This window comes from Ictidomys tridecemlineatus, chromosome 13, assembly GCF_052094955.1.
Source record: "Ictidomys tridecemlineatus isolate mIctTri1 chromosome 13, mIctTri1.hap1, whole genome shotgun sequence".
Lineage (NCBI taxonomy): Eukaryota > Metazoa > Chordata > Mammalia > Rodentia > Sciuridae > Ictidomys > Ictidomys tridecemlineatus.
The window spans coordinates 45,205,003-45,447,073 of record NC_135489.1 but is presented as its reverse complement, the minus strand read 5'-3'; the positions used below and the strand labels follow the sequence as shown (position 1 = coordinate 45,447,073).

Here is a 242,071-nt window from a genome sequence, read left to right as displayed (position 1 = left end):
AAGGGAGAGAAAAGGGAAATTGCATGGAAATGAAGGGAGACCCTCATTGCTATACAAAATTACATATAAGAGGTTATGAGGGGAATGGGAAAATAAACAAGGAGAGAAATGAATTACAGTAGATGGGGTAGAGAGAGAAGATGTGAGGGAAGGGGAGGGGGGATAGTAGGGGATAGGAAAGGTAGCAGAGGTTCCCATTTTTATGTTTTAATGATTAGCCCTTTTCACCAAAGTTCTGGCTCAGTAGATTCTAGGTAGGTTTGGAAAGGTGTTTTTTATTTAATAAAGTCCCAAGATGATTCCATTGTAGGTGGTCTGAATTAGAGAAATAATGCCCTAGGCCATCATCTTTTATTATGTATTTAGTTTACCTGATAGAAAAGTGTAAAATGAACAGAATTATATAGCAAGGTTGAGCTCAGTCACAATATATTATTATGGGGTCACTAAGGAAATGCTTCTAATCCACTGGTTTTCTAAAGTAGATTTCTGAACTTAGTTTTAAAGATAAAAATGATGCCTGGAGGGGCCAACTAGGTCTTGGACCTGATAAGCTAAAAACTCAGAAGTGACAATAGCATGTGTGTTCAAGAATCTGGGGTCTCAAGTGGGAACAGGATGGTTAAGAGGAAGACGGAAGAAGTAAACAGACTATATCAAGAACTTTGAACTTCTGTAAGGTAAGGATTTGGGATGTGAAGAGGAGAACAGGAAAACAAGGTGGATTGTCTAATGACCAATGCAAGTAGACAAATGCAAGGACTAAAGATTGTAAAACCACATTATACTCCTTAGGAGTTCAAGAAATCAAAGTGGCAAATGGGCAATGGTTTAAAAACCCTTGTTTAAATGTTTCATTGTAACAATTTGCATTTCAGAGTGACCCAAAATAGTCCTTGGAGAAATTAAAGAGCAAAGGTCTCCCTTCTGAGTGGCAGGTATTTCTGCATAGTACCTGATACTTAATATGTGTACAAGATGACCAACCAAGGTTAGGCTACACAACCATTAACATTCCTAATTCAAAATGCCACAAATAGGGTCTCCAATGTCTGTACTTAGGGTTTTCAGTAGCACAGTTCATAGACATTTGACAGTTACAGTATTATAAGTAAAAACTTCAAAAATCATGACAGCTCATCTTTTATTTACACTTCTACAGTGGGGCTGGAAGCAAATGATGAAGTATGGGAAATGTAACGCCTGAAAACCTACCCCAAAGAACTTTTCTCCCCTTTAAATAGTAATCTTCACAGTAAGAGAAAACTTATCTAGCAACTAATGGATACTTAATAATAATCGTTGAGTGAATGAATTGCCCCAGAAAATGCTGTTTGTAGCTTGGATGTAATGGAGGCCTGATATTGACTTTGATTGCAAAGCTCTCTAGAAGCATTTTTTTCCTGAATTAAAAAAAAAAAAATCTGATCAGATCTATGTACCCAATGATGCTATTTAATAGCTGGTTTACAGTGGTTCCTGTTGCTTTTTGCACATTTGAAGATGGATTACACTGAAAGCTGTTTGGATTCAAAATCATTGTATAGTTATTTAACGCCCAGTACGAATCTGTGAGCCCTTGAAAAGAGCGGGCCTTTTAAAATGAGGCAACATTTCTCTAACTTGGTAAAACTGAGCCTCAGTTTGTCTTAACTCGCATCCTGTTGATCACAGTGATTTTGAGGGAACAGATTTGCGTAATCCTAATAATGGAGAAACAAGAAGTTTCAGAATTAATGGGATTTTGTCAAGCGAAGAAGTGCTGTTGGATATAATTATTCACTTACAGTGTTTGTTGTGTACACCGTAGCAGAAATTTTATTAAAGGTGACCCAAGAGAGTAATAAAGGGGCATGGAGTCGTGCTGGGAAAGAAGAGTCAGTGATGACAAGATAGAACTGCCTTCCAAAGCAGCTCTCATCTCGGATCAACTGAAATAGACCGGTCGCATCGACCTCCTATAGGCCGTTTGGAACCGCCAGTTTCATGGCGCCTCGGTGTCCTGGCAGGAAAGGAGAAGCACGCCCCTCTCGCCCTCCGAGTTCCGGCCTTTGTCCCTTTCGGCTCCCCATTGGTTGAGGACGCCGCGATCCCGCCTCCTTCGTGGCGCTCGAGCTTCCCGCGAGGGGGTGGGGCTTTGTGACGCACGCATTGACGTCTCCAGGGTTATAAAAGCCCCGCCCAGGTCGGTTTTTCACAGGAGCCGCCGGCGAGGGGGCAACGAGGAAGCTCGCCCGAGCTTAGCCGGAAAGAGGAAGGTGGGGCGAGTTTGTGCCCCGGAGGCAGTTAGGCGTTCTGGGAATCTCGTGTGATGGCGGAGTTGGACCTGCCCTGTAGTGTCTGGGAAGGCCGAGGGTTCCCAGAGTGGGAGGTCCTCGCCCACACCTGCGTGGGCGGCGGCGGAACGGCTACCCGTGTGTGGCCGAGCTGCGGGTGTCGGCTGGGCGGCCGCCTACCTTAACAAGTCGCCGGCTGAGAAGTCGGCACGCCGCGTCTCGCACGATTCACTGCCGACTCCCCTCCCCCACCCCCCTCGAACACCACCCCAACTGCAAAACAAGCTGCTCCCAGCTGAGGTCTTAGAGGGAGTGTGTGTGTGCCTTTTACGTTTTCTGTACTTCTGAGGTCCCCACACCCCAGCTAGAGTGCCTTCGTTTTCTTGACAATTATTTTTGAAAGACATTTGAGTAGAAATATAAACAGTCCTCTGTATCTATTTTACCCGTTGGTGTGGCCATGCTGGTGCCACCGTTATTTCTCAACTTCCTCAGGACAGTTTGTACAGGACTGCCTTGTAGGACGTTCCCAAACGTGGCAGTTTTTTCAAAGATGGTTTAATTTAGTAAAGCTCCCAATGAATGATATTCTGATAGTATATTTTCTTTAAGTATATATATATATATATTTCCTCAAAGAGTTTGCTTAGGCAGATAGAATGGTTTTGTCCTGACTTTTGGGGAGATGAAATGTTGCTTTTAAATATTCAGCGTTTTGCTATGACACATTAGTTGCTTTTTATTAAAAGTTATCCCCTTGTATAATTGCCATAACTAAACTGTGCCACTTAACCCCATGAAACTTATTACTCTGTACTGTGCAGTTAAGGACATTATAGTCATACTATTCTGCTTTTTATAAGGACCCAGGGGAGAAATTTTTCATAGGTTTCTGTCCAGAACAGCTGTGATTCTTCCAAGCAGCAGATTTGTTTTTTGACTTCAGGACAGTGGAATCATTTAACCACTTGTTTTCTATTTGGTGATGGCTGTTTGGTAGCCCAAGAACCGATTTTATATATTTCTGTCAAAAAATGAAGGACCAATGGCTTGCATTGGAATGCTAACCTTGTGCAGTATTTTCACTTTGTTTTTCCTACCACGGTTTTCCCCTTACCACTGAATGAATTTAATTTTCTTATGTATTTGTTAGCCTTCATGAACAGTATTTTAGAATGAGACAGAACCTACACACTGACAATCTCTGCGCTTCTGAGAATTACAGGTTAGACTATGCAATACCCTCAGAAAATCAGGAGATTGACAATCTCTGCGCTTCTGAGAATTACAGGCTAGACTATGCAATACCCTCAGAAAATCAGGAGAAGGGGGAAGATAGGAAGAAATTAGGAGAATAAAAGGAGCATATGGAGGGGGAGGTGCATATAATAGTGGATGGCCCAGCACCTCAGAACATTTTTACCTACTCTGATTAATAGTAAAAAAATTAAAGGAAAAATGTGAGCAATTTGATGATATATTTACATAAGTGAGCAAGTCATTTTCTTGTAGAAACAGTTTTGTCCAACAAAGTCAGTGTTTTTGTGCATGTTTGGAATAGACACAGATGTTTAATTTATCTTTCTTGAAATTTAACTTTATAAATTTAAATGTTAATTCCCAAAATATTTGCTGGGTTTCACAGAAGCAGGTTTTGTTTTCTTGGTTTGTTTTTTTGTTGTTGTTTTTAATATCATCCTGTGAGTACTGGATTTAATAGTACTGGGTTGCTCACCTTATATAGTAAGCTATTAGTAGTTATTAGTAGGGTTTTAGGTATTTTTTTTTTCTATCAAGAATTAGCCCATTTTACTAGAATAAATACCTGGAGATAGAACTAAATTTTAATTTCAATAGAAGATTTGTTCTCAGAAACTATGGTTAACTCATAAGAAATATTTTAATAAACTGTGTTTAAGACTTTGTTTTTCTACATTATAGTTGAGATTAGTAAAAATTCCTGTGTTATAAGACTATTTGTTTCTCTTTATTATAGTTGAGATTACAGACATCCTGCCAGAATGCTTTCTTCAAAGCCCAGACTTGTCGTACCCTATGGCCTCAAGACTCTACTCGAGGGAGTTAGCAGAGCTGTTCTCAAAACCAAACCATCAAACATCACCCAGTTTGCAGCGATTTATTTTAAAGAACTTATTGTATTTAGAGAAGGTTTGTTATTGCTTTAGATCATATATTTGTTGCTTTTAAGAAGCATTTTAAATTGGGAAGTTTATGTACCTGTATTTGATTTCCTGTATTTATTCCTTCAGGGAATAATTCTCTGGATATAAAAGATCTGGTTAAACAATTTCATCAGCTTAAAGGTAAGTGCCATAAGTGATAGTTTTAATAATGTTTATTATAAGTTACTCTATAATTGCTAAATACATTCATATTTAAGATTGATGCCATCAGATGGTTTCCTTCTAAATCATATTAATGTTTTATTTGTAAATAATAACACTGAAGCTTTGTTTTTATTAACTCAGTGTTTTTATTTTTTAAAAAAATAAAACTCGGGGAATGGCATTTTAGATAATTCTAAATATTGTTGGGGAAAAAAGGAAAAACATCTTGGCAAATCGTTTGGCAAGACGATGTACATGAATGCCTAGGACAGTATGTACAAACTATGACTCAGACCCATCTTTAGGGGGAATATAATGGAGATGAAGAAAATTGCATCTGAGAGCAGTGAAGGCTTAATTTTAGTGAGACATTTTTCTTCGTAGTTATATAGGTTGAGCATCCCTAATTCAAAAATCCCAAACCCCCCAAAAACTCCAAAATCCACTGGAGCACTGATACAACACAATACTCAAGGATTTTCAGATTTGAGGGAATTTTGAGTTTAACATTTTTGGAGTAGGTATGCTCAACTAAAAAAGTCTATGTAAATATCCCCCAAATCCAAAATACTCTGAAATCTGAAACACATTGGGTTCCAGGCATTTCAGATAAAGTATACTCGTAAAACTGGAAAATCTTTGTTAAAAAGTTAATCTACCATTAAAAAACAAACAAACAAAAAACCCCTTATGGTTACTTATAGTCCAGTCTGGAAGACAGGAATCAATTAGATATCTCTGACCATATTTTCTGTTCCAAGAGTCTCTAGGTATGGATAGATGAATTTTCAACAATAGTGGTCTTCTCCATATCTCAGACACTGACATGGTGGCGTATAACTGCTTAGAAGAAAGTTGTGCTTTATGTTTTTATTTTTAAATGTCTATCTCATATGAACATGACAGCATGAGATTGAGTTGACAGAGGAGCAATGAAAAGGCATTTTTTAGAATGAAAATTTGAGAAGATAATTATAAGCAAAAGGAGATTTAATGATCAAATTCCAAGGACAAAGGGTACATATCTAAAAGAATGGTGAGGCAAAGCCAGTATGGGAAATAAATAATTCTTACTATATTCAAGAATGGCAAGGCAAAGCCAGTGTGGAAAATAAATAATTCTTACTATCTTACCTTTTCTCTATGATCATTCAAAACATTTTTGAATGATCATAGAGAAAAGGTAAGATTCTGTGAGTTATCAACCACTTTTATACTGTCACATTTGTGAGGTTAATAGATAACATGATATTAGGGAGAAATTAGGAGTAAGACATAGGAATTGTAAAAATCATTGGATCTTCTATGAAAGAGATATCCAAAACAGAAAGCAAAATTTAAGAATAGCAACAGCATTTGTAGAGGCAGAGAATGAAGTGCCTTTGTTCAGGAATATTTTATTGTCTAGTCTGGCTGCTTCCCTGATGGCACTCTCAGCTCACCATGTTAAACAGGTTGGAGACTTGCTTACCATCAGCAGCATATATAGACAAGTGTAAGAACATTAACTACCTTTCCCTTCCCCATGAGCTTGGTTTCCTGGGTAATTAGGTTATTATTGTCTTTGTATTTGTGTTTTCTATACAAGGAACTGAATTTCAGAGTATTGGGAGTGTGCAGGCTTTCTATGTTTAAGAATGGTGATTAAAGTCAGTGAATTTTTAAGGTGGAAGGTACCTGGTAGCTTTTGAGTTGAATTTGTTAACTGAGGATTTATTCACCAATTCAGTTTAGCAGATAGACTAAACAAATGTGGACTCTGGTTTAGGTAGGTTAATCTGTGAATCTCAGAATTAAAAATTAACAGACTAACAAAATTAATAGAACAGCTATACTTTTGATGTAAGTATGGGGTAAGAAATACTACTGCTTTTCTCTTCAGCTAACTAAAGATATCAAGAAGGTAAACATAGCATACAGAAATTCTAAAAGCTATCTCACAGTAGGATTATAGAGACATTGCTCTTTAGGCAGTAGAATAGGGATGGGAGGGTAACATGAAGGGATGATCAAGAAATAGTTCCATGTTTCTGGTTAATTAGTTTGGTTCACTTGTCTTCTATTGTCATCTCAAATGGTTTCTTAGTGGACAAACAGTACACAGTAACAAAGGTAATATCATAGAGACTGCATGGGTCCACCTTCATCCAGAAAAGTATTACTCTTGGCTGAAGAGAGACTATAAGGAGATATATACAGGCACCTTAAGTTTCCCACATAGTAGCACATTTTCTCTCTTGAGTGACAAGCTCCTATTTTCTGGCTGCTTTCATTCCCCAACTGCTGTTCCTGTGGAAACGCTGAGAAAATTTGGCTTCATGGTTGTTCAGTTCTTTACAATAAAAATGCAGGTGTAACAGATGGCACCTTCTCTTTCATTCAAGTAGAACTTTCCTTGTGGATCCTAGTTTTAAATGTGGAGGCAGTACCTGTAATACCCTATATGCTCTAATGGTCCCAAGGATGGAGGCTCTCCTAGACTTTCAGTGACTTGTTAAGATATGGAATGAACCATTCTTTGTTAGAACTTAGTGATGTAGGTAAGAACTAACTGCTGTCCCTAGTGCATTGGTGTCCTCTCTCAGCTTTAAGATATTAGAAGCATGTGTTTCATAAGAGTGCTCAGTGAGGATGTCATGTTCTCCAAAGTTATTCCCAAACTGGTGAGTTTGCTGCCCAGCAGCTTTACTATGTGCTGCCCATGCATAGAAACCATGAAGATAAGAATATCCTGTACATATCTTTTGTTTTAGTGGACCTTTCATTCTGAAATATTTCCTAGAAAAACCACCATTTGTGGTAGACCTCATCATAGAACCAGAAATGTTTACTTATCTCCCCAATGGCTTCAAAATTTCACATTCAGGTGATAGAGGAAGGGAGGAGAGAGAGAAAAAAAAAAAACAGACCTGGAGAAAACTGCTTTCACTTTTTCGTTGCTCATTTTACCCCCCAGAGCTTAGTGTCTTTTGGATGGTCCCTAACTCTGTCAACCATCATTGTGGCATTTCACCCACATATCCATCCCATTGCCAAAGTAGTTCATGCTGTGAAATTCTTTTTTGGATCCTCCCTTTGTTTTGACTGAAGTTTGATTAAATAGATCTCACTAAATCAGTGTCAGTGAAAGACCCCCCCCCCAATTTCTCAATCTTCTAATCCAAATCATCAATTGATGATATTTAAAACTTAGGTAAATTTTTTAAAACAAGAGTCATCCCTTAAATTCCACTACTTAGTATTTGCTAGGAAAAGAAAAAATAAAGGGGCAGGAGCTCAGGCCCCGCCCAGATCCACCCACACTGACATAGTGGGATTCAGGACCAGGGTAGGTCTGAGTTCACTACTCACCCCACCTGGGAGCCTCATCTTAACTGACTTCCATCTTGGGACACTGCAGACATCGCCATAGCCTTCCCCACACAGTAGCTCCTACCTTTCGACAACAGGGTCAAGAAGCAGCTGCATCTCAGAGCAGACATCCCAAAGACCATGTAAGGCCCATCCTTTTAGCTCTACTTCTGTAAGACATTGTATCCATCTTGGGTCACCTCCACTATTACCTCAAGTTCCCTTGGCTATTGCTGCCACCACCTTTAGTTGCAGTAGCATACATTGAGGGACACCAATAGAGTCTGGAAGTCCACCATCAAGGTGAGGTACAGACAATCTGCACAGGTACTACAAGAACATAGCGTAAAAACTGTAATATCTCAGATCCACACTGAAAGAAAGGAAGACACATAGACAACATTAAAAAACAAGGAAGGAAAGTGCCCCAAACAAACCAAGATACTACAATAACAGAACCCATGAACAGAGAAGTTGATGAAATGTCAGAGAAGGAGTTCAGAAAGCTCATAATTAAAATGATCTATGAATTAAAGAATGACCTAAATGAGCAAATACAAGCAAAATTGATCACTCCAATGATAAGAGAAGCAAATACAGGTAGTTAAAGATTACTTCAAGAAAGAGAAAGAGACTCTGGAAAAAAAAAGTCAGAAGTCCTTGAAATGAAGGAAATAATAAACCAAATAAAAAAACTCAATAGAAAGCATAACCAAAAGACTAGATCACTTTGAAGAAAGAATGTCACATAATGAAGAACAATGTATACAATCTGGAAAATAAAGTTGACCACATAGTGAAGATAGTAAGAAACCATGAACAGAAGATCTAAGAATTATGGGACAGCATCAAAAGACCAAATTTAAGAGTTATTGGGAAAGAGGAAGGCACAGTTTCAAACCATAAGAATGCACAATCTCTTCAATGAGATAATATCAGAAAATTTCCCAAGCATGAAGAATGAATTGGAAAACCAAATACAAGAGGCTTACAGGACACCAAATATACAAAATTACAACAGATCTACACCAAAGCACATTATATTGAAAATGCCTAGCATACAGAATAAGGATAGAATCTTAAAAGCCACGAGAGAGAAGAATCAGATAACATATAGGGTGAGACCCTTTCATGTATCGGCAGATTTTTCAACCCAGACCCTCAAAGCCAGGAGATTATGGAACAACATATACGAAGCTCTGAAAGAGAATGGATGCCAACCAAGAATCTCATATCCAGAAAAATTCAATTTTAGATTTGATGATGAAATAAAAACCTTCCATGATAAACAAAAGTAAAATAATTTAAAACTAGAAAGCCTACATTATAGAATATCCTCAGCAAAATATTCCATGAAGAGGAAATGAAAAACAATGAGAAAATCAGCAGAGGGAAATATTATACTATAGGAAAAATAATAAGAGGAGAAACCAAGTCACATTAAATACCAAAAATAAACAAAAATGGCTGGGAATACAAATCATGTCTCAATAATAACCCTGAATGTTAATGGCTTAAACTCACCAATCAAAAGACATAGATTAGTAGATTGGATTAAATAAATAAAGACGCAACAATATGCTGCCTCCAAGAGACTCATTTCATAGGAAAAGACATCCATACGACTGAAGGTGAAAGAATGGGGAAAATCATAACACTCACATGGAATGTGGAAGCAAGCAGGGGTTTCCATCCTCATATCACATAAAGTAAACTTCAAGCTAAAGTTAATCAAAAGGGATAAAAAAGGACACCACATATTGCTCAAGGGAACCATACACCAACAAGACTTAATTATAAATATTGACCCAAACAATGGAGCATCTATGTTTATCAAACAAACTCTTAAGTACAAAAGTCAAATAGACCACAACACAATAATTTTGGGTGACTTTAACACACCTCTTTCATCACTAGATAGATCTTCCAAACAAAAGCTGAACAAAAAAACTATTAGAACTCAATAATACAATCAATAACTTAAATTTAACTGACATATAGAATATTTCATCCTTCAATGAGAGAATATACTTTCTTCTCAGCAGCACATGGTTCCTTCTTTAAAATAGACCATATACTATGACACAAAGCAACTCTTAGCAAATATAAAAAAGTAGAGATACTACCCTGCATTCTATCAGATCATAATGGAATGAAATTAGGAATCAATGATAAAATAAGATAAAATCAATGATAAATAAGATAATAAAATAATATTAATAAAAATTAAAATTAAAATAAAAAATAATAAAATAATAAAGATAAAATCAATGATAAAATAAGAAATAAAAACTACTCCAATATCTGGAGACCAAATAATATGCTACTAAATGAACAGTGGGCTGCAGAAGACATCAAGGAGGAGATTAAAAAATTTTTAGAGGTGAATGAGAACACAGATACAACATTGAAATCTGTTGAAACAACTATAAAGTTCATTGCATGGAGTCCATTCCTCAAAAGAAGAAAAAGTCAACAGATACTTAACATTACATCTCAAAGCCCTAGAAAAAGAACAAAAGCAAAACATCAAAAGCAGTAGAAGAGAGGAAACAATTAAAATCAGAGCTGAAATCAATGAAATTGAAACAAAAGAAACAATTGAAAAAATTGACAGAACAAAAAGTTGGTTCTTTGAAAAAATAAATAAAAATGAGACCCTTAGCCATGCTAATGAAGAGAAGGAGGGAGAAAACTCAAATTACTAACATACATGATGAAAAAGGAAATATCACAACAGACACTTCAGAAATACAGAAGATAATTAGAAATTATTTTGAAAACTTGTACTCCAACAAAATAAAAAATATTGAAGGCATCGACAAATTTCTAGAGTCATATGATTTGCCTAAATTGAATCAGGATGATAAACACAATTTAAACAGATCAAATTTAAGCAATGAAATAGAAGACACTATCAGAAGCCTACCAGCCAAGAAAAGCCCAGGACTGGATGGATACCCAGCCAAGTTCTACAAGACTTTTAAAGAACTAATACCAATACTCTTTCATTTATTTCAGGAGATAGAAAAAGGAGGAGCACTTCCAAACTCATTCTATGAGACCAATATCACCCTGATTCCAAACCAGGCAAAAACACATCAAAAAGAGTAAACTTCAGACCAACATCTCTAATGAACATAGATGCAAAAATTCTCAATAAAATTCTGACAAATCAATTACAAAAACACACCAAAAAGATAGTACACTATGATCAAGTTGGGGATACATGGTTAGTTCAACATACCGAAATCAATAAATGTAATTCATCACATCAATCAACTTAAAGAACCATATGATTATCTCAATAGATGCAGAAAAAGCATTTGACAAAATACAGCACCCCTTCATGTTAAAACACTAGAAAAACTGGGGGTAACAGGAACATATCTAAACATCATAAAAGCTATCTATGCTAATCTCCAGCCCAATATCATTCTAAATGGACAAAAATTGAAACATTCCCTCTAAAAACTGGAACAAGTTAGGGATGCTGTCTTTCACCACTTCTATTTAATATAGTTCTTGAAACACTGGCCAGAGTAATTAGACAGATGAAAGAAAGAGATATAGATAGATAAAGAACTTAAATTAGCATTTTCCGATGATAGTAATTCTATATCTAGAAGACCCAAAAAATTCCACCAGAAAACCTCTAGAACTAGCAAAGTAGCAGGATACAAAATCCACACCCATAAATCAAAGGCATTTCTATATATCAGTGACAAATCCTCTGAAAGGGAAACGAGGAAAACTACCCCATTTACAATAGCATTTAAAAAAATAAAATACTTAGAAATCAACAAAAGAGGTGAAAGACCTCTACAATGGAAACTATAGAACACTAAAGAAAGAAATTAAAGAAGACTTTAGAAGATGGAAAGATCTAAATTGTTCTTGGATAGGAAGAATAAATATTGTCAAAGTGACCATACTACCAAAAGCACTATACAGACTTAATGCAATTCCAAATGACATTTCAAAATCCCAATGACATTCCTCATAGAAATAGAAAAAAACAATCATGAAATTCATCTGTAAAAAGAAGAGCCCCAGAATTGCTAAAGCATTCCTTAGCAAGAAGACTGAAGCAGGTGGCATCACTATAGCAGACCTTAAACTATACTACAGAGCAATAGTAACAAAAGCAGCATGGTATTGGCACCAAAATAGACTTGTAGACCAATGGTTCAGAATAGACGACATAGAGACTAACATGCATAATTACAGTTATATTTGACAAAGGCACCAAAAATGTACATTGTAGAAAAGATAGCCTCTTCAACAAATGGTGCTGGGAAAATTGGAAATCCATATGCAACAAAATGAAATTAAACACCACCTATCTCTCACCATGCACAAAATGTAATTTAAAATGGATCAAGGACATAGGAATTAAACTAGATGCACTGCATCATGTTGGATTAGGCCCCAGCTTCCTTAATAAGACTCCTATAGTGCAAGAATTAATATCAAGAATCAATAAATGGGATGGATTCAAACTCAAAAGCTTCTTTTCAGCAAAAGAAACAATCAAGGAGGTGAATAGAGAGCCTAGTAATTGGGAAGAGATTCTTACTACATGCACGTCAGAGCACTGATCTCTAGATTGGGGGGGGGGGAGGAATACGGGAGGAAGGGGGCATAGGTTTGGGAAGGATGGTTGGATGCAATTGGTCATCATTATCCTAAGTACATGTATGAAGACGCAAAGGATATGACTGTACTTTGTGTACAACCAGAGATATGAAAAATTGTGCTCAATATGTGTAATATGAATTGTAATGCATTCTGTTGTCATACATAACAAATTAAAATTTAAAAAGACAAAAAAGAATAAAGGGATGGAATTATTAGTTACTGGTTCTAGGCACTTAGAAATTTTGCTAAAGAAAAATACGAGGCTTGGGAGTTTCTAAAGAAATTGATGGAGTTAGAAGTTGTACTTATATCTTCTTGGTAGCATGGTTCATGTTCTTTATAGAGTAACATTCTGGGGTCCCTCTCAAAAAATCCAAGTTTTCAACTGAAGGAGTAATGGGAGAAGAATTTGAGCTCCTTTCCCTACAATATTTTCAACTATTTATTTTACTTCTTTTTCCATTGTTGCCATCTTTTGTGGAATCTGAAACCTAGAAGTTACTAATTCTGACTTCTTGCCACTAGTGAAGAGGGCACTAGTTTAGATTTCAGACATCTCACCACCTCTTAACACTTCTCATCCCGCTAAGCCTAACTGTATCTAGCTCCTCCCAGTGTCAGAGGTAAGAACAGAGCTTAGCATCCACAAGGCCCTAGGTTCAATCTCCAGCACAACAGCAACAAAAAAGAGAGAAAGGGGAGGCGGGGAGAAGAACTAGTCCACCTGGACCCCTCAAGTTGCTTTGTTAACTTTTCTAACTTATTCTTGACTTGATAATATGATAGTAATTATGGTCATGAACTTCTGCCAATCATTCGGCCTAGTTTCAATTGCTATGAAGCACCATAATAATTTAAGTTTTCTATTGAGCTATTTTTTTAGGTTAAGTATTAATAATATCGAGTTTAATTCTTATGCCAGATTCTATTGTATGCCTTATTTTGTGTAGTTGGTTACACATACTGGTACATACTGGTATCTATCTATTTATAATTAAAGAAAGAATGTATCTATTCTAGATATGTATGTATATATATATATATATATATATATATATATATATATATATATATATATAATGTATCTATTCTAATTTTAATGGGATCTCATACTATTCTGCTACATGCTGAGGCATTTTTTCAAGTACATCTATCCTGATTCCCTAAACAGGGATAGGCACTGTGCCAGAATGACCCTTTTATTTTTTGAAGTCTTATTTGCCTAGGCAGGGTAGTGATAATTTGTACCAAGTAAGAATTTCATTAAGCTTAGAAAAAGCTTTATCATTTGGAATGATAATGACTTAGGTCATTCATGCTTTTCTGTTGTGGTAAGATTAATTAGTTGGGATTAGTTTAAAGAAAGCCAAATAAATCATTGAACAAATGGTATAGCCAAGAAGTGGAGTCTGGCCAGACATGGTGGTGCATGCCTGTAATCCCAGTGACTTGGGAGGCTAAGGCAGAAGGATCGTGATTTCAAACCCAGCCTCAGCAACTTAGCAAGGCCCTAAGCAACTGAACAAGAATCCTGTCTCTAATAAAATATAAAAATGGGCTGAGGATGTTGTTCAGTGGTTAAGCACCTCTGGGTTCAACCCCTGGTACAAAAAAAAAAAAAAAGAATCAGAGTCTGAGTGTTACTCTAGGGTCCACAAAAGTGGGGTCAGGATTGGACGTGGGTTGGGAAGCAGAAATGACCAACCAGAAAAGCTGGAACAGGAAACCATGTAGCCAAGATGAGGTCAGAAATACCAGAAGACAGAGCCAAAATATGAGAAAAAAATCTTGGTTTTTAGCTTTATAAGCTGGGTGTATAGTTCTGTCATCCATAAACTGATAGTTTCCTATTGTCTATAAAATTCAAATTCTTCAATGTGATAGGGATATTTAAAAAATATCAGCATGCTTTAATTTCAGATAGCTCCTAGTTATTCTTGTTTGCTTTCTTGATCTTTATGCATTGAAGAATTTGTTTACTTTAGAGGAAAAGTAAATACAACTTGGAGTAATGAAGTCATTACTCACTATTGAGTCTCCCAGGTTCATAGTGAGCAAGATAATACTTGGAATTTTGCAGGAGCCTGATTTTGTTGAGAGAAGATTTTCTTGAAACAACCAAAGCTGAGTTTTAAGAGCCAAAAGCTACCAAAATCAAAATTTTACTTTATATATGCCATAGAGAGGAGGAAAGGAGGCAGGCTAGATAAGGTTGAGTCCTACTGTAAAGGAATGGCAATGGAAATTCCTTTTTGTCAATGGGGGTTGTACTGAGATATGGGTAGAGCCTAAAATCTGTTAGCCAAGATAGAAAGTAGGCATGAAGGAGATAGAAGAATCTCTGATCAGAAATCTCTAAAACTCCAGCAGAAGGCTTATTCTTTTCTGGGTGCTGTCTGGAAGAAAGTGTGCCTCTGTGGCACTGCATTCAGCATGACATGATACATCCAGCCATCTACTCTATTATGTATCAGACATTCCATAAACATTTGAAAATTGCATTGGAGCAATAATTAGAAGTAAGTAATTCTCTGGACCTGATATAGTACTACTGGTTTCCTGTAGCCTGGGCATGGCTTTAACTGAATCCAGATATTTTTGCATTGTCCTAATGACTAGTATGGATCAGAATCAGGATCTGAAAGGCAAAGTGAGCAGAGGATAGTAATATTCAAGCTCAGAATAAAGTACCTGTCAGCTAGATCTTAGATGTTACAGAGGATCAAATTAAGAAGGGGATCTATCAGTCTTTCAGAAGTAAGCAAACATGGCACACTTTCTAATTGAGCAGTGACTATATGGTCAGAGACCCACACCCAGAGACCAGAGGTACACCTCTATCAGAGGTGATTGAGAACCTGAAGAAAAAACATGTGGCTCAGACCTAGAGCATACCCCAGCACTCACAGTGCATCTTTAGAAGTGGGGAGAACCTTTGCCAAAGGCATGATAACCCCCAAGTGACTCAATATGTTAATTAAAAGACTTTTAAATTCGGGACAAATGAAACAAATTTCCTTGCATGTATCAGTTTGTCAGAGCTCTAATTAAAAAAAGATTAGGTAAATTCTAATTCACTGGAAAATGAGCATTTCAATGCAAGATAAAATCAGTTAAAATAAAGATGCGCTTTCTGGGCACATCTAAGTCATAGTGTATATATACATTTTGATTGTTGTACAAGAGAATGGCAAGCAAACTTTTCTGTGATCTGAGTCTTGTTATCTTTCTCACCTCATATCTTCATAGATCTTATGACACTATTTGAAAATGCAAATTAATTTTAAATTATTTAATTTTGGATTCTCATTTCTTTTCCCTCCCTTTTCTTCTTTTAAATCCTATGCATTGTTAAAGTCCAGTTCATTATTTCATTTAACAGATATTTAAATTCCTGATGATTGCCACATGCTATGCTAGGTGAAATTTAATAGAGGAGAGATTTTAGTATCAGCTATGATGGAGTAGTGACATTGGGCTTTCCCTCCTATGATAAGCAACCATAATGGCTGGTTAAATATAAAACTAAGTCCAGTGCTTGGATTCTTGGGAGAAGGAAATCACAGAAATTGAGCTCCCATATTCACCCTGGGTTTTTTCCTGAAGGAAGTTTTCAAATTCTTGTGCAGGAAAATAGAGCCCAAGTAACATGGAGAATTCTTGTCTGGGAAGAGAAATAGAATGGGAAATTTTGGAGTTCCATTGTGCAACCCCAAATTTAAATACAGGGTACCAGAGAAATCTCTCCCAAGAAAAATACCTTCATATTTTTTGTCCAATTCCTGAGCTGTTCATGTGTGAAATAAGGCTTGAGGAGAAAGGGTTGTTGAAGACTGGAAGTTGAGTAGAGATTTCAGAACTAGTAGGATGTCTGGAGAGGCTTTGAGATTGGATTTAGCCAAAATGAAGAAACTTCTGTGAAACACTGGTAGTTCAGTTGAGACCTAGAAAGATCATACCCTGTTGAGATTGGATTTAGCCAAAATGAAGAGACTTCTGTGAAACACTGGTAGTTCAGTTGAGACCTAGAAAGATCATACCCTGTGAATAATAACATTGTGCTAGGAGTTAGAACAAAGCTGAAATATACACACTTTAACAAAATCTAAATCTCCAGAATATCAAATTTACCTGTCATAAGAAAATAACTTAATCAGAGCCTCTATAACATGCCATTTATAATTTCTAGCATACAATTAAAAATTACTAGACATTCAAAGAAGCAGAAGGAAATGACTAGTAAAGAGATAACATGAAACACTAGAAGAGGAAATAGAGGATCCAAATAACTGCATTAGGTCCAACAAGATGATTAATGTTTTAATAGAAAAATGAATGAAAAGATGGAGAATGTCAACAGAATTAGAATCTACAAAGTAAGAAAATAATGGTTATACCATATTGCAAACTAAAAACTTACTGGATGTATTCACTAGCAGAAGACAGAATTGGGAAACTAAAAAACAGGCCAATAGACAACCAAATTAACGCAAAAAGAGAAAAACAATGGGACAGAGTATAAAAGACATATGGGACACTGAAAAAGATCTAAAATATGTAACTGGATAAGAAAAAAGTAAATGGAAAAGAAGGACTATTTGAAAAAATAAAGGCTGATAAATCTGATTGAAAGATCAGCTTACAGATTAAGTAGTTTGGTTGAACTCACAGCAGGATAAATTCAAAGAAAGCAACAATTAAGTACCTTATAGTCAAACTGGTGAAAAATACAGAATTGTGATCAGTCAAGGTAAAAGGGTACATTACTTTCAGGGGAACAAGAAGACAAAGACTTCATGTCTTAATGAAGACTATAGCAGCCAACAGATAACAGAATGATAACTTTAAAGTGCTGAAAACTTAAAGCAAAACAAAACTGCTGAAATGTGACTATATTCCCAGTGAAGTTATCCTTTAAAAAATGAAAGCAAAGACATTCTCAAATCAGACAAACTGAGAAGGCCATCAGATCTGCTCTATAAACTTTTATAGAAGTTTATGATCAAATAAGGAATACAAGGAAAGTTCCTAAATCTGGTAATGTGTATGCACAAAAGACTTATAGGAAACATTATATTTAGTAGTGAATATTGAATGATTTTCCTTCAAGATTGGGGATAGGACAAAGATGTCTTATATCATCATTTTTTTTAACCTTGGATACTGTAGGTTCTAGCCAATGAAATAAGGAAAACAAACCAAAAAAGATACATGAAGAAGTAAAATTATTCACCAGTGACATAAAATTATGATAATAGATGATGCAAAATAAAATAATTCCTCTCTTCCTGATAACTATTCTTTTCCTACAGAGAAGAGGGTATACAGGACACAGCCCAAATTTTTATACAGTTGATTAAAACAAAACAGATGCATTATCTTCTTATCTTAAATATTAAGAAAACCAACAAGTACCAGTGAGAAAAAATGGTATTACCAAAGTCACAGACTAAAAACAGACATGATATCTTAAAAGGATACCCAACACTGTCATGTTTCAGTTGGGAAAACTTTCAGTTGCATGTATCTGATGACTAAATAATAGTGACTTTATGAAAGCAAGCTATCTGGAATTGATGTTAATTTCTGCTGCTAATATGATAGGGCATCATAACTGTACACTAATTATAATGGTCTATCATTCTTAGCATATTTTACTTGTTCCCTTATGCTACTGCTCTAGGTGTTAAGCCCAAGTTTACACGAGAAAAGAGAAAGTAGTTGTACCAGTGATATTTGTTTCTTTCATTAAGAAAGGAAAATATTTGCAAGCCTTCTAGCAGAATTGTCAAGGGAGGCTGATAAAAGGTTCTAGTAAGGGAGATCAGAATTGACAGGGCTAGTTTAGACCTGCATTATAGGGGCTACATTGACATCTTGGACAGGGCAGTTGTGTAGGAATGTCCCACGTGTTGTGAGACATCTAGCATCCTTTGGTCTTGGCTTTTAAAATACATAATGCCTCTCAGGCATTAAGACAACTAAAAATGCTCCCTTTACCTTCATAAATACTTTTTAAGGAAAGGTGATACTAATATAGCTTTAGGACCTCTTTATCATTAGTGGTTTATCATCTGGGGCTGGGTACATTGCTGCTTCAAACATAGCTAGGATGATATTAGAGAGAACAATAATTTGCCTAAAAATGTAATTGGGAGAGATGAGGTGTGGGTAAAATGTGTGAGTGTGATGAGAAGATAGATTTATGAAAGAATGACAGGGGAAGAGGAAGGAAGGGGATAACCTTAAATAGATGTAGAGAAGGAAGGGGAAGGAACAAACCACAGAGATGCCAAACTGCTTTTGGTGTTGTTCCACATGGCCCACATAAGTTTGATGGTATAGTTGGAGAACCATCAAGAAAGAAAAGGCAAAGAGGGATGGTTTGGGAAATTGCTTAGGATATGCTAATGGCTATTTTCCCCAAAACTGGCCTTTTCATTTCCTGCGGACCAAAGTTACTAGTGCCTTTACTCCTGTCCCTTATTTCCAAAGTTGAACAAAAAAATAACCTAAAAGTGTACCTTGGGTGTATTTCAGTCACTACACTGACTATATGTCATATCATCTGCTTATGTACCTCTATCCTTAGTCAGACTGGGCTCTTTAGAAAGTCTTTGATTCCTCAGTATCTTTCACATAGTAGAAAAGCAGTTAATGATTGCTGAATGAATAATGAGTAGAAGGAAAAGGAAAGGAAGGAGAGAAGAGAAGCTATCCACTTTTTAAATTCATATCCCTTTTTTTCTGAATTCCAATCAGCTCAGCACACTATTATTGGAACACTCTTATTAAATTCTTAGCATCTTTGATCCCGATACCATATATACTCCAAATTCTTGACTTTAAGCCCTCTATTATTGTGATCTCCGGTCTTTATGATGTACCCTCTCCTATCTCCTGATACACCCTGTTGCTGCTTCTCTCTGGTCTTTTGACTCCTTCTGATTTTCCTTTTAGTGCCAGAATATGCTTTTTTCCTTCATGTTTCCCTTAAATGTCCACATGAGTTCTACCTATTCCAAGAAACACTATATCCTTGAATTTGACCTATCTTACTTATTAGTTCCATGGAAAATCAGGATTCAGAAGAATTTAAATCAATTTTATTATCATATTAAAAGAACTTCTTACAAAGAGAAATGCCTTTAATTATGTTCCTAATTCTGTCTCTGCAGTATTTTCTTTTTTGAGAATCAGATTACTGAAGTAAGTGGGTTATCTTCATCAGATTGATAAAATCAACTACAGCAAACCTAGTACACTACTTTAAGAAATAATCTATAATTTCAGAGTTACAAGTCAGCAGTTGTTAGGCTTATTAAACAGACTTTTAAAACACTGGAGAAAAACTCTTTATCCTTCTTAAGCAGATATTAGCAATGTAGATTTACATATTATACATGATAACTAGTGTGTTTATATTGAAATATATTTTTTCATGTAATCTAAACCAAAATAAATGGTTAATAGAGTGCTTTGCATTTTCAAGAACATTATGAATTTTAAGCCATTTGGTCTCACTTTTTAAAAAAATTAAGTGTGTCTATTCAAAAGCTTCTATGATCTATATATTATATTTGTGTAGTGAAGTGTATAAATATGTATATATCTATGAAGAAGAAAAAACATTATGCTTCCTTCCACCGTTAAGGAAGCTGCCAACCTAATTTTAATCAAAGGTGAATTAAAGATACTTGATTTATAATTTTTGATTTGACATCATCTTTTAAAAACTTTTAACTGGGTGTTGACTTCTTTCTTCCCCCATTTAAATGTGATTTATAGGCTGTAGATCCCTGTCAGGTACATCATTTCATTTAGCCTCCACAAAAACACAGTAATTTCAGAATTATGCTCATTTGACAGTTGAGGTGTCTGAAGTTCTGATTTTGACCATGCAGCTATTAAACCACAGAGCCAGCATACAAACCTGTATCTTCTTATGCAGTTTTTTATTGTGAAAAAGTTACGAGGGGAAGGGGGGGGACACAGTCAGATTCCCTGATAAAGTATTAATGATTCATAATTTATATGCTTTATTTTTCTGGAATGGTTGCTATTTCATAGAGGAGACTTCTGTAGAGAGAATAGTCATTCTAATATTTTAAAATTAAATTATTCTAATTATTAATCTCCTAGATACAGGTATTTAGAGACATTTAAAAAAGTTCAAGTGGGCCTATTATACAGGTTCTGTGCAAATGTTTTAGGGATTGCTATAATTGAATTCATAGGCTGATTCGGTTTTTAACCCTTCTGGTAAATAAACCGATGATTGGGGAGTTTAAGACCTTATGGGGGAAAATAAGGAGGTCACTCTAGTCAGGAATCAGGTTGGGTTTTGCTTCATCTTCACTGTATTGCAGGCATCCAACTCGTCCAGCAGAGGGCTGCATGCCCTTGGGCAGAGATGCCAGAGAATTTCTCAACCTCTATGCTTCTCCCTGGGCTTTCAGCCTTATCTACTAGCTGCCACACAGGTCTCTCCAGGCTGTAGGCTCCTCTCCTTACTCAATGCTGGTGTGCTAAGTGGTACAGGAGGTTCCTTATTGTTTCTACCCCCTCAAGCCTAGCTGGCCTTGCCAGGTGGGGTTTTCCCAGTGTTCCTGCTCAATGATCCCTGTGCAACTAAACTCTTGCATCATTGGTCTGCCTTGGGCTAATATTTCTGGTCTCTGCCTCAAGAATAGGAGACTTCTCCCTGGCCTTCTGCTGTGCCTCCATATATCACAGGAGGCTTGCAGAAAAGTATATGTGAGCAAGTGTGACACCCCTTGAGTTTTAGTGTCTTAAATTATTCCTCGGAAGTAATTCCTAGGCTTTTACCAGTTTGTTTGGATTTTAACTGATACTCACCAGCTAGTATGATGGCAGCCTCATCTTTCTGGACCCTGCCACAGCTTGAAACAGTTTTTGTGTCTCTTCCCTTTTTGGAGGGGCTGGTTGCTCTTTGGAAATCAGGTTACTTGGTTATCTTATGACTCTATTTGTCATTTGCACAGAACCTGTATAATGTACTGTTTTTGCAGGACACAGTATCTGGAAAGGCCCACTTGAACTTTTTTATATGTCCCTAAATATCTGTATCTAGGAGATTAATAATTAGAATAATTTAATTTTAAAATATTAGAATGACTATTCTCTCTATAGAAGTCTCCTTTATGAAATAGCAACCATTCCAGAAAAATAAAGCATATTAATTATGAATCATTAATAGTTTATCAGGGAATCTGATTGTGTCCCCCCCTCCCCTCATAACTTTTTCACAATAAAAAACTGCATAAGAAGATACAGGTTTGTATGCTGGCTCTGATTGCCTCAAAAAAATTTAAGATTTTGTTATTAATCTGGCTTTTTCAACCACCCCACCTCCTTTTTTCTCCTGGTACTGGTGATTGAACCCTATGGTACTCTACCACAGAACTATACCCCAGCCCATTTTATTTTTTGAGACAGATCTTGCTAAGTTGCTGAGGCTGGCCTTGAGTTTGTGATCCTTCTGCCTCAGCCTCCTAGAAGTCACCAGGATTACAGTGCTTAGTTTATCTGGCTTTTTCTTCTTGTTCTGATGGGAGTGATATTTTTTAAAGCTTTCCATATAGTAAGCATAAGAGTAACTCTCTCAAAGTCAGATTTATTAAAATAAGATTTTCTCTGAACTTCCAAGATCTTTATTATAGTACCATTGCTAGATACTTGTATTTCTTTACCTGTAATATTTGTGTATGTATTATCTTGTGTAGTAAGTTATGGTGCCTTGTCTTGATCTTCATCCTTCGAGGTGCTGCAGTCTCTTACATGTAATACAAGCGTTCAGTCATGTACCAGTAGGTAAAAGGTGTAAGAAGAGGGTAGGCATAACCCACTTGAATCAAATGTATGAAATATGATATGTCAAGAGCACTGTAATGTTTTGAACAAACAATAAAAAAATAAAATATAGAGAAATGTCAAAAAAAGAGGGTAGGTAAGTTCTGAGGAGATGAATGGTTAAGAAAAAAAGGTCATTGTTCTAAGCAGAGGTAGGTTAAGAGTAGACATGGCTTTTTTTTTTTTTTGAAACTTTTCTTTGGCATGTGACCATTTTGTGTGGTATCCATGTCCAGAATTAGACACCTTGATTGAATATACAAGAAAGCAGTAGCAATATGAAGGGAGACACCGCAGGGCACTATACTTTGGCAAACAGCTGAACCTATGAAAACATCTCTACAAAGAGTTTCAACTTGAACCAAACATAATCTTGTGAAGCAAATTATACTTTTTCTGTACATTTCATTATATTAGAGAAATACTTCTCCAAGAGAAAATCCTCATCAAGCAGATGTGGAAACTTCCAGTAACAAACAACTGAGGTGCTTAAACAGGTGTGTGGGTGATAAACATAATCTTAAAGCAATTTTTTCACCTCCAGTCCAGGACTTCCTGTGTCATCAGTTATCCTGTCTTTCTAGGTCTTTTCCTTAGGCCTGACAGTTCATTGAGTTCTGAGAACTGGAGGGTTCTTATTTCCTTTTGTCTGGATCTGTATGGTTTTAGCTGCATGAGATCATCTCTCATCAGCAAGTACTACCATTTTTAGGTAGAATATATGCCATTTCCTTATGTAAAAAATCCTCCAGTCCCCAGTTCACTAATTCATCAATAATCCATTAAGGTCCCAGGTTTTCAATTCTGTGAATATTTCAATGAAATTGACCCAGGTGCAATAGAATGAAAAATCATAACTAAGAGCCTTTTTTGTATATCCTTTGTATATTTCATGTGTATGAAATATTTTCTAATGTTCTAATCATTTGCCTATTTTCTCAAGCCAATAAAACTCTAAAAACATTTCAAAGTAATCATAAGTGGTATACTTGTTGCTTAATTTAAGTTTTCCATAGGTATTCCACATGGGGGATGCTGGAACAAAAAGGGTCAGGTTAAATTTTGAATCTTAATAATTTTACATTCAGGAATGCCTCTATTCATATGATAGCATCTGTGTCATTACTAAGTTATGACAACTGGACAATTTATTTCCCAAACTGGTCTTTTGCTTTTTCCTTTCCCCAGCTTTGTGTGCAACTTTGGCTCAGGAGTTTATTCCATGGAGATTTTTTTCAGCATCCTTATTTCTAGGAAAGAATTATAATTTTTTTCCCCAAGAATGCTGACCAGCTTATAGTGGTATGATTATAGTTTCACCACTGTGCTATTTAGGGTCACTTATTTCTAAGGATATTATTTCTAAGGATATGATGATCGAAAGGTCTCAAGGGGATAAGGACAGGAAAATTTCATCCCTCCACATTAAATCACAGATGTTAGAAAATAAAGCATAAATCTTATGTATAAACATTTGAATACTCAACCTATCATTGCTTTCTTTATAATACTTCCTTTGGAATATATGCTGATTAACCCATCTGACTGTTATTATTTAGTAGAGAAGTGGTCAGAAGGAGTGACACAGGAGAAGAAATCAGAACCAGAACGAACACCTGTAGTTTCCCAAGAACCTACACGGATGGAAAAATCCACGGACACAGAGGAGGATAATATATCTGCACCACAGTTTAGCAACAAGACCACCCAGTTTCCATCAATTAATACTGAGTGCCCACAGACTGAGGGGACAAGCGAAGCAGTTCGTGGTCCTTCTTCCAAACCAGTCACCCCCAAGACTACCACTCCACCCTCATCACCATCTCCAGCAGCTGTCTCAGCAGAGTTTGCCTATGTCCCAGCTGACCCAGCTCAGTTTGCCACTCAGATGTTAGGTAATGTTTCATCTATTCATTCTGATCAATCTGAAATTTTAATGGTGGACGTGGCAACAAGTATGCCTGTTCTTAACAAGGTACTGAAGTCAGAGATTGCTGAAGAAGTCGTGGGGACTGCTCCTCCGGAGTGTTCTGGAGAGCCAGTACAGGTAGATGAGGACTATGAGGCTGAACTACCAACGGCTTTCTCAATCCCCTTGCAGGCTGAACAACATCCTCCTGCTTATGATCAAGCTCCTAAGGTCCCTTTACAGGCTGATGATCGGGTTACAACAGCCCTTCGTATATCATCTATATATAACAATCAGCCTGTCGCTGAAGGAATTATCTATGTTGAGCAAATACCAGAACATATAGTTATCCCTTTTACTGATCAAGTTGCTTGTCTGAAAGGAAATGGGCAATTACCATCAGTTAGTCCCAAACCTGTGCAGTTGAAGGAGGATGAAAATTTTGACTCCTCAATAAATATGGAGGCAGAAGCTACCTTTCTGCTCTCCGACAGCTATTTGGAAGGTTACCCTAAGGGACCTGCAGAATCCCTGGATGCAGAGGGCTTTATCAAAATAGGCACTGAACAATCTCTGCATGTTGAAGTGGAGATCACTTCCAGAGACTTTGGGCAGCAGACGTCACTGGAGAACTTGCCCTCGGGGTACACTGCAGAAGTGTAAGAAATCTAGTGGCCCCTTCCCTCGTATTCCAGAAGGTCTTACTCAGCCAGAAACCGAACTCGAGGGGGAAGCAGTACCTGAACAGGTTTGATGAGGCCAGGTAAGAAAATCAGATGCTTACATATTTACACATTGCGTTTCAGGTGACATCTGTATCACAAGAAACCATCTAGGTAGGCTCCCTGCAGATTGGTCACAGGCTTTATTTTCGGTAGGGTTTTAAATGCCAAACCTACCTAAAGGCTTTGCTGTGTTTGAGATTTTACTTTTATGAGATGAGTGATTTTTAATGCAACATCCTTAAAGTTTGGTCATCCAGTAATTTTGTGTCCTTTTGGAAACATGTTGTGAACATCAGAACCTGTTAGATACAAAAATATATTTACGCCACCAGAATAATATTATTGCAAAACTGCAATTTGGGGTGTTGGTTTGAAATTTCTCACTTGTGAATGTAAAATCAAACTGCAGCATTGCATTTACATGGGTTGTGGCATTTAAAACATGCAAGAAATGGTGGTGTGTTTGATTCTGCTTTCGCACCGAGAGCTCTGCAACAGGTCTGGGTGCTGGGTCTGGAGCTTCCTGCAGCTGAAGGAGCAGCTTCATAGCTGGATGGGGAGAGGAAAGGTTAGGTCGAACTTCTGTCACACATGAGAGCAGGAAGGTAGCAACAGCGGGAAGGATGGCCAGGCACTGCAGCAATAGTAGACTCAGTTCCCGTGACTGGTTTATTTCAACCAGTTCACCCAGACCAGTGCCAAATTGAAGCTTTCATAGCTCCTGAACTGCCACCTATGTTTTCTTGTGACAGACGTGATATGACCTCCATCTCAATAATGGCATTTATTCTGCCACCTTTCTGCCCCATCTGGAAACTTTCAGAGGCTCTTCTCTCTGGAGCAATGGAAGGATGCACATGAGCCAGTCTCCCCATCCCTTTTGCAGAAACTCTCAGCTCTTGACTGACTTGAGTCAGAAAAATAAGGGTTACCAAAGCAGGTGTTTAGCAAAGGTCAATTCTGTCTGGCTGTGTGACAGGGATTCAGAACAGCTGAAAAGGCAGAGGGCAAGACTGGAAGTGTAGCCTGTGGTGCTGGCATTATTCTTGTGACTTAAGCACAGCTTCAAACCTTGTCACTGTTTTCTAAAGTAAAACAGTTGTCCTGAGCGCTAAAAAAACATAGATTGAGTTCTCCAATTCTCTCCCACTTAAAAAAAACTGAAAACTTGGCTTGTTACATATATTTTAATAAGCTTGAAGATCAGTTTAAAGTATCTGATGCTGACAAAACCCATCAGCTTAATCATGTGCATTGTGGTCTTTTCTGGGGCAAGTAAAGAAGGCTGCACCAGGAACAGATGGCCCAGAGTTCAAAAGGTAAACTTGGCACATCTGGAAAAGTGAAACTCTCCTCTACAAGGAACTTGTTTCCCCAAGGTCCCATCTTCTGGGATTCAGCTTTCCAAAACAGCACTGTCGTCTTCATTAGGCAAGTCACACTTGGCATTACAGATTGTTACGAGTCAATAAATGGCATTCCTAGACCTGTTCTTAAAGAACCCCTGTTGGACCAACCAGTCCTTCATTGCCACCTAGGGTCTCTGGTACAGCCTTGCCTAAAAAAGAGCTCTCTGAGGTTCTGAGTCCTAGATTATATGATGATTTATGTGTGGCAGGAGATATTGGATTAAGTGATCAAAATGAAATATTGTGACTTATTCAGGAAAGAAAAAAAAATCACTATGCAGATGCATTAACACTCTTCCCTACCCAAAGGCTGTTGAGTCAGTTTTACTGACTCTTTACTCTGAGGACTCAATAAAAGCTATGACTATAGTTTCAGAATCTGGAAACAGCAACTTAGAATGAAACTGCTGCTTTAGCCACAACTCTAGTGTCCCTGCCACTTGGTATCACAACACTGTCGTCCTTCTTTTCCAACTGTACTGAAAGGCTCTTTTCTTTCACATTACCAGACACTATAGCCCTCTCTATAGCACGCTTTATGGCACATATTAATTAGCTATTTGTTTATATTTTAAAAAAAGATTTATAAAGACATTACTGTGCATAGCGCCTGATACAGAGACCAAAAGTTTAATGCCTGCAAATTTTTTTTTTTTATAGCACTAGCAACAAGCGAAGCAGGACAACCACCACCATATTCTAACATGTGGACCCTTTACTGTCTAACTGATATGAATCAACAAAGTCGCCCATCACCGCCACCAGCACCTGGGCCTTTTCCCCAAGCAACCCTCTATTTATCTAATCCTAAGGATCCACAGTTTCTGCAGAATCCACCGCAAGTTACTTCTCCAACTTATGTGATGATGGAGGACACCAAGAAGACCAGTGCCCCACCTTTTATTTTAGTAGGCTCAAATGTTCAGGAAGCACAGGATTGGAAACCTCTTCCTGGACATGCTGTTGTCTCACAGTCAGATGGCATGAAGAGATATGCTGCAGTACAAGTACCCATTGCTATTCCTGCAGATCAGAAATTCCAGAAACATACCCTAAATCCCCCAAATGCTAGTCCTCCTTCAAGTGGAAAAGATGTCCCCAGACCACAAAGCCCAGTTTTTCTTTCTGTTGCTTTCCCAGTAGAAGATGTAGCTAAAAAAGGTACAGGATCTGGTGACAAACGTTCTCCCTTTGGAAGTTATGGTATTGCTGGAGAGATTACTGTGACTACTGCCCATGTTCGCAGAGCAGAAACTAAAAACTGGTAGGTAAATTTCCCTACCATAATATGTGGGCCTTAACACTAGAGTTTCCAGCATTCTGTTGACCTAGAGATTGAGATTCTTAAACTGAATTGATACATGAGTTGGGCTTGGCATGGTGGTCCAGACCTTGTAATCCAGACCTTGTAATCCTGACTACTCAGGAAACTGAGGTAGGAGGATCACAAGTTTGAGGCCACTCTGGAAAAAAAAAAAATGGTGTACCACCATGTAGTTGTCTCCAGCTGCCTCAACCACTGCTTATTAGTAAATGCCCAACACATGAACCATTGGGTTGGAATTTTTTTTTAAAGGACAAGATAAACCTAGTTGGTATGTTTTAGAGACAAGATGAGTTCAGAGAAGTGCTGATCAGTACCCCCCTTAAGAGAGAGAGAGGCTGGAGACACTGAACAGCTAAGAGACAACGAGACAGGTCTTCACATTAAGCTCAGGTTAAATGAAAAATTGATTTGTAAAAACAGTCTTGTTCTTTTCATTTAACCTGAACTTAATGTGAAGACCTATGTAACCCCTCCTCCCTGATGTGTGAGCAAAACCTAGAACCTATACCTTAAGGAGACAGAAATGTTGGGTCCCCTATGTCAGTGTGACTGTTTTTTACCATGAAATGCTAAGAGATGGAAAAGCACAGGTATTGGTTAGTTAAGAGCTTAGTAACACAGCAGGAGAGCAGACCTTACAATTAAATGTTTACATTATCCCTGACAGATGCCGAAAATGACGCTGTTTTGAGTCAACGTTCAAGGTGGAGTCTGCCACCAAGCGTTATATCAATAAACTTCCTGCAAGCATTAAACCTTGTATTCACATTTTTTACTCTTTTGCAACTCTTACAGGTCCAACAGGCATTCCATATTCACAAAAACAACAACACCTCTCTTAATATAGCACTCAGCTGCCCCCATACCACTGTGCATGCTAGGTGGTGGGTTGTTTGGCCTTGGTGAAAGGATACCATTAAGGGGCAGCATTAGTATATTTGTTTTAAAAGGAATCACACTTTTGGAACATTCTGAAGTCTTTTATTAGCATCAGATTATTTCGTTATAACACTTGTTAACTTTTAAGATGCAGTTAAAATAATTTACTGGCAGCTACCTAAGGCCCCTTGGATCAGTATCTCAGTCTGGGGTTTGGATAAATACTATAAGATTAATGTACCCCAATTAAAGGGGCAAAACTACTGTACAGTAGGTCTCCATACATATTTTAAGTACACAGGTACCTTGCAAATTTGAAATGCACAAGACCTCCTTTTATATAGTTTGTTACTTATAATACATGAGTGCAGCTTAAATTCTCTGGTGGCAGTGGCCACTGGAAGTTGCACTTAAAAAGGTTTTGTCATTATGTAATGGTGATTAAAATCTATGTCTAGGGATTTTTGTGACTTGCTAGATTTTTATTTTATACATATTTTCAGTTCAAACATACAATTTAAACATCTCTAATGACAATGATTACAGAAAAAAAAATCAGAGCACTAAAATAAGTAAATAAAGTACCTTTTCCAGTTTAGAATTTTCAAATCAGGAATACCTATTCTGAATATTCAGGCATTGTTTTTTTCTTTTTGGAGATGGGAAGGGATAAAGTTGAAAGGATTAATATGAATAAAAGCCATCTTACCAATTTTTATAAAATGACAACCTCTATATTTGAGCACATAAACATTGTATAGGAGAATTCTAAACATTTCAAAGTTATGTCTAAAACATTCAAGCATGACAGCATAAAAATATTCAAAATAACTTGATTTGGGATTATGATATATTCCATAAAGCTAAAGTTACATTTACATATAAACCTTCAGTAAATATGGCAATAGCAACCAGAAAAAGCATCTTCTCCAGCAGTTTCTCTTACCTCTTTATAAAATAGTATTCCAAATAAGTATGTTTGGATAGCAAAATTACTATGCATTTTTCCTAAGACTCACCACCATTATCACTGTATGCCCTATTTTTCTTGGGTAAAATACAAGTTATGAGGTTTTTTTTTTTAAGATGAGTAGAAACCAAGGGAAAAAATTTAAAAACATAGGTTTAAGACTTATTTATAGATTAGCCAAACACCCTGACTTGTCTACATTTTAATAAATGTCAGGCAAATTGAAGTAGTTTCTGTCCCAGTAGCTGCCAGAGTAAATCCAATCCTGTGCTCCATTGTAGGGATTAGGACCTTGATGGAACCACCTGTTTAAAGAGAAAGGACAAAATTTAGAGGGGAAATAGTCTGACATCGCAGGGTATCTGTGGCTTCATTAGCTTGCAGTACTATTTCCCTATTGTAGAATTTCTTGCACTGTGAGAGGGCTTTACACAGAGATGGCTGAAGATGTGATGCTATTTTGCTCCTAGGGGAACACATGCAGAATATTTCAAAAGAGGTAATAAGATCTTGCAAAAGAGTTACAATCCACAACAATCAGTAGTGCAATTCTACTACACTGAAGTAGGATCTAATAGGGTTGTTAGAAAGTGTTTTTGGGTTTTTTTTGTATTGAGGAATTGAACCCAGGAGAGCTTCACTGAGCTACACCCATGATCCTTTTTAGTTTTTCTTTTGAGACAGGGTCTTGCTAAAATGCAAAACTGGCCTCCAACTTGCATCATACTGCCTCACCCTCCTAAGCAGCTAGTATTACAGGCCCAGCTAGAAAGTCTTTTTGTCTTACTGGTTCATCCTCTGATCCTGCTCCTTCCATTCGAAGGCACTCTTATAAGCAATCGCCAGGTAAGGAATTAGGATAAGGAAGTAAACTTTTCTAACACACCTAAGGCAATGTTGTGAGATGCCTGGTTCAGAGTCCAAATGCAAAGCTTCATTTTATTTTTTAGTTGTAGTTGGACACAATACCTTTATTTTGTTTATTGTTTTATGTGGTGCTGAGGATCGAATCCAGGGCCTCACATACACTAGGTGAATGCACTGCCACCGAGCCACAACCCTGGTCCCCGCCCCCTCAAAGCTTCACTTTAAACTGAATGTCAGAGCAGTTATAAAAATGCTAGCTGCCCAAGCTAGTAACTGGTAGCAGACGTAGGTTTGATTTTAAAGACCATGATTTCCCTAGTGTACTATGCTAAACACAATCCACTGAAGTTAGTCTAAATCTTCCTGGGCAAATTGCCTCAATGCAAATACATATTCTTAGGATACATTTAGCTTTTAACTTTTTAACCAGACCTGATTCTAGAAAGAACTGTCCTAATCATGCCCTTTTTTTCTTACCCATTTTATACACTATCAGCTTTCTATAAGATATGGAAATGTAAAACTACTTGCTCAAAAGATTCACAGTTTGTATAACATTTTATAAATACAATTTAGTTCCCAGCATGGCATTTATAAAAACAGTTTCCTACGTGTTTGCCAGTCTTTGCAAAAAGCAAAAAACAAAAAACAAAACAAAACAAAACAAAAAAAAACAACAAAAAACTGCTTCTACAAATATTTAAACAAGGGTGAAGTCAGACTTGTTTGGTGACTCTGGTATTACTATTATCAATATTAACAATAAAAACCCTAAAAGAAAAAAATGCTCTATATTAGGCTAATTCCTTTAAAGGATCCTACAGTAAATGTCCATGACACCAAATTCTTTAAATATTATATATATTATTTAACCTTGGGGACTTGTTTTTCTAATGAGAAGAATATTTTAAATGATTAAAATATGGGTCATTCAGACTTTAGATATATGTACGTTATTTACTATTATCCCCAATTTTTTAAAAATCTAATATAAAATACAAAGTTTATATTCCCTTGGGTTTCAAAAGTCCAAGCAGTAAAATTGCTTTGGTAGTCAGGCTTAGAAAAGCCCAAGCACATCAGTAGGCAAATCCAAATCAGGGTAAGCCAAAGTACCTTAAAAAGTTAAATCAAGCTCTAGCCTCATGCCGTTAGAGTACTTCCATACTTTAAAAAGGGGAAGTTGTCAAAGTTGTAACAAGACTTTTCACAGGATGGTATATTAATAGCAAAGGATGGTCACGTTCACAAACTTCTAGGAAAAGTTCTCCAAAGACTATGTTTCAATCCTACCTTTAGGGTTTTCCTGTTGTTGGGAACAGTTTAGCCAGAACCCTGCGCTGAAGATGTGTCCCTCCAGAGTAACAGCCTGATGTTGGGGCCAGGGGGTCTTTCAACCTCCAGTTCTAATTCTGAGCACTTGTGTCTAGAAGGCCTTCTTCTGCTACAACACCCCTTCTTTCGCCTTCCCACAGAAAATTCTAAATCTTATACTTCAGAACTAAGTGTGGGCAAGAGGAAAGAGGAGGGAAAGATGCCCTGTAGTCCACAATGCCCAGGGGTCTATATCAGTAAAAGAACATTTATAAAAAATATTTCTGCACACCATACTCATACTATGGAAAGACTACCACCAATTTGGTAGTATCACCCTGCCCCTCTGCCATTCCTGTCTCTCCTACCAGTTCCTTGACCTCTTCCCCATGCCTTCCCTATTGAAGTCTGGGGGCTCCTCTAAGGAAATAAGCCAGGACCACAAGCAGCCACCCTCCTCAGCAGGACTCACATACATACAGCCTGAAAAACTGCAGCGTGAACTCTCTTCAAGTGAGCAAAAGGAACATTAGCAGGGATTCCAGATTTTAGTAAGGATAAATGTGGGTCACATTAAAGTGAGTTTTTGGGTTCATTTCAAGAAGAGAAGAAAATGCTCTTTGACAAAACTATTCTACCTACATTCAAACTGAGCCAAAGTGTTTTAAAACACGTGGTCAGTCCTGAAAATAGTAAGTGTAAAATCTCATCACCACCACTGGAAAGGAGCTCAAAGCATGGAATCTTGACGAAGCATAGGCAGGATTATTTCAAAGACCAATATGTTCATATAAAAACAGTGAGGCTGAGAGCCCTGTGGAAGCAACCAAGTGCAAGCCTCAAAATGACAGCTCTCCCACACAGCTCTAGTTTTTATTTTCAAACTTCTAATGAATTTTCTACAGATATTTGCTTTTGGAATGTTAAAGACTTTCATCTGATAGTAAAAATTCTTGGTGGATTTTTGCTTACATGATATAACTGAAAATGGGATCAGAAAAGGCGTTCTAGAAAAAAATATGTGATAAAGTATATCACATATTTTCAAAAGGGATCACAGCAAAGGGGCTTCATCTAAAGGACTAATGAAGGTGAAGGCTCTGATCTTGGATCTGCTGCTTAGCAGCTGTGTACCTTTGAACATGACTCCTAACTGAAATGAAATATACCATTGTTTGCTTTCCTCCAATACAAAGAAGGGAATTCTAGATAAGCAGTCTTTACACTGTATTCCAGAGTTCTAGGGTCCTGGGGTATGTGCAGATGGGAGAAAGTGAAGAGCGGCCCAGGTCCTACCCATCACAGCACCTTGGTTTGCATGTGTTCCTATCTGTAGAGTGAGTTTTCATTTGCAAAGAAGAGTCTCATGTTAACAAAAAAGAACAAAACCTACTGGATTAGACACCCAAGATCATTTCTAAAACTAAAATCTTTCTGTACCATGTAAAAAGATGACCAAATAATATCTTTTGGGATGCTTGAAAAATTATGCCCATATTAAATCTTAACATTTACTTAGTAACGCTGAATTATGTAGAAAATGTTTTTATGATATTCCTATTTATAAGTGATTTTACTACTCAACCCAAGTGACTAAATAACTCCTGATTTTAAAAAATCTTTCTACTCCTAAATGGAATACAATATGCTACTTTAAACCAATCCTACTACCTTTATGTGTCAAATCCCTTCTGTTTGAAAAGTAAAGGTACTGTCTAAATATCAATGATACATGATATACATATAAGCAAATGATCCTATAATTTCCTTGCATATATGAGCAAATAGCTGTTATTTTCATGCCAAAATATAATTCTGTATTTTACTTTCCCTTTATAATAAGGGACAGGGTTTGCTGGATAAGGAAGAAAATTAAGTTTAATGGGCCTTATCTATGATAATTGTATGGGAATATTTTAAATTTAATTTCCCAGTAGTCATTTTTCTTTGTCACATGAGCAATTCTTTTGGCTTTAATACTTAAATTCAAATGACTTTGAATAATATTTTGATAATAATTTGAACAATAATTAGTCTAACATATGAATATTTTTCATAGTAATTATGTTAAAATGTTTCAATGAAAAATTAGGTGGGAAAACTGAATAAATGTGGAATTATTCTAAGTTCTTAGTGAGACCTCACAGAGCTCCTTCAAGATTCCATCCTAAGGACAATGTAGCAGGGTCAGCAATTCACAGCATCTAAAACCACTGCTTCTTGTACACATAGCAGCCTGCCAGAGGGCTCAGTCACATACTGAAGATGGTACACACCTCGTCTTCCAGTCTTCTTCTGACTTGGACCTGTTTTTACGGGCTGCTCGTTGTTTTTCTTCAAGCCGTTTTTTTTCTTCACTAGCTTGGTCTAAAACAAGAACATTAAAGAAAAACATTTATTCTCTACACTAAGAATGCCAGGCACACGGATAAGCATCATAACTTTATGGAGAACCATTCTCTGTGTGTATTAGTGTTCTTGCCACTAAAATACAGCCATTGTCAAACATGAAGTTAAAATCTTACATACCCAGGCTAGGAAAGGTAGTGTTGGCACTCAAAATGCCTTCATGTCTTTTGATTGATTATGCCCTTAATAACCTCTGCATTTACCAAAACCCCTTGTTTATTCATAAAGCCAAAAAATTATGTTAAAATGTTTCAATGAAAGATTGGATGGAAAAACTATTTTAAATTCTTAGGGAGACCTTACAGAACTCATTCAAATTCTGTTCATAAAAAATTAAAACAATTTTCCAGAATGCTGATGCTCTGTCTCACTGGAGACAATCAGACTAGTTAAGACAGGGTTTCTCCCCCTTGTTACTACTGCCACATTGGATCCAATGATTCTTTACTGTCAGCAGCTGTCCTGTGCACGACAGGATTTTTAGCACCAGCCCTGGCCTCTAGATGCTACTTTCCCCAGATGTGACAAAGTTTCCAGATATTGCCATATGTTTCCTGGGGGATGGGAATTTTTCCCTTTTGAAGAACCACCATGTTAAAAGCAACACTTTAAAAATTATTTAAATAATTACCCAAGGGAAGTAATGTTCCCCCCTGCTCCCCCATCCCATATTGGGAATTGAACCAAGGTGTACTCTACTTGTGAGCTATTTCCCCACCCATTTTTATTTTGAGACAAGGTCTCACTAAGTTGCACAGGCTGGCCTGGCCCTTACAATCCTTCTGCCTTAGGTAGACACCAACCAAAAAAGAAACAAGTTGCTGGGACTACAGGCCCACACCACCCATGCCTGGCAGAAGCCATGCTCTGAGGCTTACAAGATGCTATGAGAATTATGAAATGTAATTAGAATACAACTCAAAGTTGACAAACATGCTAAATTTCTCTCTCTGAAATTTCAGACAATGCCTCTAGCCATGTGTAATATATTAAATGATTAGGGTGTGTGACTGAGTTTCAGTTAACAGAGTGTACTTCTAATTTTGAAATTTAAAAACAAGTTAAATTTAAATTTTAAATTTCCAAGAAAATGCCAATACCCCAATAATGCTAACAATCACCAGGAATTAAACAAATGACCATCCCCAGTGAACTGTACCAGTTATAGCAGTAGACACTTCTTACCTATTTCTCCATTCTCCATGGCTCTGATGTCAGGCCGTAACCTGCAGTCAGTCTTAGGAATCACGCTCTCCATTTCCTTGTCAACTTCATTCAAAACCATTGCAAAGCTGGTAAAATTATACATCTGACAAGAAGCAAAATGATTAAATTAACATATACCAAGGCATGATGACACCAAACAGAAAGCCCTGAAAGAGGCTGATTTGAAAGTGACCCCTTACTCCTTTCTCAGATCATGCCTAACAGTTTTCATTGACTCTGCACCATCTGTGGGTACTGGGGGTACTGGTCTCAAAGCAGACCTCACAATAACCTCTATCAACTTTCAGAACTATGGGCAACATCAACAGTCATCTTCCTTCACTCCTGGCTGGGTCTGGAAGGTTTACACTGACAGGCTTCATCAGCTTATATCTGACAGAGGCCAGCCTTATGCCTAAGTAACATAAAGAAGACCCACTGAGATCCCACCCTACATGTCTTCCAGCCAGCACCAGAGAGGGTGGATGATGACATGAGTGTGCTGGGCCTCTGGGTAAGGAGGAAAGCAGCACACAGGGGCCAGCAGGGAACAACTGATCATGTCTCCGTGTTGCCTGGGAAAGGGCATCCCCAAAGCTGGCTATAAACAATGTGGCCACATCCAGCAAGGCTGGTCTCACCTGGGCGGAATTTGGAGGCCGTGGGGCTATTCGCCACAGGAGAACACTTCCAGGGATAACAAATACACTTTCAGAATCTGGCATTGGCATTTCATCAGACTCTTCAGAAGTGCTCATCTAGAAAACCAGCAATGAGCAGCATTTAAGTAAGAAGTTTTAAGATATGTACATACACTTATGAATAATGAAATAAACACCATTTACTGCATACCACCAGAAAGTACACTGCAGGAGGGCAGAGACACCATGACTTTTTTTCCTTTTATTACTGCAAAAAGTTTTATTTTCATTTGGTCTGAGGCTTGGGAGAGGGTGCCAGGAATGCAGAGCATGCTCACGGTGCTGGCAGACTGGGCTCCAGGGTGAGCCTTTGAAAGAGCTGCTCTCCCAGCTGGCCGTGGGGGTAAAGACAGGTGGCCACCATCCTCCTCCAGAGCTCCACTGTCTCACCCAGGAAGTGGTTCTCCAGAAGTCAAAAAGATAGGGGGTCTGCATGGTCACAGCCCAGGGCATGAAGATACAAAGGAACCTGGTTTAGACCCTGGCACCAGAATTTTACTCATTCCTCTTGATAAGGCCTCTGCACATCCTTTCCCAGGAGATTCTCAGTATAGGAGACCTGCAGATGTAAACAGATCAGATGGCCGGCTGATGGGCCTCGACCTTGGTGGAATAATTCTGATGAATTTGGGAGGTCATGGTGGGTCAGCAATGAGGAACTAACCACAAAACATAGTGTAGGCTGTTCTAGGAGAAGATGGGAGATTGGATGGTCCTGGAGGTTGTGACTGGAAAGAAGAATGCAAGGTGTTTGCAGGTTGGAAGAGAGGGAGTGCTCAGGGGCCATTATATCCAAACACTGTTGAAGCAAGAGACAGATCTGCAAGACCGCCAGGTATCTGCAACACAGACTTTCTAACCCATATATATTCACCTTCTCACACCTGGGAAAGACCGAGCAAGTACTGTGTGTATGGAGCTGCGTGTGCTGCACGGTGTCATCTGCATCAAGGCACCATCAAGCAATCATCTGTACCACACCACATTATGTTTTTAAAACTTCTGATTTTTTTAAAGACAAAATAACTCATTTGATAATTACCATGAACCTTCTAAATGCTCAGCACTGGGATGCAGAACTACAAGAAATGCCTGACTTTTGAGGAACTTAATACACTGGAGACACAGCCAACATAGGCAACATTTTGAGAAAAATAAAACTTTACACATCCTGGGGCACTTAACTAAACTCATTAATGACACAAACCCAGTAGGGATCCTGAATGCATCTGATAAAGAGAGAGTTTAAAAAGATGTTAGGCTGAGAAGGAAACTAACATTTCCTTTGGCTACACACCCTGTGAGCCAGAGCTAGGTGCTCTGCTTATTCAGTCTTTATGTAACCGGCCCAGGAGGAGCTGATATTACCATAGTGGTATTCATAAAGAACTCACGGCTTTGGAAGGTTAGTTATATTCCTAACATCACAGTTAACAAATCTAAACCATGGATTGAGACACTTTCAGTGAAATCATGATTTAAAAAACAGACAAAATTGATGATAAAAGCTTCCCACAGCACATGTTCAGGAACCTCAGAAATCCATGGGAGATGGACAGGAAGGGGAGAGAGAGCAGATAAGAAAAGAAATGAATGTATGAAGGAAAACCACTGGTCTACAAAGACTCACTAGGGATTCAGGGAACATAGGGACGTTTTCTGGAGTTTTGCCAATGTCCTATGCTGTCCAAGCTCTGTAAAAGAGGGCTGTGTGCCAGTGAGGCTGTCTTCACTATGCTGCCTTCTAACTGGCAGGAGCATAGATAAGGAGTCTGGGTCAAAGGTTCCAGGATCCTGGGACATTTTCTTCTCCAGCCCCTTGGATTCCCTGACAATTGCAGTGAACAATTACGACACCTCACAGGATGAGGCAAGAGCAGGCAGGAACATAGGCTGTGAGAGAAGAGTGGAACCATGCACACAGGCCTAAAGGGAAATACTAAAAAAGCCAAAGCCATAGGAAAGCAGCAGGCTCTGGCCATTTAACAAACTCTTCATCTCAGAAAACAGCTCAATTTACAAAGAAAGTCACTAATAAATATAACTTCTGCTTTTGAGAATGTGAAGATTTTTTAAACTTTTGCATGCATAACAAACATGGGAAGAGCACCAGAGACAGTGATTTTGTAGGTCTAAGATGAGGCCCATGAGCCTGCATTTGTAACACACTCTCTCAGACAATATCAGTTCCAGGACGTACTTTCAGCAGAAAGAATTTCATCAATCTACTATGAGTAGGGACTGTTCTGAGTCTTTTATAACTGTTAACTCATCCAACTAGTAGGTGCTGTCCTGATCTGTGTTTCATAAATGAAGGTACTGAGGCAGAGAGATGTGAGCTTGCCATGCTCACAAATGATGGGAACTGGATTCCAACCCAGAGTCTGTGCCTAGACAATCAGGCTAGTTACCAGAAAGGAGTCAGTCCGCAACAAGTATTTCCTGGTCAAACAGGTGCACTCTTTCTTTAGCTCTCAACTGTTCTGACTAGAGGGTTGAGACAGGAGCCTGCTGCATGCTGGAGCCTGCCTGGGCCAGGCAGCAAGAAGCTAAGTGTCTTTGCCCATGGGAGATTCTATCAGGACACCAACTGACCCGCAAAGAGGCAAATTCAGAATGAAGAGCAGAGGAGTCCAATAATGGCACTGTTAGCCACCAAAGCCTTAACTTTAGTGACTGAACATAAGGAAGAAACCAACAAGACAGATAAACATGAAAACGTAAGAGATCATTTTGGAGGAAATTTTACTTATTCAAATAATTTCAACATCTAACCCACATAAGAAAATTTGTCTAAGGTGAGCTCCAATTTTCAAAAACTGTGAATTAAACCAAAGCCCCACACAGAACTGCTACACAGTTGTAAAAGTGGTACGCAGCCACATCTTATAGAAGATTATATTAAATATTTGCTACTAAGGCAGATATGTACTCATTTAAAAGAAGCAAGGAGAATAATTACATGCATTAGCAACACCAAAAAAGAAACATCAAACTGTGATCCAATAACAGGTCACTTCCAAAAGGATTAGTACCAATGTAAGAGTCCAGTTACTCCTTGATACCACCTTACGGGATGTTCACCTGTTTACTGTTCTTCTTCTCTTCAGTGTTTTTCTTATCATTTTTTTTGTAAGCATCAAAAGTGGCAGGGTCAACACTGTACAGACACTCAGTCCACTTCCCATAGAGAGCGCAGAGCTTCTTCTTACTGTGAAGAGAAATTGACATTTAGCCAACAAGCCAATATTTAACCAAATATTAAAATAAAGCATGAATCATTCTTTTAAGAAAACAGTTATCTCCTGTTTTCTATTTGTTAAAGTGTGAGCTTTTTAGTTTGTGACAGATTTTTTTTTGAGAGAGAAAGAGAGAGAGAGAGAGAGAGAGAGAGAGAGAGAGAGAGAGAGAGAATTTTTTAATATTTATTTTTCAGTTTTAGGCAGACACAACATCTTTATTTTATTTTTATGTGGTGCTGAGGATCGAAACCAGTTCCCCGTGGATGCCAGGCAAGTGCATTACCACTTGAGCCACATCCCCAGCCCCAGATTATAATAGATTTTAATACTGACTTCTAGTGAACAACATCTATGCTACTCAACATTTAAAATGAAATCTTACCTTTTATCTTGAATGTAGCCTTCAACTTTGTGTAATTCCTTACCAAAAAGGCCACATGGCTTAAAATTCAACACACATTTGTCCCCAGTCCTAGGAAGGAAATATTAAGTTCAGATTACCATTTAACAGTAGAGAACAGTGATTCTGTAATCTTTCTGGCAGTTAATTGCTGCTTACTGATTTTTTGTACAGGCCAGGCTCCATACAGATGATGATTAACGCTCCATCAGTACTATACCCATAAAGGAAAGGGACGTGAGGTTCATCAAGAATAAGAAACCTGCCTAAATTCATCAGGTAGGACTTGAACTGTTAAAGTAATTCTTATGCTGTTCCCACCTCACCCTTTGCTCCCCCATATAAAATAACACAAAATAAACAACATAAGAAAAATAAACAGATTGGAATTAAGATTCTCATGGGTTAAGGAAGCTCAGAGTTTATCCAGCTTTCTTAATCAGAATTTTTTTTTTTTTTTTTTTTTTTTGGTACCAGCCAATGAACCCAGGGGTGCTTAATCACTGGGCTACATTTCCAGTGCTTTTTATTTTTTATTTTGAGACAGGGTCTTGCTGAGTTGCTTAGGGTCTCACTAAGTTGGTGAGGCTGGCTTTGAACTTGTGACCCTTCTGCGTTAGCCTCTTGAGCCTCTGGGATTATAGGCATTTGCCACTGCACCTGGCTCTTAATCAGAAACTTCAGTGAACACTATCATTAAATGGATTGGTTCTATGCCCTTAAGGGTTAGTTACACTGCCTGATTTTGTTTTTGTTTTGAGGCAGGTTTTTACTATATTGTGTATGTTGCCCAGGCTGGTCTCGAACTCACGATTCTCTAGCCATAGCCCCCCAAGTAGCTGGAATTACTGACCAATATTGCTATCCTACTGCCTGATTCATACATCTTCATGAGCACTACTTAGCCTCCCTCTACCCTCTTTTTTAAAAATGAAACCCACTGGAATGGTTTGGTAGAAGCTGATGACACAGGTGAGTACCCTGAAGAGCCTTACTTGTGGTTTGTGATTTCCACATTGCCATACTGTTCGATCCAGAGTTTACCCACAATGATATTATGCACACAGCAGGTAGGATTTGTCCATGTATATGCTTCATTGTGCCTAAAAAACAAAACAAACCCACCGAAATAATGAGAAGTGTCATTTTGCTTAAAAGTGTATTTGCTTCAAATTCTTTTACTCAGGATTACAAATTAGGCTTCTTAAAAGGACAAAGTTTTAAGACTTTAAAAATTATTAATGTAACTGTAACACAAGTATCAACTGTCTATAATTCTTGTTTTAAAAGGAAACAAAGACATAAGAAAAACTTCCACCAAACTCTTAAGTATAAACTACATATGGGTTGAACATTCCTAGTCCAAAAATTGGAAATACAAAGTTGAGTGCCAACATAATGTTAAAAATGATTTAGATTTTGAAGCATTTCACATTTTGGACTTTCAAATTAGGGATACTCATCTAATAAAATCTACAAACATTTTGAAATACAAAAGACTCCAAAATCCAAAACACTTTGGGTTTAAGCATTTCAGGTAAGGAATGCTCAACCTGTATATAATCACTTTATGCACTCAAAAAACTGGTGAAACATATTAAAAAGTAAAATTAAATGGGAGGCAGAAAATAAACATGAGTCCAATTTGGCACATTCCACAACAGTAGCTGCCAGCTCACCAAAAGAAAAACTCACTGAAGTGAATAGACTACAATTTTACACATCCATTGCTTTTGAAAAAAACATCTTTGTACGTGTACCCTTAGGTACTGTGTTTTTAAATTTTATTTTTAATTTATGTATGGAAAAATATTTTTTTGGAATTTTTTTGCAAAACAATTTCTGTGTCCTGTTCTATGAGTTTAATACATACAGAGATCTATGTAATTACCACCAACACAATCAGAATATGGAGCAACTCCATCACCGTCCCAAAATTTGCTCATACTTCTTCCCAAAATTTGCTCATACTTCCCTTATGCAGTCAGACCTTCCTCTATTCCTAATCCTCAAATCCCTAATCCCATCCTGAATCCCTAAACATCTTACCTGTTCTGTAAAAAAATAGTTTTATATTTTTCAGAATGTTGCATAAATAAAATGATATAGTACATAATCTTTTAAGTTTAGCTTCTTCAATTTGTAGAATGCACTGGAAATTCAGTTATGTTCTTCTATGTATTGATAATTCATCCTTTTCATTGCTGAGTAATATTCCATTCTATGAATATGCCATAGTTTAACCATACACCCAGTGAAGGGCATTTAAGTGGTATTTGGATTTTGGTGATTATAAATAATGTTACTGTACAAGATTGTACAGAGGTTTTGGTATGTACATATTTTTTTCTTTTCTCTAAGATAGGAGTACTGAATCATGTGGTAACCATATGGCTAACTTTATACAAAATCACCAAAGTGTTCTCCAGAGTCTCTCTACCATTTTACATTTCCCACCAATAATATATGAGATTTCTAGTTTGCCCTACATCCTTGTCAGCACTTTTTTTTTGTATAACTTTTATTCATTTTATTTTTATGTGGTGCTGAGGATGGAACTCAGGGCCTTGCATGTTCAAGGTGATCTTTCTACTGCTGAGCCACAACCCCAGCCCTTGTCAGCACTTTTTACTGTGAGTTCATTAAATTATTTTGTCTTTAGCCAGTCTGATAGCTGTGTCTTGGTATCTCATTGTGTCTTTAATTTGTATTTCTCTAATAATTAATGCTATTGAGCACCTTTTCACATGCTAATTTGGTATATCCACATCTAATGGTAAAACATCTCTTCACATCTTTTGCCCAATCTCATTCTGTGTCATTTCTTATTTAAATTTTTTAGTTGTAGATGGACACAATATTTATATTTTTATTTATTTTTATGTGGTGCTGAGGATTAAACCCAGTGCCTCAGGCTTGTGAGGTAAGCACTCTACCACTGGGCTACAACCCCAGCCCACCATTCTGTGTTATTTCTTATTGTTGAGTTTTCAGTTCTTTATATATTCTGGATATAAATCCTTTGTTTCATATATGATTTGTAAGTAATTGTGACTGGTCTATAACTTTTTTAATAGTATGAATAGTTTTCTTTACAGAGCAAAAGTTTTAAATTTTGATCAATTTTATGGATTGTGCTTTTGATACTGTATCTATATGCGAGGTCTGCAAAATCCAAAGTCATGAGATTTTTTTTCTTCCCAAAGCATTTTATTTTATGTTTTATTTTAGAGTATGATCTACTTTGAATTTAAAGTGTGAAGGATAGCTGAGGTTCATTATTAACATAGAGATGAACACTGGTCCCCATACATTTTGTGGAAATGACCACCTTTCTTACTTGCATCGTCCTTACACCTTTGTGAAAAATCAACTGACCGTATTTCTGTGAGGTCAATTTCTGGACTCTTCTCTGTTCCACTAATGTATGTGGCCAGCCCTTTTGCCAATACCACAAAGTCTGGGTTATGATAGTTTTAACATCTTCAAATTGGGTACTGGGAGTCTATCAATGCTGTTTTCCCTTTTCAAAACTGTTTTGGCCGTGCTATTTTATTTGCCTTTCCATATAAAATTAGAATATATTTCTCTGTATCTATTAAAATCATCAAGAGATTTTGATTTGGTTGTGCTAATAAAGACTGCTTACAGACCAACCAGGGAGAACTGATACCTTAACTAGACTGAGGCTTCTGAATACAGTGAGATGCAATACCCCTCCCCATCACTCTGGTACCCTTTAATGACCTTCATCAGGATCTTGTAGTTTTCAGCTACTCAGTCTACATATTTCATTATTACCACTGTGCTGCTGACTTTTCCTGGTTACTCTATTTCCAGTAATGTATGTTTCATTACTAAAATTTCCAGAAATACTTCTATTCTTTGCAGGCATGTCTTTCAATTTCTTCATCTGAGAATGTTCACCTTTACCTCAGGGAGCACACTTATAACTGCTGCTTTAAAGTTTCTGATGCAAATTTCAATATCTGGGTTGTTATGGGGTTAGTTAGGAGACTGTCTTTTTCACTGTGAGTTGTTAAGGTTTTTCTGTTTCTTGGTATGCCAATACTTTTGGACTGTATTCTGGACTCTTGAATTTTATGAGAATCAGTGTCCTCTTAACCTTTTCTGGAGAAGATTATTTTGATTTGTCATAATAGGCAATTAACATAGTTTCACGCTACAAGTCCTGACCATTTTTCTGTAGTCTTTGATTGCAGTGTTAGTTTAATCTTCAAAGCCTTTTGGTGTTATTCAGATTCGTTCCTCAGTAGCCATCCAGGGCTTTGGGCCTGAGGCCACACCAGTGTTCAGAACTTGAGGCCATAAGTGAGCCCGTTTCCGGTCATTTCAATGCATGAGTGTAAGGATGGGCTTAGAAATCCACCCACAGGCTTTCAAGATTTCTGTGTGAAGCTCCCTCCTCTCTGTGCTTTTAGCTCCACTCTTAGCGACCAGGGATCCTTTCCTCTGTCTGGCAAGCTGGGGTTGGAGCCTCTATTCTATCTCTGCTTCCCACAATGAGGCCTTCTTCTTGGGCTAAGAGGCAAGAGAAAAGAAGTAACAAGGATTCCCTTCACTCTTTGGACAGGCTCCCTTCATCCAGTTCCTGTGGCCAAGGAGAACTTCCGCTGAGTTTTCTGAACTGGTGTGGCTGATGCTGCCACTGCCACTTCAGGACAGCAGATGTGTGCCCTGCGGCTTGTTGTGGAACAACAGAATGTTCCTGTCTCTCTCTATCTGCAAGGGATCTTTCTAGGGCCTCTAATTAGAAAGAGAGAGTTTCTCTTGAAACTCTGTCTGCCTGCATTGCCCCATTTTGCGACTTGCTGCATTGACAGTAAGCCAGGAAAAATGGGAAGAATCTCACTGCCATGTTGGTCTTTGAGATTTGATTTCTTTTCTCCATTTGTTTATCTTTATTCACATTCAGAGTCCTTGAACATTGCTTTTTGCCTTCAGTCCAGGGTTTCCAGTGGTAATCAGGGAGAGGGCAGAGCTCACTTACTCTGCCTTTACTGAATATTTCTTCGAATTTAAAGCTAATCTTGCACAAGAATAGAACTCCTAACTTAACTAATAGGTAATAAGTGCCACACAATTGTATTTCATTATTTCTCAAAGTGAATTCATTTTGAAAGGTCTTTAAATAAAAGATTGGCAGCATAATACGTAGACAGCTAGTTTCATAAGAACTGCCAAGGAATGATTAATCCCATCGGTCTTTATAAACGACCCAAACACCATTGTCGAACATTAAGTTAAACTTTTTAGATACACCCAGATTGACTAACAAATTCTTTTACATAGAGGCAGATAGTTTACCATTATAAATATTGTTACATTTTCTCCAGCTTTTGAACATTAAGGTGAGATCTGTGTACGTGTGTGTACGCTTACGAGTAGGTATGCATGAAACGAGTTGAATGTTTGATCAGAACTTACTCAAGGAGCTCCAAGGTGATGGTTCCTTTGGGCTCTGCTTCTACACTCTTCCCCCAGAACTTTAGTTTGGGATAGATTGAGCCATGAAAGATGAAATCGTTGTTTAACCCTTCTGCATGAAATGCACTGATTGGTGGGTGATGGCTGACCTGTTCAGAAATGAGTCTAAATCCAAGATCATCTCTTTAAAAAAAAAAGAAAGGACAACTTTGTAATTATTCTATCATCTAATGTCTACATTACTGTCATTTCAGTCAAAAAAGCCATTAAAATATTGAAGAAACAGGCTTGACAAAGTATATAATTCTTTATCATCATCCTGATGAAAGAACAACTTAACACGAGGAATGGTACAACTGTACACATGCACAGAAACTACTAAAGTTGTTGCAAATGTAATGCTAGTTACTTGAAATAAAGGATACTCACACAAATTTGGGTGATTTATATGAAATGGAAGTATTATGCATGTACACTTAAAATTTATCAATTCTTTCACCTTAATGTAGAGATATACAGTGTCTCTACTTTCCAACATCTAAGGAATAAATTTTAGGCAAAGAAAAGGAAGATGATACAAGAAAACCACATAAATTTCCATGATTAAACAAAACCCAGGCGAGTGCAGGCAAACAGAACTGCACTTGAAGATACATTCCCTGCCTTTAAGGCAACAGTACTGCATGAAATCATGCTAATATAATTTATATGATTATATATTTTAAAAACATGATCATGCCTTATAACTACATTTTAAAAAGAGAGAATCACTAATCTCATGTGATCAGGAACATAAAAATCCTCACAATTACTTTTTATGAATGTACATTTAATATCCATTTCAGTATTTTTGAGATAGTAAAATAAGTTTCATAGAAACAAACATCAGAATTGTTAATTTGTCCCAGTCATACAGAATTATATACAATAGTGCTCAAAATATTCATCTTTCTTCTTTATTGAAAAGCCACGGTAATCACGCAAATTCAACTATCGGTCCAGAATGGAATGGAAGACCTCACCGAACTAATTCATACGTCTCTCCCAGAAGCGGGTTGAAGGGCTTTCCAGTGCGTTCCCACTGAGAAGCGACAGCAGACACGGCAAATGCAGCTACACACTGTGGGACAGAGCATCACACCAGTTAAAAATAGCCCAGCCTGCTCTCATGCAGGAACTGAAATTGTGCTGAACACAGTAACTAACAAAATTATTTTGAGGAGTTTCATTATTCTGGGTTTTTAATAAGGCTCTAGAAATTTAATATGGAAACTTGGATATTCAGAATAAAAATTACTGAGTCTCTTCCTATAGTGTCATTCGCAAATGTGGTTAACACCCTAAGAGTGCTACAAATTCTCTCAAGGACTTTTTTACAATCTTTCAAACCCAGTTAATTTTAATACCGATACACATTTTTAAAAGTACATCTGTCCCTCAATATCTGAGGGGTACTGGTTCCAGGAACCTGCTTGGATACCAAAATGTGTAGATGCTCAAGTCTTTCATATAAAATGGCACAGTATTTACGTATCACTAACACCCCCAATCATCTCTAGATGATTATGACATCCCAAACAATGTAAATAGCTAATATACTACATTGTTTATGAAATAACAACAAAAAAGAGGCCTGTACATATTCAGATTTTTATCTTCAAATACTTTGGATCTGAGGTTGACTGAATCTGGGGATGCAGAACTCATGAATTTAGATGGGTGACCGTACAACACTTTTAGAAATGAGGAAAGAGAGATGTAAAATAAACATTTAATTTGTGTCAAAGGTGATAAGGTTAGGAAATGTTGATTTATATAAAGGAAAGAACAGAAAGATTCAGTTCAGAATACTATGGCTTTGTTTGAAGGACAAGAAGGTGTCTACTGTATTCTCTGCCTGTATTTCTTTTTTTTCCAATTAATTTTTTTGTTTATATGACAGCGAAATGCATTACAATTCTTATTACACTTACAGAGCACAGTTTTTCGTATCTATAGTTGTACCCAAAGTATATTCACACCAATTCATAAATGTCTTCATACATGTACTCTGGATAATGATGTCCATCACATTCCACCATCATTTCTAACCCCATGACCCCTCCCTTCCCCTCCCACCCCTCTGCCCTATCTAGAGTTCATCTATTCCTCCCATGCTCCCCCTTCCTACCCAATTATGAATCAGCCTCCTTATATCAGAGAAAACATTTGGCATTTGGTTTTTTGAGATTGGCTAACTTCACTTAGCATTACTTTCTCTAACTCCATCCGTTTACCTGCAAATGCCATGATTTTATTCTCTTTTATGCTGAGTAATATTCCATTGTGTATATATGCCACATTTTTTTTATCCATTCATCTACTGAAGGGCATCTAGGTTGGTTCCACAGTTTAGCTATTGTGAATTGTGCTGCTATAAACATTGATGTGGCTGTGTCCCTGTAGTATGCTATTTTTAAGTCCTTTGGGGATAGACCGAGGAGAGGGAGAGCTGGATCAGATGGTGGTTCCATTCCCAATTTTCCAAAATACAGCACTAATATCTAGGGTTTCTAAAGAACTCAAAAAGCTAAGCACCAAAAAAACAAATACCCCAATCAATAAATGGGCCAAGGACCTGAACAGACACTTCTCAGAAGATGATATACAATCAATCAACAGATATATGAAAAAGTGTTCATCAACCATAGCAATTAGAAAAATGCAAATCAAAACTACTCTAAGACTTCATCTCACTCCAGTCAGAATGGCAGCTATAATGAAGACAAACAACAATAAGTGTTGGTGAGGGTATGGGGGAAAAGGCACACTCATACACTGTTGGTGGGACTGCAAATTGGTACAGCCAATATGGAAATATACGGAAATTTCTTGGAAAATTGGATATGGAACCACCATCTGCATATGTTTCTTAACCACCCATATGTATCACATAAACATCTTCTATTTAAAAGAAAACTTGAAAGTTCAGTTCCTAGGTTGGGAACATAGTTTAGTGGTGGAGCACTTGCCTAATATATAAGAGGCCTTGGATTCCATCCCCAGCACTGGGGTGGGGGAGTTTGGGGGAGGTGTTTCAATTCCTTGCCTTATTTTGTATATATACACATATGCATAAAATTATAAATATATGGCATGTTTATGTATTCCTCCCTCTTAGAAGCTCTTTAAAAAGGCATGAAAGAATAATGTTGGATTTTGTCATCCTAACAAAATGCTACTTTCTAACTGGGTTCAGTGGCAAATGCCTGTAATCACAACAGCTCAGGAAGCTGAGGCAGGAGGATCACAAGTTCAAAGCCAGCCTCAGCAACTCAGCAAAGCCCAAGCAACTTAGTGAGATCCTGTCTATAAAAAAATTTATATATACACACACACACACACACACACACACACACACACACACACTCACATAGGGCTGGGGATGTGGCTCAGTGGTTAAGCACTCTTTGGTTCAAACCCCCCACAAAAAATAAAAACCACAAATAAATAAATAAACAAACCACACACACACACACACACACACACACACACACACACAATGCTACTTTCTAAAATGAAGACCCAGAAACAGCTTCCCAAACCAGATGTGGTTGTGACCACCTTCTGTTTCTCTTGAAATTCCCATTGGTCTTTCATTATTGTAGAACATACTAGAGGACAGGCAGTATGGAAGGGACACAGAGGACTCTTCAAATATGGTGGTTAAGATTTGAGAACATTTCCCAAGTGGGGAAATGTGCATGTGTGGTGTAGGATTGAGGAAAGGAGGAGGGAGGCAAGTCTCTAAGATTTAAGCCTTTTCCAATGCTTGACACATACCTGCATCCTTTCCACAGGATCAGAAAATGAACTGGCCTTGTGGATGAGGTAAGTATGCTCCATATACTCAGTTAGTCGTTGTAGGAAGCTCAAAGGCTCATTAAATATAACTGGCATCGTAATCTTGGATAGTTCCTGTTTAATGAGAAAAGTGAAACTGTTATGTACAATATGTACAGCAAACTTACCTGCTTAAGTGTTTATATAACACATTCCTGGAGAGGAACAGAAAGTCCAACCCATGCAATTTAACCAATGACAGTTTAATTTCACAAATCTTTCCAGAGCACCTTATGACATGGAGAATACTTAACAGCTAACAGAAATACAAAGACTACCCAGACATTCTCCTTGGGCTGCAGTGTATGCAACTATGGTCCCAGCAATTTACATGACCAAGGCAGGAGGATTCAAGTTTGAGGCCAGCTCCAGCAACTTAGGGAGACCCTATCTCAAGATAAAAAGTACAAAGGGCTGGGGATATAATTCAGTGGTGGAGCACGCCTGGGTTTAACCCCCAGTACAAATAAGCAAACATTCTCCTTGGTTCACAGAGCGCACTATCTAGTGATGAACATGAACTGATGACTAGTAAAAAGCCTGCCTTATACCAGAACTGACTGATGGTGATGGGGACACAAAAGGCAAAATTCTTCATATAGATAGTAATTAATAAGGGGGTCATGAAGCTGAGGTCACTCCAGTGCCTTGGGTTCCTACATAGGCAAACTGAAACCCAATTCAATATAAACTTAGGATTTAATGAATCTGAAATTGCCTATGAATCTGAAATTGCCAAACTAACTTTGGGTTAGCAATGTTGCATTTTAGAATCAAATCTATTTTCTCTGTTTTGTTTCCTCAAAGAACATTTTGTAAAAACTTCCTCCCACTCCCTGGGTGGAGTGCTGTACCACTTGAAGCCTAGGGTACCTGTGTTATGAATCACTGTCTACTCAAATAAACTCATTAAGATTTCAGTATGCCTAAGTTCATCTTTTCGAAGTGGGCAAAGTATCAACCATCTAGGCCATTTTGTGAGTAATTTTCAGAATGAAATTTGAGACTGTTTTGGCAAATAATATTGGGCTTTTCTGAGCATGGCACTCTGGTATAACTGTGGAATAGGGTACTAAAAGATTATCTATATTTTACAGAATAGTTTTCAATTCTGTCTGTCCTTTTAATGACTGGGCAGGCAGCCAAACTGCAATCTTTCAACTCTATTCTCCATGGCTATTCTCTTCGCTTGGTATTCTCTGGAATATTTTGATGATCTTCCCAAACTTCTACCTATCACTATTTACCCTTCCTTAAGGAATCAGGTCTCTCAGGAAGCCTGTTGGCCAAATTCACTTGGTCACGTGAGCAGTCTTGAGGAGCAGTCCAGGCTGAATGCCACCTGACTCTGCTTTGACTTCCCCCATTAACATGCCCACATTCTTAATGATCTACACAAAAATGTGACCTTCACAAAACTGTAACCAACTACATTCAAAGAAAGTAAGCTCATTTGTTAAGATAAAAAAAACTGTAGAAAACAGCTAGCCAGGTAACCTAATTAAAAGAACTGGTAGATTTATTGCTGTGTTACTAAGGAGATGAAGGAGAACAGGAATTTATAAGGAGAAAAAGAAGGTTCAACTATACATACACACACACACACACACACACACACACACATACATACACACCCCCTAAGATCTCATCAAACCCAGATATTTGCTGTTGGGGACAAATCAAGAAAACTAGGATCACCAAGGCTTGCTTAAATGAAATGGTACAGGCTCTTTCTCGTCTACTGAAAAATTATCTATATTGCCCCCCCCTTTTTTTAAAGAACACAGAGGAATATATAACTTGTCACGTAAAACTTATAATATTAAAATATAAAATAAAATAAAATATAAAAATATAAAATAAAATAAATAAAATAAAAATATAAAATAACACAAAATAGCCTCTTCATGTCCCTTTCCCACTCCTCTCCCCAGAGATACAGCACCAGCAATAGTTTCCGATGCTCATGTATTTACATGCATTATATCTATGAGGGGACAGAGGAGGGGGAAAGAGAGAGAGCTTTGTTTATAAAAACATAGCATCAGCTCTGTTTGGAGGGGTGTCTTATTCACATGGAAGGCATGCACAATGAGTCTATGAAGTTCTTGATTAACTGCTGGATGGTACAATATTAAGACCACCAAACCAAACTAGTTCTACTGCTGCCTTCATTTATTAACGGTGTGATTTGGGGCAGGATCAGCCCTGTGCCAGTTTCTTCATCAATAACATGTACTAATATAATAGCATCTTCCAGAAATCATCACTGTAAGACTAATGTTTGCAAAGCACTTAGACCTCTACTGAGCATGCTAGTAAATGCTGTGATTGTTAAATTTATATATTTTTCAAAACATAGGGGCTGGGGTTGTGGCTCAGTGGTAGAGTGCTCGCCTAGCATGTGTGAGGCCCTGGGTTCAATCCTCAGCACCACATAAAAATAAATAAAATAAAGGTATTGTGTCCACCTACAACTAAAAAATAAATATTAAAAAAATAGGTAGATTTGGCTTTAAAGCAGATTTCTCTTTAGTGGAATTTCTAGGTCAAAGACATGCTCACTTAGATTTTTAGATACTACCAAGCTAAATGTGTTCCATGTTAGCTTTGCCAATTGATACTACTACTGTGTATATGTGTGTAAAATACTGGGGATTGACCTCAAAGACTCATGAATGCTAGGTAAGTGCTCTAAAACTGTGTTATATCTTTAGCCCAAGTCAGAACTTCCTTTGATATCAAAGATAAAGACATTAAAAGAGGTATACTACTTCCAGTCTGTTCAATCATGTTGTTATTAAACAAATATTTAATTGAATACCTACTATTTGCCAGGCACTGGATTATAAACCCCACCATAGCCACTCCTGGCCTGGAATGCCCTTCTTGCTTCCCTTAATTCCTCTATAACCCAGCCAGATTTCCAGGCCCAGTTCAAATCTTTCTTCTTCGAGTATTCATTATGATTTCCTAGTCCTTCCACTTCCTGGAGTGGTAGAATCTATTGCTCACAACCTAGCATTTGATCATATGTTAGACTATATTACCTACTGTTATGTCACGGGTACTATCCAGCTTGTCTAGCTAACTGTAAAGTAATACAATTCTAGCAGAAAGGGGTGGTATCTTATGCCTTGCCAAATCTTTATCACCTTAAGGAGAGAGTACATGCTGTTGGTGCACCTGGCCCAGATGCACATTTATATTCCCATTGCCCACCATACCTATTTCTTTCAGGCAGTCACCACACACCTTGGTGCCTCCCCTGGTGTTTTTTTTGGAGTACAAGCTCCCTGAAGACAAAAACAGTCAGTTTACTGATGTACACATTTTTAAAAAATATTTTTTTAGTTGTTGGTGGACCTTTACTTTTATTTATTTACTTTTTTAAAGAGAGAGAGAGAGAGAGAGAGAGAGAGAGAGAGAGAGAGAGAGAGAGAGAGAGAGAGAATTTTTTAAAATATTTATTTGTCGGTTTTCAGTGGACACAACATCTTTATTTTATTTTATGTGGTTCTGAGGATCGAACCCAGCACCTTGCACATGCCAGGCAAGTGCGTTACCGCTTGAGCCACATCCCCAGCCCAACCTTTATTTTTATCATTTATTTATATTTATATATAATTTATTTATATTTATTTATATGCTGAGAATTGAACCCAGTGCCTCACACATGCGAGGCAAGCACTCTACCACTGAGCCACAATCCTAGCCCTGATGCACAAATTTCTTTTTCTTTTTTTTTAAGTTGTAGTTGGACACAATGTCTTTATTTTATTTTTTTTATGTGATGCTGATGATCAAATCCAGCACCTCGCATGTACTAGGTGAGTGCTCTATTGCTGAGCCACAATCCCAGCCCTGATGAACAACTTTTAACATGGTGAAATTCTAAGTTAAAGAAGTAAGTTACTTGGGGATGTTATTTAGCACCAACAAGAAATGAACTATCAAGTCATGAAAAGACCTTGAAGAAACTTAAAGGCTATACACCCCATGGTTCCAGCTATATGACATTCTGGAAAAGGCAAAACTGAAAATAGTGGGAAAAAAAATCAGTGGTTACTAACTGTTATAGGGCTGGAGGAATAAACAGGTGAAGCACAGAGGATTTTAAGACAGTGAAAATACTATATGATATTACAATGTTGGACACAAGTCATTATATGAACATACACTGTATCAAGAATGAATCTTAAAACTATGGATTTTAGCCACGCACGGTGGCACACACCTGTAATCCCAGCAACTCAGGAGGCTGAGACAGGAGGATTACAAATTCAATATCAGCCTCAGCAACTTAGCAAGACCCTGTCTCAAAATAAAAAATAAGACTACAGATGTGGCTCAGTGGTTTATCACCTCTGGGTTCAATCCCCAGAACAAATACAAAAAAGTTTTTGATCAATACTACTTGAGGAAATATTTTAATTCTACTATAGAAAATATCATACAATCACTATCACATGTGATAAGAGTGTACAACTCAAAAATAAAAGCATTTTAGACTTAGGTTTTTGTAAATTATTTACACTTTAAAATTTGTTGTGATTTAAATTTTCATTCTAAACAAACTTTCAAACCTGAAAACCATCGGCGATGCAGAATATGTTCAAAAAGCAACATATTCTAATTTTGATAAATACATGTTTATAGATATAGAAACATATACTAGAAGACTGCAGCACTAAAACATTAATAATGGTTTTCTCTAGGATTTGGTAGTATAGGGAATCTATATTTCCTTTATATTATTCTGTATTTTCTAAATCTTCTAAAATTAACACGGACTGCATTTCTAATCAAGGGTAAAGCAAGAGATGTTATTGTAAAACCTAGCCATTTCAGAATCCAAGAGGAAAAGGATTGAGAAGCTATCAACCTCAATCCCCAGAAGCTGGTCCACCCTACAACATATGCATAGCGCCAACAAGAGAAGATCTAGGGAGTAAGCGGTGTGGTGGGAAAAAGGGAACAGCAAAATACACTCAGGTTAGCCTGCTCCTAAAGTGCAGAGATAGAAAAGCACTGTGGTTGATAGAATGGGCTCTGCTCAGAAAGTAGAATGGTGGCTGTCAGGAGCTGGGAAGGGGAACAGGGTGTTGGTGTTAATGGGCACAGTTTTGGTTTCGTTTTGTTGCTTTTAGTTTTGTGGGTGGCTGACAGTGATGGTTACACAACAATTTAAAGTGGCATTAAGTGCAATTACAAACAGTTAAGATGGTAAATTTTGTTATATATATTTATTATAATTGAAAAACAATAGGGAAAAATGGGCTCTGAGATCAAACTCCCCACATTCAAATCCAAGTTCTGTTACCTACTTGCTTGTGGCCTAGAGCAAGACCATAGCCTTTCCCCAAACTGGGGATAAATTTATTACACACCTCCTAGGGCGTGCAAAGATTAGATAAACTAATACAAAACACCTAGAAGAGTGGCAGGCATATGTTAAATATGCAATAAATGCTATTTTCATTAACTATCATACACAATCCCCACAACCTTAGGATTACATGGAGCAGGGAGGTGTCAAAGGCTGGGATGCTTCGCCCCATCCCTGGTCCAACAGAGCTATAGGGAAGCTACTTAGGACAGCAGCGTGATTGTGGGTTCCGAGCCTAAAAGTGGAGAAGGGTGAAGGTTCCACATGGCAGTCAGGAGGGATCTACACCACAACACAGCAGGGGTGAGTGACTGGATCCTGATGGCAGCTGTCCCTTGACCAGAATACAATAGCAATCATGTCACTTCCAGCTCAGCTCTTCCTGTGTTCTACATTTCACTTTGTTGGGAACAAGAGATATATCTTGAAAGAATTTAAAGGATTTATTTACTGAAGGAATAAATAGTAACTTTACCTGTAAGACTTTTTTTTTTTCTTCTTCTGAGAAACACTATAAGGACTAGAAAATACTCACTGAGGAAATAAGAGATGTGCTGGGGTGGTTTGGGTACTTAAGCCCTTTCCTGGTTATGGTGGATCAGATAGGACAGGAATTGCTTCCAGCAGAGGGGTTTGCTTGCTTTTCTCAGGAATCCTGACCTAGGGACTTCATCTTTCAATTCAGAAGCAATGTTGCATTTGCTGCCATTTCTTCACCTCTATCTTCACAGAAAAACAAAAAAACATGGAACGGAACGGGAAAGGTCTAGTAGCCATTGGCTGCTCAACACGGTTGGCCAGGCCTTACATGAGTTAGTTACAAGTAAGTGTGTTGCTGGGGGTGGAGATAAGTAAGGAGCACTTACTCTAGTATGTACAAGGAAGGCCCTGGGTTCTATCTTTAGCATAATGAGGAAAAACAAAAAGAAAAACAACAACAAAAAAAGGGCTGAGGCTGGGGCTCAGTGGCAGAGCACTCACCTGGTACACGTGAGGCACTGAGTTCGATCCTCAGCACCACATAAAAATAAAATAGTGTGCCCACTTAAAACTAAAAAATAAATATTTAAAAAAAGAAAGAAAAGAAAAAGAATGTGGTGTGAACTCTGGAGACCAAGGCATAAGGAACAATTCAATGTTCAATGGGTAGATTTGTTCTTTAGTCATCTAAAAGCTCCTAAAAGTCAGACATGGTGGTACATGTGTATAATCCCAGCTATTTAGGAGGCTGTGACAGGAGGATCACAAGTTCAAAGCCAGTCTCAGCAAATTCAGGAGATGCTATCTCAAAAAATACAAAGAACTGAGGTTGCAGCTCGGTGGCAAAGCACGTCTGGGTTCAATCCCAAGTACCAATAAAATAAAATAATTAAATAAAACAAAAGCTTCTAAAATTCTAAAAATTCTTTGAATAAAAATTTTAATACAGAATGATTTAAATACCATTTTGATTTATTTTAGTAAACCAGAATATAAGCATTTAATGAAACAAATGCAAAAACTGAGCCAAATAACAGAGGGAAAGGAGGCTGGAGAGAATAAATAGACATAAATCCAGCTCATCATAAAAACAACCACAACCTCTTAGTCTAACATGCTATCTTTAAGCACTACAACTGACTTGCCACCGTACTGATTCCATGATCTGTAAGTATTTGTGAACAATCTTATAATTATTTTAATTGACAAAATTTAAAGATCCATAAGTAGATAATGAAAAATTTTGTGACAAAAAGTACATTTGACGGCTGGAGGTGGTGGCACACACCTGTCATCCCAGTGTCTCAGGAGGCTGAGGCAGGAGGATCCAAAGTAAAATAAAAAGAGTTGTGGATGTAGCTCAGTCACAAAGCAACCCCTGGGTTCAATCCTTAGTACCACCCCGCTCCAAAAAATAGTACATTTTATTTCCCTCCCTCTTAGACCACTTCAAATTCACAGAAACACAACTGCTTTGTTGATGCCAATGAAATACGGTTGCATTCCCTAGATATTTCATACAACTAATTGGCATGTGTGTATATTCCAATAATAGGTAAAGAAAGAACATACTTATTATGAAGGTCAAGCTTCAGGAAGAAACATTAGCTAGAATACTTTTATCACTGAGAGCTTCAGTCAGCTGGAAAAATTAAATATTTATGCCAAGCAATTCTACCTTGTGACCCAGCTAAAAGCAAAGTTTAAATTTATCCATGCAAATTAATAGCAACCAATGATGAAACTGAAGAAACTCCTAATTGCAACTGCTCATCAGCTGACAAACTGAAGAAAAACAGAGCGGGAAGGCTGCTTCAGCACTATAAAAATGACCTGAAAACAAGGCCAAATTTCAGCTCAACTGAAATGGAAGATATTTCCTACATGTAAAGTTTACCATTTTAACCTCCAAATGTACAAATACATAAGAGCTATGCTTTGAAGACAAAGTGAATTCAGGTGTTAGGGTAAACCTGTCTGCTCTGTGGCCCAGGCAGTAGCTGGTGGGCAGGGTGCTCACCCAGGGCTGAGACCCAAGCACTCAGTGGACTGGTGGACTCCTCACTCACTCATAGTCAGGTACTGGCAGCAGTCTTGACTGTTCCTTGGAAGGCACTGTGCCTTCTTTGAGATGAAAGTGGTATTGGCTCTTTCCTCCACAACACTGCCTCCCATAGCTGCAGAGGCAGTAAAAATTCACCCTCCTTACATTTAAGGGCCTTGGAGGGTCAACTGCCTCTTTCCCATGAAGGGTGGGGAGGGGGGCTGTTGAATAGCAAAGATGTCTAGCATCCAGTAGTTGATGACTGGGTGAGAGGTTCCTGGCATCTGAATACTGATTATATCCCAAACAATGACACTAAGACATTGCAAGGCACTCCAGGTACAACTCAGGATGGGCAGTTTGAATAAAGCCTGATGCCCTAATGTCTTCTGCTGCTGTTCACACCAGTGCTTCTCAGCTCTTCCAGAATAGTCCAGTAGGGACATGAGAGGTTAGTAGAAGACATGCCACAGAAACAAAGACACTATAGGACAGGAAAGGGGCATGTGTAATTCAGACCTTGATGCAACCAGTAGAAAAATAGGGAAGAAAGGTTTGTGCATGAATGAACACACACACACACACACACACACACACACACACACACACACACACGAGGCAAAAGGTAACAAACATAAAGCTATTCCTTCCCTATCCTTCCTGTCTAGCAGCTGCATGTCAGAGCTAGGAGGTGGCGTGAACCCTCCCGCTGGAGGCACTGAACCTAAGGCTGGACATCTGCTAGACAGGAATGTGGAAGGACAAGGGAAGCCCTGGTAGAAGCTTTGCACTGGATCAGTCTTCCTGTGGCATTTGTGGTTTTATGGAAATCCACTTCCAGACACTCAACCCGACATGCACACTTTCCTAAATGCTGGCTGGCTTAGGACTTTGCCTGCACCCATGCTCCATGCTGAGCCTCATGGTCCACTGTTACTTTAAAAAAGGAAAAGACACATCTGCTATCATCCTGAATTATAGCAAAGTATTTTTTCTATGAAGTGCAAAAGCCTCCAAAGCACCAAATGAAGAGAGGTATAGAAGCATAGTACTATGTGAGTGGAGCATCTTTTACACAAGGCACTTAGATTACATTGGAGAGCCACAGTCTCCTCATTTCAATTAAGGGAAGGAATATTATAAACAGGTTTTTTATGGCCAGTGTGCCCTGCTTTAGGATATTCTAATTTTAGATGACGATAGAGTAGGGTGGTGATGATGCCAAATTTCAACTACCTTGCTTCTTCCATCCTGTCTCTCAAGTCAGTATTTATAACACACCAGACTTGGCCTAAGCTTCAATCTTATCTTGTGCTATATCTATCTAGAGTCAGAATTCAAGAATGGGGCAGTTGTCATAGTGACATACACTAATATGTTTATTTAAATCTAAAAATAGCATCACACCTGTCTGATAGGCACTCTGAGCGGATGGCACTTCTGGGTGTGAAGTCTGGGCCTGTGGTTATATGGCGGACATTCTGCATCAAGTGGATACGCTAGATCCACAGCTTTGAAGGGAATATTGTAAAGTTCATGGTGTGATAAAAGCATTTCATCAAAAAATATTATATTGGCAAAGGTGTACTCAGCAAAAAAATATATATATTTCAATTTTCTCAAACCCTTCTTAATACTGCAAGGTATGAATAACTGAAAGGAAATAGCAACAGTCATGATCTGAGAATCCTGGTAGAGCTTCTCTGGTACATGTCCCATGAAGTTCCCAAATGTAATGGAAGGGAACAAAACCTTCTCCATGTTAGGGTTTTCCACAAAAATTTCTTAACACAATGAAGTCTAATTGAGTGTTTAGCTTAAGAATCATAAAAAATTATTTTTTACAACAATCTGATTTTTGGCATACAGATGGGAAGGGGTCTAAGAACTGAGTGACACTGCTAAATATTTAAAAAAAAAACCACAGAACTCCTACTCCCATCTGTCTATTAATGTGAGCAAGGTTTTTCAATTCTTACATCGATTAAGAAAGCAAGAACATAATTATTACTGAAAACCCTGTTTCATTCTAGCAGGAAGTATCAGGCATCTCATATCTAAACATAACAGAAAAAAAACCCAACTTTTTTTTACTAATACATAAATAGCATTTTACCTTTTTTAAAATATTTTTTAGTTGTAGATGAACACAATGTATAATTTATTTTTATGTGGTGCTGAGGAACAAACCCAGTGCCTCATACATGTAAGGCCAGTGCTCTACCACTGAGTTAAAACCCCAGCCCCAGCATTTTACCCTTTATGTTAATATTTTCATGAATTTGTGTTTGAAGTCTTGATCACTCATAATATAAAATTTATAAGAGCAATGATGCAAAGAATCTTTTAGTACTAAAAAGTCTTATGGTCAAAGATACAGATTTATGAATCTTAACTTTTATACTTATTTTTGTGATAGTAGTCAATAAAAAAACCTTCAGAAATATAAAAATGAAATTAGGATAATATTCTATGGGAAATAAGGAATGGAAATATGAGTTACAGGGGAAAACAGAACAATAACTTTCCACCTATTAAAAAACAGCTTGCTCATGTGTTTCCTCAATAGAACTATGGTAGCAATCAAATCTATGTTGTTATCTGGAGTCCACTGGATACCTCAAAAGAGTGTTATAACACTTTTATTGTAAAAAGTCAGTATTCAGTATATAGCTGACCTCTTCTCTTCTTGTAAAATAATTCCGCACTAAGCTTCCATTAACAAACAAAAGGTTGGTACTGGCGAATCCCTGGGTGTGAGCACCTACTCAAATTTTGCACCTAGATTCTGGTACTGGTTTCCACATAATCTAATCTCTAGATCAACCCTGGAGAGAAAGCACTAGAGCAAAGGATGGAGAGAAGAAAGAAAATAAGTGAAACACTAGAACTGGGCTTTGGGATTAAGAAGTCTTTCAGAAAAAGGACAATGGAAGTAAGAAAATAAAGAACAAAGGCTTATAACAATCAGCCAACATCAGTATTAGTATGATGTTGGGAATTTGTTTAGAAGCTTTAACCACAAGGAGATTTAGGGTTGAATTCCAGTTACGTAAAGTATTTATTTGCTGGAGTATAATCCAAGAGGCTGGTAACATAATCCCGTCCAAAACATATTAGAAGAAGAAAAGAAGTATGCCATCAGTTTGGGAAACCTGAGTCTCTAAGTGCTTTTTGGAAACAAGTAAAGCAAAATGTGCAAGTATGTGGAAGTGGAAGGAGAGATGGTGAGCCCTGCTGGAGAATGCCACAGGCTCTGGTGGACAAATGCCTGAAGAAGAAACAATGACCTCCTCCCCTTCCTGAGACAAAATTAGACCTACACCATACCCGGCAGAGAAACATCTATTGTGAGTTTTAAAAGTCATATATTTTAAATGACACAACACCATCAAACTATATCATCATACCATAAACAGGGTACTGTTTTAGAAACTGGGATGGAACCCCAATTCAGTGCTGCATAGTGGGGCTGCTGGTGAGGGATGCTCTGACTGTGCTGCTGACAGTGATGGCATAAGCAGAGAAGGTTCAAAATAACATTTCCTGATCTCTTGCTAAATTAAATAACTGTGTCGATAAGCTAAGGAAATAGAGATTACAGCTGAAGGGTATGTATGTATGACTTCTGTAACAGAGACTGACCCCACAAAACGACCTGAAATGAAGTATTTGGATTATTAACTGTAATGGAATCATGAATATGAAATCGAGGATTTTTTTCTTTCTTTTTTTATTTATTTCTTACATAGATGACAACAGTGGAGTGCATTACATTCATAATTATCCATTCACAGCACAATTTTTTGTATGAATGTTTTCTCCAATTTAAGGGGGGTGACTCAAAGAGGATTTTTTTAAAAGTCTTCAATTTAGGTGTATTATAACCTATGGATACCACTATTTTTGAAATTATGACCTATTTTCTTTGGGAGGTGGAAACAGGCAGATATTAGAAGAATTTGATACCAAAAGTCAACTTTTTAAAATTTTGCTGTTGTGATAACATTTGTATTTCTATTCAAGATATCTCTTAAAAAATCTCTACTGCTGCCCAGCCCTTAGACCTTCTGATTCTTTCTGTTGCCTAGGAGAGAGGATCCTATGAAAGACAATGCCCAAAGAACACCACCTCCAAGTGCTGGGGTATTTCCTTTCAGTCAACATTAATAATCCTCTAGAATGTTGGTCTCTTATAAACCTCAGCAGAGAGCTGTTTCCAAAGATACTATTTCCCCGGAACCTTTCTCCCCATGCTTTTAGTAAGCTCTATAGGTAGAGGTTTCAAAATATCCTGTGAAACCTTTCAACTCAAACTGTTGTGTTTTTATTTGCTTTATTTTATTTATGACTCAGTACAAGTGTTTATTTGCACAGGTAGTTCTGAAGACAGCTATGCTCACCACTCTGCCACCAACACTTCCTCACACAAATAGTTCTGTACCTAAAAACAAAAAGCATCTTTCAAAGAATGACAGGTATGTTCTAATATAACTGGAAAGTTTTTAAAAAATGGCTAGTCCCAATTTAGAATGCTTGAAAAGGACATATATTAGACATATTGAGAAACACAGAAAACTGTATTTTCCATGATGGACAAAAAGACTAAGCCCATTTGACATTTCTATACACTCCTTTGACCAAATGGCCTTAGATGTGGCACAAATCTGTAGGTAGTAAGAACAATTGTTTCTCAATTTAATGCTATTTAAATCGAGTAGAAAATAATATTTGAGGAAAGGATGAATATTCATTTGTGAAAGTGATTTTAATTTTAGGCACATACATATATACATAATTGCATGCTGATTTGTAAAAGTAAATACATTTATTAAGGGTTTGAAAAATATTGACAACAATATATTTTTTTTGTCTTGAAATTTTCAGTCCCAAAGTGACTAACATGTATAATTTACCTATGTATTTATCTATGTGCATTTGCTTTGTCCTATTGAAAAAGTACTTTTAGAGCCCAAGTCTTCTCTCAGCTGTAGTTAAGTGCCAATAGTTGAGAAATCATCCATTTCTCAATGCACCTTTAAGTACAAATTATATTCTGGTTTCACACAGGAGGCAGCACCACCCAGGAAGGTACCCAACTGACCCATCGTCTCAAGGAAATAGTTCAGCTGGGATCAAAGCCTTCATTATAGGTGTACAAAGTTTAAATTATTTTCCATTCAGGAGTTGGAAAACATTTGTTTAAAAGGAATATATAGGAATTAGAGCTCCTTGGAAACAACCTTTGGAAGTCTCAGATGACATCACCCTACTCAGAGAACAGAGGCCACTGAAAAACGCTGAAGTGGCACATCAGCACTTAAAAGATTTCAAGAATCAGAAGGACATGTTCAGAAGTTGACTCTACTTCTCCGTGCAGGGAAAGTTCTGGGAGTAAATACCAATGTTTAACAAGGTAATGTATAGAAGATTCCCTGGCATCTCAGGACCCACATTTTAAAATTCTCATCTTTCTGGGTAGTTACACTAAGAATTTACTCAGAATTCTAGCCTAAGAAGTGTTGACCACTACCTTAAAGAGAATTCAGGGAGTAATATAAAGGGAAAAGTTGCCATTTCCCCATGTTCCCCCCAAGATCAAACCCCCTGCACAGATAATGAAGCAAGAGACATATTCCAAATGTTTAACATGCCACACTTACAAATCCAAATTACAAAAACTTACTTTGGGCACAGAAGTATAAGTGAAATCATACACTACAATGTGGTGGAAGATCTGTTCTTTGAACAAATTTCTGAATAAGTTTATATGAACATAAAAATGTGCTGTAACGACAGGAAAAAAAGAGCTTTTTTCTTATTTTCTTGTAAAGAAATGTCACATTAAAGTCATATTAACTGGCATAAAGAGTAGTTCAAATTCCGTCAGGAAAACTGCTCTTAAGACCTTCTGAGATTTTTGACTCTCACAGGTTTCTATAAACATTGCTGTGCATTATTTTCATGCAAGCTGTTTAAGAGTCCCTTCCAAAGGATATGCAATCACACCTCTATCTGCTTAATGCCATATGATGGAACAGACAGCTAATTTACCATTCCAATACATTTTCTGAGGATGCTCCAGATACTGAAGTCGTTTCTGGAAAACATGGGAGAGGGCAAACTTGTTCTGAAAAAAAGAAAAGAAAAACAAAGAGTTCATTTTAATGCCATTGACGTTGGAAAGGAAAACCTGTTATCATTAATACGGGATGGAGGCACATATGTAAAGACACTTATAAAATGTGCATTGTCACACACAGGGCAAAACAGTCAATCTAGGGTTCTGCCTGTTCACTGCTATTCTGGCCCCTGAAAAGTTCTGCAGCAAATCAGCAGGCCCTCTGTCTTCATCGTAGCATGGACCCAGATTCTGTTAAGTCTTTCTCGATCCTTGGGATCCAGCAGTCTGAATCATCTCAGAGGGACACTATCCTTTATGCATTGGCACATCTAACACAGTTGTTATGATTCAAGAGCACACCTGCCATACTCGGATTTTTAACAAATAATTGTACTCTAGCTTCCAAACAGTGTAAATAAAATACCATCACCGAACCTAAAGATTTTTATGAAATTAAATGGGAAAATGCCTTCGAAAATATGTAAATAAAATGTTAAAGTAAAATTTAGGTCCCATATCACATATAGCACTTCCAGGACAATGACACTGAACAAAATTGAGCAACTCTGGATATATTGGAAAATCCTTTACTAAATAAACCTTGACAGAAAGAGCACCCTTGAAGCTGCTGCAGAGGTTTGGAAGTAGCCAGAGGGATGGTGGCTATCAGCAGCAGAAGTTCTGTGGCTTGGTTAAACAGCACATCACAGTCCAGGCACGGCAGGCCTGGTGGTGGGCAGGGTGCTGAGTCCGTTTCCACAGACAAGCAGAGCAGCATCACAGGTCAGGAGGGCAAGAGATGCTCACACCAACTTTTTAAAACACTGAATAATTCATTCTTTTCCTAGTTATGGCAAGGGATGGCAGTTTTCCTATGGCCTTGAAAATATGTATGTGAAATATTAAAGACAATATTAAACAAAGATATGTACCTTCTAAAAGAACCTCTACATTAAACATTAATTTGACTATAAAAGTTTAATAAAATTTTAAATTTTAAAATAAACAATATTATTTAAAATTCTCTATTGTAAAATTCTTTTGGTTTGTCAGGAACAAACGCTGCTCATTTGGCAGATCTGTCATCTAACCAATCTGCTGGATAAATGGCCACAGATGGTATTTAAATCACATTCCCCATTTTCCAAGACTACTGATCTCTGTGACATGAACAATGGTTATCAGCGACACAGATCTCTGCCATTATCCACCATGTGCATGTAAAACACTATTCTGAAGATATATGTAAGCTAAATTTTCTATCTCCTGACTATGAAAAACATCATATCTAGGAAGTTGTGAACCCAAAATAAGCATTGTGAAGACTGAATGAGGGCTATAATTCCCCCTATGAATGTTTACATTAAATGTGTCCTACCGCTCTGATTAAAGACAAGGACAGCAGAAAAGCAAGAAAAACAACAATATTCTGGAGGCATTTCAAGAAATGCAATTTCTCAGTTCAGAAATCACCACATCAAGAGACCTACCTGGAAACATCCTCTATACTCGTTTTTATGCACATAACTTTTTGTGGTATTTTATAAAAATTAAAATTATTCATTTATAAGTCAGACAATCTGAAACATTGTATACTTCTAGCACAAACGGAAGAGTAAAGAAAAGGGATTTCAAAGGGTAAGTGGTCATTATAAAATCCATGTTATTTTCTCTGTAGTACATGCAGAGCCAAGTGCAAACCCTCACTCATATCCACACACTGTGTGCAATAAACAGATCAGATGCAGCAAGAAAACAATGGCCTGGGGACAGGCATACCATACACAAGCTGTGGTTCAGACTTCCTGGTATTACCACAATCTAGGTCAATAGCCTCATGCGGCTACCAGGACAGGTACAATGGCAGACTATCAAACACAGAATACCCAACATATCTCCAAGGGCAATTCAAACTGGAATCCAGATCCAGGTGCCATATCTAAAAGGAATCTTAATTCCCTCCACTCAGGAGAACTTATCAGAGGCTAGGCAAAGGTGTCTAGAAAACATCTCTTGTAAGAAATGGCAAATGAACCCAAAGAAACTGGAGGTCTGGGGAATACTAGGCACAAAAGAGATTCTGGGGTATCAGAGGACAGGCCTGGGATGGCAGTAACAGTACCATCTCTGTAAACCCTCCACCAGAGTACTATGCAACTCTGCTTCATCCTCCACAGCACCGATCAACATGTGACATAGGTTTTTTGCTTATCTGTTGACTCCGTGGCCCTAAAAGGTATGTAAACTCCCAAGAACTCAAACATCATTTACACATCATGTAGCCTTGTGCAGCCCAGCCTGCTGTGGACAACACCTAACTCAGAATAGGAGTTTAAGTATTTGTTGAATAAGCTTTGGACTTTATGAAGCCAGTTGGCAGATGTTACCTCTTTCAAAAGAATTTGGTTTACGAGCAATCTAGGACTACTGGTGAAAGTTCATGTTAGTATAGCTGACGTAAAGACCTGTCTTGCAATTAACTCCAACAATGGGAGCCCAGAGATTTCACCTCTAGCAGAGTTTCAGGCAGAGGCTGGAGGCTGAAAGGGCCCTTTTGCAGGGGGAGGCTGTGCTGCTGGACCTCTTACAGCGAACAAGAGAGCCGCACAACAAAGATCATCCAGGCCCAATATCAACTGTGCCAGAGTTGAAAAGCCTGCCAGAGACACACGAAGGTGGTAGCCACATTAACCAAGTAAAAAGGAATACAATAAACTAATGTTTTATTTATACCAATATAAATATTAGCATTTCAACATGTAATCAACATAAAAAGTATTAGTGAAATATTTTATTTTTCCATACTGTCTACAAATTCACTGTATATTTTACATTTGGAGTGTACTTCAATTTAGTTAGTATTTTCAACATTTAAAGAGAAATCTATTCTTAACAGAACACAGTTGTATTTAATGGACTATTATATACTGCTTCATTATACAATTGAACTTATATCAATTAAAATGTGATATGGCAAAGGTTCAGTTTCTCATTCATAACAGTCACATTTCAAGTGCTCAAACGCCACAAATGGCTACTTTATTGGACAAACTGGTTCTCTAATTACTTCTGAAAACAAAAGGAATGTACTCTTTGAAGACTGTGGGGGAAGAAAAAAAAACTTTTCAAGTATGAGCGCCTAAGTTAGATAGAAACAGTTTACAGCTTGAGCATCAACAAAATGTAACATCTTCTGCAGTGTTTTTTAAAGCAGCAGGGGGAAGAGAGTAACTTAAAAAAAAATAGGAAGATTACATTTTTTAAAAGTGATTGGCATTGAAAAGGATGTTTCTAGATTTTAAAATTCCATTCCCTCCACCAGAAAAAAGAAATGAAAAAGGAGAGAAGTTCCCAGTGACACTGGGGGGTGGTTTTAGTTCAGGCAGAAGTCGGCACAGAAGAGGCAGCAATCAGAACATTCAGGCTGAGCCCACAGATTAGTGATTCTCTCCCGCTGAAGTTGATCTGAGGGTCATTATCCTACATTCTATGCTTCCTTTTTTTCCCTTCACACAGAGAGAAAGCACCCTGTACCAGGGACTGACAGTGCTATGCCTAGTTCTAGTTTGGACTATACAGATGACATTATGACTATCCACACAACAAGACAGTAACTGGTTTTAAATGAAAAGTCTCCTTGGAGTTGTTTTCTTACTTGATGGAAAGGGCTCCATTTGATGTCCCACTATTATTTTCTTTCTACCCACTGCTGTAGGCAGACTCCAAATCAAACCAAATGAATTTATGAAGTGTAACTAAAGAATGCTGGGGCTCAAATCCTCATTACAAAAAAAGTTAGGCACAGTCAGGAGAACACAGCCCTTCCCCCGAGTCTTTAAAGGAGACTTGGCAGAAACCATAGGAAAGGCTCTGCACATTCATGAAAACTGCACAGACTAGACCACTACACCTGCTGTACATCAGGCCTACTGCCTTTCTGATCCATGGATTGCTAGGTTGTACCCACAACACTGCTTGCTCACCGAGAGCCTTAGAAAAACAGTAGATGAAACAAAGGCAAGCAAAATGAAGCTTGGGCTAAAAATGGGTGCCAAATATGCCTTGTTGTTCAAGTTTGCCCACTAATTTTCATGAGGTACACCATGAGTTATTCTGGACCTTGGGTATGTAGATATCTATCATCTATCTATCTATCTATCCAAATAAACGTCTTACACACACACACACACACATATATATGTACTGAACTGAAATAATTATTATATTTAGGTATGTGTGTATGAGGGAGTCTTTTTCATGGAGGACATAAACAAAACCTGTGGGATGGGAACTAGAGCCACAGCACACTCCTGCTGCTGCCTCACTGCAGAACCTGGGGCAAATCTCCTAAGTCAAGGCTACACAGCTTGACAGGTGCCTATTTTGTTAAGAGAAATTTGTATATTATAAATATTTTGTTCACCACCTACTTTTCCCAAGTCTAATATGATTCTATGTATAGTATCACCTATCTAGGAAGATTATTATCATTATATTTTATAAGTGAAACAAAGTAACAGCTATCTTTCAATATTGTCTTAATGGGCAAGATAAAAACACTTCATCATTCATTAAATAGTCACTCCAAAAGAAAGCTAAATGTCTTAATTCACAAAGTTTGGTAATCTCATTCTTGATTTTTTTTAATGAATAAAAAAATTATATATCTAAACCAAAACATATACAACAAAAAAAAGCATTCTTCTCAAGCACATACATAATCGAATGAGCAAAAAAGTATGTGGCTATTTTTCAAATTACTAAATAATACATTATTATAAAACAAACAAAATAATCCACTGATAAAGAGCAAATCTAGTCTTTCTGCCTACTCCAATACAAACAACATGGGGCTCTTTTCCACATTTTCTCTCTGCACATGCAAGTATATATATTTTTATTGAAATATTACCCTGTAGCTCACACTGTTTTTTCACTAAATAATATATCATGTACACCCCCCCCTTCAAGTTGATAGATACAAGTGTACACATCTTTCTTCCTTATGTCTTTAGGCACATGTACATGTGCACACAAGTAATCTTACGTAAATAGCATATCATGAATGATGGGGTTTTTAAAAATTTTTGTTTTTGCAGGGATGAGGACCAAACTCAGGGCCTCACAAATGCTAGGCAAGTGCTCTTCCACTGAGTTACCCCCAGCCCCCTGGTGTAATTTTTTATGTAGTCTATATTACCTTTGTTCTTGTTGCTTACCACTCTATTATCAATGCTATAAAGAAGCTCTTTTTCTGTTTTCTCCATGTTCCCAAGTAGTTACATACAGAACATGCATGTGTGTACAAAAGGACTTTCTGACTTTAGGATACCAGGACAGAATATTCATTGTACATAATTCTTCATGGCTTGCTTTTCTCACTTATATCTTATGGGAATCTGTTGAGACTAAATGGTAAATATTCTTTTAATCAATGTATAATATTATCTAAGAATAATATATATCAAAATATATAGTCATTCTCCATGAAATGCATTCACTGTTTGTTCTTTTGCCAAAACCAACAACATAACCAAAACATCTCAATACATTATATTCTTATTTAAATCTGATGCTTTCAATTCTATATGATAGAGTAGCAGGAGTAAGACTGAAGTATCTCTGTCTCCTGTTTCCAACGATGCCAGACTGCTTTCTGAGAAATTTTTAGCAATTTCCTATTTCACCAATCATCTATGAGGGTACCCTTCTTCTCACATCCCCTCCATCAGCAACTGGTGTCAATAGGTGCTTTGTCTACGTTTTCAGTCTGCCTGCTAGAAAGTGTTGCTGTCAAGCTATTTTACTTTGTTGTCCCTTGGCCACTATTCAGTTAGAACATCTTTCTATGTTTATTAACATTTGAATTTACACATCTATAAGCTGCCTATTTATATCTCTGGGTTTTCCTGTCAATTTGTGAGACTTTAAGATACTAGGACAGAATGTGTGTGTGTGTGTGTGTGTGTGTGTGTGTAAGCTGGTATTAATTCTCCTGCCTCCTGTCCCCTACCCCTAGTGCGGGGATAAAACCCATGGCCTCACACATGGTAGGCAAGTGCTCTACACTGAACTACATCACTAATCCACATTTGCAGGTTAAAGAAAAAAACAAGACTTTTATAGAAATGACTTAAAAAAAAACTTTTGTATATATTGGTTAAGGTTTCTCCCACCAACAGTTTTTTTTTTTTAAATTTTCAATTCTGTAATGACAAACTATACACATCTATTTCAAGATTGCAACTCTACAAAGCAGAGGTCTCTTTAAGGGGTTTGTTCTTATTTCTGTTTTGGACCCTTGTGACTCTAGGATTCCCATGCCCTCTGAGCCCTTTCTGTTCCCTTTCTTACATGACAGAGGAATTCTCCCTTCAACAATCTTTTTACCTGTGCCTCCAGGAATCTTAACAGTAGTCTACAATTTTTATTTAACTCCTATTTCATTCTAAAATACCACTGATCATTGATTCTCAAGTTCAGAGTTGGATGGGTCTTTTGTTTTTCTGTTTTTTGTTTTTTAAGCAGTACTTTAGAAGTGCTGTGACATCAAAATATCCCTGAGCTAACTTTAAATGAGCTCTACCAGGATGAAGTGTCTGAATACTAATGGCTAATGTTCAGTAAATGTTTACTCCATTTTAAAGCCTGTGTTAATCACTTAAAGGGCACCACCTCATTTAATATTTAAAACAGTTCTATAAATTAAGCACTCCCATAAAATAACTTGTGCATGGCCACAGAAGAAAGAAGTGATAAAACTGGGATTCTTCACACTGACTGTGTAAACTTGAACAAGTAACTACCCAACTTCTCCAAGTTTAATGTTTCCACTTATAAAGTGACAATGCTAATATTTCACAAGGTCTTGGTGGGGTTCCAAGGCTATAATGATAGCATACAGAGCAGTGTTTTATAAACTCTGGGTATCATTAACTGCAAACTGTCAACTCAATTTAATGGCTAATATAACCACCATTTTTTAAAAAGTGAAATAGAATATATCTAGCAATGGTAGGTATTGTTAGTGAAAATTTTGTTCCAATAACACATACATACTCCTGTGTGCAGGATTATGTATGTGTATCTATATCTATCTATATATTTCTATATATCTATCTACCCCTGTCTGTCTGTCTGTCTGTCTCTCTCTCTCTCTCTCTCTCTCTCTCTCTCTATATATATATATATATATATATATATATATATATATATATAATAATTTTTTTTTAATATGGGACTTGACCAGTGATAGGAAACATTCAATCCAGGGCCTAGCAGGCAAAAAACTGTCAACATAAAGTGAATTCTGATGTTGTTATACAGTGGCCATTTTAGGAAAAAACATCTTGTCTTTCTGTCTGAGCTGTAAAAGATTTAAAATTACTACTAGTTTCTGTATAATTATTATGGTTTTAAAGGTGATATAGAAAAGTAGCTACTTATGGAATAGTCTTCATAACTATAGAAAGGATTTCACAGAAAGGCAGGTATAAAGTTATTTCTATTAAGCCAAGACAAAAGCAGACATGAAGCAGTTTTGCACAAGGAGGATTAGTGTTGCAGGCAGTGGATCTCATTTATGGTTTGATATCAACACAACCTGAGATTTTTTCAAACTAATAAGCTACTCCCTCAGAACTTCTGGTTAGGACATGGGAGACATTAAACAAGGATTCTATTTAAACAAAAACTGTCCTTAAGGCATAATGAAACAACTTGGGAAGGACTCCAACCTGGTAAAGTCCCTTTCTTTCCTGTTACTTAATAGTTTACTGGTATATTCCTTGTTTTAATGTCATATGACATGGGTGAAAGTGTTAGGCCAATTCTGTCCAAATAATATTTTTCATTTAATTGAAATGATGAAAGAGAATACACAAAAATAATTTCCCACATTTAATTTCACTGTGCTTTAATCGTTCCATTGGCATTATTAAATTATATTGAAACTGACTTGTCTTCAGATCTGAGAGTACTTATTCCTACAAAATATATCCTTGGAAATTTAAAGCATGGCTCTCCCATTCAGTCCTTTCTTCTGCACCTAGGTTTTAGGAATAATTTCATACTCACATTGTCAGCAATAGGATTTTAAAAGAAACATCAACATTTATTTTCTTAGAACAACAAGGCTGTCTAGTTCCATGCTCTGCTTAATTTTCACAATTCTTTCCTTGTCTTCATCCTCTGTTCTTTCTGCACATATCTGCCATTCACTAATAATCCCTACTCCCCCAGGTTGGAGAATATAGCTTCTCCTCTGTATTCGCCATGGTACTGAGAATTTGGCATGACAGGTACTAAATGTGTTAAAGAAATGGTTTTACATCATGTCTCTTAAATTAAAAAGGAGCCAAAGGGGGGGGGGGACAATGAAATAATGAGACAGATGAATAAGGAGAAACTGAGATAAAGAACACAGTGAACATTTTTTGTCTCTAAACTACTTCTTGAAAAAATATTTTCAAAACCAACTTCTTCAAAATCATTTTCACTTGCATGTAAATAAACATTTGTTCAATGATATTAAATATTCTGCAGAAATCATGATTTTAAGTACCAACATATTCATCTGGATATTTTGAAAAGCAAAACACAACTCAATTCTTAGCTCTGATTCAAGATCAAAAGGATGAACCAAACATCTCAGAAAACAACTTCACAGAGAAACAGACTTGTTAATAAATCTTATTAATATAATAATGAAAATTTGTATGTGTACATTGTATTTATCATGTGCTATCTATGTGTGTATATCTATCTGCAACTGTCACTCATCATTTCTCAAGTATCAGAATTATTCTTCCCTTCCTCCAATCCTTTTTTCTATAAGTCCCAATTTAAATTTAATCTTAGTGAACACAGCTTGTATCTTTTAATTTCTATTGCCCTACTGATCTTTATAAAACACCCAAACTAGTCCTCTATATTATTAATTCATTAGAAATAAACTATAAATACATTTATATTCATAAAATTGAAGATTAGATTTTAAAATGAAGATAGATTAAATTATTGCAGTAATAAAGTACTGTCATTTATGCATCAAAATACTGTAAAAATCTTTATATGGTTCATTTGGGACACAGTTCACAAATCTATCCTTAAAAAAAAAAGATTAAAAAAGGAAATGATGTGTGTAAAGCCTACTAAGATTATCCCAAGTCATTTGAAAAATATCAAACACATTTATTGAAAATTACCATTCTTCTTTCTACCCCTTCTTTGTCCTGGTTAGGGTATTTGGAACCATACAGACCGAAACCTATTCTCACTATCTAAAAGGATAACAGTTTCTGCAAACACTCTTACTTACCACTCATTTTTTTTTTTAAAATACCATCCTATTGTTGCAGATTTACCTAACTTTATTCCCATTAGATTCTAAGCTTTGTTCAACCTGCAGTGAACGGCAGATCTGTAGCTGGTCAGAACTATAGAAAGTGTTGCTGAGATAAATTTACAGCTATTGGTTTTCTGTACTTAGGGTTCTAGATGAGTAAACTGTCTTACAGTGCACTATTCTTCTATAGTCAATAACAAAAGCCTATTTATACACCTAGGGAAACTAAAATATCACATCACAGGATTTCTGATGTGCTTTTAACACCTTCCATTTTTCTGTCATTCTCATCAAAGATACTGATGAAGTTAACCAGAAGAAAACACGATCAGTTATACTAAAGAACATAAGAGTAGTAAACATTTGGGGAAGGTAATGATTTCTTAGTGAGGACTCAAAAAGCACTAATTTGAAAGAAAAATTACAAAGCAGACTTCATCAAAATTAAAAACTTGTGTTTTTACAAAGAAGAAAGGTATCTATTCATTATTAGGGAAATGAAAAGGTAAGTTACACCAATACTCATGATACAGATAATCATAAGAGGATGGGTATCCAAATATATAAAGAATTTCTACAAATCAATATTATAAAAACATATAATCCAATTTAAAGTGAACAAAATCCTCAGATACTTCACAAAGGAAGACACAACGTGTTAATAAACACACAAGACAAGTGCTCAAAATCACTGAAGGAAGTAAATTAAAACCACAGTGAGACACCATGGAACACCACAGGTCATGAGCATGTGATGCAACTGAATTCCTCATGTATTGGTAACAAGAAGGTAAAATGGCACATGGGGAACAGTATTGTAACAGGGTGAGGGGATGGAGGGCGAAGTGCTAGCAACTGAATTGGAGCAGGTTGTGTTCCACACTTTTGCAATAATGTCATGGTGTATGTTTCCTGGTGTTATAGATAACTACAAAGAATGATAATTAAAAAGCACCCTTTTCCCCTAGCACCTGAGAATTCTCTTACAAAATGACAAGAATGAAAACATGTCCATAAAAAGATATCTATAAAAACAATTATAGCAGGGATGGGGATATACCTTAGTTGGTAGAGTGCTTGCCTGGCATGCATGAGGCCCTGGGTTCAATCCCCAGCACCACATAAAATAAATTTTAAAAAAATTATAGCAACTTTATTTCTAATTCCAAACTGGAAACAATCTATATGTCCAGTCCATCAACAAGACTACAGATATGCAAACTGTGGCATATTCAAGCATCTGCATACTGTTCACCAATAAAAAGGAATGAACATTGATATGCAAGATAGGGATGAATCTCAAAAATACAGTGTTGAGCAACTAAAGCCAGGAACCCCCCCCAGAAATCCTCCCCCCAAAACAATAAACAAACAACAAAAACCCAGAAAACAAGAGTACATACTGTATGATTCCACTTGGAATGCAGTTCAAAACTGGACAAGACTAATCTACAGTGACAGAAATCAGATCAGTTGCTGTCTATGGAGGATAGGGACGACTGAAGGCAGAGGGAACTTTCTGAAGTGATGGAAAGTTCCACATCTTGACTAGGATGTATGTTACATGAGTACGTGCATTTGCCCAAACTTACAAAATCATATACTTAAGATTTCTGAATTTTGCTGTACATGTAAATTTTGCTTCAGCAACGAAATTTTTAAAAAAAAACTACAATGTAATTTATTGGTATAAATCAGCATTTTTCAAACTTTTTGAACTCAAACTATTTTTACTCTGAAAAATCATTTAAGACTTCACCCCAAAAAGTAGCTTTTCTTTTAATGTGAATTATATCTTTTGTTATTCAACAATTTAAAAAAAACAATTTAAAAAACTTTTTCACTTAACCAAAAACAACATTTTTATGAAAATAACTACTTTCCAAAACAAAAATGTGGAAGAATGGCATTGTTTTACATTTCTGTAATTTTTTATGTCTGAATCCTGCTTCAGTACACAATCTAACCTCTCACATATCATGTTGTCTCCAGCAACTCCACTGCATACTTATGGGGAATGAAATGAAAAAGACAAATGTCTTAGTGATATTATGAAAGTTGTTTAAATTTGTGGTCCCGTAAGACAACCTTAGGGACAATCCAAGGGTTCAAAGACCACTTTCTAAAACCACTGGCAAGGACAGTCAGTAGACTGGTACTCCCTTTTTCTAATATATCTTTACAAAATTTTGAAAGGCAGCAGGGAGGTGAAAATCTATGTATTCAACAAATATCGATTAAATTTCAACCACTGTGATTGCTTTTGAGGATATTAGGAAGGATGGTCAACAAAATATCAAAGAAAGTTTGCTGTTGAGATACTTCTGTTTCAAAGTGTCATTTCATTTCTAAATTCTGCTTTAAAACTTTAAAAGCTTGGGGCTTATTCAGCTAAGAATGTTTAAAGATATTTAAAACCATTTTTTTAAAATTTTTTAGTTGTAGTTGGACATAACACCTTTATTTTATTTACTTATTTTTTTTATGTGGTGCTGAGGATCGAACCCAGGGCCTTGCCCACATGAGACAAGCGCTCCACCGCAGAGCTACAACCTCTGCCTCTATTCTCTTATTTTAATATGATAAAATTTAAAAACTACAATCAAAATTCACCTTTAGTAGTTTACCTATCTAAAAAATAGATATGATTTTTCACATTAATACTTAATCTGAATATAAATCGGTTTCATTGGTCACAACACAATTTTAGTTTAAGTTGATGTAATTTGACTTTATCATTAAGAAAATGGTGCCTTCATGTAGTCAGGGAAAATAAAATTGACTCTCCAAAGTTGTTAAGAGGGAACTTTCTGAAGTTTTTTTTATTTTTTTTTAAATACGGGATATATTTCCAGTCTTAAAAATATTGTTTCTCAATCCATGTAATGATAGTGAAAAATTTAGTTGTAATATATGAGGAGACTTAACAATATCTGAAGGCATCTTACATATGAAATATCTGATGTTTAAAATACTGAAATCAATGCAATTAAAGTACCTATCTATACAATAAAATTCCTACGTTTAACTGTATCCATTTTCAACAGCAGCTGAGTTTGAGATCATACTATACACACACACAAAAAAAAACTTTTCCCATGACATTTAATGCACCCTTCTACCCAGTTCCAGTATGAATTCAATTATAGGAATTTCAAAGTTCTCTCCACATATCTAGAACACCAAGTATGAACTGGCTTCGGAATGTTCAGCTAAGACAGACATGAAGGAGATGGAGTTAACTCAACAGCTGGGTAATTTAACTTGCTTCTAGACATCTTCAACTAAAATTAGCCCAGAGTCTCAGAAGCAAGTTAGTACAAGTCTAACATGAGAATTCTAAGACTAGTCACATGCCTTTTTTAGTTAGGCATCTTAAAAAACATCCACTTGGTTTTCTATTTTAAGCTTAGTAATTTTATAACTATGTTATTACGTTTGGTTTTGCTATGTATTTTGCTAATTTTACTTTTCATTTTTTGATCTTTAAAATGACGTATCTCTAGTTTTGATTACCACTTAAAAATTGTATATTTCTCTGAAAACTAGTGAAAAACTGTTTGGCTGTTTGCCTTGAGGATATGAGAAAATTAGAAAATCAGAAATGAGAAAATCTCAAGAGGCCAGGGATATTTGGATCTCATGGTATATTTTAGGACTCTATGATGTTTCTCATCAGAAGAAACCTTCAGGAAACCTTTGCAGTCCAGGTGTTTTTCACTGTGCTTAATTATGATTATTCCTACTTCCTATCAAATGGTATGCTTTGGTAGCAGGTAATGGTGATTTTGTTTATTTTAAAAGAGGCTTTATTTGTTTTCATTTTAATAAGGTAAAATTATACATACAAAATTACATTGATTTACATAATGGATTTCTAAAATTTAGAATTTATCAAAAAACTCCAAGAACACAGTAAGTTTACTTCCTATTTTTGTTCATCACCATAAGTGCACTAACAGGAAAGCTTATAGAGTCATCACATTTCAAAGCCAAAATGTAATAATGAGAAAACACTGTGAACCGGTGGGGGTTTTTTTGTTTTTTGTTTTTGGTACTAAGAATGGATTTCAGGTTTAATTCATAAGTCCTTGATCTACTTTGAGTTGAGTTTTGTGCATGGTGAGAGAAAGGGGTTTAATTTCATTTTGTTGCATATGGATTTCCAGTTTTGCCAGCACCACTTATTGAACAGGCTATCTTTTCTCCAATGCATATTCTTGGCACCTTTGTCTAATATAAGATAATTGTAATTTTGTGGGTTAGTTTCTGTGTCCTCTATTCTGTACCATTGGTCTACCAGTCTGTTTTGGTGCCAATACCATGCCGTTTTTGTTACTATTGCTCTGTAGTATAGTTTAAGGTCTGGAATAGTGATGCCACCTGCTTCGCTCTTCTTGCTAAGGATTGCTTTTGGTATTCTGGGTCTCTTATTTTTCCAGATGAATTTCATGATTGCTTTTTCTATTTCTATGAGGAATGCCATTGGGAATTTTGAATTGTATTAAATCTGTATAGTGCTTTTGTTAGTATGGTCATTTTGATAATGTTATTCTACCTATCCAAGAGCAAGGTAGATCTTTCCATCTTCTAAGGTCTTCTTTGATTTCTTTCATACATTGCTTGTGGGACTGCAAATTGGTGTAGTATGGAGATTCCTTGGAAAAATGGGAATAGAACCACCATTTGACCCAGCTATCTTTCTCCTTGGTCTATACCCAAAGGACTTAAAAACAGCATACTACAGGGACACAGCCACATCAATGTTTATCACAGCACAATTCACAATAGCTAAACTGTGGAACCAACCTAGAGGCCCTTCAATAGATGAATGGATTAAAAAAATGTGGCGTATATACACAATGGAATATTACTCAGCAATAAGAGAGAATCAAATCATGACATTTGCAGGTAAAGGGATGGAGTTGGAGAAGACAATGCTAAGTGAAGTTATCCAATCCCCAAAAGACAATGCTGAATGTTTTCTCTGATATAAGAAGGCTGATTCATAGTGGGATAGAAGAGGGAGCATGGGAAGAATAGATGAACTCTAGTTAGGACAGAGGGGTGGGAGAGGAAGACAGGCAGGGGATTCGCAATGATGGTGCAGTGTGATGGACATCATTATCCAAAGTACATGTATGAAGACATGAATTGGTGTGAAGATACTTTATATACAGAGATATGAAAAATTGTGCTCTATGTGTGTAACAAGAATTGTAATGTATTCTGCTGTCTTGTATTTAATAAAATAAAATCTATTTTAAAAAAAAGAATAGAATTCAGGGGTACTCTATCATTGAGCTGCATCTCCAGTCCTTTTTTTATTTTTTGGTACCTGGGATTGAACCACTGAACCACATTCAAATCCTTTTGTTTTTTGAGACAGGGTCCTGTTGAGTTGCTAACGCTGACCATAAATTTGCAACCTTCCTATCTCAGCCTCCGGAGTCACTGGGTTTACAAGTATGCCCCCAATGCATTCAGCCCCAGTGCTTTGACTTAGAGCTGTCACTCTGGGCATCCGGACTGCCTTACTTTACAGTGTTCACCTCAGATGGGAGGAAGGAAGTATGCCACAGAGAGGCAGTCCTTAACTTAGGCTCACTACCTTTTACTTACCATTATCTCTAAGAAAAAAAAGATTTCACACCTTGGGTACTGAAACAGATGTGAAATCACTGAAAAGTGAAGAGAGCAGATCATGATTGTTTGGACCTAAAGGAAGTGGTTTCAATGACAGAATGTTGAGGAGACATGGGGGTGTGCTGCACAGATCAGAGGAAACGCTCACCCTTCCTGTTTCACACAGAGGGCAGAGAGGCAGCAAGACAAAGAGCACAAATCTACTGCTACCTCTCCATGTTCCAAAAAGGAGCTAAGACTATTATTACTGGTAATTCTGTGGTAGAAAAGGGGAAAGAAGCCCTCCTGACGACACAGAAACCTTTTGGGCTGTATACAGAGAAAAGTCCTGCCTCAAAACTTGCATATGTTCCAGGTGGATTAGGATTCTGGTTGTAGCAGAGTGCTATGGCAAGAGTTGGAGCTCCCTACTAGAATGTAGGCCTCTGAGCCTGATGGGAATGGCTCATCCTTGAAGGCAGCTCTGCAGTGAGACAGCTGCATGTTTCCTGGAACACTGCAGACAAAGACTTCAGACCCCTGAAAGAAGAGTTTGAGGAACACACAGAAATTATTTAACAACAAGAAACAAAACAAAGCAGAGTTGCACTGAATAATAGAAATGATCCTCTGTAAATACTACTGCCTCTTTTTGTGGCTCTGAACTTTTCAGATTAACTTCCTTTAAATCACATTTCCTTTTTCAGAATGAGCATTACCAATTTTTTTGTGATTTGCTTTTTAGCTAGTTCAACATCCTAATTTAACTTCCTTTCTAAATGATCTGAGATGCTTTTGACTGCTTGCCCTCAGACAGAGAGAGAATTTCCAGGGACAGAGGTGAATTTCTGGTTTCTTCCTACGCTGTGACACATAATAGCCACAGGGTGTTCTCTGACAAGGATGGCAGTTTGCTCTCTGACTGTTCTGAGCACAGTGAAAAACACCTGGACTGCAAAGGTTTCCTGAAGGTGGTTTCTTCTGATGAGAAACATCATAGAGAGTCCTAAAAAATACCATAAGACCCAAATATCCCTGGCCCTCTTGAGATTTTCTCATTTCTGATTTTCTCATTTTCTCATATCCTAAAGGCAAACAGCCAAACAGTTTTTCACTAGTATTAAGAGAAATATACAATTTCTACAAAACATTATGATTATTCCTACTTCCTATCGAATAGTCTGCTTTGGTAGGAAGTTGGAAGGAAGATATAATTTTAATATAATTATATAGGAAGATATAATTTTTTCCTTTAGAATTGTTTAAGGGCTGGGGCTGTGACTCAGTGGCAAAGCGCTTGCCTAGCATGCATGAGGCACTGCGTTTGATTCTCAGCACCACATATCAATAAAAAAAAAAAAAAGGTTCACTGACAACAAAAAACATTTAAAAAAAAGAATAGTTTAAGGCAAATGTTTTTTCAGATCTGTTTTAAAAGAAAACTTTCAATGTATTAATGTGCTGTTCGAGTTTATTCAATTGGAAACTTAAAAAGGCCTACATGGCCATTTGAATTTGTAGTTGAGTACCCAACACTGAGCCAACAACAGATGGATGCTCAATAATCATTTGGGGATTATGATGTTAATTCCCTGTGAATTATTATACAAAAGAAACAAACAGAACTACATTAATTAAAGGCTGGGAAAAATTACCTTAAATTTCAGAATACAAAGCTTTTTGTCTATGAATATATATCTTTGTTATTTCAAATATCTGTTAAAAAATCTACATTCTAAGAAAATATCAGGGAGTTGGAAGTCAAAACCTGGTTTGAATTCTGGTCCTACCATGTATTGGCTAAGTGATCTTAGGCAGGTCAAACTTTCTGCGCTTATTTTCTTGGGTAGATCCAACACCCTATGCTTCAATTTCTTTATCTATAAAGCTGATGCTATAATCATACCTGTCCTACCTGTAACTCATATATTTGAAATTCAAAAAGCAACAAAGCTTGTGAAAGTACTTTAGAAACACCAATTTATGATACCAATGTAAGTTCTCGCTATCATTACTAATCACGACATTGTAAAGAGTCCTGGATCTGCAGTGTGGTCAGAAAAGAATAGCCTTTAAAACCAGAAAGTCCAGGGCTCCAGCTATCTTGTTATGGACTGTGCTTTGTGGGATTCTGCTCATCTTAGAGCAGAAGCAGCTGAGGCCTGGACAGAATAAATGCTTACCAATGCCAGAAAGCTATCCTCGACTATACAACAGAACCAAACTCAGAAGAGGAAGCACAGTAAACCATTGGTTCTCAATTGTTTTATGATCATGGTGTACTTTACCTACTAGAATTTCTGGCCCTGTCCATAAAGGAGTTAAAAGAATGAAAACTCAAGCACAAAAGTAAAACAATATTGCAAAGAACCCACAGTTTCCTGCTACCTACTTGATTCACCCATAGAAGCCTGATCTGCTGGGCACTGCGAGTTGGCCCAGTTGTATGTTCCTACATTTTACTATGGCACTAGTAGGATATTATGCTGCATCTCATTTCCTACTAAAAGGTGGTTGTGCCCCACTTTGCTACAAATCACATCATCTGCTTAGATGAATGTTCTGTCACATAACATACACATTCTTGGTTCTAGTCATTGGTGTTTTCCTCATTCCTTCCTCATTGAGACACAGGGTTTGTAATTAATGTGAAGCAATGTTACATTAACAGGGGATTACCTTTATATTGGCAAATACAGGGTTCGTGCTAGTTTCAAATCCTGGCTTCATTCTACGACACAATGGCAAGTTATACCCCAGAAAATGAATATATATCATCACATTTTATACAATCAATGTGTTTTAAGAAGAGCTGTATAGCAACCAAAAATTTCAGATTTTAAAGTCATAAGGCCAATAAAGTAACAAATCTTTAAAGTATCTGTATGATTTTTAAAATAAAGCACTTCTCTTAATTTATTTGCCATGCAAATTTTATTCTCATATATAATGTTTTCTAAAAGAGGAAAATTCCTCCTGAGTTAACAAGCAAAAAAAGAAAAAACAATACCAAAGATCTCTATGTCCCCTGAGGCAGTTTTCTCCAGGAGGCAAACCTGAAACTGGCACAGTTCCAAAGGGAAAGGGATACTTTAATGTATTTGTAGAGACCATACATCATCTGAAGTCAAGATGCCCAATCTATGACTTATTATAAAATTTGGACAGAGTAAACAGGCCATTAAAAGACTGTTACACTGAAATATTTCCTAGTGCTTGTAACTCTGAGCTCAGATATAAGTGGGAGCCAAGGGCAGGGGAGGGTACATCTTCAAATAGAGCAAGATGCTAAGCAAGAGGGTACAGTTCGATTAATATTTAACTGATTCTTTCTTTTGACATTCTGAGGATTATAAAGTGTTTACAAAGCAAACTTGAAATAGAAATTGGATATTTACCTAAGAGACTGAAAACATCTAAGGATCACAAGGAGAAAGTAATGAGACCTCTGCATGAGGAAAGTAGTATCAAGGGACCAAGGAATGAGTAACAGAGCTGAAGGCCTCTAGTCACCTCTTGTTTACACTTCTGACAGTGTAACTTTACAATGGGCTGTGGAGAGCCCAGCCACACCTGTGTATTCTTAATAGAAAAAATAAAAATAAAATACAAAAACCACAGATATCATTTTAGCCATACTATGAAATATAATTCCAACATACAATGGAAATCAAGGATAGCTTTAAATATAGGGACATTTTTCTTATTTCTTGTTTACCAAAAGAAAACTGTCCTAAGATCAAAACTTTGATTCCAGCTCTTTCCTAAATTCTAGATTCAAAAGACAATACAAACTTCCATTGTATTGTCTTGCAAAAGACAATAAAAAAATCCATTCAAAGACTTTTTTACTTAAGTTAAAATTTAAGAACCGGCCAGGCAAGGTGGTACATATCTATAATGCCTGCTGCTCAGGAGGCTGGCCAGGAGGATCACAAGTTCCAGACCAGCCTGGGCAGTTTAGTGAGACTCTACCTCAAAATAAAAAATAAAAAGAGGGGCTGGGGTTGTGGCTCAGTAGTAGAGTGCTTGCCTAGCAGGTGTAGGGCACTAGGTTTGATCCTCAGCACTATATAACATAAACAAATAAACAAATGTATTGAGCCCATCTACAACTAAAACATTAAAAAAGAAATAAATAAAAAATAAAAAGGGCTGGGGATGCAGCTCAGTGGTAGAGTACCTCTAGGTTCAATATCACAATTCCCCAGCATCACACTCTTACACCAAAACAATTTCATTTACCACTTTTTACTTAGGTTCCATCAGTTTTCATATTTATAATATCATCTGATAGGAAAGAAGAAAAATCACTAAATGCTTTGTACACATGATGTTTTATTATTATGTCTCTTTTTCAGATGAAGAAGTTGAGATTCAAAAACATTAAAAATTGTGTAAGGTCAGAAAAGTAGTTTAGGATGGGATTCAAACCCAAGAAGCTTTCCAAACCCCCACTCCACTATTGAGGATTGAATCCAAGGCCATTCTACCACTGAGTATATTCCCAGTACTTTTTTTTTTTTTTTTAATTTTGAGATAGGATCTTACTAAGCTGTAGAGGCCAGCCTTAAACTTGTGATCCTCCTGCTTCAGCCTCATAAGTCACTGTGATGAGGTATGCACCACCACACCTGGCTCAAAGAAAGTATTAATAACTACACTTTTCTAGTTTACCAGTATTTTTTTCAAATAATTTTATAGAAATGTATTCAAAAATCAAGAAACAAACCAAAAATTTTAAATCAATGCTACCATTTATTATAGCTTGCAGTACATCTATTTCCCATTATGTGTTATGAATTAGACATTCTAAGAATTACCTATCTTTTTGACAAACCTGGGAAAAATATTTCCAATTGATATTTTTAAAAAAGCCAGTTTACCTAATGATGATTATAGAGCACCTGAAAATTGGTAAGTTCAACACGCCTACAGACAAATGAGTAGTGGAAATAAGTAATTCACAGAAATTACTTATTTAAAGAAATTTAAATAATTTAAATTACTTATTTAAAGAAAGTTAATATACTATACTATGAAACACCTTTCCAAAATACAATAGAAATCAAGGATAGTAGATTTTAAATATATCAAAAGATACTCAACCTCTCTTAAACATACCAAAAGAGATATTCAACCTCTCTCATCTCTGAAATGGATACTCCTTACAAGCAAAATTTTTGTTCATTACTGTGTCCTCTGCAACCAGTACAGTATCTGGCATTAAGAGAGGTTCAACAATTATTTGTTAAAAAACTAATTTGATATATATTTATTTTAAAAGAAAGGTCAGGAACTTTATGTATACATTTCTATCATTAGTGTGAAAACATTTATATGTAATAATAGTTGTTGCATTTGGGGAAAGAAAAGAAGCAGCTAGCTTAAAAAGTAGGAATTAAAATTTGCAAATCATGGGGCTGAGATGTGGCTCAATGGTACAGCACTCTCCTAGCAAGCCTATGGACCTGGGGTTAATCCCCATGCTGGGGAGCGGTGAGGAGTAGGGAAATCCAAACACTCTATTATACTTCTGAATTTTGAACCACAGGAACTTATCACCAATTCAAAATTATGAAAAAAAAAGAATTATCTCTAAACTAAACACACAACACATGTACAAATTTCTTAAGGGCTGCAGAATAACTCAAAAAGCAAAGATCAAAAGAACTGAGAACAGCCTATACTGTTAAAAAAAAAAAGCAAGTTGCACAGTATCTTTTATCTAAGGGAACAAAGAATATGATATTATATCTTTTTATATTGTTTATATTTAACCCAAAACAGTTGGAAAAAATGGTTACCTCAAGGGGAAGGGAGCATTGTTGAGGGGACAAGAATAGAACTAAGATTTGTCTAAACACACCTTAGTTTGCTTTTCTGATTTTGGAATCATGTAAAAACATAACTATAAAAAAGTACAGTAGAAAAAAGGAATCTCTAAATCTTCAAAGCAAATGAAACAAAAAAATCACAATGAAGAGGACCAATGCAAGTGACTTTCATTAAACAACACCAATTGTACATCCCATGGTATTTTCATAAAAGAAATGGAAAAATACAAAAGTCTTTTTTCAACAATCATATTTTGAGTAACATTATTAGTGTGCATGTTTGTAAGTAATATGAAAATACATATTAGAATAAAGCAAGTAGGTGATTATATAAATGCCATTATGAAACATAAGATGCAATTAAAATCAAAGGAATCAAGGAAAAACTATGTAATCCAAAATTTAATCTGGAAATACACTGGTATGCACTAAAGTATTTTTCTTTTAAAAAAAAGTAGAGAAGGGGAAAGAATTTGTTTTCTCCTATGAAAAGAAGTAAAAACAGTGGCTGACCCAGTAGCATGTGCATCCTATTGCTAGTTCTAAGTTGTATTTCCCACTAAAATGAAACAGGACTCCTTAGAGATACTGCTGATTCCAGGTCTGCGGCAGGAAATATGTCTCAAACATCTTTTCAGAAAGCAAAGTAGCTTTCAAAGACAATGTACATAAGTTACATGCAAATTATACCAAAAGATAAAAAATAAAAAAGAAGGACTGGGGTTGTGGCTCAGTGGTAGAGGGCTTGGCTGGCACACATGAGGCACTGGGTTAGATCCTTAGCATCACAAAAAAACAAAATAAAGGTACTGTGTTCACCTACAACTAAAAAAATACATGTTAAAAAAACTAAAAAAGAAGAAGAAGAAAATACAAACCCAAACCTGTTTACTGGACACAGAGGGGCTCTCTAACCAAAGAGGTACAGAAAATAACTTTAAGAGATTAAACAAACCCATTAATATATACATACAACACCTCAGAAATTAATGTTAAGGAATGGAAAAACACCATGTATTTTATATATATATAAATAAATAAATAAAATTTGGGCAAGAGGTACTTTATGAAAGAATTCAAGCTAATAAATGTAGAAGGGATAACAAAAATTGAAATACCACTATTCTGTAGCTCTTAATGAAATGAGGATATAGATACATTGATCAATAGCCGCTAAAGTCATTAGGTAAAAGGCTGTCATGGAACTTTACCATGGACATGTCAGACTGATAATGCCTAAACCTACGAATCAATCTCAACATTACAAAAAGAAAGCAAGTCAGACAGTGTATGACCCATGATTTATGTAGCAAGAGGTACACTGATGGCATGTGTTCCTATCAAGTATTTTTGAGCCAAAGATTCAAACCTAATTCTGGTCAAGCTTCTATGTATAACTATCAATTTACAAGAAATTCAAGGGTAAAAGAACATGGAATGACACCCTGGGAATGCAAGAGCCATATTTAGATTATGGAATATTCTGCCTGAGAAATGATTGGGTCATTTCAACAAATAAATGGCAAGAAAAAATGGAGAAGGGATAGGAAACCTAGAGATTAAAAAGGTTTTAAATACATATAAGCCAAAATGGAATTATGTGGAACTCTTAATTTTTATTATTAAATGACATTTCAGTTATAATTAATAAAACACACTTATAAGACAAGCAGGAAACTGTGAATACTAATAGTTGATGATAGATAATTAAGAAATTATTATTTATGTATGAAATGGTACTGTGGCTTAGGAGGAGAAAATGTCTCAGTGTTTTAGAGATATATACTGAGTTATTAAAAGATAAATACTCTGGCAGCACATAAACTAAATAATGAGAAAATACAAATGTAATTAGTATGGTACAAATATGCACATGGATGACATGCAAATTCACAAAACATTCCATATTTTGGGGAAGACTAAATTAAGAGATCAACTGTACATGATTACTACTGTTAATAACAATGTATTATACACTTGGAAATCTCTAAGCAGATTTTAAGTGTTTTTCCCCCACAAAAAAAAATAAGCATGTTAATTAGCTCTATTTAGCCATTCCACAATGTATATATATTTTGGAACATATTATATACCTTATATGTATTCATTTTTTATATATGTCAATTAACAGGCTATGTTCTAAGAAATAAAGATGAAATAACAGATCTTAGATTTGCTTTAAGTTATAAGAGATTGTAGATAACAGGACTTACAGATGAAACAAAGTTGGCACATGATAACTGTTGATTGAAGCTGAATGATGGGCATAAAGGAGTCATTGTTATTATTTTCTCTAAAGGCATGTTTGAAATTTCCCATAATAGAAATTTTAAAAATGGGATTATATACCTGAAAATATAGTCTTTCTTTTTCTTCATAGCCTAAGCAAACAATTCTAATTAGTATTTGCTGTTTTGTTTATTAAAGCAAAATTTACAGATTATGGCTGCTCAAGAGAAGTGCTCTCATTTGCCCACAATAAGCACCAGTGTACAACAGATTAGAACAATTCTTCAGAGTCAGGCAAAAGTGTGTCCTACCATCACTTGCTTATAGAATGCCAAAATTGGAAGAGATTGATTTTCTGACTGTGTATAAAGAGCCCCAAGGCCCCTAAGAGGTGTCTCTGTGGGTAGGGGCAGAACAAAGGAGGGGACCAGTGAGACTCTGAGCCCCAGCCCCTCCTTCCAAAAGAGAAACTCCTATCTTCTTTCTAAAGTGGAGTCCCAGAGGTGAATTTCTATAGAAAGAGGTAGCTGTTTTCCTAGAGTAATTCCTGTCAATAAACTATCAACTTAACCTGGGCTTATGAAGGTTTTCATGAATCTGGGTTCATTCTGCTTTCCTTTCCTCCAAACATACGCAAAGTGATCCCATGGCCTGCCAGTTTGTTGGTCCTAGATAAGGTTTTTAAACCTGAACCCTCTTTCAGGATGACTAGCCCCATCTGTCAAGTTGGCACTCACTTGAGGAGAGATCTCCAAATGTATTTTTGTAGGAGAGAAGGATGCCCTGTAATCTGAGTGGCCTGCTGGTTTTCAATCCTCTGCTTCAGCTCTTGCCATCCAATTTACCAATCTGCTCCAGGTGCCCAATCGCACTGCCCTCTGAGGACACACTCCTGAGGTTTCCTGACTGGAATAGTCAGCCTACACCACAGTAGAGTGGTACCCCAGCCCAACTTCTATGCTTAAGAAGCGTATAAACATGAGGCATCTTCTTCCTCGGCTGCTCCTCTGGAGTTTCTCACTGTCTGCCCCTTAGTGTTCCCCTCTCTCTGGCTGTTAAGGCAGGCTTATGTCCAGCTTGTCAGAGGCAGGCCCAATAGCCAAGTACTTGAGCTTCTAGGGGATACTATTCTTTTTTTCACTGCAACTCTCTAGTTTCCAGGGCAAGTAAGTTCATTAGGGCAAAGAGCAGTGTGGTATGAAGACAGCACAGACTCAGTGTCATTCCACAGGCCATTCCACAAATTTGGCCTACTCTAGCCAAGGTTGTTGCTCTTTCCCTCACAACTCCCGAGTCCTCTGAAAATCAGACGTGTAGCTTAAGTGCTCCTAATCACTGCATGACAAGAAGTTTCCCTGAATGTTTCCTGGTGGACAAGGGTGTCTTTCTGCCCAGGGCAGCAGAGGACATCTGGGTGAGGTGACTTGTTACCAACTCTGTTCCCTGATCAAATCAAGTCTGAGTTTAGATCATTTTGTCACAACTGCTTGGGAGGGAGATTTCAAAACCAGGATGGTTTTATTCCAATGATTAAATATATTCAGAGCTGAAAATTTTTCATTTACCCGTAATAACATTGTCTCAATATATTCTTAATTCCTGGAAAATAATTGTCTTAACTTATATATTCAATCTCTTTGACTTTCAACTTCTCAGGTGCATTCCAACTATATGAATTCTTCATACACATTAGACAACTGCTATTACACGCCTCTCCTCTTGGCAACCTAACAACTGCAGTCTAAAGTAGTTATGATGGGTGAGTAAAGCTAGGCAATCATCTCGAGTTCTCATCTACCACTTCCACATAATAAACCTTTGAGATTCTCAGTCACATTTGCGATAGAAATCTTTTAGTTAATATATCAAGTGCAAATAAGTTAATTAGAATCAGCTCTGCTCCTACCATATTTCTGTTATAGGAATTTTTCTTATCTCAAAATGATAGGTATTCTCTATTTTCTTCTGAAAGTATTTCAATTTTGACCTTTCATGTTGAAGCGTTTGATTCACCTACAATTTGTAATTGTGTAGAGTTGTCTCTTGGTCTCTGCAGAGTATTGATTCCAGGATTCCCCTTGGAATCAAATTTCCCTTGTACCAAAATCTATGGATGCTCAAATGCCTCATATTAAATGGTACAGTAGTTATACACAACCAACATACATCCTCCCATCTATTTTAAATCATCTCTAGATTACATAAAATACATAATATAATGTAAATAAATAAACAGTTATTACAATGTATTGATCAGGGAACAATGACAAGAAAACAAAAGTCTGTTCGCATTCCTTTTTTTTTTTCCAATTACTTTCACTCTGTGGTGGTTTGACTTCAAAGACGCAGAACTGCAGATATAAAGGAACTGCTGTATATAAAATGGGGATCCATTTCATTTTTTCACCTCCATATTAAGTAATTATCTAAGCATCATTTAACAAACCATCCATTCTTTCCCACATGTTAGCTCTATTCGTGCCAAGTTTTCTTATATAGGTGCATCTTTGGGACTTGGTTTTGTTCCTTTTTGTTTTTTCCAAAGATCAATCTATATCTAGGAAAATTCTTAACTAAAAATTTGTCATCAATCTTGATATCTGATAGGGAAAACATCATCTTTTCTTCTGATCTAGTTTTGAGAAGCACCTTAGCTCTTTCAAAGCCCTTTGTATTTAACTAGACATTTCAGAATCCACTTTCCAATTTCCAAGGAAAACAACATTGTTAACTAAACATTTAGAGTACAGAGCAATTTGACAAGAACACCTTTATGACAATGAATTCTCTTTTCTAATAAGTTTTATTATTACACACTTTTTCCATTTGTAGGAGATTTTCTCTAATATTTGTTTCTAGGCACATTTAAAAGTTGCTCTAAATATCTCTTCTTCCAGTTGTAATCCTACTTTCTGTGTTGATAGTACACATAAATGTAATTTTGTATTTAACAACATTGCTAAGCATCCTAACTCTTAATTTTTATACGGATAATATGACTCTTCTATGTAGACTACCATTGTCATCTGTGAAAAATGACAATTTTATTTCTAAATTATATGTGTTCTGTGTACAGGCTCCAAATAATGCTGAATAAAAGGGACTAGGCATCCTGTTTATTTGTTTACTTTTGGTGGTACTGGGAACAGAATTCAAGGACTCACACATGATAAGCAGGCATAGAGTTACACCCTGGCCTTTATTTATTTATTTGTTTGTTTATTTGTATTTTGTTATAAGACAGGATTATCTCTCTAAGTTGGGAAAGACGGCTTCCTTAAAAATTCTCTTGTCTTAGTCTCCCAAGTAGCTGGAATTACATGCATTCACCAATGCAACACGTGGCTCACTCTGTCTTATTTCTGATATTATAAAAATGTCTTAATAGCTCACTATCAAGCAATTTGTTTATTGTAACTTTTGACCAGATTAAGCAGGTTTTCTTCTACTTGTAGTTTGCCAAGATATTTATTAATCATGAATGACTATTTTATTGAAATATTTTTTTATCCTTTAGGAGTGACCATATAGTTTTCTCCATTATTTATTAATACAGTGAATGATATTTATAGAATTATAACATGGATCCAAAATTTTCAAATTCTAATTTTTAAAATTTTTTTAAATATTTTTTATTGGTTGTTCAAAACATTACAAAGCTCATGATATATCATCTTTCATACATTTGACTCAATTGGGTTATGAACTCCCATTTTTACCCCAAAAACAAATTGCAGAATCACATCAGTTACACACTCACATTTTTACATAATGGCATATTAGTGACTGTTGTATTCTGCTGCCTTTCCTATCCCCTACTATCCCCCCTCCTCTCCCCTCCCATCTTCCCTCTTTACCTCACCTACTGTTGTTCAATTCTCTTCCTTTCCCCCTGCCTTTCCCCTCACAACCTCTTCTATGTAATTTTGTGTAACATTGAGGGTCTCCTACCATTTCCATATGCTTTCCCTTCTCTCTCCCTTTCTCTCCCCCCACTCGTCTTTGTTTAATGTTAATCTTTTCCTCATGCTCTTCCTCCCTGTTCTGTTCTTAGTTGCTCTCTTTATATCAAAGAAGACATTTGGCTTTTGTTTTTTAAGGATTGGCTAGCTTCGCTTAGCATAATCTGCTCTAATGCCATCCATTTCCCTGCAAATTCTATGATTTTGTCATTTTTTAGTGCTGCGTAGTACTCCATTGTGTATAGATGCCACATTTTTTTATCCATTCATCTATTTAAGGGCATCTAGGTTGGTTCCACAGTCTAGTTATTGTGAATTGTGCCGCTATGATCATTGATGTGGCAGTATCCCTATAGTATGCTCTTTTAAGATCCTCAGGGAATAGTCCAGGGAGGGCGATAGCTGGGTCAAATGGTGGATCCATTCCCAGCTTTCCCAGGAATCTCCATACTGCTTTCCATATTGGCCGCACCAATTTGCAGTCCCACCAGCAATGTACAAGTGTACCCTTTTCCCCACATCCTTGCCAGCACTTGTTGTTGTTTGACTTCATAATGGCTGCCAATCTTACTGGAGTGAGATGGTATCTTAGGGTGGTTTTGATTTGCATTTCTCTGACTGCTAGAGATGGTGAGCATTTTTTCATGTACTTGTTGATTGATTGTATGTTCTCCTCTGAGAAGTGTCTGTTCAGGTCCTTGGCCCATTTGTTGATTGGATTATTTGTTATCTTATTGTCTAATTTTTTGAGTTCTTTGTATACTCTGGATATTAGGGCTCTATCTGAAGTGTGAGGGGTAAAAATTTGTTCCCACGATGTAGGCTCTCTATTTACCTCTCTTATTGTTTCTCTTGCTGAGAAAAAACTTTTTAGTTTAAGTAAGTCCCATTTGTTGATTCTTGTTATTAACTCTTGGGCTATGGGCGTCCTATTAAGGAATTTGGAGTCCGACCCCACAGGATGTAGACCGTAGCCAACTTTTTCTTCTATCAGACGCAGTGTCTCTGATTTGATATCTAGCTCCTTGATCCATTTTGAGTTAACTTTTGTGTATGGCGAGAGAAAGGGATTCAGTTTCATTTTGTTGCATATGGATTTCCAGTTTTCCCAGCACCATTTGTTGAAGATGCTATCCTTCCTCCATTGCATGCTTTTAGCCCCTTTATCAAATATAAGAAAGTTGTACTTTTGTGGATTGATTTCTGTGTCCTCTATTCTGTACCATTAGTCCACCTGCCTGTTTTGGTACCAGTACCACGCTGTTTTTGTTACTAGTGCTTTGTAGTACAGTTTGAACTCTGGTATGGCTATACCTCCATATTCACACTTCCTGCTTAGAATTGCTTTTGCTATTCTGGGTCTTTTGTTTTTCCATATGAATTTCATGATTGCTTCATCTATTTCTACAAGAAATGCCGTTGGGATTTTAACTGGCATCACATTAAACCTGAAGAGAACTTTGGGTAATATCGCCATTTTGATGATGTTAGTTCTGCCTATCCATGAACAGGGTACATTTTTTCATCTTCTAAGATCTTCTTCTATCTCTCTCTTTAGGGTTCTGTAGTTTTCATTGTATAAATCTTTCACCTCTTTTGTTAGGTTGATTCCCAAGTATTTTATTTTCTTTGAGGATATTGTGAATGGAGTGGTTTTCCTCATTTCCATTTCAGAAGTTTTGTTGCTGATATACAAGAATGCCTTTGATTTATGCATGTTGATTTTATATCCTGCCACTTTGCTGAATTCATTTATTAACTCTAGCAGTTTCTTTGTAGACCCTTTTGGGTCTGTTAAATATATTATCATGTCATCCGCAAATAGCGATAATTTAAGTTATTCTTTTCCTATTTTTATGCCTTTAATTTCTTTTGTCTGTCTAATTGCTCTGGCTAGTATTTCAAGAACTAAATTGCATAGAAGTGGTGAGAGAGGGCATCCCTGTCTTGTTCCAGATTTTAGAGGGAATGCCTTCAGTTTTTCTCCATTTAGGATGATGGTAGCCTGAGGTTTAGCATATATAGCTTTTACAATGTTGAGGTAAGTTCCTGTTATCCCTAGTTTTTCTAGTGTTTTGAACATAAAGGGATGCTGTACTTTGTCAAATGCTTTTTCTGCATCTATTGAGATGATCATATGGTTCTTGTCTTTAAGTCTATTGATATGGTGAATAGTATTTATTGATTTCCGTATACTGAACCAGCCTTGCATCCCAGGGATGAATCCTGCTTGATCACGGTGCAAATTTTTTTTTATATGCTTTTGTATTCGATTTGCCAGGATTTTATTGAGAATTTTTGCATCCAAGTTCATTAGAGATATTGGTCTGTAGTTTTCTTTCTTTGAAGTGTCTTTGTCTGGTTTCGGGATCAGGGTGATGTTGGCCTCATAGAATGAATTTGGAAGAGCTCCTTCTTTTTCTATTTCTTGAAATAGCTTGAAAAGTATTGGTATTAATTCTTCTTTGAAGGTTTTGTAAAACTCCGCTGTATACCCATCCGGTCCAGGGCTTTTTTTGGTTGGTAGTCTTTTGATGGCTTCTTCAATTTTTTCCTTTGTTATTGGTCTGTTTAAATTGTGTGTGTCTTCCTGACTCAATCTGGGCAGATCGTATGACTTAAGAAATTTATCGATATCTTCACTGTCTTCTATTTTATTAGAATATAGGTTTTTAAAATATTTTCTAATTATCTTCTGTATTTCTGTAGTGTCTGTTGTGATATTGCCTTTTTCATCCCTTATGTTAGTAATTTGAGTTCTCTCTCTTCTTCTCTTCATTAGCATGGCTAAGGGTCTGTCGATCTTATTTATTTTTTCAAAGAACCAACTTTTAGTTTTTTCAATTTTTTCAATGGTTTTTTTTGTTTCAATTTCATTGATTTCTGCTGTAATTTTAATTATTTCTTGTCTTCTACTACATTTGCTATTGTCTTGCTCTTCCTTTTGTAGGTTTTTGAGGTGTAGTGTGAGTTCATTTATTTGTTGGTTTTTTCCTTTTTTTGAGGAAAGAACTCCAAGAAATGAATTTCCCTCTTAAAACTGCTTTCATTGTGTCCCATAGATTCTGGTATGTTGTGTCTGTATTGTCATTTGTCTCTAAGAATTTTTTTTATCTCCTCCTTTATGTCTTCTGTAACCCATTGATCATTCAGTAACATATTGTTCATTTTCCATGTGATGTAGGATTTTTCCTTCCTTCTTTTATCATTGATTTCCAGTTTCATTCCATCATGATCAGATATGGTGCATGGTATTATCTCCAAGCCTTTATATTTACTAAGAATTGCCCTATAGCATAATATATGGTCTATCTTTGAGTAGGATCCATGTGCTGCTGAGAAGAACGTGTATCCACTTGATGATGGTTGATATATTCTATATATGTCAGTTAAGTCTAGGTTATTGATTGTGCTATTGAGTTCTATAGTTTCTTTATTCAGCTTTTGTCTAGAGGATCTGTCTAATGGTGAGAGCAGTGTGTTGAAGTCACCCATAATTATCGTGCTGTAGTCTATTTGACTCTTGAACTTGAGGAGCGTTTGTTTTATGAATGTTGCAGCTCCATTCTTTGGTGCATACAAATTGATAATTGTCATGTCTTGTTGGTGGATGGTTCCTTTTAACAGTATATAGTGTCCTTCTTTATCCCTTTTGATTAACTTAGGTTTGAAGTTGATTTTATTCGATATGAGTATGGCCACTCCTGCTTGCTTCCGAGGGCCATGTGAGTGGTATGATTTTTCCCAACCTTTCACCTTCAGCCTGTGTATGTCTTTTCCTATCATATGAGTCTCCTGAAGGCAGCATATTGTTAGATTTTTTTTTTTTGATCCAGGTTACTAGCCTATGTCTCTTGATTGGTGAGTTTAGGCCATTAACATTTAAGGTTACAATTGAAATATGATTTGTACCTTCCAGTCATGTTTATTTATTTATTTATTTTAGTTTGGCAAGTTTTTACTTTTTGGTTATTTTCCTCCCCCTTTACTGAGATACCTCCCGCTGTTAGTTTTGGGCACTATTTTTCAATTCCTCTTCTTGTAGTATTTTGCTCAAAATGCTTTGCAGTGCTGGTTTTCTGGCTGCAAATTCTTTTAGCCTTTGTTTATCGTGAAAGATTTTAATTTTATTGTCAAATCTGAAGCTTAATTTTGCTGGATACAGTATTCTTGGTTGGAATCCCTTATTTCTCAGCGTTTGAAATACACTGTTCCAGGATCTTCTCGCTTTCAAAGTCTGTGATGAAAAATCAGTCGTTAACCTAATTGGTTTACCCCTGAATGTAATCTGCCTCCTTTCTCTTGTAGCTTTTAATATTGTCTCCTTGTTCTGTATGTTGGCTATCTTCATAATTATATGTCTTGGAGTTGGTCTATTATGGTTTTGAATGTTTGGGGTCCTGTAGGCTTCCAGGATTTGGCAATCCATTCCATCTTTCATCTCTGGGAAGTTTTCTAGAATTATTTCATTTAATAGGTTGTCCATTCCTTTGGTTTGATTCTCTATGCCTTCATCTATCCCGATGACTCTCAAATTTGGTTTTTTTATGACACCCCATATCTCTTGAATAGATTGCTCGTGGAATTTAAGCATCTTTTCTGTGTTGAGTATATTCTTTTCAAGTTGATAAAGTTTGTCTTCATTATCTGATGTTCTGACTTCCACTTGATCTAGTCTATTTGTAATATTCTCATTTGAATTTTTAATTTGGTTTATAGATTCCTGCATTTCTAGGATTACTGTTTGATTTTTTTTTAAGATCTCTATCTCCTGGTAAAGCTCATTCTTTGCCATTTGAATTTGTTTGTTTAATTCATTTTCAAAATATACTTTTATTGCTTGGACTTTCTCCCTGCTTGCTGGTCGCTTCTCGGTGGCTCCCCGCTGTCTGTAGCCGCGGGGCAGGCCCTGCGGATCAGTCTGCCTGGATCTCTGGTTGCACAGTTGGCTTGTGTATGAGACTCAATTACCGGACCTCGGTGCTGAAAATTCTTCCTCTAGGTTTCGGTGCTGAAAATTCTTCCTCTAGGTTTCGGTGCACCACCATTTTGCTGTAAGTTCCTAACAAGATAGATTTTTGTCGTTCTAACTCGTTATTCACCCGCGCAGTTGCGCGGTACATGGGGTGTGATGCACTCTATTCGCGGCCATCTTGGGAATCTCCTCAAATTCTAATTTACATTAACATCTTTTACACTGTATCCAGTGACATGGCTGAAATAAATTTACCAATTATAACAACTTGGGAAAAAGTGCTAACAAGTTATAACATTAGAGCTTAGAACAAATTCAATAAATTAGGTCCAAGAATAGAGAACTGCTTTTATGCAATATGGCCATGAGGACAAAAAGCCCCATATAAATCCAACTACAGTATGTTGTAGCAAAAATTTCACAAAGCAACTTGATGGATTTTCTGGGGGAAAGTGCTATCAATATGAAGGTGAAGAAATTTTAATCGTTTTTTTTAATGGAATTCTGTTGCACAAGTTTCATGGCTAAAAAAAGAGGTACTATCTGACTGAAAACCCAGGAAATTAATTATGCAAAGACTATAATAAAATAATATATATATAAATAATATATAATATATTATATATATATATATATATATATGGTAAAGTCCCTCTTTTCTCATTAAAAAAGTATACATTCTCTCTATTTCCTGTTTTAAAATTTATAATCTGTAGACTTCCATGTGTCTCCCCTAAATTTCAGTGTGCATTTACCAGGGGGTTAACTGGGAATATCAGGTGGGGTAGATCCAAGACTTTCACAGAAAAGTTAAATGTTAAGTAGATTGTTTTTCAGGACTAGATAAAACAAATACAAGGTCGAGAACAAATTTCACATAATTTTAAGGTTTAAATAAAGTTTCATGGACGCTAAGCTAGTTCTAAGAAACATGGAGGTCATACGGCAACATGGGCCTTATTTTCTAAAACACCACTACGATTACTATCAATGCAAGTTATTATTAATACCAATACAGTAACTGCTTACTAGAAACACAGATTCCTATGTAGTTTAGGGTTCGGGCAAAAGGGATTTGATAGCCTTGAATACTACAACTTTTTCCTATTCTAAAATTAAACTTTTAAATTATATGTGGCATATACCGCTTAACGTGACTATAGAGAAAGAATGGGAAAATAAACCACAGGCATTTAAAATTCTCCTTAAAAGCTACTTTTTAAAAATAGGAAATTGTGATGTTTTTTCTTATACATTAGGCTGCTGACATATTCATAAGTTTTCCTCTTTTGATCTGAATAACTGAATAAGATAATATTATATTTACAGGTTTACTAAGCTACATCTCATTTTATCAGTTAAACATTTCTGATTAGGTCACTACTTAGTTACAGTTCTTGTCTTTCTGAATGACTTGTCCTGATTTTATGTTTTTCAACAATTTCACATTTGTACCATTCTAGGATTGACTAAGAGCACAGAATATATGAATATGATATAATTAGGTGAAATGCAAAATTGCTATCACTCTAATTATAGCACACATACAAAAGAGTATCTGACCCTAAAAAGTTTTAGAGAAATCCCCTCAGCCACAACATATGACAGCTGTGTATTCTAAACTCTGTACTCATTCTGATATTTTAATAATTATATCAAATACTTTTGTATGCTTCTTTGAGTTTTCCAGAGGTTTCACTTGTATTCTCACTGGATGGCAGGTAGGTTTATCACAGGTATGTGATAAACAGTTAAAGGTTGTATTCTCTTTTATTGGTAAAACTGCCAGATTTACTGTTATATATTTAATGTCCTGAACACAATTTAGATTTAGGCTCCAAAGAAACTGATGGTAACTGTAGTGAGAATTAGGAGAGACACTCACTGTGAGCCATATCATTTGCAATGGTAAACTCCATCAAAGGACAGTTATTAATAAGTACATTTAGAGGAGGACAAGTTCTAACATCATAACAAGAACAACAAAATCTTCTTTTAACTATTTTTAGTTTGTAAAACTCACTGGTCTTCTAAAAATAAGAACAAACTAAGACACTTTTGCTAATAAGAGGAAAGTACACATAAATCCGAGAAGTGAGGTATACATTTTTCCCAGAACAATACTTGAAACCAGGTATGATCAGAACCATGGTGTGACACAATCTACAAACAAGGGAAAAAAACAAGACTATTTTGTAGAAATTAACTGTTAATAATCCTAAACTAATCCTTATCTTTTGACAAAGATAAAAAATATACTCATCACTGATAATTTTGTATGTTATTAGCTGAATACCAGCATTCACATAAGCCACTGTATCTGTAAACCTGTGCTGAAACCAGATAACTGTGATATCTGTTACATTTCATTCATTTGGGACAATCCTCTAACACTAACCCATCAAGGGAATAAAAGCATACTAATATCATTAAGTAGTTTAAAATGGATAAGTTCAGCAAATGCTGGGATTTAATAACTGTCTTTGTTTAAATTTAACTAAATTGTGTCAACGGGCTGGCAATATTACCATTCATTCGTAATAAAACCAACAAGAAGATCAAATGACTAGAAACTAAAATAGCATTGGGAGGCAGAGTCATAAAAGATGTATGATGAAAAAGGGAACACAGCATCGATTTCAATAGGTAGTTCTGAGTAACTTTCTGAATCACCAACTGAAGGATTTACACATTCTCCTGAAAACATGGTTGCTAAAAGCAAATTCTGTGTTTTGTTTCTATGCTTATAAATGACATTATCTTAAAGGGACAAAGGAATAAGCACCTACATTAATTCCTTTCATTAAAGTGCTAGAGTAGTACAAATACATTTCTTTATGAATCCCAATTTACCCCATATGAACACAACAGCAATGGGAGCTGTTTAAAGGCCATCCTACCTGTGCTTTTTGATGCCATTGGAGAGAGCATCTCCTCCACCACAGTCTTTTCCTTCAGACATTCTGTGTTTTCTACTGTTCAAGTGACCTTCTTCCTCTTCAAAGGAGCGTGCTGTCACTGCTTCCAATTGACTCAGGGACTGCTCGGACTCGGAATCTGTGGCAGAGCAGGTTCATGGTGAATGAAGTGAACTTTGGTACAAGGCTTCTGTAACAATGGATATCTCCCTTAATGCATCGGGCTTTGAAACTTAAGCAGCCTACTTTGTCCTTCAACAATCCATCCGTTAACTACCTCCTCAGGGATTTTAGAGAACCTGCACCCAATAATGTTCAAGTGGATTTGTGAAACAGATGGACACTTACATAAACATAATTAAGCCAATCATAAACCAAAAGAGATTTCCAAAGATTACCTGATTTTTTAAGAAATCATATTTAGTGGTTTCTCCCACTCCACATTTCTATTATCTTCCCTCTCAAAGCATCTTAGGCATGATTTACCAAAAAAAAAAAAATCTATTTTTAAAACTCATGTATAATTAAAAAGCAGTAGTAGCTATACTTATGAGAAGTTTAATTTAAATTACATCCAATGCTGTAGACACAAAAGTAAAGGTAATTTTAAAATACATTTAAAAATACTTTTTCAATGTGATATTATTTAAATCCTCATGAACTAAAGCCCGAAGAAGTATCCATATATTAATTATCAGGCAGGCATTCTTAGGATGGAATGCCATGTTCCCAACTGATTATGTATTCAGATTGGAGCCATCTGCCTGTTTGAAAATAACAAGACAACTCATTTTTGTCCAGCCCATGATGGCTTTCAGGCACTTGCACATTCTCCATCTGAGCATCTCCAAGATACTCTGGTGAAGGGAAGGCAGAGGAATGGGGGTGATCAACAAGTGAAAAGCCTATGGCTTATGAGTAGGTGCGCCAGGATTGAACCCAGGTTTTCTGAATACTTGTTCAACACTTTATTTCAGCTCAAAACACATTATTTAATCTCTAAAAAACTTTAAATGGTGCTTGAATTTTTATTAAAGTGGAAGACCAAGATAACCTTCAACTTCCCATTGTGACTATCAAATCGCCTGTCCTCACCTACGGGACAGACTTGGAAACACATTTGTGCAAACTTCCTCAAACACATTCATCAGCAATCACTAAGATTATGTTATGACTTAACTCTTCAGAAAACAAAATATTTTAGGGCTTTCTTCCCCAACAACTGCACTCCATAATTCAGCCAAAATCTTGAGCTTTATCATTACTAGGTTGGTTCAGAAGAACTGTAGGGGCTTCAGAGTTGCAGGTTAGAACAGATAGTATACCTTGAGCTTTGACCAAGACACTCTGAATGATGAAATGACTTACAGAAAGACTTTCAACATTGGGAAAGTCCTTTTCATTTGCTACAAATACAAATTTAATAAAATTTCTAGCTGGGTTTGTGGCTCAGTGGTAGAGCACTTTCTTATTACCTGGTACAAGTGAGGCACTTGTTTCAATCCTCAGCACCACATAAAAATAATAAATAAAATAAAGCCATTTTAAAAAATTTCTAAAACCATAGCTTTGTTATCTCACACATCTTATAATGAAGAAGTATATGGCAGACCCCCTCTACCCATGGCCTCAGTTACCCAAGATCAACTACCGTCAAAAATACTAAATAAATTCCACAAGTAAGCAATTCATAAGTTTTAAATCATGCACCCTTTTCAATAGCAAGATGAAATATCTTTCCATCCACTCTGTCCTGCCTGGACAGAGGGTACATGAAATAGACTGTAATCTGACCATATTTTGGAGTCAGCAGAGATGTGAAAGCAAAGGCTACTAAGGGAGATGGCACAATAGTAAATGTTTAAAAAAAAAAAAATGGCACTCAGCAGAGGCTAGATTGCTTCTCTGGGGGAGCAACAGGCAAAGCCAGAATCAAAGATGGCAACAGCAGTCTTGGAATGGTGGGTCAAGGTGGGTTTTCATATCTAAATTTTAAAATGTGTTTCACATAAAAAATTAATAATTTAGAGTCAAAATAACTGTCTGCATTGGTATTATTAAGATACATTCTTAGCTCATAATTTAGATATCAAAAAAATCAAAAAACTTTAAGCATTTATCAAACATTATTATACACAGGATATTGAGTTTGCAATTTAAAAGGATAAGACTTGCCTACTTAAAAAGGTTTTTTTTTTCAAAGTAGATATACAGTAAACACTAAACAAGAGCAATAATAGATTTTTATGAAGTAAAAAAAGTTTTTTCCCAAAACAAGATTTCTATGTGGTGAAATATATAAGCTGGAAATCTACTACCTTTATCTGTATCAGTTACTGTAGGAATACACACTATGGGAACATTGTGCTTAGCCCCAAGGATATATAATCACATGGCATTAAAGATCCTTGTCCTCTGTGGTTAGCAATACCTGATCCACTCCTTCTGTCCCCTCACCTTATCTACCTCTCTTCGATTCCTTTCATCTCTGCCCTCTCCCTTATCCTTATTCTTCTTTACATGACCCTCAAACTCCTTCTCTTATTAAGTTCATATTGCAAAGTCCAATGGTAATTTGCAATTCTAATTTTGACTCAAATACCAGATCTGAGACTACTGAATTCACTCCTCCCTTCCTTGTATCATGTGCAGGGCATGTGAGAGTCAAAGGATGAGGAACAGTTCCCACCTGTGGTCCAGCAGAGGTAGACTGGGGAAACCACTGAATTCAGTATATTTGTCTAGGTATAATAACAACACAAGTCTAAAAGCAGACAAAGTGCCACAAAGGGGCATCACTTTGGAGTGGAGAAAAGAGTGTAAGGAGTAAGAGCAGGGGCAGAGGACAGATATGACACAGGAACCGTTCCAGGCAAGGAGAACAGCATGTCCCAGAGAAAAATGAGGGAATCAGGAAAGATGGTAGATGAAGATGGAGAATGGGAGTGGTAGGGTGAAGGCTGTGAGTCAGTCATGAAGTTGACCATGTAGGATAAATAAAAATCAATGGCAGATAGTGGGAAAAAGAGGAATAAAATGAAGCTAGGAATGAGACAGTTAACATCATGTGCCATTGACAGGCTATAATTGCTAGAGGTAAGTCCACTCAACTTTCAAGGTTCAAAGGTGAAAGAATGCAACACAATCAATTGTATGATCTATAATACTGTGAAACGAAACCTAGTTCCTTAATAACAAAAGTTCAGTCATTTCTAGTTCTATAAGCAGGAGTGTCTGATGTATGCAGTGTAAAATAAACTGAACTTAAGTTTTTGGCAATAGGAAATCATTTGTAATAGATTATAACTTCTTAGCACTAGTCACATGAAGCTTATTTCTAGTATGACATCATTTCACATAAAGACCAACAATTCTTAAGATTTAAATTCAAACATGTTTAGATAAATATTAAATAGGCTACAATGACCATTGAGTTTTACTGATGAAGGTCAAAGCTTATCCAAAGATTAGCTTTTCAAGCTTCCTGGTCAAGTAAATTAGTGATAGGTTTCAGGGTCTCTGGGGCAATAATTCAATTTTTTCTTTTTTTTAAATTGGGGATTAAACCCACAATGTACCAGTAAGCTACATTCCCATTCCTAGTCTTTATCTTTTTGAGATAGGGTCTTGCTAAATTGTTGAGATTGGTCTTGAACTTGACCTCCTCCTGACTGGACCTCCCAAGATGCTAGGATTACAGCTGTGGGTTCTACAATTTTTTGGGGGGTGGGGGTGCATACCAGGGATTGAACTTAGGGCCACTCAGCCATTAAGTCACATCCCCAGCCATATTTTGTATCTTTAAATATATTTAGAGACAGGGTGTCTCACTGAACTGCTTAGTGTCTCACTATTGCTGAGGCTGGCTTTGAACTTGCGATCCTCCTGTCTCAGCCTACAGAGCCTCTGGGATTACACGCATGAGCCACCCCACACCCGCCTGAGTTCTTCAATTATTATTATTTTTTTTAATGTGGTGCTGAGGATCGAACCCAGTGCCTCATGAATGCTAGGCAAGTGCTCTACCTCTAAGCCACAAACCCAGCCCCAATTTTGCCCACACATAAAGTATCAAATAGATCAGGCCTTATATAGACTATCGGTTGTTACTGGGCAATATAGTAATGGCTTAGTGTGAAGCAAAATGTATCAGAAAAGAGTGTGTTTTATGCTTCCCATGTGCTAGCTGCTGTGTTCTTATAGTAGTAGTCTAAGCTACAATACTTAGGCTGGGGTAGTAGCTCAGTGGTAGCATGCTCACCTCACGTGGGGAAGGCACTGGGTTCGACCCTCAGCACCACATAAAAATAAAAATAAAGGTATTGTGTCCATCTACAACTATATATATATATATATTTTAAATGGGGGGTGGAATGGAGAATTAATGTTTAATGGGTAAGGAGTTTCAGTTTGAAATAATGAAATAGTCCTGGAGATGGATAGTGCTATAATTTGGATCTTAAATGTCACCCAAAGGCCCATAAGTTAAAGGCTTAGTCCTCAGCTTGCATTATCAAGTGGAGTGAAAACTTCAAGGAGTGGGGAGGTCTTTTCTCCAAAACTGTGAGCCAAAATAAAGTATTTCTCTTTATAAGTTGATTATCCAGGTATTTGTAATAGTGAAGAAAAGCTAACAGATGGGTGATAATGGTTGTAGAACATGAATGTAATGAACTTTACTGGACCGTACACTTAAAAATGGTTACAATGGTAAATTTTATGTTTTTATATGTATATAAAATATTATATAACACGACAACAAAAACACTTCCAAACAAGCAGACAAATAAAAATCTATCAATCCAAGTCCAAGATCTATCACGTTGGATGGATGGATCACATTCTGGTCCTGTTAGTTCTCACCTTAATGCCAATTACAAAAATAACCATATAGAAGGAAAACCAAATTTTTCTGTTTTTAAATGCAGCAGCAAATTATTTTAACAATATGTAGCTAGATTTCAGATAATGCTAACTAGCCTTTCATTATTCTTATTTTCCACTGAATTTTCCCCTTATGTACAGATAATAAAGCAAAGCCACTTAAAATTTTCAAAATACTTCAGTGACCCCTGGAAAACAGGGTAAGGGATTTATGAAACAGTCAAACACTATTCACTAAACTTTTGGTGGGCAATTAGAAAAATCTGTACAGCTCATGATGGGAAATGGAAAACTTGGTATGTACCAAACCCACCTAGTACCAAAATGATTTGGGCGACTTAAGAGTAATCATTGTATACTTTGTAGACAAAAAAATAGCAAAATGACACTGCAAAAAGGCTATTTTATAAGATAAGTACACAAGTTTACAGAGAAGCATTTAAGGTAGACAAAATTCTTCCCATGTGCTAGCTTAATTTCAATTAAAACAGGAATTTAATTTCAATTAAAACAGGAATATTAATAGAATGGCTTAAAAACAAAACAAACAAAAAACCCCAAAGTTAGTTTTAATGTGACAAGTCTTTAGTGGCTCTGACCTTTAAAATTCTGGTCTATCAGGAACTTAGAACTAGCTTAAACCATTTCAGATTGAACTTGGTCCCCTTCCTCATCAAAATATCCTGGAAACCAACAGCTATGACTAGGTTTCTAGGACTCTACCTTTATTCTGGGTTTAAGAGAATTCTTACCTCTACCCTCTGTTTCTGAGTAAAGGAGCTTTCCAGGTGCTGATTTGTTAATTTTCCTACCATTAAAAGGCTGGAGACAAGGTCAGAAAGTTCACAATATAAACATGCCTCCAATTCTTAGAAGTTATCATGATAAGTACTTTTAAAAAAATAGGACCTTTGAAAGCTAGCCTGAGAACAAACAGTACAAAGGAGCAAAGCATGGAGGAGCTATGGACAATGTCCAAATTGCCCTTCCTCCTGTTACTTAGAGTAACAGGAAATGGGCAGGAAATGCACAGGCTCTAATACCTTTATTGTTTATGGCTTCCCGTGCAGCAGGCATGTTCTAAAAATGTTCAAAGTAATCCAAGGAATGGCTTAAAATATCAGTGCCAATTTTTTATTTAGCCTTAAGGTATCATTGCATAAACCCAAAAATAATACAGCGATGAGGATCATAAAGAAAATAAAGAAAGCCTATCGCATACATTATAAACGGAAAATCAGGAGTACAGAAGAGGCTGCCAAGAGACTGCTATACTTTACTAAGGAAGTGATAAAAATGTGAAACAGAACCTTGGCAGCATGCAACAAGGGCTGGAGATATTCTAGCATATCATCTCTGATTGATGTCTAGGGTCAAAATTAACCAAATGGTATAGTGTTGCTTGTGACAGAGTTTCTTAAAGGTATTGGCTTGTCCCTAAACAAACCTACTACTGTTATAATTGAAGGTGAATCATACAATCCACATTATTGGGGTACTAGAAATCTTTTTTCTTCTTCTTCTTCTTCACTTCTGGGGATGTAACTCAGGGCCTCACACATGCTAGGCAGGTGCTCTGCCACTAAGCTACACACCCCCAGCTCATAAAAAATATTATATGCATCTATTTTGGATTACTAAATCCAGAGCTTCCCAATCTGTCTTGCTGACAACCTTTCTCAAAATTATTTTCAGAAAGGTCACATATGCATTCACTCTACAAAGAAAATAATTCTAAAACTAAAAATCAGTTATAGAATAATCCATAGTTAAAAAACAAAGTATTTTCATGAGATTTCAATTTAACAAAGGAACATTTACAAAGTACCTACCACATGGCTAGGTAAAGGGCTGGTTGCTGAGCTAATTTAGAAAGGTTAACAAGATATGGCTTGTACTCTCCGCATACTTGATGTCCACTCCAGTGGAAAATACACATGTAAGTGTGTATTTAAACAAATGTTTGTGAGAATAAGGGAAGAAACCACTTTTAGGGGAACTACAATCTATTTCCATGAAGATATGACATGTGAGTTGTAATGGGTAGGACAGAGGCAACATCCAGGTAGGAAGAGAGAACACCTGGTGTTAGAGGAAAAGCAGAGAGCCCCAGGGCCTGACAGAACAAAGTATGTGGCCACCATTACCAAACACAGCTAGAGGAAGGTGGCCAGAGGGAAAAGATATAACCCTGCGAAGCTGGCTGTTAAACTGAACAGATCAGAGTCTGGACTTAACCTGTGGGTAATGGGAAGTCATTTTCCATAATGATACATTAAGCTACCGTAATGATCACCACACAGATTCGGTGGCTTAAAGCACAAATTTAGTGTTAAAAATTCTGGAAACCAGAAGTCCAACATCAGTTTTACTGAGTCAAAATCAAAGTTTTGAGGGGACCACACTCTCTCTGGGGATCAATGGGAGAATCTCTCTTCCATGCCTTTCCCAGCTTGGTGGCTATCAGTATTCCTGGGCTTGTGGCCACATCACTAATTTCTGCTGCCATCTGCATGTGACCTCTCCTCTAATTGCTCTCTGCTTCTCTTATACAAATACTTATGATGGCATTTAAGTCCAACCTGCATAATTCATAATGATCTCATCTCAAAATTCTTAATCACATCTGTTAAGATCTCTTTTTGCAAATAAGGCAATATTTTACAAATTTCAGGGACTGGGACGTGGATCTATGTCAGGAGGATTGTTTCTCAACTTACTTTCTATAATGTGGGAGGGATCAAGTCTGGGAACAGGGAGAATAGCCAGGAAAGCACTGTTAAGTCTGTGGGGTCAAAAGTTAGGGGAGGCTGGACTGGGGTATGGTCAGTGAATACTAGGAGAGGAATGGAGAACAAGAGAGGATTACACATTTAGATTTGAGGAAGGGGGATGAGGAAGTGAACAAAAAATGATGTCCATATTTATAGTTTCTGCAGTACTTAGATGACAATGTCATTAATCAAGACAGGTACTACAGAAGGAGATAGAAGAGGATGACACATCCAGTTTCCATCACACAGTTTGAGATGCTTTGGGCCATGTGGAAATTTTCAGAATACAGAATACAGAATTTTAAGAAATGACTAAGAATAGAAAATCCTAAAGGATAGCTTATCCTCCACAACTAATTGGTCCTGTTTCATTCAATTTAGCCTTGAAAAATATATCTCAGAATTTTATTCAGTTGACCACCCAATATATACCAGCATACACGCTAGCTCTAAGGACACAAAGTTCCTGGTGAAATTTACTGTTATTGAGGGGCAGGACTGACAAAAATCAAACAATCATACAAACAAGTACAAAATGCGAACTTTAGACAGTGCTACATGCTCTAAGGGGGGATTTGATCAAGTCAACAAAGTTAGCCGGGCTTTCTAGAGGAAGCCTCCAACTCCCAGCAGAGCTCAGAAGGAACATGGCCACTGAAACAAAACAAGGGAGAGAAGAGAAACTTTCCATGCTCACTAACACTGCTTTACTCAAGCTCTTGTCGTCTCTCTCCCAGGACACTAGGACCTCAAATCAATCTTCACTTCTAAAATATTCTACTAGAATTCGAACTGTTGACTAAAGAACATAGCTTCTTTTCTTTCATTTCCCAGTTCTTAGTATAATGTAAGCATATTATAAGATTCCACAATGGTTACTTACTAAAAGAATGAAATGTCCTAAAACACCAATCTGATATTATTCTACTTACTTATCTGTTCCCCACAACTTAATACGCTAAAATTCAAGTTCTCCAGCAAACTCTTGTAACAAGACTCATCAAAAGCTGTTCCCAAACATCATCTTGGCTTTATATCCTCTCACTGCCCCTCAGCATTCAAAACATTCACCCCTGCTTCCACCATGACACCTCATGGCTTTGGAAACTGTTTTGCCGTACCTTTGCATGTGTATTGTTTCTCCACAGAGCATAGTTTTGCCCTCATCTGTCTGATGAACTCTTACTGACCCTTCGAAACACTCCTTAGATGCAGTCTCTTTTGTGAAGCGTTTTCCAACTTTCTCAGTTAGCTGCCTTTCCTCTGAATTGCTATCACATGCCTTATGTACCTTTGATGGTACATATCACTTACTTGTCCAATAAATTTTTATCAAGCACCTCTTTGTCTAGCCCTATTCTAGGGGATAGAAATATACTGATGAACTAAACAAGACTCTCCCCTCCCCTCTTTATTGAGAAGCTTACATTCTAGTTGTGAGAGATCAATCAAAGCGTATTTTCTAAAAGGTACATTTTGAGGGGGATAAAGTGGGGTGGGGGAAGGGATAGAAAATAACAGGGTAAAGTTCTAAGTAAGAAATGAAGAAAATGGGTGAGTCCTGCAGATAGATATCTGGGAAAACAAAGTTTCAGTCAGAGGAAATAATGAAAAGCAAAATCCTGAGGAAAAGGGCATGCTTGGCAAGTTTGAAAACTAGCACTGAGGTCAGTGGGATGGTGGAGCATGACTGAGAGGTCACACAGGTCTCAGGAAGATAAGAGAGGGTCAGGTGACCTGGGACTGCAGCTTTTATTCTGGCTGAAAAGCAAAGCCATCAAAGGGTTCTGTACAGAGGATCGATAGAGATCCATGCTTGGAAAGGATCTCTATGAATGCTATGCTCCCAATACTGCGAGAAATAAGATGCAAACCTGGAGGCTAGTCTGTTTGAACAGTTGCTGTGATAACCCAGGTGAGAGGTGATGGGGCCTCAGCCTGTGTGAGTGCAGTGGAATTCTGAGATTTGACCAGATTCTGCTCTCTTTTGAAGGCAGATCTGATAAGAATTGTTGGATTTAATATGAGAGAAAAATAAGTAAGAGTCTATGATGGATAGTCCAAAGGTTCTCAGCTTTGGCTAAAGAAGTGGAAAGACAGAACTTCTATTTATGAAGATGTGAAGACTGTGCAAAGGGCAGGTTTGTGAGAAGAATCACGAGTTCTCTTGCAGGCATTTTAGGACATTTGGGAGATCCAATCAGACAGTTAAATGAATACATAGATATTTAGATATGAGTCTTAATGCAGGGAGAAGAATGAGAATGGGGATACAAAATTGTTGGGAGTTACCAGAATGTAGACTATATTTAAAAGCATGGGATAAGATGAAGTCATCCAAAGCAATGCTGCAAAGGCTTTGATGTGTTCTGGAATTACCTAGGGATCTGTAAACATGCAGATTCTTATTTGCAAGGTGTGTGTTGGTGCCTGAGATTCTGCATTTTCAAGGCTCCAGGTGATGTCGATGTTACTATTCCAGAGACCATACTTTGAGTACAAAAGATCTAGAGAGTCAGTATAGAAAGAAGAGAGAAGAGGTTCAATGATCATAGCCTGAGCACAAGAAGAGTACTGAGAAAGGACCACATCAATAGGCAACATAGGACACTGAAGGCCCAGGTGAGAGAAACTGCAGTGCCACAGCAAGAACAAACATACAGAGGGTGTTCAAGAAGAATGACAGGAGGGGAAAGTGACGTGGCGTCAAGTTGATGGTGGGGTTGTTTTTATAAATATACTGCTGGGGACAAGGACAGATTGGTTCCTGGGGAGAAAAGGAACTGCATAATGTCCCTCTGTGAGTGAGAGGGGCACAAAGAGAGGAGTTGGTTTCAGTTAGGGACAAAGTATTCTTCACTATAAAGTACAGAGGCAGAATATAGGGATACACTTGCCTGTGAGGCTTTGGCAGTGGTAAAGAAAAATTTCTCAGTGACATAAACAATGTCCTCGAGTGGAGCTGAGAGGAGGAGAAGGTATTAGAAATTTTAGAAGAGAGCAGAAGTATGAAGCAAGTGTGTAGAATGAACTAACTAGAAAAACATAAATGGACTGCTGGGCAGCAAAACAGATTCAGCAGACATTAACAACCATGGAGCTGAAGGAGATATCAGCAGGGGCTTATACTTGACTCCAGTCTCAGCTAGTTGCTTGGGAATTGGCATGGAAGGGGAAGAAGAGGCTGGAGTTCTGCTTGGTGAGTTGAATGTAGGGAGAGTCAGGAATGAAAGTAATCACTCCATGAAATCTAATCCAGGCAAGGAGGAAGGGGAGGACACAAGACTAACAGTGAAAACATGGAGAACATGTATTGGTGAGGCCAAAGAAATGTCAGGTAAGGGTTTTAGAGAGAGAGGGTCAAAAGACAGAAGATAGTAGTTAGATTGTGGGTTGAATAAAATTGGGATTACAGAGGGGATGTAGTTACTGAGATTCTGGATCTGATCTTGGGAGGAACTATAGTGGACTGGAGGACCAGACACCTCATCACATTATACATGATTATCTTCCATGCCTGTCTCTCCTCCTAGCTTGCCCACAAACCCACTGACTTCAGAGACTTTATCTAATTATCTTAGTATCCCTGGGCCTAACAAACCATCTGGCACATAGTCTGCACTCAAAAAGTATTTTCGATTAATGAGACCTTCTTAATAGCATTAGGACAATACTAAATATACATGGTTTTATAATGAACATTAATAGAAGCATTAGTCAATAAAACATTTTTAAAAGTGATAATGAACCATAAAGTCAACCCAAAACTTAAAGGATAAATTACATTCATTTACTAGTTTGTACCTTTCCACACACACATACACACCAGTATGAGTAAGCTGCTAGATCAGTTTTCAATACTATAAACAAACTAGATGAAGAGCCCCTTCCACTGCTCTTGAGACCTGTTCTGAATATTGTACCACATGCTACATATATTGTACCACATGCTACATATATTGTACCACATGCTACATAGTAAAGTCATATTCTCTGGTACTCAATGTTATATATCAACCAATTAACCTGTTTTCTGCTAAGCAACAGGGGAAATACAAATTACTAGATAGTCCAGAGTATAGAAAAAAGACTTGGGAAAGTTACAGATACAAATATACAGCTATTTTAAAAACAACTACAGGAGAGAATACTGGACTGTATGAACAAAGTCTTACTAAATGGTCTTTATGGACTTTTGAGTTCTTACCAATAAAACTTATGACCTTCATCAAATCCTGTATATTCTATATGTAAACTGTCACTATAGCTGTTATTAATTTTTATCAGCTATCATCTGTTGCATTTATTGGATTAAATTCTAACATAGTTCAAAACTGTTCCCATGTCACTTTCCTCCACACAAAACCAAACTTCTTACATTACCACCTTCCACTTTGAAAGTTTTGATTTTAAAAGACATAATTTAAAAGATATGCCCTGTTGAAAAATGCTAAAGCTGCCTTCAGCCTCATGTCATAACCATCTATTGGTATTGCCAGTCTACATTATTGGATTTTATGCATTATTCATGCATATTTCAACCAAAATAGCATTAAGAAGAAAACCTAGCAAGAAAGCTTTTCTTAAGCAACTGATCTCAACATGTTTCTAAAATGGAAATTGAGCACACAGGAAGAAAAACATTTTGAACTTATAATATTCACAGGGTAGGAATTTTCCACAAAACTGCTATCTCAGACTAGTATCAGTACTTAAAAATAATTGCCATAAAATCATTTAACTGGTGATAAATATTTAAAAGATAATTCCTTAGATGATTACCAGAGACTTGTACAGTCATGAATCTTTAGTTTTCTCCCTTAGTTTTTCTTTGCCCCTCTATGAGGTCTCATAGATCCAATTTGATTGCAAGTTCCTTGAGCAAGTTTAATCTTTGATATCATCTCATCCTTTCTTCTTCCTTTGCCACTCATCCACACCTACCCCACTGATGCATGGAATCAGCAAGTACCACTGATAACCTTGTATCTGTATTGATTACCAAATATTTTCAAGGAGGACAGAAATATCAATGACATTAATTCAACAACCTATATTCATTGGCCAAGCTTTTAGAGAGTGGAAAATGATCCTGCGCTAAGCATTTTAGGGAATGTCAATGTATATGGTCCTTCCCATCCCAAACAGACAAGTACAACACAACATAAGGCTATTAAAGAGATATAAACTAAAGGAATAAAGAAAGGAATGAACTCTATTTGGAGGACTGAGGGATGACTGTCTAGGAAAGGATATATTTGAAAGATATTTGAGAGCTTTGGTAGAGATGAGATAGTAAAAAAAATGAAACTAATTAGGTAGAAATATGTGAATAGAATCACTTTTTTTCTTCCATAAAGTGTCTTTATTTGCTGGCAAAATGAAGTTTTTTTTACAGAAAACTCTAGTTAGCATTTGTTTCTTGTTAAATCCTTTTGTTTCAATATGCATGAACATTTAGCTCTTTTCCAAGAAAGTGTTCATTTAGTTATATTTGAAATTTTGCTTGACATAACTATTTCATTCCTTACACACACACACACTCACACACACACACACACACACAAAATGAAAACAAAATGTGATGCTTTGTTAAATGTATCTTCTTTTAAATGTTTTACACAATGAAATGCAAATTGTGAGAAAGCAATCTGTTTGCTTCATGGAATTTCATGAAATCTTTAGTCACCGAGCACAGTGGAAAAAAAATGATTTTCTCAAGAGATCCCAAAGGGCTGGAAAAATTATTATATTACACTGTTAGCTTGGCATCAAGGTCTGTCTTACCCACCATATTAGTAGATTTCCATTGATCCTGCTTGTCTGAAAAAAGCTTAAAGGAACATGATAAAGGAAAACAGGAAATCACATGGACTTTCAATCTAGGTAAATAAAATTATCCTTTTAAAGGAAGTGACACAAGTTGGCAACATTTTAAAAGAAGATTGAACATTTAGTGAAAAGATTTTAAGAATTTTTTTAGTTGTAGATGGACACAATATCTTTATTTATTATTATGTGATACTGGGGATTGAACCCAGTTCCTCACACATGCAAGGCAGCCACTCTACCACTGAGGCCCAGCCCCAACCCCCAAGTTTCAAATATTTTAAGAGAAGTATCTTTAAGTACTTTTTCATATATTCTCAATATGAGGACAGGCTTGATTTAATCCATTATTGTGATTATAGGAATTAAAATTAACTTTCCAATGAGATATAGCTTTGACTACTTTTGCTTGCTCTCATTTAGCTATATATCCAATTGCCTAGTGCCATGGCTGCTTTTGAGGCCTAGCTAAAGACTAGGGTGGACTGTGTGAGTGGGGGAATAAGAGGACAGATGGATATGAACAGACAGGCAGGGTTTGGATCATGTTAAGAGCCTTGTAGGCAGCCTGCTGGGGTGGCTGGATCTTATTCATGGTACCATGAGAAAGACTGTAGGTGGGGAAAGCGACAATGTATCATCTACAAAAGAGTTGTTGTGGATGACTGTAAGGAATGAAGTTCAATGGGGCAAAGCTAGAAGCCAAGATCAGTTCATGCTAAGTGAAGTTAGCCAATCCCCAAAAGCAAAATGCCAAATGTTTTCTCTGATATAAGGAGGCTGATTCATAGTGGGGTAGGGAGGGGGAGAATGGGAGGAATAGATAAGCTCTAGATAGGGCAGAGGGGTGGGAGAGGAAGGGAGGGGGCATGGAGTTATTAATGATGGTGGAATGTGATGATCATTATTATCCAAAGTACATGTATGAAGACACGAATTGGTGTGAATATACTTTGTATACAGCCAGAGATATGAAAAATTGTCCTCTATATATGTAATATGAATTGTAATGCATTCCACTGTCATATATAAATAAAAAAAAATTAGAGAAATTTAAAAAAAACAACTAGCCATACCTCAGGTAACAAAGAGAGCTCACATATGTCAACCCCTGAGTGTACTAAGTACTATTTTAAGTACACTACAAATATTTATTACTTATAATAATCCTATGACACATTTGATCATGAAAAAATGATGCATAGAAAATTGAATTAACTTTTCAAAGGGTATAAGAATGGGTAGAACTATGATTCGCCAACAGCCTCCAGCCCCAAGACCTAGACTTTAACCATTGCCCTAGATTAACAGAACAAAGATAAATTCAAGGGATGATAGTAAGATAGAACAGACAGGCCTTGGACTGTGTTTTCCTGAATCGGCACACAAATGTCATGAATCGACCTCCAGTTTCTGCCTGCAGGAAATGAAAGAGGAGTCACTTAAATGAGGCCAATCCCAGAAAAAAACAGCATCTGAGAGGAAGACTAAGAATTCATCTTTCATATATGAAGCTGACAGCTCAGTATATGTCTCTACCAAGAGGTCAGGGTTGTGGTAGTCAAGATAATGGTTATCTCAAAGATATCCAGGCCCTTATTCCAGAAATTGTGAGTATGTTATCTTACATGGTAAAATGGACTTTGCAGATTTGATTAAATGAAATCTTAAGATGGGGAAGATTATCCTGGATTATTTGTTTGAACTCAAAGTTACCACAAGGGTGCTACCAAAAGGGAAGGACAAGGAACAGAACATCAAGGTGGAAAGGCATGGGGGAGGAAACCTGCTCAGCTCATGAAAGCATGGAAGCAGAGAGAGGAGGGGGCCAAGGATAAGATATACTCTTCTAGGGTATGTGCCCAAGTACCTACTTCCTCTAACTAGGCCCCACCTCTTACAGGTTCTACCAATAATGCCATAAATTATTAGTACATCAGTAGATTAATCCACTGATGAGGTCAGAGCCTTCATGATCCAATCATCTCCCAAAAGTCCCACCTCTGGACATTGCTGAATTGGGGACCAGCCTTCAACATATGAGCTTTTGGGAGACATTCCCAATTCAAACCATACCAGATAGTATTTAAAGTTATATGATATGTAAAGTCTAAGTAAATGAAGCAATAACTGAACAAGTCTGTTTGGGAAGGCACAAGGAAGCAGTATCAGAAGGAATGATCTTAGTTACAGGGAAACATTTCTTCTTCTTTAATAGAAATGAAGGAGGAAGTGGGAACAGAGGTCAATGTCTAAATACTGTGGTGAGAAGACAAAGCCATTCCCAAATGATGGCCATTATGATCTCAATGAATTATGTGGCTAGGTAAACAGTAGGTAAAGAATTTGAACTGAAGGCATCTAACCCTTCAGTTTAATTCACTTTCTATAATATCCCAAATGATTCCCAATATTTTTAGTGGTAAACAAGGAAGGCCACATAAGTTTAGACAAATAAAACAAAACACAGGTGGTCATTCAGGGGACCTTAGGACATTTCCTATGGCTGTGGTAGAATGTGCAGATTAGTCTAGGCACTTGGACTCCACATCAGAAGCTTTCTCAACACAGCAATCCATGAAGTAGCAAATGGCACTAAACAATGTGAATTGGCTCTTGATATGGAAATGACTTGTCAATCCTGACTTAAAGACTGCAGTTCTTTTTATCTCTTCCTCCCAGAGGAGATAATTGTGGAGAAAAATGTTAAAATATTACTATGAAGAAGAAAAGTAACAGTAGCTTAAAAATGTCTATCAAAAAAAGAATGGTTAAGGAAACTGTGGTACAATGACACTGAGGCCTTTACAAAGAGGTATGGCCTTACAAAACCTTTAAAAGAACATGCTAGAGCTATAATAAAGATGGGAAAGACTTCTAAAACAAGTTGAAAAAGCTGACCCAGAGCAATTAAACAGCTACTTCCACGTACGTCTTTAAAAAAAAAAAAGGCTTATGTACACAAAAATATATATACAAGTGAATGCTTAACAAAGATCTAGAAGAGAACATATCAGGATATTAACAAGAACTTCTGACACAGAGTGTGTGATCAGTTAGGGAGAATGTCACTGGGCTTGGTATTATTATAATGAATTATTTATAACAAATAATATGCTTTGTTTTGTTTGTAGTACCAGGGATGGGACCCAGGATCTTGTGCATACTAGAAAAATACCTTAAACAAGGGGGTTTTTAAATAAAATAACATTAAGTTGTTTTTAAGAATAACAAAGATAAGCAGTGGAAGAACCTGAGATCTTTTATATTCAGACCTCAATGCATTTAATCCCATAAACTTCTTAATGACTTCCTTTTGGGGGCCCTTACATAAGGAGTACATGACATAACACCAACGGATGTGACACAGTGTTATGTATAATAAATTTCAGCAGTCTTCAGTGTCGGCTACCTTCCAGCCTCCCAGTCATGTAGACTACTTTGTCAATCTTTCTTTGCCTTCCTAGTAGGAGTCACTGTTTCATATTTAACTGACACCACCACCACCACCATCATCTTTCTCTATTATGAAATTTGGCTATTAACATTATGTTTTCCTCTTGTTTTAATTCTGCCATACCTCTGCCAATGGTGCTGCCATTTGCTTCTGTTTTATATAATGATCTCTCCTCTATTAAGTCTACACCCTACCAACCCCCTTTCCTTGTCCTATATTCTCATACCCTTCTTTACCTTCCTGAGCCTAATCTTCTTTAGTTCTTATTTCCACTCTCTCTCTCACCATGGTTCCTCTCTTTCATTTCCTATTATGAATTTGATCCTTCACTTCACATACACAAAGGTTTTCTGATTTCACGGACAAGTTTTATGAAACCCATATTTAAGTATATTCACTTGTTACACAAGAATTTAATTTCCGTCAATAAAATAATTTTTCTCTATTTCACTGATCTCCAACTATTTCCCTCTATATTTGCTTCTCCTCCCCACCTACATATGTCTCAGAACTTCTAAAATCAATTCCTACAAGTTTAAATTTCCTTGGTACTTCCTCTTCTAGGTTGTCTTCCTCTCTCCACCTATAGCTCTAAGTTTTTAGTGCCAGTACTACCAGGCACTATTCTAAGCACTATTTACACATATGAACTCATTTAATCCTTAAAGTACTAAAATAGATATTACAATTGCTCCATTTTAAGTGTGTAGAAATTCAGAACCAGAGAGGTCATGAAGCTTGCCCCAGGTGACCAAGTTGGTCAGCGCTAGAGGACTTGAAGTCCACACTCACTGCAGGCAGGCTATGCATGTGTTTCTGAGTCAAAGTGAAGCATTTCCTTTTGCCTGCTCCAGCTATATCAAGGACTCATCTCTACTTCAGCACTAAGCATACTGAACTGTAACCAAGTGTTACTCATCTGTATCCTTCACTCTTCGACCTCTTTGAAACTGTCCATCTTTCTTAGAACATGTGATAGCACCTGGCAGCAGGAAGTATTAAATAAATGGTCACTGAACAAAGGAATAAGCCAAATATGTCTCATTTTAATAGCACTCCAATCCTAGTATAGCATATACTAGGCAGACTCAGTAATAAATTTTATACCAAGCCTTTCCTTACTTATATGACACACAAAAAAATTGCAGTTTGGAGAACTATACTAATATTTATCCATGTGTTTATTCTGGGAAACTCCAGGTAACAACATGCTAACACGACATTTAGATGGTGGACTATAAATCACCCCCAACAGAGATGAAAGGATTCCAGTTACCTGACAGTGCATCATAGAACTCGTCCTCACTAAGGATGCTGAGAGGCGGAGACCCTTCCACCAGAGACTGCTCTAATTCATGATGTTCAGTGGCTAGAGTCTCCAGTGCTTCTGACAAAATTTTGGTTTTTTCTTGTTCCTGTTCCAATTTAAAATTCCTCACCTAGAAGAAAACAGATAGACAAAAGATTTCAGAGTGACAAGAGACAGACTTACTCAGACAATGTTATTTGTTTTTGATTCATATCTACTGAAACAACAGAAATGAAAACAGTCATGTTATATACTCATAGATGAATGAGCAAAATTACTAAGCTAATTTTGTTCTTCCCATGGGGCTTTTTCTCACAACAGCTAAGTTAATGAAAACAGATTAAGAACTACCAAACAAATTCAGCTCAATCAGGATTCTAGATTAAGAAGCATGTTAATCAATTCAGAAATCACACATTTTTTTAAAAAAAATAGTATTTCTCAACATTAATCATGAAATAAAAAGCTTGAAGATGGTTTTAACAAAATAATGTGAGCCATTCTAATGTTAAAAATGTCCACCACATCAAAGAAAAGATATACTTCCCTAGCAGCAGGTCTATCAAATAAAACAAGTTGTCCAGTAATAAATATAACTACTTTAATTTTAATTGTTCAATTCCATATTTTAGCTTCAATTCCACATCTTCAACTTACTATACTCAAAAAATAAAAATAAAAAATAACAGACAGTGTAAACTCTGGTTTGATTTTTCATCTTTCAAAGGACCATCCATTCCTTGCATGTGATTCAAGACTTCTGCAGATGACTAAAACCCTCAAAGCTCCATGTAACCTAATCTCTACAAAACAGCATTACTAGACTTGGTAGGAAGAGTTTCACCTATCTTGTATTAGTAGTTCAGGTCATTTAGTCCTTAATCTGGTTGGATTAGGAGCCAATAGGGCACTGTATATAGGAGCCAAAAATGTTGAGATCTACTGTAGCAATGTGTGTGTGTGTGTGTGCGTGTGCGTGTGCGTGTGCGTGTGCGTGTGTGTGTGTGGTCAACATAGTGGTCTTCAAACTTTTAAATTTAGCAGTAAAATATGTTTATCAAATATAAAAAAGATATTTTAGGAAGCAGAAACATGCTGGTGATGCTGGGTGTGGATCAGAAGTCTCACTGCTTTGACTTTCTTCTCCCCTCCCCGTGGACCCTCGAGGCCCAAACCCAGGAGCTAGTCCCACAGTTGGAAAAGCACTGGACAGCGTGAACTCCCTATACCTCTTCCAGGTCAAACCTTTTGTGTGCAGGTCCTGGGTCCTAGAAGCTGTAGAACTCTCACAATGGCTCCTGCTTTCCTCACTGCACAGGATCTAACCCTCTCACTGCCTGACATTCCCATTCTCCTCCCCATGAACAAGGATGAAGCATTTCAGTCTCTGTTCTGACTCCAGGGCCCTTTGTGGCCCTGAGGTCTTAAGAGCTGCACAGTAGGTACACCACTCTAAATAAGAATCCTGGATATCACTTAAAATACAATTTTATTGAATGCTCAATTCATAGCACAAAGCAGAGTTACATCTTTATGATCTTGGGAATAGTTCCAGTCCTTAGACACCTTACTGTTTATAGCATTGAGATTATAATTATTAGAGCTGTTAATGAAATAAAAATAGCAATAAATGGTAAGCAATAATAAGCAGAGACATAAACTAAAAAAATTATATAGAGAATTACAATTTTTAGGAAACTGAAAAATATTTGGCAAATATTCCTATAATCTAAACAGTTATTTCCAGAAGAGGAAATATTTGTACTATGGCTTAGAGCAACTTAAAAAAATAAAATATGGTTCTTCCACCCTCTGATGATTTAAACAATTCACTTATCTAGATTTGAGGACAACATCCAAAATGATTCTTCCTTTGAATGAAAAGATCTATCAGCACTGTTATATTTGTAGATTCCAAAAACAATACTGCCAGATCAAAGTCTTCCATCTCTGCCCACTCTCTTTAGCCTTATCTTTTTCACTTTTCAAATATTAAAAATGTAAATGTGTTATTACATTGTACCTTTAAAAATGAAGGTCAACTAAATGATCCCCTCTAGTTAAAAAATACATACATTTTAATACCTAAATTTATCTAGCAGATTTCAGCAAAATGGCAAATAAATGATCAAGGTCCAAAAATATCCAGTTCCCTCAACAAGATTTTATTCAAAATGTAGTTATAATCCTTTACCATCTAAAATAAGCAGCACTTCGCTTCTACACATCTACATCTGTTCCCACTTGTTCCCAAGAGAAAGTGAACAGGGTGGGAAACAGGAAAGGAAGAGGCTCTCACCTCCTATTTCTGACCTTGATTTTATTTTTCAATTCATCTGAGGGTACTCTTACTAGTTTCAAGCCTGACAGGATCAACTGAACTAAAGAAACTACTATAAAACTACCCACAAAATGGTAATCTCTACCATTATTTAAGGGATGTACATGAGAAAGTAACTCTACATCGCACAGAAATTGCACTAGTAATGAATAAACTCTCTGGTTGCTTTAGAGAAGCATTAGCAGCATACTTAACTTCCATTAACACTTTTTAGTCAAGGGATTACTAGAACAAAGTAATTTCAAACCTTCTAAAAATCTCAACATTTCAGAAATACCTAGGGGAAATTTTGCATTTAAAAATGAGTATTGAACTGCTAATAAAGATATTGCAGAGTGCAACTTCATAAACTACTCATCTTAACTTTGAACCATTTCCAAATTTTCCCTTGCTAGCATAGAAATTATTGTAATAGAAACAGTACCTTTTGTGCATTTATTTGTGTGTTACAATCCCAGGTGCAAAGCTCTCACTGCATTGACATTATATAGCAACATGTGCATACTGATTACTAGGTTTTTAAAATTCTCAAACCATAGTAATTATCCTAGTTATTATAAAAGGAATAAAGAATTTTTTCATAAAACTAGTGAACTCCAACACGTGTTTATAATTACATTAGGAAATTTAATTTATTCACTGGGTACTGGGGATTGAACCCACAGGAGCTCGACCACAGAGCCACATCCTCACCCCTTCTTATTTTTTATTTTGAGACAGGGTCTTGCTATATTGCTTAGCACCTCACCAAGTTGCTGAGGCTGGCTTTGAACTTGCAAGCCTCCTGCCTCAACCTTCCAAACCAAACCATTGGGGTTACAGGCATGTACCACTACTACCTGGCGACATTAGGATATTTTAAACTAAGAAAACAAAAATCAATGTATTATCAAGTGAACATAAATGTTTAAACAACTCTTTAGGGAAAAAAATGGAAGGGCTGAACCATTATACCCTTTACAGTGAACATATACAATGCTCTGTGTTGGTAGCCCCTGAAAGATTAATACAAATTTAGGCCTTTCCAAGTAGTCTGTCATTTTATCCCATTTCATGCTAGAAGGTAAAATTCACTTCCAAAGGGAATTCACTTCTGCCAGCAAAAGAATCCATCTTTTAAAAGCCATGTGGTAGCCAGCTTATATACGACTCATTTACGCTCTCATTCTAGCAAGGGCCCTGTTTTTTGACCTGTTTCAGAGGAGTTTAGAAAGGCAGAAATCCAATCAAATCATTTGGCAAACACATACCACTAAAAAGTGATCTGATATTGGTATTCACAGAACACGGTGTATAATTATCCAATTACAAGCTAGGTGAAATCCTGGCCTTGATTGTCATTCCAATGCAGCCCTTTCTACTGGATGCACTCTGGTGGGTTCAGCAAGATCATCCTGAGCCATTTCTTCTTTGTTATTACACATATAGCTTTGATAATGAAGAAGGTAACAGAAACTTGAAATGCTAAATATTGAGTTTAAAAATACCTAGTTTCTCTGCGAAGGAATAGCACTGATACTTCTCTTTCTGTAGTTATAGGCCTAATAGTATTCTCACTTCAAAACTTTTTTCCAAATGTAAATTTTAGGTAGGCTCCCTGCTTTTGCTATATAGTTGATAAAAAGCATGACCTGGGTACAGTGGCATACACCTATATTACCAGCAGCTTGGGAGACTGGGGCAAGAGGATCACAAATTCAAACACAGCCTCAGCAACTTAATAAGGCCCTAAGCAACTTAGCAAAACCCTGTCTCAAAAATAAAATAAAATAAAATAAAAACGGCTGGAGATATGGCTCAGTGGTTAAGGGTCCCTGGGTTTAATCCCTGGTCCACAGAAAAAAGCTTGTGTTATAACTGATAAGACCTCTTCTGCCCTCAAGTTCAACTACTACACTGTTTAGGTGGAGGAAGAGGGCTTCAGTTTAATTGTGTCCCACAAATTTCATGTACTGGAGGCTTAAACCCTCCAAAGTCACATGTTAATGGTATTTGGAGGTGAGGCCTATGGGAGATAATTAGAATTAGATGAGGTCACGAGGGGTAGAATCTCTATGATGGCATTAATGGCTTTAAAAGGAGAAGTTAAAATCCAGGTAACACCTCTACTCTGTCTCACCACAAGATGTCCTCCAATGTGCCAAGACCCATCAAGGAGGCTCTCTCACATGCTGAGCAGATACCAGTACCACACACTTAAGATTTTCCAGCCTCTAAACCACAGTCAAGACAAACCTTTATTCTTTGTAAATTACCCAGTTTATGGCATTCAGATATAGCAACAGAAAGACAGACTACGTAAAGGATAGAGTGCCCATGTGAGATGTAAATGGTTAACATCCATAGGCAGTCAATGAATCCACCACATCCAGGCTACATCACACACACACCTCCAAGTTCCAGGGATATTATGCTATGATCCCATGTCTAAGGCATGATGGAGAATAGAAATAGATCCTCACGATATTATAGTACACACTTGCTTTGTTTCATAAACTTACAAAGCACCTTTGTACACATGCAATTTCAGAGTTGTCACTACCTCTCTCTCTGAAACTCTCTCCTTGCTATCAATGCTTTTTCAAGCGTAATGAATTTCCGTATCCTGCTGGAGACCATAGGGAAGGTCAAGAGCAGAATAAAAGGATCTCTTAAGATGCTATCATAACAACTTGAGTAAGAGATGGGTATCAACAATGGAATTGCCAAGAAATGTCATATTCTAGACAGATTTTGTTGGAAGCCCTAAATGTTTTGCTGAAAGACTGCGATGTGAGAAAAAAGAGGAATCAAGGATGACACTGTGGTTTCAGGCTGAGCAACCAGGATAGAGTTACAATTGCCTAACATGGGAAAGAATGCAGGAGGACAGGGACAACTGAGAACTTAGTTTCACATATGGAAAACATGAGGAGCTAGCAGACATCAAGTGCAGATGTCACATGGGCAACCAGATATCAAGCCAGGTCCTTAAGGAAGAAATTATATGTTTTAAGTCTTATGACTAGATATGATCACTAAGGAAGAAAGATAGAAATGCAGAGAAATCTAAGGACTAAACCCTAGTAGAAGAGATGAAAAAGAACTAGCAAAGGAGAATGTGCGTGTGCGCGGGGTGGGGGTGGTGGCAGAGAGGAAAGAGGAAAACCAGAAGTGTGTTGTATCCTGGAAGCTCAAGAGAGGTACTACTTATAGGAGGAAAAAAATTATCAATAATGAAAAACTGATGGCCGATCAAATAATATGAGAACTAAGAGCAGAGAACTGTATTTGGTAATACAGAGATTGATCATGAACTCAAGAGCAGTTTCAGTTAGTGCTGAGAGGATGTTGGAGGTGACAAGTGGATCAATAAAGAGGAGAGAGCAACTACAAACATTCCTTAACTTCTGCTCAGAAGAGAAAAAGAGAATGGGTATGTTTGCTAGAAGTGGTTTGGGGAGTTAGTAAGGTTTTACACTGATGAAAAGGTTCAATAGATAGAGCAGATTAATGATGTTCAAATAAGAGAATTGCTGCAATGATGCTGTTGGGTTTGCAAAAGGAAATGTGCTGTAATCTACAGGAGTACAGCTGGTCTTTGCCTAGGTCTTGGACAGTTCATACTTAGGTGCAGAAAAAAAAAAGCCGTGTGTGTGTGTGTGTGTGTGTGTGTGTGTGCATACACACACACACACACATTCAGATAGGTGGATAAGTGTAACCTGAAGTTTGCTTCTAATTGCTTCTGTTATCTCAGTGCAACTGAAGAATATAGAGAACAGGAAACAGACACAGACAACCTATTGGTGCTAGCATATGGATACACTAAAAAAAACTCTACTGTTTTTTGAAATGTCAAAATGTACACAAAATGAAAGGAATTCACCCTGAGATTAAAGATGACATGGATCCTATGACCCCATTAAAGCCTCATTCACATTAACCTGTCAACCCAACACATGGAAACACCCTCAAGTGTTTTCCCTTTGCTTACATCTGATGTGAAGGACAACCAGCACCATTTAAAAAGTCCACCTTTATTACAGACAATACTCTTTCTCAACTCAGTTCAAGAAAGAAATGTCTTTCTCAATTACCTCTGTATGTCTCTCACTTGGATGAGGAAGAGACAGATATGGTTTACTGATGTGAAAGAAAATTACCTCAGTGGAGCTTATTAAAATGACAATTTCTGCTAATAACTGTTAATTCCTTTCAAAAGGTGTCTTTAGACATTTAAATCAAGGAAGAATTTAAATATAACTCGATGCCCAGGACAGAGCCAATAAACAGGTACTTACAAACACTTGCAGGGAAAATACTTGATAAGTAATGGGATGGGGTTAAAAACAGGATGATAATGACGTTTGGAAAAACTCAATAAAAACCCAGAATATTTGATTTATTTTTGTCAGAATGACTTAAAATCAATGGGAGATTAGTGATAATAACAAATGACAACATAAAAATTGTTTCATTTTTACACATCTTTTAAAAAACAAAGAGAAACAAGCTTCTGAAACTAGCATTTGCTCCCACTATATGCTAATAGGGATTCCATGCAAGTTTATTTCACTGTTCTGTTCATGGCTCTGGCTTAGAATAATTTTGTACAAAATCTCATTATAATTTGCTCTTCAATTGAAAAGTTGAACCACTTGACACTGATTGTAATACATTAGGAATCTCTACAATAGCTTAAATTTCCTTCATTACATACCTTTTACAACCCCAAAGCAGCACTTATAGGATTAGATTCCTACAAGCAATATGAACTTTAATGTATAATTTTCAAATTATTCCAGATTATAGTATAATGGGTTAAATATTTCAAAATTAGGCAAACTATTTTTAAATGAATAAATATTAAGGTGGATAATAACAAGAGGAAAGGTGAGAAAAAGAGCAATCCAAGATAGTCTTGATAGGATCTCTTTCACTATTATTAGTATTTCAAAATTTACAAAGAGAGAGATAATTTAAGTGAAGAACCTTCATAAAAAATCTCCAAAAATCTCTTTATTCCTAATGTCATTATGAGTTTGTCTAGTTAAAAAAAAAAGTGACTTTAATTCCATAAGCATTGTATGGTTCTAACCATTGTGTATGGTTCTATATATACGCATAACTAATTTTAAGTCTATTGCAAAGTTAAACATACGTGGCATTTTTGTGTGTTTTTAAGGTCATTAAATTCTTACAACTACTATGAGGAATATATGTGTATGTGTATAAAAACAGAAGATCAAAAATTTTAAGAAAGTTGCCAAAAGTCACCAAGATCATTTATCCACATCCCACAAGTTTCCCAATCCATGATGCTGCCAATAACCACACAGCCCCAAAACAACACTGATAAAAATACATGATCATCAGTCTTTTTTAAAAGCAGAAGATTTTACCTACTTTCTTTGTGGATAGGGGTTACTTGAACAGGCAAATGTGGGTGAGGGGAGGAAGGGGTACTAGACTACAGCAAAAACATTTGTTTAGATCCCCTGGCAAAAAGTTTCAATGTAGCTAAAAAAATATACACCAAGGGGTGTATTTAGATAGGGGAAAAAATTTTTAATTTTCTGTGTTATCCAGCAATTAATTGATTTTCAAAATAACTAGAAGGATTTTAAGTCTTTCTAATACCGAGATGATAAATATCTGGGGTGATGAATATGTAAATTACACTGATGTGATCACTGCACATGGTATACGTATAAGGAAATACCGTACTATAACCCCTAAGTGTGTATAATTGTGAGTTAATTTTAAAACAAAAAGACACCAAAGCACAAATAACGAAAATTTAAAATTTGGTGGTCAAAGAACACTATCAACAATAAAAAGACAATCAACAGGGCTGGGGCTATTAGCTCAGTGGCAGAGGGCTTGCCTTGCATGTGTGAGGCACTGGGTTCGATCCTTTGGACCACATAAAAATAAACAAAATAAAGGCATTCTGTCCATCTACAACTAAAAAAAAAATTTTAAATAGACAAGAGAATGAGAGAAAATATTTTTAAGTCATATATTGGTTAAGAGTGTATTATCTAAAATATATACAATTATACAAAGAACTCTTTTAACTCAGTAAAACAAACAATCCAATTAAAAAATGAAGAACCTAAATGGGCATTTTTCCCTGAAGATATACAAATAACCAACAAGCACATGAAAAACTGTTCAACAATCTTCAGTCACTAGGGGAATGGAAATCATAACCATAATGAGACTACTACTTCACACCCACTAGAGTGGCTACAATTAAAAAAAAAAAAAAGGAAAACAACTAATCATGAGTACATAGAGAAATTGAAGCCTTTGTCTATGCTGATGGGAATGTAAAATGTAGCCATAAAGAATAATAATTTAGTGGTTCTTCAAAATGCTAAACACAGAATTACCCTATAAGCTACAAATTACACTCTCAGGTGTACACTCCCCAAAAAATAAAAATAAAAACAAATGTTCAAATACTTGTAAAAAAATATTTATAGCAGTACTATTCACAATACCCAAAGGGTAGAAACCCAATGGATAAACAAAATGTATAATATACACAAAAAAGAATACTACTCAGCCATAAAAAGGAACTAATTATTGATACATGCCACAATGCCTATGAACTTCAAAAACAGTAGGCTAAGAGAAAAAGATACAAAATCTTATGTATTAAATAATTTCATTCATATAAAATTCCCAACAAAGGCAAATTATTAGTGAAAGCATATTACTGGTTTTCAGAGACTTGGGACAAGGAAGAGGATGGGGAAAAACTGTTTAATGATTAACAGTTCCCTTCTGGGATGATGAAAATATTTTAGAAGAATAAAGAGGTGACAGTTTCACATTATGCCAGTGACTAGTATGCTGAAAATTTGATTTTATATTGGGAATTTTACATCAATTTTTTAAAAAAGCTTTTAAGAAAAAAAAGCACAAAGACATCCTATAACTGCACCATTCAACACCTAAGATATTTATCTAAGAAAAATAAAAGATTATGTCCAAATACTTGTATACATATATTGATAATTTATTTGTAATAGCCAAGTCCTGGAAACTAATGTCCATCAATAAGTGAATGGATGAATTGTGGTACAGGCATAAAACAATACTATTCAGCAATGAAAAGAAATAGAATACTATTCACCAACAAAAAGGAATGCAATAACATGGCTGAATCCCAAAATAATTTCACTGAGTCAAAGGAGCCAGGTCCCTTCCACCCAAAGTACAATCTATACAATGTTCTAGAAAATTTCTATTGACTCTAGTGATAGTAAGCTTATCAACAGCTGCCTACAGATGGGGTAGGAGACAGAATGGGTGGCATACAAAAAGACGGGAGGTATTCCTTATCTAGTGATGATGGCTTTACCAGTGTAAGCATATGTCAAAATTTATTAAACTACCCTTTAAATCTGTGCAGTTTATAAAACAAATATTCTTTAATAAAACTGGAAAAATGCTAACAAATAGCAATAGGAAAAGCACAGTAACAAGATTGCTCATATACTGACAGTGGGAATTAAACCAACCAAACATTTGTTATAGTCTTAAAAATATTTTCAAAAACTAGATGACCAAAGAAACACATTCACTCTGATTTTAAAAAATGTAAGATACTTAACAGCAATGTATATTTTGTGTATCTGTATATATCAATATGAATAAACCAGACACATTAAAGTCTTACTAGTTGATCTTGGATTCTAATTTTTATAATCTCTATGCTTTACAGAAAATAGCTATCTAATAATGCCTATGTCTTCTATATCCCTCTATAATTGATGTAGTATAAACTGCACAGATTTATATCCCTTCTATATCCCTCTCAATTTCATAATTAGCAAATAATAATTTAACATATCTATTTAGGAGTCAAAGTTTTGCATTAAATGTGCAGTGTGTCAGATGTAAACTGTTGTTTACACACGGCTTTTCAGACATCTAGCATGGGAGCCCAGTCTGAGAATTTGTTAAGCACACCCCTGTCTCATCGTGGCTGCAAAGCTTCTGCCTAAAAATAGCTTATCCTTATGTAATCGCTCACCACAGATTTGTACACTTTATCATGCTTGAAATAAATATCTTTTTTAGATATGTGCCAAAACAGATACATAATCATTTTTGAAGGCAGAAAAGTTTAATCATAATCTACACATATCTTGATTTCACAATTTATTCAGGAGCTTGGTTGTTCATAGTTCTGCTGATGAAAATAACCAGAAAAAGTTATTTATAACAGAAGTAACACCATAGCAACTCTAACTTCAATTTTTAAGTGAACTTTACTGAGATTATGTATAACACATCCATTTTCAGTGTAAAGTTCAATGAATTTTTATGACTATATACCCCATGTAACTAGCACCACTACCAAGACACAGAACATTTCTATCACACCTCCTCCATCCTCATGGGTTCCTTCAGGCATTCTCCCATTCTCTCCACCCCAGGCACCCACACTCTGATTTCTATAACCTTGGATCAGGTTTGTCTGTTTTGGGATGTCTCTTTTGTGCCTGGCCTCTTTTACTCAGGGAACCAACCCTCACTCCCACCTGCAAAGATTCATCAATGCTATTGAAAGAATAAGTTTCTTCTTTTCACTGTTAAGGACTGTTAGGGTCTTTAAAACAAGTCAAGATGGCGTCTGGCATTTTGCCAGGGGGAGTGGTTTGTGAAGTAACGCCATTAAGTGTGGAGATTCCTTATTCGTTGACTGCTGTATCTAGTTTATGTTAATTAAGATAAGCTGTGTGGAATGTATATATACCCCTCCTGTCCTACAATAAACGGCTCCCACTCCTGCTGTATCAATGTACACAAGCTGTTCGTCACCTCCCACCCCCGCCGTTATTTTGCTGCAGCCGGACTGCAGCAAAGGACCTTTCCACTACACAACTATACCATGATCACATCTCCACTGAAATGCCTTCAGCTCTGTCTCTGAGAATAGCCTTCTGCATACAGTGAATATAGTTAAGCCCTTCTGAAACTAACTTTCCTTGAATAAAATGTTGATGTTTTATTCAATTTCAAAAGGTGTTTCCATGGTTCTCAAACTATGGATAAAAAATGAAATCACTACTTTAATACTCTATCTGAAGAAAATATTTTAGGTATCTTAACACAGTGGTTTTCATGGGCTGGGGTTGTGGCTCAGCGGTAGAGTGCTTGCCTAGCACCTTCAAGGTCCTGGGTTCGATCCTCAGCACCACATAAAAATATAACCAAATAAAAGTATTGTGTACAACTATTTTAAATTTAAAAAAAAAACTGGTTCTCAGGTTTTGCCAGTCATACAACATATAGAAATTATTTCCAGGGCACACTGGACATTAAGCACCTAGTTTTGAGCTTTGGCCATACTTAAAGATTATTTATCTTGAGCTCACTACTTGCAAAACTCTGTTAAGATAATTTTAAAAAGCAAATATTCTTGTTTTAATAACCTATAATAACCTATATTTTTATACAACAAAATTTTTATGTTTGTACAAAATCAAATATTAAGCTAAAATGGTGCTGCACATCGGTAATCCCAGCTACTCTAATGCAGGAGGATTTAAAGTTAAAAGGCCAGCCCGGGCAACTGAGACCTTGTCTCAAAATTTTTAAAAATTAAAATTAAAAAAAGGGAATGGGGGATCGGTGGTGGATTATTCCTGGCTTCCCTCCCCAGCGCTCGCACACACACGACACATCTAATTTACTAAGCAACCAAAGAGATTTAAAAATCCCCAAATTCTAAAACAATGAACATGGCTTCTTATATTCCCTTCTTCAGGTACACTTTTTTTTGTGATCTTTTCAAAAGAAAAAAATTTGACCAATGACTGTGAAGTGGAACAAGTGCCCCTTTCAAGAAATTCAGAAGCAGCAACCAAGGAAGAGTCAGTCACTCATTCCACTGTGCTCTTCAACAAATACAATCAACCACCCACACCATGCCTGGCATTCCAGGCTCTGTGAATCAACAGTAAAGAAAATAGGCAACAATCAATCCCTGTACTCATCCAACTTACAGTCTACGATGAGAAGAGGAACAAGGAGAACTAGAAGAATACTTAGTATGTTTAATGGTGGAAAACACAAGAGATGAAAACAAACCTGTAAAGGAAAGGGAGTCCTGGGAGATAGGGATGTCATCCAGGAGTCCAGGGGACACACCAAGAAGGTATCCCTGGATCAACAGCTGACAGAGGGGAAAGAGTGAGCCAGATAGATAGCCAAATGAGAAGTGCTGTGCTTTGCATCAACGCCCTATAGAACACTTAGCTCCTTTCTAATAATGAGTTTTAAGGAAAAACCTGAGAGGAATAAGTGAAGAAAAAAGGAACGATCTAGAAAGCTTGACACAGTAGTAATAATGGAGTCTGGTGATGTCTGACTCAGGGAAAACAATTTACTGGTTGTGCCAAATAACTAAGGAATTGTCACAGGAAAGGAAAGACACTTTTGTGTGATGCTGAAGAGCACAGACCTGGAACTATGAATTTTAAAAGGAAAAGGGTCAGGGGCAGACAGTTTTTTGCCTTATGGAATGCTTAACCTTCTACTATTTCTAGTTCTCTCATGGTAGACTGGGTGGCCCTAAGAGATGACTCTTGTATAAAAGTGTCAGTAGCAGGGGCTAGCATCTATGTTGTTTTGCCAGATGTTATGCTAAATACATATTATTGCATTCAATCTTCCCCACCCACAGCCCTGTGAAGCAGTCATTGCTGCCCATGCGGAAGCTCCAGCTCAACAAGATTACATGACCTACCTAGGATTACATAGCTAGTAAGTGACAGAGCCTGTATCCAAACCCAGGTCTCAATGACTCAGGTCCCACACTTTTAACCACTGGACTTTACACCTTTATATCAACCAATGTACGAGCTCACATATAATATGAAATGACTGTCTGACTGGCAAAGATTATAGAGAGAATTTCCACAAATACAGGAAAATAAGATGAATTCTGAGATTGCTTTTAGAATTTTATATTTAAATTTTCCCATGCATCAATCTTAGAGTTTTCCTTGACTTCAAATTTTCTGGAAACTTTGTATATATAAACTTAAACCAATTCTTGAGTCCATGAAAATCTCAAGAATCCACACTGTTTTGTGGAGGAGTTGTTTTTTAGCCAAGTGAAAAAGGAGACACCAAGGTGCACCCCCCTCCATCACATTTCATGCAGAGCAAATGCTATACAATTTGAAAAAGCACCACTCTGCAGGGCAATTATGGGTCAATGTAAGCAGGGATAGTCAGGACACCTTGGAGCTAATGTTTGAACAGAAAATGTTACTAATTCTACTTAAAACATTTTTCTCCATACTTCACACCATTTCAGATGGCTGTCAAAAAAAAAAAAGTTTGTGAGAATATAGAGAAATTAGAACTCTTGGCACTGTTGGAATGAAAAATGGCACAGCTGCTATGGACACCACAATGTAGTGGTTCCTCAAAAAATTAAAACAACTGCCATATAATATCCAGCAATACCAATTTTGTATATATATGCAAAATAGATGAAAGCAGAGACTCAAAGAGGTATTCATACACCCATATTCAAGTAACATTCTTTACAACAGCCAAAAGGAGGAAGCAATCCAAGTGTTCATGGAGAGAAGAACTATCAAACAAAGAATGGCATATACACACATACATATATACAGCCTTAAGTAGAAGGAAATTCTGACACATGCTATGACATGGATAAACTTTAAGGACATTGTTTTAAGTAAAATAAGTCAAACAAAAGAAGACAAATACTGTACAAATACAATTTCATAGAGATAGAAAGTAGAACGATGGTTTCTAGGCACTTGGGAGGAGGGGGGAACAGTGAGTATTGTTTGGATACTGTTTAATGGGTATAGTTTCAATTTTACAATATGAAAAGACTTCTACAAGTAGATGGTGATGATGGATGCACAATAATGCAAATATACTTAATGCCTCTGAACTACCTGACTAAAATGATTAGAATGGTAAATTCTTTGTGTATTTAAACACAAATAAAAATAGTAAATTTTTTTCTCCAAATGTTGAACTAAAATATATATTTAGACTGACTCATATAAACACAGAGGTGGTAGGTGCCCACTGTAGTTTTGCCATGTATTTTGACTTGGGGGCTTGAAATTATCTATAATAAAGTCAATTAATATAAAATATTTATCTTCTTCACATAAAATAGAACCACAGTATAAAATAAAAATAAAAACAGTTCAACAACTATTTACTTAATACTACTTACAGAAAAATCCCAAAATATGGTCACTATACATGAATTTACTGTGGGGCACAACACCACATTCAACTAATTCACAAGAGAATGCCATAATCCAGTGATTGCCAAACTGTAAGACTGTAAAAACAGAGAACAATTTCTGATATCATATTGGGGTAGGATCCCTTAGTGACACAGCCTACAAGTATATATGGACAAGCCATAAATCTGGCTTTGAACTCTCTTAAGGCCAAAAGAGAAAGAGAAATACAATCAATTATGCCCTTTTAATTGTCCACAAGGAAAAAAAAATACCAGTTCTCTAGGGAAAACAAACTCCCTCTTTGCCCTTAGCTCTAATTTCTTATCCAGGTTAATATATAGGGGAATAAGAGCATCAGAAGGCAAAATAACCATCTGATTAAAGGTAATTGTTTTTGAAATGTCCCTTAATATAAAATGAGGGTCTAACTCCAACTTACAATTCAATAAACTCAATTTTTCTAAAAACCAAGAAAATATATCCAGGGTGTAGTGTTTTGACCATCTGGTTTCATCTCAAAATAAAATTAAGAATATCTAGAGAAATGGACAAATTGTATTTTCTTCCAAAATGCAATTTCTATACCACAGAAAAAAATTCCCAAAAAGATGAACAGCAATTTCCTATTGAGAACCAGGAATATTGGTATTTTATTGGTATATATTTTATTCAGGAATATTGGTATTTTCTTCATCATTGCTTATCTCATTTCAACTATATACACGACCACATCAGCTTCAAAAAAGGATGTTTTGTGTTATCTAATAGATGAACTTTCTTAATTCAAGCCATGTATATGATAAGTTGGGGTGTTCTTAGCACTAAATCCGGTGGCAGGATCCTAGATTTAGCTCTAAGCTTTGCATCCTCCTACCTACACTAGATTGAGCAAATAAACAATCCTCTCTCCAGGTCCTAGACTCCTCAGTAAAATAAAGGAGAACAGAGCAATCATTTTGAAGCTGTTTTATAGAGGTGCCTTTGTGAATAAAGGTGCTTTTCTGTCTTTGGTACTGGTATCTCCATCTGCCTCCATCCCCAATAAAACCTTTGAAAACCACCAGACTGATGTCTGTACAAGATTGATCCTATTGTGTTGAGAATTTATATGACTCCGTTACATAAAGTAAAATAAAAAAGAAGAAAATATTCAAAATTAAATTATTTCTATAACATATAACCAATTATATGCACAAAACATCTTCAATTCAGCTGTCTAGAACCCAGAACCACAAAATCTCCTTTACAGAAACATTATTATAAGTGAAGGCTTATTTCTTACAGAAAGTAAACTCAAAAAAGCCCAGTGTCCTGAATGTAGAAAATAATAACTAGGGAAAGAAATAGATGACATTTAGTAAAGGATAGTATCCAGCCACAACAGATAATATGATCCTGCAGCCAGGAAGGTTATGAGCTCTGATGTCCCAAGGGACAGGCATCTCAACCACTGAGCACAACTCTTGTGCTTCTTGTCATTCCTGTCACCACCTAGAGTTTCCCATCAGGGTTTCTCTCATCCATCACAACATGCCACAAACCAATCCATTCTATCCCTGAATTGTGTACAAATTCCTCTGAAGACATTTTCCTGAGAACACAGCACGAAAAGACTTTTATAATATAAAACTGATAGGTTGACTCTTATTCTCATTTGAGTATCACAGCAACTTGTGGAGCAGAGAGAAGAGATCTGTGTCTAAAACCTTGTGGTTACACAGAAAGAATGTGAGCCCTCGAATAAGGCTTAGCCTACCCAAGTTAAAGTGCCAGGAAAGAGTCTGTTACTGAAACTCATGCCTCAGGACACCAAACAGTCACTGGTTCATGTTCTACCATGCATGCTTTCCTCAAGTTGGGCTGTATAAGGAGTAACAAAGATCATGTGGTAAATAATGGTGAACTTTTGAGCATTTAATGAAAATTAGACACAGGTCACCTCAGCTTTTTGCCTCTTTGGTGCTGGGGCCAACATTCTAAGAAGGAAAGAGCAAGATGGAGTATACCCAGCAGATAATTGAAAAATCCTCAAAGATAGAAAATCAGTACAGGGAGAGTGAGGGACAGTGACAAGTAAATAATCATTCTTCTACAACTTAAAGTAACAAGGTATAGAAAAGAAAGTGTAAAGGAAGGGAATAAAAGGAAGGTGCTCAGCAAGGTGGGGAAAAGAAACAAAGAAAAACACCAAGCTGGGGAAACAGGAAGATAAGAGGGAAAAAAGACAAACCTAGACTACATTCTTCAGTAGTCTTCAGTCTGGCAAGATGGAATCTATGCAAACACAAACTATTAGAATCTATAAATAATCAAAATAAAGAATAAAGCCAGCAGTGATATGTTTGCTGAATTACAAAATACTAGAAATAAATTATATAACTTCCAATTTGGAAAAGAACAAATTTTGAACAAATTATCCACTTTCAAGGAATAGAGAATAATAAATGTGTAGATCATGGGGTGGGGGTGTTAATTTAAAGAAAGTGATGAGATAATTGCAGAAAATTTTAAGGTAGCAATAGATAACAAAGCTAAAGACTGATGTTTGATAAAGCAATCAAGTTAACAAAGTTTTAATGAAACTTATTTGAGAGTGTCTAGGGTGAGAGTGGATGAGGTGTAGGCCAGGGACACTCATTTGAAGAATGAAAAATTTATTCACATATATCCAAATATTAGGAAAAATTGTACAAAAAAGAGTAAGAAAAGGAATATATACCTACAGATCCAACATAAATTTTAAAATAATAAAATAATACTATGAATGCCTTTGTAACAACAAAATTCAATTGAAAGGATAAATTCTTAGAAAAATGTACTTGTCAAAACTGACCCCCCAAAACAGAAAACTAAAATAGCCTTATAAACATTAAATATATATAATAAATATAGAGTAAATTTTTTAAAACTCACAAAGATGGTTTTATAAGAAAATTCTAAATTTTCAAAGAACAGATCATTTACATTTTATGCAACTCTTCCAGAGAACAGCAAAAGAGGCAATACTCCCAAACTCATTTTATAAGGTCAATATAACCTTGATACTAAACCCTGATAAGAACAGAACAAAAAGAAATTAACAAGCCATTCTTACACATGCATAGAAATGTCAAAATCCCAAAGAAACTAAATCGAGGAGAATGTTATAGAAAATACATCATAACTGAAGCAGGTTTATTTCACATACACAAGGATAGGTTATTGTTAGAAAAAAAACTAAATGTATAATTTACCAAAACATTTTTTTAAAAACATATGATCCTCTTAACAAATACAGGAAAAAAACATAATAAAATTCAACATTTTTTCCTGATTAAAAAATTTAATACAAGAATGAAAATGAATGCCATTACCCTGGTAACTGGTATTTGTTAAATATCAGTGAATAAATAACAGTGAATCATGAAAAATGTTTTTTTTTTAATATAAGGGATGAAAATGTACTCATACTACATATTGAACATACCCTAAAAGCCCTAAAAAGTATATTTAAAAAAAAATGAAAAGCATAAGGACTGGAAGAAAGCAACAAATTTTTAATTATTCACAGGTTATGAATGTCCACACAAACTGAATCACAGTCTATATTATTTCTGCTTCCTTAATTCCCTCACATTTACTCCTCTGCAATCTGGCTTATTCCTGTCATGCTTCTAAAACATCTCTCTCATCAAATCTGCAAGGGCCACTCGGCTCCCATCCCCCATGGACATGCTTCAGTTATTACCTGAACAGCTTAGAAAGCTCTTCTCCTTTGACCTCTCCTGTCCTAGAGTTGCTCCTGCTTCTGAGTGCTTTTTCTCAGTGTTTCCCTTTCTTCCACTTGTCTTTAAATGTCAGCATTCAATCCTTTGATTTCAAATTTTTTCAAGTTATAGTTCTCCGATATTACTCCATGGACTGATTACCACATTTACTTAGGTGACTCCCAACATAATGACTCCCAAACTTTATTGGACAAGTAAGGACATGTCAATGCATCCAAGAAAGAACTCATCTTCCCACATTCCATTTATTCCCTACCTTAGTCAACTTTATCTGGTGGCAATGCCAGAGGCTGAAGTCAGTAATGACATGGCCATTTCCTTCAATATTCAGTCTACTGTCAGCTCCTACTTATGTTCTTTATTTTTGAATTATCTCCCTGCTCTGTATCTTCTTTTTCTTTCCCTCAGTCACTAACTTGACTCACGCTAGATTATCTCTCTTGAATTCCTGCACCTGGTCCTCCTGCTTTCAGGCCTGTCCTCTAATCCTTCTCATAAAGAGCAAATCTGATTAAATCTCTTTTGATTAAAATCTTTCAGTGATTTTAACTGCCCAAGATATGCTTTAAGAGTTTGAAACTTATTTTACAAAGTCCTTCAAAAAATCTTATGTCTATTCGTTTACAATGGGTTTTTTCTTCTCCCCCCCTCCCCGCACCAATCCAGTCTTTGCTAGAATTCATCCTCTTCTGTTGCTTCTGTGTTGTACCTTCGGTAACAATCTAGTCATCTGACTCCTGTTGTAAACTAAGTTTTATAAAGACAGACTCCTCTGGCAGTCTCCAAGAAGGGAAACATTCTGTAAATACTTGCTGAATTGTCAAGGAAAATTTTTACATAAAGTAATAACTATTAAATTCCCAATGGACCATTATAACAATATACAGGGGTTACATCCTGAACATTTTGAAGTTAAAATGAAAGTAATGCCTGCCAATACAACTTACTCAAAATTCGTGAAAGTATAAGCCAGGTGCTACATTCCACACTGGCAATACAGTAAGAAACAAGACAAAATTGCATGCAGGTTCCAGTCTTGTACTCTGTGATATGACAACTCACCAAGATAGAACTTAGGTCACAAGAAACAGAACCCCAAAGTTATCAAAATGAAACCCAGCTTCATTTTACATAAACATTAATTTTACTTGTGTATAATTTGTGACCTAGTCCTTCCAAAATTAATTTATAGCAGTTTACCTGGATTATACATAAACTGAAAAAATAAATATACATGAATAATATGGATCAAGTAAAAATCCTAAATTTCTACTATTTTTTAAAGGAATTAAAATTTTTCTTAGAATCTTCAGAGCTAGTAACAGTGGCCTATATGAATGCCAGAAACAGTAATAAGTTCATCAAGTCTTTAAAAGAATGAAAATGATACATGGAGCTTAGATTATGATGTTGCATAACTTTGTTATTGTATGCATTATATTTAAAATGTGTTTGTACTATATTTGTTTTTAATATAGAAAACCTAATAAGCTTTTTTAATTTCCCCCCAATTCTGCAGGGTGAACTAGAGAGCAAAGACCTTAGGTGGGTCACTTTTACCAAAGAAATCCCTGAAAATTAACTTTTATAAGGTTCCTAAAAAGGAGAGACAGGAGTCCAACATATTCACAATGATACAAATTTCCTTTAAAACTCCAGTCTAGTAAAAGTACTGAGACAGAGGCTGAAATGAAATAGCCTCTGTCTTTTTGAGTTCATATTATATACCTACTAAATCAAAATTGAGTCACCTTGCCAAGTCAACCACTCTAGAGCTAAAAATCAGCTGTTATTTGGAAGAGAGATTAAATTGGTTGTGGTAAACTGAAAAGAAAGTTTATACTTAGATCCCATATTTTAGCCTACACATCACTCCAACACGAATTTCAAGCATTTTTCTCCTTTGAAAGAGGTTCCTGCTAAGCAATGACATGCCTTTAAAATGAAGTGCCTTAATTCTCTGAACCTAATTAAAATTAAGAAACTTTTAATAGCTTTAATAAGTCAAAAGAGCTGAACAAAGCTCTTTCCTGGCATCTTTCTCTCTTGAGTACCTTCCCTGCACACCCAGAAAAATCCAGCACAACTGAAAACACAAAACAACTAGCCACATGGTTTGAATGCTAGGAACGTGATTCCCCACTGATTTAAGCTACAAAGAAAGCCTATGCGTAATCGAAAATCCTTATTCAAACATTAAAGTTAAAAGCCATCTCCCCACTTCTCAACATTAATATAATTTTCCTTTCTCTCCTCAATTCATTCATGCATTTACCCTCGGATTCTTGGAATTTCAGAGGCCTCTGAAGCTGAGATGGTAAGTTCATCTCAATGTCAGCCAGAGTAGAGACAGGCAAAAAAATCACTAACTTGGGAGGTTATTTAGGACAACAATGTCTTTCACTGTCTTACTCCTCCCACTCCAGCCCCACTTGACCTAATACTAATATTTAGTCAAAAAAAAAAAAATATCAGTCGATATTTTTCCCCAGGGGCTCCTCCTGTAGGAACCAGAGGCAAACACACTTAGCCGGAAGATCCCGGGCTGGGAGGAGAGAAGCTGGGGTCTTCCTGCTTGATACTCCCCTCCCCATGCACCGGTGGCTGCACCCGCAGCTATACCCTGCTCTGTGCACACACATCCAACTATTCTTGGATCCGCCCGCATCCCTCGATCACATCTGGCCGCCCCCCTCCCCCGCCCTTCATTCCTCGGTGTCCTCCCTAGCCCCCAAGGCTGCCCTGGCAAAGCCACTGAGCAGGCACACACACCTACCCACCTAGGCCGGATCTCGGGACTCCAGCTGGCACGCTCCACCCTGCACTCCTCAGCAATCTCCAGCACAAATGCGTTTGGCCTGTTCCTACTCCGGCTTCTCCGCCTCTACAGCCGAGCTGATCAGCAAAGCGCGATCCAGGGCGGCACCGCAAGGTCTCCCTAAGTCACCTTCGCGTGGCCCGCCCCTGGTTCCAGCAGGGCAGCAGCTCCCGCCTCCCCCAGTGAGGTCGGGCAGCGGAGCAGCCGCCCTTGGTCCAGGACTCCAGGACTGCAGCCCGGGCCTCAGAGGTCTTTGCTGCGCCCCTTCGCCGGCTGCAGGCTCGCTCGGCCGCAGACCCGCCCTCCAGGGCTCAGCGGCTGAGTGCGAGCCAGCGGGGAGCGGCGCGCGGCGTGGCCTGCAGCAGGCGGCTCCTTCCGCAGCCGCCGTTGTCGTTGTCCTGCTCCCTCCTCCCTTCCCGGGGCGTAGGGGCTCTGGGAAGGCGCAGGTAGAGACCAGCAGGGGGGAGAGCCTTGCCAACACCTCTAGGAGCAGAGCCCCACAGGGGTTTCTTGGAAGGGAAGTAAGGCAACTGCCACTAGTGCTAGGCTTGGTGTCCTGTAAGTCTCCTGCAAGGTCCTAGAGTAGCCTTGAGCTCGAGCCGTCTTTTGGCCCTGACAACTTTTAAATGGCCAGCATGCTCCTCAGGAAACTCAGGAAAGCAAAGGAATCCTCTCCACCACAGTTCTGCCAGATACTCTGGCTTCTGCCAAGGAGGAGTTGGTGTTCACCATGGTAAACTAGTCCTCACTTACTGTTTATACTCTAGTTGAGGTAAGACTGAGCCTGGAGGCAGAAAATGGTATTAATCCTACTCATGTGCAGCCTACTGAAGCGCAATAGATGACTTCTTATTTCTGCCTAGACTTGACTAGTAGAAAAAGGCTCCAAGAACAGAAAAATCCACCAGATAAGTAGTCCTCTTAAGTGAGATATTCAGGTTTATGAGATTTCTGGTTAATTAAAATGCTCTGGTGAAAAAAGCAAAACTTTTGCTCCAAAGTAAGTTTTAAACTTCTCTAGAATATATACATATCTGTTCTCATACTTTAGTGAGTCCTGAGTAATAATGAACAAAATATTTAATATTTTAATAATATTTATTTAAAAAGAGCCCAGGATACTTAGTTTCTCTGCAATCAGTGGTGGTTCTATTTGCACTTAAGATGTAAAATGTGTTAAAAAAAATTAAATCAAAGGCCATGACTCAGAAAATTTGGAATTGATTTCTGTGAGGCTTCAGGTTATCTGAAAAGTCATTGTTTCTTCTTTTTTTATTCTCATTTCTTGCACTTAGAAAAGTCACATTAGCCACTAAACGGGTGCCCTTGCTACAGAATCTTTCTCTCTAGGCCCTGAAAATTAGAGAATGAATTCAGTGTACAAAAGTATACTAGGCAGCACAATAACAAACAACAAAAGCTACTTTGTTTTAGAAAGCAATTTACAGGGCACCTAAAATGTGCCAGGCACTGTACTGAGGCATTTCACATAAAATAACTCATTTACATTCTCATTTTAAGATATGGAAATGAATTCATAAACATATATTAATTTGCTTGAGCTTAAGGCAGCAGAATTTAGATCCAGAATAGTCTGCCCCAAAAGCTTATAGTCCTTCTTTTGTACATTCATTATTCATTCAAATATTTATTAACTACTATATGCTAAGGGCCTTGTTCCAAAAACAACTAAAATACATTGCTTTCTTAAGGTGATCTAATGGCATTGTATACATTATAATGATATGACACATTGTATCATTATACAATGTGATAAGTGCCATCATGATAAGGAACTCTTGGAACAGGAAAGGCTCTAGTTTTGAAGGGTGGAAGCTGGGATAAGGAAATAGTGGTATTCATCCAACAAATCCATTCTGAGAAATTTATCTAGTAGAAGAGCAATGGGGATTTTCTATGTTGGGATGGGAAGGGAGAGTAAAGGAAGATAGACAACAAATACAGAAAGTCAGTCATAGATTCTAGCTAAAGGTGGGATTGTCCAAGGAGAATGCTGAGGCCACCCATCAAAATCTAGGGAGTACTAATATTTCAGGCATAAGCAGAAGAATAGTGTTTTGGAAAGTGATTGAGCAAGGGACAGAGAAGCCATAAAAGCCGGAGAGGCCAATAGAGGGAAGCACTGTGGAAGCCACAGAAAATTCCAAAAAACAGAAAGCAAAACCAAGTTCTTCAAAAAACAAGTAAGACTATTTTAAAAGCCTCCTCTGATTTGGCAATAGAAAGACATTGGCAAGCACAGTTTCAGTGGACTACTTTGGGGAATGAAGAAGTTGAAACAGCAAGTGTCACAGTTTCAAGAATGGAACTGAAAAGAGATGCATGCAGATAGATAAAAGTTGTCAGTAAGGGAGTAGAGAATTCAAAAGAAAAAAGGAGCTCTTTTTGAAGCAAGGTCCCCATAGAAGAAGCAAGATGGAAGGAGATAAAGGTCTCCAATAAAAGAAGAATGAGCGCTGATACAGACAAAAATTGGGGTAAGTAGTAGGCAGTTGATGGCATATTAATGATTGTCTAATTTTTAGCAAATAAACTGCTCTGAGCATAGGGAGATGAGGAAACTGTAGAGATGAGAGAGTTAAGGGAGGGTGAAGGCCTGAAGGAGCTATTGCTACAACCTTTAGGACACAAACCGAGTAAATGATTAGAAAGCGCAGGAAGCTAAACAAACAGAAATCCTAACTTGAGTTGTAAATCACATGGATGTGTGATTGCTCTTCAAATATATATCAGTGCCTAGTCCAAGAGGAGTAGTATAAATTCCAAACTTTCAGATGGTTCCAGTTTAGACTCTGAATCTTTCCATTACACCAAACACTTAGTACCACCATTATCCAGTCGCACACCTTGGTCACACCTCTTCAAAAGACATAACATGAAAGCATAAAATGTATGGTAAGTGAGATTATACCAACTTCAAATAGGCAAATCCCTAAAACGAACAAACTGCTTTGACTAAATCAAGAGAGCTTGATGATACAGAAGAATGAACCAAAAACAGCTCTCTATGATCCTGGCTTGTACTTCTCTGAATTAAAGGGATAACTCAGTTTTAGATACATTGGTTTTTGAAATGCTTCTGATATAACCATATGTAAATGTCCAAATGGTAGCTTGATATACTGATTCAGAGCTCAGTACATATCTAAGGTAGATATCTAAGTAGTCATAGATTCTAGCTAAAGGAGTAGGTGGGAATCGGAGAGCACCAATGATGATTCCATGTGACATTTCAGCACTTTGGAGACCATATTGTGGTGAAGAAAACTATGGAAACAAAAATAATCCATAGCCAGGCACAGTGGTGTACACCTATAATCTCAGCAATTTGGAAGGTTGATACAGGAGGATTGCAAGTTCAAGATCAGCCTCAGCTAATTAATGAGTCCCAGTCTCAAAAATAAAAAAAGGCTGGGTGTAGTTTAGTAGTAGAGCTCCCCTGGATTCAATTCCCCACAAAAAAAATTTCCCCATGAAACCAGTTTTAGCCTTTTAAATGAAATTCTCAGACAAGATTAAACACACAACATTAACATTTGATGATATTAGATTTGCAAGTATTCCACCCTAAAAATAATCTTGCAGGTTTGGGGTCATAGCTCAGCGGTAAAGTGCTCGCCTCTTAGGCTGTGGGTCCAAATCCTCAGCACCACATAAAAATAAATAAGTGAAATAAAGGTATTGTGTCCATTTACAACTAAAAAAATAAATATTAAAAAAAGCATCAGCATGACTGAGTCATTTAGCTGAAAAACACGCAGTCCTATAAATACTATCCTTTGAGATATTTCTATATTAAAGCACCAAGTAATTATTAACATACAAAACAATACTCCTAAGGCACCCAAAAATATGAAGTTTCAGAATTTTAGGATTAAAGGATTTAATGTGTGAGCTGGAGGTATGGTTCAAAGAGCACTTACTAAGCTTTCACGGGGGCTCTAGGTTCACTAGGTTCAATCTCTAGCACCTCAAGAAGGCAAAAAAAAAAAAAAAAGTAGTAGTAAATGTGTAACATTTAACATAAATGCCAACATTTATTTATTAGAATAAAATCAGCTTTGCTGCTATGAAAGCTGAGGTCAACTACACCTATCTGATCTGTATTTTGCAACAGGTATAACACAGGTATTTTACCAATATGACCTCATTTACTTTTTAAAACAATCCATGGATATTTTAGCTGGCCATTACCCAAAAGGAGATGTGTTTAAAAACTGAGTGAAAGGAAAATTAGTTAGCAGAACCAAATATTAGAATCAGGTCTGAATTCAATGTTCATTATTGCTCTTTTAATAAAATTTCCAGATAATAGCAATATAACTCATAATGCCAGATAATGAGGTATTACCCAGCATAATTATGCCACTCTAACTTCAATTATTAAATTCCTCTGCTGTCATTCTTGATCATTTAAAAGACCAACTTCAAGGATGCCACTTATCTTTCAAATATTTTGAGGGGGGTGTCTTCTCACTATAATCTTATTTCACAGAAGAAAATTCATGGATTCTATTGAAATTATATTTCATTAAATTACTGAAAAGCTTAATTACTTAAAAGTTTTTCGTTTGAAAAATTAGATGCCAGTTACTAAATGAATACTGTGTTTCATGCACTATATAATATACTCTATATACAAATTATTGACCTACATACACTTGCTCACCATACCCAATTCTGAGGTTTTTATGTATTTTCATTTTATAGAAACTGATGCATAGTTTATTAAACAAAGACTGAGATCTAAAACAGGTCCATCAGACTTTCAGATCAATGCTCCTAGAAACTCTCTACATAGTCACTTTATTTCAAAGATAAAGACATGAAGATTCAGAAACTTTAAGTAGTCTATTGTCTCTTAAATAATAGAGATAGAAACACGACAATCATTCCACAGGTAGTCAAATAAATTCTCTCTAGACAATACTGCCTCTTCCCAAAATAACATAAACACAATGTGTTTTTAAAGACATAAAACTTCCAGAGAAGAGGAATTCCAAGAGTTAATAATATAAGATCCAGGGGCTGGGGTGGTGGCTCAGTGGTAGAGTGTCTGCCTAGCATGTGCGAGGCACTGGGTTCAATTCTCAGCACTGCATAAAAATAAATAAAATAAAGGTCCACTGACAACTAAAACATGTTTAATGTATATAATAATATTATAATGATATTATATAATATATAATCATAATATAAGATCCCACAGAACACTAACTGCTGACTTGTATTCAGGATTACTGTGAGTCAGAAACTATGCTAAGAATTTTGCTTATATTATTGTATTTAATCCTCATGACAAACTTTAGAGTCTAAAAGGGGTTGAATAATCTAAACTTTGGGCTAACAGTTCTTGTAAATCTGGACTGTTTACAAAGAGAGGGATTTGGGCTTTTTTTTAATACTTTAAAAATTAGAATATGTTGACATGTCCAGAAATGAAACACACACCAACACAACATATTCAATCTACGGCTTAATCTTAAAACCAAACATCTCTAGAACAAAAAACATTTTCAATACATCCATCAGGTACCACATAAGATATGTGAGAAAAAATTGGTTTGACAATATGCTAACTACTACCTGAATGCTATGACATCAAAATTAGTTAATTTCAAAGATGTTTTACAATGCTACCATCCTATCCAGATTTACAACACTAAATCACTATTCCATATAAACAAACTAATTTTGAAACATACAAACTAAAAAAAAAAAAATGAAAAAAAAGTAATGTTTTTAAAATAGTTTTAAAAGGGAGGCACAGTGGTACACTTCATCCCAGCAGCTTAGGAGGCTGAAAAGGGAGGATCGTAAGTTCAAAGACAGCCTCAGCAATGATGAGACACTAAGCAAATTGATGAGACCCTGTCTCTAAATAAAATACAAAATAGGGGTGGGAGTGTGGATCAGTGGTTGAGGGCCTTCAAGTTCAATTCTTGGAACCCCCAACCAAAAAAAGGGGAGCAGGAGAGCCAGGGTGGTGGCACTCCTATAATCCCAGCAACATGGGAGGCTGAGGCAGAAGGATCACAAGCTCAAGGCTAGCCTCAGCAACTTAGTAAGACTCTACCTCAAAATAAAAAATAAAACGGGCTGGGCATGTTGGCTCAATGGTAAAGGACTCCTGGATTCAATTCTCAGTACCCTCCCCCCCCCAAAAAAGTAATAAAAGAATCAACCATTTAAGAGGTTTAATGAAAACAATTCTTTTCCTGTGACAGTAATAGAATTCTGTTGAAAGAGTTGCTATAAATTTCTTTAAAATGAATTCACTACTGTCTGTTACATACTAATCAACATAAATAAAGACAGAACTTTAAAAAAATGAATTCAGACTAATATTTCCATGTGGAAATATGGAATAAACTCACATATGGAATTTGTGGTACACAACAAACAGCATTTCAAAAATTGTACATGGGGCTTGGGTAGAGCACTTGCCTACCATATGTGATGCCCTGGGTTTGACCCCCAGACAACCCCCCAAAAAATGTCTATGAATTCACAAGTCTTGCATTTTAATCATGGAAAAAAATTTAGATGCTTATATACAAAACATAATACCATTTTTATCTTCTTTATTTCACTAAAACCTAACCTTTACCAAAAGGTAAAAATTATAATAAGAATAAGAAATTATTCTTAATTGATGTAAATGTTGAAGATCAAAACATAGATGTGGAAAGTAACAAAATGGAAAAGAAAGCCTACTGCCCCTTGGCTTACATTAAAGTCATGAAACAAAAAAAAACCAAAAAAAAGGCAACAGCACCCTCATACCAGTTTAAGCAACCAAAATACATCTTTATGACTTTTCAGTCCTTAGAAAAAGAATTCCTAAGCTGGGATAGGTGGGTGAGGCAGAAGGATAACAAATTTTGTGAAGGCCAGCTTTGGCAACTTTGACCCTGTCTCAAAAAATTAAAAAAGGACAAGGAATACGGTTCAGTGGTAAAGTGCTTGCCTGCCTTGTGAAAGGTGTTGGGCTCAATGCTCAGGGGTGAAAAAAGAAGAAATATAATTACTAATGGATAAGCATACCACTCTTACTGAAATCTGGAAATTAAAATGGCATATCATTGAATAAGAAGAGAGGAAAGGAAAAGACCACCAAAAAACTTAATCCGATGAGCTCAATTTACATTGTTATTAACAATACGCTCTATACTAAATATAAGCATTATATATTTTTATATAAAAATCGTTATTTTCACATCTATCTTATTGAAATGGCACGCAACCCTAGGTATTGCAATGTTAAATATACTTGGTTAAATGTGGCTACATCAATAAATTCAAGAGAAGTAAACATAGGTTTTTTCAGAATCATCTTGCTTAATCAAGAATAAGTGAGTTCTGAATTTTGGTAGAAATGATGCTTTCCTTTCCTTTGTTAGTATTAATTTCTTCCTACTTTTGAACAGTTTAAAGGCAATGACTTATTGGATGATCAAGCATGTGACATTAAAGCAATTATATGAAAAGATCAATTCCAGAGGACCTACCCCTTCTTGTTTAGTGAAGAGATTAAGGCAATCACTCAAAGCTACACAAGTTTCTCTAGAAGCTTCAGAGACAACCTCAACTTTCTGAAGAAATGATGGCAGCATTTCTGTAAATAAAAGATAAATAAAGTGAGTGGGATTTTTAGGTAATTTTAGTAAAACTAAGACCACCAGAGTATGTTTATATCTACTAATAACTTCATGTTTCCTTCCAACTGTCATGAGCAAAGCATATACAATGTATGTTTCTTGGGCACATTGTTAAGCATATGCTACCACCAGGGCACAACAGAAAAAGGACAAAGGCTTCTCTTGGAAAGGCCTGTATCCTACAAGGGGAAAAGCTAAGATTACCAAAAAGAGAACAGAAATTAAATTATTATATAAGTTTAAGAAAAGTAGCACACCAGGAGGACAGCACCCCTTATAAGATATCAATATTTCCTTTCATGATATTTTATATTAGATAAGTTATTTTATTCAAAAGTAAAGTGCTAAGAAGAAACAAATAATTCTGGGATCGAAATGGTAGGTAATATATCTGAAGGTGGCATTAATTCAACTTCCTCTAGTTCTTATTTGACAAATGTTTGGCATAAATAGGTATTTTCATTTTAAAAAATGTGTCCCTTATGGAGGTCCAGTACCTTTTCTGTTATGTTTAAGTTGGAAACAAAGAAATGACAGTATCAGTATATTCCCTGATCCGCTAAAGAAAATTTTAACCCATTTATCATTAAAAAAAAATAACAAAACCAGAATGCTGATAGAAAAATCCACAAGGTACATCACTTAAAGACAAGTTATATATCATATCCTATTCAGATTGACCAAGAAAAAGTTACTTAGTTGAAATAGTTTGACTTTTTGTTAATTATACATTAAAAGCTTTATGTCAGCCCCCCTCATTAAATAAAAATTTTAACATTTAAGCTTTTATCAAAAAATAAAGGAGAAAGACAATTAAATCTCTACCATCATTTGTATTTCAAATACTCTTGACTTAATGTTCTTAAAACTTGGTCAGCAAAGTCAATAATCTAAAGCAAATGAGTAAACCCAAATGTCAGCAGTCTGCAAATATTACGCCACAGAACACTGGGTCCTATGAAGACACAAAAATTCTCAGATGAAAAATGATTCAGGGGAAAATAAAGTGTCAGTTGTGTCATTCAATATTACACAAGATATCAAAGCAAATCTACCAAGAACACATACCAAATTATTTATAGCCATTATTTCAGGGTGATAAAAATTGTGAATATTAATCTTCTTTATAATTTTTGAACTTTTCCAAATTTTCTACAGTAATATGATTCATTTAACCAAAGAAGAACCCTTTTCTTGGAGAAAATATTTCTCAAAACTCATAAAAGTGGTTAACAAAAAAGGTCAGAGTAAATTAAGGGAAAAAAACACCCTTTGTTAATGTCAGAATAAGAAATATTTCATCATATTTTTCATCTTATGGAGTAGTTTCCTAGTGTTGGCTATTCTTAACACAAATAAGTTCTATATTCTAAAAGAAATTGATCATAGTTTTTTTCCCTATTTGGAATCTCTGATACACATTGTGAAGATTTATTCTCTACTTAGTTGCAAAAAAAAGTACCATATGCTAGATGCCATGTGACTTAAATAGTACCTCAACAGATGTCACACCGAACTGTGGACCAAGTCCTGTGAGAAGATGTACAAGAAAAAACAAAAACAGTCTCTGTCTTCCATAAATTTTCTGGGTAAACTAGTGATTTTCCACTTTTATAGCACAATGACATAAAGACTGAAGGATAATAATTCATGGAGCTATTTATTTTATTAAGTACCATCACCTGCTTAATTAAAAGTAAAGACTGTTTTAGATAATTTATTGTTTAGCTACTTGATTAATATAAAAAATTAATTATCCAAACACATTTGAATACTTAACTATGCTTAAACAAAAACTAATCCTGCAAATTTTCAAGATTTTATATATATATATATATATATATATATATATATTTATACACACACAAATTCTTTTGTCCAAAGCAGAATCATCAAAGTTACCTAATTTCAGGGTGGGAGATGTGGTATGGGAGAAAGCATACTTCCCCAGTGCAAGACTCTGGGTTCAATCCCCAGTACACACACACACACACACAGTTATCTAATGTCATTGGTGATCTAATGTTAAAATAAGTTGTAGAAATGAATATTAACTTTCACAGTAGCACGGTTTAAGAACTGATGAACTCTGGCATATGCTACACTGTAGTAAGCATATAAGGGCCATTTAATTCACACTAGCTTGCTTCTTATATAATGATGTTTACCTATTGTTACATAAAATGAAATAAGTGGCCAATTGAGAACTAGTGCAAATTTGTTTTAGCCAGTTAATATTTAAACAGCCAAGAATAAAGGCCAAAAGGCCCATATGTTACCTTATTTGGTCCATTATAGAAATCTGTTAATTTTGAGGGAAAAAGTTTATTTTTTGTACTAGAAATATTTTTGAAGTCATGAAAGCTGCTAGAAGATCATATTGAAAAAGCTTAACTATAGAGACATATAAAAAGCTCACAATCTGTCATTTTTTCATGATTATACTCTATGATTTTTAATTGGGAAAGTTTTAAAAGTAGTGGGAAAACACTATTTTATCTGTCAAAGTAAACTCTAATACAACCTCCACTGTTCTCCTAATACAGAAAAAGGCTACACTTATTAGTCTAACACTTAAGTTGCTCCATAAACTGAATCTGTTTTAGCCAGACTGTTTTCCTGGAAATATTTATTTACTTAGAATTAGTCTTCTTGGAGGTTGAGGTTGTGGCTCAGCAGTAGCACACTTGCCATGCATGTGTAAGGCACTGGGTTCAATTCTCAGCACCACATATAAATACATAAATAAAATAAAGGTCTATTAACAACTAAAAAAAGAAATCATCTTCTCAACTTTTATTTCTTCCAAATCTTTATTCAAGATGTTCCTTTTCCCCTGAATATTGAAAATAACAATTATTCATATTCAAAAGTATCCCCACCTAACAACAACAAAAAAAAGTTTTTTCTTTCAAGGCCTAGTTCAAATGCCATTCTTCCCATGAAGCCTTCCCTTCACATTGCTGTAAACATGGCCTCTTTCCTGAATTCCAACAGCAGCCAATGCTTTTGTAATAGAAACGTGAGGAATTATAATATGTTATATCTCTGCTACCCATGTGAACACTAAACCTTTTTACCTCCTCAAACACTCTGTGTTGAGCTTTGAACAAAGATAAGACTCAAATATTCATTAAATGAATGAGGACATTAATATCTTATTTCCATTGTTTGCATAGAAAAATCCAAATGTTTTGATTATTATATTTTACATCAAAAATTTTTGTAGTTTGCTGAAAAATTTTAAAATGAAAACATTTTCATTTGTATAATGGAAATCAAGATGCAGGCTTTTTTTTTTTTTTTTTTTTTTTCGTGTGTGTGTGTATGGGGGTGGGTAATGGGGATTAAGCCCAGGGGTGCTCTATTACTGAGCTATATCCCCAGCCCTTTTTATTTATTTGGTACTGGGGATTGAACCCAGTGGTGCTTTACTACTACATTATATTCCAGCACCCCACTTTTTTTTGAGACAAGGGCTCTCACTAACTTGCCCAGGATGACCTGGAACTTGTGATTCTCCTATCTCAGCCTCCTAAGTAGCTGGATTTCAGTTGTGTGCCACTCTGCCCAGGAAAAAATAGATAACTTTAAGCTACATTTTGTTTTTTAACTTGCAGCACAAGGAAATATATTGTGATTATTTTTCAACATATTTCTGCTCAAATATTTCTATAATTTGTGACAAGATATTTAAAAGAAAAAAAAATTTATGAAAGGCATTTCACTTCCTCCCCCTTCCTTTACTTTGTGGTAACAGTGCTACCTTAAACTTTTTGTTTGTTTTTGTTTGTTTGCTTTGGTTTGAACAAGAAGAGAACAAATAGTCCAAAAATTAAGAAATCTAGTGAGAAAGCTAAAGATCATAGGAAATAAAGAATAAAAAGAAAAAAAGGACAATTTCCCCTGTGGTGGAAAAAAAAAAAGTAAAATGTACATGGCCATGTACATGAAAGACCTGACCCCCTGATCAGACCTGAATGAATGAAAAGAAAGATTTTTTAAAAATGACTATATTGCCTCATTGGAATTACATAAATTCCTCAGAAAATTAGTATTCTTTCCTCAAAATGGACAAGAATATGCACATTCAAATAAAACCAACTAATCTTTCAAAGACTTCTACATAAAAAAGCAACTTGAAAAAAAATCAGAAATGATAATCTATAAGTCACAAGAATATAAATATACCTATTTTTATTCAAATTAAGATGCCAGTTTGAAAAAAACTGTCCACTAAACAAGTACCTGACTTCTATAAATTACACTAATTGTGCTGGAGTATATAGAACATATACTATATATATGTTCAAAGTGGCACATATTAAATGAATTAAATACTACAAAGGATAATTTCAGGGATGCTGTAAGACAAATAACAAATGAGTTGTGCACATTAAAAATAATATTCAGGGGCTGGGGTTGTGGCTCAGTGGTAGAATGCTCGCTTAGCATGCATGGGGCACTGGGTTCGATCCTCAACACCACATTAAAAAAATAAAATTAAAATATTGTGTCCACCTCAAACTAAAAAATAAATTAATTTTAAAAATAATAATAATACACAGAGAAGGGAATTAATTAAATCTTAAAAATGAAATATTCCTAATGCCACATAAGCTCAATAAAACAAATACATGTAATATCAAAAAATATAATATTAAAAAAGTAGTATGAAAAAATACTAATCCTGAGATGAAGATATTTCAGAATTATGATCAATGAGAGGTGTGAGGATCTCATCTTCTATTTATTGAGTGGCAACCAAGTGATAGGCATCATGCTAGGCACTGGAGGTAAAGAGAGACAGTCTTTGCTTTATAGAACTTGACATCAAGCAAGGAAAACAGAAAGTAAAACAACTACCTTGGAGACTTTAGAAGAGTAGGAGGGATAACATAAGATTAGATAGAAAAAACAAAAAGAATTATGTTAAGAAATGAAGGAAAAAAGGATACCAGTGCAGGAGACCTTCTGAGTCAAATAAAACAGGAAAGCAATAGTAAGTATGGAATGTTTTTGCATTTTTTTGCAAATGAGAGTCAAGTGAGGCAATAAAGATTCATTTTAATCAGGTGGTTGGTTTGTATCACTCCTGACTGAACTGCCCAACGGGCTCCTCACCTTGTGATAAAATGACCTTATGAGGAAAATCAGTAAATAGTAATTAGGTCAGAGCCACATCTGCTCAAGAAAGCTCCACCTGTGGACAGATTAAGCAAGGAATCTTGGTAAGCCTGCCCCAAACAAGGTAAGGAAAAATATAAATCCGATGATATAAAACAAATTAAGCTAATCTGCATGCTTGAAAGAATTTGAGGGTGTGGTGTTAGCCTGTCTTCCACACATCTTGGCAGACATGAAAATGAGCATTAAATCAGTTTCACAGCCACACTGTCTCGCCTATTGAATTCCTCACCCTTGCTGCCTGGAAGAAAGTTTGGACTAAGAACAGAAACTCCCTTTACAGTTCCCTCTAATATAGATCTGAGCAACTGTTTCCTCCTATATCTTTGCTTACTCTTCCTATCATTTTTAAGACCCAAGATGACTACACCTGCTCAGAGAAGGGAACAGAAATTCAAAGTTACCTTACAGATTGCTTAGTGCTATGGCAAGGAAAGTGCAGGGTAATTTGGAAACACATACCAGGAACACTTAGTTTAGTTTTAGAGATGTCAAGAAGTTTTTAGAAATGGAACACAAGACAAGAAAAAGTTAGTATTTCATACCTTGACAATAACATATACTAAGAACCTAACACACAAGAAAAGTTTTCATGTTGCTGAATACAGAGAGAGGGAAGAGAGAAGAGGTAAGACTGCTGAAGTGAGGAGACCCAGGTCACAAAGCCAGACAACTTAAGAGTTCAGACTAAAATCAAGGCACTGAAGGCTCCTGGCAAGGTGCACAGGTCCGATTGTTACCTGGCATTTTTCTTACTACCCTATGGAATATTCCCTGAATACAGGAGAAAGTGATGCTATCATCTATAGGAAAATGACTCTGGCCTATTTTAGTTTAATGGTGGGAGATATAGGAAGGAACAAGGAAGAGAGATAAGACTGATCTTATAAAATATGTAAATAGGAAAGAGAGAAAAAATTGACAGGATAAAAAAGGGGGGGTTTCTTCATTGTGGGTTGGAAACTTCTGCTCTGTTTCAATCCCATATCCTCTCTTTTGAACTTCTTTATAGGAAACCACAAGGATTTGAACATCTCAATTACAGCAGTCAAGAAAGTCTACTTCACGCTGGAGATCTGGTTATAAATCTGTGAATTTTTCCAACCTATAGATCAAATGTGCAGGAGTAAACAGAGAATTCTTGGTTTATTCTGGACTCTTCTTGGTTAAGAAAAGTCTCTAGAGTAAAGCTGCCTAAGATCAAATGTTGGCTCTGGTTTTTACTAGCTATTAGGCAAATTACCTAAGCACTCTGTGCTTCAGTTAGCTTATCAGTAAAATGGATATAACAGCTGAATATAATATATAGGGCTGCTATAAAGCAAAAACTATGTTTGCAAGTACACTAGATAATACAATTTGTAGAACATTGAAGCTGGGCACATTGGTGCACACCTCTAATCTCAGAAGCTCAGGAGGTTGAGGGATGAGGATCACAAGTTCAAAACCAGACTTAGCAAAACCAAGGCACTCAGTGAGACCCCGTCTGTAAATAAATACAAAATAGGGCTGGGGAATGTGGCACAGTGGTTGAGTGCCCCTGAGTTCAATTCCCGTGCCCCCTCCCCCCACCAAAATATGGGTATGTTTTATATCAGAAACAACATGAGATAATTAACAGTCCCTGTCAAACTAAACAAAAACCCCAGTTATATTAGAAACTAAAAGAAAAATCAAGGTTGCTACAACAAGACATAGTGACCTGGGTGGGTGGTAAACAGAAAACATGGAAATATCTAGCTTATGTCTACCTAGAAATTAAATTCAAATTTAAAAACATGAGCCAGAATACAGAGAAATCTTTATAGTCTCACTAGGAACAGACACAAAACTACTCTGTAGAGAGACTGCCACAGTCTAGGAAGCAGAAAAAAATTTTTTTAAAATTTAAAATTCCACTGAAGAGCTCTCAGTGAAGTTTTAAACCATCATAAGGTACATATAGCAGACAAAACAGGATAACTTGAGATACAAGAGTTTTATGAAAAAGGCTCAAAATGATATTTTATACTTATTAGAGATAAAATCAGAAATACAGTGTAATATGAAAGAACATGTTGCTGTGGGAAAAAATTTTAAACCATCATCTAGAATTTCTTATAAAGTCAGTAAATCTAGAAATTAGAAAGTCAAAGGAATAAATAGAAAAACAGAGAAAACTAAAAAAAGAAATGAAAATGACAAAATAGAATTGAGCCAGGCATGGTGGCATACACTATAATCCCAGAGACTCAGGAAGCTGAGGCAGGAGGGTTGCAAGTTCAAAGCCAGCCTCAGCAACTTAGTGAGGTTCTAAGAACCTTGGTGAGACACTGTCTCAAAAAAATAAATAAATAAATAAAAAGGGCTGGGGATGTGGCTAGGTGGTTAAGTGTCCCTGGGCTCAATCCTTGGTATAAAAAATAGAACTGAGAAAATTATTCAGAATACAACATGAAAGGGCTGGGGGTGTAGTTCAGTGGTAGAGTGTGTGCCACGCATGTATAAAACCCTGGGTTCAACCCCAGCATCACAACAACAACACAAAAGGGCAACAAAAAAACAGAAACGATATGAGAAATTAAGAAGCAGGAGATAAAATAATAAGGTTCAACATATGAATGCCAGTAGTTCTGGCAGAAAAGAAAAATTAAAGAAGTAAAATCTGAAGATATAACAGGTAAGAACTTTCATAGATTGAAGGAAGAAAACAAATGAATCCTTAAAGAACAGGGTCTCAAGCAAGATACAGAGTAAGAAAATCCAGACCTATAGACAAAATTGAAGAATACCAAAGATAAAGAAAAAAAATGATTAACTCCAAAAGAATCATATTTAGAACAATAGAAATCAGAAGAATATAGAATCATATTTTTAAAATGTTAATTAGAAGATAACTATAACCTAGTGAAGATGAAAAAAGATTAAGAGATATTTTACAACTCAGATTCTCTTAAAGAATTACTCAAATATTAACCTCAAGTAAGAAAAAAATTGGATCCAAAGGAGAGGAGGAAGATACAAAAACCAAGGGCATTAACTATGGGACTTCTCTGAACAACAGAATGCAAAACACTCCACAGTTCTCAGCGTTTCTTTTCTCTAGTTTGTCTCTAAAAGGTCTCATTGACTTATACTATCTTTACACTTACTAACCTGCCAAAAAAAATCACCATTTCTGAGTCTGAGAGAAATGTTATAAATTTATAAGGTAGGTAAGTAGGTCACTCATTTCCTTCACCCATGCACATGAGAGCTAGAGAGCTTGCCCACGAGTGAGCACCATCATGTGCGCCAGGCACTGTTTAGATGCTGGAGAGTGAAGAGAAAATCCCTGCCCTCTCTCTTAGTGGGGGAGGGCAGACAACTACACATACACACACACACACACACACACACACACACACACACACACACACAATCTGAGAAGTGACACAGAACAAAATAAAGCAAGGTAGAGGGAGAGCAAGTGTTGAGAGGAGTTGAAATTTTAGGGAAGGAGGTATCAGTAAGGGCCCTGGCAAAGACCAGACATGTTTAAGGGCTGAAGAGAATTTTTTAAAAAATTCTTTTTGTAGTTGTAGATGGACACAATGTCTTTATTTTATTTATTTTTATGTGGTGCTGAGGATCAAACCCAGTGCCTCATGCATGCATGCTAGGCAAGCACTCTACCATTGAACTATAGCCTCAGCCCTGAGCCCTAGAAGGCTCAGCAGGTCATTAGAAGGACTTTGTCTTTCACACCAAATGAGACAATCAGGAAGCCACTGGACATTTTAAGCAAAGGTGGCAAATCTATGGATGTTCAGAAAAATCTCTCTACGTGCCTCTGTAGAGGCACATAGAATCAGGTCCACTTGGGAGGTTGTTTTAATAATCCACATGAAACACAATGGTGACTTGAGCCAGTGAAGGTGGTGATTAGTCTGTTCCCTCAAAGCCTAGGATTTCCAGGGAAAAGTTTTAAGTAGATTGAATAGTTGTGCTTTTAGATAACTAAAATAATTTCAATTTCCTTAATCAGGCATTCATAATACATATTTAATAACATACAATAAAGTATGTGCATTAAAGTTGGCATGTAAAGAACCAACTTTTGGAAATTAATTTAGCTATGTGTATCAGCAAGCTCAAAATGTTAAACACTTTCATCCACTAATCCCACTTCTAAGAATATAGGGTAACATAGTGATGGGATCAAATATAAATGCACAACATATTTATAATAGTCAAAACCACATAAGGGTAAATTCAGGCATGTATGGAAAAACAGACTGATAACATGGCCTTTAGGAGCACTTACAAAAGTTTCATTAGGTTATTTTATTTTTGTGACCAGGCTTTTGATAAAGATAAAACAGTAGACATTTTAATACTGAATTCTCTGAAACTTGAATTATGTGTTGCCAATGTCAGATATATAAACTCTGACATGCACTCAATAAAATTAGGCTTAAGGTCTATTCATAAACATGAAAGTATTTCAGTAGAGGACATTTCCCACCAAAGACACTAACCAAAGCATGTGTTTGGTCAAAGGTTTTTTCTAAAGGGGTCATGGGAAAGAAAAATTGGGAAAAAAAGTTGAAAATTTCAGATGACCCAATTTTAGGTGACTAGACCATGAAAGTCCTTAAATGCCAGAATAAAGAGTTCATGTCTTATTCTATAGTTGCAAGGATCTATAAAAGATTTTCAACAGATGAAAAAAAAAAATCATGAGCCAAATGCAGCAGCACGCTCTAGTCATAGTTGCATGAAAGCCTGAAGCAGGAATATGGCTTGAGCCCAGGAGTTTGAGGCCAGCCTGGGCAACATAGTGAGATCTCATGTCAAAATTTATGATGACAATGATGATGATGATGATCACAAAGAACCTCTGTAAAATTAAACTGACAATAATAATCCACCTCTTCACAGAATGTGGTTCAGAAGAATCCCTTAAGATCTACTGATTTATAGAGGGAGTCCCAAAGACAGGGAAACCAAAGGGTAGGCTGGTGTCATAAAGTCAATTTGAGGAGATACCAAGTTGAACTAGTAACAGTAGAAATTTGAATAAGAAGGGGATCTAAGTATCAAAGCTAATATAATTTTGCTGATATTTACAATCACAACATCTGAATTCTGTTCACAAACATTTTGGTTTTCATTTTGAAAAGTCTTTGACAGACTAGCTAAGAATTTGTACTAGTTTCCTTTAATAAAACACTAAATACAAGATTATTCTTGTACAAACCCTTGGCATTATTATAGTCTTCATTACCTTAAACTCTCCAATTTCATTTCTGAAATTATCTTAACCCTATGTACTTACTGTTTATACATATATTTTAAAAGATGTTCTCATCTGCATTGATCTTTCAGAAAGTGCTCATAGTTGTGAAGAAGACAAATATTTTTTAACTCCTTCATCAGATATTTATTGAGCACCTTAGCCCACTGAATTTTATTGTAGACATATAAAATAGGCTTGTCATATCAGAGTTTTTGAGAAGACACTTAGGAAAATGAAAAATCTCTCCTAGTATTGAATATTATACATATCCTTATACTATGTTGATTTCTTATCAGTTCTTATCAGTTCAAATTGTATTGCTCAGTCATCAGTATTACAGACACGAATACCATCATCTCATACAGGTAAACTGAACCAAAGAGATTTGACTAAAGGTTTTTGTTTGTTTTGCTGTGCTGAGGATTAAACCCAGGGCCTCACACATGGCAGGCAAATGCTCTACCATTGAGCCACATCCTTTCCCCTGACTAAAAGGGTTTTTTTGTTTTGTTTTGTTTTAAACTTAGTTTGGTTATAGTTCTGATATTTTTTTTTTGCTTTAGTCCAAGATAAATAAATAAATCTTTATATTTCATCTCACTCTGGACTTTTCTTTTTAAACATCTTTTAAATGTCATTACCATCCTCTTCTTCCTTTCAATGATTCTTGGTGAAGATGACATTTTAAAAGCTCAGTGACAGTCATAATTGCATGATTCTGAATATACTAAGAAACAACAAATTGTACACTTTACATGTACATTTACTATGGTGAAAGTTGTCTAGACACACAAAAGTAAGCAATGACTGTGACTGTAAGGTTATAATTAAAAGGATAGGAAATGTCCTCCACAGCATCATATTCAAATACATATTTTATTAAGTGAATTATATCTAATGAAGCTGTTAACTATTTTAAAAGTACATTAAGAACTGAATAGTGCTAATACAATATTCCAGCCTGAAGTTAATAATCAAAATGACTTTAACTGTTGTCTTTACCAAAGCTATCCCAGATAAAAATAAATGTTAAAAAAAATAAAAAGCAATACATGTTTGCTGAGTTGAAGTAAAGGAATGCCTAAAGTACATATGGACAAATATAGAATATTTATGCTCAGTTTATTCTAGTATTAACATTTCTTCACATTTCCTGGGAACATACAAACTAGGATTCCATTGAGAGAAACTAATTCATGATTAAAAATTGATCATCAAAAACCCAATTAACTAAGTCAATTATAAAGCAACTGTTATGAGTTTAAAAACCATGATAATTTTTTAATCATAAGCAATTTCTTCTCAATATTTAAGCTTGATTTTAAGCTATCTACAGTTAATTCTTGATAATTCATAAGTAATGCAGACTGAAGACAAAAAAGTTCCTACTGAAAGATTAATAATCATATAGACAAGTTCATATATACATATACAGAATTATAAAAGGCCAAGACTGAAAAGAACTAATCCCTTTATTGTAAGGATGGGAGAAAAGAGGCTCAGAGAAATTAAGTGTACTGTTCAAAGTAACACCTAGTAAGTGGCAGAGTAAGGACTCCAACCTAAGACAGTCTGACTCCAAAATCCAAGTCTTCTGGTATTCACAAACACAATCCTTATTATATTGCCAAAATAAATTTAGAGACCTCAAAATGTTCATTTAAATTATTTTCTCTTTCTTAAAAGAATAAAATCAGTATTAATCTATACGGCAAGCATCTTCAAGGAGTAGATATTTTTGAACATCCTTTTTAAAATTATAAAATAGTTTATCAAACATAATTCTGAATTCAAACCCCAAAATCATCTAAAATGTACAAACAAAACCATAAAGGGGAAACATCTATAAAAATGGGTTATATAAAAGAGTGATATTTTTAGTAATGTTGTTTTTACCTTTAGCCATGTCATACTCCATAATCATTTTGAGAAAGTTGGAAATTTCCCTATCTAGTCTCTGTTGACATGCCTGTGCTTTCTAGAAAACAAAGAGAAAATTAAGACAAATCAATAAAGGATTTTTATATGACTTATGCTTAATGTTTCTATCAAAACTTTCATTTGTAGTTTGATAACACTAAGACTTATCTTCAAAGAAAACAATGAGAGAAAATTTCCTTAGAAATTGAATATAATGTTAAATCAATTATAGAATAAATATTTCTTAATTCTAAACACATTCAACATCTCTCATGTAAGTATATACAACTAAATTAATTAACACTACTATCTTTGTTACGCCAAGTATACATGAGGAGTTAGATTTTTCTGATTTATTAACTTAGTTAATAAATCAGTTTAACTTAGTTAATAAATCAGTCTGCTTAAATTCATCAAGAAATTATAAAATGCATCCTTCAGGAATATATTTTGAAAACTGTTTTTGTTAAAAGAAAAAAAAAATCCAGATTGTCCTGCCACTTGGAAACCACCAGCCTGACTTTCATCCAGCAATCTAATACATACTGCCCCCACAAAATCAGACCAATAAGGACATTTTCTTAGTAAGTCGAAGCTTATGAAAATGGGGTAAAATCAATCACTGAAAATACTCTTTCTTATAATTTGAAAGTTCTATTCAATTAGATCTCAAAACAAATATAGAATTTTATGATATAAGGGATATCACATCTTAGTACAGATTTAAAGTACAAGAGGAAAACCAATGTCATTTTGTAGTTAGTTTTATATATAGTTTCCCTTTAAAGATGTGGGAAGAATAAGCCAAAAAATTATAATTGTAAATCTGCTTGGTTATGACAATCAAAATTTTATTCTGAGAACTTTTACTTTATAAATATTAGAATGACACTGTAGTGGGCAGAGCAATATATTTAGCCTTCTGACACTTCCCTCCTTTGTACTCTAATTTCAACTGGCCTATGAAAAAGCATTTTGCCCACCCAAAATCGAAACTACCATAGCTCAACATGCCAAGGTGACACAGGTAAGCACCCTTTTCTCCTATTTCACCTTATAAATTTTTTAGTACTTATAAAGCTCAGCTCCATCTCAATAGAATTATTCATGGTACCATATTACTGACAGGCAATGTTTTCTTTTAAGTTTATATAATTCTTTGAGAGTTCTAACAACATCTAAAAATAATTTGTATTTTTTTTCTTTCTTTGGAGAGGAGGAACACCTATACAACATAATTTAGAACATCATAAGACCTAAATTGATATGTCTGATAATTTTTTCAGATACATGTGAATACAGGTTCAAAAAGGAGAAAAGTCAGTCTGGAAACATGCTCTGCAACCAAATGTATCACTCATGACTTATTAACAGAAAATCACTGCTCTTACTCTATACATATTTAACATTCCTACTCATGTGCAACTCAACACTACTGTTTTCTCTTTTCCTTTCTATGGTGAAAGTTGTCTAGACACACAAAAGTGACTAGTCATGACTGTGACTCTAAGGATATAATTAAAAGGCAGGAAACATCCTCCACAGCACTACATTCAAATACATTTACCTTTCCTTAGTGTATCTGATAATTAAAAAAAATAGTTTCCTGGATCAAAGATTTTTTGCTTTGTTTAAAAAGGCATGTAGTAGGTCGGCTGGAGAAGAGCCAAGTACACATAACTGTGTTGAGCCAGGCATACATATGTCTTCTAAACAATTTAGTGCCATTTAACTGATACTAAAAAAGAATGGAGGTGATTAATGTAACAAAAAATTACATTCTCAATTTTTTATCATTTCCCCTCAGTAGTTGCTGGTTATATTATAAAATCCTAAATATCTACTCATATAATGTAATTCTTACAAATGCTTTGCAGAGTCTGGGACAGTTCTCATTCCTGATTTCTATGCTATTCATGTTATATCAGGGGCTCTTTTTAATTTTTATTTACTTATTCTACATAAATGAGATCCCATTAAATTAGAACATTGTGAAAAATGTTCTAATACTGAAAACTGACAGTATTTTAACTTTCCCCAAGGATTCTGGGCACAGCACACAAATCAAGGATCCCATCCCCTGGAGGCCCAGAGAAATAGAAGGTACCCCAGGTGAGCCTCGCTGACAACACAGGTCTCCTGTTACAACCTTTGTCCACATAAGACTTTAGCTATTGGTTTTGCTTGACTTAAGCTGATGTTAAACTACCTTGTTCTCACCTACATGGCAGCTCAAATAGTATACAAATGCAGTAGTTGGCTAGAGAGGAGTGGATGAGGTAAGAGAATGGTAATTAATTCCAGATTATTTGCAACAGAAAATTAAAAAAAAAAAGAACAGAAGTAGATTACCTTCTAACCAGCAATAATAGACACAATAGTACAGGAAGTTAAAGAAGACAGACACTGAAGCACATATACTGTATGATTCCATTCTCACAGAATTCTAGAACAGGAACACTGACAATGCCATAATGACACTGGTGCTTCATCAGTATCAGCAGATTGGTGGTTGCCTGAGATGCATCTGACAGTATTTTAACTGTCAGACATTTAAAGTTTCTAGGACATCATCTGGATATGGAAGTGCAGGAATTTTGAGGTGATAAAAATGTTCTCAATCTTGATAGTAGTAGTAGTTATACAGGGTATATACATTTGTCAAAATATATCAAACTAAAGACATAAAATGAATTCATTTTACTGTATAATATTATACCTCAATAATATTAATTCAAACTTTCAATAGAGTATAGAATCCTGATAACTTTCGTCTTAGAAGAAAACAGTCATCTGTCTTAAGTCCTGCCAAATCCTCTTCAAAGCTAACAGCATATTCCATCTTCCCTTGTTGTCAAGCCTCACACATATTCTTTCTGACCTGGTGGTTATTGTGGTCCTGCTCTGTAAATTTCCTTGATGTTTTATTTTGCAATAGATATTTACACAAAAATTAAAATGTAGAAAGAAAAAATACTTCCCCTCCCATACCTGACTGCCAGTCCTAGAGCCTCTTTTGCCCCATTCCTAGCCTCAAGGCACCAAAGGCTAATTTCTCATCTTACCAGAGTTACTCTAGGCCTACACAAATAGATGTATGTACATCCTGCTGTTTTTCTCTCCTAAAATATTAGTAGCATATTTGATACACCATCTTATACCTTGCCCTTTGCACTTTATATATCTTACTCATGTACATATGTATTAATCTTTATCAGTCTCATGTTGATGCACATATTTCTTTCTGCATATTCAATTTAGTTAGGAATCATTTATTCTTAAGGAAAGTTTCATATTACTTTTTAATTTGGTTAAAATTTAGCGTTGTCTCCTAACTTATAACACAAATACAGTTCAGATCCATACCATAAAGATATCCTCAATAAAACCCTCATTTCGCTACAAGTATCCAAGAGCCTATGCCAGTACTCCCCATTAGAACTTCCTATAATGACAGAAACACTATCTACATGTTGGTAGCCACATGAGGCTACTGAGCACTTGAAATGTAGCTATTTAAAAGAAGAAACTAAATTTTTAGTTTAATTTTAATTAATCTAAATGTTAACAGCCATGAATGTCTCATGGGAATTGTTAATATGCAGTTCTATACCAATATTTATGTTTGACTTTCTCTTCCAATTTTTTTTATGAAATATTTTCAAGATGCCATTAAGTCATCATTACAAGGCCAATGTGTCTATGCTTTGTCTTAGGCTTTTTTCCTTAAGGACTAACCTGAAGGCAACGGGAGTCACAGGGCTAATAGAAAATGTTCAACTTTTCAACTTTCTGGAGTTCCTCAGTTTGGGAAGATGAAAAATATAAAATACGTCTCATTTTCATTATAAACATTTTCCCCAAAATTTATTTTAAGTCTACTTACTAATATCAAGGAAATACCATCAGTTTTGTAATTATAATTAATTCAGATAATTATAGAGTATTCCTTTCCTACTTAAAATCACATACTATAGTAATGTGGCCACATCAATGTTTATAGCAGCTCAATTCACGATAGCGAAGCAATGGAATAAATCTAAGTGCCCTTCAACAGATAAATGGATATAGAAAATGTGGTATATATACACAATGGGATATTACTGAGCCATAAAGAATAAAATTATGATATTTGCCAGTAAATGAATAAAACTGGAGACTATTGTGCTAAGCAAAAAAGTCAATCCCAAAAGACCAAAGGCCAAATGATCTGATATGCAGATGCTAACTCATATTGCAGGGGTGGACAGAGTTCACTGAATTAGATGAAGTGGAATGAAAGGTAGGGAGAGGAGACGGGTATAAGAAAGACAATAGAGGGGAGAGAGAAGATGGCGGCGAAGGGAGTGCATCACCCCAGTGCGCCGCGTCACTGAGCCAGTGAAAGACGATATGAAACGGCTGAAGGATATCTTGTTGGGAATTTCCAGTGAAATTGAGGCGCTACAGAATCTAGTGGACAGATTTCCATCGTGCGAGGTTCGGCTGTGGGAGCTCCATTTCTCCGCACGGAGGGTCGCATAGCCTGATCCGCAGCTGGTGTCTGTGGCGTGCGCTGGGGATCGGCAGGGTGCCGGAGCGGGAGAACAGCGATACGGATTCGGGGGGCTCCCGCCAGTGATACATCGGCAGCGCTTAGTGCTGAGTTCCGGCTTTGAGACAGAGGAGAGAAGCGGTGGTTCCAGTCACCGGTCTGACCACAGAGGAGGACAGCAGCCACCATCTCGGAGAGATGATGTAACCATCCCATTGTTCTACTGATCTCATTCAGCTACGGAACAGGTGATTTCAGGCTGGTATTTGCCTGCGTCTAACAGACAGATTTCTTGCTCAGGATTGGGACTGGGGATCTTGTGGAGAATACTCTTAGAGGCTCGTGCCTGGCAAGGTGTGCGCCGGGCACTGAGCAGCGGGACTTGGGTTCCCGGGACTTGGGTTCCCGGGGGCTAACCTGGCCCAGGTCTGAGGAATCTGCGGAGACTGCCTGTGAAGGCCAGCTCCAAGTGGAGCGTGCGCTGAGCTTGGGGCAACTGGGTTCTGACTCCCGGAACAGTTTTGGCCTGGGGCTGGGGAACCCGTGGGGGTCGCTCGCTGGAGCCAGCTCCCAGCGGAGAGTGTATCGGGAACAGAAAGGCGGGGTTCTTGCTACCTAAGCTGCTTTGGCCCAAGGCTAGGGAACCAGCGGTGACTGCTTCTCAGCCAGGGTCCTGCTGGATGCTGTGGGGGCAGAGTGGAGCTTCCACCTGAGCCCAGAGCAGGCCAAGTGACCCGCCGGCGTGGTATCATGAAACCCCAAATGCAGCTGGGGCTGAAGAGAGAAGCCGCCCATGCCTAGAATAGGACCAGCGACCCACTGGCAAGACAGGCCAGGTAGCTTGCCAACGTGGTGGACACGTAACACTGAGGCAGTCGCGTCACACTGGTTGGAGTGGGGGTGGAGCAGGGTCGCCGCCTGGGTCCGGAGGGGGCTCAGCGACCCGTTGGAGAGGTAGTCAGGTACCCCCAATGGGAGTGGGGGCTGTGCAGAACTGCGACCCACCGGTCTAGAGGTTTGCCAGCGTGGTAGACACGTCACATCAATTGGAGTGGGGACACAGCAGAGCCGCCACCCACATCCAGATCAGGACCAACGACCCCAGGGCGTGGTAGTTACGTTACCACAATTGGAGTGGGGTCAGAGCAGAACAGCCACCAGTGCCTGCAGTGGGGGCAGACCTGCGATCAATTAGTGTGGTAGACAGACCACCCTAATTAGAGGAGGAGCACAGCCACTACCCGCCCTGCAAGGGAGACTTCCCAACTATACAAGAGCAATATAAATAAATAGAGGGTAAATTTCAAAAACACAACAGTTGCACCAAGCAGAAAGAAACTCGAGCAGTATGAAAAGACAAGGGAAGAAAGGACCACAAGCAATGCAGGTCAACTCAACTTTAGAAGAGGTAATAGCTGCAACAGACGGAATGTCAGATAAAGAGTACAGGATATATATGCTTCAGATGATCTGGAGTCTCAAGGAAGACATGAGACAGCAAAATCAGACAATGAAAGATCACATTGACAAACAAATCCAGGAAGTAAAAGATCAATTTCACAGGGAGATAGAGGTAATAAAAAACAAACAAATTGAAATCCTAGAAATGCAGGAATCATTAAACCAACTTAAAAACTCAATTGAGAATACTACCAGCAGATTAGATCACTTAGAAGAGAGAACATCAGACAATGAAGACAAAGTATTTCAACTGGAAAAGGACATAGACAGCTCAGCAAGCCTGCTAAGAAACCATGAGCAGAACATCCAAGAATTATGGGACAATATCAAAAGACCAAATTTAAGAGTCATTGGGATACAGGAAGGCACAGAGCTCCAAACCAAAGGAATAAACAGACTATTCAGTGAGATTATACAAGAAAACTTCCCAGACTTGAAGAATGAGACAGAATCACAAATCCTAGAAGCCTACAGGACGCCGAATGTGCAAAATCATAAGAGATCCACACCTAGACACATTATAATGAAGATGTCCAACATACAGAATAAGGAGAGAATTTTAAAAGCTGCAAGAGAAAGAAAGCAGATTACATTTAGGGGCAAACCAATCAGGATAACAGCTGATCTCTCAACACAGACTCTGAAAGCTAGAAGATCCTGGAATAACATATTTCAAACATTGAAAGAAAATGGGTTCCAACCAAGAATCATGTATCCGGCGAAATTAAGCTTCAGGATAGAAGATGAAATTAAAACCTTCCATGATAAACAAAAGTTAAAAGAATTCGCAGCTAGAAAACCATCTCTTCAAAAAATCCTTGGCAAAACATTACAGGAAGAGGAAATGGAAAATAACATTGAAAACCAACAATGGGAGTTAGGACAGTAAAGGGGGGAAAGTAGTCAAAGAGGATAACAAATCAGGTTTAGTAACATCAATAAACAAATATGGCTAGAAGAACAAATCATATCTCAATAATAACCCTAAATGTTAATGGCTTAAATTCACCAATTAAGAGACACAGGCTAGCAGAATGGATCACAAAAGAAGACCCAACAATATGCTGCCTACAGGAGATGCATCTGATAGAAAAAGATATTCATAGACTGAAGGTGAAAGGTTGGGAAAAATCATACCACTCATATGGAATGCGGAAACAAGCAGGAGTGTCCATACTCATATCTAATAAAATAGATTTCAAGCCAAAGTTAATCAAAAGGGATAAAGAAAGACACTTCATACTGCTCAAGGGAACCATACACCAACAAGACATAACAATCATAAATATATATGCCCCAAATAATGGTGCAGCTGTGTTCATCAAGCAAACTCTTCTCAAGTTCAAGAGTCTAATAGACCACCATACAATAATCATGGGAGACTTCAACACACCTCTCTCACCACTGGACAGATCTTACAAACAAAAGTTAAATAAGGAAACTATAGAACTCAATAACACAATTAACAACCTAGACTTAATTGACATATATAGACTATACCACCCAAAATCAAGTAGTTACACTTTTTTCTCAGCAGCACATGGAACCTTCTCAAAAATAGACCATATATTATGTCACAGGGCAACTCTTAGACAATATAAAGGGGTAGAGATAATACCATGCATCTTATCTGATCATAATGGAATAAAACTGAAAATCAATGATAAAAGAAGGAAGGAAAAATCAAGCATCACTTGGAGAATGAACAATAGGTTGCTGAATGATCAATGGGTTTTAGAAGACATCAAGGAGGAAATTAAAAAATTCCTAGAGTTAAATGAAAACACAGACACAACATATCGGAATCTATGGGACACATTGAAAGCAGTTCTAAGAGGAAAATTCATTGCTTGGAGTTCATTCCTCAAAAAAAGAAAAAACAAATAAATGATCTCATACTTCATCACAAAATCCTAGAAAAAGAAGAGCAAAACAACAGCAAAAGAAGTAGAAGGCAAGAAATAATTAAAATCAGAGCTGAAATAAATGAAATTGAAACAAAAGAAACAATTGAAAAAATTGACAAGACTAAAAGTTGGTTCTTTGAAAAAATAAATAAAATTGACAGACCCTTAGCCATGCTAACGAAGAGAAGAAGAGAGAGAACTCAAATTACTAACATACGGGATGAAAAAGGTAATATCGCAACAGACACTTCAGAAATACAGAAGATAATCAGAAATTATTTTGAATCCTTATACTCCAATAAAATAGAAGATAGTGAAGGCATAGATAAATTCCTTAAGTCTTATGACCTGCCCAGATTGAGTCAGGAGGATATAGACAACCTAAACAGACCAATAACAATAGAGGAAATAGAAGAAACCATCAAAAGACTACCAACTAAGAAAAGCCCAGGACCGGATGGGTATACAGCAGAGTTTTACAAAACCTTTAAAGAGGAACTAACACCAATACTTTTCAAGCTATTTCAGGAAATAGAAAAAGAGGGAGAACTTCCAAATTCATTCTACGAGGCCAACATCACCCTGATTCCGAAACCAGACAAAGACACTTCAAAGAAAGAAAACTACAGACCAATATCTCTAATGAACCTTGACGCAAAAATCCTCAATAAAATTCTGGCGAATCGGATTCAAATACATATCAAAAAAATTATACACCATGATCAAGTAGGATTCATCCCTGGGATGCAAGGCTGGTTCAATATACGGAAATCAATAAATGTTATTCACCACATCAATAGACTTAAAAATAAGAACCATATGATCATCTCAATAGATGCAGAAAAAGCATTCGACAAAGTACAGCATCCCTTTATGTTCAAAACTCTAGAAAAATTAGGGATAACTGGAACATACCTCAACATTGTAAAAGCAATCTACGATAAGCCACAGGCCAGCATCATTCTGAATGGAGAAAAATTGAAGGCATTCCCTCTAAGATCTGGTACAAGACAGGGATGCCCTCTCTCACCACTTCTGTTCAACATAGTCCTCGAAACACTGGCCAGAGCAATTAGACAGACGAAAGAAATTAAAGGCATAAAAATAGGAAAAGAAGAACTTAAATTATCACTATTTGCAGATGATATGATCCTATACCTAGCAGACCCAAAAGGGTCTACAAAGAAGCTATTATAGCTAATAAATGAATTCAGCAAAGTGGCAGGATTTAAGATCAACACGCATAAATCAAAGGCATTCCTGTATATCAGCGACAAATCCTCTGAAACGGAAATGAGGACAACTACTCCATTCACAATATCCCCCCAAAAAATAAAATACTTGGGAATCAACCTAACAAAAGAGGTGAAAGATTTATATAATGAAAATTACAGAACCCTAAAGAAAGATATAGAAGGAGACCTGAGAAGATGGAATAATATACCCTGTTCATGGATAGGCCGAACTAACATCATCAAAATGGCGATATTACCAAAAGTTCTCTATAAGTTCAATGCAATGCCAATCAAAATCCCAACGGAATTTCTTGTAGAAATAGATAAAAGAATCATGAAATTCATATGGAATAATAAAAGACCCAGAATAGCAAAAACAATGCTAAGCAGGAAGTGTGAATCAGGCGGTATAGCGATACCAGACTTCAAACTATACTACAGAGCAATAGTAACAAAAATAGCATGGTACTGGTACCAAAACAGGCAGGTGGACCAATGGTACAGAATAGAGGAATCCACAAAACTACAACTATCTTATATTTGATAAAGGGGCTAAAAGCATGCAATGGAAGAAGGATAGCATCTTCAACAAATGGTGCTGGGAAAACTGGAAATCCATTTGCATCAAAATGAATCTGAATCCCTATCTCTCGCCATGCACAAAAGTTAACTCAAAATGGATTAAGGAGCTTGATATTAAATCAGAGACACGGCATCTGATAGAAGAAAAAGTTGGTTATGATCTACATACTGTGGGATCGGGCCCCAAATTCCTCAATAGGACACCCATAGCACAAGAGTTAACAACTAGAATCAACAAATGGGACTTACTCAAACTAAAAAGTTTTTTCTCAGCAAAAGAAACAATAAGAGAGATAAACAGGGAGCCTACATCCTGGGAACAAATCTTTAATCCACACACTTCAGATAGAGCCCTAATAACCAGAATATACAAAGAACTCAAAAAATTAGACAATAAGATAACAAATAACCCAATCAATAAATGGGCCAAGGACCTGAACAGACAGTTCTCAGAGGAGGACATACAATCAATCAATAAGTACATGAAAAAATGCTCACCATCGCTAGCAGTCAGAGAAATGCAAATCAAAACTACCCTAAGATACCATCTCACTCCAGTAAGATTGGCAGCCATTAGGAAGTCAAACAACAATAAGTGCTGGAGAGGATGCAGGGAAAAGGGCACTCTTGTTCATTGCTGGTGGGACTGCAAATTGGTGCAGCCAATTTGGAAAGCAGTATGGAGATTTCTTGGAAAGCTGGGAATGGAACCACCATTTGACCCAGCTATTCCCCTTCTCGTCTATTCCCTAAAGACCTAATAAGAGCATGCTACAGAGAGACTGCTACATCGATGTTCATAGCAGCACAATTCACTATAGCAAGATTATGGAATCAGCCTAGATGCCCTTCAATAGATGAATGGATAAAAAAAATGTGGCATTTATACACAATGGAGTATTACTCTGCATTAAAAAATGACAAAATCATAGAATTTGGAGGGAAATGGATGGCATTAGAGCAGATTATGCTAAGTGAAGCTAGTCAATCTTTAAAAAACAAATACCAAATGACCCCTTTGATATAAGGGGAGTAAACAAGGACAGGGTAGGATCTTAAAATTACCATAATCTTGGAAAAGATATTGGTATGCTTTGTGAATCCTTCCAGGTTTAATCATATACCTCATATTAAGGGGAGATAAATAGGGAAGGATTTCTTTTCACTTAGGGAATACCAAATAAATTTTAAAGTACTTAATTCAGTTTTATATTTTACTTGTGTAACATGATTTTGGCTATATTTAAGCCTTGTTTTCCCAGTTTTAATGTTGTTGGTGTTATTGTAAATGCTCTAGTCGATATTTTTTGCAAAGTTCACTGATCTGAGAATTATGTTTATAGTTTTCACAATACACCCTAGGCTTTAAAACAGAGGTAGCATTGGTAGAGCAATTGTCAACAAATTCTAGAAAATGACTTCAACAAAACATGGAAGAGCCTAAATTCTCTAATGTTCCAACACAAATTTTAAGAGTCAAAAATCCTTTTTATATTTAGGGTTACAGACTCATATCAATAATACTCTGCAGGTGTTAGCAAACTTAGTTTCATTAGAGTTGTTGATCTAGAAACATTCAAATCCCACAACTAATCCATTTAATTCATACTCATAAGCTTCCCCCCCCCCCCCCGTGTGTGTGGGGAGAGGTACTAGGGGTTGAACCCTAGAACCTTGCATATCGGAGACAAGTGCTCTAAGCTATCTCACCAGCCCTCATTTAATCATTTAATTTATGTTCTGATTAAATTTAGTAGGAAAAGTCATATGCTTTAACATAATCATTTAGGTTAAAATTGATCATCCTTTCGTAGTTTTAGTTCTTCCACACCCAATTCCCATTCTTTAATAAACAAGGTACATTTAAAAGGTATAGTCATAAAATTGATGTCCCTCCCCCCACTGCCAAAAACAAACCTATTTCATTTTAATTATACATGCGGATATTCCTCAATGGATAAGGCATTGATGTCACTTCAGACGAGGGCCTCTCCATTCATTACTAACACCTGACCTTACCTTTAAGCAATGAAGTTACAGATTACAAATGGTTTTGAATGAAACTACTGACCAAGAAATGTGTCACTATGATTGCATTATCTAAACTCTAAAATAAGCAGTGAAGTCATAAAGGGCAGCAAGTCAAGCTCTGCATGCTCCCTCTACTGGCAGCAGATTTAAAATAGAACAGCAGTCTAATTACAGCCATGTAGAGTTTAAAATAGATATGTCTAGGTACAGGTCCACATCCATACAGCATATTTATAGAGATATTTTATAGTATCACCAAGACACAGACATAATCACCAATAGAATAAAACTAAAGAGCAATACTAGTTCCACTATTATCAGACATCATAATTTCAAAATGTCATCTTTTAATAAAAAGTAATTCTTGATTAAAACCTGCATGACAGCTATAAAGGTGAGATTATGTTCAGTTTACCTCTAAGGACTCCTTCAAGTCTACAGCAGAAACTGCATCCTCTTCTTCATCATCAGTCAACTGGTCCTGGGAACAGTAGTGAGTGCTATAAGCAGAATGCTCTTCAATTGCTTCCAGCCAGTTCTGAAATAATCCAAGGATTTAAATTAAAGTGAAAGGCATTTTTACTCCAAAGAGTATAGAGATTGCATGTCGATGATATGTAAAGCATGAAATTTACATGAAGGAAATAAATATTATGGCTCAAAATTCAAATGATGCTATCTCTTATCCATGACATGTCTGGTTAAAAAATTTTCCCAATATATATTTTAAAATATCATCTATAAGTTTACATATTCACTAATACTCAAATACATTACAGAAATTAAATAATAAGTGATTTTTAAACTTAGAATAACAGGTTCTTAGCACTGTAAGTTATTACCTAATAATGGAGCCCAACTTTACTATCTTATCAAACTATAAGTACAAGAAACTAAGATCATTTTGAGGTAGCCAACAATTGTCCTTATGCCTTAACTTACAATATTTTTTTTAAAAGCTTGATTTTACAAAAAGAATGTTTGGCCTATAATACATGTCTATTTTCTTATAGTATTACTTAGGGTCAAATCTTACCATTTTATGAAATGTTGAGGCAGTCATGAATTGGATTGTTTAAAACTCTTTGCAGGGCCCAAGTTAACTACTTTGGAAAACAGGTTCTTTTAATTCTTTATGGGATTTACCAAAAGAAATTTTAAAAAAAAGATCTATTAACACTGCTTTGATTTGAAAAAATACAGACTTTTTATTAAATGATATACCATGAATTTCAATCAGGAGAATTCCAATTTTCTCCTGTATTATTGGTCAACTAACCACAAAGTAGTCTATACTGTAATTAGTCTCAGAACACATGGCTGTAGTCCATGTTCTATGATTCATACATTGCATGGCCTTGGGAAATACCCTTAATCCTATATTCTTCATTTTTCCCACTTATAAATTAAGGGGTATATTAAATAATCATTTAATCTTTGTTTCAAAGTCACTAGCAGCCCCTCAATTCAAAGAATCAAAATGGTAAATTATTAATAGAAAATACCTACAGATACATTTGAAAAAAGAACTAATTCATCATAAGCCAAGTTTCTGAAGTTTCATGTAACTGTTCCCATTAAAACTATAATCAACATCTTAGATATTAATATTGAATCTATATTTTCACTCATCTTTAAACACCATGTTTTATGAAAAATAAATTAACCCATAAAATTACCTCTCTTGATTGCTTTAGGCTATTCTTAGGAACCCTGAAGCCATGAATAGTGTCATCGAAGCATTTAATAAAGAAGAGGCAGCTATCAGTGGATTTCACCTTGTAAAGAAATCAGTAAGACAACATTCATTCATGCATACATAATATTTAAAGTATTAATGTGGCTTAATAACATCCAATTGAACAATTTAAAACACTAATAAAAATTGTGGAAAATACTGATACATTAGGTATATCAAATGTACTGTAGCTTTATCAAATCTGTCTTTCTCACTCTTAATTCCTCAAGGTAAATATTTTTTAGAAACTTCATTTATTTATTTTTATGTGGCACTGAGGATCGAATCCAGGGCCTTGCATGTACTAGACAAGTGCTCTACTGCTGAGCCACAATCCCAGCCCCTCCCCAAAATAAATATTTATAGTTCATTGGGTGTGTAGCTTTAGTTCTATTCTTTCTGTTAAGTATAACCTGGTAGGCATTTGGGCTGTAAAATCCTATATATACTACAGCTCCAATTTCTTCTTCATGCACTCTCTTGAATGTTTTGTTTGTACCGAGTGTAGAAAATGTTTAAGCTGAATGTAAAAGAATGAGTAGTTAGATAACGTTGTTAAAGAAGAGGAAGGGAAAGAGGATAGAAGAAATTAGGAAAAAATTTTAAATATAAGAGCTGGAAAAGAAGAAGGATATTTAAGGATGGAAAAGAGAAGACTTCTGCTTCTAGACCCTATAAGTAACTGCCTTCCTCCCTGCACAAAACAACTACAAAAGCATTTTGTAACCCCCACTCCCATAGACACACAACAAAAAGCAACCACATAAAGAAACTGGGACCAACCACTAACAGACTAATAAGGAACACAAGCTCTTGGAGGAAAAGGAATGAGAAGCTATGGAAATTAGTCTCTCCCCACCCCCACACTGGTGTTTCTCCTGGCTAAGTGAAGTTCCTGTGTTATGTGAAGCAACAAGAGTACATGTGGAACAACCAGTTTTTCTGTGGAACAACCAGTTTTTCTTTCTTTGGAAATTAATAAAACAAGCCGGAACTGCAAACATTAGAGAAAGAAAGAGAATCCCCCAAGAGAGAGGCAGGATGTATCTATTCATATATCTAACTCATCCATAAACCACACATGCAGGAAGATTTAAAGCAGCTCATATAAAAACAGCTTACCCAAACTTGCACTGGAACTGCTGAGGCAAGAAAAAGACTAGCTAACACAAAGGAGAAAACATTCAACAAAAAAATATCAGAATCCAGAATCTCCAGAGCTTATCATTGATAATATTAAGGATACAATCCAAAATTAGCTGAAAAATGAGGAAGCAAGAAAGTAGAACACAGTTACAAAAGAAAATCTAATTAAAAAGCAGAATTTAGGGCTGGGGTTGTGGCTCAGTGGTAAAGCGTTAGCCTTGCATGTGTGAGGCACTGGGTGTGATCCTCAGCACCACATAAAAATAAATAAAGATATTTAAAAAAAAAGCTGTTCTTATTTTTAAAAAAAGCAAAATTTGTCAGAATGGACAATATAAACCAAAATGTATATTATCTATAAGACACAGAAAAATAAATATAAAAATACAGATTGGCTCAAACATTATTGCAAACAATTAGACCAGAGTGGTCATATTAATATCAGACAAAATAAGATTTTGAAACAAAAAGTGTTATAAGGGACAAAGATGGCTAATGTATAATGTCAATTAAGAAAACAATTATAAATATGAGTGTGATCCATAACAGGGCAAGAAATTTACAATTCCACAAACATAGTTGGAGATTTTAACACCTCTCTCAGCAACTGACATAAGAGCCAGCAAAAAACTGAAAAACAACTGGGTGTGGTGGCGCATGCCTATAATCCTAGCAGTTTAGGAGGCTGAGGCAGGACGACAGCAAATTCAAAGTCAGCTTCAGCCATTTAGTGAGGCCCTAAGCAACTTGGCAATACCCTGTCTCAAAAATTTTAAAAAGGCTGAGGATGTAGCTCAGTGGTTAAGCATCATGCGTTCAATCCCTCTTAACCAAAACAAAAAATTGCCTCAGCAGCAATCAGGAAAGGCCAACATCACAGCATATGAGGTCTACTAACTTTTGGGGACAAGCAAAAAACACACAAATGAGCCAAAAATTTAAAATCTCTTAAAAATATGCTTTAAAAAATAGCCAGACATGGTGGTGCACACCTGTATTCCAAATAACTTGAGAGGTTGAGTCAGGAAGAAAGCAAGTTTGAGGCCAGCCTTAGCAACTTAGCAAGACTCTGAGCAACTTAGTGAGACCCTGACTCAAAATAAAAAATAAAAAGGGCTGGGGATGTGGCTCAGGGGTAAAGCACTACTGGGTTCAATCCCCAATACAGAAATAAATAAGTAAGTAAGTATATTTTTAACAAACTGGACAAGGCAATACAATAAGTTATCAAATAGGAAGCATCAATAGAAACAAGTTATAAAAAAGCACCAAATGGAAATTCTGAAGTTGAAAGTCACCAATAATTGAAATGAAGAGTTCACTAAGAGAATCAACAGAAGATTTGAGATGGCAAAAAAAGAATCACTAAAGTAGAAGATAGATCAATCTGAAGAACAGAATGGAAAAAAATAATAAACACTAACTCAGAAAACAATAGATTGTTATGTGTACTAATAATCAACTGGAATCACAGAAGATCATGGAAAGAAGAGGTTGAACATATCTCTGAAGCAAAAATGTTGAAAATTTCCCAAGTTTGATGAAAATGTTAAATCTATATTCCCAAGAAGCTTAATAATTCTCTATATGTTAAGTCCAGAGAGATTTACACTTAGAAAGATCTTAGCCAAATTGTTGAAAGACAGAGAAAATCTGAAAAGTAACAATAAATAAAATGACTCATCAAATGAGAAACAATAGAGGCCAGAGGTAGGAAGGGGGAAAAAATTCCAAGTGCTGAAAGAAAACTTCTATCTTGCAAAACTGGTGTTCTGAAACAAAGAGAAAATAAACAAAAACAGAATTCCTTGTTGTGAACAGGCAAACCTTACATGAAAGTGTAAAGGAGGTCTGTTAGGCTGAAAATGACCCCAAGCAAGAAATAAAGAGCACGGGTAAAGGTAACTGCACAAGTGATTATAAAGAGTATAAACATATTTTCATCAACTGATTTCAAGTAACATAGTAGTTATAAAATAAATACAGTAAAATTAAAAAGTGGTACACCAATAATATTTCTAATTTGCAGAAAAAGAAGAGCAGAAAAACATAAACGTAGTAATAACAAAACAGTAAATATAAATCCAACCATATCAATAACAGCATTAAGTGTAAATTCATTAAACATTCTAATCACAAGGCAGAGATCATTAGATTAAAATAGAAGAAACCACTATATACTACCAACAAAAGATAGGCTTTAGATTCAAAGACACAAATAGATGTAAAAGATTGAAAAGACACAGTCATGTACCACATAATGAAGTATCAATCAGCAACAGGATATGATGTTGGTCCCAAAAGACTATATGGCCAGTAATGCAACAATCTTGGTTCGTGTAAACACCCAAAGAGAAATTACTCAGACTGTATCTCCAGTCCTTAAACAATTAATGATTGTACCATGTGACCATGTGAGAGCTGAAGTGATTGCAGTGATTATTTAGGGGGACTGAGTTTGTCCCCACTGAACTCATGTATCGAAGTCTCAACCCCAATGAGACTCTATTTGAATCTTGTGGACATTATGTTCAGTGGAATAAGCCCATCATAAAAGAACACATATTGTACGATTTCACTTACATGAGATATCTAGAGTAGTCAGAATCATAGAGATAGAAAGCAGAATGGTGGCTACCAGAGGCTTCGCAGAGTGTGTGTCGGGGGATGGCTACAGGCATTAGTGTTTAATGGATATAGCATCAGTTCTGTGGAATGAATGATGTTCACAGCATCACAACAATGTAAGCATACTTAATGCCACTAAGCTATACACTCAAAAACAATTAAGTTCTACATTATGTGCATTTTACAATTTTTTTTTTATTTTGGGGATTGAACCCAAGTCTTTCTGCATGAGACAAATGCTCTACCATTGAGCTACATTCCTAGCCCCACAATTTTTAAAAAAGTAATTTATAGTTATACACTCCTACATAAGAAAAAAAGATCTCAATAATCTAAGCTTCTAAGGAAACTGGAAAGAGGGTAGAGCCTGCTTTATCGAAGTCACTCAATCGAATGCCCATTAGCTTGCATTGATTTATGATTCACAGATGTAGGCTTTATCAGACAATTATACAAAAAAATACAAAGTTTTAAATAAAGTGAGGCATAACATGGCAGAACATAATCAATTCCACTGAAGATAAAGGCCAAAAAATTTAAAAAGTACAAAGGGTTAACTTATGCAAAAAATGTAAGAATGAGAATAAAGGACCCTACTGAATAAAAACCTTTGCATTAAATAGATGAATCGAGGGCAGGAACAGAAGAGATTTCACCAACAGAAGGAAAAAAACATTAGATGGATAAGATTACAGAGGTTCACTGGCTCTCTGGTTTCATGTCAAGGGAGGTTGGGGTATGAGGGCACTGAAGGGGCCAGGTTCTTGGACCTCCAGGGTGGACTGTAGGGCAGGGGACTAAGCTAGAAACAAGCCACACTCATCCCACCAAGGGAGTCCCACTGGTCCTGAGAGAGTTTGCACAGAGAAAGGCAAGTGGTATGATAGACAGACAGACTGCTATGGTAATGCTGGCAACCCTAATGGACTTAAAGCCAGAAACAAGAAAGTATGTCTGGGCTTGAAACAGATCAGTCTCTAAAGAGGAAAACCTGCTTATTCTTGTGGCTAGTAAACAGCTGGAAGTGAATAGAGAGAACCTAAGACTGCTGATTTTGACATAGGCTTTTAATTCTTCTTTAATACAAAATAAAACCTTCTAGCATCTAGATTCATCTAGATTCATGAAGACACCCACACCCACCAAATGTTAAAAGCTCTACATAGATGTTTTTGGATCACCCATTTTTCACATCACAATATGTAGAGATAAAAACTGATCATATACATTTTTTTTCCAAAACAGATTCCACATCTTTAATTTTTCTCAAATTAAATACATACAAGCACTTTTGAGGCCATTGCATAGAATCTCAAGATTTTACAGTTTGGGGCAATCATTTTTGGAACTGATTTCACAGTATGTGCAAAGATGCATATCTCATCTTACCGTACATACTGCTTGAGTGAGGTGTTTGCATCCCTGGCGATAAATATTATGGACTGCATCAGGCCTTCAAAATAATCAAGACAAAAGCAAGAGATAAGTGAAAAAATGTAAGGTTTCAAATTTATATAATGAAAGTTAATAAGTGTAAAGATTATAATACTTACTGTTTCCTATACCATGAAAGGACTCCATGTTCTAACACTACCCAGAATAATCTCCAGCCAAAAAATCTTGAACTCTAAAGGAGAAATGACAAAGATTTCCCAAGCTGACACATACTTGATTGATAAAAAGTAATTAGGTTCTAACAGTTTTGTCTGAGTCTTCATCCAGACAGTAGTACAGAACATTAAAAAACGTTCAAACATGAACTGAGATACTAAGTGTAGTAACAAAAACATAACACTTTAGGGTGACAGGAACAGAAGAAATGCTACACTGGTGAAATCAATGAGGAGTACATTTATGGTTACTGGTCAGGAATATTTATGAAAATATACCAGCTGTGTACTTCAAAAACAATTTCCTCAAAGTTGTTTATAAATGTTTAATAGAAAAAAATTATTCTAATTTTATATAAGCACACATGAACATAAATATATAAAAGGATTGCTTGCAACTGTAAAAGAAATTATGTGCTATAATGTGGTTCATCCTAAAAGTAATTCCTAAGCACAAAGAAGTTTTTAGAACCAAAAGAATTTCATGTGTGAACCCTGTAATGATTCAAATATTAATTTTTCCCAAGTCCTCCATGGTTTGATGTTCATAACAAAAATAATACTGTAATTCTATAGTTTAGTGAGAAAAAAGTACTCTTCCAATTCCTTTTTTGTAGATTCTTATAACAATTGATAACAATCAGGTGAAGCTACTTGAAGTCCAAAGTGTAAAAATCACTTACATTTTAAGACACAAGAATTACCAAATCACATATACAGATGCTCCTCAACTTAGAATGAACTTATAGCCCAATAAGTCTATCACAAGTTGAAAATACTGTAAAGTCAAAAATACATTTAAGGGCTAGGGGTATAGCTCAATGGCAGAGCACTTGCCCAATATATGCAGGGCCCTGGATTCCATCCCCATCAACACACACACACACACACACACACACACACACACACACACACACACACACACGGGGGGGGGGGGGGACATGACACTTAATACACATAACCTACCCCAATATCACAGCTTAGCTAAGCCCACCTTAAATATGCTCAGAACATTTTCATTAACCTGTGGTTGGGCAATATAATTTACTACAAAGCCCATTTTATAATAAAGTATTAAATACTCATGTACACACAGAGATGGGCATTTTGTAGTAACAACGGGATTCAAAAACAAAACATGCTGAAGTCATAGCTCAGGGCAGAGTGTATAGTTAGCATGGACAAGGCCCTGGGTTTGATCTCCAACTCTGCAAAAAAAAAATAAATAAAAAAATTTAAAAAACAACAAACACAGTTTCCAAAACTGCTGGCAACATGGCACCCAGTATAGTCTTGCTTGCTTCCCCTCATAATCACAAGGATGACTAGGAGCTGCAGCATGTCACCAATGCCCCAGCAGCCCAGAAAAAGAGCAAAATCCAAAGTATGGCTCCTACTGAATACAAATCCTTTCCATATAAAGTTGAAAAAGGGCAAATCAATCCAGTTAATCAAGAACCAGCTGTACTTTGGAAATGATTGAAAAATTTTTAAGAGAAATGAAGAATTTAAGATTTTTCTTTTTCCTTTTTTTTTTTTTTTTTTTTTTTTGGTATCAGGGATTGAACTGGGGGAGCTTAACCACTGAGCTATATCCCCAGTTCCAAGACCTTTTCATGTTTTATTTTGAGACAGAGTCTTGCCAGGTTGCTGAGGCTGACCTTAAACTTGGGATCCTCCTACCTCAGCCTCCCAAGCATCTGAGATTACAGGCGAGAGCCAAAGCATCCACATCAGTTTTTCATTTATTTATTTTTTTATTTTTTGGTACCAGGGATTGGATTCAGGGGCACTCAACCACTGAGCCACATCCCCAGCCCTATTTTGTATTTTATTTAGAGACAGGGTCTCACTGAGTTGCTTAGCAACCCTTGCTTTTGCTGTGCTGGCTTTGAACTCACAATCCTCCTGCCTCCCAAACTACTGGGATTACAGGTGTGCACCACCATACCCGGCTCAGAATTTCATTCCTTTTTAAGACTTGGTAATATTTCATTGTATGCATTTACCACATTTTGTGTTCTCAATTCGACTACTGATAGACTTAAGCAGTTGCCACCTTTGGGCTATTGTGTATAATGCTGCGATGAACATTTGCACACAATTAAATTTGAATACCTCTTTGAAATTCCTTTAGCACATAGCCATGAATGGAATTTCTGGTCATATGAAAATTCTGTTTAATTTTTGGAGAAACTGTGAAGCTGTTTTCCACAGTGTCTGCACCACTGGACATTCCCACCAGTGCACAAGGGTTCCAACTTCTTCACATCCTTATCTAAACTTGTTTGATAATTTGATCCTTAGAATCTGAGCAGAAACTTTCACAAGCAGCAATGTGAAAGAAGGAGACTGACCATTTTGGATTTGAAAATACACTGACACACCAGGTGCAATGGCAGTGGCCTATAATCCCAGCAACTTGGGAGGCTAAAGCAGGGGGGGTTGCAAGTTCAAGGCCAGTCTCAGCAACTTAGCAAGACCCTGTCTCAATGTTTTAAAAAATTTTCTAAAATTAAAAAAAAAAAACAGCTGGTGATGTAGCTCAGTAGTGGAGCATCCCTAGTACCAAAAAGAAAAAAGACACTGATGCCACCATTTTAAGGAGTTTAATCTAGGTCAGCTTTAACTATAGATGTTTACTGGTGGTCTCATTTTATGTCCTGTGACATAAAGAGGGGGCAGTGGGGACATAAAAGTTATAGAGATCCTCCTCACTTATAAAGACGTTAACTGGTTCCTGTTAAGGGACAACATCAAGTAAATTGATGAGTTACCCATAGGTGGCAATAAAGTATGGACATGTAACAATCAATATATTCTACTGTAAGGAAGTTTTCCAGAGTTGAAGACAAATATCAGGGGACAAAATTCAATCTCTGAAACAACTCGGTAAGACTCAAATTAACATTCACTTTTCGAACTCCCAACCCTCATATCAACCCAATATTATAGCCAATCATGTTGATTCTCTCTTCAATGAGAAAATAAAAGCAATTACAGTGGAACCCTCAGATCTCCTCTTCACGGACTGCCCAATGTCTATTCTCCTGCTGTCTCAAGAGAGACCCCCACATCTTTTTCAAGACCACCTGTCCCTTGGGGCTTGCCCTCCCAGTGGTGCCAGGTCCCCTAGGCTCTCCTATCCTTTCTCTCTGACATTTTCCTTTTGAGGCCACAAACACCTTTCCTTCACTAAACTATTGAAACCCAATGTTTCTACTGGAGAACCCCTGACATAGTGAGCATGGAGCAAAAGAGGACTCCCCATAGCAGAATGAGGTCTGGAAACTAAAAAGGAAGAGCAATAAAGCAATAGATCCAGAAATGGAGTTGGAGGAGAAGGTGCATCATTGGAAGAGGAAATTTAAAAAGCCATATGAACTTACCTTCCAGAGAGGACCTTCATATCGTTTCAAGGTTTTGTAGATGACCTATCAAAAATATGTTTTGTTAAAAATGCATCTATATATTTCAATATTTTAGAAAAAAAATTCTAAAATTATTATGTACATTTAACCCATTATTACATACCTTGTTACCAACAAGAATATGTTTCATCTCAGCACCCTGGGCAAGGTCAAGAGGTTTCTGTTCTGTATAAAATACAAGGGAGAAAAGCCACAATGAGCTCAATTGTACTATAAAGTTGATGCTGCAACTGCAATTGAAGCATCTTCATTCTTCCATCAACTACACTACCCCATTTCTACCACCCTATTCTCCTCTGCAAAACAATCACCTATCAGAAGTTGCCATCTCAATTCTTTAGGGTCTCATTTTTAGCAGCTACTAACCCAGCAAATCAGATTAACCTCAGAACACTCTGAGATCTGTCAAGCTTTTTGGTCTTAAATCATCATTTTCCAAGATTGCTGTAACAAATTACCACAAACTACCAAATTATATTGTTATATTTATTTATAATGTATTTATAATATACCAAATTATATTGTGCATGTATGAATATGTAACAATGAATCCCACTAGTAAAAAATCAAAAAAAAATTTAAGTTACACAGTTTAAAACAATATGAACAGATAATAATTTAGTTATTTAAACATTGTATAAATTTAAATCATTACTTAGCCCTTTTATAAACTGCAAACACTTGACATGTATTGGCAACTTTTTGTATACATTTCTTTCTTTTCTGTGGTGAGGGAAAGTACCAGGGATTGAACACAGGGGTGCTTAACCACTGAGCCATCTCTCTATCTCTTTTTATTTTATTTTTTAAAATTTTAGGACAAGGTCTTGCTAAGTTGCTTAGGGCCTCACTAAGTTGCTGAGGCAGACTTGAACTTGAGATCCTCCTGTCTAAGCCTCCCAAATTACTGGGATTATAGACATATGCCATCACGCATCGAACATTTCTTTTCAAGAGAGTCTATTTATGTGTCAATCACCACTTGTAGGCACTGGGGATTCAGAAGTGAACATTAAACAAAAATGGGATAGGAGCATAGGAAAAGAACAGAAATAAGGAAAGAATGTTAGTGATTTAAAAAGACATATCAGGCAATGAACTATATTATGCCAAGATTTTTTAAATGACAGATTTGACAGATTGGATGGGATATTTTAGATTGGAGGTTGAGGGACATACCTGGGAAGACCTTTCTAGGAAGGGATATTTATACTGAAAAGAAGGAGTGAGCCTCATGAAAACAGAGTGGAAAGGCATTCCAGCAAAGAGAAGAGCTAATGCAAAGGACTTCAGGGAGGCAGAAATGAATTAGTGGGCAAGAGATAAAGTTAGAAAGGCTATACCATACAAGGGCTTTACATGCCAGACATTTGTGAGACAGTATAAAAAAACAGAGTTTTAATCTAAATATGATAGAAAGCCACCACAGGGTTTCAAATAAAAGAGTAAGATGATCTGACTTATGTTTAAACTGTCAAAGTGAGTTTGAGCTATTTCATAATGGTAAGAAATTACGAGGCTGGGGTTGTGGCTCAGCAGTAGAGAGCTCACCTAGAACACATGAAGCCCTGGGTTCGATCCTCAGCAGCACATAAAAATAAGTAAATAAAATAAAGGTATTGTGTCCAACTACAACTAAAAACTAAATATTTAAAAAAGAAATTACCATATTAATAGGATGCTATTGTGCTTCTGTTAATAGCTCTGATACAAATTCACATACCATACAATTTACTAATTAAAGGTACACAATTAAATATTTTTAATATGTTCAGAGTTGTACTACCATCATGTAATTTTTAAAGGAGTGCTTAGCTATATTTGACACACTGAAATATTTACAGATGAAATGGCATACTATTTGGAACTGCCTTAAAATAATCCAGGTTGTAGGACAAGATATAAGGAGAGCAGCCATTACTGAGAATTCCTGAAGGAGAATGAGGCACATATCAATTAATTATACTATTCTAGTTTTTAAGTCTTAAGAATCTCCATCACAATATTTTTTAAAAGATCATTGTAGAGGCTGGGTGGAAAATGGCTTATACACATGAGTAAGAGAAAAATCAGAGACTAGTGGTGACTCCAATAATGCTGGGCAAAGGCAGTGGTGGTTTGGACTAGACATTCAGAATTCAAAGAGATGGTCTTTAATATAGAGAAGCATATGGGTTTGGGATTTATTTTAGAGTCAATTTATAGAACTGCTAATGTATAAAGCTGGAACTGATAAAAATTATTTCTTTGTGAGGAAAAAATATTTTTAAACATTAACCAAGAAATTAATCAGTCTAGTTTTTCTAACTACCAAATAGAAAGATGACTTATAAAGCTCTGCAATACAGTGTTATTTTCACTCTACCTTAGGGCACTTTTGAGAAACCATTCCTTTAGGCAGAGGGAAAGAAGATAATATGATTTCTATCATAAAATTCTGTCCTAATACCAAAAATAAATTCTGAACTCCTGCTAAATAGATGAAATCCCATGACAGAGCCTCATTTCTATACTCAGTGTCTAAAGTACCTGATATACAATAAGAACTCAATGAAATATAATTTGAATTAAGCAAAATAACTTCGCTACCTATATGAGCTCCATAACCAATCATTTCAAAAATGTATATTTCTTATTGACTGAGATAAGTAGAAAAGATGGAATATTTTGGGACTGCAAATTGGTGCGGCCAATATGGAAAGCAGTATGGAGATTCCTGGGGAAGCTGGGAATGGAACCACCATTTGACCCAGCTATTCCCCTTCTCGTCTATTCCCTAAAGACCTAAAAAGAGCATACTACAGGGACACTGCTACATCGATGTTCATAGCAACACAATTCAAAATAGCAAGACTGTGGAACCAACCTAGATGCCCTTCAACAGACGAATGGATAAAAAAAAATGTGGCATTTATACACAATGGAGTATTACTCTGCATTAAAAAATGACAAAATCATAGAATTTGCAGGGAAATGGATGGCATTAGAGCAGATTATGCTAAGTGAAGCTAGCCAATCCTTAAAAACAAATGCCAAATGTCTTCTTTGATATAAGGAGAGTAACTAAGAACAGAGTAGGGACGAAAAGCATGAGAAGAAGATTAACATTAAACAGGGATGAGAGGTGGGAGAGAAAGGGAGAGAGAAGGGAAATTGCATGGAAACGGAAGGAGACCCTCAGGGTTATACAAAATTACATACAAGAGGAAGTGAGGGGAAAGGGAAAAATAATACAAGGGGGAGAAATGAATTACAGTAGAGGGGGTAGAGAGAGAAGAGGGGAGTGGAGGGGAGAGGAGGGGGGATAGTAGAGGATAGGAAAGGCAGCAGAATACAACAGACACTATTATGGCAATATGTAAATCAATGGAAGTGTAACTGATGTGATTCTGCAATCTGTATACAGGGTAAAGATGGGAGTTCATAACCCACTTGAATCAAAGTGTGAAATATGATATATCAAGAACTATGTAATGTTTTGAACAACCAACAATAAAATAAAATAAAGAGTGCAGTATGAAAAGTCCTTTAGACTGTGGAAACTGACAGACACTGCTACCTCAACAGGTGATAAAGTATGGATCTGTGTGTGATCTGTGATACAATGTGAAGATGGAACTTTACTTTTTTTATTTTTTCTTTCTTTTTTTTGGCTTTCCCCTATGGTTTCATAGATTTGATTTAACCTAATTTAACAACAAATTCCAACTGAGTGACATTCTACAAAACACCTGATAAATACTCTTCAAAACTGCCAAAGTCATCAAAAACAACTAAAAGTAGTCTAAGGAGACATAACATATCCTGGATCAGAAAAAATCCTGGAACCAAAAAATTAATAATATGCAAAAACTAAGGAAATCTGAATTAAATATGGACTTCAGTTAACAATGTATCAATAATGGTTCACTAATTATAACAAATGTAGCATTTTAATGTAAGATATTAATAAGAGGAACTGAATGAGGGAATAGGAATACTTACTCTGCAATATTTCTATAAATATAAAACTGTTCTGAGAAGTAAAATAAATAAATAAATAAATAAATAAATAAATTTTCTGACTAGAAAAAAAAAAAGCGCCTCTGTCATCTGTCAAGCTCCCATATGTGCATGCTTTCATTTTTAAACTATGTGGTCTGCTCATCTACCCTGAGTCAATACCCAAACCAAGATCTTGCTGAGAGATCTTATTCATCTCATGATTTTAATTAACTCTTTATGCTAATAATTCCCAAGTATCTTTCTTCCCCAGATTTTTCCATTAACCTCAAATTTCTATTTTCAAATGTCTCACTTGATTTATATAATAGATATTTCAAAATTTAAATATCTTTAAAAGCCAAACTCCCTTTGGATCTGCTGCTAACTTGCTACCTTCCCTTCCTCAATAACTAAAGGCATTTTCCAAACACTCAAGTCAAATTCTGTCATCCTTGACCACTTCACATCCAAAACATGACAAAACCCTGGCAACTCTACCTTAAAAATGTATTAAAAACCTAACCACTGAACTACTACCCGTGTTGCCATAATCCTACTGAAGTCGACACCATCTCTCACCCAGATTATTCCAACAGCCTCTTCCTTGCTGTTCCTCTCTGTCCCTGCCCTCCTGCAATCTATTCTACTTACAGCTAGCCAGATGACATTATGTAACTTAAGTCAAATTGTACCACTGCTGCACTCTAAATCCCCCATTTTCCCATCTCACATAGATACAAAACTCCCTGAAAACAGGGGCTTGCCTGCTTTGCTTTCTTCACTGCTCCAGATCCCGAGTATCTGGTATTACCCAGCACACAAACACTCTAAGTATTTGTTGAATAAATTAGTCTTAATTACCATAGAGTCATTAGTCCTTTTATCCAGCAGAATACCCCAGGTTCTCTTCCCTTTTTACATTTTGAACCTTTGACTTTCTTAGAATTGCTTTGAATTCATAAATTAATTTTGGGAGAACCCCTAGCTTTTAAATGTTGAGTTCCTCTCCACCCAAAACATGATAGGTCTATTTTTTAGATGTTCTTTTATGTTGTGTTCATAATTTCCTCCATAAAAAAACTAAGCATTTTTATCAAATATATACCCACTTTTTTTTGCTATTACCATAAATGTTACCTTTTTAAAAATTACATTTCTGCCACAATTAAATCTTCAAGCTCTTTTTCTATTACATATTCCTCCTTAAATTTAAATGCTTAAATTTCCCTTTGCCTTAAAAAACCTCCATTTGAGGCTGGGGATGTAGCTTAGAGATAGCACACTTGCCTGGCATGTGTAAAGCCCCTGAGTTCCATCCCCAATGCCACACAAAACAAAATAAATAAATAAATATAAATTAATAAGATTTTAAAACTCCACTTGGCTATGAAGCCATCTGTTCTTAAATGGAAGTAGTTAAGTAGTGCTAACTCAGCTTCTTCACTTCCTACTCAATCCTTAAGCCCTAACCTAGCCTTTGTTCAACAATGGTCCAGTGAAAACTGCTCTTTCAGAAATGACCACCATGCATTGAGTCAATGAATTCCACAGCCCTTCCTCAGTGTTTATCTTCTTTAGTCTAAGTTGAACATGATACCAATAACATCCAACCCCTTTGCTCTGAATTTTTTCTCTTCTTTTGGCTTCCATTAAGCTGATTTTCTTTCCCTTCTCGTGGGTATGTCCCCTTCTCCATCCTCCAATTTCTCTCATACCTTTATTCCAGGAAGAACTTGTACTCTGTTTTAGGGATATAGGGAGAGCCTCTTGAGGGAAGCAGACTTTCAGTCAGCTCTTGAAGTGAGAATAGGGTTTACCATATGGATAAATAGAAAAGAAGAATTTCTGGCAGAAAGAATAGCATATGCAAGCTGGGTGTAGTGGTGGACACCTGTAATTCTAACAACTTGGGAGGCTGAGGCTGGAGGACCACAAGTTTAAGACCAGCCTAAGCAACTTAGCAAAACCCTGCTTCAAAAAGGAAAATGGGTTGGGGATGTAGCTCATTGTCCGAGAATACCTAGGTTCAATCCCCAGTATAAAGAAAAAAAAAAAAGCCAAGTGAGGAAAAGCATAGTTAACTTAACACAGAGCCTTGAATAGTTTGGTGCATTCAGAGCTGTACTGTCCAATATAGTAGATGCAAATCATATGTAGCAATAGGTACCTGAAATGTGGCTATTCCAAAATGAGGTGTGCTGCAAGTGACCTTCCAAATTAAGGGGTAAGATGGCCTGCCATTCCAAGGCTTTCTACTATATAAGTCTAACCTGTATGCAGTAGTACCTAATGCTGCTCCTCTTATGTGCTCTTGGATGTGACAACCTGGAGATATCTCCTAAACTTATGTTTTCATCTTCATGTGTTTTTCATAATCTTTTCTCTGCCAAGAATACCCTTTCCCAAACTTCTTATCATAGGGAATCAAAATCTTAATAAAAGTATTATGTTTATAGAATTAGAGAAAAACCTAAGGATACAGCCTTTTGTTAGAGATACAAATTGAAGCATTTAGACATGACTTTTTTAAAAATCCTACTAAGATTTCAGAGTCTATATCAAATACCTACTCCTTCATGTGAAATAATTTTTATTTAACCCAAACCTTCAACAAACACACATATTAGAACATATTATGTGCTATATGTTGCTCTAGGTGCTAGTTAAACCTGTTAATAAAATGTTATCCCTGGCCAAATGAGGTTAGTCTTAAGGCAGACAGTTCCATAAGATAACTATTACAATGAAACATAATTAAGGCTCTGATGGAGCTGGATACAAAGTCCTTCCTACAGGAGCACTGACAAGTCCTAATACAGGCTGGGGTGTCAGGCAGAGGGAAGCATCCTAAAATGACATAAAAGGCCCTCATGGGATATTCTCCCTTTAATTACCCAAGACATTTCTGGTAGCTTCTTTTTTGTTTATCCAATTCTATCTTGGATACAGTCAAGCATGTACCCTAGACTCCCAACATCTGTAGATTCCATATTTGCCAACTTGCCCATTGCTAAATTTATTTAACACCAAAATTAATACCTATGATGATTTCTTGGTTGTTCATGCACATTCTCAGAGTGGGGAAAAGTTTTGAGTTGCCCAAGACTCACTTTCCCAGCTTTTTTCTACAAGTTGAGCTAGAAAAAGGTGATACTTGGTTCAGCTCTCATAAGGAACAAGTGTCCCTGCTGTGGTTTATATTTAGAGTCACATTTTTGTGTTTTTGTTGGCGACTTTGATGTTTTAAATGGCCCTAAAGCACAGTGTTGAAGTACTGCCTAGTGTTCCTAGGTACAAGATAGTGATGTGCCTTTCACAGAAAACACAACTTAGCCAAGTTTCATTCAGGCATAATTATGATTTCGTTACTCATGATCTGAGTATTAATGAATCAAGGATATATATTAAATAAGGTGTTTTTAAACAGACCCACAAATGTTATAGATCAGTGGGTGAAAATGTGACGAGAGGCCCCCAGGAACCTCCTGAGCTTCTAGGAACAATGGTTAAGAATTCATTAATTCAGTATTGGTGGCAATGTTCCAGGACATAACTACTACAAACAATTGAAATCAACAGTACTTACTTATCTTTCCCTCAAGGGTCAGATCTATCTTAGTCATCACTGGTGCTTCCTTTGGCATAGGTAAGCAATACCAAAGAGTTTAAATCTTAACTGAAAAGAAAACTAATGTTTATTATTTCTTTAGTGAATGCCTTGACTTCAAAAGTAGAGATCATACAGTTTAACAAAGGCTGACTATTAAAACAAAATAATCTTATATAATATTGATGCATTTTATGGCTTCAGAATGACCAGCAAAGGCTTTCATCAATATGCTTACCATTTTTGTTCTTCAGATTAGGATCTGCTCCACTTTTTAGAAGTTTTAAGGCACACTGCTTGTGGGCCCGGTAGGCTGCACAATGCAACGGTGTATTTCCTAACTGATCCGAACAATTAACATCAGGAGGATTAGGCCTGTTGAGCTACCAATGAGAGAAATGCAATGCAGAATTATACATCAAAAGCAGACTTTCTCCCAGAAGGTGTTCAAGCAGAGCCTGGAGAACAGCAGGACTGGTTTGGCATTTAGATTATACATGACTTCTGGCTCACTAAACCAGCCAACCCTACCACTCCTGTGCTCATCCCACAAATGCCACTAGATCGCAGGCCTATGTCCAGTTTCCACAGCCCTTGATGACAAGACACTACACACTATGCCAGTGACACCCTATCCACCCCTGGCATTAAAATTTCACCAAGCGTGCTTGCTCCGACCAGTTCTGCATTTATTTCACACTCGTGACAGCAAAGCTACGAATCAGGCTACCATGAACAGTCCCTGCGGAGAGTTAAAACCATAGATGTTAAATGTGTAAATGTCAAAGTTCTATTGAATTTGTTGTTCCCACCTTACTGTTTTAGGAACTTCTTTATATAGTCTCCATTTCACAAAATTTTAAAAAATGTTTCAGGGACTAAACTTAGAAACTAAAGGAGCTGTTTCAAATAAAGCTGAAATAACTTTAAAGCAAATGGCAATGCTTCAGTCTTGAATTCAGAACAAATTTAGAGTTTCATGTTTAATGAGACTATGCAGGAAATGGAAACTGGAAAGTAGGTCTCCTAGGAGGAAAAAAAAAAGTATGCAAAGCTTTTAATCTGCACTAACATGATATAATATTCTGAAATATATCTCTTTTTTCTATTTTCTAGAAGGACAGCATTCCTTTCAGAAATTACTGCTCATCAAAATTAGGGAGAAAAACTTACCCCTTTAGAGACTCCTACATACTGTGTTTAAATTTTAAATTGGTTTAATCCAAAAAAATAATTTAAGTTGTCCTTACATTAACTATTTTCTATTAAAAATTAGATTTTTATCCATCAGGTTTTCAGCAGGGGGTGGGAATGTAAATCAGAAATTCAGAAAAACAAATCACCCTTTAAAATGTGTCCTGCTTAAACTTTACTGTGCTCAATGTTGTTAGACATTTAAGGACTTTTGTCCTATTATTATAATCTCTGACACTTTCAGTCCCCTGTTCATGAAATTATGAACTTTACATTAAGTTTAAAATTTCTTGAAGAACTGCCTTTTGCTTATTGTTGTATTACCAGAGCTGTGAGTTCTGCTGTCTTGCCTTCTCTTGCTGCTGCTAAAAGCAATTCTTCAAGCTTTCTTTGTTGTGTCCTTTCTACAGCTGCAAAAAGAAAACATGTATGATTCTGCTACCAGTCAGCATCCTTTTAGCAACTTAATTACAAAGACATATAAAGAAAAATGTGGTCATAGTGAAAAAAGTTTTGAACTGTAATTCAAATGCAGACTATAGACTCTCATTCTTTCAGATGAGTTCAATTTCCTTCAAGTTTGATGGAATTATGTTTTCAATTCAGTGGACTTTGTTTTATTCACCATAATACTCCACAAAATTATGAATTACTTTTGTATAGTGAAATATTATTGTGTATCTATCTGCTTGGAAAGGTAGATAAACTGTGTTCAGACCTTCCAGAACCTTTTAAAGGGAAGAGAAAAATAATAAGAAATAGCATTGGTACAAAGATAAACAAACCACATAAACATATGCAGATAGGTTTTAATCTACTTACATACTTCCATATATTATAAAATTTATTCTATTTAATAAATATCATAACACTACTACCAAGTGCTATTCAATACACTTAAAAAATATTAACTCATTACATCATCCTACCCACTCTGAAGTAGTTGTTACTATGCTAATTCTATGGACAAAGAAATGGAAGCATCAGGAGATCAGGGAACTTGGCCAAGGTCATGAGGTGGAGGAGCCCGGCTGTGAAATTAGGCAAGCTGGTGCCAAAGCCCATGCTACTTTCAAATCATGTTTGCATGAAAAGAGCAACTGGCAATCTAATCTAAGAGTAGAATAAGTTCTCATTTCTGCTAGATTTGGATTCTGTTTTGACTTACAGAAAAGAAACAATTTCATACAAAGTTTAGTAATCCCATTTAACACACATGTACAATATCCTATGCAAAGGCTCAAGAGAGGATTATTCTCCTGGCAGTTTTCCTGGCTAAGACGAGTCATGGGCAGAAAAACAGGCTGGGGAACCAGATTACTGGGGAAACAAATGAACATTTTTTAACAGTAATTATTACATGCTAATCCTTGATCCAGATACTATGTAAACCACTGCATTTCAACTACAGAGAACACAAACATTGAATATAGGAAAAGTAAAAACCAGTTTAGCTTTGTCTTAAGAAATGATGAAGTAACTCAGAATCATCATCATCTATTCTCACATTTTTGCTTCCATACTCGGACTCTGTCTATGTAGGCGCTTGGTGGCTTTAATAGGAACCACTATCTTCCATCTTTCCTTTCACTATGAGCTCTTCAAGAGCAGTAATCCCCTGGTACCTGCCTCCACTACTGCATTATCCTGACCTATAACTTATTCACTTAGTGTCTGGATGGATCCCAGAGCCTCATGCATGTTAGGCAAGCTTTCTATCTTGAGCTATATCCCCAGTCCTCTCTCAGAGGTCCTTTAAGTCTAGCACCTGTTCTTAATTCTTATGTATCCAGGCATTTATAAGGTACTCAGCACAATACATATCAGTTGTTCAATAATGTTTCACACTTCAGGGAAAGGATATAAAAAATACCCTAATATTTTTTTTCTAGATTTTCTAGGCTCACAAATGAGAACAAATAGGAATTTAAGAGTTGAAAACCCTGCATATGTTCCTGTAAACTTCCTGTGCTATGTTTATTCAGAGCAAAGACTGGTGATCCAGTAAATGAAAAGCAAATACTCCAACTTCAGGTGATGGGGCTCCTAGAGTGCTGATTACATTCTCTTTCTTGCTGTGGATGCTGTTCATAAGGACACTGTATTTTTGTGAAAATAGTGGGCTGCATATTAATGATATACATTTTTATCTCCATGAATACATCTTAAGGAAATACTCTAAATCCAAAAAATATTAAAATTTAAATTTAATAAGATACCAAACTCTTTCATTTCAATCAGAATCCAGAGTTAGTTGGGATTTCAGAGGTCATGAAATCTACCTTCACCTTAATAGACAATTATATACTTTCACAGGTTTGTAGTATACACATTGAAATGCAGAATACCTGGTAAATTTTGATGCAGATAGAAAATCACAACTTCACAATCACCACAGAAATACATAATTTGGACAAATATTATCAATGAATGTTAAAACCACTGACTGAAAATTTATTGGTAAACAAAATACATTATGTGGTCTCAAGTTTCTCCCTCAGTTTATTAGTTACAAAGGGAAAAACATAGAATTCCAGTGGACCACCCACCCAGTGATCAGAGTTAACATCACCAATAATGGAACAAAGTGACATTCTGTATCTCCTATGATGCACCAATGAGGACGCAACCTCACCTATACAATATTCCTGCCAAAAAAAAAAATACATACCCTGAATCTGATCATATAAAACAGAAAAACCCAAATTAAGGGACATTCTACAAATAATTCCACAATTGCCTTCCTCTTCTAAAAGGCAAACATTATGAAAGGGGCAGAGGGAAAGCCTGCAGAACTGTTTCAGATACAAGATAACTAGAAAGATGTGACAATTAAATACAACATGGGACTTCTGATTAGATCCTGGATTGGGTGGAAAATGCTACAAGAAGTTTTTTTACACAACAGGCAAAATTTATATATAAAAAACATATATAATATTGTTGAGTACCCCTTATTCAAAATGTTTGGGATCACTTGTCAACACTAATTTAAAAAATCCAAAATGGAAAATACTCAAGGATCCAAAAGCTTTTTGAATATCATGGTACTCAAAAACTTTACATTTTCAAGCAATTCCAATTTCAGATTAGGGATGCTCAACCTGTATATTAATGTAAAGTTCCCTGAGAGTGATCACTATGAAATCAGCCCTCCATATTCATGGGTTTCACATCTGTGGATTTAACCAACCAGATTGAAAATAATAAAACATTTTGTATCTGTATTGAACATGTTCAAATTTTTCTTGTAATTATTCCCTAAATAATACAGTAAAACTGCTATTTACATAGCATTTAGACTGTATTAGGGATCATAAGTAATTTAAGCTACTTGGGAGGACATGCATAGATTATAAACAAATACATTTTATGTAAGGGATATGAGCACCTGCAGATTTTGGTATCCAGGGATGCCCTACACCAATCCCTACAGAACTGAGGAAAGACTAAAATTATGTGATATGTAAGAAAATATGCTTGTTCTTAAGAGATATTTGCTGAAGTATCAGTATTTCTGCAAATTATTCTCAAATTGTTTAACAAAAAAAGTAAATAACATCAAATATGTATGATAACTCAGGTATGGCAAAATATCTACCAATTGATGAATCTAAATAAAGGACATACAAAGGAAGTACAACTGTTCATTGTATTAATCTTGAAATATTCCAATAGGTTGGAGACTTTTTCAAAATAAAAAGACAAATGAAAAACATAAAAAAGTTTGGGTTTTTTTGTTTTGTTTTTACCTGACAAGTAGTAGTCTACTGTTTCCCCAAATACTAAAATCATAGGAAACTCACTGCACTTTCCAAGGCAACTCACACCATTGTGACAATACACTGGCCCCAAATATCAACTCCCTGTTACCATATCAAGTGGGCCATCAACTGGCTGTAGTTCTGCCACAAATAACATCATCCTTTCCTAAATAACTGCTCTTCAGATATTTAAATATGCTGTCACTGTGCCTAACTATGTCTATCTCTCTGGAATAAAAAATTTCCTGTCTCTTTGTGCATTATCCCCTGATCTGGTTTCTGGTCTATGTATGGTCTTCGTAGGTTGCTCAAAGCACCTCCTGTAGTTTGCCAATGACTGTTTAGTGATCTACCCACAAATGGTATTATATTGGCTAAGGGGAGCTCATTAGAACAGAATCACTCAATTGGGTCTCTACTTCTGTTTCCCAGGATATGACCACATGAGCTGACAAATCGTATTACCCGTAAAGTCAAATAAGCCCTTGTCCTTGCACAATTTAGGTTTTGGAAGAGCCTTAAAACATGTCTTTACAATTTCTCTTATTAAATGTCAACTTGTCAGGCTAACCTAATATTCCAGTCTGTCAGGAAAACCTCAGTTCTGAGTTCTCATCTTGATACTTTAAAACAACAGGACAGGAACAAAAACAGTTACCTTATCCTCTCAATTAGTCTATAATGTATTAAAGGGCAGAGACTACAACCAATACATTTTGCATGTCCCCAAATCACATGATATACTGCCTGACAGAGATAGTATATGTGACTTCTATTCATTGACAATGAAAGAATTTGTTTTAATGCAGGAGTATGTTAAGACACTGATCTAAAGATATCTGACGAGCAAAGCTGACCTGAAAAGAGAATAGTGAATACTGGAGACTGAGAAGTGGGAGAAAAAAAAGAATTGGATATGATCAGTGTATGTTGTATGCATGTAAGAAAATATTGCACTAACCTATTAATACATATATAGAATATACGTTAATAAAAAAATTTTTAAATAAAGATGTCTGAACACAGACATTTTCTAACTGCAGAACAAAAAAGAAGAGTTCAGTTCTGAAAGTCAATGGAAAAATAGTAAAAAGTAGGATGTAGGATATTACACAGATAAAAACACTAATAACTGTTATACATCAATGAGGTCCTCAAGAAAATGGAGCCAGTTGTCTTCCCCAATATCAAAACACTCCCAGTAGCCACACTACTCGGTTTCTCTGTCTGGAACAGCACCTCTGTATTCCTTCACAATCATATTTCACCAGCTTATCCACTACATTCCCTCATTTCTCTTTTTCTACTTTTATTTTGCTGGATATTGGAAAAATAGATTTCTAAAACATGCATAATTTTGTATAAGCTAAGAATTTAAATGCCATGAGGGAATTATCATACAGATAATTTTGTGTATAAATAACTACTCCCCAAATGACATTATCAATAGAGTACAAGAGAGTACACGCATCTACATGGATATTTTAGAAGCTATTTTACCCATACTGTCGATCTTGGCTATAATTAAGCTAAATTATGCTTATGTTAAGATCCATGATATTTACCTTCAAGCATGCTTCTGATTTCTTTGTCATGTGTAGCTTCTTTTGCTGTCTGTCCACTTCCATTTACCACTGTAGTATCAGCGTCGTATTCTAAGAGAAGCATTACCAATTCCTAAATAGACAAATTATTTTTGGCCATATTAAGCTAAGATTTTTTTATATTCCTTTTCCAAATTATCAATCATTACAGAATTTTACAAAAAAAAGTCCTATATAAGGATCTTTATATGACATCAATTATGACAATAAGTGATTCAAATAATTGTAATAATAATTGATGATTGCCTAGAAAACTGCCAATCCACAATACACAGCCAACATCTATAAATAATTTTTAAAATAAATTATGTGGCATGTACCAAAATTATTCGTGATAAAACTAAATGTGTAAGTTTAAAAAGCCATTATTCAAATTAGAGCATATAGTATATTCATTTATCATTCCTCTAAGGCCTGATGAGAAACAATAATTCCCCAACAGACCTACATTTCTTAAAGTTAATTTTGATTCTTTCAGAAAATAGAATAATATTCTCTGAAGTGATATAAACTAATGAGATGTACTATACTACTGAGGAATTGCTTATCATGAAGCAAACAACAAATGACAGTTTCATTCATGTATAAGTGGCTAATTGCTATTTTAGGAATTTCAAATTAATTGTTAATATATGTTAAGTGTTAATATATGTTAAGTCCAGGTATCACTGGTCAGTTATATAACTTAAAACAAATGGAGGAGAAAAATGCAGACAATAGAAATTTGATATCTGCTTTCCCTGAGATATATAGTGCCCAAGGAGAGAATAATGACAGTGCTTGCTTTCAAGCTCCACACTAAGTGCTGTTCTAACTCCTAGAATGACAGTGGCTATAACCTAGGAAGTGATACCTCATGTTGTCATAGGAAATTTTATGGCCCAGAAGAAAGAGAAAACCTCTATGTTATTTAAAAATATATTTTTATAATTAAGTACTTAAATAACATTTAAAAAAACACAAACAAGAAAATGAAATAATATACTCATTTTCCTAATCACTAAATGACCACTATAAACATTTTGCTCTTTTTTTCTAATCATTTTCCATTGCAGAAGTTTGAGTTTTTATGTTGTTTTGTTTTTAAGAGACAGGGTCTCACCAATGTTGCCCTTGTCAGCCCTGAACTCCTGGGCTTTAAATCTTCTTGTTCAGTCTTCCAAGTCTCTGGGACTATAGGAGTGCACCACTGTACCACCCCAAACTTAAGATGTTTTAAACATAATTTCATCCATATGAAATAGTTGTTTTATGTTATACACCTATTTTCTAATATATATGTCTAGTATATGACATATTTTTCATGGCTCAATATTATTCTGTTATTATATATATTATATATATTATTCTATGTTATATATATATATCTATATATATATGTATCTGTATCTGGGATTTTATATTATATTTATATATATATATATATATATATATATATATATATATATATATATATATATATATCTGTATCTGGGGTTTTTTTTGTTGTTGTTGCTGTTGTTTATTCTTTTGTTTTGTTTTACAGTGCTGGAAATTAAACCCAAGGCCTGTATATATTAAGAACTCTAACACTTAGCTACACCCCCAGACCTTTCCCGCCTATTTTTATATGCAGTACGTAGGGGCTAGAGCTGTAACTCCATGGTGGAGCTCTTGCCTAGCATATGTGAGGCCTATTTTTAATTGCTCAGTGGATGTTTTGCTGCATAACTACTCTTAAATTAAATTTTAAAAAAGCTAAAGTCCAGCTGTGGTTTTCTATGCTCAAAGATCATCCTGCCTTTTAACACTTGTATAGATACAAAACAATTAACTGTCATCTTTTTCTTCGTCATCCCCCAAGATCTGGAATTCTTCACCTAGTACTTACGAGTCCCTGGTACTTTTAATTTCCACTCCGACCTCACAGGTATCCCTTTCATCCACTGAGAAAACTGTTCTTTTCTGAACCATTCAACAATTGCCCACATATTTAATTAATTATTTCACTTAACATACTTATATACTTAACATTGTACAAGGCTTCACAGAGAACATTCCTGGATATCAACTACTGAAAGGAGACTGTGTGTGGCTCAGTAGTAGAGCACTTTCCTAGCATGTGCAGAGTCCTAAGCTCAATTTCCAGCACTGTGAGAAAAAAAAAAAAAAAATGAAGTGACTTTAGAAAGCTCCGACAAACTTTGCACACCTGTTTAGGATGAAATCAAGAAAAAAATCAATAAAATAACAGAGATAAAGCAATCTATGTAGTCGGGGGAGTATATTTCCAAGTGCCAGCAACAGAAAGAAGAATTAAGAGTGAAAACTATTTCAAAGACCAATAGAAATATTACACAGGGAGCCCATGTGGAGGAAGATAAGCCCCATTTTAGATACATGAAATTTCAGCTCCCTGAGGGGTAGCTAAGGCCACCAACATACAGCTGAACAGAGGCCCTGGATGCCTACAGAGTAGTCTGAGGTAAAATTACAGATTTCCAAATAACCCCCTAGGAACTAAAAAAATGAAACCATAAGAGTAGATTGGTTTGTTGAGCAAAGTTTCCTGAGAAAAGAAAAGGGTGTTAAAAAATGAAGCCTTAAAGGAAAAAACAAAAAAAGAATCATAAAGGCAGCCAGAGAAACTTCAGTGCCTCCTTTCAAAGAAATAATCAGAATGTCAGGTTGCAGCTGAAGAAAACAGAAGCCCTTAAAGTTAGTGAACCACTGATGACCTTTCCCCCAAACTCCAATTCCTGGAGGAGCCAAGAACTAGACTATAAAAGGAGCTAAGGAAGGTGAAAAAGGGAGTGTAGACACATTTTAATAATTTTTTCAACAAATCAGAGCTAATTATATATATATATACAAACACACACATACACATTTGTGTGTGTTTGTGTGTGTGTGTATATATCTCCTATTGTCATGTGTAAGTAAAAAGAACAACAATAAGAACAAAAACCAGAGCTAAAACAAGCTCCTGCTCAGAGAAGACATCCTTGCCCACTCTAGGTAGAGTATTATTAGCCATCCACTAACTCTCCTTCCTCTGCTTGATTCATTTTCCTAGTATTTCCAGTGTCCTGGATTTTTAAGAAGGAAGGGTTTAGAAAAATTGTGCTGTATATGTGTAATAAGAATTGTAATGCATTCCGTTGTCAGGAAAAAAAAAAGAAGAAGGGAGGGTTTAGTCTGTTCTATTCACTGTTGTAGTCCTGCACCTAGAACACCAGCTATTTATTTTTGAATATTTATGTCCAAATAAAGATGTTCTGCTTAAAATATTCCTGGCCATGATAGCATTTTGACCAACTTGTCAAAGAAGTACTTGGAGGAGCAAAGTTTTGGCTTTGAGCAAGATACTCAAAGGATTGATACTCAAGAGAGCTTAAAGAAAATTTAACATGACCATGAATCATACCCTCAAATTGCCCTAACCCCATTCTGCTTAGCAAATTGTCAGTCATTCCTTTATTGCACAATTCTATTCTTGTTATCAACACACAATTCATATCAGGTGAAAGAGCAAAATCCCATACCCATATGGCTTTTAAGTAACTGTATTAAGATACAATTTACAGGCTGGGGTTGTGGTTCAGCGGTAGAGTGCTTGCCTAGCATGTGTGGGGCCCTGGGTTTGATCCTCAGCACCACATAAAAATAAATAAACAAAATAAAGGTATTATGTCCAAGTACAACTAAAAAATAAATATTTTAAATTTTTTTTAAAAAGATATAATTTGCATAAATTTCACCCTGTTAAAGTGTAAAATTCTATGGCTTTTTGTATATTTGGAGTTGTGTGCAATAATCATCACTATATAGTTTTAGAATATTTTTATCACCCTGAAAAGAAACCCCATATCCATTAACACTCAAACCGTATTTCCCCATTCCCTTGACAACACACTCATCTAATTTCAGTCTCTATGGATTTGTCTATTTTGAACATTTTGATGAAGGAAGGTCCTACCCAGAACAGTATTAAGGTTCATCTATGTCTTGGCACATACCAGTACTTCATTCTTTTGTATTGCTGAACAACACTCATAGCATGAGTATAGCAAATCTTGTTTGATCATTCATTAATGAACATTTGGGTTTATTTTTTGGTTATTATGAATACTCCCGTGTTGATTTTTTAAAAAATCTTTTCCCTATAAAATTATTTTTAAGAGAAATTCAACATGAAAAATTTTATTTATAAAATAATTTCTTTATATAGGCTTCAGGTTTCAAAGTTAGAAGAAATAATTTCTACAAATTTAGCTTAATGAACTTTTGAGATTGTAAGGAGAGACTCAAGAAAATTAGATTAGTTTTACCTTTAACAATTCTAAGAAAAATATCAGAAAATCTTCTTGGGGTTTATGTTAATATACTATAATAGAGAGGGCAGAAAAATGTTAATTTTTAAAAAACATTTAAAAATACAGCTACCAAAATGGTTACTTTAAGGAAAAAAAACAGATTATTTAAAAGGGGTAACCTTTAATTATCCAATATCCATATGTGTAGAAATACAATTCTCAAACTCTGGCAAATAAAGTATTCCTTGAATACAAATTACTAATGAAAAAAATATCTACAGAAATACATCTGCTTGGAAAATTATGACTTATTTCCTGAAAAAAATCAAAGTTATGATGAAACTTAAGAACAGACTCAAAACTTAAAAACAATTATTTGTAAGAAAGTGAAATACATAATATCTAATATTTAGCTAACATTTTCAATGTAATAGACAATGTAGGCTGAGGCAGGAGGATTTTTAGTTCAAGGCTCTAATCAACTCGGCAAGATACTGTCTCTAATAAAATACAAAAAACTTTTACTAACTTAAATCTTCACCAAAATATACCAAGGATACTTATTATTACACCTCTTTTTAAAGGTACAGAACCTGAGGCACAAAAGTAAATGTGTCACATATACTAATATATATCAAAATACAGCAAGTACAAAAGTATACCACAATCTACTACACAGATTCAAAGTTCACTCTGCAATGAATCCCAACAGTCAACAAGTCCTATTCAAGACCACAGGACTTCTATGAGCGTTGAAAAGAGCCATTCAATTCTTATATTTGAGATACAACTTGTATAAAAGGCAAATATCAAGACAGAAAAGAAAAAAAAAACAAAAACTTGTAGGTCATAAAAGTTAAAAGAACTATAACATCCTGAGAGAAATGAGATGCTACTTCAATAACCACGATTGAATGTAATGTAAAAGGGACACTCAAAAAAAATTATATTTCTTGGGGAATAACACTGATCAAATTATATAGTTAGGTTGTGTACATGTACAAATATGTAACTATGAATCCCACTTTGTGTATAAATATAATGTAGCAATAAAAAACATGGGAAAATATTTTTAAATTCTTTTAAAAGGCAAAAATAGGGAGCTGGGATTGTAGCTCAGTGATAAAATGCTTGCCCTAGCATATGTGAGGCACTGGGTTCTATCCTCAGCATCACATAAAGATAAATAAATAAAAGGAAGGTATTTTAAAAAATGGCAAAAGTAAAATATTCTATAGAAAGATTAGAAGATGAATTCAAAGATTCCTTCTCAAAATCAGGGGGATAAGAAGAGGATTAAAGAGGGGAAAAAAGAAAAAGCAGAGAATCATTCCTGAAGTTTACTATCTGCCCAACTAGAGTTCCATAAAGAGAAAACTGAATAAACTTCTAAATAGAAGAAACTATTCCAAAGGCAAGGGAAGTAGTTTCTAGATTGAGGAGATGTAATCCTAGAAGGGTCTTCAAGAGCACTATCCTTGGTACCCATCCTGTACTATCCTCAAGACAGGGAACATGACGGATTTTACTTCTATAATCAAGTCATGTACCTGGCACAAGTGACTTTGATAAAAAAATATTTCCTGGACAGAGAGAACCTATTCAAGTGAGCCTTCAAAAAGGACTGGAAACTTCATGGCTAAGAGTGGAAATGTGTGATAACCCATGCAGCAAAGACCTGAGGGGGGCCTGTAGGGGTTGATAACAATTCCCAGCAAACAGGGACCTCAGTCCTGCAACAACTGAATGTGCTTGCAAGTGGCTCCCAAGTCGCAGAAGGGAACACAGTCCAGATGACACCTTGATTTTAGTCTGAACAGAGAATCCAACTAGGCTTTACACAGAATTCTGACCTCCAGAAATGTGAACTAATAAGTGGGTAATATATTATTCAGTAACAGAAAACTAATTGAGATTTTAAATTCTAAAGTAAACATAGTAAAATTCGAGGACACTAATGGCAAGGACAGATCCCATTTCACCCCAACTGCATTTCCCTCTGAGCATATGAGTGTTTAGAATAAAGACTATACTTCCCAGCTACCCTTTAGGCTAGTTCTAACCAGTGGGCTAAAGAGAGATGTCACATAACATCAACTTATAGGAATCGTCTGTCAGAGGTAGTAGAGTATATATATTCTTTGTCCCTTTTTTGCCTCCTATACCGTGATTCCTGAAATTGAGAGGCTCTCACACACTGGATAATATAGTCAAAGCCACACATAGTAGAACACGATAGAAGAATCTTGAGTATTTGCCACTTGCCCTAAACTACCTACCTGAACTTTTACTTGAAAGAAAAATAGATTATCTTATTTTAAGTTACTAATATTTTAGTTTCTCTGTCATTGTAATTTCAGCTGAAATACTTTCAATGATTAAACAACAATCTGGTAACACACCCAGGACCAGAAATCAGAAAAGTTCTAGACTTCTCCACAACATTGAAACACTAGAAAACTGACAAAATGCCTCAAAATTCTGAAGGAAAGTGATTTCTAACAGAAATCTCCACACTGGCAAACTATCACTCAAACACAAAGTGAGAGGTATTTTAGACATATAAATTCTCAAGAAGAGTTAATTTCCCAGGCAATCTTTTCCAGGAAGCTTCTAAAGTCTGCTTGAGAAAGACATAAGATATAGGCAATTTCTGATACAGGAGAGTAGTAAAGAGGACTCCCAGAATGACAATCATGTGCACAGCTCTGTGGAACAACTAGTCCAGTTGACAGCAAGAGCACATAGGGAAGCTGGACATGGTGGTGCACACACAGAATCCCAGCTACTCAGGAGGCTGTGGAAGGAGGATCGCAATTTCAAGCCCATCATGGACAACTTAGAGAAACGCTATCTCAAAAATTTTTAAAAGGGCTGGGGATGTAGCTCAGTGGCAGAATGCTTGCTTAGCATGTGCAAGCCCCTGAGCTTAAACCCCCCAGTACCCCAGTATGTGTGTGCATGTGTGTGCATGCACATACATATACAAAGGGACACAAGGAATCAGGAGAGCAGCTGCTCCAAGAAGTGATCATTACATGACACATATATGTCACATGTATGTATGTATACATATGCATATATACATACCACATATATGTATGTATATGGATGTATACATACACACATACACACATTTACATTTGTATCTTCAGTGCAAGTAAAAAGAACTTTGGAATTCATACAAAGAGATTAATAATTACATAAGAAAAAGAACTAGTGAAGAAACCCCACATAGATATTAAATGTAGAAAACAAATAGGATATATGTAGCTCAAGCTAGCATAGTCATAATAATGTAAACTCAGCATTTACTTAACCAAAACCTAGTAATTCAATAAGAGAATGAGAAAAGTAAAGTGGTTCAAGCAGGGGTTAAGTCAGTGAGAAACAACAACAAAGAGAACAAAATGGTTATCCGCCACAGATAAAGCAATAGAAAAAGAAATCAAGAATCAGTGATAGGACTAGAGACAAGGCTCAATGGTAAAGCACTTGCCTAGCATGAGTGAAGCTCTGGGTTCAATTCTCACCACTGGGGGAAAAAAATGGTGATCTAAGCTTGTTACTTATAAACAGGTAAGTTTAAAAAGGGGGAGGGGTGCTGGGATGTGGTTTAGTGGTAAAATGCTTGCCTAGCACATGAGAGGTGCTGGGTTCAAGCCTCAGCACCACATAAAAATAAATAAATAAAATAAAAATAAAGGTATTATGTCTAATTAAAAAAAAAACCTCTACAGTAACAACTAAAATTAAAAAGTGTTTGCCTCAGGGAAATGAGAATCTGAGTGGACAATCATGGGGCAAGGGTCATAGGTTTTTCCTTTCAAAAGTTTACAATATCTGACACTCTAAATTGAATGTATAAGCATGTACACACAGATTTTTCTAAGAGACAACTCTCAAGTCTTAAATATGAAACATTTAAAAATATTAACTGTTAGGTGAAAGGCTCAGAAACATGGTCAAGTTAACTATACACTTAATAATGTCCATGAAGCTACCACAAATAAACTCTGTATCCCAGTTAAGAGTATGAAGAAACTAGAGAAGAGAAAATCTTTGTTAGCTACACTTCTGACAGAGGATTAATATCCAGAATACATAGAGTTCCAAAAACTTAACACCAAAACAAACAAAAACAACCACCCAATCAACAAATGGGTACATGAACTAAACAGAGGCTTCTCAAAAGTAGTACAAATGACCAATAAATATATGAAAAAAAAATGTTCAACATCTTTAATAATCAGAGAACTGCAAATCAAAACTACACTAACACTTTATCTCACTTCAGTTAGAATGGAAGCCATAAAAAATACAAACAATATGGGCTGGGACTATAGCTCAGTGGTAGAGCACTTGCCTTGCACGTGTGAGGCACTGAGTTCAATCCTCAGCACCACATAAAAATATATAAAATAAAGGCATGCTGTCCAACTACAACCACAAAAAAAAAATTTTTTTTTAAATACAAACAATAGCTGGATGTGATGGTGCACACCTGTATCCCAGAAACTCTGAAGGTTGAGGCAGGAAAATTACAAGTTCAAGGCCAGTCTCAGCAACTTAGCAAAACCTGGTCTCAAAATAGAACCAGGAATGTAGCTTAGTGGTAAAGCACTTCTGGGTTCAATCCCCAGTACAATTAAAAAAAAATAGTAAATTCTACAGAGGACATAAAGGAGAAAGGAACACTTATATACTATTATTGAGATTGCAAATTAGTACAACCATTATGGAAATCAGTACGAAGGGTCCTCAAAAGATTAGGAACTGACCCAACTAGAACATACCTCAATATTTACCCTAAAGAATTAAATTACCTCTGCTAATGTGGTGACTATTTTACCTTGTGGTCCTTTGACAGCAAGCCCAGTATTTAGTTAGCCTTTCTAGAGCATTATGTCCAGGTGTGAAATATGCTGTCTCAGAACCTGGTGAAGCCATGGTATTCCCTTTTCAGTTAAGGCAAGTGCAAGACATAATAATTCTTTGGTGGGGGGGACTAGGATCAAATCCAGGGATTTATGCATGTTAGGCAAGCACTCATCAAATCCCCAGCTATTTTTACTTTTGAGGAAATAGCTGAGGCAGCAGAATTGCAAGTTCAAGGCCAGTCTCAGCAATTTATCAAGACACAGTTTTATTAAAGAGAAAAAGCTGGTTATGTAGCTTAGTGGTAAAGGGCCCTAGGCTCAGTCTCCAGTGACATACACACACACAACACACACAAAGAACAAAAGTTACTTTCTGACTGTACTTGGGAAAGGAATCAAAGAAGAAAGTAGCACTGGGGGGCTGGGGTTGTGGCTTAGTGGTAGAACACTTGCCTAGCATGTGAAAGGCACTGGGTTTGATTCTTAGCACCACATGTAAATAAATAAAATAAAGGTCCAATGACAAAAAAAAAAAGTAGGGCTGAACACAAAGAGGACACAGAGGAACACTTTTACATGCATCTCATTGTATTCTCTTGTCCAATTTCGCTAGTAAATGGACAAGTATAGCTTCCCATTCTTAGAAAGGCCTAATAACCGAAAGGCTCAGACCTCCAGGAATGAGGGCCTGGTCACAACACTATGAAAGCCACAAAGACCAAAATGTATGCTAGCAAGGTGTAGAATTGAGAATGGACAGTAGAGCAGGGAGAAAATAATTCGGTTGTGGCAACAGGAGCTCTAGGTCCCATTAGCCTTCTTCTAAGCATCCCCCAGGAGCACAGGCCAACTGGCATCCTGAAACATATGAAGAAGTGGACCTGAGCGGAATGAAGAGTGGACTGTGACAGAATCTGTAATATGCTGCCTGAAGATCACCCTTCAGGAATAAATACTTGTTACTCCAAGAGCTGGGAGTGATCAGAAGGCAGCCTTTAGCCGGTAGCCATGTCAGAGGCTATCACAGCTTAAGAGAGTTATATCATGTAAGGTCACACTTCCTTCCCAAGATAACCTGTATCCAATGAATGGCTGTCCCAGGAGTATAAAGGCCTGGCCTCTCACCCCAACTTCTGCAGAGCTCTCAGCACAGTTGGCTGAGGCATCCCTTGAGATTGCCTCACAGTTGGCTCGAGTCTCTGCCCACTCTTGCCCCCATCATAGGTATGATCTAGCAGCACTTGACAGACCTGCTCTATATTACTATCCATCTCAGCTGACTTCCTGGAGTACAAATGGCAATATTCCTATGTATGCTTCAGGATAGCTGCCTACCAATAAATGAAACACACATCAAGTTGTTTGGCAGTAGGTAACCCATTCGTAGGGAATTCTGGTACAAACCTCTGGATTACACATAACTTCTGTAAGTTAGGTGAGAGAGATGGCATTCCCAAGGTACAGGAAGCATTTGTTTTGAATACATTCTCAATTCCATTCATAAATAAATAAATTTCAGTGCTACAATCCAAATATTTGCTATATTGATTTTATTCCCATTTGAAACTTATTTTAAAAGCCATTAAAAACTTCAGAATTCTAACTGAGCGAAAAATAAAGCTAAATTAAACGTTTAAAATTTTTGATATATTAATTTTTAACAGTGAACAGCAGGGGTCGCTAATGTACCAAGAAAAGTCGACCATTCCCTCATAAAATTTGGGGAGCTATATTTTATATAATCCAGAGGATAAGAATTTAAAATGCTTTGTAATAAACAAAATACCTTTTCAATTCAATGATATATTTATTAAATCAACAAATCTCAGGATAATAAGATTATATTACAGTCAGAAAGTAACTTTTTGTCCTTTTTTTTTTTCTATAAATCAACAAATCTCAGGATAATAAGATTATATTACAGTCAGAAAGTAACTTTTTGTCCTTTTTTTTTTTTCTTGTGGCACTGGGGACTGAGCCTAGGGCCCTTTACCACTAAGTTACATAACCAGCTCTTTCTCTTTATTTTGAAACAGTGTCTTAATAAGTTGCTGAAACTGGCTTTGAACTTGCAATTCTGCTGCCTCAGCCTTGCAAGTAGGTGTGATTTCAGGTCTGAGCCACTATACGCAGCCAATCATGCTTAATTATTAAGCACATAAATTTTAAGCATTTTTATATGATGCAACCATTTAATTTCAGCTGAATATTATCTTTGGATACAACAGACAACAAAATACATGCTAACAAAACTAAGGCCCAATTTAATTATTTATTTTTTAGTTAAAGATAGACACAATGTCTTTATTTTACTTTTATGTGGTGCTGAGGATTGAACCCAGTGCCTCACAGATGCTAGGCGAGTGCTCTACTTCTGAGCTACAACCCCAGCGCAACTAAGGCTCAATTTATATGGTCTCATGTTCAAAGTAGCAGAGTAGAAGAAATGGCCCAATATGTGAAGAGCCAAGTATTTATAATGAATTGATTTTGATTTACTTAAGAACAGAGATGGGCAGTAAAATCTGTTACTTGCAGTGAAAACACAAAATGAACTGTGTTAAATCCTTGAGAACAAGATTATACTCAACCTAGTAGGAAAGCTAAGAATACAGAACAGTAACTCTAATAACAAGATATAAGGTGACTGAAAATATTATAAAATGTGTCCAGGAAAACTGGAAAAGCACAGCTGCCTTCCAACTGCAAGAAGTCAGAAAAATTTTATGGTGATTATGTTTGGGCTATACTTTCAATAATGGGTATGTGTGAAAAATAGATGGCAATAGAACTTTCTGTAGTCCACAGAAAAAGATGAGAAATCCAAGACTCTTAAGGGAAATGGCAAGTGGTTCACATATGGGTCATGCAAGTTAATTTGCAGTTCACTTTTGAAACCTGAGTTGAGCATAGCAATTAACCTATGTTTATTATTAATTGTTTTATTATAAAAAGTACTATTTTCTCAACTTTAGTAAGACTGTTTTCTGATTCATAAGTATCAACTTATGAATAGGCCAGAATGGTGTGATATTTACTAATTCAAAGATATTAAACTGGGTGCAGTGGCACATTCCTGTAATCCCAGCAATTTGGGAGGCTGAGGCAAGAGGATGGCAAGTTTGAAGATAGCTTCAGCAACTTAGGAAGACCCTAAGCAACTTAGCAAGACTGTAATGGTTTAGCTGTGTCCCTCAAAATCTCATGTGTGAGACAATGCAGAGCGTTTAGAGGTGAATTGATTGGGTTATAAGCATCTTAACCTCCTCAGTGAATTAATCCCAATAGGGATTAACTGGGTGATGACTGTAAGCAGGTAGCATGTGGCTAGAGGAAGTGGGTCATTGGGGGGTGTGACCGTGTGGTTTATATTTTGTCTGTGAGGATGCTCTCTCTGCTTTCTGATCATCATGTCCTGAGCCACTTTCCTCCACCACATTCTTCCACCATGATGTTCTGCCTATCCTTGAGGCCCCCAAAACAGAACCGCTCTCTGTGGTCACAGCAATAAAAAATTGACTAAAGCAGAGACCCTGTCTCAAAATAAAAAATAAAAAGGGCTGGGGATGTAACTCAGTGGTAAAGTGCGCCTGGGTTCAATACCCGATATCAGAAATAAGTGATCTTTAGGAATCATGTTGGACAGTAGTCAATTATCAAAGTAAACAAATACACTATGCCATACTTAATTTACTACATCATTTAAATTATCAGAAAAATCACAAAAATGGAGTGAAACAACTTTTGGTTGTGGTGGCATTTAGAGCCCAGAAGACTGTTATTCTAAAGAATGAGTATATAAAAAAAAGGCAAAATTATCAAAACTAACCATATCCATAGTGCTGGATATCCACTAAAAGAAACTATAAATCAAGAAATGCAGTTATTCTACAGGAATTGCTAGAACTCAAGTTAGAACACCAGGAGTCATTAGCCTTCTAGCCACAGGCAGTTAACCCTTCCCCCACTTGCCCAAAGATGTTTGCCAGGGAAGGGAGAGCAGTTACAGCCAGTAGCTTTCCTGCCAGATGGAAGTGACTTGTCTTGGAACAAAAGGCAAAACCTACACCAAGAGACAGTAAGAGTAAAAGTAGCAGACGCCATTGGAAACAAATGGAAAATCTTAATAACTGATAGCATGGGTTGCTTTTCCCATTAGAGTGCATACGATTCTATTGTAAAAAATTACCACAAACTTTGTGGCTTAAAACAACAGGAATTTTCTATCCATAGTTCTGTATTTAAAAAATCTGAAATGGTGCTCATCAGATAAAATCAAGGTATTACAGGACCAGCTCTGTGGGGAGGATCTGTTTCCTTGCTTTTCCATCTTCTAGTAGCCATCAGCTTCTTGATTCATAGCCCCTTCCTCCACAATTCCCAAGCCTGAAACACTGCATCAAATTAGCCACATCTCTGACTCCTTTTCTGCTTCCCTCTCACACTTCTAAGAATTGCTGTGATTATACTAAATAACCCACAATAATTTTCCTATCTTATGATCAGTCAATCAGCAATCTTGATCTGCAACTTTAATTTCCCCTTACCACATAACTGAACATATTCACAAATCTCAGAGATCAAGATATGAACACCTTTGGGGACCATTACTCTGCCTCCTATATAGGGCAAATGGCAAAATAGCCTGATTATCTAATAGGAAGTCCTTAGAAATGAAAGAACCAGAGAAGGAGTAGGTTAGATCCACACCCTCAGCTTCTAGAAACATCAGTCATGATCAGGAAAAACAAGAGAGCACACTTCAGAAATTTAGAAGAGAGGCAGAAATGAAAAATGCCTTCACTCTGAAAACACTCTCCAGCTTAAACACAGGTCCACAGGTAGAGAGTATAAGTGGCCTATGGGACTGAGCATTTGAGATCACTGCTACCCAAACACCGACTAACCACTAAGCTATGTAGATGCAAGGGTGCTGGAAAACTATGCTAACATTAACTGAGCAGAGACATCAGCAGGCCAGATGCATTCCAAATTCTACCGATTAAGGTCAGGTCAATTTTTAACAAAAGCAGTGAAAGATCTTTATACTAACAAAGATTCTTTCTGAGGATAGAAATATTCTAAATGTTAAAATGCTGAGAGAAATTAAAGACCTAAAAATAAATGAAGATGAATTTCAGGTCCATAGACTGGAAGATTCAAAATTGTTAAAATGGCAGATCTTCCCAAACCAACCTATAGATTCAAAAAAATAACCTCTATTAAAATTCCAGTAGACATTTTTATAGAAATTGACAATTCTAAAATATATATGAAAATATAAAGTACTGAAGTACTCAAAATAATTTTTAAAAACAAGACTATAGCTGGAAAATTTATATCATTTGATTATTATATCAAAATAATTACAAAGCTACTGCAATAAATTGATGTTAGGATACACATATAGATCAAGGAAAAGAATAGTAAATACCGAAATAAAGCCTTATACTTATGAACAATTGATTTTCATCAAGGTAAAAAGATGGTCCTTTCAATAAATGGCAAACAGATAAAATAAATAAATAAAATAAATAAAATGTGTATCTATTCAATGGAATATCATTCATAAAGAGGGATAAACTATTGACACATGCTACAGTATTACAAGACTCAACCACATTATGCCCAATTATAGAAGCCAGACACAAGTCCATGATTTCATTTGTAAGAAACACCTTTGCCCAATATATTTGGCTTATACATTTTCTCATGGCTTTTTCCAGTTGCTGAGAAGATGGTTATAGCAGAGAAAATAGTGGTGACTGCTCTACCAAATATTTCACTTGTAAACATTGAAATTAGAATGTTTTTCACCTTTCGTCCTGTAAACGCAGCTCGGTGAAGTGGCGTGTCTCCCATGTCGTTCAACACATTCACTTCTGCACCAGCCTAATAAAAATGAAAACTTTAGTATATCTTACATATCAAGAAACAGAAAAAAAGTAGAATTAATTTTTAGAAATAATTAAATATTTCAAAGTTAGAATAATTGCTAATATTGTTTAGTTGTAACTACTAAAACTAAATTCAATTCATAGTAAAAATAAATAGTAAGTTTCCTGAATGGTAAAAGTCTAACAGATAAGTAGAACAAAAAGGGATTTTCTTTAAAAATCAATACATCTTCACTCAACTTTAGAAGCAGCCATACTGAACAAAGGAAAACTATCTCCAAATACAGTACTATTTCCTCCACCATAAGGTAATAAGTTTTCAAATTTAAAAAAAAAATGCCCCCATTAAATGTACAGAATAAGATACAACCTAATTTCAAAAACATTCATATGTGAAAAATTGTTCAGAGAATTGAGAAATATGAGGTCTCAAATCTCATTAAGTACAGTGCTAAGAGATTCTGACATTATTTTTTAATGTGGGATGCACTTTGGTTATTTTTTTCAACTTGTCATGCTTGTAAAACTGAAAATTATATCTTCATTAATTAATATGCCTGCTTTGCCACTTTAAAAAGCCAATAATGTAAAAATCAAATTATTAAAATCACAGAATTTTAATTAATCAAGCTAACCTAATTTGTTTTTAGTAAAGAAAATTAAGTGTCTTTTAATTATGAGCTATTGCTTTAATAAACTATTATGGTCCAGTTGGCTTTTCTAAGATTTTTATCCTATAATTTCCATAATAATTATTCATTATAGTCATTAAAAGTAAAGCCATAAATAGACCTTCAACAGATCCTGGACCACTTGTCTATGTCCAAAATAGCATGCCAGATGAAGAGGTGTCCAGCCCAAGTTAGACTTACTTCTTCCTAAAAATGGAAAAAGATTTTTTTTTAGATGTTATTTATGTAGTTTTACAACAAACTGAATTTCTGCCAAGAGAATGCAAAGACTAGAACTCACATGATCCAGATGGGTGCCATCTTTTTGACTTGGCATCCTTCTTATGGTTTCAATCTCTAATGTCCTCCAAAATCTCACTGAAGGATTGGTCCCTAGTGCAGCAATACTCAGAGGTGAGCCTTTGGAAGGTGACTGGGTCATGAGGGCTCTGACATCATGAATGGATTAATCCATTTATAGATTCATAGCTTAATCAGTTTTGGGAAAGGGCTTTATTATAAAAATGAGCTCTTTCTATTCCCTTCCTGGCCACCAGGAGATAAGCAGCTTTGCTCTTCCAGATGCTCCTGCCATGACGATCTCTGCCTCCTCACAAGCCCAGAAACAACAGAGCCAAGTGACTGTAGACGAAAATCTCTGAAACTATGAGCCAAAATGAATCTTTCCTCTCTTTAGGCTGTTCATCTCAGGCACTCTGTCACAGTGACAGACTAACACAAGCCTCATCCTCAAAGGGTACTCTGGGAGACACAATGGGCTTACATGAACTACATGATCCGTAAAGTTTGCTGGATCTGGAGTTGAGTCTTTATCTTGTCATCATCTAGCAAAGACTTGGTTCTCTTATCATAACATTTCATAACAAGCAACTCTATTTGAAAACCCGTACCACTGGGCTGGGGATGTGGCTCAATCGGTAGCTCGCTTGCCTGGCATGCGTGTGGCCCGGGTTCGATCCTCAGCACCACATACAAAAAAGATGTTGTGTCTGCCGAAAACTAAAAAAATAAATATTAAAAAAAAATTCTCTCTCTCTTTCTCTTTAAAAAACAAAAAGACAAAAAACCATACCACTTAAGGAGAGTAGACAGAGGAGCCAAAGGCAGTGGAATCAGTAGAGTATTTCCTGTGGCATGTGGAACACTGTTAGCTCTCTGACTTCAGATAAAAATCTTAGGTAATGAGGATATTGGGTTACCAGAGTGTTAAAGTCCAACAAGATAGCCAGAATCAAAGTTAAAAGCAATGAAATGTCAGATTCTAGCAGTGGAGCTGAAGAGAGGTATGCTGAAAAATTAAAGCTATAAAAATCAATTTAGGAAAAGGAAAAGATAAAGGGTTCTACAGCATAGAGCTGAGATAGCTCCAAAAGCTTAGTAGAATTTAAATCAGGTTGCAGAGACTATAGTCTGATCAAATTCCCAAAGCCTACCACCCTGGAGGGTCCATCACAGCCCAAGAGCCTACTGCTCCCAGGGGATTACTCCCAAGGAGAAGCCTGTGGTTTAATGGTTAAAGGGGATTATATAACCTCACCTGCACTATACACACTCTCAGATCCTGGACATCAGGTTCTGAACCAGCGGAATCTTCAGTTACCAACCTCAGAGTATCACATCAGGCCTCAAACACATGCCCACCCACCACATACACACAGAGGCATCGGGACTGGAGCTGCCATCAGTATGCCTGTGAGTGTCTGCCATTTACCCAAACTGCTCCATCTGTTTCCTCTTACATGTGTGCCCCATGGAACATCTAATTACACAGTCAGTAAATCCCAGAGCCTCAGTATGTAGTTCAATGAACATTTACTTTGCTTTCTATTTGTAAATAAAGCCTAACTCTTCCTGATAATCATAATCTCCCTTTATTGTTCAGATGGAGACTCCCACTCACCTACTTATTTCATTGAAGAGAAGTCATGTAAACCTCCACATCAAAAACCCACTGCTGGGCTGGGGATGTGGCTCAAGCAGTAACACACTCACCTAGCATGCACGTGGTGCTGGGTTCGATCCTCAGCACCACATAAAAATAAAATAAAGATGTTGTGTCCACTGAAAACTGAAAAATAAATATTTAAAAAATTCTCTCTCTCTCAAAAAAAAATAAAAATAAAAAAAACCCACTGGTGTCTTTGATCAATGACTTTTCCACTCACGTTGCAAGCCCTCTGAGCCATAGTTCCCTCAAATGTGTACTCTGTGGCCACCACCTGCCAGCCTTCTGGTGACTCACCCCTAACCACATAACAGCAGTCTCTCTCCTTACCTTCAATCCTGACACCATCTTGGGGTACTTACTGCCCATTCAAGTATGCTGACTTCTCAGTTCCCCTCATTTCTCACAAACCACTGCTGCTCAATGTCACATATCCATTGCCAAAGCCAAAACTTGGACACCCTGATGAACACAAACACCCCACCTGCCAGCTTCCTCACAGGTATACCCTCATACTAGTTCTCTTATTCTACTATTTAATCAGTCCCTCGCTCTTTAATTATTTTTCATTCATGTAAATAGCCCCAATATCGACTTCAATAAATCTGGTATGTATTCCTTGGCCCTCTATGTCAACTTTTTTTTTTCCAGCACTGAGAATCGTCTGTCTGTCCACCCAGTGCCTTGCACATGCTTAAGCAAGTGCACTATCACTAAGCTACATACTTAGTCCTTCATTTATTTTATTTCAAGACAAGAATGGCTTATCTCAATTTGTGATCCTCCTGCCTCAGCCTCCCACATATTAGAATTACAGGTATGTGCCACTGGGCTGAGCAACTTATTTTATTTCTAGTTTTGGGCATTAAATTCAGGGGCACTCTACCACTGAATTATATCCCCAGCCCATTTTTAATTTTGAGATAGGGTCTTGCTAAGTTGTTTAGGTTGGCCTTAAACTTGTGATTCTCCTGCCTCAGATTCCCAAGTAGCTGGGTTTATAGGCAGGCCCCACCATGGCCTGGCAATATTTTTTTAATCAATATCTTTGCTTCACTATCTTTGTCATAGCAGCCTAGAAAAAAAAAAAAACACAAAATAAGATAAACATGATAGCTCAGTTTCTCTAGAACCCCATCCAGATTTCTCACCCAGAGTAAAGAAAAATAATAAAACCCTATTGATTTTGACACCATGAAGTCAAGATTCCACACTTTGGCTAGGCAAACCTTCTAATGACCTCTTCAGATGTCTCTCCTACATTCCATAACAAGTATTTCAATCTATTACTATTCTCCTCAAGCTCCTTTTACAGGCATCTCAACCCTTAGCAGTGACATCATCTTTCAGCTTAACAATAAAAATAGAAACTTTCATAGAACTTTTTGGGCTTCCCAGAAATAAAGCTACCATCCTACCTCTATTTCACATATTCTACCATCTTTCCTTCCTGATGTTAAAGACCAATCATTCTTTCTGGATCCCATCCCTTCCTGCTTCTCAAGTATTTCCCCCACCCCACCCCTATTTTTAACCTTTTCCTCTTTAGTTGCTCATAGGAAGGAGCAAGTAAGTAGTCTCTCCCCTCTAACAAGCAAAAACAAACCTTCTCTAACCCCATGCTCACTACCAATCATCCTCCTCCTCCTCACTCTTCCCTCCCATTTTTACTTGCTTTTTTCACTTCATTCCTTCCAATCATGTACCCATCCACTGAAGAATATGTTCATCTCCCACCACGTCATTTAATCTATCCTCAACTTTTATTTAAAATATTGACAACAAATCACAGGGGCTCTTTTCATCTGCCACTTTGCTGCATCACAGTCTAGTATCAAAGAGGATGGACGGTCCTCCCTGGCTACTATAGCCCTGCACTCTCTGGTCTCACAATTCTGGAACTTCCTCCAAGTGGGAAACTATTTGTCTCTAATGAGTTCATTATTGGTAATATCAAAAGTGGTATTTACTGGCCCTCTCCAACTACATTGTTTATATACTGTTGACTTAAAAACAGATTTCCACTTCCAAGTCTCAGACACCTTCTAGGTGGATGATGCAAAGGTGCCTCAAGCTCAGGAAATACAAAGCTGAGCTTGTCCTTCATTCCATGTATTCACATTTACACACAAACACTACCCATTCCCCTTCTCACTTATTTTCACAACTGTCTGCCCTATTATTTACCTAATTTTTCATGGCAGATACCAGCATCACCCTTGGCTGCTTTCTCCTTTTCATACCCCACATTCAATTAGTTCTTTCAATTCTACATCCTAAATATTAATACATCACATATACTTTCCTCCATTACCTCCATTCATTGCATCTGTCCCATCTACTCACAATTAGATCCTCTATTTTACTAAAACAGCCTCTAAACTGGTCTCTTCACATCTAGTGTTCCCAAGTGGGATTCTATATCCAAAAAAAATCAATTTCCAAAATTGTAAATAATTCTGAATATACTTCAAACATTTTCTATAATTAGTTTCATAGTATTTTAAAACATTCAATGATTAAGAATTACCTCAAATAATAGAACCCTTTATAGAATATTGAAATGCTGGAAAACATCAGCAGATATGATAGGGTAATATTCAAATTACTTCCCATCTGGAGCTCCTAGAAAAATGATAGCACTTCTCAGAAGCATGTGTTGAGACAGCCAATGTAAGTTCTTTATCCCAAACTTAAATGCCACTCATTTATATGAAGTATATAATGTACACAAATATAAATATTTATTTTTATTTACAAGACTGACTCACATTAGCAAAAGACAGAACCATGAGCACATGCTTATAATAAGGCAGTAGCTATAAGTAATACTAGTTAGATCTTCTAACCCAGATCCTAGATATGTTCACCTTAACCTTCAATTCTGCCTGTCAAGATTTCATTCTTTCACTTTCAACTTAAGCTCAGTAGATTCCTTTCAATAGTATCATCTGTAAATTGATTGTTAAGCTTTCATTCTAACGGAATATATTAATTTGCATCATTTCCTTATATCTTAGGATTTGGTTATATAAAAAAAAATCAAGAAATGCTAGAAAAGAATTCCCACAGGGAAACACTACTTACATGCAGACTTACCCATTCCCTTTAGTAAAGAACTGCACATCATCTGATTGTTACTCCTCTACATAAACCCCTCAAACTCCCCTTAAGACAAAGGCTGACTGACAGGTATAATGAGATGAAATTCTGAAAAAACCATTAACATAAATCTCTCAGTTTTACCTAAGTAGATGGTTTTCCACTAATTAGCCTGAGGCAACTATGGATAGGGGAAGAAGGTAGATAGAAAAGGGTCATTGAGGATTTTTAAACATTTTTAGCATTAAAAATAAGCTGGGTTCATGGTGCATGCCTGTAATCTCAGCTTCTAGGGAGGATCTTGAGTTTGAACCCAGCCTAGGCAAGTTAGGGAGACTCCATCTCAAAAAACAAAACCAAAAAACAAAAAACAAAAAAAAAAAATCCTGCAGTAAAGATTGAGAGTCAGTCTTTGTAGAAGGATGCAGAGAAATTTTAAATTACTTTGTCCAACTCAGACTATAGTTTCTAAGCAATTCAGATCATGGTTTCTTCCCAGCTGAGGGTGAAGCCACGAGATTTGCTGCTCTAGGACATGAGGAGAGTGTGTGAAAAAGGAGTAAAACATCCATAAATCCATCTTAAGACAGCCCTTCCTGGGACAGGAACTAGCCGTAGAAGGAGATGATAAAATAAGCAGGATGTGAGATAATCTGAGAAGATGCTGAGAACAAGCTAACTGTATCTGAGGTACAATGAAAAGATCACGAGCATGTTACCTATCTTAGCACCCACCTGCAAGATGGCCATGTCAAAGCAATCTCTGTAATGCATGGAGAGGGAAGGCTAACTTTTAACTAAGCAAAGCTACCCTAGGCTGCCACATTTCAATACATTACCACATGACACTTTCCCAAGAGAGGACTAAAAACACAACAGGTAATTTTGGTTTTCAACCTGAGTAAACTGAAGGATGCCTAGACAACCCATAAAACTTATGGATTGGTTGGATGGGTCTGTGGAGGTGTTTCCAGAGAAGATTGGCTTGTGGATCAGTGAACTGAATGGGAAAGACCTGCCCTGAACCTGTGTGATACCATCCAATAACTGCAGGCCCAAATGAAATGAAGAAACAGGAGAAGAAAGAAGAAGGGGAGACTGGGGTTGTGGCTCAGTGGTAGAGTGCTCGCCTAGCATGTGTGAGACACTGGGTTCAATCCTCAACACCACATATAAAGAAATAAATAAAGTTATTGTGTCCAACTACAACTAAATATATATATATATATATATATATATATATATATATATATATATTTTTTTTTTTTTTTTTTTTTTTTTAAGGAAAAAGGGAAGCTCTTGAGAATACAATCCTTCTTTAGCTGACCCATGATAGGGCAGATTCTTCAGCCTTGGACTTGCACCAACAGCTCTTCAGGAGGCTTTCAGGCCTTACTTAAGTCTTGGACTCAGGTTGAATCACTGGTGTATGTGTGTCTCTCTCTCTCTCTCTCATATTGAGGCTTTCAGCTTCTTGGACTGAGCATCTACTATTTCCTAATCCTCCAGTCTGCAGACAGCCATTGTGAGACTATTCAGCCTCTGATCATGTAAGCCAACCTAATAAATCCCCTCTTATTATTACACATATTCTATTGGTTCTGTTTCTTTGAAGAGGCTTGACTAATACAAGGAGTGTGGCCGAGCTGAATACAATAAAGATGTGACAAAAGGTGGCTCAGGTGACATAAAGTCAACAATGACCCAGGTTAAGTCTCCTAAGAGACAAGGAGTACCACCTGTATCATATGACAGATGGAGAGATTCAAGTTTAGCTTTATAGCTAAGCTTCACTTAAGCTACAAATGCTTAAGGAGCACTAAGAAAACAAGGGTCACTACAGAACCAAAGGCTATCTCACGGATTTGAAGACATCTGTCTCCACTGCACAAACAAAGCAAGGCCCACCTTTACACTTTAAAAGCCAATTTAGGGGAGCCAGTGGGGAGGTGTTCATCAAAAGGATTAAGACTGAAGTACCCCAAATTTAACTTTTAGTCTATCTACCTTGATCCCAAAATGTAAAGGGGTTTATTAAAATGCTAAACCATTTTAGAGAATAAATTCTATTTTTCTCCACCTCTGAGTGTATTTGCAACCTTGCTATAAAATGTACATTATGATTTGGCTGCTACTTACCCAAATAGTTTTATCCTCCTCTCTACCTGCTGTGAGCTCTTGCATATGCAATCTCTCAACTCATACCTTGGCTCATGCTGTTTCTTTTGTCTTGAATCCTTTTACTTCTTTGAATTCACCTGGTTTAATTCCTACACACTCTTAGAACCACTTACTCTAAGAAGCTAATCTTTGAAGTTCAAGTTACTACCTCTCTTCTAGGGCCCCAAAGTACCCACACTTACATATATTCTGTAATGTAAACAGTCTGATTTATTGATTTAGTAGAACAATCTCAATGAGGGCGGGGATCTCATCTATTTCTGCATGACTATCTCCAAAATATCTTACATGCTGGACACACAAAAATCATTCAGACCTATTGGCTCAACTTACAGTATCTTCAAGAAGAAAAACAATTATCAGACAATGCATGACGTGGGCTCAATCTTGGAGCCTATAAGGTTTTGGATCCATAAATATTTTAAGAATGGATCTAGCTTAGAGGGGAGTGGGAATACAATTCACCCAATTTTGTGGGGATTCTTCCAAAGATAAGATCAGTGTTAAGTATATGAGAGAGTTGTCCGGATTCTCAAGAGAAAACTATGAAATCCAGTGAAAGCTCACCTTTGCAGTTAATGTCAGCAATTACTTCTTTCCTCTTCATGGTTTCTAACAGCCTTCTTACTTCTTCGGTGTTGCCATTTCTGGCATGGTGGAGAAGCTGTTGTTCTGTTTCTGTGTTCATTTCTAGTTAAAAAAAAATAACATTGCTATTATCTAAGAACATAATCAGTTTGGGGATTTACCTGCTAATACAGAAAAGGGAAAGAATCATCCTTATTTGCCACTAATAACAGACACAATGAATTGTGCTGCAGGGCCACAACCTGGCCTTTTGTATTATTATAAAGAAATACATACACATTTGGGCAAGTTTCTTAACTTCTCAAAGCCTTAGTTTCCTCATCTGCAAAATTCAACCAACCTCATGAACTATTATAACATTATACATACAAAAGTATTTTGTCAGATATGTAATATTATATAAATAGTTATTATTACTGCATCAATAACCAGATATACAATTAAAATATGACTAGTCACATAGAAACATTGTGATGTAGTATAAATTAATACTTAAAAACTGTGAAAAAATGAACAGTAAAAATATAAATAAGGACTCTGGAATGAACACACTTAAATTTAAATTTTTTTTCTATTTTCTTACCAAGCCCCAAACTAAACACAGACTCATAACCAAATTTAAAGCATATCAGAATGAGTAAATCTTATGAACAGCAATTTCCAGAATAAATCAAATTTCTAATAATCAAATAAATATAGATAAACACAAATGGTATTTATCGCCCACCAGATTAGCAAAAGTAAAAAAAGAAAAGATTAAAATAGCCAATACTGGCATGGACAGAAAATGTGCATGTCTATGAACTGCTAAGATGAATAGAAATTCATAAAATTTTTCATGTTATAGGGAGAGACAACAATTTAGTTATATCAATAAACTTCAAAATGCACATACCCTACTTACTCTGTATGGACAACTATTTCTAGGGATCTATCCTACAAAAACACACCAGATTATCTTATAAGAATATTTATAAAGACCGAATTACTTACTCTCGTGAAAAGTTAGAAACAATCCATGTCCAACAACAGAGAACTGGTCAGAAAAAAATCTCCTGCAGAGGCTAAAAGAGAAGGCCTCTAGGATAGAGGATGGATAACAAATATTGAAGGCATAATTTCAGAAAATAATAGCCCATGCAGAGTTAACAGCAGTCCCCCAATGTTTCTAGTGCTGGTAAGTCAAGCACTTCTCTCCATGAGGAGACTTTAATTATAGTCCCTAAAAGAAAATACATTTCAAGGAGAAAGACAGCAGGAGCTCCCAGCAAATGTCCACACCAAATGAACCTTAAGGTGAAGGGCCCACCTAATGGCCAGTCACTGTGGTGCACATCTGTAATCCCAGTAGCTGGGGAAGCTGTAGCAGAAGGATCCCAAGTTCAAAGTGAGCCTCAGCAACTTAGTGATTTCATAAGCAACTTAGCAAAACCCTATCTCAAGATTAAATAAATGGACCCCACCCTGCTTCCTAAGTTTCCAATCAGTTTTCTAGTTCCCCACTCATAGATAAGGGCCCATGACCAAGGTCAAGATAACTGAATAAAGTCTCAAAAACCTGAAGAAAGTGACTATAACCAAATAAAAACAGGAAGAAAAGCAACCTAGAGAAGACAAATTATTCAGAGAAAAAGCTAAAAGTTGAAAATCCTGTAATACCAAAAAATTCTTAAAATTATAGGAATTAAAAATAGGGAAAATAAAAGCTCAGCAAAAGAATTGAAAAATAAGCTTGAGAATACCTCCTACAAAATACAGCTGTTGAGAAAACAGAGAAGAAAATATAAGAGAATCAAGAGGATTAGTTGAGGTGGTGGAACAACCAAATGACAGAAGTTTGAGAAAAAGAAAATACAGAAATCAGCAGGACAAAATAATTCAGATAAATTTACAACATGTAGAACCTACTAAGAACCCAAAACTTCTGGACAATTTCTGGTCTACAGACAAAAGAAAGCCCATTAAAGCACAGCATCATGAAATTTTAGAACTATTATGATAAACAAGATTCTACAAGTTTCCATGAAAAAGAACAAAATTTACTTCTCATTTCCCAATTTTTTAGGAAACTAATGGAGGATATGGCCCAAAATTCACAAACCAAGAAAGCAGAAGACATGAGACACAGGAAATTAATAAAGTAAAATGAAATACTGAAATGTAGCTGGGTGCTGGCCTAGATCTTATCCATACTTGCTGTGTGGATCACATGCAAAATTACAGGTTTTCCACATTTTGCTGCCAAGAATTTTCATTCCACCCCTCAGAAGGGCTCTGTTCCACCTGTACCTGAGAACTAGGGGTTGGCCTCTATGCTCAGAAGCAGCCAACTTTCCTTACAAATTCCTGCCAACCAGAGGCCATGACCTGTCCCCTACTACAACCCTAATAAATAACCACACTGAGCAAGGCCTGTTCATTGACTTCCTTTGAAAAAGCTCCACAAAATCTCTGGGCAGACAAAGCAGGCTCTCGATCAAAACCTATTTTCAAAGTAAATTTTCCTGTGAAAGTTTTTTTTTTTTTTTGTACCAAGGATTGAACCCAATGGTGCTTTACCATGGAGTCACATCCCCATCCCTTTTTATTTTGAGACAGGGGCTCGCTAAATTGCTGAGTTCCCTGCTAAATTGCTGGCTTGGAACTCGCAATCCTCCACCTCTCCTGAGCCACTGGAATTACAGGCCTGCACCACCACACCTGGCTTCCTGAGAGACTTCTATCAGCAACCATATGCTAATCAGCTTTTATAAATAATCCCCTTTGCATTCATTAATGCATACACTTATTAAAATAACATTTGACTAATCAATTTGACTTTTTAACAATACTTACATTAATTGTAGCATTATATATATATATAAGGTTCATCAATAAAGGTTCATTCACATAACTGAATATAAAAACATTGTCATAAACTTTCTAAAACTATGAAATTGCAATATATTGTTAAATCAAACAAGATTCCATTTGTAGTAGAGATATGTGGCATCATATAATCTCTATATGTACTCAAACATTCAGAATAAGAATAGGACAACAGTGGCTACTCCTTGTGGTGAAATTATGAGTGATAATAAGGGCTTTTTCTTTCTCCCTTTGTAATGCCTCGGATGGCCCCCAAGGCTTGGCACACAGTAGGCAAGTACTCTACCACTGGGCCACATCCCCAGCCCTAAAAGCCTTTTTTTAAATATAATTTTCTAAATTTCCCACAACATAATGGCATTTTTTGTTTGTTTGCCCTCGTCAGTTGGTTGGTTTGTTTATTTATTTTAAAGGCATTTCTTTATAATAGGCAAGTGTAAGTTATTGAAAATTTTAAAAATCTACATGTCTAAATAAATGCACATTTTATCACAGATGATCTTATGTTTTTTAGTCAAGTACGTTAAACTAGAAGTGACTCTAGACTTGCTAGCATACTATATGAGATTTCATTTCATATTCTTATCATCCTTTAAAGGATTAAACAATATTTGAAGTAAATATCTTTAAAACAGACTAGAAGTATTCTACATTACCTTGGATCCTCACCATCCTAAGATGATAGAAAAAAATATTTTTAAATTCTTCCATTTCTGCAAATAGGAAAAAGATAAATCTATTATCTAAACAACCTTCTATGATATATTAACCATGACAATTGCTCATAGATGCTGGTATTAGGATTAAAGTTTATGCTTCTTGGCTATTTACTAATGGCAGGAGCTGCTATAGGCAGGAAGTACCATGATGGATAAGATAGTCAGTCCCTGCTTTCCAGGAACAGGGTAAACATGCAAATGATAATCATATGTGTCAAAATACTCCAATGTATAAGGGACAGTGGTTGCATGAAGAAAAGGAGTCATTAGCTCTTTGCCTACATTAATTGTGGAAGGTATTACAGAGAAAATGAAATTTAAACCGGTTCCTAAAGTCATTCCCCAACATCACAAGGGTATACAAGGTTTGTAACCTGTACAACCAGATAAAAAATACAGAAATCAATCAAGATATGGGATAGAAAAGGTACAATTTTGGTTGTAGTGAGTTTCAGATTCCTGTGGGAAATGGAAATGCTTATTAAGAAATTAGGTAATAACAGCTTAAGCACAAGAGAGCATCTAAACCTTAGAATTTAAACAGTTGGGACTGGGGGTGTAGATCAGTGGCAGAGCACATGCTAGGCATGGATAAGACCCTCATTAAAAAAAAAAAACCCACCAGGAGGAGTTATCACAAGGGTAAAAGGCCCTATATACTGGAAGAGGGGGACAGTGAAGAGGAGCTTAAAAAAAAAAAAAAAGACTAAAGGTAGAGGGAGAGAGAGAGTAGAGGGTATCAGCACAAAAGTATTAGAAGTAGAGAATATTAGCACACTTAAGGGGTGTGAATGGGAATGAAATGCCAAGAAAGGGTATGAAGGATGGCGCCTAACACTGCCTAGGGGTTTGGCAAATAGAAGGCCACTGATGAAATACTTTTCAGTGGAAATAAGAGGCAGGGGAAAAATAAATTTTGGTACATTGAAGAGTGAATGGAGAATAAAAAGGAACTAGTTCCCTTTAAAGTAACTTCCTTCTGAAAAGAAGGTGAGGATTTTACTTTTAGGATATTAGATACCTGGGCACGTTTCCAGGGTGTGAAGCTTGAACCAGAAAGGAGGAAAACTTTGGCATAAATGAAAGAGGAGGGCTCAGGTGTCTGACATGACATCCACATAAAGTTGCAGTTCCCCTGTCACCATTAGGGCCAGCACCACTTTCGCTATCCCTAATACCACACGAGGAGATGAATCAGTGAACACTGAGTTGAAGGCTACACATTATAGACATTGCTCTGACCTTTGATGATAAAACCATGTCTTACACTAGAAAAACCCGTAAATGTAATGGGGAAGGCAAATGTACAAATAAATTGCTTTCTACTTTTCTGGAGAGAAGTGTGACTTGCCCCCTCCATTCCCAATCATTCCATTTCTTTGGCTATTCCTGGACTGGACTATAAACTAGACCAGAACAAGTATCCTGTGACTATTATGTCCCCATTATATCCCTATCTAACATGGTGCCTAGAACACAGTAGGTAATCAAATATTATCTAGAGCAACCAAATTTCTCCCTAGAATGAATTTACACTTTTTCTTGCAAAAGAAAACTAAGTTTATTTCTAACATGCTATAGGAAATAAAATCATAAAGAAGGGAGAACATTTTAAAATATACTCCAAGATTATTAGAATTATTAACTCCTACTTTGCTTAATTTGATGTTTCTTTATAAAGTATTTAATTTCTGTGACTAAAAATTACATTGATTAAAAAAAATCAAATTCATTTGAACAGATTTTTTAAAAAGATTCCAAAACCATGAGAGTTTATTACAGAAAAGTGCTTTGTCTCTGATGTTTAAGTCCAAAGAAAAACACAAGTTTTCCCTTAATGAGGCTTGTTAGAATGGGTTTTTGCTATACTGAATATAGTTTTGGTTGGATTTTTTGTTTGTTTTTTGAGTAAGGTCTATGTTGCCCAGGTTGGTCTTGAATCCCTTGAATCCCTGAGGCAGGCTATCCTCCTGCCTCAGCCTCCAATTTACTTGGGACTAGAGATGACAGCCATAGTGCCAGACTTTATCAGTGAACTCAACAGTATTTTTTCCTGATCACTTTGTGGGGATGGTTTTCATTCAGTCTTTTCACATTCACCCAATTCCATGCTCTAATCTATTAATTAGAGAATTTAATGGTCATAAGAATGTTTTCAAGGGAAAAAAATTGACAGAAAACATGGATTTCAAAAACTGGAGACTACAGAACGTTTTTGCCATGTTTCCTTTCTTCCAAGACCAAGAAGGCAAACTTTTAATTTTAATTTCTTTTTGAAGAAAGCAAATTTACATTTTGTTTCTTTGTGTAGAAAGCAAATTTACAAATTTCTACATTTTATTGTATTTTAAACACTACAAATAACTTAAACTGGCGCTCATACCTGATAATTTTGTGCTGCTGAAAACTCAATTTAGTAGATAAGTTCTGTGATCCCAGCATTTTTGAAATCTTAGCAGAGACTCTAAAACTTTTGGCTTAAAGGGCAATCATGACATGGTAAACTTGGTCAGAAATCTATTTTATAATTTAAATGGTTACTTTTAAGTATAATTTCAAAATCAAAGAATTCTATAGAATCAAAGTAGAAAATTCCTAGATAATTCAAAGATAATGAAGATAAGAGCTAATTCACCACAACATCAGAAACTTAAGTATTTAACAATGTGTCAGATTTTAAAAGTATTTGAAAAGTTTAAAATTCAAAGACATCCAAGCTAAACTTATTCAATCATCCCTGTAATATTTAACTGCATATCATAAAACATAAGTACAGTGGTCCCTCAAACAATTAAACATAGAATTTCCATATGATCCAGCAATTCTACTTCTGTGTCCCCCCAAAAAACTGAAAGGAGGGAATCAAACAGATATTTGAACACTTATGTTCACAGCAGCATTATTGAGAATATCCAAGAGGTAGAAGCAACCCGAAAATCCATTGACAGATGAATGGAAAAACAAAATGTGGTAAATACACACAATGGAATATAATCCAGCCTTTAAAAGAAAATACTGACACATGCTAGAACATAGATGAACCTTGAAAACATTTTGCTAAGTGAAATAAGCCACACACACTAAAGACAAATATTGTATGATTTCACTTACAACATAGCTAGTAATTAATAAAGACTAGAGTTGAATAGTGTTCGCCAAGGGTTAAGGGAAGGAAAAATGGGAACTATGATTTAATGGTATAGTTTTAGTTTAAATGATGAAAAGGTTCTACAAATGGATTGGGGAGTTTAACAATTCAGAAATCATTAAAACCATATGTAGTGGTTAAAACTTACACAACTGAGGATGTGGTTCAGAGATAGAGCAACTGCCTAGCATATACAAGTCCCTGGTTTAGAGCTCCAGCGTGCATGTCTACACACACACAAAAGCCAGAAAAAATTCTCAGATACAGCTTTTGGGCTTGATATTAATATAATTTTTGAAATACATCCAACAATTAAAGTTTACAAAAAAAAACTGTAGCATGTTTAACACTTCACTCCAAAGTGGTTAGCTGCTTAATGATGTTTCTTCCTGACATTCTTTTAATACTGGGAAAGTATTAAAAATTAAAGTTACTTTTTAAAAACATAGCAATGACAAGAAAATTAATTTCTGCTCTAAATCTTGTTAATTTGTAGTGAGCAATCAGTAAATTCTCTGATGTGATCATATAGCTATGTGTGTCACACTCATATACACATATATTCCCACACAAGTATGACATTTCCTTTAACCCAAACCATTAAGGGTACTTTTTGCTTGTTTTAGAAATTCAACATTGGCAGAGATTCATGTGTGATCTGACACCAATTTCAGAATTGAAAAACTGAAAAGCACAAAATTAAAGTTACTTGCCAAATATGATAGTAGAGTAACAGCCAGAAGCTGTAACTTCTAAGCATGAGCTGTGACAAAGCTATATAGTTCATAAAATTCAAATCAGCCTTTAAAATTAAAGGCCACTGATTCTAATATTTGTTCCTATGTGAGCACTGAGGAAGTAAAATCTGAATTATATAGTATGTCGTTCCACTTGTTTTGTTTTTTTTTTTTTTTGTACCAGGGATTCAACTCAGTGGCACCCAACCACTGAGCCATATCTCTAGCTCTATTTTGTACTTTATTTAGAGACAAGGTCTCACTGAGTTGCTAAGTGCCTCATCACTACTGAGGCTGGCTTTGAACCCGCAATGCTCCTCGTCTCAGCCTCCAGAGCTGCTGGGATTACAGGCGTGCGCCACCTTGCCTGGGTCCCTCTAGTTTTACAAAGCTTTATTATCTGAAAAGAAATATCCAAAACTCAGCAATTCAAGGAAAACAGCAATTTATAAGAGCTATTTTAGGAAGCATTCACATTGTTGTTTTATAAAGGTTTTTTTTTTTTTTTTTTTTTTAATACAGGTGCTATACAACTGTACTACATCCCCAGGCCTTTCTTTGAGACAGGGTCTTGTTAAGTTGCTAAGGCTGGCCTTAAAATTGCATTTCTCTTACCTCAGGCTCCTGAGTAACTGAAAATACAGGTGTACTTTCACAGGTGCACTTGGCAATCAATTTTTAATTCAGTAAAACTTTCCCTCTAAGCTCTGTGCCCTCATTAAGAGCGTTGCTCCTCTGGGGGAAAAAATGACAGTTGAACTATAATTATAACAGCATGTAAACCCATGAAATCGAATACAATGTTTATAACAAATTATTGTTCACTTTATATGTGAACTTTCTTATTCATATTCAATATTGGATGCCAAATTGACATAATTAGACACCAACCCTATATATTCACTGGTTATTTATAATTTTTTCTACATTCAATGACCAGTTATGCATCATAGAAGTTTCTCTTTATAGGGACTTGTTTGCTGTTGTTCTTGTTATTTTTGTTTGTTTATTTGAGACAGGGGTTTCACTGTCATCCAGCATGGCCTTGAAAGCCTGGTCTCAACTGATTCTCCTGCTTCAGCCTCTGGAGTAGTAGCTGGGACTACAGACATGCACCACAACTCCAATCTTTTAAAGGGAAGCTTTAAACACAAAATACACATGTGATTACTTTCTATTGTCACATGATAGGAAAATGCTCAGTGAAGGACTGCTTTCACTATATAGTGAATCATTTTCTACTTGAAGGTTGATGAATAAGAACTCAGATAAAAATCTATCAGCAAATTACTACAACCTCTTACTGACTGCATTAAAACTTTCTTTTAATGTTTTTGCCCACCTCCTTAGTTCTGACAATATGGATATAACATTGATGGGGGAAATCATGTAAAGTGAGAAAAATTCAACATTTCTAGGGATCAAGAATATCATAAAAGACATGTCACCAGGATTGTAAATAGTAAATATATACTATACAGAGTGTGTTGAAACTTTACTGAAACTTCATTAATGAATTGTTGGTATAAGCAGGTTCCTGCATAGCCAAAACCTGTACTCTTTCTAGGAACTGCACAGAATTTGCAGATTCAAAATTCTGATAGACACAGCTTAAATTTTCCGATGTTCAATTTCTCACATGCACATACTAGCTTATTGTCTCCTCCAGGTGTTCTCACTTAAGTATATTTCTACTTTGACTTTTTAAGGGAATACTTATGAAGCTTGCTTAACAGTAATGTCAACAGGTTAAGAAATTGCCACAACAGAGTTCCAACTGAAAAGCATGATCAAATACATAGTTGTATCTCCAAGGAGAAAACTTGTAATTTATTTAACAGACATCACTCAAAAGAGATTGGCTGTATTCTTAATTGTTTGTGTTAAACAGTATCATTTTTCTTTGATTTAAGGCAATTCTGGGGGAGGAGTGTCTTTAAGATATACAACCTGGCTGATCTGAAACACAGGTCCACATATTGCTACAATACCTGCAAAAATGAGCAGCCTCCAGGGACAAGTATTAGCCATCCACCACAAATTCCTACTGATTCACAATTAGATATCTAGCAATTGTCATCTGATAAAAGACATTCTCAAAGTCCTACATCCAGATACAACTATTTCAGATAAATCTACTCAATTTATGGCTGTTAACTCCCATTTTGAATATCATTTTTTATTGATTGTTCAAAACATTAGAGAGCTCATGATATATCATCTTTCATACATTTGACTCAATTGGGTTTTGAACTCCCATTTTTACCCCAAATACAGATTGCAGAATCACATCTGTTACATACTCACATTTTTACATAATGGCATATTAGTGACTGTTGTATTCTGCTACCTTTCCTAGGAAAGGTAGCAGAATATCATTTTTTTAACGCTGTTAGAAAATTACTTTGCCTGGGGGAAATGAAAAAAAATTAAATCACTGTTACTGTTTTCTCCCTATAGCCTATGGATAGATTCCACCTAGAAATTTAGAATTGGGGAGATTTAGAGCAGATTTTGTGGCTATTCTCCGATTAATAGAGAGCTTTACAATTTCAGCTGAGGGGTTCAGAACGTATTATCTAGCATACTTTAGCAAAAATTCCAAAGTATCACAGTTAGAATGAGAACACTGACAGACTTCAAGCCAACAAACTATTTTCCAAATGCTAGGTAAAGAGGTGAGGGTGTCCCAAACTCTATATCCAAAATGCATCTACTACTGTGCATACTTAAACTTCTAGGGAAACACATCACTGGTTTCACAACTGACTTAATTATCCAACCATTCATAAAGCCTGAGAGGTAGGTACATTGGGAACATTCAAGTACCCTTAACTTACACTATCTCACTGCGAACAATTCAATTTCACAATATTGTCTGCATAAAAAAACCAAGACACCTGAAAACTAAGTCAGGATAACCCCCTTTGACATCTCCTGCCAATCATCAGGGCCTCAGGATAAGTGACTCCTTCAGTTTCTATTGTGCAGCTGCGGTCTTCCACGCGGATACCCCTACGATTTTTTCACGTGTGTTGACCCGACCACGCGGTACATAATAAACATGGTCACATGAACAACTCGTGACTTCCATTGTGAATCAATCCTCCCGTTGTTAGAGGGAAACTAAAAGTTACCATGCACACATGAAAGTACCAAGAAAGCACGCAGCTGAAGGCTTGGTAGGTGATGCATGTGGCATCAGCACGAAGTCGCAGCACCTCATAGTGGAAGTGCAACAAATGCCAACAGTTTGTTACTTTTAACAACTTCCTGCAGCGCTGGGGGAGCCAGCCGCCGCCGGGAAGCCGAGATCGCGCTGCGGCATCACGAACCTGACCAGCCTTCGAGACTCCCGGGAGAGGAGCGCTCACCTCCCACCAGGCGCGGGCAGACCACCCGGAGCACGGGGCTGGCAGGAGCCCGAGGCTGCCTCGGATTCCAGGCGAGGTCGGCCGCGAGAAACTGACCTACGCGGTCACCCAGGCTCCCAGAGCTCCTGAGGCGAGGACCACGACCACAGGCTTTCCGTCTGCCAGCCCCACGTTGTTGAAGCGGCCGTCGCCGACTCCGGATCGCACTCCCGAGGACCCTACTGGGCCCCGGCGCTGGCCACCCGGCAGAGCGGGAGGCGGTGCGACTCCGCTAGGGGACACTGCCCCTCCCGGGTGCCGGCCTGGAGAGCGCGCGCGCGCCTTCCCGAATTGTTGGCGGCTGGACAGACACGTGACCGTCTCACGGGACCACGCCCCCAGAACGCCACGCCCACTGTCCGGCTTATTCTGGTCCGGCCCGCTCCAGTCTGCCCGGCCAGCTGTTTCAGGCTTTGTCAACTTTCTTGCTCCTCACTACCTCCTGAGGCCAAAGAAGAGTTGGACCCTACCTGGAAGTCTACAAGAAAGTGGTGGTGTCCGGGGAGGAAGACCCCCAGCTTAAGCAAAATATAAATACTGGATTAATACTCAGCAAGCTTGCTATTAAACAAATACATCGCCCAGCTACCTAGTTGTTGTTGTTGTTTTCTTTTTTGGTTTTGTTGAGGTCTGATCCATGGGAACTTAATTAGCAGTGTAAATTAGCTATACTGCTTTTTCTTTTCATGCTTTTCAAAGGATGGCCTTAAAATGCCAAACAGGTATAAACATTTATGTAGGAGTGAGGAATGCATAGAGATAAGGATTTTAAAAATTTCCTTCACTTTCTCCACTAAATAATCTTTCAGACTAGATGCACCAAAGTTCTAGCCAGAGGAGTTAGCACATAGTTTATAATGTGAAGTTTGGAACTTGAGTATAATTCCAACGTCAAAAATTTACATAAACTAAAAACGAATTTACAAGCATATGGAAAAAAATTTTGTTAATTTTAATTTACAAGTATATTTAATGAGCTTTACAGTGAGCCTAATAGTTATCACTTTTAAAGGGACTACAGTTCTTTAAATCCTAGAAACATTTAGAACCTGTTTCAGGCCAATTGATAATTGCACTATACGTATTACATACATCAAGTGGCAGATCTTTTAGAATGATGTGTTTGTAGTACACAAATAGCCTTGCTTGTGGAATACAGACACCATCATCTTTTATGAATAAAACAAGCACTTGGCTAGCACAATATTTCAACTGCAGAGTATATAGTAACTAAGGCATTCGTATTTGTCTAAGAAACTTCAGAGCTTATTTTCTAAGAATACTGAACTATTTTCACAGCAAAAATTAAATTTACTGTTGAAATAATTTTCCACTTGATTCCAGGAAAATTTTCGTTCTCATTGTGATGATTTAATTGCCTATATGTATGACTTACACTTTGTAATCACCTTCTTTAGACACAGTTCCTAGCTGAACTAGAGGAGGATGAAATACTAAGCATTAGAATTATCAAAGGTTCCAATGTTGGTGGGATAACTAATTATGTTTTTACACAATACAGCACATCTGTGGTATTTGCATAAAGAATACTTGAGAGAAAAAAAGATATCTACTGGGAAGTTTTTATTTATTTATTTGACATTGGGCATTGATCCCAGGACTTTATGCACACTAGCCAGGCAGTCTACCACTGAGCTACATTCCCAGTCTCTCCTGGGCAGTTTTTTTGTTTTTTTTTTTTTTGTTTGTTTGTTTTAACTAGTACAGGTAAAAACACAATGATGGTGAAATAGAATTCATTATTCCAGAATACTGCTGTCCTATGAAACTTTCCGCAATTATGGAAATGTTCCATAAATCTATCTTGTCCAGTACAGTAGCCACTGGCCACTTATTGACCTTTTTAAATGTAGCTTATGTAATAGATGGTTTGAATTTTTTAAAAAATATTTATTTTTTAGAAGTAGTTGAACACAATACCTTTATTTTGTTTATTTATGTTTATGTGATGCTGAGGATCGAACCCAGGGCCTCGAACATGCTAGACGATGGCTCTACCACTGAGACACAATCCCAGCCCCTGGTTTGAATTTTTATGCAATTTTAATTAGTTTAAACTTAAATAGCCATATATGACTAGCAGTTTCCACATTGCAGTTCTCAAATAACAAAACAATTACTATACTGCCCCAACTGTGTCATACTTGATTTTGAGAAACATTTGGCAGACACAGAACCTCTGGAACCAATTAATAAATGCTTCCCTCCTTGCTCCTTTCTGAGCACATGAGCAGGAGGACATTTTAACTTTGTAGGCAGAGCACATTAACTGGAATCCCTATGTACAATGTATGTAAGTAGGAATAAAAATGGAATCTCTGAATGGATGGGAAAGGGATTTAAGAGTAACGTAACCTTGGTCCTGCAATTCCCATATTGCCTGAACCAAACAGAAAAGTTAATGGGGTAACTTTAAGAATGGGATGGACTTCATCAGAATAGTCCACTGCTGGTTCAAACAGGATTCATCTCAGATTATTTCCTTTTTCTCAAGAACTTTAAGAACCCCAAACTCTACCACCATTCCCTTCTCACATCCCAAGGATTCCCTCCAGAATATGAGTCTCCCCAGATTACAGTACCTAATGTTTGTGTCCCTACATTTTTGTCTTAAGCCTGAGAAACCCCAGAATGCACTTCGTGTGTTGCATGTTTTAAAACACTCCCCTGGTGCCAAAGTGACTTTGAAGTGCTGCAGGAACATGCTAAAGGCTTGTTAAGTCTATTAAAAGGAGGATTTTATGGACTGAGACTTTGGGGAGGGCTTCGGATAATTACTGCCTGGAATGCTGAAAAGTAGGTCAGATGTCAACAGGCAAATCCAGATAAATCGTTGAGTTGGGGGAAATTAACCATCCCTACACCTACATATTAAATACTTTCTAATGTTATTAATTCCATACCATCAAAGATATGAGGTCATTGGGGGTTTTTTCTTTTAAAAGCTGTTTTATTTTTGTCATTTGTGCATTCGCCCCAGTTTATTTAATACCTAAAAAGAGCTGGCATGCTTTCAAATATTAAATTCTTTTGATCTATATTTAATTCTGAACCTGTCTCTCTTTTCCTGGAGTTGTGATAAACAGATATCTAAGTATCAGCTTTCTACCATCGATTGATTTTGCTGACTCCCTACACAAGAAGTTTAGAAAGCGCTACTTTCTTTGTAGAGTTTCTTGGTTACAAGCAACAAGTACTGGCTCTAATTAACTTAAGCAAATAAGGAATGTACTACACAGACACCAAAAAAATAGCTGAAATCTTGCCTGTTGAGGACTGGACTAGGGTACTGGACTAGGCATCTGAGCAGGAGGAATCTTGCAATTTTTCCAGAGTATCAATGCTGGGAAAAATACATTCTAATTATTTTTATTTTTCTATATTTTTGTCTCTTTTCATGGGAGGCAAGTTGAAAAAGAGAGTCTTTCATACTTTTTCTCATTAAAAAAAAAAAAACTCCTTGGACTGTATTTTCAGAATGACTTTTAGCCGTTGTTTTTATTCATCATGAATTCACCCTGGTTTTCCTTCCAAAAGTGTCTGGTGAAGCAACTTCCTGAAAGTTCACTACCACTTCTTTCATGCCTCAGAAAATCTGCCCTGCCATTGCCCCCTTTCAGGACTTCCTTATATAGCTTATTATTCTTGGCTCAGCAGATAGAACATGATCGTGGCCTAACTGGCATCTCTCTACCAAAAGTCTGGTAGATGCACTCTGTTCAACAGAAAAGCTCTCTATTGAGAGGCAGTGAACCATCTAAATTTCTCTCTTGGGCATATTTGACCACAAAGTACAGTCCTCAGTCAGGGTAGATACACAAAGGCATAGAGAGGGAAGTGAGAGCAGAGAGAAAACAGAAGCTCTGGGATGGTAGGAAGGAGAGTAGAGAAAAGATGATCAGTGGCGCCAGAAGCAACAGCAGAGAGAGAAGGACTGAGACCTCACTGTGTGGAAACACTAGAGCAGGCAAGGTGATGGTCCCTGCTGAAAGGCCAGCTGCAGCTACATCTTCAACAAACTTCCAGAACAACATCGATCTGTCTACTTTTATTTCTCTGTATAGTTGCAATAAATCCCTGCCTACTATAACCTCTACTATAACCTGATCATTCTCTAGTCCTTGAGCCTATAAATAGCCTAACATCCACTACTCCCCTTTCCTGCTCTCATCTCTCCCCTTCTTAATCATTAACCAAAAGCTACATCAATACTTCCTCTCTCTTCAATAGCCCCAGAGTCTGCTGAATAGAGTCTACTGTTCTTTGCTCTTCTGTGGCTTCTAAAATACATATCTCTTGCTGGGTGCAGTGGTTCAAGTATGTATTTCCAGCCACTTGAGAGACTGAGGCAGGAGGATCTCAAGTTTGACTAAGCCTCAGCAACTCTACAAGACCCTCAGCAATTAAGCAAGACTAGGTCTTGCTTAGAAAATAAAAAGAACTTGAGGTGTAGCTCAGTTCAATACTGGGTTCAATCCCAAGTATCTAAAAGTAAAGTAAAATAAATCTCCTTTTGAGGATGCCAACTCCTACCATCTATTCCTGAGTCACCTCTCAGCACCTGATACAGTCAGATCAAAGGGTTCACTCTGGATGAGTTACCGTAGCCCATGATTTTACTTCATCCACCAAAGTCACAAAGATCTAAAGGAGAAGACTTTATAGGCCCATCTTTGGGCCTCAATTAGAAATATGGATCAAATAACCGACTCCTGGATTTTACTCAGACTTAGAAGAGTCATCAGACATCACTAACCCAACCTCAAACCTAAAGCCAGATTGTCATCAATTACATTTTGAAGAGAAATTCCCCTAGCTTGGGGAACTTTTCTGACTGGCAGGTTGCTTACTTCACAATACATCCAAAACCACTTTTTCTTCCATCATTGCTGTTAGAAGTTCTTCTTAATGAGGCAAAAACTAACTCCATACAACTCGAACCTTTTAGTCCTCAGCTGAACAGAATAAACTTAACTGCATTTTCACAGATCATTCCTCTAAAAATTTAAGCATCATTAGCAGAGTTGCCTTGATTTTTCTTCTGGTTTACATTCTCCAGATCTTCCAACCTATCCTTATGTACCAGTTGGTCATGGTATTTGCAGATACTTTCTTCTATTAAAATCTAGCAGCCAGAATTAAACATAGAACAACTGATTTTATGAAGCTAGAGAATGTCGGATATTTTATTAAGTTCTATTATAAGAATCAACTGGTAAACCCTGAGCCTTTTTTTTTTCCTCCCCATCTGTGACATTTCCACTGCCCCCTGGTGGTAGCTAAGTTTTCTTAAGAGAATGGAGGATGGAGGAAAAAGACAGGGAGAGGGGAAATAAGATTATAGAAAGGAGGGAAGGGATGCAGAAAAGAAATGACACATTTATATATAAATTCCTGGCCTCTTGAAGTTTATACTATAATTTGGGAAGCACAGTATACAATGAAAAACTAACAAAATAGCCATAATAACACCTAAAATGGTAAATAAAATAAATTTAAAAGAATTGGGGGTTGTGGTCGTAACTCAGTGGTAGGGCACTTTCCTAGCATGTGTGAGGCACTGGGTTCACTCCTCAGCATCACATAAAAATAAATAAAATAAAGGTATAAAATTACAATAACACTTAAAAATCAAGAATGGGGAAGACTTCATCTGTAAATACTAGAACAGTGAAGACATTTAGAAGTGGTAGTATTTATATTTAGCCTTTTTTGGATAGGAAACATGAGAAAATAATAAATGGGTGCCTGCAACATAGTAAATTTGAAAGATGAAGCAAGATATTAAAAATATAGAAGTACACTTTAGGCAAGATCTCAGAGCTAAAAAGATTCTGGAGTCATTCACAAATATCCATGATGTTATATAGAATCATCAATAGAAAGAAAATTGGAATAATGACATGTAGAGATAATTTGAGCATCAGAACAGAGAATTTGTCATTTATCATTAATTCAATAATCAATTCTTATATAAACAATACAATAACCTTGATTTGCTTTCAAGGACTTAATCTAAGGCATGGAAGACAATATAAAACCTGTAAATCAGCAGGTATATTAAGAGAGAGAGAATAATAAAAACCACAAGGAAATTACAGATAAAGGAGGAATAAGAGGAAGTAAGTTTGGGGTCTCCCCACCCAGTGAAGAGCTATCAGAGAATGCTTTATAGGAAAGGTGGCTTTGAAAGTGAATACATTGAAATAGATAGGATTTGAACATGTGGAAAGAGTTAGGGAACAACATGTTAAGTATAGGAGAGGAAATGTTTCCTCAACCTTCCTCCAGTTCTTGGTTAGGTTTGAAATAAAACTGACAAAGACAGATTAGTAGGGGGAAAACCATAACAAATTATTTAATCCAAGTTTTACATGAAACAAGAATCTTCAAAAATGAAGATCCAAAGACCTAGGGAAATCTATTTTTATGCTTAGGTTTCTGAGTGTGTATGTTACTCTGGGGATCAAACCAGGTCCTTCCACTTACTAGGCAAGTGCTGTACCCCTGAGCTAAACTCCCAATTCCTATGCTCAGGTTTAATGAAGAATAGACAGCAGTGCAGGAATATGATTAAATAAAAGGGTATAACCTAATTATAAAAGACTGAGGGGAACCCTGCAAGACCTGTCTGTTCAGTTTCTTCTTTGTTTTGGTATATACCATTCCTTCCTCAATTCAAAGATTTCAGTGTGCCAAGGCACCATATTTTGGGGTGTCATGCTCTTAACCTGATATAAGCAAATGAAATATAAGCAAAAGTGACCAAGGGTGGAAGGAGGAAGAGGGTGGGCACAGCTAAAAGAGGGCCTTGCACATCAGAGACCACAACACACATTCTAGAAACAAAACATTGACTGAATCCCCAGGAAGGCTCAACAATCTAGTCAATCAGGAGCTAAAGTAAGAGGGACAGGTGTGTCATGCAAGGACTCTGACCCATGAAACAGATTTGTTTTCTGCAGGCCAAAGAAGATGCAAGATGCAGTTAGGATAGTAGACAAGCTTTAATCAGTGATGGCACAGCCATTAGCCAGCCCCAAGCTTCAGCTTTGGTCCCCAACCAGTTTCATTTTAGCTCCCCTTTTGCCCATTTCCTTAGGCCCTTTTTATATGCAGCTCAAACAAAGGGGGCACACTGCCAACAGGTTACGTGGCAGGGGGCATGCTCACAAGTTAAAGTTTACGACTTTGAATCTATGCAGTGAATCACAGCATCTCTGGCCTTGACTAACCATAATAAAGCCAGTTCCCAGCTCTGGCTACACACTAAAAGTATAACATAACCCACCAGAAGTCCTAGTGAGGGAGCCTTAACAACAGCTATTTGGGGCCAGCCCTCAACATGGTAGTTGCAGGAGGCTTTGAGATACCCAAGTATGGATGGCAGATTGAGAGTTCAAAAGTGAGGTCTGGTCTAGAGATGTCAATTTGTGATCATCTGTGTGGAGGTGACTTGAGGCTACAAGCCTGCAGGAGATGGCCAAGAGAAAGGAGAAAACTAAGAGGAAAGAAGCCAGGACTAGCTTGGTTTCCTGCCCTCACAGCATTATTTTCACTCAAGTCCCACACCCCACAACTCTCTTCCACACTCTCAACTTCACCTCCAAAGCTATTAGATGAGGGACCCCAAACTTTTTGCCACCAAACTCACAAAATTACCAGCACCCAAATCCTTGCTTCCTTTTCCTCTTCTGTTAAAAGGGAACAGGTCCCCTCCTAGGTAAGGCCAGAGCTTCCACCAGCGTTCATGATTGCTCCTTCCACCTCATCTCATCAGCTGTCTCTCTCCTAGACTTTTAAATGCTCTCAAAGTGTACCTGCAGCAGAAATGCTACCATCCATTAAAACCCTTCTGTCAGCTAAAACCCTTTTTTCTCTTCCCTCCTTCAGAGTTAAACTAGTTGAAAGAGTGGTCTACACTGGCTCTTCCTTTTCTCTCTCTTATACTCTCTTCACTCTGGCTTTTGCTCCTATTACTTCACTGAAACTGCTCCCACTGAGGACACCAAAGGCCTCCTTGCAAAATCCAACAGGCCTTTATAAATTCTTTCCTTATTTGACCTTTCAGCAATGCATTAAACTGATAACCCTTCTCTCCTCTGAGAATGCTCTTCCCTCAGTTTCCCCAAGATCCTTGTCTTTGGCTCTTCCCTTCAATGTTGAGAGTTCTGCCTTAAATTACTGTATCTCCCCTCTTATTTTTCTTCAGTGAGTTCATGTATTCCTATGGCTGTAATAACTCTCTATATGCTCATGTCTCCCAAATCAGTAATTCAGGTCCCAACATCACTCCTGAGCTTCCAACCTACACAACAACTAATTAAACTAACTACAGCCAAAAGGGAAATTTCTCTTCTTCCCCCAAACTGCTTGCCTCTTTAGATTCTCTTTCTTGGAGGTAAGAATTCTTGATTCTTCTTCTATCCTACTCCTATCTTTTCCACTATTCCCCACAACCTTAATCTATATTGCAAAGAGAGATTTAAATCTAAAATTTAAATCTGATTTAAATTCACTTGTTTAAAATACAGCTCTGCCTTTGAATTGCCTTTGAGATATAGTCTAAACTCCTTAACATCATAAAAGTCTGCATACATCCAGATTCAGCATTATCAGTGTTTTGTGCTTCTGTAATCACGAACAACTTTTCCCTGTACTAACACTCTCCGAATCTTTAGAACCTTTGCCCTTGTTGTTCATTTGTGCCTTAAAGTCTCCTTCTCTGCTTCTTTGTCTTACTGGTGTTTACGTTTCATGCAATGTGAGCTTAGACTCCAAAAGCCTTCCTGACCCCCTATGACTAAGCTAGTTGCCCCTCTTACTGGCTAAATTATTACCTCATACTTACTCCTATGAAAACATTTCTAGCCTTTATCAGACTAGAAAAAGATTGAAGGCAAGGAACAACATGTTCATCAGTTACCATCTTTATCTAACACAGTACACGGGCAGATATTAAGAAATCAATAAATATTTAAAAATTATTCTTATTTATTTTTAGGCAAGTTCTCCTCCACTGAGCTTTAGCCCTAGCCCTCAATAAATAATTTTTGAATGAATGAATGAACTTGGACATTAGACTATGCCAGAGATGTTTTATGCAAGGTGGGAGCCAATGTAAAGGAGTGGAATGTATGCACAACTTAGAATCAGAAGGCTGGACTGTATCTCAGTTCTTAACCAGCAACAAGAACATGAATGATATACTTGACCTCTCTGACTGAAGATCCCACCAGGTGCCAGGCACTGTTCTGAGTAGTAGCAATCCAAGGATGAAGGAAGGGGTAGTAATCGCAATCAAGAAAGTTGAGTCCAAAAAATGTAGAGTAGATGAGAGGTAGGAGGAAAGAGTACTCCAGGTGTAGAGAGCAACATGTAAGAAGGACTGCAGGCCAGTGATCATGCGCCTCATTAGAGAAAGTGAAATTAGTTCAGCAAGGTTAGAGTATAAGCTGCATGCCCACCAGCTGGAGATAGCTGGGAGAGATGCCAGGACTGAAAAGGCCTACAGGAGCCAGATCATGAAAGACCCTTTACCATGTGCCAAGGAGTTTGAGATTCATTCTCAAGACCATGGAGTTAAAACCCCAAAGAGTTTTAAGCAGAAGAGTGTCAGGATTCCATTTCTATTGCAGAAAAAGATAAATTGAGTAGTTACGTAGAGAACAGGTTGAAAGAACAGAAAGAATTTAGTGATTAGTTGGTTGCATGTGAGTGGTGAGGGGCAAGGAAGATAAAGGAGACACCAAGATTCTGATGTAAGCAATTGATTTATAGAGGCACTGATTGCTGAGCAAGGGACTGGAGAAGATGGAGAGGCTTTTGAACAAAGGATGCCTAAGTAGAAGAGATCTGTTAGCAGGAAGCAGGGTGGGTAGAAGAGAAAAGCATAGAGCTGGAAAAACATGCTAACAAGTTACTGTTGTAGTTTAAGGCTGAGATAATAGGACCTGACATAAGGTGAGCAGCTTGGCATAATGATGCACACCTGTAATCCCAGCAACTTGGGAGGCTAAAACAGGAGGATCACAGTTGGAGGCCAGCCTCAGCAACTCAATGAGACCCTAAGCAACTTATCAAGACCCTGTCTCAAAATAAAAAATAAAAAGACATCCAGATTCCTTCCACAGTGAGCACCACTCTGTTGATGCATGCCGTTCAGAGTTACAACTGTAGAATGTACAGATGATTGCACTGGAGGATTTTTGAAAATGGTTTATCTCACTTTTATCCACCCATTTTTGTCCTCTCAATGTCTTCAAACTCCAGATTGATTGTACTGAACTATCTATTTGCCCTTTGTTGCTTTGTTTTTGGTAGGATAGCCTCTAGGAATAGAACCATCTGAGCTTCCTTGTCCTTTGGCTTCCAAGTTAGGTTCAGAGGATGAGAGGTACCAGCAAGAAAGAATAAACAGGAAGGGAAACAGGTTGAGGTATACAGATACCACTCCAACCCTAACCACTGACACTTGTCACTTCCTTACCCTTCCACCACACACCTCTATTGATACTTTGTCAAAATTTTTGGTAACAGCAGTGTTTTTCTGCAGTCACAGCTTCTCTTGAGTAGTTCCTATTCTATGGATCCAGTTTGGCTGGCCTCCCAAAATAAAAATACTATTCCTTTCAATCTGGGAGTCTGAACATCTTCTTGAAGTTAATAGTTCTGATCTGCTTCTCTATTTTGTGGGTCATTTAATTTGTTCCACCAAAAGGTATACAAGTGACCACTGTAGTCAAAGTTCCATTTTAGAACCACATCCTGAAAGTTTTCAGACACTTCTCATTAATTTAAGAAATGATTATTCATGGTAATTCTAATGTTCATCTACCACTATATCTACCCCATGAAGTGATTTGAGCCACTTAATTCTTTTTCTCAGTTGATTTTCCCTTACTTTTCCTGTTGGGGACCATTTCCATTTGTGCACCTAAGGACACGACACCATAGATAAATTTTGATTTTTCTTTTCTTGAGACAGAGTTTTACTATTTTTTCAAGGCTTATCTCCCCCTCCTGGGCTCAAGTGACCCTTCTGTCTCAGCCTCCCAAGTAGTGGAGAATATAGGCATGTGCCTGTGCCCAGCTTATTTTCAGTAATATAAACTATTATTTCTTAAAAATTTACTACATGCAAAAAAAAGTACTAGGGGCTTAAGTTTTTTTTCTTTCTTACAATTTTCAAAGTAGACATTAGCATCCTTGTCTTTCTTATAAATAATGAAAAGTAAGGCTCACAGAAGCTAAATAACTTGCCCAAGTTTGCATAGATAGCACATAAGTCAGGATATGAATCAAATAGTATATTTTTCTAGTTCATGCCTTTATACTCTGTGCGGTATTGCTAAAGGCCAAGTACTCCATACCTAGGTGATGAGTAAATATAAATAAATGATGGTTAATTGTAGTAGAGCAGTAATGGGAAGGGGAGAGAGAATGAAGATATAAATGAGTAGCTGACAGACTTAATCAAGGCCATGAGATCAAGGAAGCTCTGTGGAAGGGGCATGTGTCAATTTATATAATCCAATAGGCTACAGGAGATGAGAAATAGGAAAATTTGGTTTTCCATATACATTAACAGATTAAGAAATCTAGAGTTTGTTCTCACCACACAGCAGTCTCTGAATTTTCACATGGGAACTCCTGAATGATAATAACTGTGTCTTACTAATATTCATTCATGAAACAACACTCATGAAATTTCCACACATAGCTTGCTTCAAAAAATTGTGACTAAGTTACATAGTGAAACTCCATACTGTTTTCTGTATGAAACATTGTAGAGATCTTTTACTGTAAAATGTCCACTAATCAGTTACAGATCTGTAAACTTAATGATAAAAAATATAGTGATAACATATAATAGTAACATAATAAGAAAGTTTTATTGAATACTTACTATGTCCCAGGCAGTATACTCAGCCCTTTAAAAAAAGATTAAATATCACTTAATTTTTGAAATAATTTATGAAATAGATACTATTCCTACATATATACAAAGAAACTGAGGCAAAGAAATGCCAAATGGTTAGTTATTGGCAAAGTTGGTATCTGCACATAGGCATCCTGTCTCTGGACCTTTCTCCAAGTACATGAAGAAACTATATTCTCATAGCAGTGTAAGTCTACACCATATCAGCCTCAGAACATGCTGTTAAGCAGTGCTTGACTAAGGATAATAGTTTTTAATTTCTTCTTACCAATTAGGTAAGATAATTCAGTAAGCTATACATAGCTGATAATGGTTCTTACGGAAAAGGGCAGAATTATGTATTTTCCTTTACAATTTCTTAGTCTTCTTAGAAATGAATTGCATAGTGTGTTATACATAGCACAAAAAAGGCACTCAATAATTTTATTGAATTCAACCAAGTAGTAATTGTAAGAAAAAAATCTTTGTAAGAAAAAGTGCCAGGAGGCATCAAAAACAGTTAATAAAAACTATGCAAAGAGTAAAGATAAACATAAATCATCACTATTACATCTTGGATACAAATTTTGCTAGTTTTGGAACAATGGTTCAATGAATATTTTCGAGAATATAGCTTTAAATGATGGCTAATAGTCGTTAAGTCTTTAACTGTAGTTGGAAGCATATTCACCTGCAGTGTGTTCCTTGAAAGGTTCAGACTGATTTTTAGACATATCAAAGTATTTTAATAAGAGGGAAAAAGACAATTTATTGCCATTCTTTTCATATATAGAAAAATTTCTGGCCTGGCAATTAAAATGATAGCTTTGGCAAACCACTTCATGATGTCAATGTATGAAGGGGATAAAAAGGACTTTTCTATTTTGTGAAAGTAATAACAGTCCAAATTGGCAAGGCCTGGAATACCTTCTGTAATATCCAGACAGAATAAATTGGATTTTAACATTTCACAATCTCATCAAATAAGTATAATTTAAAAGTCCATTCATTCTACTTAGTAGCTTCTTACCCACCCAGATGAGATATCTTATTACAGAGGACATGGCAACCCAGAGATAATTTGAAATGGCTGTACCATAGGGGTGCGCTTTGGCACTTTTTCACTTCCCTTCCCTCTCTCCCAGCTCCAGATGAGCCCATTCCCCAGCCATCTAATGTATACATCAATTCAACTAATATTAATTGTGTATCTACCAAATGTCAGGGCTGCTTTTGATGTTAGGAACACAGCAATGTATAAGAAAGATGATCCTTATGCCCTCACAGAGCTTGTATGTGTTGAGGAAGATAAATCACAAATACCTTAAAGACATATAAGTTAGATAACTGTCCCCTGGTGTGGTGGCGGCATGCCTGTAATTCCAATGGCTGAGGCAGGAGGTTTGTGAATTCAAAGCCAACCTCAGCAACTTAGTAAGGCTCTAAGCAACTTAGTGAGACCCTGACTGTAAATAAAACACAAAAAAGGGCTGGGGATGTGGCTCAGCTGTTTAGAGCCCATAAGTTCAATCCCTGGTACCAAAAAAAAAAAAAAAAAAAACACCAAACAACAACAACAACAAATGTTAGTTAATTGTTGTATACTGATTTGTATTGTGAA

The 242,071-nt window shown here is 36.5% G+C and overlaps 2 protein-coding genes across 19 annotated transcripts; one reads left to right on the top strand and one right to left on the bottom strand.

The window, feature by feature from the left end:
- Nucleotides 1-2,151: 2,151 nt before the first annotated feature.
- On the top strand, nucleotides 2,152-28,614 carry Cabyr (calcium binding tyrosine phosphorylation regulated). Of its 11 annotated transcripts, none has more exons than XM_013360221.4 (6): nucleotides 2,153-2,258; nucleotides 4,273-4,445; nucleotides 4,547-4,600; nucleotides 24,049-24,384; nucleotides 27,193-27,796; nucleotides 28,527-28,614. In XM_013360221.4, coding segments are annotated over exons 2-6 (1,143 nt in total). In that variant the 5' UTR covers nucleotides 2,153-2,258; nucleotides 4,273-4,297; the 3' UTR covers nucleotides 28,528-28,614. The 11 variants fall into 11 exon arrangements, with proteins under 11 accessions (XP_077886369.1, XP_040130248.1, XP_013215675.1 ...); XM_078030239.1 differs by lacking the exons at nucleotides 2,153-2,258; nucleotides 28,527-28,614 and adding exons at nucleotides 2,274-2,576; nucleotides 3,430-3,501 and having other exon boundaries at nucleotides 24,049-25,161; nucleotides 27,193-27,328; XM_078030238.1 differs by lacking the exons at nucleotides 2,153-2,258; nucleotides 28,527-28,614 and adding exons at nucleotides 2,274-2,576; nucleotides 3,430-3,567 and having other exon boundaries at nucleotides 24,049-25,161; nucleotides 27,193-27,328.
- Nucleotides 28,615-28,818: 204 nt separating this feature from the next.
- Nucleotides 28,819-228,789, bottom strand: Osbpl1a (oxysterol binding protein like 1A). Of its 8 annotated transcripts, none has more exons than XM_078030235.1 (30): nucleotides 228,471-228,789; nucleotides 217,604-217,726; nucleotides 209,909-209,994; nucleotides 209,037-209,111; nucleotides 194,006-194,117; nucleotides 189,001-189,086; nucleotides 187,721-187,865; nucleotides 179,995-180,056; nucleotides 179,850-179,894; nucleotides 176,404-176,477; nucleotides 176,240-176,303; nucleotides 171,018-171,116; nucleotides 169,754-169,876; nucleotides 161,944-162,240; nucleotides 157,565-157,646; nucleotides 145,072-145,178; nucleotides 116,327-116,489; nucleotides 112,951-113,010; nucleotides 98,089-98,245; nucleotides 63,145-63,220; nucleotides 49,118-49,252; nucleotides 46,318-46,415; nucleotides 45,296-45,478; nucleotides 40,843-40,950; nucleotides 39,830-39,919; nucleotides 39,290-39,416; nucleotides 36,146-36,262; nucleotides 35,484-35,607; nucleotides 34,166-34,256; nucleotides 28,819-30,013 (listed from the first exon to the last, which is right to left on the bottom strand). In XM_078030235.1, exons 2-30 carry the CDS (start codon nucleotides 217,722-217,724, stop codon nucleotides 29,911-29,913), a joined length of 3,210 nt encoding a protein of 1,069 aa, XP_077886361.1. In that variant the 5' UTR covers nucleotides 217,725-217,726; nucleotides 228,471-228,789; the 3' UTR covers nucleotides 28,819-29,910. The 8 variants fall into 8 exon arrangements, with proteins under 8 accessions (XP_077886361.1, XP_077886362.1, XP_077886363.1 ...); XM_078030236.1 differs by having other exon boundaries at nucleotides 228,567-228,789; XM_078030237.1 differs by lacking the exon at nucleotides 112,951-113,010 and having other exon boundaries at nucleotides 228,471-228,788.
- Nucleotides 228,790-242,071: the final 13,282 nt, after the last annotated feature.

Excerpts from the sequence above, each read along its gene's own strand:
- Cabyr (XM_040274314.2), top strand. The coding sequence starts at position 4,298 with ATGCTTTCTTCAAAGCCCAGACTTGTCGTACCCTATGGCCTCAAGACT. Across the intron at positions 4,446-4,546 it reads ACTTATTGTATTTAGAGAAG|GGAATAATTCTCTGGATATA; the intron begins GTTTGTTATTGC and ends TTATTCCTTCAG. Across the intron at positions 4,601-24,048 it reads ACAATTTCATCAGCTTAAAG|TAGAGAAGTGGTCAGAAGGA; the intron begins GTAAGTGCCATA and ends GTTATTATTTAG.
- Osbpl1a (XM_078030235.1), bottom strand. The coding sequence starts at position 217,724 with ATGAACACAGAAACAGAACAACAGCTTCTCCACCATGCCAGAAATGGC. Across the intron at positions 49,253-63,144 it reads TCAGAAAATGTATTGGAATG|GAACTATCCAAGATTACGAT; the intron begins GTAAATTAGCTG and ends CTCATTAAACAG. Across the intron at positions 36,263-39,289 it reads AGAAGAAGAACAGTAAACAG|ATGAGCACTTCTGAAGAGTC; the intron begins GTGAACATCCCG and ends CTGGTTTTCTAG.